Below are 279168 nucleotides of genomic sequence, written 5' to 3'. Positions count from 1 at the left end.
GCAACAAACGACTAGCCAGCCATCTCTTGCCTCTGCCTCTCTGTTTCGAACACTTCTTTTTTCTTTCTACTTCATCTGCCGCACTTTCCAATGACTTGACTGTGGCCGCACTTGCTTACCTAAATCACATTCCGTGCATTAATTGCCGCCCGGGTACTGGTGGTTGAATGCTTGAATGCCTGTAGTGGGCAGTGCCGTGCACTCATGCTCGCGTTATTGAATACCAACAATGCCATCCGTCTGTTGTGATTAGCTCTCTCGTTTACGCTACCAGCACTTCGACTTGTACGGTTGGGATGAGCTGTTCTTTCCAGTTAGTCTGTATTTATGGAATTTGTTGGTGTGTTTGGTTGTATATATTTTTGTTGAAACAAAAGTTTTGCAATTACCTTACCTCCTCATTCGCGCTTCTTACCCTGCCTTGCTCTTTACCCATCAACGCACACCCATTACATTCCAGCCTTATCTGTTTATTTTTTCCTCCCGTTTTGGTCGTTAATATAATCGCTTGGTTTTGTGAAAATTGGGCGCGCACACAAAGCGTAACTCGCTCATTCGATATGGAAATCGTAGTTCTACTTTCATAAATATTTATCTTTTTTTATCATTAAACCAGACCAGCACATACCGCCCTTGACTGCACCCTCTTTTGGGGTATACAAGGGATAACTAAGTGCATATGTGTATATACATACATATGTACATATACACATATTTTGTGGTTTTTGCTAGTGATAAATGCCTAGTTTGTAAAATAACAACGATTCACAATAACAGTGCAGTAACTTTAACGGAAATACTCGTACTTTTTATGTGAAAACTTTGAAAGTATAATTTGCACAAAATATGGGATGGAAATACTTAGTTTTCATTATTCTCCAATCAAATAAGTCTGTAAGCGAGCTTTGAGTGCAAATTTAATTGCGGTTTATTTTTAAAGCTTAGTTCAGAAATGCTTGAGTTTTGCTGGTAAAAAAAGGTTGAAATTGCGCTTAAATCGAATATTTTTCAATTTTGTCACATCGCTTAGATTTACAATAAAAAAATTATTATATCAACTAAAATATCAAATAAAAAATCTAATTTTCGTCAGCCATTTAACTTTTTCGAATTTCAAAAAAGCCATATCTTTCAAAATATTTAATACACGCATACTAAAAACCCGAAGTTAGAATATAAAAATTTTAGAGTATATTTTGTATACCAATTGCCTGTATTATAATCGCACTCCTTTTAGCACTCGAACGTTAATACTTTGGACGCTAGGCACCAGAAAAATCAGAATATTTTTTATGTTCTGGCAAATTTATGGCAATAACCGCACCCGAATGGGTTTGTGCACGAATAGCTTCTGGTAGGGATCGGGTTCAAACCTATGATAGGCTTGAAGCACCAAATGAGAGAACAGTCGTCTAGCATAAGTTCTACAATAAAAAGCAAAGACATCGAAAATTCTTAATTCTTAACTTTAAAAAGTAAAAAATATAATTTTTTCAATGAAAGTCCATAAAAAAGTAAAAGTTGTGTCGACTAGCGTAAGTTTTAGGTACAAATAAATATCAGAAACGAAATTTTTAAATGCACTGGCCACTCGGCAGACAATGTGAAACCCCCGAGTGTATTTCTGCCTTGAAAAAGCTTCTCATAAAAAACCATCTGCCGCTCGGAGGCGAATAAAGCTGTAGGTCTCTCCTTTTGCGGGACAAAATCAAGGCGCACAACGCAAATTGAAGGAAGAGCTCGGCCAGACTCTCAACAGAGAATATTATAAAAAAGTTTCCGAAAAATCGCTATTTGACGCTATAAGTCAATTAATTTGAGTTCTGTTTTTTGTTTTTTTTTTTTTTGCTAGGTTGCCACATCTGTGATTAACATTTCTAACAAAATTTTGTCGCCATTACTTGACATTTGTAAAAGCTACACCGTCTTGAATAAATCTACCTCTGCACGTGTTTTCGATTTTGTACTCTTTTAAAAATTCATTTGAAATTTCAACAACGAGTTTATATTAAATTTTGCGTTAAAAAGAGATTCAATGGTGCAAAAACCTTAAACATGTTGGGAAATTGTTTCAATAATGATACTCTAAAGAAAACAGCCGTTTACGACTGGCTCGAACTTTTCAGAAAAGATCGTAAACCCATCGAGGGTGGCGAACGTAGTGGCAGGCCGTCGACATCGAAAAGTGATGAAAACATCAAGAAAGTGAAAGAAAAGTTTAGCAATAACCACAAATTAACCATCAAAAAGCTGGCAGAGGATTTGAACATAGCCTATGGATCTGTTCAAGACATTTTATTTAATGATTCGGGTTTGCGCGGTGTTGCTGGGGTGTTAAGAATGGAAGTCAACAAAGAGAAAATTCGGTACATTTCACAGTTTTTCTTTGATAAAGGCGGAAATGCAACCCGCACCACTGAAATTCTTCTCGCCTCGTCGCAGTTGTTGATAAAATCTCAGAAATAATCGAAATAGTCGTAGCATCGCCCAAGAGGTAAAGATCGGCCATAAAAAAGTTTCAAACAAGATGCGCAAAAATAAGGGATTTCTTTTTCTCCAAACTAATATTATACCTATACTTGGTTTTTTTTATTTACTGACCCATTTGAAATTACTTTTCACTCTCTCAGTCGCTCTAAACTAGAATATGCTGTCTATATCTGGGAGCCACATTATAATTTTTGACGTGATAACGTCTTATAATTCGATTTAGCCGGCTGCACGCACAAAAAAATGTGTCATTATCTTGCTCATTCGTTATTATCTTGCACAATCGCCGTTACCTTGCTCAATCGTCGTTACCTTGCTCATGGTCGTTATCTTGCATGAACTGCAAGCGAAAGCGCGGAATGAACGACAAAGAGGCACAATCGGTGCCCGCATTCGGCAACGTTCGACATCTGGCTCTCTCCTACTTGAGTGATTTTTTTTTTTTTTTTTTATGGAGGTGGCACAAAGCATTGAAAGCCGAAAAGTGTGAGACTTGCCTCTCGGCTCACCCACTAAAAAGCCACGTTTTCTCGTTTGTGTGAATGTAACTTGATCAATTCCATTACGATTCCATTTACCTCCTTCTCTATATCCATACAAAATATCTATCAAACAAATAAAATTAAAATTTTCTTTTGAAAAATGCAACCATTCCATGAGTATTTTCTTATGACGTTGTCACGTTAAACTCTCGCCAGTAAACCGACTTTACAGACAACCTCTTTTGTATTTAAAAAGACAACCGCACCCTGATCTGAGATCTTGTGCTCCTCTGTTGCCCTCTTGTTTTCGTCTTGCGAACGGTTTCGTTTTTTGGCTTCTGTCATTCGGACGGTTTGGAATGCCAGGTATTCGACCACCACCTTTTGACGTCTTGCCTTGTCAGCCTCATCTTACGAATCCTGCCAAAGATAGCGAGAGACCTCTGGTAGGGCTTATACCTCGATGGGCCTTTCTTTTCGCTCTTTTACCCCATGGCTTAACCGGATGTTGTCGGTTCATTAACAGTTGTTGGCGTTCTGTGGCCCACAGCTTTACCCTCAACAGTTTCCTGGCTAGAGGCCAGAAGCTCATCCTCCGAAGAAGACCCGATCCCCAGTTAGTCATGGATGACCGATTGCTTGTCTTGTCGCTTAGTATGTGTGTCCGTTTGTTTATCCTGTGCTGTAAATGCGTTTCGTCTGCCTTCACGTCACTTTGTCCGTCTGTTTTTCGCCGCTATACGAGTTTTCTTTTTTGTTTGTTTTCATTATCTGGTTCGTACCATAACCTGCTCCGCCCAGGGAGCTGCGCATGTCGGGGCCAAAGAGGAATAAGGGAAAATTATATGTCAACCATGGCAGCGCCCCATACCATGGCAAGGCCACCGTTACAACCTCCGTCAAAAGACAGCCTTATTTAGTCCCCGGCTGCCAATCCCACCCAATAGGCGCAGGTCACTTCACACCAACGTATTTTTTTTTACTTCATGCACAAAAGTGAATACAAGTCGAAAATTATTATTCCCACGCCACTCACCGGTAAATTCTCTTTCGCATAAGATGTAATTACATTTTGACGTATCTGAACGTACTTGACCGCATCCATATTACCTTCAATGCAATAAATTGGCTCAACACCGATCCATTAAAAGCAATCGCTCACCATTATTGAGCGTCCCCGTGCTTTATGATTGGTGAGAGGAACTTGGGGTCGAATGCTGCACATTTTGGCCACCGCACGCACTTCCTACCATATGGACCAACTGTATTTATTCTCATTTCATCGCTGAGTAAAATATAACTCCACTGATTTCGAGTCCAAGTGTTGTGCGATGCTGGAGCCCTGAATTCTGCCAATCAAAGGGCAAATCTTCTTTTCGTTATTAAATTTTCCAGGTGCACAACAATATTTTTATGGATGTCAGCAGCAGTCCTGTTTTGGGATCCTGTTTTGACAATCTAATGGATATTTTTGCACGTTTTTGTTGGCAACGTTTTCTGCTGTTTTATACACAGAAAAATATTTCAAAGCATTATCAATCATCGTTTTTGAAACGTTTAGTTTTGGCCCGCGACCGCTGTAGCCGAGTGGATGAGTGTATGACTACCATTCGGGAATACATAGGTTCCAACCTCCGTGCATGAACATCAAATAATATTTAGAAAAAGTGTTTCTATATTAGTAACATTCGCCCTTCGGCAAACCTCCGAGTGTATTCCTGCTTTGAAAAAGCTCCTCCTAGAAACCATTTGCCGTTCGGAGTCAGCTTAAAAGTGCAGATCCCTCCATTTGTGGAACAACAAGACGCAACCCACAAATAGGAGGAGAAGCTCTGCCAAACACCTAAGAGAAGTGTAAGCACCAATTATTTATTCATTTTCCTTGTATTGAAATAGTAGTGTAAGATAATACGGTATTTCGCAACTCTGTGATTGCTTTTCGAAGAGCTGGGGTACAATTTCTCCCTTTCGACGTTACTGAATCACTTCCACTAAAGTAATGGGCTATGGGAATACTCCAGATACTTTATTTTTTACTAAAGGGTGGTTAAGTTTCAAGGGCCGGTGTTGATTTTGAATAAAATACAATTTTTTTAAGGAATAATTGTCATTTCTCTTTATTATGATAATATTGGTATAGCTCAATTACGTCTGAAACAAAATATTGGCTAAATGGCCGCCACGGCCTCGGTCCATCCGATGGTCCAAATTTTCGATGACGCTGAGGCATAATTGAGGTTCTATGCCGTTAATGTGCAGCATTATCTCATCCTTTAGCTCTTGAATTGTTGCTGGCTTATCAAGGTGCACCTTTTCTTTCAAATAACCCCAAAGAAAGAAGTCCAACGGTGTCAAATCACATGATCTTCGCGGCCAATTGACATCGCCGCGACGTGAGATTATTCGGCCATCAAATTTTTCGCGCAAAAGAGCCATTGTTTCGTTAGCTGTGTGACAAGTGGCACCGTCCTGTTGAAACCACATATCGTCTACATCCATATCTTCCAATTCGGGCCATAAAAAGCTCGTTATCATCTCACGATAGCGAACACTATTCACAGTAACTGCCTGACCGGCCTCGTTTTGGAAAAAATACGGCCCAATGATGCCGCCGGCCCATAAACCGCACCAAACAGTCACTCTTTGTGGGAGCATTGGTTTTTCGGCAATCACTATTGGATTATCATTCAGAAAATGTGGCAATTCTACTTATTGACGAATCCACTGAGGTGAAAATGTGCCCCATCACTGAAGATGATTTTCTTCACGAAGTGCGCGATATGTATTTTGATTTCAACGCCTGTTTTCATAATAAGCGGCCGCCGTAGCCGAATGGGTTGGTGCGTGATTGCCATTCGAAATTCACAGAGAGGTCGTTGGTTCGAATCTCGGTCAAAGCAAAATGAATAAAAACATTTTTCTAATAGCGGTCGCCCCTCGGCAGGCAATGGCAAACCTCCGTGTGTATTTCTGCCATGAGAAAGCTCCTTATAAAAATATCTGCCGTTCGGAGTCGGCTTGAAACTGTAGGTCCCTCCATTTGTGGAACAACATCAAGACGCACACTACAAATAGGAGGAGGAGCTCGGCCAAACACCTAACAGAAGTGTACGCGCCAATTATTTATTTATTTTTTTTTTTTTCATAATAAGCCTGAATAACTTTAACGCGTTGCTCGATTGTGTATCTCTCCACGGTTCAAATTAGTCTGAAATTGAAAAATGTCAAATGAAATGCAGAAAAAAACTTGCCGCTTAGGTGTGGTTCACATTCAACATCGGCCCTTGAAATTTAACCACCCTTTACTTACCCGTCACGATATAATACAGAAAACACTTCACAAAATTTTGGACGAAGACTGAATCGTTCTTAGGTAGATTAGGTTAGGTTTGGCAGCCGCATCGCACATAGGAACAATGATTCCACTTAGGCCATGTAAGGGCTGGGCTACATTTCCCGTTTCAGATTGAACCACCCTGTGCTTTGGACAAAGCGTAAAAGGTTGTTGATACCTAAAATTCATTAAGGGGGTCTTCTGGTCTCCAGCGAAAAAAAATCGATTTTTTTTTTTTTGCATAATTTTGTTGTATGTGTATGCGAGAATACGCCACAGAAAGGATTTTTAGAAAATCGCATTTTTTCACATTTTTCTGGGCACCGAAGTGTACCCTCCTCCGGCCGTTTTATCATAAACTTTATCTTTAAACGCGTTTCCCCGAAAATCGTGTTTTTTAAGCATTTTGGTCACACTTTTCATAGTAGTTATACTCCGATTTCAATGGTTTTGGTCTTAAAAGGTTCGGAAAACTTACCGCTAAGTTTCCCCGTGTACGATTTTTGAAATTTTTTTTCATTCCATTTTTATAACCTTTTAAAGTTCAAAAAATGAGCAAAAAAAAATTTTTTTTGCAAATTGTTGCATAACTTTTGAAAAAAATTTAAAAAAAAAAATCTGTCACGGGAAAACTTAACCAGGGCAACTCTGAAGACAACGCGTATCTAATTTTTGCTTTCTGATTACCCAGGTGGAAAAACCGTGACCAAAATGGAGACCTGTTTCGTTTGGAGGTGGACGTCTTCAGCGCCATTTCAAGGTCGCGGGTGTTAATTTTTTTCAAAGTCAAAAGCATTTTTTAAAAGCCAAGACATGTACCTATAAAATAAAAAAAAAATTTTTTTTAAATATTCACAGGATTTGTCACAATCAATCCCCAAAAAAACCCTTCATTTCAGGGCCTCGAGACCAGAAGACCCCCTTAAGAAGTAGAATCTTAAGTCTCGGTTACTGCTTCTGGCTAGAGCCGGGCATGTGCAAAAAAGGCGTTGAATTGTTTCCAACTCCTCCTCAGACCTACAACTATGGCAGAAATCATGCATGTAAACGCCTAATCTCCTTGCGTGATTTCCTATGAGACAATGTCCTGTAAAGGCCCCAACTAAAGTCCTAATTTGATGTCTACTCAATTTTATAACATTCTTGGATAGACGTAAATTTAGCCATGTTTGCCTAGCAATTTCACAGGTATTGGCACTAATCCATCTTAGATTTACAGAATTGACTGGTGCGTCCATAACAAGAGGCTTACAAGTTGCGAGCGATACCACCATAAAATTATTTATGTTTGGCGTACAGGTATCTTCTCTTGGAAGTTGGTCAACTCTACAGTTCCCTGGTATGTCTCTGTGGCCTATAAGTAATAGCATTTTCCACAACACGCCGGCACTTGGACAATCTATAGTTGAATTTTTTTGTTCGGGTGTGTTGGTCACACTATGCGGATATGGCTTCATTAAATGCTGAGAGAGACGAAAAGCAGAGTCCCCTATAATATGGACTGGTATTTTTGCGGATCCATACTGCAAGCTCAATTCATCAAGAAGTGCACAACTTTCCAACTCGCGCTTTAGCGATGATTTTTCAAAAATTGCGGAGTCGTTGCATCTTCCAGGATTGCCGCAATGTATATAAACAAATCTATATTTTGCGTCTACCAAAGCCAATAGTACTACGGAATACCACCCTTTGTAGTTGTAGTAAACAATGGCTTCTTCCTTTCTTGGATGAATTTCAATATGACATCGATCTGTATAATAAAGATGCTTTTGATTAAACGTTATTTTTATCGCATTACTTATAAACCTACCTATTGCTCCAATACATTGTGGATAGCCCATTGCATTAAAATCTGCGACTCCATTCTCAATTTGCGCCCTTGTCAGTGGAAAATTTTTCAAATATATTGGAGCCAAAGATGTCCCAACTTCATTGCAAAACTCGATGAGTATTTTGCAAACAGTTGCTTTGCCTACTCCAAACAAATGTCCAATTGATCTGTATTCACTAGAAGATCCTAGTGCATACAGAGCAATTGCCACGCGCTTTTTTAGTGAAATCGGGTTTCGATAGTTCGTTTTTCTTTTGGCTATTTTTTCAACTTTGTTGCACAATTTTTCAAAGCAGGATCTTTCCATTCGGAAATTATCTTTGAAAAACTTGTCCCCATTACTCTGGCAGTCTATGTACTTCCCAAAAGGTACTGGAATGTTCCTAAAACTGAAACTGTTAATTTCAAAATGTCATAACTTTTTTTTAAAAAATCGTAACAATAATTTAAAAAAATGGGTTTTAAAGCTAAAGAGTTGTACTATGCAACCTTTTCGTCGAAAATTGAAAAAAAAATTTTCTATCCCAAAAAAAATTATCAAAAATGGCTAAAATGGCCATTTTTTGACCTTTTAGGCTTCATTTACCAAAAATCCTGACGTGATGGAGCATTTTGAAGGTCAGATTCGTTTTCAGCGCATAAAAAACTACAAGAAACAAGTACAGCCATTCTAGAAACTGAAAAAAGTTAAATTTCGCAGGCCTGTGTAATTTATCATAAATCTGTTTACCATACCAAAGACCATACAATTTGCGAACGCATTAAATTAGCAGCAACACTTAAAATTATTTTATTTTCCCTTAACCTTTTTTTTTTTAATATTATGTGACCAACTCACTATCAATTATTTTAAAATAAAATGATAAAATCAACATAACAAATTGAATTTTGTGCACCATTTTATTCTATCAATTTTTATAATTTTTATTTCACAATGTCAACAAAAGACAGTTCAAACACAATTTCTCCCAAACTTCCGGTGGAAACAGTTGACAGTTCTCCCAAACACAACTCCTACAAACACGGTGTTTGCTTTTGGTGGAAACGTAATATTAATGTCAGGGACAGAAATAGCGGCAATAAGAGCATCCCAAGCGTCAGGCTGAATCAGGAAGTACTTTTCAAATCTTTTAAGCAAAGCTTCATGCATTTTTTTGCTACTTTTAGTTAAATACTTAAAACTTTTAGGCTCCAAACGACGCATTTTTATTCCTAAGGACACTATAGTGGCTATGAAATAACCAAAATACATGGTATTTTCACCCTGAAGGAAGTCGATTGCTTCTGCAATAGGTTTCATAAGCTTTATGTATTCCTCTAAGTACTCAAGCTCACCACTGAGAATGGTAAGAATTTTTAAACGGAAACACAATTCCGCTAAATTGGTTTTGTGCTCCAGTAACTTATTTACGGAATCATAAAGCGAGTTCCACCTTGTTATGCATGGAGTTATTAAATTCGCATTTATCACTCCATTAACTACTTCTGCAGATTTCGGTCTATTGCATTTATTCCAAAGTTGTGTGCATCTGTGCAGTAAGAAAATATGTAAATATAAAAAATTTCAATTAAATTGAAGGATTTTTTACCTTTGGAAAGAAAGAAAATAAGAGAAACCAAAAAAAGAAAGAATTATTGAGTACATAAATGATTGAATTTCGTGATAAGAGTGTATTACATTTTGACTTCCCATAAACAGTAAATATTATACTGATAATGCAAATCAAATTATATTATCAGTAATTTTACTCCAATTTTTTTCAGTAATCAGTAAAAAAATATTTTTACTGCAAATTTTTTTCAGTAATCAGTAAAAAAATACTTTTACTGCAATTTTTTTCAGTAATCAGTAAAAGTTTACTGGTAATGCAAATTAAACTTCATTATCAGTAAAATTTTACTGATTACTGCTATTTGTAATGCAGTGTGCCCACCTATGCCTGTAACCCATCATAATACGATGCTGTTTAGCCATCTCATTAAGAGATTGGCAACAATGCAAGACACTCCTCAATGTTATTTGGAATATATCCAGAGTCCATAGGGATGATGGAATACAGATATCATTTGATGATATTCTGTTTATCTCCAATCATCTTAAGGATTCATGAATAGCGTTTATTTCCGCTTGAAAAACACTACAGCGGTCCGGTAGTTTAAAGGATTCACTGATAGAAAGCTCTTCGCCTGTCTTAACGGGTGTTAATGCATCTTTTTCAAGCCATTCCAGTCTAGACGGGATTTTCACTGGTAAATTCCTTTCAAAGCAGAGAATGGGAGGGTGATAATCACAATCACTGGGTATATCCGCATAGGATTCTAAGAGGGTTGAATGTCCATGTGTGAGCGTCTTCCATTGTGAGCTCGCTCTGACCCTTAAAGCGGAACAGGTCACTGAGCATTTGCAGAAAAGATCAAGGGAAGGCAGATCTAAGATGGTGTCCAAAGCCTTCTTAGGTAAATATATTTGTCTCAGTGCTCCTACGAAAAAAATTCATGCGCACGAGAAATAGATAAATGAACGCATTTCAACTAATGTGATAACTGCAAATATATTCGAGAGCAAAAAGTACCGTTACGGCCCCATACTCGATAAAACATGCGCATATCGTTCCTAAGTATTTTCCAGCGGCTGTATATAGAGTAATTTATCCCATGGCACTAGAATAAAATACTTTGCCTTGGCGACTGAGCAGCGCAAGCCGGGTATTTGCTGGTAATTTTTAAAAGAATCGAGGTTAACTTGCTCGCTAAAATCAAATCAGCAAAATAATATAAAATCCAAAACTGAACTTTAGAAGCAACTTTGAAAGACGTAAACGAGCCCATTAAACGATTGCTTTCCACTCGTGCATTTAATCGTGCAAATGATTGATGTGCACAGACCGACATTTCGCCGGCACACAATCACACGCGGATGCATGTGTGTATATATGCATGTGCATTTGTGTGCATACAACCGACAATCCTGCATACAAATGCAAATATGTCCGGTTGTCATAGCAGAATAGTTAAGCGAAACAAGAAAACAACAACAACATCAAAAAAACAATTACGAAGGCAAAAAATCGGAGAAAAAACGGGTGCAAGTGTAACACTGGTGCTTACACAGAAGCTTAATTTCATCAAGCACTCAAAGGAATTCAGCTATTAATCTGTCAAATACAACTTGGCATACAACAACTGCAACACAAGACGGCTATGCACGCAGCACAGTAAATGGAGGCGAACACGCACAACGACCAACTAAGCTGCTGCTAGTAACAAAAACAAAACGATATTCAAAGGCAAGAACAAAGTTGCCAGACAACAATCTGTGCTGAGACCGAACAGAAACCAAAAACAATAACAAAAACAAAAATCCAGTTGCAATCAAGAGAGATGGCTAGTAGGAAAAATGCAAGAGTTACCACAAAAGTTGGGCCAAGCATAATTAATGAGCAACCTAAGAAAGACAAACGCGCATGCATAAACTTCCACACGTACAGACAGGTACATATCCATACGTTACTAATGCCATTGCTGCAACCCCAACTGCATTGGGTGGCTACATACCATCACGCATAAATCACTCGGGCGCTGAGCATCGCTGAAAACAAGGCAAACGCCGCTACTAACAAATTATTCTACGCTCATAGCGACGCATCCCTTTTGTGGTTGGCATTCGAAATATTCACGTCAAAAACTACTAAAAATGGAACAGTAGCTTGGCTTCATATTTTTATACAATTTGTATTTTATTTTTCGTACAGATATAATCTCTCTATAATTGATGTGTGTACGTGTGTTCAATGTCCTTAAATTCAATGCAATGCAATGCAAGAAACTGCACCAGCAGCACGTCATCATCAGTGTCAATCGGCCGGCGTGTAAGTGAGCGAGTGCGTGCAGAGAAGTGAAACTGGTCAAGTGTACGCATGCGCAGCATCCTCACATGCCAGTCGCCTGTGTCCATGCCATAGTCAGCCTTGTATGTAAATATAATATGGAGTGGGTATGGAGTTAGCTGGATACAATTACATACAGTAGCCATCGCAAAATTTATTCCGTGCTTAGTGGCAGCAGCAAACAGGATTTAACCGCCGTTGCTCATTATAATTTAATTTACCACAACGACTTTTTAATGAGATTTGATTTTATTTATGTATTTTCACAGCACTCACACATAAATTTACAATACAAGTAAACAAAAACACAAAAACATTAAGTGTAATTGTATAGTTTGCATATACGAATGTGCGTTAGGGTGGCCCAATTTTTTCGCTATTTTGCTTAGGCAACTGAAGTATTTTACGGGCAATTCTGAATAAAAAAGTTCACAAAATCAGAGCTCTAAAATGAATTTTAAGCCGTCTTTCTTTAATTTTTGCCATTAATCCACAGAAACGAGAAATTCATGTATGCTGCTCAAACCCCCCCATTAGCGAGCTTAGTATGGCAAAGATTACTCGGCCTTAACAACCGCGCTGTTAGTTCCGCCTTTTCCAAACTGGATAAATAAGCAAAGGGAATGAATGGGTTTGGTGGTGAACGAGGACAAAACGAAGTGCCTGCTGCCTTCAAACAAACAATCGGCGCACTCGCATATCGGCACCCACCTCACTGTTGACAGTTATAATTTCGAGTTTGTAAAAGACTTCGTTTATCTAGGAACCAGCACTAACACCGATAACAATGGCAGCCTAGAAATCCAACGCAGAATCTCTCTTGCCAACAAGTGCTACTTTGGACTAAATAAGCAATTGAGTAATAAAGTCATCTCTCGACGAGCATAACCAACACACAAGCTTGGACGATGGATGTTTGAGACAAATATTCTGAAAAAGATTTTTAGACCTTTCCACGTTGGTGACGGCGAGTATTGGAGGCGGTGGTACAATGAGCTGTATGAGCTTTACGACTCTTGTTGGCTGATTCCTGTCGTCCGAATGGATACAAACGCTCTGAAAGTAAGCGTTGCGGCACTAGCTACTGGTAGCAGAGCAAAAGGAAGACCTCCTCTGCGTTGGAAAGTTCAGGTGGAGAACAACTTGGCTTCACTTAGCGCGTCCAACTGATGCCGGGTAGCAAGAGAAAGAAACGACTGGCGCGCTTTGTTAAACTCGGCCAAAATCGCATAACCGGCTGGCCAACACTTCGACCTAAAAAATCTTTTGTGTCCTACTACATGTTGACTAGTACTACTACTATTAAATGTACTACATCAGGTTCTATTCAGCTTAGATGTTCACTGCCTCAGACTGCGAATCGGCTAAAAGCTTCTTTTTCTTTCCTTCATTAGAATGTCTTTCACTACATTTTCCGCCTTGCGTACAAATTTCAAATATCTTCAACAGGAGTATTCTTGGTTGCATTCGGATCTTTTTGATTTCGATGAAAGATGTGAAGTTTTGTCTTTGCCAAGGCAATAATGTTACACAAGAAATGCTCTGTGGTTTCATTATCTTCCAGACAGAGTCTAAGTGAATTTTTGAGAGATGATTATTTAAGTAATGGTCACCCGTCAGAAAATCCGTCTTGATGTCCACTTTACGCATGTTGTGCAATTCCATATTGTAGATAAAGGATCTTATAAGCCTTTTAGCTTGACGGGTAATTCTTTGAGTATTCTCCCAAATATTTACCCTTTATTTAGCTTCTGCTCAATTGATATCACAGTATGGTTCTGGACCATGAAAAACTGCTGCCTACCCCTTCCAAACCTTCTGGGAACCCTTGGAGACTTCTGCAAAATTCAATATTTTCTTTATTTTTGTATTTTTTTAATCCTTGATAAATTACACAGTGCTACAATTTTCAGGTCCTCGGCTCGGGCCAAAACCAAATCAATTGCAAATGAAAGTACTCATGTAGAATAGTAAAACTGCAACTGGGTTTTAGTCTACTGGGTCGCAATTTCTTTACAGTGTATTGAAGTTTTGCAATATTGATCAAATGTCATCTATACTAATATTATAAAGAGGAAAACTTTGTTTGTTTGTAATGAATAGGCTCAAAAACTACTGGACCCATTTTAAAAATTCTTTCACCATTCGAAAGCTACATCATCCATGAGTAACATGGATTATATTTTATTTTGGAAATAGGGCTCGAGATATAGGTCAAAACGTGGGCCCGGGTAACCTTCGGATGTGTATGTACAATATGGGTATCAAATGGAAGCTGTTGGTGAATGCTTTAGTCCAGAGTATTTTTCATGCCGCTCCGTGACTAGGGTCTCGAGATAGAGACCAAAACGTGGGCCTTAGAATGTGTTTGTACAATATGGATATCAAATTGAAGCTGTTGGTGAATACTTTAGTACAGAGTATTTTTCATGCCGCTCCGTGACTAGGGTCTCGAGATAGAGACCAAAACGTGGACCTTAGAATGTGTTTGTACAATATGGGTATCAAATTGAAGCTGTTGGTGAATGCTTTAGTACAGAGTATTTTTCATACCGCTCCGTGACTGGGGTCTTGAGATATAGGTCAAAACGTGGACCCGTGTAACCTTTGGTTGTGTATGTACAATATGGGTATCAAATGAAAGCTGTTGATAAGTGCTTTAATACGGGGTAATTTTCATACCTATTGATGACTAGGGTCTGGAAATATATGCCAAAACGTGGACCCGCCGTGTCTTTGCACCGAATTAAACCAAACTTACACACAATGCTTAATAAAACATATAAATTGAAACGAAAAATTCATGGATGATGAGGAAAAAAGACGATTGTTTATTCATATGCGTTGATTTGAAATTTAAAAACAATCTTCTTTTTTCCTGATTTTCAATTTATATTTTATATTTACTCAAAAACAAATAGAAAAACAAAAAATATTGTTTATGCCAAAGTGCTTGAATAAAGAATAAAGAAATAAATAATATGAAAATCATATATTTTCTGTTCTAAACCATATCTATTCTATTTTAGTGTGCCCAGCGAAGGGGGCCGGGTTTGCTAGTATTAAATAATATGGTAAATCCAGTACAAATATTGATTTTTCTTAAATTTCGTCTTAGAAGACTTTTAGTAAAATTCAATGATACATTTTTTTGTAGAACATTTTAACCCGTTGAATCCCACCATTATGTGACTATTTAACCCTTTTTTTAATTATACAAAAGCCCTCTTACTTCTTTAGATGTCTTTATTCAACGTGTGACTTCCAAGGGAGTTTACTATCGAGGGTTACTCCAAGATATTTGACCAACTTAATTTTGGATAAGATTTCGGCAGTAGACATAGACTACCTGCTGAAGGGATATATGACAGGATGGCATTACAACGTCCTGAAGAATTTCGATAGCATAACTGTCCCAAAAGTTCCTCGAATGACTTTTTGTAGTTGGCATTGCTAGTTGGCGGGGTGGAGCTTCGGACGAAGCAATTGTTGGGGGATCAAAGCTCGAAATAAACCCGTGTGAGTCGCCTGCGAGCAGTTGTTGATGCAGTGGCATACACCGAGTTAGGCCACAACCCGCTTATTATCTCTTCCTATTCTTTTTCTTCTTCCAATACCGCATCGAATATTTTCAAAGCCGGAGCGTTTGTATCCGTTCGGACGAGTTGACCCAGCCAACGAAGCCGCTGGGTGTTTATTCGTCTATGTCGTCGTAAAGCTCATTATTCTATCGCCATCGCCAACCTGCAAAGGTTCACAAATTGTCCGCAGAATATTTCTCTTAAACACTCCAAGGGACGCCTCATTGGATATTAGCATCGTCCAAGCTTCTGCGACATACGTTAGGACAGGCATGATGAGAGCCTTATAGAGAGTGAGTTTTGTTTGTCTAGAAAGGACTTTACTACTCAATTACCTACTTAGTCCAAAGTAAGAAAGATTGTCCTTTGTTGATTGTCCATGTTGTTGAAGATTGTCCATTTCAAGACTGACATTTTTATCGGTGTTAATGCTCGTTCCCAGATAAACGAAGGTTGTAAACGAAACAAGATTAAATAAGTTCTTTCAGGTAAAAGAAGTCACACGATAGCAAGCCACCCTGTCTGAAACCTAGTTTGGTATCAAACGACTCGGAGAGGTCCTTACCAATTCTGACGGCACTGCTGGTATTGAGCAACGTCATTTTGCATAGCCGTATTAGTTTTGCGGGGATAAAAAATTCAGGCATCGTGGCATATAGACAACTCCTTTTCGTGCTGCTGAATGCAGCTTTAAAATCAACAAACAGATGACGTTTGTCGATTCTCCTTTCATTGGTCTTTTCCAAGATTTGGCGTATTGTGAATATGTGGCCGATTATGGATTATTATCTCCGAGGCAAAATGAGCATAGTAACGCTGCACAGCCGAGATCGGGCACCGACGGACTTCTTATTGTTCTCAAAGAGCAAAAAACGCAGCATAGGAAGGTAGAGAGTACTTTGAAAAGTTATGAAAAATTGTAAACATGGTTTGACTAAAAATTCTTAAAGGAACAGTCATTTCGGGTACTTTCGTTTGATTATCACAATTATTTCAAACAATTAATGTTGGTCAAGCCAACTTTCGAAACTGCATTTCGAAAAAGTATACTAAAAAAGGAAAAAATTGGATTCTTGTAAAAATTGGAGACTTGTAGCCTGCTTGACAGAAATCTGTCATATATCTGCTCATCTAAGTCAATATTATTGTTGAGATTGGGGAAAGTTTCAGTAATACTTCGAAAATTTTTTAAAGTACTTGGGTTCTACATAAAAAAAATAATAAATGAAAATAAGAAGGCGCTACTTAATCCCAAAACCCCATTAGACGACTTGCGAAACGGAAAAAATCAGCCAATAACTGCTAATCTCCCGACAGACGAGAGTAGAAGTAAATGTTTAAAACCCAAACAGAATATCTTTGATCAAAATTAGTGACGCCTAGAAGTCAATAGTAAATAGTTCCTAGACGATATCTTTTTTTATGCCATCTTCGACATTTGTCAAGTAGACATATGCACAATTTTGTACTATAGAACAACTTTTTAAAATTATTGAAACTTACCATGAAATTGGTCGACCTTTAAGAGCCACATATCGCAAAAATCGTGATTTTCTTGATGGAAATAATCGTCCGAATGAGGACCAAAGGTTGGTGAAAAAATTTCAAGAAACTGGTTCTGTTCGACTGGCAGACCAAAAACTGAAACTGGACGTACTGTTGGGAATATTGCTGCTGTGACACAAAGTGTTGCTGAACAGCCTGCAAAATCGACAACTCGACGTTCTCAACAATTAAGGGGGGGGATTAGGGTCACAAAATCGAAATTTTTTTCTTCACTCATCTTATAGTAAATAATTTCAAGAATGTTGTGTCAAAATTTTAAGTGGACCGGAGCAGAACTCTCAATCAAAGTTATAGCCTTTGTAGGCACTCTACCTCGAATGCGGAGCATCGATAATTTTTCAGAGTCATTTTTTCAAACGCGTTTTTCCCGAAACGACTTCTTAAAAGTCGGTGCCAATCACAACTCCGAAACTATTCAACCGATTCTTTTCAAATTTGGCACACGTTTTCTAAATCAAAAATACCTCCCCCCCCCCCCCCCCACTGTTTTTTTTTTTTATTTTTTTTTTTTGAAGGTTGTTTTTCACTTACAAATATGGCGAAATTTTTCGCCAAAAATGCTCGTTTACGTTTTTTTGCCACCAAAAAAAAAAATTTTATTAATGGGGGGGGGGGGGGGGCATTACGTCATACTTTAACTGAAAAATTCGACTTTTTTAGTTTCAGATGATTCTACGACGAATGCCGATTGGCACCGCAGAGCACCTCTCGAAAAACATATCTCCAAAAAAACTCTGTCATGGGCTTATTTGTCAATATTTTACTATTAATATTTTTTTAAAACTTATTGAAAAGATGTACAATAACATGCTTCTGATTTTATTAAAGTATCTTAAGCCATATTTCTGTAAAAAATTCAAAAAAAAAGTGTTTTTTTTTTAGCGCTAAACCCTTCCACCCCCTTAAACATTCATGAATGCTTGCAGTGCTCAACATTTAAATTATGTCATTTTTCACATATAATTGTTAAGAGCCATATTTTATATAAAACTAGGGAAACCTGAACGAATCTAAATTTGTACATGTTTTATTAAAAAAACGAGACGAAAGAAAGACCCTTTATAAATAAATGGAGTAGTCCAGTCTTGTGCCAACTTCTATAGTTTTTATGGGAGGCTTTTCATTGTCTGCCTAGGAACGACCGCTCTTACAAAAAATCTGTCTTTGAGGGTGAAAGCAAAACAAACTCTTTTCATTAGCCCTTGAATTTAATAGAAATACAATATTGAAGACCGTTAGTAGATTTGCATTTTATTTTTCGGTATTTTAATTGTAAAAGTAGCAGGCTGCACAAATAGGGCACACATACACATCCATATACTCTCACGCTCACATATCGATACATGTTCGCACGAGCGTACGTGAGTCAACTTGGCGCTATACCTCCAGCACAATTTTCCACCTGATAACGACTCACGATGCATTCAATAATTTACTAAACAAACATACTTCAAATGAACCACCACAGGCATAGCCTGAACCATAGCCACAACTAGCACGATCCGCTTCTACTTGAACACCATTAGCGCCTCTCTTATTATGGGCAGACATTATGATAAATAATCGCTGTAACAACAACATGACGAATAAAGCAATCAAAGGCGTCAATGTGCGTAGGCCTATAAGAGCTCAACGAAGTGGAATAAGGATTCATAGCAAGTACAGAGAGAGTGGAGCATATTTCGTTGGCAGTCCAGCATTCCCTAGCGTTCCGTGGAGCACGTGAAGTGATTTCAAGTGGCACTTCAACAATCAAGCATTCGGTTTCGTTTTCATGCAAAGTTATTTATTTACTTAATTCGATTACCGTATTGCTTTTGCTGTCACTTCACTGCCTCACCTTCGCAGGCCACCAGCTTTTACATGCGAGCACTTCATAGCTCGTTACCAACTCATGCTCTTAACTAAGTTTACAATAAAGTAACTGTTTATTATTGATGCTTAATTGTATATGTCTGCGACTACAAGCAATAACCGCCTACGTCGAGAATTGTGCTTTCGAGAAAAATCATTTCATATGCCTTTATACTCGTATGAGACGAAAGTCGAAAGGATATACAATTTCTTGTTAATTAGTTTTTTCCAACACATCGATAGAGAAGTCGGGATTCCAGTTACCTATACATATATACTAAGTTTTGTTAAGAGAATACGCTTATATTTATTACTTAATTATTTCTTGAGTCGAATTAGGCGGTAATTGCTTGTGACTATAGATTTGTCTTCTCAATGCAGGCCCTGCAGGGAAAACTTTAACAAATTAAATCTTGTGTACAGAAATTTGTAGAAAATTATTGATGGGATATTGGAGGGAGATGTAAACATCTTTTAAGTAGTAGTAAAGATTTCATTCTCAAATGTGGTATTTCTATGAACAGAAAACAAATTAATTTGTAAAAAGAGTTCCAGTCAACTGTAAAGTAAAATTAGGATGCAGTAATTCTATAACTTTTTTGAGTCTGAAAGTCAACACTTCTTGTTGCCACGTCGCTCTTAGAAAAGCATATTTTCTAGATAGCTTACTATTGGCCCCTTCCTCGGGCCTGAACCTTGACGAGGTGGTTGGACTTGCGCGCATCTGCGAAGGGCTGGGCTGTGCCAACGGAATACTTAGGTACCTAGAAGGGTCCCCCATGGTTGAGAAGCTAACCTTGAAATACCAGACAAAAATCGGTACAAGTAAGTCTGTTTTCTGATCCAAAAAAATCCAGAAGCATCAGTTTCATAGAGAGCGGCTCCCTGGTCTGCGTCTACTCCGAGTGGGGCGGCAGTGTTCAAACTTGGCAACAGATATAAAAACTTTCCTTCGATCTTCTAGCTTTTTTGTTTTTGTTTTGGCGATGATGTTGGGTTAAAAATGCCTTCGCACCATATAGTAACCGTCGCTACTACGTGTGTGGTGATGCCTCTAAAAAATATCCCTACTCTTCTGTTGGATTTTTCCCTCCCGAGACTACTTCCGCGTTGCTTCGAGTTAGAAGGCCAAGACGGCGTCCTAAAAAGGGCATTTACTTACTCACCCCAGGGTCGCCTGTTTTAAGAAACCTATGCTTAATGCTCTTCAGTATAAGTCTCCATTTCACGCTTCTTTTTTCGGACAATATCCTCCACGACGGAATGTATAAGAAACGACGGCATTCCATTTTTCTTCGTCTATCATCATTTTCTCGATTATCTCTTCAGTTGTAAATACACCAATAGCTCGTTGCAGGGCTGTTTTCTTGCAGTTCGGTAGGCTCACTTTTCCCATTCCCCACAAATACTTGCGAAAGGGCCCATGCCCGGACAAAAACTGTGTGCGGTAATAGTTAACTTCACCGTGCTTTCTTTCTACCAACTTTTTTAGATCGGGTATTAGTCTCGCTGTCCATCTACCGTATCGTTCAGAGTTCCATCTTGCCTGCCAAAGTGTGAGCGTTTGAATTCTAATGTCAGAAAAGCATGGTACTGGGATTCCTGAGATTTTTGCCTCCCATCTCCGTTTGCGCTCTTTTGCTGGAATATCTATGGGATGCTTCTGCTGATAACTATATTAAAACCGCTGCTTCAGATATTGTTCTGTCCGCCTTCGAGCTTAAACTCGCCGCCGAAGCTACGAGTAGACATTATCGACCGTGGTGAGCCGGAAGACAAAATCACAAACGATAAATGGCTACTTGTGGAAGAGAAAATAATGAGATTTATTCTTACAGAGATAACTGAAGACTAATAAAAACAATGATCGAATCAAATCTACCTCCACGGTAAATTGAGACACGGCATAGTGGTCCTACCCGTAGGAACAGACAAGAGCAGCAATGAAACCACAACCGCTAAATGTTGTATCACTGTAGAACGGCAACGGAGGACTTGCTGCCCTTTATGGAGGAGGAAGAAATGGGGTTGGCTTTAATAAATGAACCGTGGATCGTGTGGGGCAAAGTCGCTGGCCTTGACAAGCTCAACTACATGGTTCCTGCCACTCAAGGTAAGATAAAAAGTTGAAAAATAGAAATAATGGCAAGTTCATTAACTTCCCTTCCCACAGTTTTGCAACGCAGACCTGGTGACGGCAGTAAGCGAGCAGAGCCTTCTGCTTACATCAGCGTACCTGCCTTTTGAATAAGAAGACCCGCCATGGCAGGCCCTCAGAGACTATTCGGCAAGAGGTACACCGACATAAACAGACGAGGTGATTACTTACTCTCTACTAATCTTGATATATGTAACCGTGGTAATCATCCAACATACTATAATAGGATTGGGGAGGAGGTTATTGATATAACCCTAGTGTAAAATTTAGGCCAACTCCTGAACCGATTAACGAGAGTCATTGAATATCTTTCACCTCATGAATGCCGTTATCGGAGGCCCCATGTCATAGACAAAAACCTGGAGTTGTCCCGTGAGAGCCGCGTAATACTGACACAATTTAATGTCAAAAAGAAAATGAATGATGAACAGGGTAGGGATAGAGTATATGGCTGCCCACTTGGAGAAAGAATCAAATTCATCCCTTGTGATATCATACGGAGGAAAAACAGAGAGAGAAGAACCTTTGGTTAGAGGAGAGTGACAACCAATTTGTGCGTTAACCGCTTCAGGCTACTAATGAAATTCAGCAGGTGTGTGATCCTTCCCACGACTGACGATTCTATGTTACCGGAATGGCCTGTATTTATGGTACTTATACATTCGGCCAAGAACTGTCACTCCAGTAGCATGCTGCTACAAAAACAACAACCAGGTGGGTGATATTTAAACCTGCGATATCCGCAGGTGGGGCAAAAAGTGAGAGCAAGAAGTCTGAATAATAGCCCGGCGAGAGCAGGACAGCTGAGGAAAAGATGCTTAGATGATTTCACCTTTTCCTCCAGACAGATTCTGCATAGAGGAGTGAAAGCAATACCAAGTCTCACCGCATGGATACCTAACGGACAACGCTCAGTAAGGATGCCCACTTCGGCTTTGTTTGAAGTTCCACACGAATCTCACGACTTCTCTGATTTGATCGGAAACTCCCAGGAGCATCTGTTCACAGGTTCACGGGTTCCTCTCCTTTCGCGGGGAAACCATCTCGAGTATCCCGTGTCGAGCTATCTCAACAACCCAGCAGTTTTCCGCTATGCCAATATGACCGGGAATGGAAAATCAGGCATTCCACAACTAATTTCGGACGCACACAATTCACTGCTTCTTTCACTTTCAAACACTTACAGTGGCTCGGTAGCCTAGAGTGAACAGGGTACTAGACCTATGTAATTTGTCGAGTGCTTACACTAATTCCTCCCTACCCAAAAAGGCATGCAGAAGCAGCACTATTGTCGCCACACAAGTTAGGGTTTCTAACTCAATAGCAAAGACAAAGTAGATTTCTTAGCAGAAATAATTCTTCCTACGCACTCTTAGTGCGCAAGTGTGTAGAAGTAAACCAGTACAAGTACCGACTGGGAATCTATAATTTTAGCCGAATATGGTTCAAAATTCGTAAGCGTTTTTATTGTTTTTATTTTTATGAATGAAATACGTTGCTTACATTAAATCATCACTCCATACAAACATTCAAACATTCAGATATTCCGTCAATTGTTTGTTCAAAGGCTGAAGCAGTCAAACACACATGTATGTATATATATATGTATATATGCGTGTATCTTTACAACCTGATGTGCAGTCAATTTTTGAATAAATAGCGCATTGTTTATCATATGATTCAGTTTGTTTGGGATTATCCATTAAATTAATTTCAAGTACTTTCAAGAGAGGTTCATTTTATTTGCTCAGGTTAATTTATGCTGATGATTTATCGGCGCGCCATATCATGTTTTGCTAGTACCAACCAAACTATATTTTCACCGTACGTGAAAAAAATTCATATATACGTAAATAAAGGGACTTTCAAAAGTGACGCCTAGATGTCAGTAGTGCATAATTCCTAGACGATGCCTTTTTATGTCATCTTTGACATTCGTTAAGTAGACAGATGTAAAATTTTATTCGATAGAGCAACGCGCAAAATAATTGAAACTTACTATGAAAATGGTCTATATATAAGAATAACATATCGGAAAATTCGTAATTTTTTGTTGGTGGAAAAAATCATGCGAATGAGTCGACAATTCAAAGGCTGGTGAAAAAATGTCAAAGAACAAGAGTCTGTCGAGCATAGAAAAAGAACTGGCAGACCAGACTGGTTTGTTTTTTAAGTAAAGTCTATGTGAATAAGCCAACAACTTTATCGAGCGGAAACACAACATTTGAATCGAGATTTTTGAACCCAATGCGATAATGTAAGAGCGAGTCCTTGAAAATTTTAATTGTCGTATGACAGCCTGTAGACGTGCTCGTGCTGGGCATTTAAATTATGTAGTTTTTCATATATAATTCTTAAGTAGACACGTCTTAATTCTAGGCACGTCTTTTGAAATACTCTTTTTTTATTTTGGTTTTCGAAAGCCTAAACCGCCGCACACTGGGGATTTTTGTACAGAGATGCGGAAAAAAGTATACATCCCAAAAAATATTTACATTTTTACTACTAACGAAGTTGTATATATTTATGTATGAAAAGAACATGTTTAAAAACTATTTTTTAAAAAAAATTTAAAAAACAATGTTTTTTAAAATTCATACATTTTTTTTTTTTTTGTTTTTTTTTTTTTTTATTAATATAAGCCAGCAAATATTTACGCACAGGATACATGTAAGTTCATAATTCTGAATTACCCTCAAAATGTCAAAACAAAATTAAAAGTGTTTCGTTATCATTATGCACACACTAGAAAGCATTTAGTTATTATCATTGCCAAAAAATAATCAGTGGCGCCTGGTGGCACCTGCAATTGATTAAAACTGAAAGAGACGCTATTAAGCAACACGTTGATACTAGTTTCTGACCGTAGGTAAATGTAGCTCAACTTGCAGATCCAAGAATATGAAGGAATATGATTTTTTTTTTTCGTAAAATTAATTATAAATAGATAATCAAATGCTTCACAGCCTTTGTTCTTCCGGCTAAAATATATAAAAATAAATACCCTAAATGAAAAATAAAAAATTGGAAGTCGGCTCAAGCAAAAGAAAAAAAAACCACCTTGGGCTTTGAAGTTTTTTCTTAGTCAGTTCAATACTATAAAAAAATTATACTTTTGACATATCTATAAAAAAAAACTGTAAGTCGGAGTTTAGTAATTCTTTTTGATTTTATTGTTGGTTCTATTCTGGAATTTAGAAATACCATTAAACATTGCGTAAGTGGTATGTTGCAAATTTGACTTTTTTCCGCTAAATCCCCAGTGTGCGCCGTAGCCGAATGGCTTGGTGCGTGACTTACTTCGAATCCCCGTGAAATACTTAAGGAATAAAACGTTTTTTCTAATAGCGGTCGCCCCCTGACAGTCAGACGGCAAACCTTCGAGTGTATATCTGCCATCAAAAAGCTCCTTATAAAAAATATTTGCTGTTCGGAGTAGGCTTAATACTGTAGGTCCCTCCATTTGTGGAACAACACCAAGACGCACACCACAAATAGGAGGAAACACCCAAAAGGGGTGTAAGCACCAATAATATTATATATATATATATCTATATATATATTTATAAACCCGTCAGTGGTGGAATTTAACCCGAACTAAACCTCCTACCGTCAAATTACCGATACCACCGTTACTACCGTCAACTATTTCGTCGGGAGACGGTTTGAGCATTACACTCAACGTCAGTTACTGACCTGATCCAGCACCTCAGAAGTTAAATCTGTTACCACACACTGTAAAATCATTTCAGGAGAGAGCCACCACTGTCGGATCTGTACGCCTGCTCCAACCATGTCTCTATCATACCAAAGAAAAGTTAGTTTCTAGGAGTGATATCGTCAGTTTACCTGCATTTTCAGCTCTGAGTAGGTTTCCTGGTTTATGTACTTATTTGACGTTCGCGCATTCGCCTAGCCTGCCTATCTTCCAGTTTAGCCATTACACTTCTAAAGCGGAGACACACGAAAAGCACATGTTCGGCATCTTCACCCACTCCTGGTGTGCACTGCTCGCAGTATGGAGTCTCTTCGTACTCTAAGCGGTAAAGATACGCTTATAAATAGTCATGACAACTTATGAGTTTAGTGAAGTATGTAGTAGTCTACTTACTTCTCCGCGCACAGTCAGTAATTTTCATACTGTCTGGACTTACAAAACAGTACACCTACGGCGGTGGGTCTACCTGCTGGCCCATCGTGTCGGCCACTGGTCTATGCAGCGCTGATTTATGGCTTTTCTGTGTGCCAACCCTGTGTGAAAGACCCTTTACATGCGTAAGAATGTGCGAGAGTGGGAACGAGACAATGTAAGACAAGGCGATTCCATCCATGCATACACAGATGGCTCAAAGCTCGAGGGTAAGGTGGGCGGAGAATGTATATTCCGAACATCTGGTAATCCCCTTTAGTTTTCGGCCTCCCGACTACTGCAATATCTGACAGGCTGAAATGATGGTAATAAAACCGTAGCACTGGTAAATCTGGTACACTGGTGTCTATATTTTCACTGATAGCCAGTCGGCGATAAAAGCCGTCACAGTCGACAACTTCCAAATCATGAAATGTCGCACATCTCTTAACGAGATGGCTGAGGCATTTCACCGAAAGCTAGTATAGATTCCTGACCATTGTGACATTGAGGGTAACTGTAGGGCCGATGAACTAGCGGGACTTGGTACTAAGTTGACTGATGAATACACAGACAATGACATAGGCATACATTTACAGACTTGTAAGCTACTTCTTTGTAAGGAAGTTGTAACTGCAGCGAATGAAAGATGGCGTGATCAAACCATCTGCAGAATCGCACGACAATTGTGGCCGGTTCTCAATGCTAAACGCAAAGAATCTCTGATAACACTCCGATTTCCATTATAATATGGACTTGCCTATTAGAACGGCCATGATGATGCGCGTACAGACACAGAGTTCTATGTTAATAAGGAAGAAGAAGATACGATTTCGCGCCTTCTGTGCCATTGTCCCCTTCTACCCACTCGTAGATTCACAATTTTAGGTAGGCAATGTGTTAACGAGCTTGAAGATCTCATTAGTATGGAAATCAGGGATCTCCTAAAGTTGTTGAAAAGTTCACACTGGTGCTTAGGAGAGATAATGGCAAGTTCCACAAGCGGCATCACAAATGGACTATTAGCCTGAGTGTGTCCCATAGTGGACAACCGCTTCAGCCTAACTTTACCTAACTTAGCATATCGCAAATAACTGCTGTCAAATATCTGTCTCACCTTTGAATCACCCTATACTATGTGGCATTGACGAGGGAAATTTTTAACCACGACCACTTACATATGAGTGCTTGTGAGAGTGTAAGTGGAGCACGCGCCAGCCGAAGAAAAGAGAGCTGTGGATAACGGCATTGTCATCGCATACATAATATAATATTTTCATTATGTATAATTAGGCAGAAAAAATATATTCACTCTCAAACAAGCATATTGAACAGCTCTCGTTTACTAAATTGTGGCTCACTTGGAGCCTCTGAGCCGATATCGCTCAACTGAAGTGTTGACAGGGCAATAATACTTACTTACTATTTTGATCCCTTCAGGAATATTTTTTTTCAGCAAAAGTAATCCTCCATTGAATTTGAAGGTTAGCATTGTTTTCTGGCTTAATGGTGCATGCCAAGCCAAGGCTAAAACTGTATGGATGCAATTTCCATTATGCTCTGTCCAATTTTATTTACCCAATTTATGCCAAATTCACTGGAATTCACTGAGAGGTCGTTGGTTCGAATCTCGGTGAAAGCAAAATTAATAAAAACATTTTTCTAATAGCGGTCGCCCCTCGGCAGGCAATGGCAAACCTCCGAGTGTATTTCTGCCATGAAAAAGCTCCTCATAAAAATATCTGCCGTTCGGAGTCGGCTTGAAACTGTAGGTCCCTCCATTTGTGGAACAACACCAAGACGCACACCACAAATAGGAGGAGGAGCTCGGCCAAACACCTAACAGAAGTGTACGCGCCAATTATTTATTTTTTATTTATAATTTATGCCAAAGTCAAACTCCAAAAAAAGTCAAACTTATCTGTTCCAAGATGTCGGTCTAAATAAAGTCGAATAAAATTAAATAAAAACGCATATGAGTAATTCTACTGAATCAGTCAGACATTTTTATGATATGTTTAATAATTAAACAAAAAACGTTGGGGTTAATGACTTTAAAACTTGAATGCCTATGCTAATTTGCTGGAGAACTGAATAATAATACTGGGATTTAAGTTCATTTGCAAAAAACGAAAAGCTGACGGTTCACCTGAGCCGGTTACAGTCGAGCTGAGCGCTAAAAAATCGCTCAATCAAGGAAAATCAACATCAGATAATAATACCCAGAAATATGAGCCTCGTCCTCCGCCAATTATGATATCGAATGCTAAAAATTATCAAAAGCTAAGCGGCGCAATCAAAGAGCTGGCTAAAAATCAATTTACTATAAAATTATTAAATAATGACATTTACAAAATCAACGTAATTCAAAGTGATGACTATAGGTCAATAACAAAAATGTTAACCGAATCCGGAACAGCTTGGTATTCTTATGAAAACAAACAAACACGACCAATCAAAGTAATGGTAAAGAACTTACACTATTTGTGTGACCCCAAGTCAATCATCGCTGATTTAAAAAATCAAGATCTTAACCCCATAAACGCCTGTAACAAATTGAAATGGAAAACTAAGGAGCCATTGAATATGTTTCTGGTTACATTTGATCCAAAAGAAGACGTCAAAAAAATATACAACATTAAGCACATCCTCCATTCAATTGTTAAGGTTGAGCCAATCAAACTGTCAAACCTAATCCCACAGTGTAAAATTTGTCAAGCATTTGGGCATACGAAAAACTATTGCGGTAAAGAGCCAAGATGTGTAAAATGTAGTGGAAAGCATAGTACAATAGACTGCAAGAAACTGTCAGACCAAAAACCAAAATGTTTCAATTGCGGTCAAGACCACCCTGCAAATTATCGGGGATGTGTTGTTGCTAAAGAACTGCAAAAAATTCGCGATAAGAAGAACTTTAAACCAACAATACAAAATAACCGTGCTGAAAGTACTGGCACTAAAAAATGGTGTTACCCAAAGCAATGGAGCCAATGGAGGGTGAAGGCAAAGAAACTATCTTTCGCTGAAGTAACAAAAGAAACTATAAAAAGCATAAAACCAAATGGCAAGGCAAGTAATGATGAAATTCTAGCTCAGATACTTAGTAAATTAAATAAGCAGGAAGAATTCAACAAAAACCTTCAAAAACGGCTGAGTGAACTTGAACAACAAATCAAATCTCAGTATTAAATAATGGTTGACATGTTAAGAATTATGGCATGGAATGCGAACGGTTTAAAAAAACACCAAAATGAGCTACAAGTACTATTAGATTTAGAAAAAATTGGCATTTGTCTAATATCTGAGACACACTTCACTAGACAATCCCATATAGAATTTAAATACTACAACGTTTATCATACCGTCCACCCGAGTAATTGTGCAAGAGGTGGTAGTGCCATAATCGTAAAGAAAAACATTGATCAATACGAGGAACCCAATATAAGTGCTGATATTTTTCAAACTACCACAATCACAATTAAAACAAAAAACCAGCCTCTCTCAATCACGGCTATATACTGCCCACCGAGATACTCTATCTCCTCAGACAAATTTAAAGAACTTATAAATATGCATAAATTTAAGTTTATAATGGGTGGAGACTTCAACGCGAAAAATACCATCTGGGGGTCGCGTTTAACTACGACAAAAGGACGGGAACTATATAAAGCAGCACAAGAAACGGGCTGTGAGTTTTTATCAACAGCTAAACCAACTTACTGGCCAACAGATGTCAACAAACCCCCAGACTTGATCGACTTTTTCATAGTAAAAAAAATACCACACAACTATGTTCAAATCAGTGAGGGAACTGATCTTAACTCAGATCATTCCCCAATATATCTAACAATCAGCGAAGCAATGTCGAAAAAGACCAACCACCAACTCTATACAATAAACACACAAATTGGAAATTCTTTAAGGGGGTGGTAGGGTTTAGCGCTAAAAAAAAAACATTTTTTTTTAATTTTTTACAGAAATATGGCTTAAGATACTTTAATAAAATCAGTTGCATGTTATTGTACATTTTTCAATAAGTTTTTAAAAAATATTAATGATAAAATATTGACAAATAAGCCCATGACAGAGTTTTTTTGGAGATATGTTTTTCGAGAGGTGCTCTGCGGTGCCAATCGGCATTCGTCGTAGAATCATCTGAAACTAAAAAAGTCGAATTTTTCAGTTAAAGTATGACGTCATTTTTGTAGTTTTGGTGGCAAAAAAACGTAAAACGAGCATTTTTGGCGAAAAATTTCGCCATATTTGTAAGTGAAAAACAATCTTAAAAAAAAAAAAAAATAAAAAAAAACAGTGGGGGGGGGAGGTATTTTTGATTTAGAAAACGTGCGCCAAATTTGAAAATAATCGGTTGAATAGTTTCGGAGTTGTGATTGGCACCGACTTTTAAGAAGTCGTTTCGGGAAAAACGCGTTTGAAAAAATGACTCTGAAAAACTATCGATGCTCCGCATTCGAGGTAGAGTGCCTACAAAGGCTATAACTTTGAGAGTTCTGCTCCGATCCACTTAAAATTTTGACACAACATTCTTGAAATGATTTACTATAAGATGAGTGAAGAAAAAAAATTTCGATTTTGTGACCCTACCCTTAAAAATAGTCATCCAAGGCAATACATGCAATAATTCCTCGATCACAACAGAGGAACAACTAGAAGTAGAAGTTTTCAAGTTTACACAAGATATCCAACAAGCAGCGTGGAGTAGCACACCTTTTTTAAAAAAGAAAGTAATCGGATCCAACTATCCCAAAGAAATAAAGCAACTCATAGCAAGGAAAAGACAACTCCGGCGAAAATGGCAACACACACGATTCCCTGGAGATAAGGCCGCTCTTAACAAAGCTTCTCAGGAACTAAGACGAGAAATAAATAATTTAAGGTACTTGACCACCTTGGAAAGCTAAAAAGTACAACATATTCAATAATTTTTTTTTCATGTTCTGTATAATATATTAAAATAAATTTTTTTTTTAAGTTTTATTTAGAGCTTATATAATACAAAAAAAAAATTGATTTATTAAAATTTCTTTTTTTAACATATATCCAGGAGGCGTCAAAGTCGAGGCCTGAAGAAAATCATGTCTTGCGGCGGACAGTTAATCTTAGAAATGGTAATTCTAAAACAAAAGAGAGAAACAAAATTTTCAAAAGGAAGGTTCCTTGCGTGAGAATTTACCACAAACTGACAAAAAAAAAATAATAAAAAAATGGCGGATGTTTGAAAAAAAGTTAAGAAAACACTCCTGTTTTTCACAATGTTATGCTTAAAAAGCAATACTTTATTAACTTTTTTTTGCAAAATGTGGTAAATTGGCATACAAAACATCCTAACAAATAAAACAAGACCAAAATCATTAAAATCGGCTAAGCAGTTTCGGAGATAAAGTGTCCGCCATTCGAAAAAAAGTAATTTCTGGAAAAACGCGTTTAAAGTTAAAACTTGCTATTTTCTTTCCGCTGAGTCAGCAAGTAATGAGTGCAGGATGCGCCTGCACATTTTCACTGATTTCACTTTGTTAGAATTCGAATTTAAAAGAACAGTTTCAGGTGATGATTTTTAAAAGTATAAGGATTGAAAAAATGTAAAAAAAAAATTTAATTTTTTGAAACTTATAAGGTGGTCAAGTACCTTAAAAAATGAGTCAATGAGTCGATATTTATCTGAGTTGACAGCTGATAAAAGAAATGACTACTCTCTTTGGAAATGCACAAAATATTTAAAAAAACCAAACTGTCACGTTCCGCCAGTAAAAAATGCAAATGACACCTGGACGAGAAGTGATAAAGATAAAGCTATAACATTTGCAAATCATCTATCCAACACCTTTCAACCGAACGAGAGCCAATCCGATGACTTATATCCCTCCTTAGATCAAGAAACAACTCTAATCCCACATATAACTGTGAGCGAACTGAAAAGAGAAATCAAGCAACTAAAAGACAAAAAGGCACCTGGATTTGATTTAATCACAGCGGAAGTATTAAAGCAACTACCCAACAAAAGTCTAGTAAAATTAGCCAATCTATTCAATTCGTCGATCCGACTCCAGTATGTTCCAAGCCTGTGGAAAGTTGCAGAGATGATTATGATTGCCAAACCAGGAAAGGATCCACATATTGTTTCTTCATACCGCCCAATCTCCTTGTTGCCACAAATTTCCAAACTACTCGAAAAGCTCATTCTAAATCGCTTAAAACCAATAATTGAATTTCGCAACCTGATACCTTCACACCAGTTTGGATTCCGCTGTAAACACTCCACCATAGATCAGGTGCACAGAATTACAGCTGAAATAGAAAAATCGTTCGAAGAGAAAAACATATGCTCAACAGTCTTCCTGGACGTCGCGCAAGCATTTGACAAGGTTTGGCATGAAGGCCTTATCAACAAATTGAACTCATGCCTGCCACTTCAATATAGTGCATTTATGAAATCGTATATAACTGAACGGTATTTTCGCGTAAAACAAGGGAATGAGTATTCCAAATTGCAGAAAATAAACGCTGGCGTGCCGCAAGGAAGTATCTTTAGACCCCTTCTTTACCTTATATATACGAAAGATATACCAATACCTCCAAGCACTATGATCGCCAACTTTGCTGACGACACAGCAATCCTCGCAACAGGAAAAACCGCCGAAATAGCTGCAACTAAACTTCAAACCGCTATAGACGCAGTAGAAAAATGGACGAAAATTTGGCGAATAAAATTAAATAGTAACAAATCAATTCATGTGACCTTTACCAATAAAAAAGTAAACCATCACCCAATAATGCTACTAGGCGCTCCAATTCCATACGCAAATACTGCCAAATATCTTGGTATAACCCTCGATGCTAAGCTACGTTGGAAGGAGCATATAAAAATAAAACGAAGCGAACTTAATTTGAAAATATTAAAAATGAACTGGCTCATTGGACGGAATTCAAAACTCTCCATATACATATAACAAAATAATGATATACAATCAAATTATCAAACCCGTGTGGTCTTATGGCGCTCAAATTTGGGGCTGTGCCAGTCAAAGTAATATTAACATAATTCAACGATTTCAAAATAAAATTATCAAAAATATTGTCAACGCACCTTGGTACGTTCGCACTGCAGATATTCATCGTGACCTCTGCATTCCTACGGTCGCTGAAGTTATTAAAATACAAGCAGAAGCCCACTCTATGAGGCTCCAGAGGCACATTAACGAGGAAGCCGGCAAACTTCTCAACACCGCAGGCCTAACCCGACAACTCCAGCGAAAAAAACCATATGATCTTATCGGTAGTTAATGTAAAGAAGAGATTCTAAAATTCTCTTCATAAAAACCCCACATAATTGTTCAAATCATACTGCTTGTTAGTTTCTCTTAAACTAGTTGTAGTGTCAACAAACATTGTATACCTATATATAGTTAAATGTTTGTAATAAAAAAAAAAAAAAAAATTGTTCGTGGTACTCCAGCAACAGGCTCATCATACAAGTGCGGATGTTAAAAATTATTTTGCGGAAAAAACAAATGCCTATCTCATCCAGGTGAGATAGTAGCGAGAAAAATTCTCATTTACTAAATTTCTCTACTCCAATGCAGCAGAAAAAAATGTGGCCTTTTGAACCTTTAAGTAAGCAATAGAACATCATAGCTGTTCGTTGACTTTAAGAAAATATTCGACACAATCATACCACACTCAATATGGCGAGAGTTCCTGCCAAGATGATCCGCCGCGACCGAGCCTTTTACGAGAACTCCGAACTGGCAGTGACCCGTTCACCACCAACACAGACGTAAGGCAAGGTTGTCCCTGTCGCCCCTTCTCTTCGCCATCGTCCTAGACGACATCATGAGCCAATTGATCCTGCATAAAAGAGGCATCACAAGCTCACTGGCATGCAAGCGAAGGTGGACAGACTAGTCACGCACTGTCGGACTGAAGGCCAACATCGCCAAGACGAAGACCATGAGAGTCAATCACAAAAAAGCAAGGTATATCATAATTGACGGGTGCGCGGTGGAATTTGTCGAAAGCTTGTGTTACCTCGGCTGCACTATCAAGAGAAACAGCGGAGCAGATGCAGATATCAACTTAACAGGCTAAACAACGCAAGGGCGGCGTTCGGGAGAATGCATACAGTATGGGCGAGCTCGCAAATCGCCAGGCGCTTCAAACTACGAATATTCAGCTCATGTGTGAAGTCAGCATTGTTGTACGGAAGTGAAACATGGAAACAGCACCATAACACCAGCACACAGAGACTACAATATTTCGTCAACATATGCCTCCGCATCATCTGTAGAATATTCTGGCCGAACAGCATCAGCAACGACGCGCTGTGGAGATCAACGAAGAGGAACCGATCCTATGGCAAATCAAACGCAGAAAGTGGCGATGAATAGGTCACACGCTTAGAAAATCACTAGATAGCATCACGAGAATTCCACTGGACTGGAATCCGCAAAGGAGCAGAGCTCGCGGTCGGCCAAAGAATACTTGGAGAAGATTGATGTTGGACGAGCTAGCACAGGCCGACCTCACATGGGACGGCGCAAAAACAACAGCTCAGAATTGTGTACGATGGAAGAGGCTTGTCGAGGTAAGCCATCGAGCGGAGTGAATAAGGAAAAAAGTTTACAATTTAACTATAAAGGGTTTTCCAATAACAGGTGTTATTTTGAATAGCCCGCTATTTCGGTAGATGTCACTTTTAAAGCTGCCATTTTTTGATATTTGACAAGTAGAAACTACGCCATTAATAAAAGTGGAATGACACACGCTTAAACAACGCATTGAAATTATTAAAATTCACTATAAAAAGGGTGAAAATTGGGCAGAGACGGTTCGTAAAATTCGAACATTTTTGGGTCATCGTGACTCAAATTGTCGGACCGCAATACAGAAAGTGGTAAACAAATTCGAGCTGTTGGAACAAGTTAGTGATGTGAAGAATAAAACCCGTGCACGTCGCTCAAGAACAGCCGAAAATATTGCTGTTGTTGCCAAAAGTGTTGAAGAAAACCCAGGTTTGTCCATTCCTCGTCGTTCTTTGGAATTAGGCATTCCACAAACGTCATTACATAGTATTTTGCATAAAGATTTGGGTCTTAAGGCTTATAAAGTCCAGTTAACACAAGAATTCAAGCCGGCCGATCATCAACAACGTCGTGTCTTTGCTGATTAGGTCATTGCAATGCATGAAAATGATCCGGAATCCCATCGAAAAATCATCTTGAGTGATGACGCCCACTTCCACCTCGGTGGCTTCGTCAACAAGCAAAATTGTCGAATTTGGGGCTCAGAAAATCCAAGAGTTATTGTTGAAAAGCCTCTCTATTCTTAACGTGTGACTGTTTGGTGCGGTTTACGCTCCGGCGGAGTCATTGGACCTTACTTTTTCGAAAATGAACCTGGAGCAACTGGAGCAAAATAACACCTCTTATTGGAAAACCCTTTATATATAACTTCATTATTCTTTAGTTTTAGTAGTCGGTTTGAAATCATGTTTTCTTGACTTCTTGAAATAAATAAACAATCTCGGAAATACAAAAGCTTCCTAAAGAAAAAACCGAAAAGATGCTGAATGTATGTGTGTTTATGATTCGCATTGAAATAAAAAGAGAAATTTTAGTCTTATTATTTTATTCTTTAAATTAAATTAAAAGCTAAAATTACTGGAAATACATATAGTTTATTTAAATCTCATTACTAATTTGCTACTTTTCGTAAACGTTCGTTATCTGCTTCACAAAGCGGCGTACCTCCATTATCTATACTTCTTCAATTTAATTTTTTCTTTGGGGCATGCAAACTCTATTACCAATGCTTCATTCCCATACATTCCTATGGCAGCCGGTTCTGCGTACAGGAATGACTCGGGTTTTTTCCGACCAAGGGCTGCCGCCCCAGTATACTAGCCCTGTCTAGTGAAACCCATATCATCCCACCCCTTACGTCACAGGAGCAAACTCTCGCAGCAATCCTGCTCCAAATACTTCTCCTCAGAGCTGGAATCGAATCCAACCCTGGGCCAGAAGTATTCAAAAGGCTTCACCCGAACTCCACCTCGGTTAGGTGCAACAAGTGCAACGGGTGGAGCCACCTTAAGACCTGCTCGGGTCTTAAGTCACATAGGGAGTGGTCCACACGGTATGTGGCCACGTGTTGCTCCCGCCAGCAGGCGTCTGAGCAACACAACTCCCCTTCAACCCCTCCCCTTCCTTCCTGCTCCAACCCCAGTGCGGGGACAAACCAGTAGCTCCTGGTCCCCCGCACAGTCTGTTCCGTGTGTCAGGCCGTAATACCTCGGAATCTGGTAACAGTCCAGTGCAATTCCTGCAATGGCTGGTGCCATTTTCGGAGATGTTCCGGCCTGCGCACCACCCGTGAGTGGACAACTGCCTACGTTGCCCCCTGCTGCAGAGCTCTGCACCCACTACCGCCCTCGGAGGCGCGGCCGCCCACCACCATCAGGCCGCAACAACCACAGTGGATTGCGCAGCAGGTCCAATGTAGACAACACCACGCGTCCCTCACCCCCCGAATTACACTGACCTCACCGAGAAGCTTCAAGCTTCTCCAATTCAACTGCAACGGACTTACGAGTAAGGTCGACGAGATAGTTGACTTTATGAGCCGGCACAGTATTAAAATAGCTGCGGTCCAAGAAACAAAGTTGCACGCTAGGTCATCTCTGATCACCAGGGATGGCTATAACGTGCACAGACACGATCGCGAGCGAGACAATGGTAGTGGCCTAGCGTTTATAGTCCACCACACTGTGCAGTATCGTCTTATCGATGAAGGAATCGACCGCAGGGACAGCACCTTAGAATGTCAAGGCATAGCTGTCCGGTCAGGCGATTCCGAGCTCGAAATATTTAACATATATATACCCCCTGTCACCTGCTGCCCGGCAGGATATCACCCTGATATAGGTGCGCTCATCAGAGGTGAAAACCGATTGGTTGTAGGTGACTTTAATGCGCATCACGATCTTTGACATTCAAGCCTGCCAAATGATCGTAGGGGACAGCAACTGGCAGAGCAGATAGACGACTCGACATTCAGCACAGTGAACGACGACGCCCCCACCAGGGTAGTGGGCAATTGCAGCAGCTCGCCTGACCTAATAATTGCTAGCGCTGGTCTGATAAATAGCATAACGTGGCGACCTATGCTATCGCTTGCATCAGACCACTTGCCTATTATCGTCTCGATCGAGAGACCTGCCGACTTCGTTTCCGCGAATCACCGGTCCTATTTTAACTTTAAAAAAGCTAATTGGGCCGGCTTCACGGAATTCACCGAGGACACCTTCGCCGCTCTTCCCATCCCCACTGATGTGCGCGTAGGCGAACGCGCATTCCGCAAGGTGCTCACAGCTGCTGCGGCTCGCTTCATTCGAGCTGGAAGTTATAAGGACATTCGTCCTCATTTCCCAGCCGAAGCAGCCAGTTTAGCAAACGAGCGTGACCACCTACGCCAGGCCGATCCCGGGGATCCCCGCATAAGGGATCTCAATTTGGAGATCCGGCAACTGGTAAATCAGCATAAGCGGACTAAATGGGTTGAGCACCTGAAAACCTGCAACCTCACCTCTGGGGTGAGTAACCTCTGGTCCACCGTTAGGTCCCTGTCAAACCCGACGAAGCACAACGACAAGGTGGCTATCACCTTCAACGGTTGCACTTCGTCGGACCCGAAGAGATGCGCGAGCTATTTTAGCCGGCTTTTCATATTGCATCCTCCGGGCGACAGAACCAAACGTCGTGTTACCAGAAGGCTGCACAAACTGACGAACGACAGTGCGCCACTTACTTTCTCCGGTGATGAGGTTCAGGGGGCCATCAACAAGTCGAAATCATCGAAAGCCATTGGCCCTGACGGCTTAAACGCGCTGATGCTGAAGCATCTGAGACCCCTGGGAGTAGGATTCCTCACAAGGGTTTTCAATCTGTCCATGGCCACTCTCATCACCCCTACAAGTGGAAAGCAGGGAGAGTGGTCCCACTACTGAAACCTGGGAAACCCGCCAACCAAGGGGAGTCTTATCGGCCGATAACTCTCCTTTCCCCAGTAGTGAAGACACTTGAAGCCCTCCTACTCCCACTCTACACGAAACACCTGGCCCCAGCCCCACATCAGCACGGTTTCCGACGAGTGCACAGCACCACCACTGCACTCACCGCCATAAACGCCCAGATAAATCGCGGGCTTAACCAAAACCGCCCCTGCGAGAGGACTGTCCTAGTAGCGTTGGACTTGAAAAAGGCTTTCGATACAGTCAGCCATTCCACGCAAGTGGATGACATTTATCAGTCGACACTCCCGCCAGGGCTGAAGAGGTGGTCCGCGAACTATCTGAGCGGTCGGCACTCGTCAGTGATATTTCGAGATCAAACGTCAAAGCAGAGAAAGATTAAGCAAGGCGTACCGCAGGGTGGTGTCCTTTCTCCCTTGCTTTTCAATTTCTACATCTCGAAGCTCCCCCAACCACCAGCGGGAGTTTCCCTGATCTCATACGCGGACGATTGCACGATAATGGCGTCGGGCAATGACATCGATGGCTTGTGTTCCAAAGTGAACAACTACCTCACCGACCTTTCTCGCTTTTTCACTGCGAGGAATCTCCAACTTTCCCCCACCAAGTCCACGGCGACCCTATTCACCACCTGGACAAAGGAGGTCAAGCTGTCCCTTAAGGTAAAAGTCGATGATACACCAATTCCGACGGTAAATAACCCCAAAATCTTGGGTGTAACCTTTGACAGCCTGCTCTCCTTCTCTGCGTATACAACCGCAATTGCCACAAAAGTCCAAAATCGCAACAAGGTCCTCAAATCGCTGGCCGGCAGCACTTGGGGCAAAGACAAAGAACTGTTGCTTTCGACATTTAAGGCAATTGGCCGGCCGGTTCTCAACTATGCTGCGCCTGTCTGGTCCCCTGGAACTAGTGATTCGCAGTGGACTAAGCTACAGACCTGTCAAAATACCGCCATTCGGACAGCGACCGGGTGCCTCCTGATGTCACCCATCCAACACCTTCATAACGAGGCACAAATGTTCCCAGTTGCGGAGCACAACAAATTGCTCAGCAAACAGTTCCTGCTCGGATGTTACCGTAGGTCTCATCCCTGCAGGCACCTGCTTGAGCCCGAGCCGCCTCCCAGGCACGTCAGGAGACACCTCCTTGACTACGCTGGCGATATCCAGGACAAGACCGACCGTAACCTACTGGACCGGACAGTATTTAGACAGTCTATAAACGACATTCACCGGGAGACCGTTACCACCTTCTTGAACTCCCGTCCTGTGAATGCCGTAATCGGAGTCCAACCACCACCCATCGCAGATGAAGAGCTCCAGCTTCCCCGTGAGACCCGTGTAACACTGGCACAACTACATTCTGGATACTGTAGCAGGTTAAACTCCTACATATCCAGAATCGACCCCGACATACCAAACACATGTCCGGCATGTGAAGGTACCCCGCACGACACTAACCACCTCTTCACATGCCTCCTCAAACCGACTCATCTAACCCCCCTCTCCCTCTGGACCCAACCTGTCGAAACAGCATGTTTCCTGGGCCTACCCCTAGATGAGCTAAACGAAGACGAACGATGATATGCCTACACTGACAGGGCTACCTATGCTGTTAACAACAACAACAACCAATACTTACCGAACATTTCTAATTGCATCATGGTAACTACGCAAATAACAATGAAAACTGAGAATATTTTGAGATGTCAGTCGAAACACAATATGACTGAAAGCTTAAAATTAATTGAGCTATAAAATTGTATTCATTTCATTTTATTTATGCAAAAATATGCACAAGTTTGGAGTTAATTCTTACAAGTTAATGTTTAATATAATATTCGTGAAAGATTTATTGTGTATAATTTTTTATTATTATAGTAATTGTTCCATAAATATAACGGGTTTAACCCAAAATGTTGAAGGACGGTTAAATAAAAGTGTTAAACTTTTTTTATGTAGAACTAGGAATGTATATTCAAACCCTATGTTACAATTCATTTTTAGCGATTGTAAAAATATGTTCAAATCATTTTAAATTGGACGAAATTGCATTTGACTTTTGTATATTTTTACATAATAATAAAAAAATAATGTCGTCACCCGTTTTAGCGAGTTTTAATTGCTTAAAGCTGTCATAAAAGGCACCATGTCATGTAAATTATAAATAATATTTATAATATTATCATTTCAAAACCAATTGTTCCTTGCTTGAGATTAAAAACGCATATACGTATATGTATACATACAGATTTGCAGACTCTAGCAGTTCACTCTTTAGATCAATAAATCCTGATCTTTCATTGACAAAAATTGATATGTTAATTAAAGTTTTACTAAGAGAAATTCTTAAGGGGGAAGTCTACTGTGAATTTTTCAAAAAATCGATTTTTTTTTATTAGCTTAAAAAATACTTTGAACCCTCTTAAATAAGGTACAATATGTGTTACAGCTGGCTAAATTTTTCTTCGTTGAAATTTCGACCTTTTCCCGAAGCGCTCCAAAGCGCGTACCTGCTAATACTGAAACTTTAAACGCATTTTTCTCGAAACTAAGTTTTTGTATACGGTGTACACGATATCTCGAGTTCTGATAAATGAATCAGCTTAAAAATTTAATTAACACATCGGTCAATAAGTCCCCGGTCTGACATATAGAGGGCGCCACTAACATAAAATTAGCTTTATGGTTCGAAAGAACATACCCTTTTAGGTATACTGTCAAATTTGTATGTCATTCGGATCATTATTGTGTGAGTTATTGAAGCTTTAGTGACGCTACTTTTGTTATTTTCAGAACAATGGAAAAAAAAGAATTTCGTGTGCTCATTAAACACTGCTTTTTGATGGGAAAAAATACCGTCGAAGCAAAACAGTGGTTGGACGATCATTATGGCACCTCTGCACCAGGCAAATCAACAGTGATCGACTGGTATGCTGATTTTAAACGCGGTCGTACGGACACCAACGATGCACACCGCTCTGGTCGCCCAAATGAGGCAGTTGTTCCCGAAAAAATCAAGCATAAATTGGTTTTGGCCGACCGTAAATTGAAGCTGGATGATATTGCTGACATCGAAAAGATATCAAAGGGAAGTGTTTTCACCATTTTACACGACCATTTGTCGATGCGGAAGCTATGTTCGAAGTGGGTGCCGCGTTTGCTGACTGTGGACCAAAAACAGCAACGTCTCGATGATTCCGTCGTTCTACAAAACTGGCATCGAACGTTTGGAAAGGCGTTGGACTGACTGTATAGCCTTAGAAGGAAACTATGTATATTGATGAATAAACTCGAATTTTGATGTAACTCTTGTGTTTTCTTTGTTAGACCGGGGACTTATTGACCGATGTGTTATATATTCTCTGTAATAGTGTCTCTCGTCTGACATAGGATTTTTTTCGTTATTTGTTAAATTGTTATAAACAATAGTAACATCAATTTTAGGCAAAAAAAAGAAAAAAATTTCAAGAATTTTTTTTTCAACGCCAAAATTTTTTATCGACATAATCCTACGTCAGACGAGAGTCAATACTATGTATATGATAACAATATTTTGTTTTTTTGTTTTAGATCACCGAAACGTAAGATTTCATGTACACCGTTTAGGCACCTAAGAAAAGCGGACCTGCGCTTGCAGAAGTGCCACAGCGGCCATTTTGAATATTTTGACTTAAATTTTTTTTTTCAAAAACTTAAATATATAATAAAGATAAGAGTTTAAATAGATTTTATGTACGAGCAATATTTTGTTAGAAATAAAATCCGGAAAATAAGCCTGTTTTTTTCCTTGTCACAGTAGACTTCCCCCTTAAGCTACAGATATGGAAAACTAAGAGCTCATCAGCTCAGACAATTCAATACTTGGCAGATAAGAAGTCTGAGGCGATTTAAAATATCGTATGTATATATGTACATTTAAGCATATACACAGATATGCATAAATAATACTCATCTGGGCAGTAGTTTTTCTATTTTTCTATATGACCAAAAAGTATACTTTTCTGGTTACGTCATGTAAAGATGTTTCGTAATTCACAGTTTCGGATTTCCAAATAGGCGCATTTAGTCGCGTTCGCATCTTAAGTCTTTTATTCATTTGATATTATTCCACTTCAGAACTTTGTATTATTAAGTCATCTTTGAGCATTTAACTTTTGTCTTTAGTATTTGATTGCACGATGTCGAAAAATGGATTTACTATTTGACATTTATCGTACTTCCTTCCAGTGCATTCGAATTTTGTGCGCCTTGAGTCCATAAATATGACCAAAAGCTTTTCCACACTCTTCGCATGCATGCGGCTTATTCTCATTGTGTGTACCTTCAATGTGACGTGTTAAGCTGGACTGACTTGCGAAACGCATCGGACAGTATTCGCACAGAAAAGGTTTCTCATTGGGATTATGCACATATGAATGACGTCTAAGATGTGATTGTTTGGGAAAACCTTTACCGCACTCTGCACAAATGAATTTTGGCCGGCGTGGTATACAATCATGAATATGTTTGACGTGCTCGCGAAGAAAACGCTCCTCTACATACGCCTCTGGGCAGTGCAGACATTTAAAGATGCGTGGTTGTTCATCTTGATGAGCAAGTGACATGTGTTTACGGAAATTCTTTGCATAAGCGCTAACAAAACAACATCTATCGCATTGAAATTGAGTATCGTAACGTTTAGGAGGACGGCCTTTGCCTTTTTTACCGCTTGTAAGTTCGATGGCGCATTTATCTGCTCCTTCATCTACTATATTTTCAAATAAATCCTGAAAACCGGAATCTGGCTCGCTAAAAACTGTATTTCGTTTGTGGTTATAATCCACTGATGTTTTACAGTTAATGAATTTTTTATTTACGACTGCACAATCGCCGCAGGTTAACATTTTTGATGAGCACGACGACACTGACTGAAAATATAAAGTATTTATTTTTATGTAATTTCATGTGTTTTAAGTAATCAGATACCGGTATGCACGCAGATTTTATAGGTGAAGATGATATCTCTAAACGAATATGTTCAAAGAAAAAATTTTTACACTAACGCAACAAATATACGGATCGCCGATTAATTAAATCACAGCGCAAGTGCATTATATAGAGCGCGTATATGGGTTTATGGGTTCACAAAATCGTTTATTCTATTTTTATTTCTCTTTGCTTTAGCGCTGTCTTCTAACTAGCATTTTTGCAGGTGGCATTCAACAGGTGGGTACGCTTCTATGTACAAAATTGGGCGAAATCGACCACTCCCAGTTAAACATATTCACTTGTAATTGCATTGTTTTTGTTTTTTTTTTTTCTTTTTTGTTTTGTGAGTATATTAATGTGAGCATATTTTACCTAAAATAGAGTTGGTTAAAATATGCACTAGCGACTAATTTACAGTAGAAAATTTACCTGTGTACCGCTTGTTCCTACAACCATTTCCGCATACTCAGTTCCCAATGGTTCAAGCAGAAAACTGCTGAAACTTTTCTCTTCCAAGCAAATCCGGCACGTTACAAATGTTAAAGTTTTATTCATCTCTTCACTATTGTTTACAAATCTCTATGAATGAAGAGCCTCCGCATATGTTTATAGTGCAAGTGCAGCCAAGTTGCGTTCAAATTTCGCTGCCACTGTGGGAACACACTGAACAATCCAATGTGGCAACACCAGTTTTCGTAAGGAAGTTCTGACGAATTCCTTTTGTTTTCTTCTTCGCAGTTTTGTCGCAAGAACTTTTTGAATAATGATTTTTCTTAACGGAAATCAGAGCTTTCAGCATAGATGACATGATTCAATTATACAAGGTTAAGTAAAGTTTGACAACTGATTTCGGATGCTACTTAATCCATTGATGCAATTTGGAAGCAAGGGAAAAAAGGGAATAAGTTTATCCCCTTTCTGAAAATGTAGTAAAAAATTGAAAAAGGTCGTTGTAAGCCATAGAATAATTTTATGTTATTTTATAACTGGTACTTAATTATTTATATTTTTAACTTAACTATTCCCATGGATTTGTGTCATATACAGGGTTGGCCATATTAAACTGACCCATTGAGTAACCCTATAACTTTTTACTGTAATTTCAGATCAGCTAATGACATACCGCGTTGGAAGCGTCAGTCGAAGGAGATTTATACCATGAAACAGTACACCCCAATAGAACGCGCTGAAATTGTTCAGCTGTACATTCAAAATTCCTTCTCGATTGTAAAAGCGCAACGTGCGTGGAGAAAAAAAAAATAAAGTGAAAAGTGCGCCGTCAAAGAACGCAATCAAGCAAATGCACAAAAGATTTTTGTCTTCCGGCACTGTGGCTAATACCCGACGTCCAAATAAAAAGCGGCCAAGACGATCTAACGAAAATATCGCGGCCGTACGAGCCAGTATCGAGTCATCGCCGCGAACGTCAGGTAATCGTCGTTCTGCTCAGTTGGACATCCCTCGGACCACTCTACGACGCATCATTCGTTTGGATTTGGGGATATTCCCGTACAAAATACAACTAAATCAACAACTGTTGCCGGCCGACAAGCCTCGTCACTTGGAATATGCCAATTTTGTCGTCCGAATTGCCCAAACTGATGAGGATTTTTGGCATCAAATCATTATGAGTGATGAGGCCCATTTCTCCTTGAACGGAACCGTAAATAAGCAAAATTGCCGTTTCTACGCCACTGAAAACCCTCAAATTATTGAAGAGGTACCTCTCCACGACCAAAAAGTTACAGTCTGGTGTGGCATTTGCGCTGATATGGTCATTGGGCCGTTCTTCTTTGAAAATGGTCAACACCAACCATTGACCGTCAATCAAGAGCGTTATCGGGCCATGATAACCGATTTTGTGATGCCGATTGTTCGTGAAAATGGTATGGAGCACTTCTGGTTTCAGCAAGATGGCGCACCACCACACACAGCACGAGCCACCGTCAACTTATTGAAGACTTTGTTCCCTGGCCGTTTGATATCAAAAAGCGGCGATTTTGACTGGCCGCCACGATCACCGGATTTGACGCCACCGGACTTTTTTCTTTGGGGCTATTTGAAATCTAAGGTTTACGTCAACAAGCCAAAGACACTAGGCGCACTTAAGGCCAATATCCGACGGGAAATAGCCGCCATATCGGCCGAGACGCTGGCCAAAACTATGGAAAACGCCGAAAAACGGGCACATTACGCTATACGAGCTAAGGGCGACCACTTGCGCGATATCATATTCAAAAAGTGATGTAAACGAATCTCCTTGAACTAAATTAAATGTTTTTCACAATGAAACACAAAAAAATGTTTCTTTTTCCATATTTTTTTAATAATCACATGGGTCAGTTTAATATGGCCAACCCCGTATATATGTATTTTGACCATGCATCGGATTGAAATCTATATGTGCCACTTGTAAACCTACACTGAAGTAATAAATAAAACAAATAGTGGAAACTCTTAACAAGAAAAAACCACTTTTATTTCGTCACGTCCGCTAATCATACATTTGATTTTTTAACGAGATTACCTGCAAAGTTACAAGTATAAAATCTGTGTTAAAAAAGATAAATTTATATATACGCCGAAACAAATCAAATAATCATAATCAAATTGAGCTCTGCTGCAGATCGCTCTCAACTGCTGAAAGCTGTAGCTAAATTGTGCAAAGATAAGAGACGAGCACTTTCTCTTAGTGATGTCGGCGTCAGTATTGAAGGGAAGCTATTTATCCACGAATGTCTTACAAGAAAAAATCGCGAACTAATGCGTTTGGCTATGCAGTATAAAAAGCAAAATCGTCCAACGTCAGTTTTCTCTGTTCGTGGGCAAGTGTTTGTTAGAGCTCGACCCCAAACTGATGTTATTTTTTTGTTCGCCCGAAAAAAAATTTTTTCAAGAGTTATCGGCAATTTTGTTTTTCGGCTCAAACTCGATTTTTTTTAATTATATAAGAAAAAATTTTTTTTAAATGCTCATAACTTAGTCAAAAATGAACCGATTTTAATAATTCTGGGTTCAAAATGATCGTAATTACTTACACGAGCGACTTCATGTAGAAACAATTGCAAAGAAGTAGTTAAAAAATTTTTATTTTGCAAAAAACAAAAAGTGCGTAACAGGTTTTTTACTCAAAAATTCATTACTCAAAAACAACTCATTTTAGCTACTGGGCATTCAGCTTAATTGAAGTTTGAGGTGTCCTCTTGATTTGCAAACCAAGTCTTTTGGATGTATTTTGCGTCAGTGACAGAGATTACGCCAGTCATATTGATCAGCTTCCTATGGCTGGAGTTTCCGACCACGAGTTGATATTCTTATCTTACAACATCCAGTTCAACAGACACAATCAAGTAAAGGAGATATTTTTAGAGGCTTTAAGCTTATTCAGCATGATCTCTTAAATAAGGAGGCTGCCGAGCTTAATTGGAATATGTGTCGGTTATTCACAACAGTGGATGAAAAACTGCAACATTTCAATGCTTTAGTCAGCTATCTATTTGATAGGTTTGTTCCAATGCGTAAAGTTAAATTAAAACTTGTTAGATTGCTCATTGTTCCTCATGTATCATACGCTGAATTAGTATATTGCAGGCTTGATAATAATTCGAAGCAAAAATTGCAAATCGCTTTAAATAATGCAGCGCGTTTCGTGTTTGAAAAAAAAAATCAAATAAATTGAAATTGAACTTGAAAGATGCGAAAGTCTAAGCAAAATGGAATATTCAAAACAGTATAGCCTGCTAATTTTTTCAGCAAAAGTTTTAATTTCTACGCTTTTGAGTACTTTTTCTTTAGAATTTGCCCTGAAATAAAAAGTAGCTTTCCCAAGAGGACAACACGGATTTATTAAGTAGCTTCAAGATGGCTAACACAGGGTGAAATTAGGCTACTTACATCACCTTTAATTATTGCTTCATGGACTAGATGTGAAACTCTTTTCCTCGTGAGAGCGCTGAAAAATGTACATTTTTTATAACATTTTCCAATATTGCCACACCGGTAGAAACATGAATTGGGTATTTTTGAACCAAAGGTCTGGAATTTTTAGTTTGCACACCACCATTGAGGTTAGTATTTAGTGTGCGGTTGCCCAATGGCCTTATATCACTCGTAAACACCTGCATATACTAAAAATAAGCGCAATCCGTATGAAATATGTACATAAATAAGCCAAAAATTTAAAAATTTATATGTAAATGAAATTATTTAAAACTGATATACATAAGTAATTTAATAATAATAAAGTTATGAACGCGAAAAACATAAGTTATAATTAAAAACATGACTTATTGCGATTTTTTAGTATAACGCAGAAATTGGGTAACAAAAAAAAAATTCTCAAACAACGAACAGAATAAGTTAAAGCAGATTACCTTTAATTTTTGTAAAATATCTCAAACAGAAAGTCAGTTCCCTTACCTACGCTTTTCAACCATAGAATATTTACGTATATACAAATTTACATAAACCAACACACAGTTTTCAATAAAACTACATTATGTATTGTACATAAGACTAATTAAAAGTAGAAGTCGAAAAGGATATAACAAGCTTTGGATTCTACTAACTCACTTAAATTCAAATTATTACATTTCAATTGAATTAATTTTAAGACAAATAATTATAAACATTTCAACACGTCATTTCTCCATTAAGCAAAAACGAACTGTTTTCGTCTATTATTTTTGGCGCGTTTCTTCTGGCAGTCTGCGATTTCGCCTATCAGCTGTTCAAAATCCCATAATGTGTGAGAGCTGTCAAGTTTTGAAACGTCCTCATGGGCGCCAGATACGTACTCTGCAAACTACTTCAAACGAGAACATTTCTTGCTCTGCGATGGAATCCTGCAATTTGTGTGAACATAAATATGACAAACTATTTAAAACTGGTGAAAAATTGCTTGGCGTACAATTGGGCAACGTCATAAAACTTCTATTGGCTGACCATGTAAGTGGCGTGCAATAAGTACAAAATTTGTTAACTAACCTTTTTGTTTTGCAGCAAGCTGAAATCCCACCAAAGTTTCTTATCTGCATTGAATGTTCATTGGCGCTTATACAAGCAGAGATAGTTTTAAAACGTCTTTCAAACGCCTTGTCTTGTACACGAACATCTCAGGATAACCAATTGAAGGCTCAGAGCAACGTTGAACCGGAAGGCCAAAAGAGTAAAAGTTTGTATAAGTCAACAAAGGAAGGACAAAATGAAATTGTCTGCGATTTGGATAACTATTTAATTGATTTGAAGTTTAATTGTACCTACTGTAAATTTACAACAACCAAACCAAAAGTGTACAAAAAACATTTAATAACCAAACATGAGGTGGATAATCCACGTATTTACCAGTGCCCTCATTGCACGGTGACATATAAACGTGCGAATGCAATACGAAATCACATTTGCTTCGTACATGACAACAAACCGCAACCGAAACGACAGCGCCGTAAAACTATTGCCGTTGATACGCCGGCATTGCTGAGCAGTACCAGCCTTCACAATGATGTGGATAATGATGCTTCAGAAGCTAACAAGACATGTGATGGTAACCAAGGAAATGGTGAAAATTTACCTTATGAATTTGATTGCGCCCATTGCAAATATAAAACAGTGAATTCAAAATGGTTCAAAAAACATTTACAATTCAAACACCAAGACGAAGATACCAGGATATATAAGTGCAAGCAATGCCCTAGTACATACGTCCGACAATTTGCACTGATAAACCATATTGCTTATGAACATGAACATAAACCGCGCCCCAAACCTCAGCGACGCAAGTCCATAGCTACAGTTCTTGAACTTAACACCACAATTGATAAAGAATTTTTAATGCCGGATACAGATTTGAAAATAGAACATAATAGTGACAAAGAAACTCATGAGTTTGATAACAATAACCAAATAGGAATTATATCGGCTAATAAAACCGCTGATGAACAGCAAAACAGAGCAGAACTCACATTCCAAGCACCTAAAAAAAGGAACCGAAATCAATTAAGTTCAAGTGAAACATCTACGACAGAATGGATTTTCCAGTGCTCGAATTGTGATTTTGAAAGCGAAAAAAAGAAGAAATACAGAACACATTTGAGCACTCAGCATGGTATAAACGACAGCGATATTTATAAATGTCCTTACTGTTCTGCATCATACGAGCGCTATATATTGTTACACAGTCACGTAAGAAATAAACATAGCATTGATTTAACGGCTTTGAATGACATGTCGGGTATAGATTCTAGTCAGGAAAACTTGGAGGTGCGCTCTAAAAAGAAACGGAAAATGCATGAAACACCAAAGAAATCAAAAGAGTTTACACATGCGGAATGCAGTCAGACACGTAAACGGAAAATCAGTAGAGGGAAAGATTGGTCTAATGAATCTTTTCTTTTCTGTGGCAAACAAAAGAAATCATTAGATAAGTTAGATGGGATAACTAATTACCCCAATTTGAAAAGTAAGAGTTAAGTTGTTCAGTGAAAAATGTATCAATACAAAACTAGTATACCAGTATCTGGGCTGTAACACATCGTCGAAAATGTAGCTGCATACACATGTGAGAAACCCTATATACTATAGCAATTTGCTCTGGGAAACTATCTAACATCTTCGGCCCGCATGAGCATGTCTGATGCTCGGTGTGCTTTTTTGGCTTTAGTAAATCATTCATAAAATTGTATGAATATTTAGTAGGTATGTAATAAAAGCTTATGTGTCAAAGCAGTTGAAGTTAAGGTTATGTTTGCGACCGACCACAATATATTAAATATGAATTTTTATATCATTAGTATTTTAGTTGAACGTTATTATTATATATGCTACTATTGTGTGCCTTAAATAACTATCGCATTACAGCAAATATGACGAGTTATTATACTTTATTTTTATCATTTGATTTAAAAAAAAAATTTATGAAAATATAGTTCATTCTCATATAAAAACCATATAAATCCAATTTTCAAACTTTGTGCAAATTTAAAAAAAAGTCGACAAATTTTGATAAATTTTACTCTTTTTAGTCAGAATAAAAAAAAATCGAGTATGCAGCTTAGGTATAACAAATTTAATTTTTACTTTAGCTGACCAAACACAGTCAAATTCGATTTAAAAATAATATATTTCGAGCATTCGCTAGATAGGTAGAATAAGAATGACAAGACCACCAGCTGCTAGTATGCTGTTACAAAAACAACTGCCAGCAAAACAAATCACAAAAATCAGCGCTTATTATTATTTTCACTTCAAACTTAGACTTTACTAAACCAAAATTCAATGAGCTTACAACTCCATTCACGAAATTTTCCAAAAAAACTCTGATTAAAAAATGTGAAGTTTTGTTGAATTTTGTTTTTTTTTTCAAAATCCGGAACGTTCGAAATATTATTTTTGTTTTAGTTTTTTATTTTCTATTTTCGTTAACAAGAAGTTATTTTTTCAAATTAGTGCACATATTCACCAGACTCATTTGAAAGAGCGAACCTTTCACTATAATAACGAATAAGTAAAATTATTACTTTTACGGAAAGTTCTGTTACAAGATATAAGAAAGGACCCTGATAAAATTTCTGTAATTCAGATATATTTTACAAATAAATCCATATTCTTATGGGAACTTTTTCAATGACAACCTACGTAAATCGTGTTTTTATTTAAGATGTGTAGGAAATATTAAGCTTAAGGCGATGTGAAGCTCAAAAACCGTCTGGCATATTAGGCATAATTATTTTTCTCTTTATAATGACGGTGGAAAGTGGTTGTATCTACTTACATATGTACATATATAGCAACTGTAATACTGGGCCAAGGCGTATAAAATGTCATCAGGAGCTCCAAGCCATTATTTTAATTTAGCGAAAACGAAATTCATTATTTTTGCGAAAAAAACTATATTAATTACACTTTTTCTTAGCACTAACTCTGCACTGCCATCTGCTACTTTTCTTGTCACCCTCAAGATTGGTATCGTTCTAATTATATTCTCATTATCTCCTATCCTAACATAAGTATCGCAAGAACATCAAGCCTGAACCAATTTTATATACATAATGTACACAATGCTTAAATTATTTTATTTTTTGCCAACCCGTTTTTAAAGTTGATTTTGCTTCATCCGTATGTAATTTTCTTTATATTATCCCTTCTGATTTGAAAAGTATTTTTGCAACGGTAATAGTGCTTATATGTGTTCTCTCACCAGTCTCACTTGCTCTATGTGGTTTCACATATCCGGGATATCCGTTACGCTTCAAATTTTCTTTACCTGTACTTGAAGAGTATGTTTTTGGTTATATTTCATCTTTTTTGGGTTTTCCTTAGAAATACTCAATTTTTTGTTTTGGTATTGAGAAGTGCAAGGGGTTTGGTAGAACTCAAAATGTTCTGCATCTGGAGCTTGTGACCCTTTTCCTCGTTTTAATTTATATTACCATACTTATTGCTGTGTATTAATAATAAAATTTATCAATTTCTACTGTTGTATTCTCTTTTATAGCATGCATATCATATACTAAGTTTTTTACGCCTGTAGTGTGGGTGTTACATACAGCGAATTCAAAATGGAGTCAATTGTTTATAAATATGAAATGTCTCCATATATGTATACCAAGGCGTATAGATTGCTTTGATGTATACCACAAAGCATAGATAACTAGATGTGAAACTTATTCATTTTGAGAGAGAGCGCGCCCATGAGGACGTTTCAAAACTTGGCAGCACTCACACATTATGGGATTTTGAACAGCTGATAGGCGAAATGGCAGACTGCCAGAAGAAACGCGCCAAAAATAATAGACGAAAACAGTTCGTTTTTGCTTAATGGAGAAATGACGTGTTGAAATGTTTATAATTATTTGTCTTAAAATTAATTCAATTGAAATGTAACAATTTGAATTTAAGTGAGTTTGTAGAATCCAAAGCTCGTTATATCCTTTTCGACTTCTACTTTTAATTAGTCTTATGTACATAATGTAGTTTTATTGAAAACTGTGTGTTGGTTTATGTAAATTTGTATATACGTAAATATTCTATGGTTGAAAAGCGTAGGTAAGGGAACTGAATTTGTGTTTGAGATATTTTACAAAAATTAAAGGTAATCTGCTTTAACTTATTCTGGTCGTTGTTTGAAAATTTTTGTTTTTTGTTACCCACTTTCTGTGTTATATTAAAAAATCGCAATAAGTCATGTTTTTATTTATAACTTATGTTTTTCGAGTTCATAACTTTATTACTATTAAATTACTTTTGTATTTCAGTTTTAAATAATTTCATTTACATATAAATTTTTAAATTTTTTGCTTATTTATGTACATATTTCGTACGGATTGTGCTTATTTTTAGTATATGTAGGTGTTTACGAGTGATATAAGGCTATTGGGCAACCGCACACTAAATACTAACCTCAATGGTGGTGTGGAAACTAAAAATTCCAGACCTTTGGTTTAAAAATACCCAATTCATGTTTTTACCGGTGTGGCAATATTGGAAAATGTTATAAAAAATGCACATTTTTCAGCGCTCTCACGAGAAAAAGAGTTTCACATCTAGTCATCTATGCCACAAAGTGTTTCAAACTCTTTGGTTTACTACAAGAATGATAGAAACAAGATTGCGCCCATCAAAGCGTACGTGACGTCACGTTTGCTGAGTTGTGCAGTATTGCCAACCATGTGCTCTTCGCAATAAATTTAGTGCTTTTTTATACCGAAAATGCGACAATTTTTAAGTTTGGTGTTTGTTTCTTTTTATTTTTAATTTAAGGCTAGCGAAACTTTAAGTTAAAAAAAAACTGTATTATTATACAAAAGAAGTTTAAAAAAGGCCACTCTGAGAAGATTTTAGTGCTAATGAAAATTTTTTTACTCCTATAAAATTTGATAATTTGAAAGTGCAAATTTAATTTTGGTTCCATTTAAGGTTATGCAAAAATATTAAATGCCCCTCTCTCAACTCTTCTTCAGATTAAAAACCTTTTTACACATTTTAAAAAGCCTTTGAATTTATTGAATGCGAATTAAAACCATAGAGGTGTAATCGTTTCTTCCGGTCATCAATCCTTAGTGAGACATAGGATATTAAGAGTTATATTCATTGTAAAAATAAACAACAAAATACCAGAAAATACTAAAGAAACCATGCTTTACAAAAAGAGTACCTTATCTAGTTACATAACTTCAAATATAGCAAAAAAGTCGTTCCCTTAACAAAAGAGTCTCGCTTAAAAAAAAACTCATAAATTAAATTATACATAAGCATAACACATTTATTTAAGAAAACGCACATTTTAAAGACAATTTGTCACGCATACAAAGTTCTTTAAGTGATGCAGTAAAAATTTGTTGGGTTATTTTCTGTGAATGGGCATTTTAATGCGTTTTTATATCCAAAGCTAGGCAACACTGCAGTAGCGAGAGAGAGATTTGACTGCCGAAAGCAGAAGAACACCAACAACACCTGCACTCGCGGGCAATGCCACCAGATGTTAAAAAAAAAGTAAAGCTAAATGAAACTGAGTGAATTATTTAAATAATTATTAAAAAAAGTAAAGCTAAATGAAACTGAGTGAATTATTTAAATAATTATTAAAAAATGTATATTTTACAAAATTATTAACATGACATTTTAATTAGAACAGCTAGAAAAATATCATGAAGAAAGAACTAAAACTCCGAGACTAAATAACAAAAAAAAAATGCTAAATCAAGTTACGAAAATGGTAATCTGGCCATACTGCAGCTAAAATCACGTAACGAGTTGTCAAATTCGCTGAGCGAAAAGTAGCGGGACCACGATAGGCGCCATCTCATTATTCTTTCCATCATGGGTTTACTACAAGAATGATAGAAACAAGATTGCGCCCATCAAAGCGTACGTGACGTCACGTTTGCTGAGTTGTGCAGTATTGCCAACCATGTGCTCTTCGCAATAAATTTAGTGTTTTTTTATACCGAAAATGCGAAAATTTTGAAGTTTCGTGTTTGTTTCTTTTTTTTAATTTAAAGCTACCAAAACTTTAAGTTAAAAAACAAACTATATTATTAAACAAAACAAAGGTTAAAAAAGGTCACTCTGAGAAGATTTTAGTGCTAATGAAAATTTTTTTACTCTTATAAAATTTGATAATTTGAAAGTGCAAATTTAATTTTTGGTTCCATTTAAGGTTATGCAAAAATATTAAATGCCCCTCTCTCAACTCTTCTTCAGATTGAAAACCTTTTTACACATTTTAAAAAGCCTTTGAATTTATTGAATGCGAATTAAAACCATAGAGGTGTAATCGTTTCTTCCGGTCATCAATCCTTAGTGAGACATAGGATATTAAGAGTTATATTCATTGTAAAAATAAACAACAAAATACCAGAAAATACTAAAGAAACCATACTGACATTTTTACAAAAAGAGTACCTTATCTAGTTACATAACTTCAAATATAGCAAAAAAGTCGTTCCCTTAACAAAAGAGTCTCGCTTAAAGAAAAACTCATAAATTAAATTATACATAAGCATAACACATTTATTTAAGAAAACGCACATTTTAAAGACAATTTGTCACGCATACAAAGTTCTTTAAGTGATGCAGTAAAAATTTGTTGGGTTATTTTCTGTGAATGGGCATTTTAATGCGTTTTTATATCCAAAGCTAGGCAACACTGCAGTAGCGAGAGAGAGATTTGACTGCTGAAAGCAGAAGAACATCAACAACACCTGCACTCGCGGGTGATGCCACCAGATGTTAAAAAAAAGTAAAGCTAAATAAAACTGAGTGAATTATTTAAATAATTATTAAAAAATGTATATTTTACAAAATTATTAACATGACATTTTAATTAGACCAGCTAGAAAAATGTCATGAAGAAAGAACTAAAACTCCGAGACTAAATAACAAAAAAAAAATGCTAAATCAAGTTACGAAAATGGTAATCTGGCCATACTGCAGCTAAAATCACGTAACGAGTTGTCAAATTCGCTGAGCGAAAAGTAGCGGGACCACGATAGGCGCCATCTCATTATTCTTTCCATCATGGGTTTACTATATCTACGAGTGCTGCCAAGTTGTATGTAAATTGTATTGCCACCAGCACAAAATGAATGACAACTCGGCAGCGCCATCAATAGTAATAACAAACGTGTGGCAACCGGTGATTTGCTTAGCTTCTTCAAACACGCTACTTTATTAAAGTGAATATTTCGAAAATTTGTGTATTTAAGATGAAGTCTTGCAATTTGTGTAAACATAAATATGACAAACTATTCAAACCTGATGAAAAACTGCTGGACATAAAATTGGGCAGCGTAATAAATATTATATTTGGTGACCATGTAAGTGCCCTAAAATAAGTGCAAAAATTGTTAACCAACCTATTTGTTTTGCAGCAAGTTGAAGTCTCGCCGAACTTTCTTATCTGCACTGAATGTGCATTGGCGCTTATACAAACCGAGATAGTTTTAAAACGTCTTTCAAGCGCCTTGACTAATAACAAAATAATTCCGAATGTCGGGCTAAATAATTCAAAATGTACCGCGAAGAATAAGAACAGCGATGAAGTGGAAAACCACGATAAAGAAGATTTAGATAAATCAAGTAAAGAAGTACCCGATGCAGATGCACCTAATTTGGATAACACTTTGATTGGCTGGAAATTTTGTTGTATCCACTGTGAATATACAACAGAGGAACCAACAACATACAAAAATCACTTAATATCGAAACATGAGGTGGATAATCCACGTATTTACCAGTGCCCTCATTGCACGGTGACATATAAACGTGCGAATGCAATACAAAAACACATTAATTCCGCACATGGCCAAAAGCCAGTCCCGAAGCGCCGTGAAACAATTGCTGATGTTACTCCGATATTGTTGAGCAGCACCACTATTCACAGTCAAGTGAATAATGATGCTTCAGAAGCTAACAAGACATGTGATGGTAACCAAGGAAATGGTGAAAATTTGCCTTATGAATTTGATTGCACCCATTGCAAATATAAAACAATGCATGCAACATGGTTCAAAAAACACTTGCAATCCAAACACCAAGACGAAGATGCCAGGATATATAAGTGCAAGCAATGCCCATAGTACATACGTCCGACAATTTGCACTGATAAACCATATTGCTTATGAACATGAACATAAACCGCGCCCCAAACCTCAGCGACGCAAGTCTTTAGCTACAGTCTTTGAACTTGACGCCACAGGTGATAAAGAATTATTGCTGTCAAATATTAAATTCCAAACAGAAGAACATAATGGTGACGAAGTAAATGGTGAAATTGATAATAATAATCCAAATAATCAAAACGGAGATATATCGGTTAATAAAACTGATGATGAACAGCAAAACAAAGAAGAACTCACATTCCAAGCACCTAAAACAACCAGTCATAACCAATTAAATTCAAATGAAATGCCTAAACCAGAATGGATTTTCCAGTGTTCGTATTGTGAGTTTGAAAGCGGGAAAAGGAAAAAATACAAAACGCATTTAAAAACTCAACATGGCGACATAAGCGATAGCGATATTTATAAATGTCTTTATTGTCCCGCATCATTTGAGCGCTATAGTTTGTTACAGAGTCACGTACCAAATAAGCATAGCATTGATTTAACGGAATTGAGTGATACCCAGGCTCTAGACTCTAGTCAAGACCACTTGCAGGTACGCACTACAAAGAAACGAAAAATCGAAGAAACTCCAATTGAATCAAACGAGTCTGGGCATACAAAATCCACTCAGGACGAGCGGGCGAGTAAACGGAAAAAAATTGAAGAGAAGGATCAGCAAAAAGAATCTTGCATTCTATGTGAGAAAACATTTTCAACAGTCGATAAGTTACGTACTCACGTGGACAAATATCACGATGGTGAGGCGCAATTCCGTTCCATAGAAAAGAAAGAAGCTCACCTAATCGGTGAAAAATCTTTGGACACAAAGTTAGCATGCCCACATCCAAGCTGCTCGAAGCGCTTTCGCAGTTACTCGAAAATGCAGCAACATGTGCTCGATAAACATGCTGATTTACTAAGCTGAAACAGTAAGATTGGCTGAAGGTTTTTGTTTTGAAAGGCCGTCTAATATCTTCGTATCGAATACGAGTGCGTGAACTGGGTGGATGTTTTTGGCTCTAGTACTTTATTTTTATATTATTTTAAATCAAACAATCCATTTATAAAATTATTCTATCTTCAAGTTGAAGTGTAATGGTGTGTGCTTTGCAGGTTTTCTGTTTTAGCAAACTATTTAATTTAGACTTCCGACATTTCGAAGAAAGGTGAAACCGTACGGTGTGCGAAACTGCCCATCGATATCATAGCACATTAAAAAAAATTAAAAGCGCGCTCGACGTAAGAGAAACTATAAAAGTTGTTAAATAATTACAACAACGATTTTGGTTTCTTGAATGATTAATGTCGCGAAACAAGTGGAATAATCATAAATACATATGTATGTACAGTGGTGGAAAAAAAATAGACTCTTAGCCTTGAAATGCATTTGATCGTTCATATCCCCAATATTGTTGCACAATTGTTTAATAATTTTGTACAGGTTTCTTCGTTCAAATCTAGTGCTCTCAACAACAACAAAAATATTAATCTTTCCATTAAAAAATAAGAGAAAACACGACTCTTGCTCATAGAGTACCTAAACAGGCTGGCAAAAAAATAGACTTTTTTTCATTTTATTTTAAATTTTTTTCAAATAACAGCTATTTCACTAAAAAAAGGATACAAAACTTTAAATACGCATTAATAATTAATGGTTGAACCTCGATTTTGGACTACAGCAGCGCACCTTCGGGGCATCGAGTCCACGAGCCTCTCACACTGTTCCTTTGGAATTGTTTGCCAAATCTGTAACACTTTTCTCCATAGATCCATTTTATTCGTAGCTTTTGGCATTTTAGAAAGCTCTCGCTTCACTATTCCCCATAAATTTTCAATTGGGTTGAGATCTGGGCTCTGCGAGGGCCATTCCAGTACCCGAATACCTTCATTACGCAGCCAAGTTTTTGTTACAGTTGCAGGGTGCTTCGGATCATTGTCTTGTTGAAACCGCCAAATTATCGGCATCTCCTCTGAAGCATAAGGCATCATAACATTTTGTAAAATATCCAAGTATTTTGCCGAATCCATTATACCATCGATTCCGTACAATGGCCCAACACCATAGTATGAGAAACAGCCCCATACCATTATACTTCCGCCTCCGTGTTTCACCGTTTTTTTTGTATACCGTGCTGTCAGTTCTTTGCCTGGAGGTCTGTGGACATAAGTGCGACCATCGCTGCTAAAAAGATTCATTTTGCTTTCATCAGACCATAGTATATTTCTCCAATTTTTGCTAGGCTCATTTAAATGCTCTTTGGCAAAAGACATTCTCTTTTGGATATTGTTTTTACTTAAAAGTGGAACATTTTTCGCTATGCGCCCTGGTAAATTTGCTAATTCCAAACAATAACGAACGGTTCGCGAACTGATAGGCAGGTTCAACGTGTTTTTAATTGCATTGGATGTGGCAAAGGGCTGCGCCTTCGATATTCGGATCATAGCGCGGTCTTCTAGTATGGTCGTCTTCCGTGGTCTTCCCCGTTTTTCGGCAATATTTTTGATGGTATAACCTTTTTTCCGAAGATTTTCTATGATTTTTTTTTCACTTTCAGTACAATGTGCGCGGCGACCCATTTTACAAACTTTCAATTCAAAAGCACGTTAGTGAATAATTATTCATGACAATACTGGACTAGCTGATTTCTTTGATTTGAAAAATTTTAAGTGGAAATTAACTGAGCTTTTCCCATTTAAACTGTTATGAGTCTATTTTATTTGCCAACCTATTTAGGTAGCAGGAGCATGGATGGTGTTTTCTCTTTTTTTATGATGGGAAGGTAAATAATTTTGTTGTTGTTGAGAGCAGTATATTGAAACAAAAAAACGTGTGCAAGATCGGTATTTAATATTGCAATAATATTTAAGATATGAACGATGAAATGCATATCAAAGGTAAGAGTCTATTTTTTTTCCACCACTGTATATGTATATACATATTTCGCAATAAAATAAAAAAAGGCAATACGGTAATGCTTAAAAATTTTCTTAAAATAAATTTGTTAAATGAAGTTAAAAAGTAAAAATTTTTTCAGAAATTTTAATAAATATATTTTATTAAAAATTCTCCAGATTCAAGCATACGTATGTATGCAGTTAAAAATTCCGCAAGTGATTATATAAAAAATAACAACCAACATGTTTTATAATTTACAAACTTGATTTGCGTCTGTTTTACACTTAATTGGTTTTGTGCAGATATATTAAGTATAGGCTAACTAAAATTGAAAGAGCCTTTACCCAGTTTGATCGCAATATATTTTATTTTTATTACGAAGAACTAGTTTTATTTTACGGTAAATGATACTTCAGATATATGTACATTTCCCATCCACATAATAATACAATAATAAATATGTTCAACAAAAAGAATGCAACTATAGATACAAATCATCTTTACAATGCCTTTTTCTAAGAAGTAATTGGTAATGCCTTTATGTAAAAACAAAAAAAAAATTCAGGCAATTCGTATATTAGCACACAACGAAAACTCCACAATGGCAATAAACATGCCAAACTTTTTATTGTAAAATGAAATGATGTGCAAACCTTCCTCAACAAAAAATTATACTTAAGGTTTACAACATCGGAAAAAGTCATGGAAGAGCGAAAAATAACAAACAAAAAAAAACAACTTTTAGAAGATTGCCAAAAAGTAATCCAGTATAAACTTTCTTCCGAATTTATATTATTTTCCACTTTTTAAACTTTGTTGTGTATCTCCGCTTGTGCGCACTTCATTACTTCTAAGGCACCCTTTTTAATCAGCTCCTCGGCAAGCTGCTGACCTAAGGCATTACTTCGAATATACAATTCCCGATTGTAACATGCATGCTGGTACAAACCACAGTAGAGATTCTCCACATCTTCGATCAGAACCGGCACCGATTTCGGTTTTGGTTTCTCTTCATCTGCATAATCAAACATCTTAACGGTTTTCTGTAGGAAAGGGCACTTGCCCGCTGCAGTATCTGCTGCACTTGCTGAGTATTCGTTTCCGTTTTCGCTGCTGTGCATACTGGCGAACGGACATTTTGAGGTAGATGGCAATATCGCAATGGCAGCATTGTCAGTTTCATCTTCCCGCTTTTTCGAGAGCTCATTTGTTATGGGACATTTACCCGCAGTAGCTAATGCAACCTTTTCTTCTTTACTCACGAATGGACACTCACCCATAAAGTCTTGACCCACATTCATTTTTAGTGGACAATGTGGGTTGTTTAAATTGGAATCGCCGCCTGCGTGATAATCCACATTTGCGTTGCCATTGCTGTTTTCAACTTTCTTGATAGTGTCAATCTTATTCAGGTCAGCACTAATTACTGGACAATGTTGTGCAAGATTTATGTGCTTTTCAATAATTTCACCCATACTATAGGCACCGGAAAGCTTTTCCGCCTCGGCGTCATCGTTAATCACGGGTGGACTGTGTTGTTGTATTGGGCTGTTGGAGTCGTTGCTTCGCCGTCGTTTCGTTCGTGGTTGATCGCCACTACTACTATCGTTGTCTTCCACTAAATTACCATTATTGTCATCGTTCGCCTTCCTTTTAACATTTTCTATGGCAAATGTGCAGGCCTTTTTATCGCGTATTTCGGTGGAGCCATCTAAACTCCAGACGGCGCCCACCAAAGAAAGTGCACTATTGGAGTTATTCTGATTCGTTTCCAATAAATCGCCGTCTAAATTACTCCAAACCGCTACAGGTGCACTGCAACCACCACCCAACGTTTTGAGGAAGCTCCGCTCGGCCAGAATACGGCATGTTGTCGAAAGACACATTAAACTGCGCAACATGGCCAAAACTTCTTCATCCTTGGCACGACATTCAACGGCTAGTGCGCCTTGCCCGACAGCATAAAGCAAATCGGTCGGCTCTAACACTTGGCTGATGCGGCTCTCCCACCCCATACGCACAAGACCAGCTTGCGCGAGTATTATGCCGGCAAACTTCGAGTTGTTTGCATCCAATTTAGCAAGGCGCGTGTTTAGATTGCCTCGTATATCGCAAACGATCAGTTGGGGATACTGCCGTCGGATTTGCGCTGTACGACGTAAGGAAGAGGTGCCTGTTACAGAAAGCAAATTATTAGATTACATGAAAATTATCAGTTTTGGAAAAGAAAAATTGTTTAATCTAACCTTTTTCAAAGCAATTATTTCATATTAATATTTGCCAGTTTCGGTTTGAAACAGCCATATGTACTTACCTATCACACTACCCTCTGGTAGGGTTTCAATAGTATGACCCTTGTAGTCCTCACGCAGCACCAAAGCATCTCTGGCATCTTCTCGCTCGAGTACGGCACCAATCGCCATGCCTGTGGGCAGTGCGGTAGGCAGGTCTTTTAGTGAGTGTACAACAAAATCAACGCCACCGTTGCGTAGCGCATCTTCGAGATCACGTGTGAAAAGACTTTTCTCCCCGATTTTTGGCAGTGATATGTTGAGTACCCGGTCACCGATAGTCGACATGGTATCTGGATAGAAGTAACATTTTTTTAATTACGAAAAAAAGTTTTTAATTATTAAAAAAAAGTCGTTAACTGAAAAAAGTTATTCTTAATTGATACACGCAAGGATTTATTAGTTTCGAAATATTTTATGAAAAGTAAATCAAAAGACCAAATACATTCCAAACTATTTCTAGATCATAGAACTAAAAGAAGGTATATTTATTACGTACACCATATCATTATTTTTTTATATTTATTTACATAATAAGATAACCTTATCTCACTCAAAATTGTGCTTAGTCACTCAACACTTACCCCCAACAACTTTATTAGCGTAAACAGACTCAAAAGTACAAACAAATCTATTTTTATAAACCGAAAGGTGGGCAGCAAACGATATTTTCATTCAGAAGCCCACATTTAATGCTGACAAGCTTCTTAAACAGCTGAGACTGCTGTAGTAAACTTCTCCAACAACAACAACAACCAGCGGAGATTGTGTTGTTTGCTGTTACAGCAACAATAGTATGTGTTGTAAGCGTCGGGCAAATTTTAATTTAAGGACAATGTAGATTAATAAAAGCCGATGCCGGGATTCCCGGAACTTAGAATCGAACATGAAATTCCCACAGATAGTCATTTACTAAATGGAGCCTCGAAGTCGCCAGGCTCACACTGCAATAGACCCAATTTTTCCATGCAACATCTACCGGACGAATGTCCCGGACTACGCCAGATTCGAAAAACAGTTTTAGGCAACCGCAAACCCTCTGACCATCTGAAATCAGCAAACCCAAACAGTATTAACGCATTGGTAAAATTTCAAATCTTAACTAAACTAAATACCTTTCATCCGAACTTAGGTATCACTAGTCTAGGAAAAACAGTTACCAGAGGAACCCTACAGGGGAGGTTATTTTGCCGTTGCTGTGGAACCTAGGCTTGACTGAGTTGCTTATTACCATGAGCAAGAAAAGGATGAAGATTGTTGCATATGAGGATGATGTAGTCATCAGGATGGGAAGTTTCTATCGACTATCAGCGGACTCATGCAATCAGCATTAAGAGAACTCTTTAAGTGGACATAAGTAAGTAAGACCTCAAACGGTCTAATGGTTAATCAAGCCAAGACCGAACTAGTTCTGTTCACTAGAAGATATAAGAACGAGGCCAATTATCTTGGCATAATTCTGGACACGAAGTTTTCTTGGAAAAGGAAAACAAAGGAAATAATGAAGAAAGCTTGTAATGCCTCTTTATCTGTAAGTGGACATTTGGCAAAAAATGGGGTCTGAAACCGTATATAAACCACTAGGCGTATAATACGATCATCAGACCCATTTTGACTTGTGGAGCTTTCGTTTGATGGGAAGCGGTGCACACACAATCCTATCTAAAGAATCTCATAAAAGTCCAACGATTAGCTTGTGTAGGAATAACAGGTGCGCTCCGATCGACGCCTCAGGCGGCGCTGGAAGTAATCCTACATATTCCACCCATTGATATATGTGATAAAGGGATAGCGGCCAAATCTGGGTGGCTAAAAGAAAGCAGGCACGGTCATGCGTCAGTTCTACTGTCTGTGGAACACTTGCAAGACGCATAGAAAACAGACTATCTGGTTCCCAAGATAGATCCGAGCAAAGACTATAAAATACGAATACCTGACAGAAAGGGTTGGCAGACCAGAGTCAAATCAGATGAAAGTAGTCACCATATTTATACTGACGACTCAAAGATGGACAATGGCACTGGATCGGTAGTGTACTCGGAAGATTATCCTTAAATTGCTGCTTTAGACTCCCAAACCAGTGTAACGTATTCCAACCTGAGATCTACGCTATGCGACAATGCAGCAAAAACGATAAGACTACTGGACTGGAACAGCGGCCGCCGTAGCCCAATGGTAGTCACGTGCCAGTGTACACTCGACAGGTATTTTTGGCATGAAAAAGCTCCTCATAAAAAAATATCTGCCTCACTTTGTTGGGTCCTCCGGCCACTCAGGAGTGGAAGAAAATAAAAGAGCCGATGAGGGTGCAAGGAAAGGTTCTGAGCTTGACCTTTAGCGAGTGGTAGAGGATATAAGTATTCATCTAAATGAACTGTACACTGCGATTGATTTGAGCGTAATCGCGGAAACCAATAGAAGGTGGTCTCCGACTATTAACTGCGCGATCCCCAAAGCGCTCTGGCCAAAATTGAATCGTAAAAAAACGAAATGTCTGTTTGGATCACCGATCAGCACCCTAGCCAGTAGAAGGCGCGTACCTCACAATAACTTCTGCAGAAGCTGTGCAGAAGAAGAAATTGAGTTGGTAGAACATCTCCTCTGTGAATGTCCCTCACTTCAAAATTAAATTTCTTGACATTTATTTCTTTGCAACACCTGGGAAATTTGCAAAATTTCTCACTGGAGGGACTAGTTACCTTCTTAAAAATATCTAAGTGGTTTAAGCAACTTAGTTAGAGGATAGAAATCAAATGCAGGTATAACAATGGGCCTTAGGGCCACCGAGTATCTTAATATTAGACAAGCACCCTGGCTAACCTGACCTTACTTCATCCGACAGATCACCGAGTTGTACATACTTAATGTAAATTATCTCTAAAAGAGCCTTACAAATAAAAATCTCGAAGCCGAAGGCCTTAGTAACCAGTGCTCTTATTAATTTTTGGTGTATTGGTTATTTTATAATTATTGCACTTACAAATAAATAAAGAAAAAAAAAATTAAATATATAAATAAATAAATTTTGTTTGCTTTAACTTTTCAGAAAGATTACAAACTTTTTCAAAAATAACTATTTCTCAATCAAGTGTTTCTCAAACCCTTTGTTTGTGTTTCCGATAGCCAATTGTAATACCTTTTTCAATTTTGTCGGAAGATGTATTTTTTAGGTTCTCCCGAACCATATTTTGACCGTTAGCTCTAACCATTCCTCGCTTAACAGAAAATAATGAATCCAAATATGAAATTTTTACTTTTTTAATCAATTAACAAGTTGATGGAAAAGCTAACTGATGAATGCCCAACACTTATCTATAGATTTAACATATGTACATACATAAATATGTACATAAATAAATATATGTAAGTACAGGGTGGGCCAAATAAGACCTACTAATTTTAAGCAGAAATAACTTTTTTTTATTTTTTGACATATTTATTTTTCTCTTTTTGTAGGTTATAATTGAGTTGTTGGAAATTTATTATGGAACCCTACAGTACAACACAACGCGTTAAAATTATCGAGTTTTTCTATTCTTGATGAAGCGCATTTCCATTTAAATGGTTATGTTAACAAACAAAACAGTAGATTTTGGGGCTCTGAAAATCCAAGGGCAACACACCAATATCAGTTGCACCCATCTAAATGTACTGTTTGGTGCGGTGTTACGACTACTAGAGTTATCGGTCTATATTTCTTCGAAAATGAGGATGAAACGCCGGAATCGATTTCAGGAGCTTCTTACAGAACATTGATTGAAAACTTTTTGCGGCCAATTGCGGAGCAGTATCCTAATTTGTGGTTTCAACAAGATGGAGCAGCTGCGCATTCTCCTAGGCAAACTATGGACCTGCTGCGTGAAATTTTTGACGAACGTCTGATTTCCAAAAATTCAAATTTCCCTTGGCCTCCTCGTTCGCCAGATTTGACTACGCCCGACTTCTTTTTATGGGGATATTTAAAAGACAAAGTATATCTTAATAAACTTGAGACTATTAGACAGCTGAAGCAAAATATTCGAGACGAAATACTGAGCCTTCACCCAGAAACATTATGTGGTGTAATGGAAAACGCATTAAAAAAGAGCCAATCTTTGTATCGACAAAAATGGTGGACATTTGTCTGATGTAATATTTCATACATAATTTCCATAAAATATATTCAATGTATAAAAACAATTAACCAAAATAAATGATTATTGCAAAAGTTATTTGTGTTTAACGTTAGTAGGTCTTATTTGGCCCACCCTGTACAATCAGAGCGCTTTTTCAGCACGTGCTGTTTATTTTCAACACACAAATTAAGAAAGCCGAATACCGGAAATAATTTAGTGCATGAATTTAAACACAGATATCCATGGTATTTAATAATTGATAAGTAACGGCAAATAAAATAAAAAGAACGAAATCTGTATAGTGAGTTAAGTTAAATATAATAGAGAAATATTTTTACGAGCTTGGCGGTCATTTAATTCTAAATAATAAAATAATAATGATGAAAAAATTATAATTATATAATTATAATTAAACTAAATAATAATAAATCAGTTATAAATATATATAAATATTAAATTCTAAATAATATACACTTATCACCGTAAAACAGCACGTGTAAACAAGTAAGGAAGGCAAAATTCGGGCCGGACCGAACTTTATATGCCCTCACACATTTAAGTAAAATTTTATGTGTACTGCCTCTTTATTTTTGGAATGAAACAAACTTATACACTAAAATATTTAAACCCTTTTTTTTGAGTATACTGCTGGCCCGATTTCAATAAAAATATGCACCGATTTTTAGAGAATCACTTTTTTAGTGCAGAAATGTTAACCCTGATATATAGGGGGCAAAACATGGTAAAAAAAAAATAAATAAAAAAATTGCATATCCCATACTTATGGTGAAAAGTGGTAAATATTGGAAAATTGGGTGCAGCACCTTCTATATAAACTGAAATTTCCGAATCGCTTTTCTACGGAACTACAAGAGATAAGATAATGCAATTTTTACTTTTTTTTACTTAATTTTTAATTTTTTTGCTTAAATTGCCAACTCCTGTCTTGTGGCGAAAAGTGGTAGCTATTGGAAAAGAGGGCATAGCACCTTCCGTCCAAACTGAAAAATTCATATATTTGTATAGTTCAATTAAAATTGGATAAAGCCTACTATTTACAGCGTCCAGTGTTTTTATACGTGAGTGCCTGCTGGCGACAGCCCTAACCCACGGTACCCAAAGGCACACGGATCAATACAATGCGTTGATCAGCGCCCCAAAGATGCCGAAGCATTTAAGGATATCAATTGGTAGTGTGGCATGGACACACTAACCACCTTGGTAGGGCTCGAGACCTACCCAAACCTCTGCCGTTCTGAAGGTCCCGGCACCTGGTTACAATGCAACTCTACATCGAGCTAAAGCTCTACCCGCGCTTTAGGTCTCAACCACAGCCACCACGAAAACCTCCCCGAAGGGCCGTTCCCATAGAACAGGTCAGAGCGAACTCTGAGGGCTCCTGTTCCCCGTGGTACCGAGTTAAGGTCTCCGGTAAGACATCGAACCCGAAGACTCTGCCAGTTGAGCACCCATACTACTCAGGCACTGGCAAACCTAGATTTTAGTCGCCTTTTACGACAGGCATACCTTACCTCGGGCATATTCTAACCCCTGCACCGCTGGGGGAACCTACTATTTACAGTAAAAATTCATTTACTTTTAGAAAATCGGATTAAATTTGTTTCATTTGCGTCCTGGCAGTGCTCTATTTCAGCTATTGCTAATTCGGCTGGCGCGTCAGGAGTTTTGCAATTTATAATTGCAATTTAAATTGTTGATTTGTCGAGCACACGAACATGAAGTATTTTAAATGTGTGGATATGCTAAAAAATGTAATAATAATAATAAAAAAAAATAATGATAAAAAAAGATGTTTGATAAGTGCACTTAGATCAGAACTTGGTGAAGATAGAGCGCAAATTTTAAGAACAAACAACTTAAAAACTATTATTAACTAAAAAATGTGTCGGTGTTAATAGTTGTGTTCGATCAAAAAAATTACCCATCTCGAGTCATCAAACCAAAAACCGGTAGAAGAAGAAAAATCAGCTGAGGATGTTTAAAAAAAATTTTGTTGCCCAAAAAATACCATAAGTCCATTTAATAATCCATAATTCACATGCTCACGCTTAAGGGGTTATACGCAGTTATGACTTTCAAAAAAATCGATTTTTTTTATTGCATTTTTGTAATGTACATATATTCAAAAGTATACGCACGAAATTTGAAGTAGATCTAAGCAATACTTTCGGAGTTATACCTAAATATGTAGAGATGCCTCGGCACGTTTTAAGGTAGGTATTGAAACTTTAAACGTGTTTTTTTTCAAAACGGCATTTTTCAAGTCGGTGTACACGATATCTCGAAAACGGCTTATTACGTTCTTGAACTATGCTTTTATAACCGCCAAAAATTTTCAAATTAAAATATTCTGAAGTTTCTTCAGGATAAATCCTTGACAACCCGTATTTTATTTGCTTCATAACTGCGTATAACCCCTTAAGACTCTTGTCTCGAGTTATTTCCGACTAAGAGCTACCGCCTTATTTTATTTTGATTATTATTATTATTTTTTTTTTTTTTTTTTGTTTAATCAGAATGTATGTTTTTTACGTAATGTTTTATATTTTTTGGAAAAACTTTTTTAATTAGTAATGTCAACATTTTATTTAAGGATGTGAACCTACTTTTGTAATCGCTTGAATTTTTCCAAAGCCAAAAATTCACTTATAATTCACTTATAATTCAATAATAAAAGTTTTCTCTTTCGAATGTAAAGCTGCTTTTTGTATTTTTATACTTATTTAGGTACGTATTTGCCGATAACGATTTTTATGGAAAACTCGTAAATTTTTAGAATTTATACAAATCATAAATAAATAGGAATGACTTACGGATCTCGAATTTCTTTTTGGGATAGAGTTTTTGCAAGCGTGCAATGACATGCTTCGTCTGAATGAGTGCTAACTGAAATTATAAAGGAACAGAAATTCGTAAATCAATACATTGTTTTAATTTTATGAAAACTTAAATTTTCACTACAGCTTAAAATGATTTAGAAAAATGACAGCGTTTGTTGATCTTACGCGGAAAATTATGTATGTTTGTAACTACAAGAAACGGTAAATAATACACTGTTTCCACCTAACCCACCTTACAATGGGAAATGATTGAGTGGATCCATATATAGTTTTTAGCGAATAACTCGTGTTTTAGAATAATGGCATTTCATTTAAATTGCCGATGTCAAATGGAAAACTTATCAGTCAAAACTGTTTGAAATTCTGATTTCGTATTCATTATTCAGTCAATCGGACAGTTTTGACATCACAAGTGATATACACCGAAGTCTATTAACGCATTATGGACATACATATCTACATATGTACATATATATTTTTATACATAGGTTTTGTACTAGAGCTTAAACGATCCCCAACATTCATACAAGCAATACGCTGAATAGCATTATTGTCTTAACGACTTCAACTTCCAAAAATGTATAACAAATACAATTGCAATGCAAACTTTATGTGTGTAAAGCATGAAAAGATGAAATCTTAACACAAAGTTTTCGTTTGATTCCACTGCAACAGTTCCGCTTAGGCAGCACATATACATATGTATGTAGGTATGTATGTACGTCGCGTTGCGGCGAGTACTTACAGGCACATTGGTGAATTTTGGTGTGCGTGACTGTGCTCTTTCTTGAGTTGCGAGCTATGCGCGATTGTATAACTTAACCAAAAATTAAGCACCACAATCAACAATCGTGACACACCCCGCACGCTCCGTCCGCAACCAAACCACAAGTGACTATGCCCCTCATTTTATCCGTTGTCACTCCACCATGCAAGTCAGAAATTTTGTCTTTAAACTTCATAAAAAATTATACATGTACGAGTGTATTAATTGAAATCTCCGTGTTAATGGTGGATGAGAATGAAAGGTACATATGTATTCAACTTCATACATATGTATGTATATGCTTTTACAACCTTCAACTCCCAACTGGTAAAGTGTTTTCGCACTGCATTTGTGTAATGGTATTTTATACTTACTTCACTTTTTCTGGAGCCTACACGTATAGTCTTTTCTTTATCGTTTGTCATCCTTCTATACTTTTGTGTAATTTTTTATGAATTCGGACCTTCAACACCTTTTTTTCTTTGCTAATGTAAGTGAAAATGCAGGTACTTATTTATTTGCCAAATGACCTTTCACAGTTGTGTCCAACTTAACGTAAGAAATCCTTAATGGAATTTTATGCATACAATTTAATGTTCAATGAACTTTAACACACGAACATATCCGCGAAGTAAACTTGAATGCCACAATAACACAACTTAATTAACTTGGCGCAAAAGTCCTCCAGCACATTAGCTCCAATCGACGAATCAAAGCAACTCACACCGCATCACCCAGCCGATCTTAACGAAGTAGAGTTGGCGTATGAGTTGATGAAAGAGGAAATTGTTGATAAAGAAAAAAAATGTTATCAGGTGTTTGACAAAAGTTGTGAGGAATGTTGGCAAAGCGGATGTTGGGGGCAGATAGCTCCAATGTGAATGGTTGCATTTTGGGAAGTGTTGCCAGCCACGCAACTGATACGGTTTAATGCTGATACAGTTTAATGCTATGTTCGTGATTCGCGCAGTATTCGTTCTCTCATTCGTAATTCACTTCCCAATTAACTTCGAATTAAGTAATTCTGCATAACAATTTTTTAGAGCGAATTATCTGTTTTGTAAGTAATTTAGTTTCAATTGCCTTTCGGATTTCGAACAAATCTTGGTCCCGCATAATTTTTTATCGGAAATTTATCGAAATCAATTGTCAAGAAACGTAAATGAAAACAAAAACAATGGAATAAAAAAATTGGATTACTGCACTTCGCCCTACTATGGTCCCACGGCACGTAATTTGTGAATTACCTTGTTTCCACGGTAACAACTTCGAAAATTTCTTTGCAACTCTCCTTCTACTTATTGTTCTTGTTGTTTGCTTGTTATTATTGCATGTAAAAGATGCACACGAGATTCGCAAATCAAATTAGTCATATAAATATTTATAAACACCTTTTACTATGACAAAATAACAGTTTAAAACAATTAAAGAGGTTCATACAAATCTGGGTGATATGCTCAAAATTGGCTATATAAATTTATTATAATAATCGTTATTTATCGAGTTCGCTTCAGAAGTGCCACCTTTACTAGTATATGTTATCAGCTGTTTGTTTATTGCTATTTTGCATGGAAGATTTTCCAATAGATTGTAATGCATGGTTCAATTATTTTAAATTTATTATTGAATCATGCTTGCAATGCTAATATTTTATCGAAGATAATAATTAGCGAATATATGTAAACAAAACTTGTGCGGAATGCTTGTATAAGATTTTTGCGAATTCTAATAATTGTGCCATTTTCAAGTACATACGTAATGTTTTTGGTATGTTTTTTTTTCGATTTAAATGGTTGTGAATTAATCTAAAAACATTTCATCAGTTCTGGAACCGGTCATCTTCTCGAAATGTCAATCCTGCTGCACAACGTACACGCGAAGCTCTTGGTGAAGATTTTGTTAGGAAACTAGACGCATTGCATGACGATGCTTTGCGCACGGGTCTAGTAACTACTTTGGATTTACAGGAGGCGTTTAGGAAATCTCGCGACGCTGACCATAATCCGAATAGAATTAATTTATGGTATGTTTTGGGAATTCTGGCCTTCATAATGATCGTGACGCCTATATTTTATGAATTAATTACATTCCTATTGGGAGTGCGTTGCTTTCTGCCCAATAACTATATTGTGTGGGAGGCAACGCGGCCCATAAGTGATTGCGGGTTCTGCAGGTAATTCTGATAAAAAATTTATTTTGAATGAAAAAATGTTCATTAAAAAAGTATGCAGAGATGTTTCAGGACCAAAGATTTTACAAAATCTAACACGTGAAGAGTTCGCACCTTTTGCCTATTCATCGCAACCAATTATAATAAAAAATGCAGTTGCACATTGGACAGCAAAGAAAATATTAAATTTTGAGTTTCTTAAAGATTTATATGAACGTATTCCCGGCGCCATCGATGAAGAGTGTCCTTTTCTGCATTTTCGCTCGGACCTTAAATCCTTACGTGATGTGCTTGCGATGTCTAGTGCGCGTTCCAATCTAACTGCAGGGCAAACGCCATGGTACGTTGGCTGGAGCAATTGCCATCCAATAGTTTTAGAAGAACTACGTAAACTTTATCCCCGCCCCCATTTTTTGCCCGTCGACGCAGAGATGCCTAACACTGACTATATTTTTATCGGTTATGAGCAAGGCGATTTTATGCATGTAAGTTGGTGATTTCTTTTAACTTCATTGGTATGACTACAATTGAATTACTTTTTAGTTGGATTATATTCCGCGACTTATGTGGCAAGCTCAGCTTCAAGGTAACAAAAGCTGGATTGTGGCACCCACACCGGAATGTGATCACGTATGCCAATCGTTTTCCTTTTATGTGGAACCCGGGGATGCAGGTGTTTCATCTTACAATTCCAATTCGTATCGATGATGGTGTAAACTTTTTGTATTTTTATTTTTTAGTGTTGGTCGACACAAGAATTTGGTATCACGGAAGTTCTATCCCCAATAAGGGGCAATTTGCGCTCACTATCCAGTCGGAGTATGGTTGATAAGTAAATAATTCATAATCAACATTTATATTTTTAGAGTCGAATGAATTTAATATAAAAAAATAGGCATACACAATTTAATATTAAATATATTTTATCAAAACACTAAAGCTATTTATGTAATTCTGTGTGAACTTGCAACAGCGTGCGAGAACTTTTGTATATACATACATACATTTGATTTAACAGATGCTTGAAGAAAGTTATTATTCAGATATGCTTCATATTTCAGCTTGCAAAGGAATTACAAAATGTTTAAATATTATAAGAATACAGTTATAATAATATGTTGACATAGGCTATATTTGTTTAAAAGACATTCGAAATTTACTCCTTCGAACGAAAATCACGTGGGTTTGATGAAATAATAACTGATAGAAAAGGTTTTTCTCAAAGAGGTCGTCACTCGGCATGCAATGAGAAACTTGCGAGTATACTGCTGCTTTTTCGGAGGCAGCATAAAACTGTTTATTCCTCCATTTGAGCCAGTCGTTCAAGATGCACCAGACAAGTGTGGGAGGAGCTTGGGCAAACACCCAACAAAGGATGTTGGACAGTTGTGCTCACAATAAAGGGAGCGAGACATAATGCAAAGTTTTGCCTAATTAACTAAAACCGGTTTCAATCTTTCGGTAAAATTCAAAAAAATTCCTTAAAAAAAAATTTGTACCGTCTCTTGTATTCCGTCCCATATAACGAAGACACGAAATTTTTGCACTTTCACTTTAAGGGTTTAGGGGTAGTCAGAGACCCGAAAAAATTATGATTTTACAATTTTTTTTCGAGAAAAAAATCGACAATTGTTTAAAAAAATCGAAATGGCACGAGTTTTTTTTTGTTTTTTAAAAGCAGTGTAATATATGTAGCAAAATTCAATGGGATATAAAATTGCATTCTAGAAATTCTGATAAAAAGGTTTGAAGTTTTGAAGAAATTTGGTTGAATTTTTTGGGATTTTATACAGAGGTAATTTTTCATTCCAGGACCATGACGACGTTTCAGAAAATAAAAAAGCGAAAAGAAGAGTTACTTAATACTGGGGCTTATATGCGTCGATTGGTACCACCATACCATACAAAAAATAAAATAGGTTTGGCATACACATTTTTAATAAGACCTTTAAATATTATTATTTGATTTTATTTATCGAATATGATTAAAAATATTTATTCACACTCAATGATAAGATAGGAGAAGTTTCGAAATAATTTTGGGCACTAATTCAATCTATAAAGTTGCATTCAGAGTCGAATGCCAATCCCTTGCGTACCGATATATTTGAAAAAATATTTGCATGTGGAACGGATTGAATTTTTGGTAGAAGAACTCATTTATTTCTAAAATATTATTGACATATGTAGTATTTAGATGGCTTCAGGTAATATGAATTGCAAAAATAATTTTATAAAAATAAAACGCCATCGTGTCTCAGACGTCAAATGTACCTAAGCGGTTTAATTATCCATAATTTGTTATATGTAAATAGAGTATAACATAAGAAATGTTTTTGTAATAGAGTGAAGGTAGGTTAAAAGTGGTACTTCTGTATTAAATCCCATTATTTTTATTTTAAAAACCATTGTGAATGGAAACAAAAGGAATAAAAATTATTTGAAATTACAAATTAAAATACAAAAATGTCAGAATTTACTGATTTCGAAGAACTTTCCAAACACATATATAAAAACTATAAAGAACATGAGAAAAATATTAAAGAGAATAGAGTTAAAACTTCAATAATTAGTCTCTCCGATTTTTATGAAGGTTATCAGCGAGAAATCAAGGAAATAAATTCGGAGATTACACCTTCGAGAGACAATCCTAAAGTGACTGACTTTGCAGACATATTTAAAACATTTGAGGAATACCCATCTAACTTGCAGAAGCCAAAGCGCCAGCCTACCAGAGAGCAACTGCAGCGTATGAATAGTACTACGGCACGGGATATGACCATAATGATAAGTTCGAGTGAACAATCACCTTGCAGCACGTCGCTGCAGAATTTAATACGTAGCACAGCAGAGCTGCCTTCAGCATCGGAAATCTATACCGACTTTAGAAAGTTTCAGCAGAAACTCGCACAATTTTTAGCCGAAGTAGAGCAACATGAATGTGTAAAGTCATATGAAAGTAAATTAGACCAATTGTGTGCATTTGGTAAACAATTGGAGAAACTACGCCCAACTACGAATAATTCCGGACCAGCATTCACGGAGCAAGAGGAAATAAAGCTTCAAGCTATACTTACCCATCTAGAACAGCTTAATTATATACGTGAAAACCAAGAAATATTCTCGAATGGTACTCTTACAGTGAATGGACAGTCAGCGCGTAGTGAGAGCTTCATGAATTTAATAACATATTTATTTAATACTGTTTCTAATATGTAATTATGTTTATAGTTGCGGGTTCTAAACGCGCAAATTGTTGAAACAAATAAAGTGTGATCACTGCTTTTCTACACGAAAATTATTCACTCCAGTGTGAGTCGTCATTTTCAGAGGTATCAGCGTCTGATTCCTCTTGTAAGACAGCTTTCATTTGGGTGATGGTATCGCCAATAACAAGCAGCTTGCGCACGCAACTACTCAGATATTCGGCACGTTGACGACTCTGCTCTAAGTACTGTTCGAAATGATCACTGTTTTGACTCAGTCCGGCTGAGAGTGTTTGCATATTTGCACTGAACAGCTGAGGAGAGTTTTCGATGATTTTAGCCAACGTCTGCACAGTTTCCTTTTTGCAAGAATATATTCTGTGTGTTGTATTAGATGAATTAGTGCTAGAGTGATTTGCGTTGCAGCGGGTGGTCTCAATTTGTAGTAGTATGTTGTTCGACTTGTCGATAATATCCGAAATTGTGTTAGACTGCTGAGCCATCGATTGCCGGCTGATTGCTTTACAAAATACATTTTCTAAATAATGTTGTATTCAATGTTAAGGCATACAAAGTATTTAGTTACCTAAATCCGTTAGCATATCATCGATTAAGCTAGATTTCCAGTTAATACTCATTTTGGGCTCCTTAAACTTACGTAAATTTGAAATAATTCAACTGCATTCTTCTTCGTATTGTTGTTATGTTCACAATAATGTACACTGCGCATCAATGTGACAGTCACATAATACATTCTCATATAAGTAGATTATCTATTTTTTCGGGCTTAACTACCAATCCGTAATTAAAAACCGAGATTACCCATACAAAATTTCTCTCCCGAAATCTGAGATGGTAATAATCTAAGATTAGATTATTACCATACTTTTTTACATACAACCCTGTGTTTTCTGTGTTATTGATAATAATGTATATAATAAGGAACGTCAAAGTAAAACCTAAATAAAATGGATGTCGGCAAAGAAAACAAGTTTGTTGATAACCTCAGAAAACCTCGTTTACGGATTTCCTCTAACTGTCTATTATTGGCAGTCAATTGCGCAATTAAATTAGCTATTCCTTCTTCCTGCCTTTTTTGTCACATCGTTAATAATAATTAAACAAACCAGAAACTCCAAAATATTCCACCAAACCAATTTCTATGAAGAAAAACCTTTTAAAGCAGTATTGACAGCTGATTGTCAATTTTGAAGGTAATCCGCTATATGTGAACGGGCAGATTAATTCTGTGGATTTATTGCTAATTACTGCATATGTGATCGTACTTATACCTATATTAATGATTTTCTGTTTCTGTATCCGTGTACTAAACCCTGCGTAGTAAGTCCCTGCTGTCCATCCCTGAAGCAATCGATTGGCATCGTCAGTTTTAACTAACGGTAGACCCAAGAAATATGCTGTTTTGTGGTATGCGGCAGGACGTTTTTTCCACAAATGGAAATACCTACCGCCTCCGAAACGCAGATGGGTATTGAGAGCTTCTTCTTGATAAAATTACAATTGTAGAAGTTAGCGCTTTTTTTACAATACTTTTTCTATATTTCGTGTATCATGCTCGTGGTTTTGAATTTGGGTCGTGCTGAAAGATAGTCACGCACCAACATATTCGGCCTATTTTGTGTAGTCCTTCGACGCTTAGGCCGCTAATTCTGCGGCGATTGTTAAGGAAAATAGTGGTAACTTGGTGTTTATTTCCTGCCAAGACCTCTGTAATACTTTCATTCTTGGAGTACTCCAGTAAACTTCGACTTTAGGGGTTAGGGGTAGTCAGAATTTTCAAAAAATCGATTTTTTTTTGCATTTTCTTAAAGTATAATGTTTTAAAAATATTGTGTAAAAATTTGAAGTGAATCCGACAAATACTTTTCAAGTTATTCAACAATTAACAAAGGGCGCTCGGCCGCTCCGGAGCCGATAGCAAAACTTTAAATGCGTTTTTCTCAAAACTATGTTTTTCAAACTGGTGAACACTGTAACTTAAAAACCGCTACGTAGATTTCAATAAAATTTATACAGCTTTTGAAAAACATAAAAAACTTGTGCCTGATCGAAGGATTTTTTTTTTCAAAAATTTCGATTTTTTTTTAACAATTAACTGTTGGTTTTTTTTTTCTAAAATCTGGAAAAAATTTTCTGAGGCCGCCATTTTGTTCATTTTGAAAAAAAAAAAGCTTCGATCAGGCACAAGATTATCTATTAATAAAACTAATTTTTCTTGTCCGATTGGTTTTAGATGAATCTGCAAGGACTTGTGATGTTCACCGCAAGAGACTTCTGGAGAAACGGGCTTCGCACAAACAGCGATAACTTTTGCAATTATTAATTTTTTTTTTTTTGAAATTTTGGTGAAGTCAAGTTAAAACATGATGTTTTTATGCTATGTTTTTATTTTTGTTAAATAAATTAATTAAGTAGCAAAAAAAAAAATTCGTGAAAATCATCATTTTTTCGGGCCTCGACTACCCCTAACCCCTTTATATATATCTTATAATCGCGACTAGCTGCCGCTGTAATCAAAAACTTATCCTACTCTGGCCTATTTAATGCTAATGAATACATACATTTTATTCTTTTAGTTTGTATTTGGTTTAACAGTAAAAGTAAATTACACGTATTTCGTGTGGCCAATCAAATTACATTTCACTTGTGTGTATTACTATCCTTTACAGGTCTAATATTTTAACTGCTTAATCATATATGTCTTCCTTGTCGGCAACATATTTTATTATGTCGGCAGGCTTAAGCAACTTTTCGGCATCTGAATCGGGAATTTCGAAACCAAATTCGTCTTCCATCGCCATAATCACCTCAACATGGTCCAGTGAGTCGAGACCAAGATCATTAATGAAATGCGAGTCCACGCTGAGCTGTTTAATGAATAAAGGTGAATAAAAGTTATAAACAACTTGTTTTCGGCTCAATCAAATAATGCTGGCAATAACAGTGCTTATTTTTACATAGATTAATTAAAGTGATTTTTATAAATACTCGCACAGATTAGTTTTAAAATTGTGTTATATTCGTGGAAGCTTTTTACTTTCCCACTTGAGAAATACCGATTTACCTTGCTAGGATCAACCTTGTCATAGAGTTTCAGTACGAGCAAGACACGTTCGCTGATCAATTTAAGTGTAAGTGGCGGCTTTGCAGAATAGTTTCGCACCGATTGTGATTGCCAGGCAGATTTGTTCTAATGAACCGAAAACAAGAACGAGACCAAACAAGAACGTTAGTTTTTTCTTTGAACGTTTCTATTACCTTATCAGCGGTCACTTTATCATAGCTTGCAACTACTTTCAAAACACGATCTTGAATTTCCTCCAAACTACGTTTAGCTGATGCATAGTTGCGAATCTCGTATGACTTTGTTTTGTATGCATGCTGAATGTAGAACAGAATTTATGAGTGCAAATTAACAAGTTTAAACTACAAAACTTTAAATACACCATTTATATATCTTATTTCCAGAACTTCCGACAAATATCAAATAAAATTGTTTCCCGGTTGCTTTACTACTCAAATTCGAATGCAGCAATTTATAAGTAATTTATCTGCTTACAGTTTATCTGCTTATGTTTATATTACATACCTATTCAAGGGGATTCTGCTGTTTCCGTGGTGCCGCAATCTTATGGCGGATTCTTATAGAACTCGACAAAAGAAAACGAAATGAAAGAGTAAAATTTTTTGATATCTCGCTTAGTTTTCGAGATATTGAATAAAAATACTGTGAATTGCGTAGCCGGAGTTGGACTGATGAGGGTTATTTTTTTGAAGCGCGAAAAGGAGTTCTACGCAAAAATACGGTGGATTGCGTAGCCGGAGTTGGACTGATGAGGGTTATTTTTTTGAAGCGCGGGATATCGAAAAATTTTACTCCTTGTCTTATCTCGCCGAATTCTATCGAAACTGAAGAAAAAATTATTATTATTATTATTTTTTATTTAATATCTCGAAAACTAAGCGAGATATCAAAAAATTTTACTCTTTCATTTCGTTTTCTTTTGTCGAGTTCTATAAGAATCCGCCATTAAATTGCGGCGCCACGGAAACAGCAGTATTGCCGTATTCATATATGTAACTATTATTTCCGTTACGTAGCCAATCTGTTCTACATGTTGAGCTATTATATTATTAACACTTTTCATATTTATATTACTTTTTGTTGCAGTTTGAGGTTAAGACTGAGAATCGATTTGCACGCATTTACCCGTGAATTGTCAAAACTCTTTATTGTATTCCAAGATTTCTTCAGTTACTTACTTGCTGCAGCAAAATGCTCATGGCAGGTGTGTTGACGTTAATCCTGTGCATCATACGCAGTTGTGGCTGGACAGCGGATGAAACTGCGGCAGTCACACGCAGTGTGTTTGCTGTAGCAGCAAATCGACTGCAACTACGTACAACTTGTGTTAGTGACATCGTTTGTAGCTTCCGGCCTAATAAAACGATAATAATGCTTTATTATTAAATTGTAAAGGTACCACACAGTTAAATTAAATTAATATTTTCGGTGAAATCCAGGACTGACCCTTTAGGAAGAATATTATGTAAAAATGTCAGGAGCTGTGTCAAACTACGGTAAAAAAAGTTGTTCACAGCTGAACTGTCAAAAAATAGGGGGAAATAGTAAAAGCAAGGCGTTAAGTTATTTATATGCGGCGGATGAAGAATGATAAGAGAGAAAAGTGCGCACTTTACCCCATATCTGCACCTTCCATAGATTATGTTAAAAAAGCATTGCTAAAACAGAAATGTCAGGTCTGAGTGCGAATCCGTTAAGGGGTTAGGTGGGTTTGAAAATTTCAAAAAATCGATTTTTTTTTTTTGTCTTATTAAATAGTATAATATGTTTAAAATGTTCTCCTAAAATTTCAAATTGATCCGAGTAAAATTCTACGAGATAGACCCTTCAGAAGTTCCGCCCATCAGGCCATGTCAGTGCAGCGTTTCGTTTTTAAACGCGTTTATCTCAAAACTCGATTTTTTAAGTTGGTGGACGCGATTTCTCGAAAAGTTATGAAGCGATTTTGTTCAAATTTTGCACACATCTTTGGAATAACATTATCAAGTTATTGAACGAAGGATTTTTTTTTTTTTATTACAACTAATTTTTTCGAGCCAACACATGGCGAAAATTTGACCAAAAAATGTGTTTTTTTGTTCAAAGTCTGTCAAAAATTCAAATTAAATTTTTTTTTTTTTCCTTCGTCCAGTAACGAGATTTATCCATATACTAACGAAATATTTTTGGTTTTTTGATTTTAGATGAACCAATAATGAGTTATGCTGTCCACGGCAAGAGCATTTTTTTGTGAGACGTTAAGGGAGATGAGGTACCAACGGCTGAGTTTTCGGAATTTTTAAATAAAAATTTCACCAAATACTGTTTAAATATGTATCTTTGATATGCTGAATTGTTTAAATAAAATATATGATTGTATATATTGAAAAAAAAAAAAAATAGTAAAAATACCCTTTTTTTGAACCTCTGTAACCCACCTAACCCCTTAAAACATATCTGTCTACCGAATTTCTTGCATCACTATCTTAACATCAGTTGTCATTTCGTAGCTTGATAAATCAGGTTTTATTTTATCGCGTCATTTGCATAGCCAAGTACAGGGATTGGAATGGCTTGATATCATTTTAAAAATGAAATTGAAACATACGAGGGGTGCCTTTTATATGTCGGGATTTGGCAACCTTGGTGTGGCAATCTGGCAACTGACAGCTGTATCGCAAAGTTTGACATTTTTTTGCTTTTACGTACTCAGAACGTTTTGAAATACCAGCGCTATTTGTGTTGTTTACAGTAACTTAAAAGATTCATCTCGGTCCAAAAATGGAATTAAATCCTAAACCTTTTCGTGCGATTATTTTTTCAACTTTCGACGTGGATTAACTCAGCAACATTGCATGGCTGAACTTAATTCATTTTTTGGCGATGAAGCCCCATCAAAGACCAGTGTTTATCGATGGTATGGTGAATTCAATCGTAGTTCACTCCAAGACGAATTTCGTGAAGGTCGTCCAAAATCAGTTGTTGTTCCGAAAACCATTGATGCTGTGCGCGAACTGATATTGCAAGATCGTCATGTGACCTATCGTGAGATTGAGACAATCTTAGGCATTAGTGGGACCAGCATACATTCAATATTGCATAAACATTTGACTGTCAAAAAAATTTGTTCGCGTTGGATCTCACACAATTTGTCAATCGTTCAAAAAAAGGCTCGTGTCGATTGGTCGAAGGAAATGCTCAAAAAATACGATCGCGGGGCTTCGAAACACGTCTATGACATCGTGACAGATGATGAATCATGGATTTACGCGTATGAGCCCGAAAGTAAACAGCAGTCGACTGTATGGGTGTTTCAAGATGAGCCAAATCCAACAAAAGTTGTTCGCGCACGAAGCACTTCCAAGCAAATGGTCGCCTGTTTTTTCGGAAAAACTGGACATGTCGCAACCGTACCACTAGAACAACACAGAAGTGGTACAGAACCATTTGTTTGCCAGTTGTCTTCCAAGAAATTAGGAAAACCAATCGCCAAAGACGGATCACTCTTCACCAGGACAATGCGAGCTCTCACACATCGGCTCAAACAACTGCATTTTTGAGCACCCAAAACATGAATTAATGACTTGACTTGACTTGGCACCGAATGACTTCTTTTTATTCCCGTACGTAAAAAACAAACTGAGAGGTCAACGTTTTTCGACACCTGAAGAAGCGGTTGCGGCATTCAGAATGCATGTTTTGGAGGTACCGCATTCAGAGTGGCAAAAGTGCTTCGGCAATTGGTTCAAACGCATGTAAAAGTGTATAGATCTTCATGGAGAATATTTTGAAAAACAATAAAGTGATTTTCGATGATTAAAATTTGTTTTTGTTCTCTAATCCCGAAATAACTTCTACTCAAATATGAACGAGACGGTATCAATAAAACGGTCCGCGGATGACATATGGAAAAAATAATTTTTTTGTTTTTTGGTAGGACTGCTATAAGCTTACATGGCAAATTTCAGCGAGATATGTCACATAGTTTGTTATCTGTGCTACTGTAAACAAGTCAAGCTCGAGTGTGTTCTTCGAATTTAACGCTGGAAATTCAAAGAATTTGTTTGAAATTTTGTTATTCCAACAAAATTTCGGCTTCAGACGCCTTAAAAATGTTGCAGACAACCTATGGGGACTCTGCTCTATCGCGTGCACGTGTTTTCCAGTGGTACAAATCGTTCAAAGAGGGCCGTACATCGGTTGAAAACTTGCCTCATGAACGTCGTCCAGCAACATCAGTAAACGACGAAAACATCGGAAAAGTAAAGGAAATTGTGCTTGAAAATCGCACAAATCGCAAATCGGTTAACGCTGAATATTATTTAGACGTTTTAAAGCGTTTGCGCGAGAACATTCGTCTTAAAAGGAAGGAATTGTGGGACAACAAGTCATGGTTCTTGCATCACGATAATGCACCAGCTCACACATCACGTCTTGTTCGCGATTATTTGAACAAAAATAATGTTAATATCGTTCCACAAGCACCGTATTCGCCTGATATGGCTCCATGTGACTTTTTCCTGTTTCCCAAGCTCAAGTTGCCGCTCCGTGGAAAACATTTTGAGACAATTGAAGTCATAAAAGAGAATTCGAAGAACACACTCGAGCTTGACTTGTTTACAGTAGCACAGAAAACAAACTATGTGACATATCACGCTGAAATTTGCCATGTAAGCTTATAACAGTCCTACCAAAAAACAAAAAATTTATTTTTGCCATATGTCATCCGCGAGCTGAGCTTGACTTGTTTACAGTAGCACAGAAAACAAACTATGTGACATATCACGCTGAAATTTGCCATGTAAGCTTATAACAGTCCTACCAAAAAACAAAAAATTTATTTTTGCCATATGTCATCCGCGGACCGTTTTATTGATACCGTCTCGTTCATATTTGAGTAGACGGTATAAAAGGCACCCCTCGTAGTAAGTTGCCCGCATTAGAAACCGGGTCAAAGTCAAAGCAGAAATTTGAAGATTAAGATACATTTTTTTCGTTTTTGGTGGGTGAGGTAGGTTTCAAAATACCTTCGCACTTACAGCGAGTGTCGTCTATTGCGCGGTTGTTGTTGTAGCAGCATAAACATTCCCCATACTTACATACGGGGAATGCTGCTGGAGTGGCAATCCTTGGCCGGATATAACTCCGGGTCGTTTCGTTAACGTAGAACCGACTGCCGTGGAAACGTCGTCTACTGCGTCATGTGGTGTGGCCACTAAAACGATCCCTCCTCTCCTTCTGGAGAGACACCCTTCCCGGAACTGCTTTCTATATTACTTCGGGAGGGCCCAGAACGACATCCATAAAATACTAATTCTATTCACCCACGTATGAGTCCACCATATTTGTAGCCAGCGCTCATGTCATTGGCTCGTTGTTGTTGTAGCAGCATAAACATTCCCCATACTTACATACGCGGAATGCTGCTGGAGTGACAGTCCTTGGCCGGATATAAATCCGGGTCGTTTCGGTAACCTAGAACCGACTGTCGTGGAAACGTGTCATTGGCTCGTCTTCTTGTGTCTCTATCTGTGTGACCTCGCTTTGTTACATTGTATCTAGGTCAATATTTTTTTTTTCGTCGTACGTCCTCGCGTTCGAGCATTTTGCTGATTATGTTGCTTGGTACGATGTCCCCAATCTGCTCGCTCAGAACATTTCTTTCTGCGACCCATCTGTTACAACTAAAATACGTTTGTTCAGCGTCATCGCTTAGCGCTTCGCAGAATATGCACTTGGAATCGTTATCTTGCCCATGCGGTATAGGTATCTCCGGAAGTATCCGTGGCCCGAGAATAACTGAGTTAAGAAGTAGTTCACTGCCCCGAAGTCCCTTTGGACCCATTTGTCAATTGATGGAATAAGTTTCGCGGTCCATATGCCACTCGGTTCAGTGTCTCGTCGGCTTTGATACCGCAGCATGGTTTGGTTTGGCATCTCCGTTCTGAGAAGCTAGTGATGACGTGTTTCTTCTTGGAGTCCCACGCATCCATTCGTTCCCGGACCATGAGATCGACTTTGAGTGCCGCTGTTTGTTGCACGGTCTCCAGTTCTTTGCGCTTGGCTTTGAGATTAAGATACATTAGAAGGTATAGATATAGGGTTAGCGCCATTGGGAATGAATTAGGTACATGGGTAAATGTGAGGTGATATCGGAAGTGATCGAAAACAGAAGTGGATTCACGGTATATGTAAAAATATGCAAAACTCAGCGAAGATTGTTTTAAAACAAGAAAAAGTATGGAATGATAAAACCAATTAATATTTAATGAGAAGCCATATTATTTTTTAAATTAAAATATCATACCGGACGCGGCTTTTTCTTTCCTGGGTTTAAAGCGAGATACGTCATATTCCAAATCGAATATTCTATTAATTGTTGTGGTAGCCTCTTTCCCACACATTGACCCTTTCGGTAGTGCAATATTTTCTTCCCCTTGGTTTACGAAAGTTAATGCAGGCACCATTTACGGTACCGGGTCTCCTCTGCAGATAATTGTTCGATAATGGCGTGCGGCAATGACATTGATGACTTGCGTTCTAAAGTAAACGTTTATATTTATTAACGCAATTAACTATTTCTCAAGCCTCTCTCGCTTTTTCACTGCGAGGATTCTCCGATTTTCCCCACTAAATTCACGTTTTTTACCACCTGAACGAAGGAGTCCAAAATACAGCTAAAGGAGAAATTCGATGAGACATCAATACCGATCGTTAACAACCCCAAACTCTTGGGTGTCACCTTCGATAGTTTGCTTTCCTTTTTATCGCATACAACTGCAATTGCTAGTCAGCTTCGAAACCGCAGAATGGTCCGGAATCGCTAGCCGGTAGCACTTGGGGCAAAGACAAAGGAATGTTTAAGACGACGCATAAAGCAATTGGCCTATCAGGATAACCACAGGACCTAAACGATGAGGCTTTCATGCAACTGGCCGAGGAGCGTAGCAAAATGCTCTGCGTGTGTGTTACCCCTGCAGACATTTGCTACTGCCTGAGCCACCTCCCAGGTGAGTCAAGAGACATCTCTTAGACTGCACCAACGAGATCCAGCACCAAATACAACTGCAACTACTGGGCCGGATAGTAATAAACAGACAGTAAACGACATTTATCGGGAAACTCTCACCATCTTCCTAAACTCTCGACCCCCGAATGCCGTTATCGGAGTCGAACCACCACCCATTTCAGACCAAGAGTTTCAGTTGTTTCGTGAGACTTGCGTAACTTTGGCTCAATTACGATCTGGTTATTGTAGCAGGTAAAGCTTCTACTTATCCAAAATCGACCCCGACATTCCGACATCTGAAGGTACACTGGACGATACTAACCACCTATTCACATGCCCTCTTAAACTTACTCCCCTCTTAAACATTCATCGCCGTCGGGACCCTACCCGTCGTTTCCTGGGCCTGCCGTTTGATGAGTCACACGTCGACGACCTGTAACTACACAACACGGGCAAGGCCTAGTGAACTGCTACAACAACAACAACCGGGTGCACCAACGAGCTTTTCAGAGAAGAGATAGTTACTGTCGAATAGTTCGTCGAATTTCTTGTCCAATTCGCGCTTTGTGTCCCACAAATGAATGATCCTACAGTTTTATACTCGAGGGTTGACCATTGCATGCAAAGGAGCAGTGGATATTTTTGTCAATAATAGACAAACAAACGCGGGTATTAGCTGCCCTGATACTAAAAAATAGTTATGTATTTAAAAAAAATTTAATTATATGGAGGTTGAATTAGTTTTAAAGGTGACACACAGATGGCGCTATTTATCACTTTATCGCGTTGGCAATACTGAATATATATTCATGGCAAAGCCTCATCCCTAGGCTTTGTTTATCAGTATCTGTCATTTCGCTGAAGTATAAACAACGCAGTGTTTTCGTGCTCCGAGTATGTCAACTTTCGTGCCGTCGAAACGCAATTTGCGGGAAGCTTTGCTTTTTTGCTTCAATTTGAAAAAAAATACAGCCCAAGCCCGTGAATTGCTGCAGGAGGCCTACCCAGACCATACTCCGTCGATTTAAACATGTGAGTACTGGTTTCGACGATCCAAAGGTGGTGATTTTCACACCGAAGACAAGGAGCGTCTTGGCCAGCCCAAAAAGTTCGAGGACGCGGAATTGGGGGAATTGGTAAACGAGGACTCGTGCCAAACCCAAGAAGAGCTTGCTGAATCATTGGGCGTTGATAAATCAACCGTCTGCAAGCGTCTAAAAGCGATGGGAATGATCCAAAAGCAAGGACATTGGGTCCCGTACGAGTTGAAGCTGCGCGACGTCGAACGGCGATTTTTTACGTGCGAATTGCTGATCGAGCGACAAAATCGGAAGGGTTTTTTGCATCGGGTGGTGACTGGCGACGAAAAATGGATCCACTACGATAACCCAAAACGCAAAAATTCATGAGGTTTGCCCGGCCACGCATCAACGTCGACGGCCAAGCAGAATATTCACGGCAAGAAAATCATGCTCTGCATTTGGTGGGATCAGGTCGGTGTCGTATATTTTGAGCTGCTCCAACCGGGCGAAACAATCACGGGGGATCGTTACCGACTGCAATTGATGCGTTTAAGCCGGGCATTGAAAGAAAAACGGCCGGAAACGGTAAAAAGGCACGACAAGGTTATTTTGCAACATGACAACGCTCGGCCGCATGTTGCTCAACCTGTCAAAAAATACCTTGGAAGGCTTGGCTGGGAAGTGTTACCCCACCCGCCGTATAGTCCAGACATAGCTCCCTCCGATTATCATTTGTTCCGGCATATGAGTCTCGATTTAGCGGACCAGCGGTTCTCCTCGTACGAGGCTACCAAAATATGGGTTGAGTCATGGATAGCCAAGCAGCGGCCAGAATTTTGGAGAAACGGCATCCGGGAATTGCCCGAAAGATGGGCGAAAGTTGTAGCTAGCGATGGCCAATACTTCGAATAAAATATTTTGTACCGTTTTTTCACAATAAAGCCCCAAATCTTCGAAAAAAACCTTTAAAACTAATTCAACCTCCATACAATTTCTGAAACTGCTCAAATCAGTTAATGTAATTTCGAACGTGTTTGTGCAAACTAGCATTGCATCTAGTCCAACACTCCTCTTCTTCTTATTTTTTGACAGGCACCCTTGGTGTGAGTTTGACAGGCAGTCAAGTGTGTGATGGTGTAAGTGCTTGGTCTTGTTGATTGAGCTTATTGGCAGGGTTGCTTGTCAAATTAGTATTTTTATGGTAACATTAAAAAATATTGGAATAAGTTTCCGTCCTTTCTTAGCCAAAGTTACGAATTATTTAAACAATTAAATAATACATAATATTATGTAAAGTATGTGCCATTCGAAGCTACAACTTTGCTCCATCTTTCAGCCAGCACACGGAAACCTTTGACGAAAAATTCGAGTTCTTTTACCTTGATTCATTCACTGAGCCAGTTTGCGATGCTCTCGGAGGAAGTGAACCGCTCTCCAATAAGGGCTGACTGCATTGATCGGAACAGATGGTAATCCGAAGGTGCAAAGTGTGGGGAGTACGACGGGTGGGGCGAGATTTCTCAATTCAGTCCCTCTAAATATTTCTGGACCGATTTAAAAACGTGTGGCCTGGCGTTGTCATGCAGCAAAATCCGTTTGTCATGTCTGCCGTCCCATTCCGGTCGCTTTTCTTTGATAGCTCGATTCAAGAGCATTTGCTGCAGTCAGTAACGATCACAAGTGATGGTTTCAGATGGTTTATGGAGTTCATAATAGATTACACCCTTCTGATTGCACCAGATGCACAACATAGCCTTTGAAGCATGAATATTTTTTTTCACTGTCGATAGACCTGGTTCACCTGGCAGGCTCCAACTTCTTCGACACTTAGGGTTATCATAATGGATCCATTTTTCATTGTCAATGACGAGGTATATCTTTCCTTTTCTGCCGGGCACACGTCACCAAACGTTTCTCGATATCCCTCTCCTTCAATTGATGTGGTACCCAGTTACCTGCTTTCTGAACCATTCCCATCGCATGCAAACGTTTACCGACGGTTGATCTGTCAACATCCAACTCTTTAGACATATCATCAAGGGTTCGACATGCGTCTTCATCCAATAATTTTTGTAGTTGAGTATCTTCGGATTTTTTCGGTGCCCCTTCGCGATCTTTATCACTCACGTCTAAATTGCCACATTGGAAGCGTCGAAACCACTCGTACAGTAAATATTGATCAATATACGAAACGTTTCAGCTGCACTTTTTTTTTTAAGATAATAATGAAGCATGACTTCCCGCAAATGCTGTTTTTTCGGAACGAACGTAAACATTTTTGATCAGATAAAAAAGGATCTTTACGCTTCAAACGAATGTCAACTACTGCGATGGAGACCTCACATATACACCTTCAAATCACCAGTATTTACTAGAGCGAACACAAGTATAGTATCAGCAGCGACACCTCTTTTACGAGGGCGGGACCTTATTCCCCTAGAAAATAAAAATGCAAAATAATACAAGATGAAGTCCAAGACTGAGCTAAAATAGAAGCGACAGGAGCTTTGTTCTGATAACTTCGAGTTTATTTATTCAAAATAGTCCCCTCTGTCGCGATCTAAAAGCTTTTTGAAAAAGTGTTTCAGGTCATTGACCGGAATGTCCTTCAGGAGGTCGGTACAAGCCATTTGGATGGCCTTATGGATGCAAAACGTTTTCCTTTCATGGCAAAATGCAATTTTCCGAATATGTAGAAGTCACAGGGAGCCATATCAGGCGAATACCGTGAGCGATTGATGGTTAAAATGTCACAAGAGTGGATTGATGAGATGGTGCATTATCATGCAATAAGCGCCAGCTTCCTCCTTCGCGGTATTCAGGTCGAATTCGACGAATGCGATGAAACAAACGCTTCAAAATGCCAAGATAGAAAATTGCATTGACGGTTTGATCCGTTGGCACGAACTTCTTGTGGGCAATCGTAAAACAAATAAGCATTGTCTTGATTTTTGACATCTTCAGTTGCAAAATTTGATATTAGCTCTTTGTTCGAAACTCACTTTTGTATCGATGACACAAACATACTGACACTTTAGACGCAATAACTTCGTTTCCACTAAACCGAATGTCACCAAGCTTTCACTGAAAGTGTTTTTACTTATGGATCTGTACACTGATCTAGTCTTTCTTGTTCTTCTTTTTAAAAGTTTGATTATTTTTCATTCGCAATATATATGTATTAAGGGGTTATATACAGTTAGAATTTTCAAAAAATATATTTTTTTTCTTAATGTACATATATTTAAGAATACACACAGAAAATTTAATATCGTTCCAGTGAATTTTTCGAAGTTACACGCAAATTTGAAAAGGCGTTTCAGAGTGTTGAAAGTACAAGGCAAACTTTAAACGCATTACTCGAAAACGGCTAAACCGATTAGTCTCAAAATTTTAACACGAGCTTTTTAAATATATAATATTTGTTTAGTAATCAATCGAAGCTTTTTTCTCACTAATAAATATTTATTTTATAAACAAATTAAGGCCGAAATTTTCGTCAAAACTCAATTTTTTTTGTTGAAAAACCGCTATTCTCTCAAAAAAATTTATTTTGCTTATTTCTCCGATTAATTACTAGATTTTATATTACTTTAACGAAATCTGTTGGGTTTTTTAATTTCAGAAGATCCAGTTCAAAGATATAGTGGTCACCGCAAAACGTCTTTTTTGAGAGGAGCTCCCGGGGTTCAGCTGCAGTTTGTCTCCAAATAAATATTTTTTCTAACATTAAGTCTTAAAATGCAGTGAAAAGGTAACATAATATGTGTACAAATTTTTAGATCAATAAATTTAAAAGTTTTCTCAGAAAAAATTCTGGAAAATTCGTTTTTTTTCCGCCTTTCTAACTGTATATAACCCCTTAACTGTCGCTGTCGACAGCGTTGCCAACGAAAATTCCCATCGCTTAAATTAAGGGAGTTAAGTCTAGTAGTAGCAGTCGGCCGCCGTAGCCGAATGGGTTGGTGCGTGACTACCATTCTGAATCCACAGAGAGAACGTAGGTTCGAATCTCGGTGAAACACCAAAGTTAAGAAAAACAAAAACATTTTTCTAATAGCGGTCGCCCCTCGGCAGGCAATGGCAAGCCTCCGAGTGTATTTCTGCCATGAAAAAGCTCCTCATAAAAATACAGGGTGGCTGATCAATTTTGCTACATTAAGAAACACAAATAACTTTTTTTTAGTGTATGGAATTCATTTATTTTTTTTTCAAGTTGAAGGTCATTAAATTTTATTAAATGTAGCTTAACTAGTTTTAAAAATAATTGAATTTAAATGCCCCCATGCTCGTTGACACAAGTGCGGCATCTTAGTAAAAAGTTGTTCATTGCTGCTTTGAGAGTTGCGACAGGAATAGCCGCAATTGTTGCCCGAATGGATTGTTTTAGTTCATCCAAATTTGTTGGCTTTGTTTTATAAACTTCTTGTTTACATAAACCCCACAAGAAAAAGTCAGGTGCAGTAAGGTCAGGCGACCTGGGGGGCGAACGAAATTCGGAGTTTCTTGAAATCAGTTTATTGGGAAATTTTCGTCGCAACTCTGTCATAACAGTCTGGGCTATGTGAGACGTTGCCCTATCTTGTTGAAACCACACAAAGTTGAAAGGAATTCTCTTTCGGCGTAGTTCTGGATAGAAAAATTCTTTCAGCATTTTCAAATAACGGTCTCCAGTAACCGTAACGGTGTGACCATTTTCTTCAAAAAAATAAGGCCCGACAATACAGCGTGAAGAAACCGCACACCACACTGTCACGCGAAGAGGATGCAATTCCGTCTCGTGGAGTATCTGTGGGTTAGAAGTACTCCATATTCGACAATTTTGTTTGTTCACATTGCCGTTTAAATCGAAATGGGCCTCATCAGACATGAAAAGGCAGTTTAACATGTTTTGGTCTTCTTCCACCATTTGCAGGATCTTCTGGCAAAATTCCAAGCGAATCGGCAAGTCTGCTGCATTCAGTTTGTTAACCATTTGAATTTTGTAAGGAAATAAGTCTAAATCTTTGTGCATTATTGTTTGCAAAGACTGTCGGCTGACACCAAGTTGAGCAGATAAGCTTCTTGTTGAAACCCTTGGATTGCTTTGTATAGCTGCAGCTACAGCAGCGATCGTTTCCTCCGTACGAACTGGTGGGTTTCGATGATAAGGCCTTCTTGCGACTGTTCCTTGCTCAGCAAAATTATTCACCAGTCTCATTATGGTCCATCTGCTCGGGGGATCGCCGCCAAACATCCGCCTGTACTCTCTCTGTACCAAAACTACGGACTCCAGTGCGTGATAGCGGCGGACTATCCAAATTCTTGTTTGCGTGTCCCAGTTATCCATTTTAATAAATTTTAAAGATCAATCTCCAAATTAAAACAAAAATGGAACAGATAACTTAAAAAGAAAAAAAGTTATTCAATTTTTTTTTGGTAGCGGCTTTCATCAGCCACCCTGTATCTGCCGTTCGGAGTCGGCTTGAAACTGTAGGTCCCTCCATTTGTGGAACAAAATCAAGACGTACACCACAAATAGGAGGAGGAGCTCGACCAAACACCTAAAAAGGGGCGTACGCGCCAATTATATATGTATATATACAGGGCCCGCCATCTATCGTTACGGATTTGAACTAGGTATTATTCGAAGAATGGTAACACTTAGCTGTCATCTGATTTGACAAAAAATTAGTTTTATTCTTCTGCTGAACGAAAATGGTTGTGTATACGCTGAAGCAAACCGACCACCCAATGCGTTTTCGCTTCGCTTCATGGGCTTGGGATCGACTTGAAGAAGATGAAGACTTTTACCGAAAAATCATCTTTTCGTATGAAGCTTATTTCCATCTCGGCGGGTATGTTAACAAGCAAAATTGCCGCATTTGGGGCTCAGAAAACCCGCACGCACTCGATGCATTCACAACGAGTCACTGTTTGGTGCGGATTTTGGTCGAGAGGCATCATTGGTCCATTTTTCTTCGAAAATGAGCGAGGAGTGGCCGTAACCGTCAATGGAGAGCGTTACCGGGCCATGTTGAACGAATTTTTGTTCCGAGAAATTGAAGAGGAGGATATTGATGGCATTTGGTTCCAACAAGATGGCGCTACTTGCCACACAGCGAATGCTAGGATCAATCTTTTGCGCACTGTCTTCGAAGATCGCATTATCAGCCGAAATTTGGATATCGTTTGGCCGCCTCGAAGCTGCGATTTGACGCCGTTGGATTATTATCTTTGCGGTGCCGTCAAAGACCAGTGTTATGCCAACAAACCAGCAACAATTGATGCACTGAAGACCAACATACGCGATGTCATAGCTGAAATACAGCCGCATACAATCGAAAATGTGTTGAAAAATTGGACCGATCGTATGGGATGGTGCATGGCTAGCCGAGTCAGCCATATGAATGAAGTTGTATTCCATCATAAACTGAAAGGATTGTACTTCAAAACAAAAAAAAAAACAGTTTGGAAAAATATTGAGTAGTTTCTTTTTTATAGCATTTTTAATTCCGTAAAGTTATATGGCGGACCCTATATAAGTCTAGTAGTTAATCCGGCTTAGTTGCACTTAAATTCTGAGATAATTCAGAATTAAGGGGGGACCCTCATTTAGACGGTCGAAAAATGCATCATTTTTGGGAATTTTTTTCTCAGGTAAAATAACTTCAAACGTTTTGTAATTCATAAAGTACTTTAATAAATGTCTTGACTGTCTACAAAAATTTTCGGAGAAGAAAAAAAAAACATTTTAAGTATGGAAATATACACCTCGTCCATGGCACCTCATTCTATCTGTGTACATTCTAGCGCTCTGAATTTTTTTCTGAAATAAAAAAACCTAATTTTTTTTAAAACTTTAGGATAATACCTTCGATGTGACATTTTGATTTAAAAAAAAAATGTCGAAATTGATATTTTTTACCCAGTTTTATGTTAAAAGTGATTTTTCATGCATAAAAATTGACTTTAAAATTACAAAAAAATATGAAAATCTTTTTTTTAAAAAAAACACTTAATGTCACATTGAAAACAATTTAATTATCTTTAAAATGAGCTATTGTAAAGCCTGATTGGTTCAATACAGCGTTCTCAATTGTGTACACAAAATCGAAAAATGATGTTTCGAGGAAAACGCGTTTAAAGTTTTGGATACAGGCGATCAGGCCACCCGTCGCGTCCTGTTAAAAATTTTGTCACTCCTTCAAAAATACAGATATCGACTTGAAATTTTGAAAGTATATTCTTAAATAGTTGTAGAATAGATTAAAATTATTTCCAAAAAATTGATTTTTTTGACCCGATAAATGAGGGTCCCCCCTTAAGTCGTTACTTCCGATCAACGCCGCTGTCTGTGCTATAACGAACATATTATTTCCATCGCCACAGTAGACATCGAATATGAAATCAACTGAATGACAGTCATACCCTACGCAGCTGCTGCCGTTGCTTACTACAAGAATGATAATTTAGCATTTAAATTCAAAATGTTGAAAATCAATCACCTGAATTACCTAAATAATTCTTCTTCTTCTTGATCGGCGCGATAATCGCTTACGCGATTTTGGTCGAGTTTAGCAAAGCGCGCCAGTCGTTTCTTTCCCGTGCTAACTGACTTACCTTAGTTGAAAAATAGTTTTCTCTGAGCTCAAAACTAACGGTATCGTTTAAATATGAAAATAATATGTTTATTATAGTACAATCAATTGTTTATTATATGAAATAAATTATAATATTTTAGTAAATACCGTTCGCACACATTAATACATACATACAATAAAATACTTATGTATACATATGTACGTGTATAGTTAAAAAATTTGTATAAAATCTGGAATGATACTGCTGCAAATTTCAGATAACAAATATAACAAAATATATAAAATACATCCGTTGTCTTTAAAGCCCTGATTTCTTGTTAAAGGTAGTTAACACTTCTATCTGATATTTATTGTCCAGCAATCTGCCAAAAATAAATGAAAAAACAAACAAATATAATAAATTTTAAGTGCTCGTTAATCAATTTGATTTATTAATTCATTGTAAGCATATCAAGTTAAACTCACAACAACAAGATGGCCACCCTTATCACGTATAATGCCTGGCTCGCCGCCAGTTTGAATATCGATAACGCCTGCCTTGCCTTTAACGACGTTGTGCTCCAAACTGTAAAATTGCATAATAATTTATATACATATATGTATGTGTAGGTATTCACAGTATTATATAATTTGAAACACTTACGAGTCGCGACTAACGATGCTAAGTATGTTGGCCGTGCCAACAGTGTCCACCACCAAGGTGCCGAACTCAACGATATAGGGTATCTCAAGGATTAAGTCGCCCTTGTCTTTCTTTAGTTCAAGAGGTATACGTATTACCAGCAGGCTATCGCTATGATTTGTGGTAACAAAATCGATCTTTTCCAGCGGCAGACGATGCTTCTGTTTGTAGCTCTTGCCGTCCAAAACGTAGAGCGCCTTGTTGCTTAGCAACACAAAGCGTTCCCTTGGCTTGTAGCCGTGACGATCGTACTTTGTGCATGGCGACGCATATTTCAAATTCTCGCCGTTTAAGGAAGTGGCAATGAAGTTGTTGATTTCTGCAGCATTTTCCTTGGGCGTACGATCGTTTTGGAACCAATATGGCACACTGGCCAAATAGTTAGCTTTTTTGTCTTTGAATAACTTCTCGGCCAACACCTTCAATTCGAATTGGCGTTTTCGCTCATTAGATAAACTCAGGCGATATTTGCGTGCCAAATGCAAGCGATGCAAACGATGAAGGTAGGTGGATGCCTCTTGGCAGTGTACCGGTGAAGGTGGCCAGCTCTCGTCCAACACTTTGGTTGGCAATTGCTTGGCCAAGCGCATAAGCCACATGCGTTTCATGTTCGCAATAAAATCTTCGTTGTAGCCATTCGGCGCATCGTTGCGTGTAATGAAACCCTTGATGAAGGCACGTATTTTGTTGGCAGCCTCACGGCGCCGCTGTAGCGCCTGAATGGCCAGATGTCGGCGACAATACGACTGCAATGTGATGATTTGCTCGCGTAGTTTGAGGTATTTCTTACGCTGCTGGCGTCCCTTCCAACGTGATTGTATTATGGCAGCAATGTCGTGTTTCTTCGCCTGGAAGGCGTCCTCTGTATCGAAAAGTGTTTTGGGGAAGCGTATGAAAATTTTAGTTTCACCTAAACGATAGTCTTCCGGGCCATAGTGTAGATCGGTGGCGAGTATGCGTACGCCTTCTTTGGGTGAGCCCTTGAAGTTCGGCCAGGTGGCCTTGCTAAGCGACTTGTAGCGGTTAAGGAACGTTTCGTAAGATCTGCGGGAGAAAACAAGGAAAGTTTTTAAAGTAAAAATGACACTAAGTACTTAGTAAGAATTTATAACTATACCTATATATACTATAAATAGTAATAAAGAAAGCATCTTCGCTTGGGAAAGTCAGTAAATACCAGGTGTATAAGCTTAAATCCGCTGATTGCTCGTAGATGGCGTTAGTGAGCATATCAAGTTACCATAGAAATGCCATATTTTTTTTTGCATGGGTTCGACACCTGTTTACATCAATCACTGCACATCATCAGTGATTTCATACAGCAACACACTTTTTTCCTTGCGTATGCGGGAAGCTCTACTTTTTTGCTTTAATTTGAAGAAATCGGCTGCCGAATCGCATCGAATGCTTGTGGAGGCCTATGGTGACAGTGCATTATCGGAAACAACTTGCAGAGACTGGTTTCGTCGGTTCAAAGACGGCCATTTTGACTTGAGTGACAAGAAGCGTGAAAATCGGCCCAGAAAAGTTGAGGACCATGAATTGCAGGCTCTTTTGGATGAGGACGATACCCAATCGCAAAAAATGCTTGCCGAGCAGTTAGGTGTCACTCAACCAGCCATTTCCATGCGTTTACGTGCCATGGGAAAGGTCCAAAAAGTCGGAAAATGGGTACCCCATGAATTGAACGATAGACAGATGGAGCGACGCCAAAACACATGCGAAATCTTGCGTGGTGACTAGCGATGAAAAGTGGATATACTTTGAGAATCCTAAACGAAAAAAAATCATGGGTCGATCCCGGCCAACCATCAACTTCTTCATCAAGACCTAATCGCTTTGGACGCAAGACGCTGCTGTGCGTTTGGTGGGATCAGCAGGGTGTCGTTTACTATGAGCTGTTGAAACCTAGTGAAACTGTTAATTCTCATCGCTACCACCAACAACTCATCAAATTGCGCCGTGCTTTGCGTGAAAAAGGCCTCGTTATGAACAAAGACATGAGAAGCTGATTTTCCTCCACGACAACGCCCCATCGCACACGTCAAGAATGGTCCAAAACTACTTGGAGACAATCAATTGGGAGGTGCTACCTCATCCCGCTTATTCAGCAGAGCTGGCCCCTTCGGACTATCATCTGTTTTCATCGATGGGTCACGCGCTCGCCGAACAGCACTTCGATTCGTACGAAGACGTCCGGAAATGGCTTGACGAGTGGTTCGCCTCGAAAGATGAAGAATTCTTTTGGCGTGGTATACACAAATTGCCCGAGAGATGGGAAAAATGTTTAGCTAGCGAGGGCAAATACTTTGGATAAATTATTTTTTTGCTTTCTATAAAAAAAATGGGTTTTTTTTACTAAAAAACAGCGGATTTAAGCTTATACACCTGGTAAGAATCTCAGGCTATAGGATGCTGAGCTCTATGGCACTTAAAGGCAACATAAACTTTGTTTAACGAATTAAGCTTCAGTGGATCCGCTGGCTACATTTGCCATCTAAAAGAGGTCTGCTTTAAGTTGAAAATATCAAGCTAAGAAGAAATATGCTTACTTAGGGATTGGCGTGAAGGAACATGTTGCTGTCTTATATTCTTGATGTCGACCAAATCGCGGCGAATAGGCAAGTGCAGTACCAAGTATGTTTTTAGTACTGTGTTAAAAAGACTACTACCCCTAGACTTTGAACATAGTATGCGCGGCGAGGCCAGAGGCGATCACGGTGCAAATATGTCCTCTAATATAGTCATAAAACAAAAATGTATGGACATTAGGATGCATCACTTCCATGCAAATGAAAATCTGTTCTCCTTTTCCACCGGCATTAACAGAGCAGTTTATGTAATAGAGAAGATTGATGAAATTTAGATTGGAGCACTGCCCCAGGCTGTCGAAGAATGGAGCACCAAGTGACCTCAAACGTCTAGCTGCCAAACACTAACATTTACAGAGAAAGTGCTGAAAAGTCTCCTTCTCTGAACGGTATATGGAAAACCTAGCTATTCCAAGGTTGTGTCGATCGTCCAATGACCGTTAAATACCGCTACGAGTTTGTAAATCGAATGGCGTGGAATCGCCAGAACTTTCTGAGTCCTCTGTCTATTGTACTGGGGCCAAAGAGTTTTCAAAATATGATAGCACATGAAAAAATTAAGCTCCACCTTTATAAGTTGTGTAATTCCTCTTTGATACCAGGCAAGGGAATGCCGATGACCGGGCAGGACGTCTCTGGAACCAATTCAGTCTCCTTCCTGGCAAGCTCATCAGCAATTTCATTTCCCTCCATGTTCTTATGTCCTGGAACCCAGATTAGAGATATGTAACCTGCATACCCAAGAGATTTACAGAAGTTGAATTGTTTGGATCTACACCATGGCGTCGTCAGAGCCTTGATCGCGGTTTGACTACCCGAAAAAATGTTAATATCTCACTCGCTTCCACGCTCCCTAAGCAATTTGCATGTCTGCAGGATCACAAAGATCGTCTGCCTGGAAATCACTAGCAGTATTCGACAATTTTAGCGAAACACATAATAAAGTTTAGAGAAAACACCTGCTCCGATTCCCGATTCCATCTTGGAGTTGTCAGCGGACAGAGGTATAAACTTTGGTGCAAATTTGTCTCCTTCGTTCCAATCCTGCCCACTTAGAAAGATTGCCCTGGCACGACGCTCAAACTCCAGTTTACGGATAGAGAGATCTGTACGAAGTTCGGAGAAAAATGCGTAAAAATGCCATCATGTCCCTTGAGAGATTGGCTCCAGAGGCCAACTTCCTTTAACCTGATTGCACTTTGAGCAGCGATGGAAATAACCTAAAAGTCGATAGCAAGTAAGTGCAAAACGGCATTCAGGTCAGCAATGGGGGACTATATTTTAAGACTTCCGCCAAAACATTTCGGAAAAATATTTAAGCTCGACCGAATTGAAAGTACTTTCAAAAATTGCATTATTTTGATTTCTAAACATTTTTATGCAGATATTTTAACCTTAAACTCTTCTATGATCTGAGGTGATGTTTTGGAAAAAAATATTTTTAAAAACTAATAGGACTATGAATAAGTTCCTTGCGGTTTTACAACAGATGGCGTAACTTGATTATTATTCCATCGATCCACATTTCCAAACATTCATTGGAGAGCTACTGTCGTAAGGCACAAACGTCAGTATAAGTTTTTTATTTGAAGCGTAAACAACAATATTTTTACCACACTTGAAAATGTCGAATTTCGTGCCAAATAATGTGTTTTTGCGGGGAATTCTTCTTCATTATTTTAATATGAAGAAAAAAGCAGCCGAAAGTCATCGTATCTTGGTGGAAGTTTATGGTGAGCATGCTCTAGCTGAGCGAACGTGCCAGAAGTGGTTTGCACGCTTTAAAAGTGGTGATTTTGGCTTGGAAGACGAAGAACGCGAGGGTGCGCCGCCAAAGTTCATGGATACCGAATTGGAGGAATTGCTCGATCAAGATCCGGCTCAAACGCAAGAAGAGGTTGCAAAAACTTTGGGAGTTGATCAATCAACCATTTCCAAACGTTTAAAAGCCATGGGAATGATCCGAAAGGTAGGCCATTGGGTGCCGTATGAATTGAAGCCAAGAGACGTTGAACGCCGTTTTATGGCATGCGAACAACTGCTTCAACGGCACAAAAGAAAGGGTTTTTTACATCGAATTGTGACTGGCGGTGAAAAGTGGGTCCATTACGACAATCCAAAACGTCGGGCAACGTATGGATACCCTGGCCATGCTTCAACATCGACGTCGGCGCAGAATATTCATGGCCTGAAGGTTATGCTGTGTATCTGGTGGGACCAGCTGGGTGTTGTGTATTATGAGCTACTGAAACCGAATGAAACGATTACGGGGGATGTCTACCGACGACAATTGATGCGTTTGAGCCGAGCACTGCGAGAAAAACGGCCGCAATACGCCGATAGACACGACAAAGTTATTTTGCAACATGACAATGCTCGGCCACATGTTGCACAAGTGGTCAAAACATACTTAGAAACGCTCAAATGGGATGTCCTACCCCACCCGCCGTATAGTCCAGACCTTGCGCCATCCGATTACTATCTCTTCCGATCGATGCAACATGGCCTGGCTGACCAGCACTTCCGTAATTACGATGAAGTCAAAAAATGGATCGATTCGTGGATTGCGGCAAAACCGACCGAATTTTTCACAAAGGGAATCCGTGAATTGCCAGAAAGATGGGAAAAAGTAGTAGCAAGCGATGGACAATACTTTGAATATTAAATTTGTAACCATTTTACGTCAATAAAGTTTCAAATTTCGAAAAAAACCGCACGAACTTATTCATAGTCCATTATAATAATTTCAATTATAAAAAAATAAATTTTTGGAGGTATTTTAAAATCGGTCCAACACATGTAAATCTTAATATTGTATTTTTCGCAAATATTTTTGCGGAAGCCTTAAAATATAACAAAATTTATAACTCGAGTGGAAAAATCGCAACTATTTTTAGGGAGGCACCCTAATAAATTGTTTCTACAGTAATTTACCAATGCAGCTAATACAGCTTTTGAGAATTGCAGGCAAATTACATAGACTACACCAGGCCCGACGAGAGGGGGGAGGGGGATCGGGTACTTTTTCCCCCGGGCTCGGAGTTTTCAGAGGGGCCCGGACTCGAGATTATACGTATTTATATGAATTAGGCATCATTGGAAAGGGCCCGAATTTGCAATTTTCCCCCGGGGCCCGGATTTTCCCCCGGGGCCCGGATATGCTTTCTACGGCCCTGGACTACACTAAAACAGTACTTAATAAAAATGTTTCACTACAGTGAATCTTCGTATCCTACCTGCGATAAGCGAAGCCAGCACGACGTACTCGTAAATTCTCCATCAGACCCAAGTATTTCACCTGATGCAGCACCAATTCGTCATCAAATATTCCCGACTGTTGCTGGTCATTCGGTTTAATACAGCGTATGTAGGATGGTTCTTTGCACATAAGGATGTCCATAAGATTGTTCAAAGAGTTCCTGAACTGAGTAATAGCAGTATCTGGACGTTTCTTGTTCTTGTACTCGCCCTCTGGGAAGCAGGAGCGTATAATTTCGTTGTCTGCCTTACTCATGGTCTCCTTCAAGTCTCTGAATAAAAGATCGTTATTTTTGTCTAAAAAGCCGTTGACATTGTAAGTCACATCGCCGGCATAGTGCACCAAACGGAATTCATCACGTCCCATTGTCTTTTGCACCTGTATCGAGGATTTCTCATGACAAATGTAATGCGGATGTGAAGACAGCTTATCGGTAAGTTTCGCCAAGAATGTGATATCGGTGGGTTCGCCTGGCCGTAAGCACTCTTCATCGAGTATGGAAATGATACCCTTATATTTTTCCTCAATCAAATTACAAATGACTTTATTATCAAAATATGCCACTGGCACCCATTCAATGCCTTCACGACGATATTCGTCCTGCTCGGATTTAAGCGTCAGCTCAATAAACAATTGCTGCAACTTCTCATTGCAGAAGTTAATGCAAAACTGTTCGAAGCTATTCTTTTTGAAAATCTCAAAGCCATAAATATCCAAGATACCCATAACATTGTTCAGTGCATCACGCAGATCCTTGGCTTGCAGAGAGATATTTAAACGTTGCACAAGCCAGGTGAATAGGCGATCGTAGATAGCCTTTGCGAGTGCGTCGCGTGCATAAATGGCCAACTCGCGATTCAATGGTGACGTGACGACATCGCCTCGTGCATCGATTGTGCGATTGGTGAGCGCCTCGATCAGTTCATTTTGATTAACGCCCAGCAATTTAGCAATCGCAGCAACTGCATCGGGTTTCACCACTTTAGCAATACCTTCGACTTCATTGAAACCCACATTGCCTAAATGCAGCACACTTGCGACGATGTCGAAAATCTCCTTTTGCTCCGCTTGCGTGAAATCGATGACGCTCATGGCCTGTTTTACGACCTTGAAATCGCCGGCATCGTCAATGCTTCTCACAACGCCCTTTTGCTGGAAAGATTGAGGAATATTAAATGGAGTGCTTAATATTTAATTAAAAAAAAAAATAAAAAAAATTATAAATGAATTTCATCGTTTGCATGCTTATACAGGGTGGCACAAAATTACTCATACAATTTTGTTTTTGAAGAACTTTTTTAAACTTTTAACAACTTTTAACTTAAAAAAAATGATTTTGAGTAATGAAAACCTTTATTTTGATGTTTAACGTTCCATTAGGGTGATTAATTTTGCGCCACTTTATACAATACTTACCCCATCACTTAGATAACAATACGAATCCAGCGAACGTTTAAGCTGCAATTGTTTCAACTCCTCTTCACTAGCACCAGCCAAGAGTTGGTAGAAAATATGGAAGTTACGTTCACCCGCATTTTGATTGACGACGCGCGACTTTTCCAGCAAATAGTTGAGAATGTGTCCACCGATTGGTGTACCCGAAAAGTCAAATTGTATGTCCATATATTTGCCGAAGCGTGAAGAGTTGACATTTCGATTCGTTTTGGCATTGCCGAAAGCTTCTAACACCGGATTACTCTTGAGTAATTTTTCCTTCACACTTTCAACGGTGGACTGGTGGCCAGAGCAGGCGGCGATGTATTGTAATACCTTCTTAGAAGCCTCCGTTTTCCCAGACCCGCTCTCGCCTGCAATAAACATAAACTTGGGTGATGAGTTCGAAGGAACATCTAATATTGCGTAACGGTAATATTTATGGAATACGATTATATTTAATGATGTCTAGGCACGTACATATTTTTAATCATTCCTACCCTTTTTACAACTCTTATCAGGTAATTTGAAGTAGATGGAATGTTCAACAAAAAGAATTATCGTCAATTGCTGGCAAAGTTGCTTAATTGCTGTGTTCACAAAGTTAACTTCTGGTGAACTTTGAAGGTCTTGTACGAATACAAATTCAATTAAACTTTCTTTTATTTATTGCATTCTACATTTTTTGACGGCTTTGAGCTTAACCTCAGACGTGCAAGTCTTATCCGCACTAATTTATTTACAATTACCGATGCTCTATAAATTATGTTTTTTGTTTTTTTAATTTGATAAAATGACATGGAGATGAGTAAGCATCGATATAAACACCTCGAAATTAACATAATAAATTATTTTTGTATAGTTGCAAAAAAAGGCCGGATTAGGGTTTCTCTCCCGGGATTTCCCGTTCCCGATATCCCGGGTAATCCGCAAAAATATCTATTCCCGATTTCCCGAAAAAAAACGTAAATTCCCGGGATTATTTAACATTTATTATCATTTAAAATGAAAAATTCAAATTACTTTTTTTATTTAAAAATATTCAAAAACAAAGTAAGCTAAGCAAGCATTGACTTTCTTGTTTTCGTGATTATACAGCTGTGCAACACAAATATTTGAAAAGTCATAGCGTTTGGGTGTCTTTACTTTTTATATTTTAAAAAGTTATATATTAAAAGTGGTTAAAAGATTTCTTTGTGAATTAAAGTAAGTTTAATTGAATTTTAATAACAATTAGTTATTATTCCACTGATATTTTAAATATTAAAATTAAAGGGTTATTAAAAAATACGAATGTCGTCAGAAAGAAATTGGAGATTTTATTTTACCATTGATTCTACTAATAAGGACAAAGCAAAATGCAATAAATGTAATCAAGTGATTATGAGAAAGGGAGGTTCCATAAGCGGAATAAATCGTCATATGCAAATCCAACATGGAATAGATTTGGTTACCAAGAACAATAAATTCGACGCTCCAAGTACTTCATCGCCGGACAAATCTGATAAATCAATTTCAGGAAATCAAAATTCCATTTTAAAATATGTAAAGAAACAATCATTGGAAGAAATTCTTGCAAAACTAGCAGCTGTAGATGGAATTTCCATCAATGTTATTTCGAAAAGTACGTTCATTCGTGAATCTATTTGTGCGAAAGGATATTTTCTTCCTAAAAATCCTTCACACATAATGAATCTTATATTCAACTATTATGCCGAAGTTAAATCAAAACTTAAATATAGATTTTCAACTATTCTAAATGCAAATCAAAAATTTTGCTTAACTGTAGATGAGTGGACAAGCAGCCGTAATCGTAGATACATGAATATCAATGTTATGTCCAATGGTGGGATATTTGAAAATTTGGGATTAATAAGAATTGAAGGAAGTTGTGGAGCTGAAAAAACATTAGATTTAGTTAATGAGCGGTTAAAGGAATTTAACTTGAATTTATCTACAGATATTATTGCAATCATAACTGATGGAGCAGCCGTTATGGTGAAATTTGGAAAGTTAGCTCCTGCCTTCCATTAACAATGCTACACACATGGGATTCATTTGGCTGTTCTGGATACCCTTTTTGGTTCTACTAAGACAGAATTATTATTGCAAAAAAATCAGCAGCACCAAGTAGACCAATTATTAGATTCAGATGATGATAGCGACATTGATAATTATGATTGTCTTGACAAAGACGAAAATACAACATTTGAAGGGATGTCATATGAACATGATACAAATATAAGTGACCTTAAATTCAAAGATCTAAAACCTCATATCCAGGATGCAATAAAACAAATCCGCAAGATAGCATCATTTTTCAGAAAATCGCCAGTACGTAACACAATTCTTCAGCAAAATGTCAAATTAGAATATGGTAAAGAATTAAACCTATCATTAGACTGTACGACAAGGTGGAATAGCTTATTAGATATGTTGGAAAGATTTGAGCAAATAAGAATTCCGATTAAAAAAAATCTATGCGAAGTTAATGCTACACATCTACTTGAAAAGGAAGATCAGCTGTTCCAAATTGTAAGCACATTAATTACTTGTTTACGTCCAGTAAAATTAGCGTCCGATGCATTATGTCGACGTGATATGGATTTAATAAAGAGTGAGGGAATACTAACGTTAAATACGTTAGATAATTCAATATCTCGAGAATTATTACAAAATTTTAAATTCCGTATGACAACTCGAAGATCCAAAATTTTAATTTCATTGGTAAAGTACCTAAATAATTCAAGTTTATTGTACTCCAATCAAGATGATATGTTTTTTGAAATGTCGTCGAAGTCTGAAATGGTTAAATTATCTAAAGAATTGTTACACCGCCTATTTCCAGTTAATATCCTTGAAGACACCACTGTACTTGAAAATGAAGAAAGCGTATTGATTTCCGAAACGGAAAACAATATAGAAGCAGAAATGCCCGCGAATGTTTTGAAACGAAAGCTTGAAAGTGCTATAAATAGTATGAGCGCCAAAAAACAAAGTACTGGAGATACAGAATATAAGACTATATTAAAAGAATTTAATTTATTTGAAGCTAGTGGAAAGTTAACCAAAAATTTGAAAATGCTCTTAGATGCTCTTCTTTGCATTAAATCAACTTCAGTGGAAAGTGAAAGAGTATTTTCGACTGCTGGCCTTTTTGTCACCAAAATTAGGACAAGACTCAACGACAATTCAGTTAATGCGCTAGTTTGTCTCAGAACTCATTTTAAAAACTCTTCTAATAAATAACTTTTTTTTTTGTTTTATGAATTTGAATAAATATGATTTTTTTTGTTTTGTGAATATGAATAAAATATGTGAAAATGAATTTTTTAATTGTTTTTAAATTAATAAATTTATTTTAATTAGTAAATATAAAAACTCGATTTTCCCGGGAATCCCAGGAATATTTTCGAAATATTCTCGTTTCCCGGGAATCATTATGTGACGGGAAATGAGAAACCCTAGGCCGGATATCATTTATTAAGATGGCGTACGATCATGAAATATCAAAAACTAAATAATTGGAAAACAAATTTCATTCAGCCCATACCCTAGTGTGAGAAGCATTCTCAACATAATTAGAACTACAGAAACCAATATTTAAGATCACAAACCGGCGGAGATTCTTGTGAAGAGCATTAAATTAAATTTTAATAAGAAGGGGACGGCAATTCATACTACCAGAAGTTATACTAGCAACAAAAGAACAACATTGGATTGATTTTCTGCTTTCAAGATGTTTAGGTCCATCAGTAAGCAACGAGAACGGAACGATACCCAAGTTTTTGAAAAGTTGAGTGAACGGAGCACAAATCACAAAAAACTTGTTGAGCTCTCTTAAGCCGATTAGAGAGCCCTCTTTGGTAAGACTACCTCAGCCACCTCCCAGGCGAGTCAGGAGAGGTTTTCACATATCAAATTAGTAAAAAAAAAATAAAATCTTAAAACTCACACAACTCTATTAATTTTAATTCAATTACAGTCAAATATAGCTCATTCGACGCCAAATTAAATTTACTATAACAGTAGTGTACTAAAAACAATCCTCAATAACGTATAATATCGTAAAACTTATGTCAAAGTTGAAAAAATAGAGAAAAAATAAAAAAAATCCAAATACTTCAGTCTACAGTCTCGTCAGTTGTCATTTAAGAAAAATTGTCAACACACTGTCAAAAAGGCTTGTTTTTGTTCTTTCGAAGTAAAAAAAACAAATTCGAAATCGGATGGAAATTGGCGAAGTTAGGAGTGATTCTTCACATCAACCTACTGAAAAACGGTTTTATGGCCATACAATGAGATTTTGGAGGTGTATTGGAAATTTCTCCTATACCATTTTTCTTAGTTTTACTATGCCTACAAGTTGTACTAGGTCTCCATAAAAGTGTAAAATCACTGTCGCACAGTGTTATAGACGAAGGGCTTACGGGTCTGGTTATTGTAGCAGGTCAAACTCATACCTATCCAGAATGAATCCCCGACATTCTCAATATATTTCCGGCATGTGTAGGTACACCACACGATACTAATCACCATTTTTAAACCTACTCCTCTCTTAAACACTCATCTCCATCTGGACCAACCTGTCAATACAGACGATCCCGATCGGAGATTACACCGCACTGGCAGGACCTAGTGAACTGTTACAACCACAACCTCTTTGGTAAAGCTTCCGGATCGAATGTTTTGAGAGTGCCTGGATTAGTGAAAGCGAAGCAATTCCGACGAACGAATGCTAGCATCCGTTGACCATGACCGTTCTTGTTGTTGTAGCATCATACAGTGACTGTTCTTGCCCGGATGTAAATCTTGGCGGAATTTTACTTTTTTTTGGTTATGCTTGCATAAAAAATATTGCCCACTCATGGATATTTCCACTGGCTGAGAAAAACTTTTTCATTTTTATTATATTTTCCTTCTCCTTATAGTGCATTGAGCGTATCGGGATAACTCCTATTACTGAAGATTTGTCTGCATTTGTTACATTAAAGTCGATATGGAGTTTTAATTAAGATATGTTCAGGTTCTGGCCGTAACCGAATGAACTGGTGCGTGGCTACCGTTCGGAAGTGCACAGGTTCGAAATCCGCTGTGAGCATGAAACACCAAATAGTTCTTTCTACTAGCCTTAGCTAGGTCGTTAAAAAGAGTTAACTTTCTCCGTCCTTTCTCTCCCTCTCTTTCTGTTTCTGCTCCTTTTTTCTCTAGCACCTCTAATCTATTGTGATGACACTGTACGGGTACCTTTCAATTGCAACCTACCAAATGAGTTAACAATTAAAATTTTTTAATTTTGCATTTTCAGGAATCCTTCGACTTTAAGCCACACCTTTTTGTTGCTAATTCGCATAATTTTTCACATAAATCATAACCAATTTTGAAATGATGATATCGGGTCGAGGATGGAATCCATTAAATTCAAAGAGCTTATTTATCCGATAGCTTGAAATTGAAAATGTGTTCTACGAAATTCAATTGATTTTTATGTTCACAGCATCGATTTTTTTTTTGCATGTTATTGTAGTAAAACATTTCAAAAATACCGTGTTAAAATTTTAAGTCAATCCGAGTAAAACTTTTTAAGTTATAGAGCATAAAGCCGAGCCGCCTCAAACATCTGCCGATCATAACTTAAAACTTTAAATGCGGTTTTCTCGAACCTTTTTTTTTAAAGTGCGTAGTCATTGGCATTTGAAAACTACTTAACCGATCCTTTTGAAATTTTGCACACATATTTTACATATAAAAAACCTCCTCCCAACGTTTTTTTTCGCCATTTTTTTTTATATTAAAGTGGTTTTACACCTACAAAATGGCGGCATTTTTTCGTCAAAAATCACTTTTTACTTCAAACGACTACCAAATGGCTGAAAATGAAAATAAATCGTCAAAATAAACGTTGGGGGGAAGTTTAACTAAATTATTCGATTTTTTTGATTTCAGATGATTCTACGCTGAGATATGCTGACTACTGTAAAATGTATTTTTGAAAAGACGTCTACGTAAATGTGCTCTCATTCGCTCATTTTGCAATATTTTTACATGAAAATTTTATCAAATATTCTTCAAATGTTACTTTAAAATATGCAATAACTTTTAATAAACTGACTTGAACCGTTTCGCTACAATAAATTCATGAAAAAAGTGTTTTTTTTTAGCGTTTATCCCTTAGCCCCCCCTTAAGGGGTTAGGGGTAGTCAGAGGCCCGAAAAAATGATGATTTTCACGAATTTTTTTTTGCTACTTAATTTATTTATTTAACAAAAATAAAAACATAGCATAAAAACATCATGTTTTAACTTGACTTCACCAAAATTTCAAAAAAAAAAATTAATAATTGCAAAAGTTATCGCTGTTTGTGTGAAGCCCGTTTCTCCAGAAGTCCCTTGCGGTGAACATCACAAGTCCTTGCAGATTCATCGAAAACCAATCGGACAAGAAAAATTAGTTTTATTAATAGATAATCTTGTGCCTGATCGAAGCTTTTTTTTTTTTCAAAATGAACAAAATGGCGGCCTCAGAAAATTTTTTCCAGATTTTAGAAAAAAAAACCAACAGTTAATTGTTAAAAAAAAAATCGAAATTTTTGAAAAAAAAAATCCTTCGATCAGGCACAAGTTTTTTATGTTTTTCAAAAGCTGTATAAATTTTATTGAAATCTACGTAGCGGTTTTTAAGTTACAGTGTTCACCAGTTTCAAAAACATAGTTTTGAGAAAAACGCATTTAAAGTTTTGCTATCGGCTCTGGAGCGGCCGAGCGCCCTTTGTTAATTGTTGAATAACTTGAAAAGTATTTGTCGAATTCACTTCAAATTTTTACACAATATTTTTAAAACATTATACTTTAAGAAAATGCAAAAAAAAAATCGATTTTTTGAAAATTCTGACTACCCCTAACCCCTTAAAGCCTTTATTTCGTTCTGTTCGAGAATCGTTCATAAAAGGTTATATCAATAAATTGATAGAAAATTAAATTTTAGGACGCTACCTAGAAGCTCAAGTCGTTAGCTGTAATAAAAATATGTTAAATTCACGTCCAAAGTCGAAAAAGGTCTGGTCAGACCTGGGTGCCCAATGGAGGGTTAATGCGACTCACTTCAACTTGGCCCGCATCTAAGTGGTCGTAGAAGCTAAATATTCTATATCCATTCGGATTTAGTTTACTATTATTATATCGATTTCTCCGTTTTAGTTATGCTTACCGGAAATTAAAACACATTGGCCCTTATTCTCTTCAATTAATGACCGGAAAGCGTTATCCGTCACTGCAAATCTGTTCAAGAGAAATAAAAATACATTAGTTATTACAAATTTGGGGAGGACTTTTGATTATAACCAGCTTAATAATGTGGCTATATTATATAATAATAATATTTAATTTTTATGTAAACAAAAATGACCTAAGAATCCTTTTATTTTAGCAATTTTTTAAATAAAAAAATCAGAAAATTTTTGTCTAATTGTCTATAACTCTTTCGAGACAAATTTGAACTATATAACAATGTATATAAACTAAATACAGGGTGATCCATATACTATTTTTTTCTAATCAGATGTTAGATCTTGATAGTGACAGCTTTTCCTCACGGGAAATCTCAACAAAAAGTCAGTATCATATCGCCGCTGAACGAAATGATTCACCTTAATCTTGAACTGCGTAGAGAAATATTGCAAATTTTTTTTTAAGTGAAAGTTCTGTAGCCCAAACTGTTCGATTATTGGATCGAAATCATTAGAAAATCAAAATTATCTTTCTGATGAAGAGTATTTTCATCTCGGCGGTCATATTAACAACCAAATCTACCGCATCTGGGGATTGAAAAATCCGGCATTCGATTGTTGAGAGACTAAGGCATCCTCGGAGAGTGGCAGTTTGGTGCAGATTTTGGAGCGGTGGAGCATCATTGGTCTATTTTTCTTTGAAAATGCTACTGGATACGCCATTTCGGTCAATTGTGACCGCGCTACAGAAGCATGTTGAGCGACTTTTTTGGCCGAAAGTGGGCTTGGTGGTGATCTTTGTTTGGTATATTTCGGTAGTCGGTATTTTTCGGTAGTCGTGTTACAAGCCGTCTCGGCGATGTCAATTGGCCACTTTGGAGCTGCGATTTAACGCCGTTAGTCATTTTTTGGGGTGCGCCGTAAAGGACAGATGATATGCGAACAATACATTAACGCCTTAAGCCTCCGCTGGGCACCCGGGTCTGGCCAGAATTTTTCGAATTTGGAGTTGAATTTAACATATTTCTATTATAGCTAACGACTAGAGCTTCCAGGTAGCTTCCTAAAATTGAATTTTCTATCGATTTATGAATATAAACTTTTAAAAAGGATCCTCGAACAGGACGAAAAAAGGCCAGATCCGGGTGCACAAACGAAGATTTTAAAAAAGGTGTTGAGGTAAATATTGAGTCAGAAACTGTCGACAAGGTCATGGAAAACTGGGTTCACTGAATGTGCTACTATGTGCAAAATTAATCACTCTTTCGGAACATTTCTTGAAATGACGTCGTACATCAATCATATTTGACACTTGTGAAGTAGGCAGCTGCAGCATACAAACAGACAAACAATTGAGCGCATAAAGGCCAAAATAAAGATTCCATCTATCAAAATCATTTTTTTTTTATTTAATGAAAAAGTTTCTCGAAAATTAATTTGGATGATTAATTTTGCTCCACCGTGTACCAGGCTAATGTAGCCACATAAGTGCTATCGTGCTCCATTAGTAATAGGAATATTTGTTCTTTCGAATTAACCAACAACCGAAATAATAGATTTTAGCTCCATTTTTTTAATTAACAAAATAAATCACTATATGGACCACCCTGTGTATAAAGTTATTTTCTTTAAACGATAGGCATATTAATAGAAAAAGTGTAGGTATTATGAATATTTTATAGTTTTATGTAAGTTATATAATTATTAAAAAAATTTTGCCTCAATGTCGCTTATAAATATTTTTACCTCAATCATATTTTTCGTTTGCCTGATATGAAAAATTTATGAGCGCAACAAAAAGTTTATTCACTTACATATGTGGTGGTATCTCGTAGAAGTGTTTGTTTCGATATTCTTTGATGTCATTTTCGCTATAGATTGGCAACTGTTTATAAGGGTTTACTGATATAAGCACTTGACCGATATAAGTCTGAAAGAAAAAATAAATATGTATTTGTTAATGCTCCATATTTTTTGAAATATTTATTTAATATTTAGGCAAAGGCTAATAAATGTTTCTTTTTTTACTTTATAAATAACTGTTAAACTAAATGATTTAGTGTAATATTGGCTAGTCTAAAAAGATCGAAATGAATATTTTTCCACTGAAGTTAAATGAAATAAAGCTATTTTTAATCCGGCTTCAGGATCCTGGAGAGACTCAAGGACATCAGACTAGAGGACCTGACTGGTGAACAGTCAGACTCCAAGGCGTGAGCTTAAGGGTGGTGTATACTTCGAGCATCCGGGGATTTCTTTCGATTTCGGCTCCCCGACTACTGTAGTGTCTTTCAGGCCGAACTGACGGCAATAACGAAAGCTGCGACACTGTACAGTTCCGATATCCGGAAATGACATCTACATTTTCACTGACAGCCAGGCGGCGATAAAATCCCTCACAAAGCAGTCGACAACCTCCAAGGTAGCCATGAAATGCCGCACATCTCTTAACGAGATGGCTGAGTCATTTCGCCTAAGGATAATATGGGCTACTGGCCATCGCGACATTGAGGGTAACTGTAGAGCCGATGAACTAGCGAGACTCGGCACCAAGTTGACCGATGAGTGCATAGACAATAACATAGGCATTCCCTTACAAACATGTAAGCTACTTATCCTTGAAGAAATCGTAAGGAAAGCAAACGAAAGATGGCGCAATGAAGACACCTGCAAAATCGCCCATCAACTGTGGCCGACCTCAGTGCTAAACGCACAGAATCTTTGCTAAGCCACTGATTTCAGTCATAACGGGACATTGTCTAATAGGTAGGCACACCCAAAGGATGGGTGCGCAAGCACATGACTTCTGCAGAAGTTGTCTTGATGAGGATGAGGAGGAGACAATCTTACACCTTCTGTGCCATTGTCCTGCTCTATCCGGACGGGGATTTGCTATTCTAGGCAGACAATTTTTTAACGAATTGGAAAATCTCAGTTCCGCAGAAATAGGAGGTATTCTAAAATTTTTGAAAAGCACACACTAGTTTTAGGAGAAATAGGGAGAGTTCCCCACGCGACATCACAATGGGCTATGAGCCTGAGTGTGTCCCACAGGACAACCGCTTCAACCTAACCTAACCTAACCTAATGCGAATGGTAAATGAAACGAAAAGTGGCAAAATACCAACTATCAAACTGGCACTTATCATTCACTTGCGACAAGAGTGCCATTATAGAAAAATTTACCTACTGTCCGGTTCACTCGATTAGAGGCAATAATTTTTATGGAAGAAAATAATTCCTATGGCAAGAACTACAAAGGTAGCGCGGCGATGTCTTTAACACCGAAGGTAACCCGCAAAATCCGTAGGATTGCATGAAATTGCGCCCACCGTTCGAGGAGCTATTCTAAAAGGGCCACATCTGAAGCATAAACAATTGCAAAACACTATCTTTGAATAAATTTCGCAAATAACGCCGCCTCGATTTTGCAAGGAACCACATGGCTTGGAGTTCTGTTACAAATAATGATCCCGGTGAATGGAAAAAGGTTGTATTTAGTGACGAAAATAAGTTCAATTCAGATGTTTCGGATGGATAGAATTACTATTTCTTTGATTTAAGAAAGGAGAAAAGGTATTTGACGCGACAACACAACCGTGTAGGTGATGTTATGGGAAGGGAAGCAATATCGTGCTATGGCGCGTTCGAATTGAAAATAGAGAAAATGTAGACTACAAAGTAACGGAAACAGCTATAAAGCTCTGATGGAATCATCTTTGGACCTTTTAATTGGATCTTTCTACACACTTCAAGAGTGGTCAAAACTTAGATTGCGCCCTAAAACGTTGAAATTTTAGTATGCCCACCGGCCTCAGATCTGGGCATTATTGAAAATCTATGGGGATGACTTGGTCGTAAGGTTTATGAGAATGGGCAACAATTTGAAGACAATAATGCTTTAGTTCGAATCATTAAGACGGCTTGGTCTGAAATTTCATTAGGCTATCTGGAGAATTTGTACAAATCCATTCATCAAAGTATTTACGAAGTAATTTAAAAACAAGGGGGCAGCACAAACTATTAAGCTTAAATAATAAATGTAAAAAACCAAAATTTCCTGTATTTGTTATTATTTTTTCCTATTTGGTTATTGCCTCTAATCAAGTGAACCGCACTGTAAGTGTGCAGAAGCGACAGCCTGCTCTGCTTTTATGCTGTGCAAAAAGCTTGCTGGCAAAATCTATTAAGCTTCTCTTATTAGATGAAAAATATGCATTTACTTTTACTCAGGGTGACAGTATTGATTGAGAACTGTGAAGATGTTTTTCTCGAATTTCTGATTTTCTGAGTTGTTGCATTCTTCCAGTAAATGCGCATCACATGAACTGCGTTTATGACGTTTACTTAAAGTAGTTTGGAAATAAATAAGTAGAAAAAGAAATAAAGAAAAAATAAATAAATAAAAAATAAAAGAAAACTTTATACATTTTTTCACTTAAATTACTTTGTAAACAACCCAATATTTGCAAGAAATTGATTTCGCACGTTTTCTTCACTTATACAAATAAAACTTTCAATTGTTATGTAAATATATGGTTCTACATGGTTTTTTGCCTACTTACATAGATTAGATTTTCTTGGAAACGTTTGCGTAAATTTCCGATAAATGCCTCTTCACTTTGAATGTTTTCGAGCAGCACAAAATCTTGTACGCCCGCGCGATCACGATCGTGCAATCCGCGCTCCATTCTCGGTTTATTGGTTGACTCGCTGAAAAAAAAAAAAAAAATTAGTTAAATAAATTTATTGTTTATGATATGCACTTTATTTGAACTGAAATTAAAGCTTTGAACTTTAAAGTGCTAAAAACTAAACGAACGGTAAATTTTTGATTTAAGATACAATTTTTGCTATATTTTATTTTCATCCCTTTGATGACATAGATCCTCGTGGCATTGCTTTCTAGCTTCCGAGCGGTACATTTTTAACACAATTTTTATTATTATTTTTAAGAGCTGAATACGATTTTGTGGTCCAAGAGTGGCTATCGAGTCACGATTTTGAGAAACTCATGGGGTATTTTACCTCTACTTTTCTCAAATACCTGACGTCAGGGCCGTGGAGAGAGTATTCGGGCCCGGGGGAAACTTGTGATGCGGGCCCCTTCAAATTTTTTTTATTTATCAAAATGCGTATTATGTTATAGTTATATAACATTTAAACATTGAAAAACTCATTGAAAAAATTTTTGATAGAATTAATTATGAAATTTTAGAAAACTCTTCAGCAGATCTGAAATAAAAAACGCAGCTGAAAAAGTTAAAATTTTTTATTCAATTTGTGAGCCTTACAAATATTTGAAAATGACTGCCACTATGCTTAGAATTTTGCTTTTCTTGCTTTAGCTGAGGCAAAAACTCTTATAATATCATCGAAGTCGAGTTTCCTTGCTAACTCAGATTCCAAATACAAAGTTGCCAATCCTGTTACTCGACACTGAGTTGAACAAGAACGATGCCAGTCTTTGATCCTTGATAAAGCGCTGAACGATCTTTCGGCGCCGGCAACCGATACTGGCAGGGTGCAGAATATTCGCAAAGCAATGCAGATGTTCGGGAATAAAGTATCCATGTTCCATTTTAATAAGAGCTCAATAATATACACTTTTGTATCACTATATTATATTTATTCTTCGTAATCGTGATCATAACATTCGATATGGTGGCACCAAAAAAAGTCTGTGATGGAACTCTGGTAGAAGTATTATGTACTATATTTTTTCAAGCAGGAAATTTCTTGGAATTACCTCGAGTCCGGGCCCCTCTGAAAACTCCGGGCCCGGGGGAAAAAGAACCCGATATAATTTTTGATAAAGTTTGAGAAGCTACTGCTCTTTCGGAATGCGGAAATGTATTCAGAGAGGATTTCGCTGACGGGTCAACCATTTTTTTATCATTCGAAAGTTATTTTGATGCTAATTATTATTTAAATATTTCAAATTAATTAAATTCTAAATTAGTCTAATATTTTATTTTACATATTTAATATGCGGAAAATAACAATAAATTATTATTTTACAATAAAAGGAGCTTTAATTAAATATGAACAGAAAACATTGATTCAAAACTGGCACTAATGCAAACGCCAAAATATGCATACGCGTATGTGTCTCCTAAATGTATGCTTTAACATTGATACTGAATTGAAGAAACGTGTTGAGCAGCGGTTTACCCCTTGCGGTGCTTTAACGAGTCTGAATCGTGATGAAAGTTTTGGCCCAAACATGAATATGACAAGCCAGGCTGGCGAATGGATCGCAATGTAATGAATCGATTTCAAATAAATAATAAATACAAAAGGTATTAGAGTTTATTTCCACAACAGCAGTATTGTGCAAAGTGTCTATATCAGAGGCATTTACATTTCGGAACGTATTGTGACCTTTTTCGCGCATCAGTCTGATCTGTTTACCACGCGTTGAAGCCTAACACTTGGGCTCGAGTTTCGTCGAGCTAAATGGCACGGCAAGGGGTTAAGAATAATATAATATTTAGATTAAGATTATGGGTAAAGATTGAAGGTAAAGACGAATATGTGGAAGAAGATAAGGATTAGGGCATACGTAACGATAAGATTAAAGATAAAGATGAAGGTAAATTTACATACTTAATATAAGGGGAAAGGTGAAGTTTAATATGCAGATAAGGAAAATAATAAAGATAAAGATAGAGATAAAGATAAGGGGACAAAGATAAAGATAATACTGAAGTTCAATAAAAACAAATAATAACAATGGGAGTTGTTTTTGGTACAATTTTTGACCAAAAGCGATACTAGTTAGTTTATATACAGTGAGTCACAGTCAAAGTGAGCCACCAATTCCTTGAAGATATTTGTTCAAACAACTTTTGTAAATACTTTCAAACACCCATTATTTTTTGTCAACTTTATCAAGTGAGCATGCTTATGTAATCTAACTGTATTTTTTCTGTTTGTTTGCTGCCGAAGTAAGAGTAATAATGAAGAACAAAAACAAACGCACAAACTAACGTCACACTCAAAGTGAGCCACCTAACATTGTTTCTTTTAAAATAACGGGATATGTATTTTTGGATATTAATTTTCGCTTGAATCTTATTCTTAGTGTTTTAGTTGTTTATTATCAAGCTGGTTATAAAGATGGGTCGACAAACAGGTGTTGAAATTAGACAGTTAGTAATTGATCTTTTTAAAAAAGGAAAATCCCAAAGAAAAATTGCGGAATATGTGAATAAAAGTCGAGGAACTGTCCAGCACATCATACATCGCTTTACTAGAGGAGGAAGAGTAAGAAACAAGCAGAAAGAAAGCAAAAAAAGGCGTTTTCAGAAAGGGACGAGGCATTTATTTTGCGGGAAGTGAAAAAAAATCCTCATCTTATTGCTCCAAAATTGACGAAGATGGTTGAGGAGCAGCTAAATATCCACGTTAACCCCGAAACTGTCAGAAGAGTTCTCAGAAAGCATGGTTATAATGGTCGTACGGCCAGAAACAAGCCATTTATTAGCAGCAAAAATTGAAAAAAAGGTTGGAGTTTGCGCTGAAATATGTCTACAAGGATATGAGTTTCTGGCAAAAGGTTCATAACGGTATAATGCATCGTAGGTTTTGTAGGTTCTCTTTACAGACGAAAGTAAATTTAACTTATTTGGCTCTGACGGTAAGAAGATGGTATGGCGACAAAAAAACACTGAGTTTCAGCCGAAAAACCTAACTCCAAGTATGAAGCACGGCGGTGGCTCCGTCATGGTTTGGGCCTGCATGGCAGGTGGTGGAACTGGAAATCTTCAACATATTCCACGCTTTATGGATAAATACATTTATATAGACGTTTTGAAGCAAAATCTTAAGCCAAGTGTCAAAAAACTAGGGATCGAAAACGACTTCTATTTTTACCAGGACAATGATCCTAAGCACAAGTCGTTTGTTGCGCGGGAATATCTATTATATAACTGCCCCCACGTATTGGAAGTACCACCGCAGTCTCCAGATATAAATATAATTGAAAACTTATGGTTCCGTCTTGGCCAAAACCTGCGGAAACATAGCATTTCTTCAAAACAAAGTCTTTTAGATGCCTTACAAGACGAGTGGCGAGCAATTCCTTCCACATATGCCTGTAAGTTATTAGAATCAATGCCCCGACGTCTAAAAGCCGTTATTTCCGCCAAAGGTGGCCCAACAAAGTATTAAATTGTTATTTAAGTTCAGTTCAGCTAAGGTGGCTCACTTTCACTGTGAGATAGATTTGTGAATTATTTTAGTTCTTGTTCATTTTTTTATAATAAACAAAGAAAGTTCTTCATGTAAGCGATGAATTATTGAAGCTAATATTCAAACAATAAAAACACATAAACCCTTTTTCCAATCTATGGTATTTTTAAAAAAATTTCTACTAAATCTGATGACTAGGAAGTGTGGCTCACTTTGACTGTGACTCACTGTACATAAATCTGCAGATGTCAATGTATATACTTAGAAACAAATCGCAACAAATTATAAACTCAGTGCATCTCCTTCGTCTGCTGTTTATAATTCTAAAATTCTACATACTTTTTTACACAGAATATGCTTAACAATGTTGTTCGTATTAGTTTACGTTTAATAAAAATGCTCTGTTGTCAACTTAGTAGAAACAGTTGTCGAAATACTGGCGCGGCTGGCTAATCGTTATATAGATTACCAATTGAAATCAACCAACTCAGCATTAATTTTTATTCCTTTTGTACAATTTTGTTGTTGTTATTTCTTGCAAAATGCCGGTTATCGTTCATAAATACCCACTTCAATGAACACAGGAAAATTCTACATAACTAATAAATAACTCGCGCTGATAATCAATCCACTTGATAAGCAAAACTTATTATATAATCCTCGATTGCGAACGGTTATTTGAAATCGCTATTGAAAAATTAGGTTACTTAAAATACGAACCGCAAATCAAATGTGGTTTGAAATAACAAAAAAAAAAAAAAACATAGAACATATATAAAATAAAATAAATCGAATAACGAACTTTGTACTCTGAATCAAAGTATTAGGACTGAGTAATAAATAATTGTGTGGATATATAATAATATTACTTAGATAAAGCGGCCTATTATATAGCCTATATTGCTATTTTAATTAAAAGGTTGCAACCTACACAAAAATTTTGTTTACTAACATAAATGCAAATGCTTTCAATGTTTTCGCGTTGGATACAAACTGGCGCAAATGGCAGCTGCACAGCTTTTTTGCGACACAGCATTTTTTTTTTGGAAGGGAGTGCGTCTGGAACAATCCATACCGAACTTTGAATTTATATATATTATATATATATATATATTTTTTTCCCCCAAGTTATAATTTCGTTTCATTAGAGCTAGACGCTTAATTTGACTCCAGGAACGGCCTGCTCTGTCCGCCTCTGCTGCGGATTCCAGTCTAGTGCTGTCCCTTGGATGTAATCCCGTGGTTTGCGCAATCTGTGTCCGATCCATTTCTACTTGCGATGCATAATTTCTATGTGAACTGGTGTTTGCCCGGTAGCCGCCCAAAGAACATCGTTGCTTATAATATCAGGCCAGAATATCCGCATTATCTTTCGGCGGCAACGGTTTAGGAAGGATTGTAATGATTGTGATATGCTTGTTGTTAAGTTCCTTTGACTTTGAATTTACGGTGAAAAAATACTAAGAATACCAAATGCAAGCATCAAACAAATAATTTCAGAATTGCATTTCTCCTGAGAGAAAAACTGAAATTTGATTGCCGCATAAAAGCGCGCACATGCTTTCACCATTGGAAATTGATGTAAATATATGACTCGCCTCTGATTGTTCATTACGAAAAATTATTAACTTTTTGGGCTGGCCAAGACGCTCCTTGTCTTCGGTGTGAAAATCACCACTTTTGAATCGTCGAAACCAGTACTCACATGTTGAAATCGACGGAGTATGGTCTGGGTAGGCCTCCTGCAGCAATTCACGGGCTTGGGCTGTATTTTTTTTCAAATTGAAGCAGAAAAGCAAAGCTTCCCGCAAATTGCGTTTCGACGACACGAAAGTTGACATACTCGGAGCACGAAAACACTGCGTTGTTTATACTTCAGCGAAATGACAGATACTGATAAACAAAGCCTAGGGATGAGGCTTTGTCATGAATATATATTCAGTATTGCCAACGCGATAAAGTGATAAATAGCGCCATCTGTGTGTCACCTTTAAAACTAATTCAACCTCCTAATAAAAACCAAATTTTTCAGATCGCTGATAAATCGAAAATAACAGACCAGAATAAACGAATAAGTGAATGCAAGGTGGCCATCAGCAGAGGGGAGCACTCAGTATGTCGGTTGACGGGTGAAATTCGTGGTCACACACAAGATGAAATAGGCAATATGCACCTCTTGCAGACTTATATCGCGCTGCATCACTTCGAATAATAGTAAAAATATGAAATTATTACACAGGCCAACAACCAAAAAACTTTTTCGATAATTTTAACTAATTACTTTGTAATTTGGTGTCCTGATTACGAAAAAAATTATTAAAGTTATATCACCCATCAATTTTTGGCATTTTATAATTAAGTAAAAATAAAGTTTATGTACCAAAATGTATCGGATATATTTCACAGTCCTTCGAGGTACAGTTACTAAAACGGCTATGGGTGTTTCTTGAAGGTTTTTTTATGCTGAAAACGAATATGACCTTGAAAATGCCCCAGCACGTCAGGATTTTTGGCAATTTGAGGTTAAATAGTCAAAAAATGCAGATTTTGGCCATTTTTTAATTTTTTTTTTGAGCAAGGTAAAGTTTTTTTTTAATTTTCCACAACGGCATCGCAAAGTACTAGTCTTCAGCTTTAAAATCCATTTTTAAAAATATTTTTGCGATTAATATAAAAAAAGTTATATTATTTTGAATTCGCCCTTTACAGGGGCGCTGGAGAGTTGGAAAGGTTGAATTTGCATATCTAGAAGCCTCCAATTCAAAATAGAATAACTTTTTTTATATTAATCGTAAAAATATTTTTAAAAAAGGACCTTAAAGCTAAAGAGTACTTTGCGATGCCGTTGTGAAAAATTAAAAAAAAACTTTACCCTGCTCAAAAAAAAATTAAAAAAATGGCCAAAATCTGCATTTTTTGAATATTTAACATCAAATTGCAAAAAATCCTGACGTGCTAGAGCAATTTCAAGGTCATATTCGTTTTCAGCATAAAAAAAATCTTCAAGAAACACCTATAGCGGTTTTAAAAGCTGTAAAACGGCGAGATTTTGTTGGCCTGTGTTATTTATGAAATGTTAAGAAAATATAGCGATAAAATACAATGCTCGATTCTTATTTACATGTAGGTGAAAGATATTTACACCAAGTTCGGCTAATCACCTACTAGAAATTACACAATAGTGATTTGTCATATGTGATGAATATTTACGTCATCGTTAACTATCATACAAAAAAACATTAGAGTGAGCAGTATAGCTATATGTTTAATCAAGCGGCAATATGCATAAGTTAGAAGAAGATGCAAAATCACACGTATACAAATGACTCCATCAAGTTTTTATCTTTTAGATTAAAAATGTTATACAAATTTTGCTCTGAGCATTGCTTAGTATTCCCATCTGTCAGGCAATAGCAAACCTCCGGCCAAACACCCAATAAAGGGTGTAAGCGTCAATTACATACATATACGAGTATACGATCGGCCAAATGAAAGTCACTGTTGATAAAATTCAAAAATTCTAAATTTTCAGGAAAGAGGTAACTTTCAATTTAGGACATACATAAGTACGTAATTATGCCCAGGAAAGGTGTAGAAGAAATAATATTAGTTTGTGGAAAAAGAAAACCATTATTTTTCGGTACAAGTTTTGCGTAAATGGTTTAAAACGGTTTTATGGTCGATCTTTAGCTCTTAGGCGATGCTACGATTACTAACATGCGGATCAACTTCGATTAGTTCTGTGATTTTATTGATATTTTCGACATTTTCTGTAACATCAAAAATGCCTGAACGAAATCAACGTAACCAAAATTGCACGTAATTAGCTTTTACAGTATCAGCACCAAACACCACTCATAATTTCAGCGGCCTGGCTTGCATTTACGTCTTTATCAAAGACTAGCAAACCCCGCCCCCTTCGCTGGGCACACTAAAATAGAATAGATATGGTTTAGAACAGAAAATATATGGTTTTCATATTATTTATTTCTTTATTCTTTATTCAATCGCTTTGGCATAAACAATATTTTTTGTTTTTCTATTTGTTTTTGAGTAAATATAAAATACAAATTGAAAATCAGGAAAAAAGAAGATTGTTTTTAAATTTCAAATCAACGCAAATGAATAACTAAGAAACAACCGTCTTTTTCCTGATCATCCATGAATTTTTCGTTTCAATTTATATGTTTTATTAAGCATTGGAGCTTTTTTAACCATTATCCATTTATATTTTTCAAAAAAAAAAAAACGAAAAAAATTGTTTTTTCCACGAACACATAATTTCATTCGGATTTCACATTAAATTCTCAAATTTCGTAAGAAATTATTCACTGTTCCAAAATCCACTCCAAAAAAATTCACAAACAATTTTTACATGTTGCACTTACGCTTTTTCCTTATGGCATCCAAATCAGAAAGAAATATTGACACATTGTAACTCACACTGTCAATTTGACAGTTCAGTTCCGCCCCAAGCGTTAAAAAAGTAAGCGACATTATGGCTGGATCAAAAGAACGCTGTACCCGTTGCCAGTGCTCCGAATTACAACCAAACTTTACGAAACCCATTTTCAATACTTACTTAACAATGTGCGTAAGTTTGGTTTAATTCGGTGCAAAGACACGGCGGGTCCACGTTTTGGCATATATTTCGAGACCCTAGTCATCAATAGGTATGAAAATTACCCCGTATTAAAGCACTTATCAACAGCTTTCATTTGATATCCATATTGTACAAACACATTCTAGGGTCCACGTTTTGGTCTCTATCTCGAGACCCTAGTCACGGAGCGGATGGAAATACTCTGAACTAAAGCATTCACCAACAGCTTCCATTTGATACCCATATTGTACATACACATCCGAAGGTTACCCGGGTCCACGTTTTGACCTATATCTCGAGACCCTATCTACCAATAGGTATCCATACTATACGGAAACCATCTTCAATACCTCCTTAACAATGTGTGTAAGTTTGGTTTAATTCGGTGCAAAGACACGGCGGGTCCACGTTTTGGCATATATTTCCAGACCCTAGTCATCAATAGGTATGAAAATTACCCCGTATTAAAGCACTTATCAACAGCTTTCATTTGATACCCATATTGTACATACACATCCGAAGGTTACCCGGGTCCAAGTTTTGACCTATATTTCGAGACCCTATCTACCAATAGGTATCCATACTATACGGAAACCATCTTCAATACCTACTTAACAATGTGTGTAAGTTTGGTTTAATTCGGTGCAAAGTCACGGCGGGTCCACGTTTTGGCATATATTTCGAGACCCTAGTCATCAATAGGTATGAAAATTATCCCGTATTAAAGCACTTATCAACAGCTTTCATTTGATATCCATATTGTACAAACACATTCTAGGGTCCACGTTTTGGTCTCTATCTCGAGACCCTAGTCACGGAGCGGATGGAAATACTCTGAACTAAAGCATTCACCAACAGCTTCCATTTGATACCCATATTGTACATACACATCCGAAGGTTACCCGGGTCCACGTTTTGACCTATATCGCGAGACCCTATCTACCAATAGGTATCCATACTATACGGAAACCATCTTCAATACCTCCTTAACAATGTGTGTAAGTTTGGTTTAATTCGGTTCAAAGACACGGCGGGTCCACGTTTTGGCATATATTTCCAGACCCTAGTCATCAATAGGTATGAAAATTACCCCGTATTAAAGCACTTATCAACAGCTTTCATTTGATACCCATATTGTACATACACAACCAAAGGTTACCCGGGTCCACGTTTTGACCTATATCTCGAGACCCCAGTCACGGAGCGGCATGAAAAATACTCTGTACTAAAGCATTCACCAACAGCTTCAATTTGATATCCATATTGTACAAACACATTCTAGGGTCCACGTTTTGGTCTCTATCTCGAGACCCTAGTCACGGAGCGGCATGAAAGATACTCTGGACTAAAGCATTCACCAACAGCTTCCATTTGATATCCATATTGTACATACACATCCGAAGGTTACCCGGGTCCACGTTTTGACCTATATCTCGAGCCCTATTTCCAAAATAAAATATGATCCATGTTACTCGTGGATGATGTAGCTTTCGAATGGTGAAAGAATTTTTAAAATCGGTCCAGTAGTTTTTGAGCCTATTCGTAACAAACAAACAAACAAAGTTTTCCTCTTTATAATATTAGTATAGAAAAACTGTTAAATATACCGAATTTTCTCCTTGTTGACTTACATTCTGACCAGCCTGTAACTCAGAACTGAATGCAGCAAACAAAAAACAGCAAAATAATTTTTTAGTGACTACGAGCAGAAACTTTAAATTGTTTGATCGATATCTCGTAAAGTTTGCAGTATACAAACAGACAAGTAATGGAGGGTGTAAACGTCAAAAAAGTCACGTAAAGTATCGATCATTAGGAGATATCGATTATTAGAGGCTTCCACCGAGAGAACAATGGATTTCTTTTTCCACAAACTAATATAATTTTAGAGAGTTGGAATATTATAGCGCACAGTATTTTGAGCACTTTATCATTTTGTCGCCTACCTGATTTACACACATGCATACATACCTACATATTTGCATATGCTTATCCATAAACTGCCGTTGGCAGAATTTGCTTGATGAAGAGCATTTCAAGCTGTCAAACGGCTGGCAATTGTTTTAAAAGCGGATTCTAAGAACGGAAGGTGGGCACTTGTAACTTGAAGTGCTGCCGTAGAAGGCAAAATTATAAAATTTAGATTTAAATACAGACATACATATACGCAATGGATGAGTAGTTATGCCTTTAGAAGATGTGTAAGAGTATAATTAATTGTTTATATCATCAGCAGAATAAGAACAAATTATTGCACCTCAGCTTATGCAACAGGTAATCGAGCAGAGTTTTTAGTCTTGGTTGTAATACATTTTTTGTAAAGAAACAAAAAAATGGTTATTTGCCGCTTATTAAAATGTCTTTATACAGTAGGCCAGAGGGTATTTAAAGTAGACTGCAAGTGGAGGGTGGCGTCTTCACAAAACAGTTACTTTATTTTTCCCGATTTTGACAAGTCTGACATCAGGAACAAGAAAAGGAGGAGAAATCCCATGCCTGTGAAAATTCAATGAATGGCTTGTTAATATTTTAGTTTGAAGATTTGTGACTTTTAAATTAAGCAAACTAATGAAAAGGAAGTGTCGCGTGTTAAATTGGGAAATCACGAATTATAAAAATACCTCCAATGCAGTTTTTCTGCGGAACCGGCAAAAAATGTGTGTGTGTTTATAATTTCTTGTGTTCGGTAGTTTCTATAGCTTTCGGCTACTCTTCCTCTTCACATACAAGTAATTCTATTCAAGAGCTCTGACAACACAGCGAACTCAGAAGTCGCAACCTTGTATCCTATTACCCTTTGATTATACCTATTTGGTAGTGTCAGGGTTCGAAACCACGGGCCTGAAATGCCAAATGTCGACCCCTCAATTGTATTTCTACTATGAAAAAGCATTTCTTAAAAAGCCAACAATCTGCCGTTCGGAGGCGGCATAAAATTGTAGATGCCTCCATTTGTGGAAAAAGTTCAAGACGCACACCACAAATAGGAGGAAGAGCTCGGCCAAATTCGCAATAAAGGCACAAAATTAATCACCCTATCGGAACATTTATAACTTTTGCAAATGGCTTCGTATGTCAATCATATTTGACACTTGTGAAGTGGACAGCTGCAGCATAAACGTCAAAACAGAGATGTTCATCACTCCAAGTCATTTGTTTTTTATTTAGTGAGAAAATTATTAAAAAATAAAAATGGATGATTGATTTTGCGCCACCTTGCGTAAGTAGTATATCATTAGTAAATTACTTTAAAATAAATATTTCTGTAATCCGGTATCGCGGAATTGTGGAGTTCCGTAGTTACATGGAAGCCGAGCTGCAGGCTACCGGACGGGTCCCAAGTTGCGAATAGAGATACGGCCTTCAGATATGAAGGGAAGCTGTAAATAAGTATTTATTTACAAATAAGTAGTTCCGAATAAGCAGCGGGTAGGACTAATAGGTGTGGCTAGTTTTTCCTTGGGGTATGGCAAGCCCCTCAAAAAATCCACAACGTCCGATAACTCCTACTGACAAGGCGAACAAATGCCGCCTTCAAATAAGCATTCTGCCCTAATTCCACATAGCAGTGTCTGTCTTCATGTGAGTAGCGGCTCGTAATGAGTGGTTGTAAATGCTATACCTAAGGTGGGAGCTCCATCACGAGGATAGGGTTTCTAGGCTAATAATCTATTACTCCGAAGTCACATTGTTAGTGAAATTAGAAAATTCTGACACTTTGCGCCCAGTGAACACATTTATTTGATTCAGAAGGGCTTCGCTTTAGAGAACCTTGACTGCACTTATGAGAACTGAACTAGAGGGTGATCAGATTGGAGGAATTTTTTCCAATGAGGCTGTTTTGACAAATCACGCATGACTGCTGTCAGACTAAAAACATTATTTTCATTCATTGATATTTCAAATTGTATTACGAAAATCGAGGCTCTGTGAAAAGTGTTCATCGCGCGCTCAGGCCAACTTATGGTACTTATGAGGACCGTTTTTGGCTTCATGGCTACGTCAATTTCGACTGAAAAGCAACCTGAAGCTTTCAAGAACAGCTATTACATTCATTGCCATAATAACTGTTTGGTGCGGCCTGTGGGTTGGAGGAATCATTGGCCCATATTTCTTCAAAGACGAGGATGGCGCCAATGTAACAGTGAATGGCGAACGCTATCGCGCTATGATGAAAGACTTTTTGATGTCGAAAATTGAAGCTCCACAACATTCGGTTCCAGCAAGACGGCGCTACTAGCCATACAGCCCGTGAAAGAATGGATTAACTGCGTTGTCGTTTCGGTGAGCATTTTATCTCTAGCCTAGGACCAGAGGGTTGGCCACCATGAACGAGTGATATCAAACCATTTACACATTAAAACAATAGCTACTTGCAGCGCGGTGAGACTCAGAGACATAGGAAACTGGACAACAAGGCCGTACGGTCACAGTAAGATCCTCCTGCAGGGACCCCCGCTGCTCAAAAACGGATCAGACTACACAGTCCCCGACCTCAACTTCAAGAAAGGCTTTACGGTACGCTTTCCACCGAGAGCCGAGTGGAGCAAAGGAGAGGTGATTGGAAGACACGATATCGAAATTTATACTGATGGTTCTAAGATGAGCTGTGGTGTGGGAGCTGGCTTCCATTCGGAGCCACTCAACCTATCTCAATCAATTCGTCTTCCTGATTATGCTACCGTGTTCCAGGCAGAACTTTTAGCGATCAGAGAAGCATGCAAATCCCTAGAACTCTACAAGGAAGTTGGTGCAAGAGTAGCTATCTTCTCAGACAGTCAAGCAGCTATTAAGGCCTTAGACTCCAACTACATTTCATCCAAACTGGTCCTACAGTGTAGAGAGGAGCTGAAACTGCTCAGCCATTGGCTTGAAATTACCCTGATATGGGTTCCCGGTCACAGGAACATAAGGGGCAATGAGATAGCGGATGAGCTAGCAAGAAAGGGCTCGACACTAGACATAGCAGAGGCGGTGGTAGTCTCCACCCCACTGAACACACTAAAAGCATCCATTGCTTCACACTATCATGCTTTAGCCGAAAGAAGATGGAAGCAAATACCTACATGTATTACAACAAAAAACACATGGCCTTCATACAAAATCCAAAGGACGAATGACCTGCTAGGATGTTCTCGGCCAAACATTTCACGTATCACTGCAACCCTTACAGGACATTGAAAAGTAGGGGATCATGCAGCTAGACTCTATCTACCCTTCAATCCCATCTGTAGAAGCTGTCAAGCGGAAGGGGCGAAGGAAAGTCTGTTCCACTATTTATGTGAATGTCCGGGACTAGCCAGGGCACGACTCCGATCCTTCGGTAAGCCTTTCTTACAGCAAATTAAAGAAATCTCAGACATAGAGATAAAGGATTTGCTACTATACTTGGACCTCACTAAATGGATCTGACTTGGAGACAAAACAAAAAAAAAAACAAAGAAAAAAAAAGACAAAAAAAAATAACAACATCATCTTCACACGAGATGGTGGTAGTAAAACGGTGCTGGTCACTAATTAGGAGCATTTTCAGCTCAGAAATGTTCAACCACCTCAACAACAACAACAACATATCAAACCATTGGACTTTTATTTGTGGGGGTATATAAAGTCTAAATGTTAAGTGCTCCAAACCAGCTTCGATTGAGGCACTGGAAGCCAACATTACCAAAGTTATTCACGAGATACCGACCGAAGTCCTTCAGCGGGTCATTCAAAATTGGAGTTTACGGATGGCCGAATTGCGGCGCAGTTACGGCCAACATTTAAAAGCCAATCTTTAAAAAATAAATTTCATGAACAGTTCTATACAAAAATAATAAAGATTGCCCAATCAATTTGAATTTTCGTTGTTTTATTTCAATTAATTATTTTTTAAAACCCGATACCTCTAAATTGATCACCCTTTATATATAAATGTATTTATGTATTGTTTTTGATCGAAAGATACACATTTTGTATTCAATTGCTTGTTTTTTTTTTCTTTTATTGCAAGTAAACGCACTTCGATCATTGCTGCTTATTTAGCATTTCATCAATTTTAAGAAAAACTTTGGCCCACCCCACTACTCTAATTTCTCCAAAGCTACGGATGTGCAGGCATGAGGAATTTTAACATGGTGCAAATTAACTATACTAACTAACTCAGTTGCTGGTGGAGAGATAGGAATACTATTGCAGAACTCCATATTCCTTATTGCACACACTACAGCCCGCCGGGTAAGATTTACCCAGACTCACGAGGCACGATAACTCCCACAAGTCTGCTACTTTTATGTATAGCTACGACTATACTGAGGAGTTTGGTTCAATTGACCATCGCGGTGTTGTGATTTGCATGTGTTTTCTATTCCCTTCATTCTCCAAACAAGAATTCAGCGATCACTTCTATTATCTGATTTTTATTACGCAATTTTTTTACGAAAAAATTAGCCACAAAATATCTACATGTTGTCTTATCAGCCTCTTACTATGGCAAAATGCCGCAAAAACCCACAATTTAGGGCCTATTGGGGTGTTTTTCCTGTAAAAAATGGCATAACATGATTACAGGAATACAGTTAAAAGAAAGGCTCAATTCTTGTGTGTAGTATTCAACGTTAAAATCTCTGTTATCGCAATCACCTATGTATTTAAAAGTTAACATTTTTAACTCTTCTTTTTCATTTTGTATACCTTGCCATTTTTTTCTCGGTTTATTTGCACCGTTCGTGTATTAGCGTCAAAATATGAAATCCTTTTTTTTCAAGCCACAACTGCTCTTAGTGCGAGCTATTCATACACTTTTAAAACACTCTCAATGATTTTGGTAATACTCCTTTGTGTGCACACTGTGTTACGCGTTATCCAGGCGCTCGCATCCACTCTTTCACCACACGGATCGAACTGAATCGAAGTGTTCGCGATTAAGGTGCCTCGAGTAGCAGAATCATTCAGTTAACGTTTTTCACTCTTACAACATAGCATATTTTATCTCTGAACCGGCTGATTATTCTGCGTCTCTTTATTATTTTCCAACTTTATTACTTATTTCTAATTTTTGCTCAGTTTTTGTCTTTGCGTTTTTTATTAGCACAATAACTGTGATTAGATAAAATATTGAAGTAGGTATGAGCTGATAGAAATTCTGCATAAAGCGTCCATAACACAGGTTACTCGTTAGATTTGGTACTGCGTATGCGGGTAGGTATGGAGAACATTTAATTGATTCGATGGCAGTGCGCGGGAAAGCCAAACAAATTGACTCGTCTATTGAGATGTCACTGATAAGGCGCGGGTTTTTCTTTTTTTTTTTTTTTTTGTTAACAATGTTTGTCTATGAGTAAACTTGTTGTAAGGCAATGCGGCAAAATAAATAGTTTGTGTTTATTTATGTACAATAAATTTGCCAATATTCGTACTATTTAGCGACGCTCTGTCTCTGGTGGCTGGATGGTAACTGCATACCGTGCCACAAGCGATCACACGCCTGGGGAACGGAAATTATAAGTGTATGTGACATACGAACATTTGGAGTGTGGTTTGGAGCTGGCAGCCCAGCAGTCATCCAATGCGCGCACAATTTTTGTTATCAGTGTGCTAAATACGTTGTTTACTTCGATGTTTTTGTTGTGAATTCAAGTTCAGTTTTGGTCCAACAACTCACGTCACCACACCGCTGTTCCGGCGAAATTGTACATACATACATACATATGCCCATACATCAATGTATGATTGAGGCGGGCAAGTACGCTAATTGATTTATATGCATAAATATGCGCTAAATATACTTTAATACAACAACCATGCAATGGTTGTACGAACAAATTGTAATGAGAAAAATTTTCAAATTTGTACGTATGTATGTATATACATATGTAAAGGGTGTTTTATTTAGAGGTTAGGTTTTCAAGATGAAATAAAACGTATATAATTTAATGTTATGGCCAAGAATTCAGCTTTATTATAAAGATAAAGGTTTGCCATTATGTTTTAAAAATGATTTCGGGCAAGTGGCCGCCGCGGCTGGCTCGAATAAATTCTAGCCGAGAGGCCCAATTTTCGACCACTTTTTGCAGCAATTGGGGCCATATGTCAGCAATAACGCGCCGAATATTCTCTTCCAAGGCGTCAATCGTCTCGGGCTTATCTGCGTAGACAAACGACTTCACATAGCCCCACAAGAAATAGTCCAGCGGTGTTATATCGCACGATCTTGGAGGCCACGCCACAGGTCCACGGCGCGAGATAATGCGCTCACCAAAAGTTTCCTTCAATAAATCGATTGTTGCGTTGGCTGTATGGCATGTAGCGCCGTTTTGTTGGAACCAAAGGTCGTCCACATCAACATCGTCCAAGTCAGGTACGAAAAAGTCATTAATCATGGCTCTATAGCGCTCTCCATTGACTGTAACATTATGGCCGGCTCCATTTTTAAAGAAATATGGGCCAATGATTCCCTCTGCCCATAGAGCACACCAAACAGTGACTTTTTGAGGATGTAACGGCGTCTCAGCAATGGCTTGTGGATTATGTTCACTCCAAATGCGACAATTTTGCTTATTGAAATACCCATTCAACCAAAAGTGAGCTTCATCGCTGAACAAAATTTTCTTCGATGCGTCGCGCGAACCGAACCATTATTTTCGTAATAAATTTGCACGATTTGCAAACGTTGTTCAGGTGTAAGTCTATTCATTATGAAATGGCAAACCAAATTGAGCATAAATGCGGCTGTCAAAAAGACCATCTACGAAAAAAGTAGTGCCAACTTGAAAACCTAACCTCTAAAAAAAACACCCTATACATATGCACATATTTTCATTGTGAATCATTTGATGTTGGTACAATTTGCTTAGCAACTAAAAATAAACATTAAGTTATCTTTTAATTATTTGAAGGCCGTTGCTATCAAATAAACACAAAATTATGCACAGCATAATGTATAACCAAGTTGTACCAGCAAATGTTTTAAGAATGGCACAATTTTTAATTCTCCCATTTCTGTAGTTCATTGGTGCATACAACTTTGTATGCGATGTTAGGCCAAGTAACTACTACTGTTACTATGGTATCACAATGGATCGACAACAGTCTAAGTGAACTGGATTATACACCGTCTGTCACTTCTACATCGCTACATACTTATTTACCTAGGCCGAGTTTCTAAACTCGCCCTAAGCATGGAAAAACCCTTAGCAGAAAAGTATTCGCATAGCCATCACTGCTAGCCAAGGGGCGATCACTGTTAGATTTTTTTTAATTGCTTACATATGCCCCATTAAACGGTATATCTTCTTCTTCCTGATTGGCGTTATAACAGTTTCAGCGACATTGGTGGAGCTTAACATAACCCGCCTTGTGGCCACACATTGGGTCCGGTGATGATACCAACTACAGTAGTAGTAAAAGGCAGGTCTAGAGGGATGAGGAGTCTAGGCTTCCTTCTAGACTAGACCTATCTAGTAACCTTACAAGTGGATTCTGTGGTCCATCAACTGTTGGCTTGCGTGATATAGACCGACTTGATCCAGAACTTGATTGGCGTGGTAGCTGCTTGAGCGATTTTGACCTAGTTTAACATAGCGCGTCAGTTGTTTCTTATTCGTGCTAACCGGCACCAGTTGGAAACACCAAGGCAAGCTAAGTCCTTCTCCTTCCTCTTTCTCTACTACTACCAGCTGGTACCGCATCGAATACTTTCAGAGCCGAAGCGTTTGTATCCATTCGAAGCGTTTGAATCATGACCCATCCAACGAAGCCACTGGATCTCTATTTCCTGTACTTTGTTTATGTCGTTGTAAAGCTCATACAGCTCATTGTTCCATCGCCTGCGATATTCGCTGTCATCAACGTGCCAAGGTTCAAAAGTCTTCCGCAAAATTTGCTCTCAAATATTCTAAGGGACGCCTCTTCGGATATTGTCAGCGCCTAAGATTCTGCGCCATATGATAGGACGGCCATAATGAGAACCTTGTGGAGTGTTAGTTTTGTTCGTCGAGGAAAGACTTTACTACTCAATTGCCTATTTAGTCCAAAGTTGCACTTGTTGGTAGGAGCGATTCTGCGTTGGATTTCAAGGCTTGCATTGTTATCGGTGTTAATGCTGGTTTCTGGATAAACTAAGTCTCTTACAACCTCAAAATCATAATTGTCAACAGTGACGTGGGTGCCGATACGTGAGTGCGCCGATTAATTTGATGACAGGAGGTGTGATACTTCTTTGTCCTCCATAGGTATCTTTTTCCTGTTACTGAATTACCTTTTTTGGCATGAAGCAATAGATCACCGACAAAGCAAATTTTTTGAGATGTCTTTAGATTTCAATACCATTCCGCAGCATTTTTAGCCACTGTGAAACTCTGGTACAACGAGTACACGATGATGAATTTCGTTAAGTCCGTCCAAACACAGTTTTTTTGTCCAACAAACAATAGATGCAGTGCGTGAATTGATGACGAAAGATCGTCATGGGACATATCGCGAGATAGAGGCATCCTTGAGAATTAGTGATACCAGCATATATTCGATATTGCATGAACATTTTGTCGTCAAGAAGATTTAATCTCGCTGGATAACGCATAATTTGACAATTACCCAAAAAAGTACTCGGACTCATGTCAATTGGTGTGAGGAAATATTGAAGAAAATTAGACGCGGTGGTTCAAATTACCTCTAGGACATCGTAAACCTGTTTTCTGTGGTCATCTCGCAACTGTACCAGTATAGAAACTTAAAACAGTTGTTTGTTTGCCAGAAGTTTTCAGAGATTAAGGAAACCAACCGCCGAGGATGAATCACTTTTCAGCGAGATAATGTGAGCGTACTGGCTCACACGAGAGAGTACTCAAAAGATCGAATTAATCAGTTATCCGCCTTACAGCCTTTGATAGCTAATTACAGGGTTTGATTGAAAAGTAATGAGCTTTATTTTTTTAAACAGTTTTATTAAACCTTTTGGCTTATACAACTAATATTCTTCAAAATAGGACCCTTGAACGTGAATACACCGCTGGTAGCGGTCCTTCCACTGCAGGAAACATTTTTTAAACTCATCCGCCGAAATCGCGTTCAATTCGGCTGTCACAGTTTTTTGGATCGCCTCGATGGAGTCGAAACGCCTCCCCTTCAGCTTTCAGGCGCTGTTGCCAGTGAACTGGGACCGGTTTCTAGTGGAAGGGAAAGGTCCAACGATCATTTTCCCCCACCAGCCGATTCGGTTGATCGCTTGGCAGACGCTCCGCGCGGGAAGGCTCATTACTTTTCAATCAAACCCTGTATTTATTTTTGTTTCCGAACATCTCAAAAATAAAATGTAATATAAACGTCTGAAGAAGCTGTTGAAGCCTTTAAACAGCTCCTTTTGGAGGTATCGACTTCAGAGTGGCAAGAGCGATTTGAAAATTGATTCAAGCGAATGAAGAAGTGTACCGACTTTCAAGGAGAATACAATAATAATACAAATACAAAAAACAAATAATACAAAAATAAAACAATAAAGCCATTTTCATTATTATTTTACTGTGTTTTCATTCTGGGCGCAAAATGCGAAAGGCAAGCCTCGTATACTTGAAATTTGTGAAACTTAGGCTGCCATTGATTGTGGGCACTTTAAGATATTCACGTCTTTTAGCAGTATAAAAAAGGCTGCCATCATTGCTGTACCAACATTAGTAATTGTAGGTCCATAAGCATTTTACTAGTCTCTTCAAAGGTGTACGAGCCACTGATGGCAAGGCGAATTTCATCATTTGTGAAGGAAAGTAATTTATTGTTCCCACTGCAGTCAGGGTTTGGACCTAAGCATGTCTGCTATACGGGTATGTTAAAAACACTTCATGACACAACGATCCAGTTTGACGATGGTGACCTACCTCTCCTTTGCCTTCTGGATTTCTCTAAAAAAAAACCTAAGACCTCTTTTGGATTTTCTGATAGCTTCCTTAGGCTTGAATCACAAATAATTTGCCGATGTGCTAAATATTGTATATTCCTGTTTAATCAATTAAAAATATCTTTTGGCCCGTTAGTAAACCATTTATTTGACCAATCCGCATTGTTAACCTTGGGCTACTTCAAAAAAAAAAAAAAAAATTCTTTCAAAAGTGCACAAAATTAGTCATACATTTGTATGCAATGACATATTAACATTTTCATATGTGCATATATACATTTTCTATTATTAAAATATTGACTTAACGCGCTTAATCGAATCGGGACAGACTTTATAGAATTCGTTTAAAGATTACGAGTAATTGCAATTTCTCAATCAAGTAAAAGTAGGACACATCCAATGATGTAGTCGGAGTTTATGTGAGATGTGAACAATTTTGCTAAGTCATACATGCCGCAAAAATACATACAAGCAAATTTTAGATAGTAGTATTAATAATACGCACTTTGTTATTCAAAGACATTAATCAAAAACATCTCAACTCCTCATTTGTACGAATTTACTCTACATGCCAGCTATCAAAACATTTTGCCAAATTTGCGCATTAGCTTTATTAGCTTTCTTGAGCTTACAAGAACAGTGATTATATGCGGTTTTCGACGAGATATAACTACTTATAGATATACCCAAACATTAGAATCAAAGTGACCGGTATCTCGCTTCCTTTTACGATTACGTTTCAAAAATATATTAGGAGTTCAACTGACAGAAGAGTCATAAAAAAAATCCGGCAATCATGGAAGAGTTCCTAGGAAGAAGTCATATCTTTCCCTATTAAATAGACAAAAAGGAATAGCTTTTGAAAATGAGCTTATGCACAATCCTCCCGAATTTTGAAAACGGGTTAATTTTTCGGATGAAAGCAACTTTTGCATTTTTGGGAACAAAGAAAAAAATATGTGGAGAAAATTTGGTATGGCGCTGCATAAAGAAAATTTATTACCAACAGTGAAATATTGTGGTGGTGGGCTGATGGTGGGAAAGATGTATGGCAGCTGGTGGTGTGAAAACCGCAGTTTATTGATTCAACAGTGCATGTTATATGCATATTTTAAGACAAAATTTAAAGCAAGACACCGAAATGCTGGAGTTATGAAATGAATATTGCTTTCAACAAGACAACCACTCCAAACATTCGGCTCAGAAATAAAAGTTATGGTTTCTCAATAATGCACCCAAACTATTGAAAACACCTCCACAACCCGCAAAGAGGTCTTGAAAGATGTTTTGTGAGAGGAGTGGGAGAAAATTACAGTCGAAAAACTACCAACTTGGTAAATTCTATGCTCAATAGGCTTAAGGAAGTATTGCAATGTCGTGGGTACCCAACAAACTACTAAAAACGTGCATATTTTTTGAGAGTTTTTTGAAAATGTATTTTAATTTTTTTTATAAATGAGTGTGGACTTTTAGTGTACTTCACTTTTACGTTTCAAATGAAATCTATTATTTATTTGTTAAATGGTGTGTTCTAAAATAACAATTAATAAATTTAATGCGCTTATATTAGTTAAAAAGAAAAAAAATTATTTCAAAAACTTTTTTTTTGACGTGATAACGTCTTATAATTCGATTTAACAGGCCGCACGCACGAAAAAATGTGTCGTTACCTTGCTCATTAGTGTTACCTTGCTCATTGCCGTTACCTTGCTCAATTGTCGCTACCTTGCTCATTGCCGTTACCTTGAATGAACTGCAAGCGAAAGCGCGGAACGAACAAAGCAAACGAACGGCAACGTTCGACATCTTGCTCTCTCCTACTTAAGTGAGCGTATATATGTATGTATATGCGCATATGTACATATATAAATTCACGTATTTGTATTTGCATATGCCTTCTTATTGATTATTATTAATTTGATTTACTTGAAGAATTTAAAATAAAACCAAGTTTGTTAATAATACCTGTTGTTTTAATGTTATTATTATTTTTTGACGTGATAACGTCTTATAATTCTATGTAGCCGGCTGCACGCACCAAAAAATGCGTCGTTACCTTGCTTGAACAGCATGTTATGTTATGTTATGATATGTTATGTTATGTTATGTTATGTTATGTTATGTTATGTTATGTTATGTTATGTTATGTTTTGTTATGTTATGATATGTTATGTTATGTTATGTTATGTTATGTTATGTTTTGTTATGTTATGTTATGTTATGTTATGGTATGTTACGTTATGTTATGTTATGTTATGTTATGTTATGTTATGTTATGTTATGTTATGTTATGTTATGTTATGATATGTTATGTTATGTTATGTTATGTTATGTTATGTTATGTTATGTTATGTTATGTTATGTTATGTTATGTTATGTTATGTTATGTTATGTTATGTTATGTTATGTTATGTTATGTTATGTTATGTTATGTTATGTTATGTTATGTTATGTTATGTTATGTTATGTTATGTTATGTTATGTTATGTTATGTTATGTTATGTTATGTTAAGTAAGTTAATGTTACCTCATTCTCTATATCCATACAAAATATCTATCAAACAAATAAAATTAAAATTTTCTTTTGAAAAATGCAACCATTCAATCAGTATTTTCTTATGACGTTATCACGTTAAACTATCGTCAGTAAACCGACTTTACAGACAACCTCTTTTTTTTCAATCCAATCACAAGTCACAAAATAACATTCAGTATTGCATTTTATTGTTATGGGAGGGGCGGCAACTCAAAGTAGCAGAATGGATAATTAGAGGAGATGGAGCGGAAAACAGATTGGTGCCCTTAGTGGGAGTCAGGCTGCACTGAAGGCCTTGGAGAACGCAAAGCAAGCTTCAAAGATTGTTCATGAATGTAAGAGGAAGCTTAATTCTGTTAGCAAGACGGAATAAGCTTGTACTTATATGGGTTCCAGGACACCGGGGTGTTCAACGAAATGAAATTGCCGATCAATTGGCTAACTGCGTATCAGCGGTTACCCCACAGGGACCAGAGCCAATAATCGGAATCAGTTCTACAATAATCATGAATTGAATCAGCGATTATGTATGTAATTTACATAAAGAGCGATGGTGCAGAACTGTAAAGTATTTTGTGACAAGCCCGAACAGAAAACTGTCGGAATTTCTTCTAAAACTTGGTAGAAAAGACTTTCGATTGAGGGTCGGTATTATTACAAGACACAACTCATGGAGTTAGCATATGATCACCATTGGAATCATTGAGGACCCGATTTTTTCTGTCTTGCCTACAGATGGCGGATAGCACTGAGCATTTGCTCTGTGAGTGTCCTGTCTTTGCTAGAGCAAGGCTACGAATATTGAATTCCGATGTCATGAGAATGAGTAAAAATGGTTCTCTCAATCTGCAGGATATTTTTAGATTTGCCAAAGAATCTGGGAAATTCTCACAGGATTAGCTATCTCTGTATCTGTCTCCATTCTATCCCTTACTTTGTTTTACTTCTCTCCTTTCTTCCTTGATTATTAACCCTTTTACTTCCCAGAGCTTCGAATACGATGGGCTTTTTAGTTTGAGTGTTTTAGGAGTCACCATTCTCTCCGTGCTTCTTGGCACGCCTTTTTAAAATTTCAAAAAATTTCATTACATTTTATTACAAATTTGAAAATATGACACGCGTAAAAACTCTCAATAGATTTCATTACCAAATAGAGTTCAAAACTTAAAAACTTATTTCATGTTATCCCACAAAGGAGCGTAGACTTATGATGTACATATGTATGTACTTATGTACGTGCACTTATACAAGTGAAACATTTCTAAACCTCGCTACTAAAGAATATCAATGCTCACTCAATCATCCATCGCCATCGTTGGTACACAAAAAATCATTGCCTACAACTAGGCTATGCGTAAAGTGAGCACGTAACAGCGAAATGTTAATTAACATAAGAATGTTAAGAATAAGAATTACAGAGAACATATACAGCTGCAAACATGAAAATAGCTATTGATATTTATTTCATGGTCATAAATTCTCGGGTAATAATAAAACTTGCATATACACAATAAACAAAACAAAGTAGTATTTGAGAAATCTTACTTAATAACGATTGTTTTTTCTGCCAATTTAGGGTGAAAAATCATTTGAAGACAAGAGTGATATGTAAATGTATATTTCATAGCTTTACTTTTAATTTAGGCTCTTAAGCTTCTATTTTTGGCACATACTTGCATATAAAGCGTTCTTCAATAGGTGCGCTTCAACTTTTTTCCGATAAGGAGGGCGAACGACGCAATATTTTTTATTTTTCGCTTGTCATTTGTAAACTTCATTAGTATACATTTCATCATGGAATGCTACACACTTGAGCAACGATTGCAAATCGTGCAAATTTTTTATGAAAATAATCGTTCTGTTGCTGCTACTTTAAGAGCATTACGGCTATTTTACGGTCCATTTAACAAGCCGTCCCGTTTTGGGGTTATGTGAAGTCATTGGTCTACAGTAACAAGCCGGCGACGATTTGTGAGCTCAGAGCCAATATTGAACGCGAAGTTGCTGGAATTTCAGCCGATTTATGCAAAAGACTGGTCGAAAATTGGGTTCAACGATTGGACTTCGTAAAACGTGCACGCGGTGGTCATGCAAAAGAAATCGAGTTTCATACTTAAATGTATATGTTCAAACTCGATAATAAAAAAAAAATAGTTAAAAAAGTCAAACCGTTTGTGTTTTATTCAAAAAAAAAGTTGAAGCGCTCTTACTGAAAAACGCATTACTTATATATACATATATACCTATATGTACATATGTGTAACTCAAATGACTACATACATATAAAATAATCTGAAAACACCTCAATGCAAAATAATCAATCATTGCGTCTATTCAATCGGCGCGTTGAAAAATACCAGAATAAATGATACAACTACTAATGGGTACAAATTAAATTAAACATTTTCGATGGAAAAAAGCACTTTTAGTACCTACTCTCAAATTTCATTCGAACAATTTCAAAGCAAAAATACTGCATTTTATTTATATTTATGAATATATAAAATATTTTTCATCCCTAGACTTGAGGCGCTAATATAAAATACCTATGCTTAGATATGGACAGCCAGCGTCAAAATAAAGTGCACACCACATATTGACAAGTTTTGCTGATTTTTGAGAATTTTTTTCGGATTTTCTACATTTAACGTCCACTCGACATTTTTTTATACGGAAGAAAACACCCAACACCGTCAGCAGAAAACAATTTTCAAAAATTAGCGTGATTTTTTATCACTTCAAACTTGCACTTTATTATAACAAAATTTCATGATCTATAAAAGTGCACACCCAAACTTTGTCTAAAAAAATTTGAAATTTTGATGAAATTTCGCCGAATCTTTTAAAATTTTGTACAGAATTCGAAACTTTGCTGTATATAGTAGTTGTTGTAGAATGAGCTATATTTTTATAAAAAAAATAATTGAAATCACAAATAAAAAGTCAACACTTATCAATATGTAGGTACACGCTGACGGTTGTTTGACGCTGACGGTATATTCGTATATTCTTCTTAATTGGTGCGTTAACCGCTTACGCGATTTTGGCCGAGTTTAGCAAAGCGCTTCGTTTCTTTCTCGTGCTAACCGGCGCCAGTTGCACACAGCAAGCGAAGCCAAGTCCTTCTCCACCTGATCTTTTCAACGCAGAGTAAGCCTTCCTCTTCCTCTGCCACCAGCAGCTGGTACCACATCGAATACTTTCAGATACTCGTATATGCGTGTGTTAAATATTTTCGCAAACATACAGATTTAATGTTAATGTAATGCAAAAAAGGGCAACTTCGGATTTGCACAAATACTTCGTTTGATTAAATTTTATATAATATATGAATGGATTTTTTTGTAATGGTTAATGACTGTTAACACTAAAATAGTATTTAACGGTCTGATAGAGAAACGTTAAGTGAGTTTGTATGTACGGTTATATTCGCATGTATGTATGTATGTATTTATAAAAATCATTATCAATCAATTAGCGCTTACCTTCAAATGTATACTTCCGCAGAGGCCTACAAAGAGCAGAAAAACAGAAATTGTTGAAATTTTATATTTAATTTTATTTGTTGAAATGTTATATGAAACTTAACATTGAAAAGGTTTTATTTTTGACTGACTGCAATAATGGCACAAATGGATTTTTATACCATAGTCTGTTTTCATAGAGAGCGAGAGTTCGTGTAATCAGCTCAATTTCATTTACTATTTTTAGTATAAATATGAATATGAGTAGATAGATTTATTAACGAAGGATGTATAGTAGGCCGGGTCGATTTGTGGGGAGGTAAAAAAATCGCCCATTGCTCTGTGAAAATCATATTCTAGGGATCAAAATAAGAAACTTTGCCGAAGGAACCATGCCTCTAAAAGGAATTCTGATGTCCCTCAATTTGGGTCGAACTTTTAGTATTTTTTGTGGGGAGGCAAAAAAATCGCCCATTGCTCTGTGAAAATCATATTCTAGGGATCAAAATAAGAAACTTTGCCGAAGGAACCTTGCCTCTAAAAGGAATTCTGATGTCCCTCAATTTGGGTCGAACTTTTTAGTTTCTTTTCTCATGTAAAGGCCAAAAATGGTGATATTTTGAAATTATTGTATGGGGAACCCCCCAGGGGAGTTCCAAGGGCTGTACCACTGGCATGGGTGGATCGGCCGTCCAAAGTTAGTGGGGGTCGGTCATACATTTGGACTCGATTGGAGCACTCTAAATGGGCCAAAATGGGATTTTTGGTTCGACCCAAATTGGGGGACATCAGAATTCGTTTTAGAGGTATGGTTCCTTCGGCAGAATACGATTTTCACAGAGCAATGAGCGATTTTTAAATCGACCCGCCCCAAAATTTTAAAGCAATTCAATATGTAAGTCTATCTACCGAATTCACATATAAAGGAAAGCATCATTGAATTGAAATTCGCACAGAGGAAAGTGACTTTGAGCATATGAAGGTACGCAAGTTTTTGTATTCTGTTGCAAGAATTTGAGTTTTTTCAAGTTTATGAAAAAAAAAATTTAGTGCTGTTTTCTGAACGCACCTGCAAAATTACAGCTCAGCTCTCTTTATCAGGACGATAAATACGTTTGAATTCACTACTTAAATGCTTATTAAACTCTCAACTCTCGGACTGATATATAATATTTTCAGTGCTAGTTGAGAATTTAAATCTAAAACTGATTAAATCTAAAGTTATGGTTTTCAGAGAATGTACTTGCCATAAAGGCAAAATGGCTGAAATACATAAACAATCCGAGGATAAATATTTCCAAAAAATTGAAAACTTTCTACGCTGCGTCGAGGTCGATAAAGTTTCACGGTGCTCAGATATGGGGTGTTGATAGATATGACCCAGTAGAGAAACTTGTGCGATTCTTTCCAAAAAAGTTAAATTTTCTACCTCCAAACACGTCAGACTATACGCTCCATCTAGAAAGAGGATTGTCACCCCAGTTTTTCAATACTCTCTATACACGTATGAATTTTATTGTACGCTGACTTAGTCTACCGGCAGGTCGGCACTCATTGGAATCAGTGGGGCGCCTCGAACGACTAAATGTGTAACCCGTAGACATTGCAGGCAGAATTGCCGCTGCATGTACAGCACTCACAGTGAGGGGTTCGGGCTGTAGGCCTCTCAAGCATCGTTAGAAACTTCGAGTTCATCCTTCTGTCAACGGAACAATGTATAATACACCCTCGCTTAGAACAACCGGAACTTTCTCCACTCATATTCCATCAAGGGAAGAGTGGACGGGGGGCTACACTTAGGGACAGGGCCTGGTGAACTTGTTCACGGATGAATCGAAGTTGAAAGAAAAGGTTGGCGGAGGAGTTTTTCGCGAGGAGCTCCCCATCAGATTTAAATTCAGGTTAGTGAACCTCCGACAGCCAAGCGGCAATTAGACCCCTCGGGTCAATGACGCTGCATTCGAAACTGGTCAGGTAATGCCTGGCCTTTCTTTCGAATGTGTCCGAATTCTTTGACTTAAGTCTCATCTGGGTTCCTGGTCACAGAGACATTGCCGGAAATTGTGAGTCGGATAAGTTGGCCAGACAAGGAACATGTGAGTTGATTTCGCCGCGAAGGGAGAGAATTGGGATCCCCTTGAATACCTGCGGCCTGCTCCTGGAAAGATGGGCTTCGCCCCAACTCAGCGAGCGTTGGGCCTTTACACAACTTGTAAGGTCGCGAAATCCTTTTGGCCACGTGTGGATCGGGAGCGCTGGGGCAGTTGACGCAAATGCAGCACAATTATCGTTCTAAACCCACCGTCCTAACCATCCCACCACCACCTCTCCCCGTCCTCTCCTGGCACCCCATCGGTTTTTCTCTTTCACCTCACCTCCTTCATAATGGTATCACAAAGGACGAATCCACATATCTTCGTCCAAGTGTGCTCATTCCTTGGGCAATCATTCCAACCTAACCTAACCTAATCTACCGACAAAAAGACTCTGTCGCATCTTGGCTAAGGAAGCAGTAAGACAGAGATCGCATTGGGTTAAGATTGCATAATCAAAGCTGTCGTCAAAAGCTGGTATGTCCGGAGACTAAAAAGTTTCCCTTCGCTTGGAACCGTCGCCCACTATGGAACCCCTTTCGCATTACTTCAGAGTGGCGTTCCATCTTCCTCATTACATAGGTCTATGCCAGATTTGACATTGCCTACCGAGGGACGACCGCTAGTGGAAAAAATGTATATGTCTTTAATAAAAAATAAAAACACTATAATTTAGGAAATGAAATGTGTTAAGCAGACAGATACCTGTAAAATTTCGATTTTTTCATAAAATGTTAATATAATCCTTTAAGAACATGTCACCAAATTTTTAGAACGTCAATTTAAGTATTTCTTACATTATAGGTCGTCAACCGTGTCGACTCTATTCTTTGCGTTCGAGCGCTGGGAGAAAAATTTTCATATATTCAAACTTTAGAGGCATTTTTCTCAAAACTATATTTTTGGAATTGGCGTACACGATAACTCGAAAAGTTATTGACCGATCTCTCTGAAATTTTGCACACATCTTTTTTATGATATTACTTTCTATGTGAATTTACAATTCGAAAATTTTTGGAAAAAATAATTTTTTCGAAGCAAAAATAGTTTTTTTTAATTCATATAGAAATTATGACATTAATAAACAAAAAAATTTTTGGTTTTTTGTATTCAGGCCACTGACGCCGATGCTACAATGCCCGCCGATTGAGAAGCCCCCCTCCTGGAAGAATTGAGTGTACCTCTGCCATTTAAGTGATTAAAATAAAAAAAAACATTTATATTATTTTAATGTATAAATAAACTGTATGTAAATTTTGAAAAAAATATATTGACTTCTTCATTTTAAATAATTTTAATGAAAATCAGGGAAAATATGGCAGTTTACAGGTATCTGTCCCCTTAACTTTGAAGTTAGTAATAGTCTGTTGTTTCGATTAGCAACGTTCCCTGTATTAGTTGTATGAAAAAAGAAACTACTCCGGCTTACAAATATTTTTTACAATGTTACAACTACGAAATTTTTCTTAGTTTTTTTCATTATGAATAAAAATATATATTGTTTTTTTTTTTTATTTTTCTAAAAAACAATTTATTCAAAATAATAGTTATCGCATGATTTTTGACCATGATTAAACTGGAATTGAATTTTCAAGACTAAATTAAAAAGTTAAACGTTTCCCCAGTGTGGTGATTATACAAAAGAATTAAAATAAATATTAAAAACGATAATTAAACTGGAGATACTTATCATCCTTAAGCCAAATAAATAATAATTAAATTTTCCTTTTTGTTCCAGAGTCGTAAATTTCAGAATGGAAAGGCGACTACTGCCAGACTGCCAGGATGTAGACAGCCGCCACTAGACACTAATAGGTACTACCGCGAGTAATAAAAAATACACACATATGTATGTAAATATTTAAAATAATATTCCTTTTTGCTTAAAGAAATTTACAAAAAAAAAAATGGGAACAGCCGGCCCGCGGGAGACAATGGCCAGCTTTTGAGCGCATGCAAACTATGAAAAAGTGTCTCATTAAATGCCACTACCCATTTGTAGGACATTCTGATGTGGGAATTCTAACTATAAACAGTCATTTGTTACTTTAATTAATAAAAGAGACGAGCGCAACACTCGTATAACAAGCTTATCCTCAAATTTGTGGTGTGTGGGCAAATATTAGGTGAAGCGAAAAGTACTCAACGTTTCTTCGCCTTATTTAAACAATGAGATTAAGACAATCATAATTACTCTGAAGTGCATTTTTTAATTAATTCAGTTTTTTCATTCTTCACGTTCTGAGTAATGGAATAAGTGCTCACTTGCCGACCCGAATTGACAATTTCTATGATTTTATTTGACGATTGACCTACCAGAATGCAATCTTTGGCATCACCACTTCACTGTTGCATTCGTTACTATTTTGGGTTCATAAGCAACACACATTTTTTGCACGTGTTTACTCCGATTTTTCACCTTCGTCGTAGAATGCGTCGCATTTTCTTTTTTTTAACTTTATTTTGTTTTGTTCTCGTTGGATACCGCATAATTAGACCATTGCCAAGAACTGTCATTTCAGTAGTATTCCCTTGCTGCTGTATGCTGCTACAACAACAACAACAACTCATCTTTCACCATGACAATGAGAAATCTCACGATCGGCTCACACAAGAGAGCGCTAAAAAAATTTAATTCTTGCCTCATCCGCCTTACAGCCTTGATTTGGCACCAAGTCATTTCTTCTTGTTTCTGAACATGAAAAAAAAAATGCGAGGTTAACCTTTTTCAATGCCTAAAGAAGCTGTTGAAGCTTTTAAACAGCTCAGTTTGGAGTATCCACTCAGAAGTAGAGTGCTTGAAAATTGGTTCAAGCGAAGGTAGAAGTTTATTGACTTCCATATTGAGCCCAAAATGCAGTGGCTCAATAAAGAACTCGGACATACATAGAATGCAGCTTCAAATTTAAAACTTTTGTAAGAAATACCTTGCATTTCTATATTTATATTTTTATATTTTTCTATTGGGTATTCAAATAGGATTTTAAAAATAGTAATAATAGTTTACAAATCTATTACCTCCTTGATATAATAAATTTATCATCCAGCATTCTCAAAATTGGTGTCAAAAAAGAAGTCAGACATCTGGCATTATTACGATTGTTTGGCACTTTAAAACGGGGAATCCCACAATTAATTTGCTCCCGGTAGAAGAGTGCAAAGAAAGAACCAATCGTAATAAATTAAAAATTGAGTCGTGTTTTGATGAATAAAAGCTCAAATTATAAACATGGTTAGACAGCGGGGACGAAGCTCAATTTTAGACAGATATTTAAAAAATGTAAATGTAAATGTTAAAATTCATGAAAAGGGTTAAAACCGTTCGGGAAATCGCAGAAATAGTGAATAGACCCCGTGCGACTGTATACGACGTAAAAAAACGTTTCAAAGAAACAAAATTCGTGGAAAATATGAAGAAATCGGGACGTCCGTGTTTTCGGATACAGATGAACGGTGGATATTGCAAGAAATTAAGAATCATCCAAATTGGATTCAAAATTTGAGCGATCCTAAGCTCGCAACAGACGTAGTCCAGCAGCTTAATATTAACCCTAGACGGACATTCTTCGTCGTTTCGACGACGCTCGATTGCATTTAACTGCTTATCATAATTTCCGTTCATTGTTTTTCTTTAATTTTTCGTACAGCTTTAGTCGTTGTTGAGCTTTAGTTGTGAGCGTCCGTTCATCTGTGCTAGTTGCTTGAAAGTACCGTTTTAAAAAATTTGCGTCGTCGAAACGACGAAGAATGTCAAGGAAATTGAAAACTTTCTTGCTGTAGACGATGACTTAATAGTTTCGGATGAAGATGATTATGCCATTGGCGAGCTTGAGACAGACTTGGGAGAGTTAATGGACGAAGAAAATTCTTCTGAAGAGGTTTCTGCAGACGAAGACGATGTCCCGTTGAATGTGTTGCTTGAAGAGTCTGATATAATTACTTTCTCAAAAAACGAATTACGTGGAAAAAACCGTCATAAGTGGTCGACGCAAAAAGCTACATACGTCTCATAGATATGGACCAAATATTGTACATTAAGTACGTGGTCCTACTCGAATTGTAACCATGGATAATTGGTTCACTTCAGTCTCCTTGGCTAAATCTCTTTTAAAAGAACCATATAAATTAACATTGGTTGGAACATTGCGAGATATACCTTCAGAGAGATAACTCCAGAGATGAAAGTCAGCAAAGGTCGAAAATGTGGCCCTTCAATGTTCGCCTATGACAACGAACGGATGCTCTTGTCATATAAGCCAAAACCGAATAAAATATTTTACTTGTTGTCCTCATGCAATGAAATTTGGAACTGTAAATAGAAAAGATGCCACATATGATCGAGTTCTACAATTCAACAAAAGGTGGTGTAGATACCTTCGACCAAATGTGCAACGTAATGAGTTGCGCTCGAAACACCAACCGCTGGCCAATGGCAGTATTTTTTGACATACTCAATATGGCTTTGTAAATAGTTATGTTATATACACCCATAATATGTTCCAATTGGGACAGAAACCACTTAGTCGCAGAAAATTTATGAAAGGTTTACACTCTGCTCTCATTCAAAAACACTTATATAAAAGACCTAATGTGGTAACTTTTAAAACGGCAGCTCGACAAAATATACAAAGCGGACTAGTTCAACATCATGAGAAGGCAAAAAACAGTGGAGAGGTATCAGCAAGCAAAAAAAGAAAGATTTGCACGATTTGTCCATCATCCAAACGTCGAATGGCCAAATCTTCATGCGCCAAATGTCAAAAAAGCTTGTGTGGAGAGCATAAAATTGATCTCTGTGCCTCATGTGCAAAATAAAGTTAAAGACCTATAAAACAGAGTTTTATTTTTAGTTTTAAGCATAAAATGTACCTTTTTCAAGTATTAATGAATTTTAATTTGATTAATATTACTTTTTTGTTGAAGTTTGTCAGAGGCTATGAGCAAAAAAAAATTTTTTTATTGAATATGAATATTTCTAATTTGAAGTTTTATATTATATTAAAATAAATAAACAAGCATTAAAACTATTAAATAAATATTTAGAGTAAAATATTGCATTTATATTTTATTCTTTTTGGGTGTAGGTGCAATCTGAAGAAAGCTTAAAAAGAGTGGTCGTCGTTTCGACGAAGAATGTCTTTAGTGTACTAAAAATATGAATGTCCTTCTAGGGTTAACTGCAACCCCGAGAGTATACGTATAGCGTTGCGAACGAATAATTATGATTGAAAAGTTGCACGAAAAAAACCTTTCATCAACGAGATTAACCGACACAAGAGAGTAAAATTCTGGAAGCATTATGGGGATAAGGATTTCGAGTACTGGAAGCATGTTTTATTTGCAGATGAAAGCAAGTTTAACATATTTAGGTCAGATGGACAATCATTTGAGTGGACGTGACCTAATGAAGAGTTGCTGGAAAAAACTTACGTCTGTACTTACTGGTACTGGGAATTTGTGTTTCATTGAGGGCAATATGGACCACAAACAACACCTAACAATTAAGAAAGAAAATTTGGTCCAAAGTGCTGAAGAGTTGGGAATTAAGTACAATTTTCAGTGCTATCAAGACAACGCTCCCAAGCATAAAGCATTTGATGTCCGTCTATGGCGTATGTACAACTGCCCTAAAGTACAGGTTGGCTGATGAAAGCCCCTACCAAAAAAAAAATTGAATAACTTTTTTTCTTTTTAAGTTATCTGTTCCATTTTTGTTTTAATTTGCAGATTGATCTTTAAAATTTATTAAAATGGATAACTCGGACACGCAAACAAGAATTTGGATAGTCCGCCGCTATCACGCACTGGAGTCCGTAGTTTTGGTACAGAGAGAGTACAGGCGGATGTTTGGCGGCGATCCCCCGAGAAGATGGACCATGAGACTGGTGAATAATTTTGCTGAGCAAGGAACAGTCGCAAGAAGGCCTTATCATCGAAACCCACCAGTTCGGACGGAGGAAACGATCGCTGCTGTAGCTGCAGCTATACAAAGCAACCCAAGGGTTTCAACAAGAAGCTTATCTGCTCAACTTGGTGTCAGCCGACAGTCTTTGCAAACAATAATGCACAAAGATTTAGACTTATTTCCCTACAAAATTCAAATGGTTAACAAACTGAATGCAGCAGACTTGCCGATTCGCTTGGAATTTTGCCAGAAGATCCTGCAAATGGTGGAAGAAGACCAAAACATGTTAAACTGCCTTTTCATGTCTGATGAGGCCCATTTCGATTTAAACGGCAATGTGAACAAACAAAATTGTCGAATATGGAGTACTTCTAACCCACAGATACTCCACGAGACGGAATTGCATCCTCTTCGCGTGACAGTGTGGTGTGCGGTTTCTTCACGCTGTATTGTCGGGCCTTATTTTTTTGAAGAAAATGGTCACACCGTTTCGGTTACTGGAGACCGTTATTTGAAAATGCTGAAAGAATTTTTCTATCCAGAACTACGCCGAAAGAGAATTCCTTTCAACTCTGTGTGGTTTCAACAAGATGGGGCAACGTCTCACATAGCCCAGACTGTTATGACAGAGTTGCGACGAAAATTTCCCAATAAACTGATTTCAAGAAACTCCGAATTTCGTTGGCCCCCCAGGGCCTGGGGGGCCAGCACCTGACTTTTTCTTGTGGGGTTTATGTAAACAAGAAGTTTATAAAACAAAGCCAACAAATTTGGATGAAGTAAAACAATCCATTCGGGCAACAATTGCGGCTATTCCTGTCGCAACTCTCAAAGCAGCAATGAACAACTTTTTACTAAGACGCCGCACTTGTGTCAACGAGCATGGGGGGGGCATTTAAATTCAATTATTTTTAAAACTAGTTAAGCTACATTTAATAAAATTTAATGACCTTCAACTTGAAAAAAAAAATAAATGAATTCCATACACTAAAAAAAAGTTATTTGAGTTTCTTAATGTAGCAAAATTCATCAGCCACCCTGTACTTGTAACGCCGCCGCAATCTCCAGACATCAATGTATCATAATTGAACATCTGTGGGCGCATTTGGAAAACCAATGAAAAACCTTGTTATTAGAAACAAGAAAGAGTTAGAAGATGCTATCAAAGAGGAGTGGGGGAAAGTAGATGCTTAACATATAAAAAGCTGATCGAATCTATGCCAAGAAGACTATGAGAAAAATAAAGGCTTGACGACTAAATATTCATTACATTGTTTTTTCTTAAATATAATTTGCCAAACTCTACTTTATATAAATATCTGAGGTTTTTTTTGTCATGAATTTTGCTAAGTTTTGTATGATATTTTCTATGTACGAATGCGTTGAAGTTTGTTTATTTTTTTAGCAGTTTTGTATATGGAGGTTGAATTAGTTTTAAAGGTGACACACAGATGGCGCTATTTATCACTTTATCGCGTTGGCAATACTGAATATATATTCATGACAAAGCCTCATCCCTAGGCTTTGTTTATCAGTATCTGTCATTTCGCTGAAGTATAAACAACGCAGTGTTTTCGTGCTCCGAGTATGTCAACTTTCGTGCCGTCGAAACGCAATTTGCGGGAAGCTTTGCTTTTCTGCTTCAATTTGAAAAAAAAAATACAGCCCAAGCCCGTGAATTGCTGCAGAAGGCCTACCCAGACCATACTCCGTCGATTTCAACATGTGAGTACTGGTTTCGACGATTCAAAAGTGGTGATTTTCACACCGAAGACAAGGAGCGTCTTGGCCAGCCCAAAAAGTTCGAGGACGCGGAATTGGGGGAATTGGTAAACGAGGACTCGTGCTAAACCCAAGAAGAGCTTGCTGAATCATTGGGCGTTGATAAATCAACCGTCTGCAAGCGTCTAAAAGCGATGGGAATGATCCAAAAGCAAGGACATTGGGTCCCGTACGAGTTGAAGCTGCGCGATGTCGAACGGCGATTTTTTACGTGCGAATTGCTGATCGAGCGACAAAATCGGAAGGGTTTTTTGCATCGGGTGGTGACTGGCGACGAAAAATGGATCCACTACGATAACCCAAAACGCAAAAAATCATGGGGTTTGACCGGCCACGCATCAACGTCGACGGCCAAGCAGAATATTCACGGCAAGAAAATCATGCTCTGCATTTGGTGGGATCAGGTCGGCGTCGTATATTTTTAGCTGCTCCAACCGGGCGAAACAATCACGGGGGATCGTTACCGACTGCAATTGATGCGTTTAAGCCGGGCATTGAAAGAAAAACGGCCGGAAACGGTAAAAAGGCACGACAAGGTTATTTTGCAACATGACAACGCTCGGGCGCATGTTGCTCAACCTGTCAAAAAATACCTTGGAACGCTTGGCTGGGAAGTGTTACCCCACCCGCCGTATAGTCCAGACATAGCTCCCTCCGATTATCATTTGTTCCGGCATATGAGTCTCGATTTGGCGGACCAGCGGTTCTCCTCGTACGAGGCTACCAAAATATGGGTTGAGTCATGGATAGCCAAGCAGCGGCCAGAATTTTGGAGAAACGGCATCCGGAAATTGCCCGAAAGATGGGCGAAAGTTGTAGCTAGCGATGGCCAATACTTCGAATAAAATATTTTGTACCGTTTATTCACAATAAAGCCCCAAATCTTCGAAAAACACCTTTAAAACTAATTCTCCCAATATATATTTTTAGTTTTAAAACCATATCACTTGGGTGTCTGGGTTCTTTATTGAGCCACCGTATAAAAGGCAAGACTCGCGCAGCAGATTACAGTGAATGCACCTTCAAAATGTATAATTTGCTATTATAATAAATATATATAAATGCATATAAGCGTTCCAGCTCTTAAGAGAAACTGGAAATCTCAGCCAAGAATGCTTGAGTGAGAGGCAATCAAGAAAAAAGGTGGATGATTTTTATTGAAATTAGGTCAGACCTTCCATTTGCTCGTCGCATTTGTCAGCTTTTCATTACATTTTCATTATCTACATTAATTCAATATTCTGTTTGATCTTTTGTTTGCGATATACTTTCTGACTCATTCCAATTCAGCTGTGTAAATTTCACTTTGTATTAATATTTTATGAAAATTTTAAAAAATCTGGGTAACGAGAGAAAGTTGGCTATACTTGCTCTAAAATTAACATCAACATAATGGACTTGTAAAGCAAAACTTCTTTATTTACTTCACTATTCATATGAATGCACAAACTTTAGAATTTTCTCCGCCTTACACTTGCGCTCAACTTAACGAGCCCCATCAATTTGTATGGTAATGCAGCCATTGCATTGTAGGTAAGTAGTTGAGGCATAGCAAGAATTAAGACAAGTTAGAGTTTATTTTTCGAAAATCACTAAGATAAATTAAATTTATATCAACTTTTATTAGTTTAATAATCAAGTGCAATTTGCATGTTTTTAACATAGAAATCACCATAAAAGCCTTTGGGTTTGTATAAAAGCGAGGTGAATGCATTTGAAAATCGTAGTACATTTTTGGAAAGATGCAGTGGAACATAGTTTGTTGTCTCTTTTTGGGTATATTGAAAAGGGATTTCTCTTCAAATTAACTGCTTCAATACACATTTTCTCTATTTCTAACAGTGGCTTTTGTTGTGGCGAACGAAACCAACACCTTAACGGAGGATTCGAAACCACAAGTGGGAAAAGATGCTGAAGAAGTGCGTGGAGTTGTAAAAAAGGATTTGAGTACATTGAGTATAAAGGAACAAAAACAAGTGGTACAGATCGCAGACTCGATTTCTAAAAAAGAAGCAGAAAACTCAAATGCTGAAACGACAACGGAAGCAGACACCGACACCGAAGTGGTGGAAGCGCAATTTGTTGAAGGTGAGAATACTATAGATAATGTCACCGATTCCGCCCCAAAATCGCCAGTATCCTGTGAAAATGACTCCACAAAACAAAAACACGAGCAGCGTCCGGAGAACTTAAGTGCCACACCTAAATTTCATGGCGGTGGTAAGCCTTATCTTCAGTTAGTTGTGCCCACACAATATCCGTACACTACAAGAGCACCACCGCCACACCACTATCATCCGGGTCATGATGGTGGTTATGATCACGGCGGTTATCCTAATTATGGCGGGAACTCAGGCTATGGCGGGAACCCCGGCTATGGCGGGAACCCAGGCTATGGTAGTAATCCTGGGTATGGTGGATATCCTGGGTATGGTGGTTATCCTGCGTATGGTGGTTATCCTGGTTATGGCGGCTATGGTGGCTATCCCGGTTATGGCGGTTATCCCTTCTACGGTGGTTATTCCTTTTACGGCGGTTATCCCTTTTACGGCGGATATCCCTTCTTTCCTTTTGTTAATGGCACATTCGCACGCTTTCGCAATCTCAATTTAGAACAACAGATTGACGCTGAAGACTCAAGGAGCTCGACGACATCAAAGAAGAAGGAAAATGTGAAAGAGTCCATACCATCATTCTTTCGTTTATGGAATTTTGGTTGAATTTCAAATAAATAAAACTTTTGGCAGCATTAAACTCGTTTTTTTTCTACACTCAAAAGTGATTTGAATCAACGCTTGGCGCCTTTACAATTTGTTTATGCAGCTAAAAGAAAAAAGTATCGAAATAAACAATTGGTAAATCTTGTTTTTTATTATTGCCCTGCTATGCTGACTCACAATGATGCAAAACAAAGGTTGGATATTCACATCTGCGAATTAAATGTACTTGTACTGAAATATCGGGGCGAGCCACTTTATTATGTGCGAATATGCGATTTACTTGCGCGTTACTCATCGCGAAGTCGTCTTTGAAACGTGTATTGAATCTTGTATAAGTACATACGTACACATCTATGTACATGTATGATAATAGTTTTTATGCACAATACTTCAAGTATTATTGAAAAAATAGGCAACACTTTCAATGAATCAATAAAAAAGAATTCTGTGATTATCGCGCCGCAAAACCATTTAATTTCAGGCACTTCAATATTATGAGACATAGTAAAGTGCATAAGAAACATAATAATGATAGTAATTCATATGCCTTCTTTATAGCTTGAAATTATTTTTTGTTGAGGCCTTCAAAGTAGACATCTGTCTACTACACAACCAACTTCACCTCATCATCATCACTAACTTTTTTCCTCAAAGCGCGTTTTTTTTTTCATTTTAAGAAACAAATACAAGTTTGTGGGGGCTATATCCAGACTTTGGTTTGACAGCTGCGAATGACAAACTGTGTTGACATTTCTGTTCAGTGCTCATCATGAATCGTTTACGTCCAGAACAACACTTCCATGTGGAAATTTAATTTGAAACAAAAAAAGAGAATCTGTTCGCAAAGTCCATAGAGCGAAGTGTGGAAGAAGACACCGAAATAACGATTTGTCATCGTTCTCAACTTGTTGGCCTTCGTCCTTCGACTACATGAAAGGATCTTGGCTAACGTGCCTATGAAAGAATTGAGCAAAATTACCATCGTTTGCAACACATTTTTGCTGATTGGGTTCAATTAGATTTATTATTCATATTTATTAGAAAAGGTAGTCCAAACTTCGACTGATCGAATGGACCATGTAACTCGCAGCCACGGCGGACATATGCCGGCTATCATATTCAAAAAATAAATGCTATGAAATTATCTATCAGACCGCCACCTTAATACTCAATCCGCCTTAGGTACATACATATAGCCTACGGGGACTAACAAAAGTTCGGCAAATCGTTGGTATTTTTTATTTTTTTGAAAAATGTTTAAATACCATTAGTTTTGTTATAGTTCTACGATGTTTCATTTGAAATGTCAAAAAAATAGGTTAGACTGGAGTCGAGAAAACGTAAAATGATTGATCCTATATCAGTAGAAATCTCGCCAGCACCAACAGGAAATTCGTTACCCAACACTTCTCAGCTTTAACTCAAGCCTGTGCATATAAAACGTACACCTCATTTCTTAAGACTCTTTGTACAGGGTTTGATTGAAAAGTAATGAGCCTTCCCGCGCGGAGCGTCTGCCAAGCGATCAACCGAATCGGCTGGTGGGGGAAAATGATCGTTGGACCTTCCCCTTCCACTAGAAACCGGTCGCAGTTCGCTGGCAACAGCGGGGCAGTCAACATCGCTCCGCGCGTGAAAACTGTTTTAAAAGTGTGTTAGGATTTTGCAGTGGCGAAAATGCAGCGATCGTTGGAGCAACGTTACTCGATCAAATTTTGCGTAAAGCTAAACAGTTCGTACCTCCGGGAAGCACTGTAAACGCGGCATTTTACAAAGAAGTGCTCCTTCGGTTGAAAAACCGCGTCGCCCGGGTTCGGATCGACCTCGTCAACAATTGGACCCTTCATCACGATAGTGCGCCGACGCAGACCTCCTTCCTCTGCACCTCTGCATTGGCCAAGATGGGGGTTCCGGTGCTTTCCCACCCTCCCTACAGCCCAGACCTGTCCTCTCCGGACTTCTTTTTGTTCTCGCGCCTGAAAAGAAAGCTGAAGGGGAGGCTTTTCGACTCCATGGAGGCGATGCAAAAAACTGTGACAGCCGAATTGAACGCGATTCCGGCGGATGAGTTTAAAAAATGGTTCCTGCAGTGAAAGGACCGCTACCAGCGGTGTATTGACGCTCAACGGTCCTATTTTGAAGTATATTAGTTGTATAAGCCAAAAGGTTTAATAAAACTGCTTAAAAAAAATTTACTTTTCAATCAAACCCTGTAAGTGGTATGAAAGATTCCAGATTTCTGTGTGATTTTTGGTTATTTCCAAAAAATAAAAAAAAATTGAGAGAAGAAGCCTTTGGTAGTAATGAACTTAAGAAGCTACAAAAACGCGATTTTGAGGACTGTTTTCAACAATTGACTTACAGATTAAAAAAATGTGTTGAAGATAAAAAGGAATGAAAATTAAAAAAAAAATTGTATAATTTTTTCGATTTAATTTACCTTACCTTTGTTAGTACCTCCGTATTTTAGTAGCACGCAGCCTATAATACTAGAGTAAAATCTTTCAAGTTTGTTTCTGGTTGGCACCATTAGAAGCACTGAGAAGTGTTATCGGAAGATTTATAAAATTTGCTAATAGCGTCGTACGTCAATCATATATGACACTTGTGTAGACAGCTGCGCTATGCAAACAGGCAAGCAATGGAGCGTGCAAACGTTAAAATAAGGATTTGCATCACTCAAAATCATTTTTTTTTACTTTGTAAAAAAATAATTAAAAAACAAATTTGGGTGATTAATTTTGCGCCACCTTCTATTTTACTTTTACGAAAAAAGTGAAGGTGTCAAAGTGAGCTTTAAAGATTTTTTTAGAAAACTGAAGTTTCTTTTTAGAAAATCGCCACATTCTTAGTTTTGCTCTTAGAACGGAAGCGACAACTTTTCTCTCTCTTTAAGTAGCTCACAGATTTGATTGCAAAATAACTGCTAATTTTTGGGGAGCAACAACATGTCAAGTGAATTTTTGATATCTAGAACTGAAGTTAGACATATTTCCTTCCAAAGAGGAATGGGATAACGGGCTCATTGTTAAGATAAATAAAGTAAACATCTATACAGATGGCTCAAAACTGGATAACAAAGTAGGTGGAGGGGTCTACTCCGACAAACTCGGAGTATGCCAATCATTCCGCTTACCTGATCCTTGCAGTGTATTTCAGGCGGAAGTCACTGCCATAAAAGAGGGGCTTAAAGAGATAAAAACGAGAGTATTATCCACAAATGAAGTCTTCATTTACTCGGACAGTCAAGCAGCAATAAAAGCGCTGGAATCAAAAACACACTCGTCAAAAACAGTTCTAGAATGTTTTAAACTACTAGATGACGTATCTAAGTGCTACAAGGTGCACCTTATCTGGGTACCGGGCCACAGGGACATTCCAGGAAATTGTAAGGCGGATGAACTTGCAAGAGCCGGTACAACGCTCGATCTCGAACCGGATAAGGCGCTGCTACCCATACCTATAGCCACTTGTAAATTACTTATAGACAGGGAAACCATCAAAAAGGTAAATACAATCTGGCAAAACCTCACAACATGCGAACTAAGCAGACAGACATGGCCGAACTGGAACAGCGGTCGATCGAAGATCTTGCTAAGATTCAACAGGGAATCTATAAGAAAAATGATAGGTGTTTTAACAGGTCATTGTTTAATAGGCAGCCACGCTAGAAGGTTAGGACTACCTTACTTCGATTTCTGTCGAAGCTGTCTAAATACAGAAGAAGAGGAAACAGTCAGACACCTTTTATGTGAGTGTGAAAGCCTAGCTAGGAGAAGGCTGCGCACCCTCGATACAGCATTTCTAACCGATGTAGCGGATATAGCCCATCTAAAGCTAACGAAGCTCTGCTCGTTTATTAAAGCAACCGGATGGTTTGAAAGGGAACACGTAGAGTAAGGATAAGCTCCAGTGGTATCACAATGGACCTGCCGAAGGTCTAAGTGTGTCTTACGACAACCACCCTACCTACCTACCTACCTACCTAGACATATTTTAGACAAGACATTCTGAATCCATTTGCCATATATGACACTTTTATGACCCCACTAAGTTGTAGCGACCACAAAAACTCAACATAAAAAAGTAAAAAAAAAATTATCGTTATTCGATAATAGCAGCGAAAGGCAACGCGGCTACTTCCTGAAAGTTGGAAAATAAGAAGCACCCTAATGTATATATGCATGTTTATACATATTCCTATGTATAAGGCCACACTTAAAATTTATACCCATAATAACCACTTCAAAAATTTTATCAAAAGGAAACGGAATTCTCGATTCAATTGTTCACGTGATTACTTGATTTACGAGTGCTAATACCTGCTTGCTTTGGGGGCGGCTTATCTAAAAGTTAGATAGTTCTAACTAGTGAGTCATACCGAATAAGCACACACAAATGGAACTCGTCAACAAATTAGAAACTCGCCAAAAAACAATTGCACGTAAGTTTTTCTTGCATAAACCTCTATGTTTTTTAGAGTATGATAAAATATGGTTGTCAAAAAAGTCTTGCGGTATTTTTATTGAATTTTCAATTGTTCATAAAATTGGTTATAATAATGCGATTTAAGTCAAATATGCGCCGTTTTGTTCGATGAAGAGTTCCCAACGAGATGCCAACTTCATAATGCATTTCTTATAGAAGTTCGCTTCCCTATTGTCAAAAAACTCGGAGAGCCAATTTTCACAGGACTCTCTTGTGGACAACTTCCGACTACCAAGCTCGTTCGCCATGGACAGAAATAGGTGGTAATCACTTGGTGCGAGATCCGTACTATACGGTGGATGCAAAAGAACCTCCCATCCGAGCTCCCGGAGCTTCTGGCGCGTCACCAAAGATGTGTGTGGCCTGGCGTTGCCCTGATGGAAGACAATTCGGCCTCTGTTGATCAAAGATGGCCTCTTCTGCATGAGTGCTGCATTCAAGCGGTCCAGTTGTTGGCAGTACAGGTCCGAATCGAGCGTTTGGCCATAGGGGAGCAGATCATAGTGGATGATTCCCTGCCAATCCCACCAAACACACAGAAGAACCTTCCTGGCCGTCAATCCAGGCTTATCCACCATCTGGGCAGCTTCACCGCTTTTCGACCACGACCGTTTGCGCTTCACGTTGTCGTAAGTGACTCACTTTTCATCGCCAGTCACCATCCGCTTCAAAAACGGGTCGATTTTGTTGCGATTCAGAAGCAATTCGCATGCATCCATACGGGCAAAAATGTTTTTTTGCGTCAAATCGTGTGGCACCCATACATCGAGCTTCTTTTTGAATCCAAGCTTCTTCAAATGGTTTATAACGGTTTGATGACTCATGCCCAGCTCTTGGCCGATGCTACGGCTGCTACTATGCCGGTCTCTTTCGATCAATTCAGCGATTTTATCGCAATTTTTGACGACAGGCCTTCCAGACCGTGGCGCATCTTCGATCACCTCTGCACCAGAACGAAAACGTTGAAACCATCGTTGTGCAGTGGAAATGGAAACTGTATCGGGTCCATAAGCTGCACAAATTTTATTCGCAGCATGAGATGCATTTTTGCCTTTATCGTAGTAGTACTGTAAAATATGCCGTATTTTCTCTTTATTTTGCTCCATGTTTGCGACGCTATAACTCACGAACGACTAAAAGCAAACAACAATTAATCAAACACGTGTTAGCACGTGAAAAGAGCTTTCCAAAAAGCTCTAGCGTGAACCGATGCGACGAATACAACTAATATAGAACTACGCGCTTGCAAAGACAAGCTTGGGGAAATACCGCAAGACTTTTTTGACAACCTATATATAAATAAAGTTTGACAATCTATACCAAAATGATACCAAATAAACTGAAAAAAATGGTTTTTATACTAACAATTTTTTTTTTCATTTTTATTCATTTTTCATGAGTCCCCCAGCATTCTATGTCGTGGAGCACCCAGACTTGGGCACTCACACAAATAGTGAAATACTTTTTCCTTAGATTTTTCTTCATTGCAGCTTCTGCATGTATCATTGTACGGCCACCATATCTTCTTGGCATGGTCTTCCAAAGGCCAGTGGCCGGTTATTGTTGACGTAATTCTGAATATGTCTGCTCGTGACTTTCTGAAGCTCTTCAGTTTTGGATTTATTGAAATTTGTTTTTTAGTAATTTGCAGGTATCCGCGTTAGTCTATCTGTCAGCGGCCTGCTTTTGGAATAGATACACTTTGGATTTATTATAGGATGCCCCTTTCTTCCCAGTTCATCAGCTTTCTCATTTCCTTCTAGGTTCCTATGGCCTGGTACCCAGATGAGAGTGATGTCCGTCGTGCGCGCTAAGGCATTAAATTCTTCTTTGCATTGTGTGACAATTTTTGAATTCGTTGTAGGTGACTTTAAGTCTAAGATGGCTGCTTGACTATGTGAAAAAATACATACTTCCAGTAGTTGTTGTGGATGGTTTCTAATTATCCTACAAGCTTCCCTTATCCCGAGAACTTCTACTTGAAAGATACTATTCCAATTTCCCAGGCGAAAAGTCTGGGACCTTTCGAGGTTCTTCGAATATACTTAGGCGCCGATGCCGTAGTCCATCTTGGATCCGTCAGTGCAAAGTGCAGTTACATAGATTCCCTTTGACTACTGACTTCAAATCCCATTTCTTTCCCAAAAACAACCCTCTTTTATTCTAAAGGTGATATTCGTTGCTGTTAATCTGGTAATGAGAGCATGACATTCAGTGCTCGTTGTACACTTGTTAGCCGCCTGACGTTATACTGCTTGCTTAATGCCATATGACTTAATCGGTCTCACAATGGCGGTGTACATCCAAAGAGCGAGTTTAAGCTTTAAACCACAGCTTCTACTGTTTACCATTTTGCAAGTGTAATAAGCTACATAAGCTTTTTCTACCCGCTTTTCTACATTGTGCCTCCAGTTAAGCTTCTAATCTAGCACTACTCTTAGATAAGTCACTCTGTCAGTAAACGGAATTTCATTTCATTGATTGATGGTAATCTAAACTGCTTCGGTTAACATTTTGGCCACTGCTCGCAGCCCACCCCCAGAGCTCCTTCTAGTATTTCGATAATAGTAATTTGTCGAAAGCTTGCGATACATCAAGAAAAACGGCTGGACATCCTTTTTTCTTTTCCCCAGCTCTTCCTATGGTGCATACGACTCTGTTACAAATGGGCTTAGAAAAGTAAAAAAAATTATCGAAGAAGTTTTTTTTTCTAACAATTTCGTCGCCCTTCACTATGTAAGGGTTTTTCAGTAAGAGCGCTTCAACTTTTGAACTTTTTTGAATAAAGCACAAATGGTTTGACTTTTTTAACTAATTTTTTTTTTATTATCGAGTTTGAACACATACATTTAAGTATGAAATTCGATTTCTTTTGCATGACCACCGCGTGCACGTTTTACGAAGTCCAATCGTTGAACCCAATTTTCGACCACTCTTTGCATAAATCGGCCGAAGTTCCAGCAATTTCGCGTTCAATATTGGCTCTGAGCTCACAAATCGTCGCCGGCTTGTTGCTGTAGACCAATGACTTCACATAACCCCAAAACGGGACGGCTTGTTAAATGGACCGTAAAATGGCCGTAATGCTCTTAAAGTAGCAGCAACAGAACGATTATTTTCATAAAAAATTTGCACGATTTCCAATCGTTGCTCAAGTGTGTAGCGTTCCATGATGAAATGTATACTAATGAAGTTTACAAATGGCAAGCGAAAAATAAAAAATATTGCGTCGTTCGCCCTCCCTATCGGAAAAGCGCACCTATTGAATAACCCTATATGTATAAGTATGTTCGCTCTAAAGTTGAATTGTTTATCAGCATAACATTAAACTTAAAACTTTTGCGCTCTTTATAATACAAACTTAGTACTCGTAAATGTTTTATGTTAGGATAACTTAAAAAAGTCATAAACTTGAGTACATTGTTTTTAATTGTTCGTTGAATTTTTTATCGCACTCTATGTACACGCATCGACACATGTTTGAATTTATATACATGCATGCCCGTATGTATAACTATGTGTACATTTGTGCAAATGTACATTCAATGTGTGACTAATAATTATTATTGAGTTATATATTTTTTTAAGAAATTGAAATTATTAGTAATTTTGTTGTGTTTATCATTAGTTGACATTGTTTATATTTTACAGCGATATATTATATTTATTTATTTTACATGCATATATATTACATAGCATGCTTTTATATAATGGGCGCTTACATTCTTTGTTGGGTGCTTGGCCGAGCCCCTCCTCCTATTTGTGCTGGGCGTCTTGATGTTGTTCCACAAATGGAGAGACCTACAATTTATGTCGCGTCTGAACAGCAGATCAAAGAGATTTTTTGTGGCAGAAATACAATCGGAGGTTTTTCCTTGCTTGCATTGGAGTGACAGCTTTTAGAAAAAAACCTTTCTTAAGGGTGGTTAAGTTTCAAGGACCGGTGTTGATTTTAAATAAAATACAATTTTTTTAGGAAATTATTCTCATTACTCTTTATTATGATAATATTGGTATGGCTCAATTACGTGTGGAGCAAAAGATCGGCCAAATGGCCGCCGCAGCCTCGGCGGCACACCTTCATCCGATGGTCCAAATTTTCGATGACACTGAGGCATAATTGAAGTTCTATGCCGTTAATGTGCCAAATTATCTCATCCTTTAGCTTTTGAATTGTTGCTGGCTTATCGACGTACACCTTTCCTTTCAAATGAGCCCAAAGAAAGAAGTCCAACGGTGTCAAATCACATGATCTTGGCGGCCTATTGACATCGCCGCGACGTGAGATTATTCGGCCATCAAATTTTTCGCGCAAAAGAGCCATTGTTTCGTTAGCTGTGTGACAAGTGGCACCGTCCTGTTGAAACCACATATCGTCCACATCCATATCTTCCAATTTGGGCCATAAAAAGTTCGTTATCATCTTACGATAGCGAACACTGTTCACAGTAACTGCCTGACCGGCCTCATTTTGGAAAAAATACGGCCCAATGATGCCGTCGGGCCATAAACCGCACCAAACAGTCACTCTTTGTGGGTGCATTGGTTTTTCGGCAATCATTCTTGGATTATCATTCGCCCAAATGCGGCAAATCTGCTTATTGATGAATCCACTGAGGTGAAAATGTGCCTCATCACTGAAATGATTTTCTTCATGAAGTGCGCGATATGCATTTTGATTTGAATGTCCGTTTTTAAATAAGCCTGAATAACTTTAACGCGTTGCTCGATTGTACATCTTTCCATGGTTCAAATTGAATTAATCTGAAATTGAAAAATGTCAAATGAAATGCAGAAAAAATTTGACGTCTAGGCGTGGTTCACATTCAACATCGGCCTTTGAAATCTAACCACCCTTTATAATTTTTGTTGTTTCGAGCACACAGTGGATTTCGAAACCGAACATTACCGAATGGTGTTGCTGCATTTTATATTTTGCGTCTACTAAGCAGTAAAATAATAATAAAAATGGCTTAATTGTTTTTCAAAATATTATTCTAGGAAGTCGCTACATTTCTGTATTCGCCCAAACTAATTTTCAAAGCACTTTTGGCACCCAGAAGTGGATAACTCCAAATCGAGCTTTTAAAGTCTTCAGGCATTGAAAACGTTCAGGATTATTCGTCTTCGGCGGTTGGTTTCCCTCAATTCTGCGCAACTTCAGGCAAGCAAATGGTGTGTATAACACTCAGAATTGATTGTTTTAAGTTCCTCTGCTGGCACTCTTGCGACATGACCAGAGTTTGCCAAAAAACAGTCAACCATTTGCTTTGAGGTGCATCTTCCACGAACAACTTGTATTCGGTTAAGCTGCTCTTGGAACACCCATACTGTCGATTGATGTTTTGTTCTAGACTCATATGTATAGATCCAAGATTTTTCACTTGTTACGATGCCATAGACGTGCTTTGATTGAGCGCGGCTCAATTTCTTTAACATTTCTTTATACCAATTGACACGAGTCCGAGTACTTTTTTGTTACGATGTTATAGACGTGATTTGAACCAACGCAGCTGAATTTCTTCAGCATTTGGTGACACCCATTGACACGAGTCATTTTATGCGGTATCGAATGATATTAAGTCTTTTTGACGACCAAACGTTCGTGCAATACAGAATTGATGCTGATCTCACTAATGCCCAACGATGCCTATATGCCACATGACGATCTTGCGTCAGAAATGCACGCAGAGCATCAATTGTTTCTGGCACAAAAAACGCTTTTTACACAGACTTTACGAAATTCAAATTACGCAAAAATTGACAGCCACGTTGCAACTCGTTGTATCAGTAGCTCAATGTGTTGCTTCAAAACGAAAAGTCGGAGTAGGGTGATCAATGCACTCCCGGTTCGATAATCTACGTCGAAAATCGTAATAAATCATCGCACGAAAACTTTCACGTGTTAATTCCATCATTTGGGCAAGATGCAGACTTACTGGAAAAAGAATAAATAAAGCGAAAACTTTATATGTAAATTTATGCCAAAAAATACCAAACAAATGCAGCTCATAACACATAGCGTTCTAAAGGCGCAAAATATAAAGGCCACCCTCGTATAACTACTAGGGTGTATAAGAGAAAATATTGCATATCATTTTAAGTGATCTTTCTGCGTAAACTTGTCGGTGATTGTGCAAATATGGGCTTAAGAAAGTAGAGGAATTCTTAATATAAAAGTCACCGAAAATGTGACAGTAAAAGGGTGATGCGTGCCCAATATCTCAATACTCAAAGCAGGTGTTTCGAAAGGGATTTCGTTTGGATTTCGAGTCTGAAGTCAACAACTCCAGTTTCTATTCCATAGACTGCACTAAGAGGAGTAACATGCGTTTTTTAGCCAAGCAATAAAAAACAGGGCTTATTTTCTCAGTAAAAAAATAATATAAAAGATAGTCACCGGTCCAAAAGAGGGGGTTTTTTTAATTAACACATTCGAAAACAATTTTTATTCTGTGGGTGGTTTACACAAAATTGTAGTCAGACATTTTACTTATTTATACGAATATTTGTACAACGGTATCTGTTGAACGCTCATATTGCTTATTAGCAAAATATTTGTTTCGAGATAAGACTTTATGACATGTTGCATTTGCTGCAGTATTGACACATTTCATTACTCTCATTTTAAGTCATAATAAGAGTCATAGGCACATGCAATCATACTTTGAAAATAAATATGAAATAATTTTTCTGAGTTCATTGAACAATAAACTGTTTACACTGAAATCATAAATACCTACATTCGTTAGCAAGATTAACACTGAATTTATTTTCCAAAAATTTTCTTTCTTAGTATTCTGAAAATGATAATAATTGTATGTATCGTACATACGCATATGTAGGTAAATGTATGTATGTCTGTAGGACACACATAATTGTGGATTTTTTTCCACTTTAGTTAGGCATTAGGCTTTTTCGTGGCTACCGCCACCATCTTATAGCAGTACCCCTCGTGACAGATAATGGCAATACCTCAAACGCACTTCTAGCAGAGGGTTTTTCCTGAGTAGCTGTTTTCATGGCAGAAATACATTCGGCGGCTTCCCATTGCCCATCGAGGGGTGACCGCTATTAGGGAAAAACCTTTTCTACAGGGCCCGCCATCTATCGTTACGGATTTGAACTAGGTATTATTTGAAGAATGGTAACACTTAGCTGTCATCTGATTTGACAGAAAATTAGTTTTATTCTTCCGCTGAACGAAAATGGTTGTGTATACGCTCAAAGAACGCTGTGAAATATTGCGACATTACTTTGAAAATCATGGTAATGTTGCAGAATGTGTACGAAAATTCCGTACGGCAATGGGAAGAAGAAAAGCACCGAATGACGCGTATGTGCGTTACTTTGCGAAAAAAGTAAGAGAAACTGGGTTGCTTATTGACAAACCAACGCGTGACCGACCAAAAACCGTGCTGCTGTGGCTGAGAGTGTTCGTGAATCACCAGGAACATCAGTTCACCGTCATTCTCAACAATTGGACATTTCGGAGACATCATTGAGACTGAAGACCAACATACGCGATGTCATAGCTGAAATACAGCCGCATTCAATCGAAAATGTGTTGAAAAATTGAACCGATCGTATGGGATGGTGCATGGCTAGCCGAGGCAGCCATATGAATGAAGTTGTGTTCCATCATTAACCGGAAGGATTGTACTTCAAAATAAAACAAACAGTTTGGAAAAATATTGAGCAGTTTCTTTTTTATAGCATTTTTAATTCCGTAAAGTTATATGGCGGACCCTTTATTATTTGATGTTTCATGCCCAAAGCGGGCTTCGTATCAGGGTTCTATCGAATGGTAGTCGACCCATTCGGCTACGGCGATATGTGAAGTACTAAAATCTGATAATTAAAATATAGGTATTTTCTAAATAATTTTACGAAAATATTTCCAAGAGCATAATAATACTAAAATCAACAATAAAACCGGCACATTAGCTTATCTTTTGGTGCAATTTCACTGAATATGATTTCGCCCTATACTACTAAATGATAATGATAATATGACATTTGGTATCATACATACATACTCGTACATACATGCATGTAGACATTTTATCAAACTGATAAAGAAAATTATAACTTTATTCCTCTACTTTTTTGGTTTAATAAAAATATGACAGCCATAAGTGTTGCAGCTGTACGATTGGTTTTTCTTTCTTGCATAACAGAATGAGTGAGTATTTGAATGACGTGCGAATTTATCTTAAAATAACTTGCTATAAAAAATTTATAATTTTTTGAGGAATTTAATGTTTCTATATACATATGTGCACTAATTTTCGACCCGATGCAGACTGAGTTTTACGCTATAGATTTAAATTAAAACTGAGTACTGCGAGAAATTTTGTGCACAGCCAGAATGAGTTTTAATCACTCCCCGCGGAAGCACTTATGGGTATACAGATATGCGGAAATAGGATCTGCTAATATCTTTGTCGTTATAAACTTGTTATAAAGGGTGTTCCTTTAGCTGAATGAGAACTGTCGACAACGATAACTGTGATTTGAGAGCTGAGAATGGTAAACTGTGTTGACATTTCTGTTCAGTAGGGTTTGACAAGTCTCATGAAACATGTAACGCCACAACAACGCTTCCGAATTGTGGAAATTTACTTTGAAAAAAAAAAAAAAAAAAACTCGACTACGAGTAAAATTTTATGTAAGGATCTTTGCTTACGTGTCTATAAAATACAGCTCGTGAAAGAATTGGAGCCAAATGACCATCCTTTGATTGATTTAGATTTATTATTCAGATTTATTTGAAAAGGTAGTCCACACTTCGACTGATCGACTGATTGAATGAACCATGTAACTCGTGGTCACGGCGGACATATGCAGGATATCATATAAAAAAAAAATAAAAGCCATTCAATTATCTACCACATTATAAAAAAAAGATCACTCAAAAAACATTTTAGTTTTGTATTATGATTTTAAGATCTAGCACCCTTAAAAATACACCCTTTGTATGTATATATCTGCCGGGTCGATTTGTGGGGAGGCAAAAAAATCGCCCATTGCTCTGTGAAAATCATATTCTAGGGATCAAAATAAGAAACTTTGCCGAAGGAACCATACCTCTAAAACAAATTCTGATGTCCCACTAATTTAAACTAATATCTGCTTCTCTGTCCATGCAAAATTCGGATTGATAACTAAAATTAATTTATTAGTTTGAGTTTTTACGATAATCGTATCTTTCGTGTTTAATGGAACTAGGCCGACAAAATTTAACCAACAATCAGACCCAGAAACCAGACTATATATTTCCGAAGGTTTATGATGCGCTGAATCCAAATCTGGCCTCAGAATTGCTCTATCAGCTCTGGTTTTCGAGATATCCTAACCTAAAAGTGCAAAAAATACAAAAAAAACATGAAAATTTCAAAATGCGATATCTCTGCGAAAAAAAATGATAATATATTTGAGCAAACAAAACGCCATTTGAAAAAAGAAGTATTGTATTTAAAGATGTCATCCTTTAATTTTGGTGAAAGAAAACATCTGCAAGGCTACATAACCTCAAATATGGGCAAAAATGGGGTTTTTTGCACTTTTAGGTTAGGATATCTCGAAAACCAGAGCTGATAGAGCAATTCTGAGGCCAGATTTGGATTCAGCGCATCATAAACCTTCGGAAATATATAGTCTGGTTTCTGGGTCTGAATGTTGGTTAAATTTTGTCGGCCTGTGTAATGTGTCTGATTCAAACGAAATATGCACTTCTATATCTATTGGATCATATTCATTCAAGCACTACTTAAAGTAGAACAGTAAATTAATAAATCAATAAAAATTAGGGTTCTACGAAAGAAATCTTATTATGTAGATAAGATAAGACTGTGATGTTGTGTAAAATTTTAGTCGTAATTTGCCGCACATTTTAAATTTGACCATAATCGTCTGTAAAACAATATGTGTGGAAAAAATCAATGACACTTGACTATTTCCTTCACCCGAAAACTTATTTGCCCCTAACAATACATACTTTTAATATCACTTAAGTTTTCTATAATTTTTTTAGGTTAGTACAACCGACGAGGTTGATAAAGATTTTTCAAATCCATAAAATAGTTTTGGAGTCAATAACTACTAAGGTAGGAATCACACACCATTTTTTATTTGTGTCAAAATTACTGGGATTCATCATTAAAATTGCTATATTTTATTGACACTTAAAAGATTTACATAATAAATGAGTTTATTTTGTTATATAATATATAAACTAGTTGTAAAGTACAGATAACAGTTGTAAGCGGAAAGTTTATTATCCGACGAGAAAGAGGAGTATATTGACTCCATGAAAATTTGTATCGCAATTTCAGATTTCTTAGGCTTATTACTATGAGGACCTGTACTGTCTAGGTGTCATCTGGATGGTTTACCTATAAATAAGGCTTCGCTGGCAATGATCTTGTTTCCTACCCTATGAGGCTGAGTGGTCTCCATAATACCACGCATATCGACACTCTTTATCTAATTAAATATTTCCCTATACCTAAATTAATACAAGAAATGATACAATAACTAAGAAAGAGTTGGATCTAGGAAGTATTTTATATTCTGATTGCTCACCTCTAGGCTAGTTTAGTATACAGCGGTTAAGGGTATGGAGGGACTCACTTATACTTACTTGCAGGCCTATTGTTTTACCCCTATGGTGGGTTCAAGTTCCTTCTATAATTCCCGATGAGGTGAAACCACTTCATCTCTATAATAAAGGATGAAAAGTTGTGGATTTCTGTGGATTCTAAATCTGCCAGACATCGAAAGAAGTAAAAGTTTTCACAGCGATGTCGCATTCTAGCAGGAGCGAGACAGTGGCAGAGGTAGTGATGAATGCTCCCATTGCTTCCATTAGACACATTGTGTCTGGAGGCGATACCATCTACTGTACTGAGAGAAGTCCAGTCCAGATACATAGTTGTAAAACACAGTTCTGTGCTCATTTTTTCTAGACTAGACCTGTCTAGTTATCTCTCAGGTATAATTAACTTATGCTATGTGGCCCGACCTGACACAGAGCTTATTCTTAATTGGTGCGATAACCGTTTTGGTGTTTTTGGCCGAGTTGAAAAAAGCTCTTTCTCGTGCTAACCGGCGCCAGTTGGACACCCCAAATGAAGTCTATCTGATCTTTCCAACGCAAAGGAGGAATAAATACTTTCAGAGCTGGAACGTTTGCACCCATTCGGATGGCGACGGAACTGCTGGATCTTTATGGCGAATGGGTTGATGACTACTATCTTTCGATTGTGCGAATCTCCGCGCATGAACCTCAAATAATAGAACACTTTTTTTCTAATAGCGGTTGCCCCTCGGCCGGCAATGGCAAACCTCTGAGTGTATTTCTGCCATGAAAAAGTTCCTCATAAAAAATATCTGCCATTCGGAGTAGACTTAAAACTGCAGATCCCTCCATTTCTGGAACAATCTCAAGAGGCACACCACAAATAGGAGAAAGAGCTCGCGTAAACATCTAACTGAACTGTACGCGCCAATTATTTATTTTTTTATGTCTTCTATCGCCTGTGATACTCACCTTGATAAATAGATGCCCGCATACTGGGCAGAGCCAAGAATAATAGAGACAAGATTGCACCCAACAGAGAGTGCGTGACGTCACCTTTGCCGAGTTGTGTAGTGTTGCCAACCATTTGCTCTTCACAATAAATTTAGTGCTTTTATATATACCAAAATCCGAAAATTTTTAAGTTGGTGTTTGTTTCTTATTTTTAATTTAAAGCTACCGAAACAATAAGTTAAAAAAAAAACTTTGTTACTAACAAAAAAATGTTGAAAAAGGTCACTCTGAGAAGATTTTAGTGTTAATGAAAATTGGTTGGTTCTTATAAAATTTGATATTTTAAAGTGTAAACTTAATTTTTTCTCCTTTAAGGTTGTGTTAGAACATTAAATCTTCTTCTCTCAACTCTTCTTAACATGGAAAACATTTTTAAACATTTTAAAAAGCATTTGAATTTACTGAATGCGAATGAAAACCATAGAGTAATTTCTTGCGGTCCTCAATCCTTAGTGGGATATAGGGCATCAAGAGGTGTATTCATAGTAAAAATAAGCAACAAAATACTACTGAAGAAACTATAACGGCATTTTTATAAAAAGAGTAGCTTATCTTGTTACATAACCTGAAATATAGCAATAAAGTCATTATCTTAACAAAAGTATTTCTCTTAACAAAAAACTCATAAATTAAATTGTACATATCCATAACACATTTATTAAAAAAACGCACATTTTAAAGACAATGTGTCACGCATACAAAGTTCTTTAAGTAATTCAATTAAAATTTGGTATTTTATTTTCTTTAAATGGGCATTTTAGTGCGTTTTTATATCCAAAGCTAGGCAACACTTCAGTAGCGAGAGAGAGATTTGAGTGCTGAAAGCAGAAGAACACTGACAACAACTGCAATCGCGGGCAATGCTGCCAGATGTTAAAAAAAGTAAAGCTAAATAAAACTGAGTCAATTATTGAACCTTGCGGATAATCACGGGAGCGCCATGGTATATAAAGAACGTTAACATACACAGAGATATTTGCATACCTCGTGTAGCCGATGAAATAGTACGGTTGAGAAAAAATACCTACAAAAGCTAGAAGACCATCCCAATAAACTAGCGCGAAATCTACTTTTAGATGAAGGTCACACAAGATTGAAAAAAAGAGACATATTCAAGTCTGCAGTATCTTAATGATCTCATCTCACGCGAGAGTCCGTCCACAACTTCCTCCAACCACATCTATTACATTCGAAACAAAAACAAAAAAACAACATCATTTTCACAATCGACATGAGAGACAACGGAAGCTCTAAGGGAGACTAGAAACTAGGCCTTTCCGGCTCCCAGCTACGAAGAATCGAAGACTGGAAACCCGTCCTTTTCAGCTCCCAACTACTTTTAGATGAAGGTCACACAAGATTGAAAAAAAGAGACATCTTCAAGTCTGCAGTATCTTAATGATCTCATCTCACGCGAGAGTCCGTCCACAACTTCCTCCAACCACATCTATCACATTCGAAACAAAAACAAAAAAACAACATCATTTTCACAATCGACATGAGAGACAACGGAAGCTCTAAGGGAGACTGGAAACTAGGCCTTTCCGGCTCCCAGCTACGAAGAATCGGAGACTGGAAACCCGTCCTTTTCAGCTCCCTACTATGAAGAATTGGAGATTCACAACCGATTTAATCATATATGTAAATATATGTTCATTTGAGCAAATAATTCGTTTCTTAGCACTGGCAAGGAAACATATTACTCTAGTATATAAGATTTGTAAACTTATTTTTAGTTTCTTATAAAAGAAAGATTCAATAAATAAAGAAAAATGGAAAAAAAAAAAAAATATTGAACTAATTTTTAAAAAATGTATATTTTACAAAATTACAAACATTACTTTTAATTAGAACAGACATTAGAAAAATATTATGAAGAAAGAACTAAAACTCCGAGACTAAATATGTAACAAAAGAAAAATGCTAAATCAAGTTACGAAAATGGTAATCTGGCCATACTGGTGCTAAAACGACCTAACTCATTGTCAAATTCGCTGAGAGCAAAGTAACGGTACCACGATAGGCGTCATCTCATTATTCTTTCCATCATGGGGCATAACTATTTGATCTGAGGTCAGTTTAGAAGTAGTGGCTAAAGGGTTCCAAAATCATTGTAATATAATACACACATATAAAATTGTTAAGTTTTTTAAATAAATTTACAGCTTTACTGTAGCTCTATTGAAAAGTGCATCTACGGTCAACTAGAATTTCATTTTTTATGCGCTTAACTTGCAAACCGCTCGAGATATAAAGCACAATCTATATTTCTCTGTAAAAATGAATTTTACCCCATAAATACAAAGAATTGAATATCATCTCATTCCGATATTACTTAGTATGCACTTTTCTGTGTATTTTGCATACATACATACGTACATCGACACTTAGCAATCGTCAAGCGGAAAGCATGCAAGATTTTTATAAGCATAATTCGTATTAGGTATAAATTGCTACCGGCGTTTTTATGCGCACATTAGTTATGACTATTCTGAGGCGTTTAGTTTTAATGAAGGCATAAAATTACATAAAAAGTGAAAAAATCAACAACTCTCATCAGCAAAGAAGCATCAAATGATTAATGTTAAAGGGGTGTCCATTAACCATTAGTGGTTTGGTGATATGGGAATTATGTAGCTTTGTGCGTTTCACGGTGTCTATTAACAAATGGTTGGTAGTTAATTAAAATTAGCTTTAGCTAAGACAAGGTAAGTCTGCCATAACGTTGAAACAACAATAATTTGTCGGCATTTCATATGAATCGTGCATTGCATAAGCATACCTACACACGCACATACGTACATGCATACTTGCTTTTTTGAAGCAATATCTGCAACAACTTACAACAAAGTAACTAACAAGCGTCAAACTTACTAAATATCTATTTTGTGGCAACTACAGCCATACACACCTACATACATGCATACGGGCACATATCTAAGTATGCAGGCTGCTCTTTATAGTGTAAAAGGTGTTTTTTGACCAATTTTTTTATTGCCTTCGGTTTACTTTTATGCTTTTCATTATTTCATATCGTCCCCTTAGTATAACAATAGCCTATGTGCTCATAGGCTATTATTTTTTTATTGAATTTTTGGATGCTCCATCGTCGATTTTATATGTGGTAAAAATTTTGTCAAATTCTAGTTCCACAAAGTGGGTCAAAACGTCAGTCAAAAAATAATAAATATTTACAGACATAACGAGATTTGAGTGAGAGCTACTTTCGACAAAAAGTTTGAAATTCATTTTCTCAAAACATCAAAAAATTTATAGGCTATTTTAATACTAAGGGGACGATATGTTAGGTATTTGTGTTCATACATACATACACTGTTGGAAAATATAATAGAAATAGCGTACTTCAATTTTTCGAATAGACTGAATCACTATATGCAATTTATTTTTGTTAAGATTGCTTGGTCCCGATTTACACAGTGAAACATTTTGTTCGGTGGAGAATGATGGACGGGGAAGCGAGAGGGTTTTTGTGTCCCGTACTGGCAACACGCTTTTTGCTTCTTATTTGTATTGTCAAACTTGATGCTGGCTGCAAAACAATTTTGACAGTTGCTTCATTCGTTTTCTTCTTTTGTATGGAAAAATTCTGTGTTGGTTTCCAATCAAATGGAAAAAATAGATGACAAACAACAGAACGCTGATTGGGAAATAATAATAATAAATAAAATATGGTATGATTTTTGTTAGTAAAGTACGTATGATTTAAAAAAAAACGTATGGGGCTTGTTTATGTTGAATTCTGATTTTTTTTCCACTTCTAGACACTCAAGCACCAAAAAACGAATGATACTGCATTTCAATAACCGCCCAACAGTGGATGGGTTTGGTTAAAAAATAGATAAATCGTTTTTTTTTATTTAAAGGGTGATCTATTTAGAAGTATCGGATTTTAAATTGAAATAAAACAACGAAAATTCAAATTGATTGACTGTATGGCAAGTAGCCGCGTATGGGCATCTTGTTAGAACTAAATATTGTATAGATCACGGGCTTCAATTTTAGACATCAAAAAGTCGTTTATCATGACGCAATAGCATTCACCATTCATTGTTACATTAGCGCCAGCCTCGTCTTTGAAGAAATATGGGCCGATGACTCCTACAGCCGGTAGGCCGCTCCAAACGGATTTTTCAAGGGATGTAACACTTGTCACCATGATGAAATGTCAATGAACACTGGACAAAAATATTTATTTAGTTTGACAGTGGCTATGCGTGATCTGTCAAAAAGACCCTAATAGAAAAAGTACCTCTAATCTGATCACCCTTCATACATATACACAAATTTTTATGTTTTAATAAAAAAAATTCAATTGAAAATACTTCATATAAATATTAACTTAAAATTCATGGTATAACTTTTTTTTGCCCCTAAATTTAGACCAGTTATTTTGTTCACTTTATAAAAACCACAAAAATACGGCTGCACGAATAAGATAAATGTCAAAATATACAAACGTTAAAATATGCTAAAGAAGTAAACGTCAAAAGCCGAAAATAATTTTGCCTGTGTGACCGCGAATGAAATATCAAAGGAGAATTTCCAATGTCTGCTTCCAGATGTCTCTATGTGTAAATCGGGACTTATATGCAATTTGTTTTTGTTAGATTGTTTACAATATGTGATCATCTTCTATTTTGTTTAATTCTTTTTTTGGTCACACTTCAGTCAACAAAAGAGTTTTGCACTTGGAGAAAAAAAATAGATACGGTAACTATTTGGCGATAACGACAAATTTTAAATATTATAAACTCGTTCAGTTGCCCCTAAACGTAAAATTAATTAAGTTATGATTTACTTTTTTTTTAATTTCCTTGAGAATAAATTGAACACAAAATTTGATTGAATAACAAATTAATGTAACGTTACAATTTAGTGTCGTTCCTAGTCGGAAATTAGAGCGGAGACGATTTTGTGCAATTCCTCGAATATAAGGCAAGCTACCCATTTGTTGACATGCAGCACGTATCGTTTTTATCCATGTGCTTCCGGGTCGCCCTCTACTTCGTAAATATAGGGGACTCCACTCGAGTGCCATTTTAGCGATGTCTCTATTTTCCTTTCGCAAAGTGTGCCCAATCCCACACCATTTCCGGCGTTTAATCTCGACATTAACAGGTTCTGTTAGTGTTATTAGATTGTTATTCGTTTTAAGTCTGGGCCAGACTTCTTCGGCACATTCTTCGAAGACATTTGTTTACAAAGGTTTCTATACTCTGGCAGATTCTGAAAGTGACTTTCCAGGGTCCACAACTATACAGGAGGACCGTTTTTGCACTCGTATTAAAAATTCTTAGTTTAGTACGTCTACTAATATTTCGTGAAGCATAAATGTTGCTCAATTTATAAGACCTTGCTCTGGCTTTATTTATACGGTTGGGTGGTTTGATGCGTTACTTTCAGTATTTTTTTTTTCTATGCTACCCAGCTAGCAAAACTCGCTAACTTCTAACATATTCTACTTCAACAGTCGTATTAGTAGAGTTTATAACCAGTTTATAACAACTTTTTACAATGTTTACTTTAAGATTTATAGTTTCTGCATTTGCCATTATTTTTTCAAATTTTAATCGATTCCCAACAAATGTGTGACTCATGAAGCATTTGCCCAGTCATTGAATGGCGCCTGGGGCTTCGCGATTTGTTTTCACTAATATAGAATCCAGTACTGCGATAAATAAAAGAGGTGAGAGGACGCAAAAGCTAATCTTACACCATTTACTATAACAAATCTTTCGCTATATTTGCGTTTGAAGCAAAATATGCCGCGCTGAGTATTGTACGGAGGAAGAAGCCAGATTACACAGGCCAACAAAATCTCGCTTTTTTACAGCTTTTAAAACCGCTATAAGTGTTTCTTAAAGATTTTTTTATGCTGAAAACGAATATGACCTTGAAAATGTTCCAGCACGTCAGGATTTTTGACAATTTGAGGTTAAAAAGTCAAAAAATGCAGATTTTCACCATTTTTTGAATTTTTTTTGAGCAAGGTAAAGTTTTTTTTTAATTTTCCACAACGGCATCGCAAAGTACTAGTCTTCAGCTTTAAAATCCATTTTTAAAAATATTCTTGCGATTAATATAAAAAAGTTATACTATTTTGAATTCGCCGTTTACAGGGGCGTTAGAGAGTTAGAAAGGTTGAATTTGCATATCTAAAAGTCTCCAATTCAAAATAGAATAACTTTTTTTATATTAATCGTAAAAATATTTAAAAAAAGGACCTTAAAGCTAAAGAGTAGTAATTTTCGATGCCGTTGTGGAAAATTAAAAAAAAAATTACCTTGCCAAAAAAAAAATTTTAAAAATGGCCAAAATCTGCATTTTTTGACTTTTTAACCTCAAATTGCCAAAAATCCTGACGTGCTGGAGCATTTTCAAGGTCATATTCGTTTTCAGCATAAAAAAACCTTAAAACCTTAGTTAAAATTATCGAAAAAGTTTTTTGGTTGTTGGCCTGTGTTATTGAAAAATTTAAGAAAGCAGGGAAAAACGATGGAAAAAACGACCCCCAAGTAGAGCATGTGATCCCTGATGTACTTCTTCTTGATTGGCACGATAACCGCTTCAGCGATTTTGGTAAAATCTCATCCGACGTTTTGTTTTGTTTTTCATTGGACAGGATTTTTACGTAGTGTACAGGTAGATACCCTGGATTGCTTCGCCTTCTCACATTAGCTCGCTCTCAAACGGGTGTTCGAGAGCTACTCGAAGGATATTTAGGCGAAGCCTCGAAGTTATCAGCTGCTTGGACGTGATATACTTAAAAAAGCAGTAAAGCACGACTGCGTAGCAATAAAGGGGTAGAGGGATGCTATTCGAAGGAAGGAGTAGGTCTATTATTTTGGATGAAAGATAAAATGTGTGCGGTGGATGTGGTGAGAATATTGAAAACGATTATGCTGCTCTAACTAAAACCAACTTAAACCCAATTAAGCATCTTTGGGCAGAACTGTAAACGATAATCAGGCCTTTCAAAGCCTGATAGAGCAGAAATATTTAACCAAACTCAAAAGGCTTGGTACTCTATTTCTGCAGATAAATGTGCAAATTTAGTAAATTTAATGCATTGAAGAAGCTTAGACGAAGACAACATTCGATGAGGCCTCCCGTGGACTATTTGAGAGAAAGATTCTGTGGAAGATTTGTGAACCTTTGCACTTTAGCGACGGCGGGAATCGTAGGCAATGGAACAATGAGCAATATGAGCTTTACGATGACATAGACATAGCGTAGCGAATAAAGATCCGTGGTTTCGTTGGTTGGGTAATGTCGTCCAAATGGATACAAATGCTCCGGCTCTGAAAGTATTCGATGCGGTACTAGCTGCTGGTGGCAGAGGAAGAGGAGGCCTACTCTGCGTTGGAAAGATCAGGTGGAGAAGGATGGCTTTACTTGGAGTTTCCAACTGGCACTGGTTAGCACGAGAAAGAAACGACTTGTTAAATTCGGTCAAAATCGCGTAAGCGGTTATCGCGCCAATTATATTAAGAAGAAGAAAAATGCATCGATGATGTGAAAAAGTCATGATACCAGCAGAGGTGCTACGAAATACTAAATTAATTCTCCATATGTAAGCAGTTTTTGTTTTAATCCATGATTTTTTGTGGTAAAACTTTTTGTTTCTTAATATTTTTTCCAGGGTACGTTTCGTAAATTGGATGAAAATGTATTATCCTCTAGAATATTTGGAAATGAGTATTTTTTTTAATTTACATTAGTTATTTGAACTTGTAAAGTACAAAATATTCGGAGTTTTCAAAAATAAACAAAATTGTTAAAAATTACTTTAACATTCCTGTTTCTTTTTTCCAACAGTGTACACACATACATACATATGTGCACTATTTACCCATGTACTTGTGCTTTATGAATTTGTATTTCTGTAGTCGGTCCCATTGTGTCGAAAAGCACGTTTTCGTTATTTCTTTTTGGTCGAAAAAAGAAACTCTTAAAATCATGCTTGCTTGAATTTGATCTAAAAGAGAATCTGCAAAAGTTATAATTAAAGTGCTTACATAAGTTTACTGCTTAGCACCCAAAACCATACGCAGAGAACCACATGGCCAGTGGAATTGTGATTGACTGACTTCGTGATTTATGTGCGCTTTGTGTTGCTTGTTAAATCCAGATCAGATCAGCCTGTATGTGGAGCGATCTGTCCGCCCGCCGATCCATAAGTAAATAGTTGTCACGTAATGTGTCGAAGTACCTATGACGCATACCAGTACACCAGTAGTGTTTTGGTCTCTATGGCATGCGTCTCGCAGAAACAGATGTTCGCACATAAATATACGAGTATGTATGTATGTACTAAAAATACGTAAATAACGCATATCATGTAGGAAATAGTGAACGTTGAAGCAGGAAATAATATCGCACGTTTGCTGGAAGAACGTCGTAACTCGAAAAAAAATATAGCGAAAAACTGATTCAAGAGTTGTAATTTGCTATGCCTTGCTAAGTAAAAGTGAAGACCAATTTTCATCCAATGTGAATAGACATCAACATGAATTTTATAGACAGCATAAAAAAGAGTTTGGTTGGTGTAATTTCTGCATACTGAAATGCAAAATGTTTGTTTTGGAATGTGACCCAGCAATCTACACCTAAGTAGACCGTTCAGTAGCCAAAACGGCCCGAAGTTATAGCCTGAAATGCGGCTATTATGACTATCAAATTAAAAGTTGCAACAGCGAATTGCATCACTTAGCGAATGGCAACGAATATCCCTAACCTTGCTACGTGGTTACCATGAAGACACGGAGAAATCGATTACTTCCTCCCTCAGATGCTGAGCGGACACAGCTGCAGCCAGTATTTTCTACATAGATTTGGTCTCTCCGGTTCGCCACTCTGTTATACCTGCCCAGAGGAGTGTGAATACACGTACTCTTCTACTGACAAAGGCTCGCAAGCGAATGTGAGTAGTTCGCTTTGGAAGACAACCAAGTGAGATAAATTTAACTGGCCGCATGTGCAGTTCAATGCTTTGCTAGGATGCTAAAACAAGTTTGCCAAGCAAGTGTTGCGTTAGCTAGCAGGATGAAGAAAGACGAACAACAGAGCTGTTTCAGCAGCGGCAGTTAGAGCTAAACAATATCAACGCCCTGGGCTGCGTCTAATAACACCGAAATTTCTGACAAGTGGTTTCCCCGCCAGGCGGTTGTACGTTACTGGAACGACCCGGATTTACTATGTATCCGGCTAAGGACTATCACTCCAGCAGCACTCCCCGTACTTGTATGGAAAATATTATTGGTGCTACAGCAACAAAAACAACAACAAGACGTGCTGAATTGAACATGAAACAGTGCTTCAGAGGAGGTCGACTCAGACCTACCGACGATAATTACAGACGCTTGACTTAATGACTCACGACCATATCATACACAGACAAGATGGTAATGCACATGACAAGTTCCATTTCCTTCATGACGAAAGTAGTGGAGACTAGCAGTGCCGTACATATAATCTCTATACGTCATAGGTAGAGAGCCTGGGCGCAGATTTCTTTTGTAGTTGATAGAGACAATCACGGCTCCACCCTCTATGTAGAGCAATTGGGATCCCGGGTGGAAGTCAGCCGAAGAGGAGAGGTTTGTGCGAAGGCATCAATATTATTTCTTTAGGGAAACAGATAATACTGGCGCACCACTATCTTGCCAAAGAACCCCCAGAAGGTATAAAAAATACCACTTTTTATGGAGGCAAAGTCATTCGTTATGACGTATAAGTTCCACTATTCTAATAAAAGGAAATAAAAATGAAATTATATGAGGGGAAAAGAAAGATGAATTGATATAAATGAAGAGAGTAAGGAGAAAGAGAGTTTTTAGAGAGTTTAATACAGCTTAAATTCCTTTACACTATATGCACTATAACACATGGGCTGAAAACGCTCGTGCCTTACACATAGATGGCACTAGTTTTATTGCATTCACCTCTTTTTCATTCTCTTGAGAGGTTTGTACTAGCCTTAATGTACATACTTATATATCTATGTATATATATGTATATATTTATCGCTTACACCCTTTGTTGGATATTTGGCCAAACTCCTCCTATAATTTGTGTTGTACGTCCTGATATTTTTCCACATATGAAGGGAACTACAGTTATGTGACAAAACCTACCAGCATTTTCTCTGAGAACGCCAAAGCCTTGCTTACTAGAGCATTCAAACGCTGAGGAAGTACATACATACAGTATAAGTTGATGTACGGCGTGACTATAAGCGAACTTTTGGAAGTCCAAATGGGTTGACTAATCCACTATGGTCAGGGCCGTGGAGAGAGTATTCGGGCCCCGGGGGAAACTTGAGATGCGGGCCCCTTCAAATTATGTCTAATTCATATAATTCGAATTACTTTCGAGTCCGGGCCCCTCTGAAAACTCCGGGCTTGGGGAAAAAGTGCCCGATCCCCCCCCTCTCTTCGGACCTGACTATGGTAGATGTAATGAATTATCAACCACGAATAGCACGACAAATTCAGGCGCCAATTGGTTTTTGAGTTACCTTAAGGAACCAGTATAGCACACCACCTGAGGCCGTTTGTCCATTTTGCAACAGTTTGACCTTTCAAACGGTTTAACTTAACTAAGTAATCTACTCATCAGAATGATTCGCGCATTTTACATATACAAGGTGGCGCAAAATTAATCATCCCAACGGGAGATTAATAATTTTTGTAAATGGCGTCGTATCATTTTCAAACCTCAAAATAAAGATTTCCTTCACTCAAAATAATTTTTTCTGTGTTTAGTAAAAAATTTTTTTTATTTAGTAAAAAAATTATTTATTTATTTATTAAAATAATATGTTTTTTTTATTTAGAAAAAAAAATTTATTTATTTACTAAAAAATAATTTTTTCTTATTTATTAAAAAGTTATTTATTTACTTATTAAAAAATATTTCTTTATTATTTATTAAAAAAATTATTTATTAATTCTGTAAATATTTTTTTGTTATTTAGTAAAAAAAAAATTGTTTGGTTATTTAGTAAAAAGATTATTTATTGATTTAGTAAAAAAATATTTTTTGGTTATTTAATATAGTAAAAAAATTATTTATTAATTTAGTAAAAAAATATTTTTTGGTTATTTAGTAAAAAAATTATTTATTCATTTAGTAAAAAAATATTTTTTTGGTTATTTGGCAAAAAAATAAAAAAATATTTTTGGGTTATTTAATATAGTAAAAAAATATTTTTTGGTTACTTAGTAAAAAAATTATTTATTCATTTAGTAAAAAAATATTTTTTGATTATTTAGTAAAAAAATTATTTATTCATTTAGTAGAAAAAATTATTTATTCATTTAGTAAAAAAATATTTTTTTAGTTATTTAGCAAAAAAATATTTTTTGGTTATTTAGTAAAAAAATATTTTTTGGTTATTTAATATAGTAAAAAAACATTTTTTTGTTATTTAGTAAAAAAATTATTTATTCATTTAGTAAAAAAATATTTTTTTGGTTATTTGGCAAAAAAATAAAAAAATATTTTTTGGTTATTTAGTAAAAAAATTATTTATTCATTTAGTAAAAAAAATATTTTTTGATTATTTAGTAAAAAAATATTTTTTGGTTATTTAGTAAAAAAACATTTTTTTGTTATTTAGTAAAAAAATTATTTATTTACTTTGGATGATTAATTTTGCAGCTTATTACATCTACCTTTTCTTCAATATTTCTACATTACCTCATATTCCATATATTACGCACCACTGGTCTTTTGCCGTTTAGTCTCGCTTGCTTTTGATGCTCAAGAACCTTTTATGGCCAAGTTTATGAGCTTAACCTGCGTGTGAAACGCAGTACTTTAGACAGCAGTCGTTTTGTTAGCGGCCAAGACCCATAATACACAAGTACAGATTGAAAGTATATATATACATATGCACATACACATATACATAAGTTGTATGTACACTGCTCATCTTAAAGTATGACTTAATTTGATTTTTTATTGCTTTTCTTTTATTGCTCGTGTGCCTGTTTTGGAAACATTGGCTTGCCCAGCAATTGCGTTGATGTTATTTCATATTTTTGTATTTTATTTCAATTTTTGTCAATTTGAAATTACTAAGCAGATACGCGCATTAAACTGCGTACAAAATGTATGAGGTCCGCAAAATTTTTTTCCTCTGCATCAAACACGTACTTGTTGCCATTGTTGCAGTGTATTGAATTTCAAAAGTTGCAACAGAAAAAAATATGTTTAATGCATTCAAGGTTATGCTTATTCATTCAATATTGGAATTTATTAAATGCGCATGTTAAATGAATTTAAACCGCTCATGAAAATGTAGGTACATTGCATTAAATGTATGCATGTATGTGTGCGTGCATGAATGACCACGTCCTACGCTGTTTAACCCATTTACTCGACTCATTGCCCCAATTTTAAGCTTTTATTTATTTTCATAGTTAAGTTGTCACGCTAACACACAAAACTCACACAAAACTATCAAAGTATCATTTCACACACTAAGCGGCATTAAAAATGAAATCCTAAGGTTGACGCGACAATTTAGCAATGGGTTTTGACACATTTTACGCGCGACAGTGAAAGTCATCGGGTGGTATTGTTGTTTATTTTTTCCTGTAACGTCAAATGCTGACCGACTTTGTCAACTAACTACCCACCTGAGCGCATTGTAATAAGGATACGAAACAAAATTCACTGTCAATTGGTAATCGACGCAAAACAACAATACCCAAGTACACATATTTATTTCTTGTTTTCGCGCCACATACATTCACATGCTTGTGGTTGCACGTAGTGGTGGCGTAAAGTCGGTCAGCAACGCGTTGCAGCCGTGTCGGTGAAGAAGTTGCTCCCACATGCTGACATGCAAGTCAAAATATTATATACATACATATGTGTGTGTGCACTAGGGATGCCAATATTAGCAGAAAAATTTGATCCCGAAATTACGGGGTTTCGAAAGTAGTCCCGAGATTCTGGGAGTTGCAGCGGGTTTCACCTTGGGACGTATACTTTTAATATAAATAAATTCAATAACTGAAAGCAAACATCATGAAACAAAAAAATTTAAAAGGACATTAAGGGAACTGATTTTAAAAATTATGTATAGTATAGTAGTTAATAGTGATGAAGTTTTAAATAAAATATTTTTTCAAATGTAAAAGACTAAAATATATTACAAATACACAGTCCTGTATAGTAGTTAATAGTGATGAAGTTTTAAATAAAATATTTTTTCAAATGTAAAAGACTAAAATATATTACAAATACACAGTCCTTTTGGAAATATTAATTAAAATAAAGAAAAACACGAAACAAAATTAAGCAAAAAAAAAAAACGCTAAACATATTGGTTTGGGGAAAAATAATTCCATTATTTCTATTTTTTTGTTTTCTGTAAATGGTTGAAAATTGTTTTATTTTCGATCTTCAGCTCCTGGGCGATGCTGCGACTTCTAACATGCGAGCCAACTTCGATTATTTCTGTGTATTTAGTGACTTTTTCTACATTATCGACATTTCCTTTAACATCAAAAATGCCTGAATCGAATCGACCAACAAAATTGCACGTAACCAGCTATTACAGTTACCCTAAACACCATTCACAATTTCAGCCGCCTGGCTTGCATTCTCGCTTTTATCAAAGAAAAACTGTACAATATATCGAATTTTCTCTTTGTTTACTATCATTTTTAACACCCTGTAACTCACAACTGAATGGAACAAATCAAAAACAGTAAAATCATTTGGTTTAGTGTGAAATGTAACCTTGACACCTCTAAATTATTTGATCGATACTTTACGAGATATCGATCACTACAGCCATCTACCGAGAAAATAATGAAGTTGAGGAGAATGAGGAGCTTTCTCATGGCAGAAATATAATCGGAGGTTTGCCTTTGTCTGCCGACTGGGGACCGCTATTAGAAAAATCTTTGGTTTATATCGACCTTCTTTCAATTTTTACTACCTTTTCAGAAAGGGGATAAACTTATGCCCCTTTCTCCCTTACTTCCAAACTGCATCAATGGATTAAGTAGCATCCGAAGTCAGTTATTAGACTTTAAACTACCTTTTATTTTTTGAATCATAATTATAACCCAACTCCATTTCAAACCCATATTTCAGAGCGCGTTTGCGTTGGGCTTGCATGTATTTTAATATTAAATGATGACAATAGTGTTTATTTAAGTGATTTCTTCTCTTTTGTAATAGGGTTCTTATTAAAACATGGCAACAATGTTTTGCGGCTTGTCAAGTATCGAGATAATTTGATTGGTTGCCGCTGTCTAAAATTTAGATATACATACACACATACACAAAGATGAAAGTATGGCGAAAAGAGTTTAAGGGTAAGCTCTTTAACAGACCGTTTTTCGGCTCTGAGCGAATTGGACAGAATCAGTTATGGGCTAACGTCACTTGGGGTGTGTTTACAAAAAAAAACGGAGATTTACGATGATATACGAAAAAAAAGATCAACCAACGACACTTCGTTGCCGTCTGAACTACGACTGTTTGGACGAGAGTGTGAATACATGGAAAATGATCGAGCAGAATTCGGAAGTGATGTGTCAGCCGAAGTTCCTCTCACAATTTTCCTTTTCACCATAGCTAAATAGCAAACCTGGTAATCTATCATCATTGGATGAAACAAATGAAGTACAGTTTAAAGACAATTCCCTCAAACCCTAAACCTGCAAACCCAGGCATTGGCTTTGGTGGAACCGTATTCCAACGCTATCGCATACTTACATATGTAATTTCACATCTCTAGAGCATAAAGCTTTAATAAATAAAAGAAAGGAAGTTTCTTGGAAATTGAAAAGATTTTATTGCAATCAAATTTTGTGATAAGCAAGTTTTTACTTTTTCAATTATATATTTAAACATTTTCGGGATCCAGGGAACGCAAGATTGGCATCCCTATTATTTGCATACATCTATACATATACAATCTTGTATAAGCGTTAAGTCAATACATCCTATCATGTTGCGCCTAGGAAATATTATTTGTTCCTGTGGTAAAAGTTTGCAAACAAGTTCACGTCCGGAGCAAAAGGAAAACACACACCGTCGGCGGTCAGTCGCATAGTGTGCGGAAATTCAAAGTACTGCAGAAAAAGCAATAAATATTTTTAATTTTGACGGTGTGGAATTTTTTTTATTTTACAACTTTCAAATCGGGCATAAAATAAATGTTTCTGCTTTTATTGTTGTTGTAGCCTTCGTACTTCACTTAGCTGTTAATGCGCTATACCCACTGGTTTATAGTATAATTTTAATCGCCATTAGCAAGATCATTAAAGTGTGTTTATGTGCGATATATCGGCAATAGTAGCTGCAGCTTATTTCCATACCGGACATAAATCATAGAAGCAATACAAATGCTTTTGTTTATTATACAGCTTCCGCCTCTCTGCAAATATAATAATTTTCCAGTTTAACACGCCGGTTATATTTTTGCTTAAAAATACTGCTCATAAAACTATTTGCCTTTCAAAAGCGACGAAATACTGCAGCACATTTCTTTTGCAGCGAAACATCGAGACACGCGCCACGAATTGTAACAGAAGCGCGGCCTAAATACCTGTCAAAAATGAGTGTTAAGCACACCCGTGCACTATTTCAAAATAAAGCAAAACGCTTAGAGGGTTAATATTATGGCAATATCGTCTACATCCATAATACTACTTGTACTCTAGATCGGTAGGTACATACGAGTATACATATGTGACTGTTGGAGATCCTTCATACATCTTTAGTGAAAATCAGCAAGCAGGAGTCATGAGGGAAGATTATTCGAGCTACCATAAAACTCCCTCATACATTGTCAGGATTGCCATTGCTGTGCCATACTTGAGTTTTATACGAGGGGCGCCTTGTATATGTCGGGATTTGGCAACCCTGGTGTTGCAATCTGGCAACTGACAGCTGTATCGCAAAGTTTGACATTTTTTGGCTTTTACATTACGTTTTGAAATACCAGCGCTATTTGTGATGTTTACAGTAACTTAAAAAATTCATCTCGGTCCAAAAATGGAATTAAATCGGGAACATTTTCGTGCGATTACTTTTTACAACTTTCGACGTGGATTAACTCAGCAACATTGCATGGATGAACTAAATTCATTTTTTGGCGATGAAGCCCCATCAAAGACCAGTGTTTATCGATGGTATGGTGAATTCAATCGTGGTCGTAGTTCACTCCAAGACGAATTTCGTGAAGGTCGTCCAAAATCAGTTGTTGTTCCGAAAACCATTGATGCTGTGCGCGAATTGATATTGCAAGATCGTCATGTGACCTATCGTGAGATTGAAACAATCTTAGGCATTAGTGGGACCAGCATACATTCAATATTGCATAAACATTTGACTGTCAAAAAAATTTGTTCGCGTTGGATCCCACACAATTTGTCAATCGCTCAAACAAAGGCTCGTGTCGATTGGTCGAAGGAAATGCTCAAAAAATACGATCGCGGGGCTTCGAACAGATGATGAATCATGGATTTACGCGTATGAGCCCGAAAGTAAACAGCAGTCGACTGTATGGGTGTTTCAAGATGAGTCAAATCCAACAAAAGTTGTTCGCGCACGAAGCACTTCCAAGCAAATGGTCGCCTGTTTTTTCGGAAAAACTGGACATGTTGCAACCGTACCACTAGAACAACGCAGAACAGTAAATTCTGAGTGGTACAGAACCATTTGTTTGCCAGTTGTCTTCCAAGAAATTAGGAAACCCAATCGCCAAAGACGGATCATTCTTCACCAGGACAATGCGAGCTCTCACACATCGGCTCAAACAACTGCATTTTTGAGCACCCAAAACATCGAATTAATGGGTCATCCGCCGTATAGTCCTGACTTGGCATCGAATGACTTCTATTTATTCCCGTGCGTAAAAAACAAACTGAGAGGTCAACGTTTTTCGACACCTGAAGAAGCGGTTGCGGCATTCAGAATGCATGTTTTGGGGGTACCTCATTCAGAGTGTCAAAAGTGCTTAGACAATTGGTTCAAACGCATGCAAAAGTGTATAGATATTCTTGGATAATATTTTGAAAAACAATAAAGTGATTTTCGATGATTAAAATTTGTTTTTGTTCTCTAATTTCGTACACGAAAAAAACCAGGCTTTTTATAAGCTAGTTTTACTAAAGGTTGCCCTGGACTGTGATGAATCCTATTTAAAGTTAACCTATGTATATATTAGCACTCCGCATTTCTCATTAAAAAATCCCTTAACTTTTTCAGACAACTTGTTTTTGGTTGTTATAACAGCATAAACATTTCCCAAAAAATATTTGGACACTGCTGTTGGACAGTCAGCCTTGAGCAGTCGTTCCGGAGGCATTGATTCGACTATCGCGAGACGAACAATGCAATATTTCGATGGGTTTTGAGGGTACCGAGTAGTAGTTGTTTTGAGAGACATTACGTGTCTAACTACAGTTAAGCAACTTGGCAAACCTGTATCTAATTTTTCTCATTACACTGAATCCAGAAGCATATTGACAGCATAGACGTATTTAATCAGCAAAGAATCCCGTATTTTTTCTATTTCCACCAATTTATTCCCGATATTACTGTTAATACCCATACCTAATAATATTCTAAATAATTTCTTTCACTCAGTCAGCAGATAAATTTTGCTCAGATTTAGTAGGACTGGTGTTGGACCGCTTGCAACATCTTATCTGAAAAGTTAATTATTTTGAACCAACACCTTTAGGTATACAAACTGGTATATGAAATTATTGTATTGTAAGGAACACCCAGTGACCTCAACCGATTAGCTGCCAAACCCGTACATTTACAGAGAAACAACAGTTTCCTTCTCTCAAAGATCACCACAGCTTCCGCAATGGCAGCTTAATGGTAAAACCAGCTTTTCCGTTCAATAACCAGTACATACACAACTACGAATTTGGAAATTGAATGGCATGGAGTCCCCAGGACTGTTTCTACTGTACTGGGGCTAAAGGGTTTTCGAAATAGCACATAAAGAATAGCACATGGAGCTCCATCTTTTTTGCGCTTTCCTTAGAAATAAGTTGTGCCGTACCCTTTTAACAACAGGTCTGACGTAGGAGGTCTCGCTCATTGCTCTGTGAAAATCGTATAGGGATCAAAATAAGAAACTTTGCCGAAGGAACCATACCTCTAAAACGAATTCTGATGTCCCCCAATTTAAAAATATCACCATTTTTGGCCTTTACATGAAAAAATCAGCTAAATGGCTATGTTTTTTCTTTATTTTTATTTATTTATAATAATATTTATTATTTATTTATAATAACATCTATTTTTTCTCTTAAGAAATTTTTTTATTTTATTTTATTTTAAGAAGTTTATTTAGTCAGAACATATGCAAATAAAAAAATTAATTTAAGTGAGTTATAGAAAAGAAACTACAATAAAAAGTTCGACCCAAAATGGGGGACATCAGAATTCGTTTTAGAGGTATGGTTCCTTCGGCAAAGTTTCTTATTTTGATCCCTAGAATATGATTTTCACAGAGCAATGGGCGATTTTTTTGTCTCCCCACAAATCGACCCGGCCTACTGCACACCCAAGATATTTGATTTCCGAAAAGTTACCACACTGATAATTTTTTGGCGCCCGAACCACCTCAGAACGTCCACATCTGATTTGAAAAGAGCAAGCGGTGATAGTTTTGGTGTTTCTAATTATAAAAAAGCTTGCGCGTTCCATCAGGCATCTTCAAAATTTTCTACAATTTTAACGATAGTAGATCTATGCTCATATATACATACATACTATATACATATATATATGAGTATATATTGTATAATTGGCACTTTCATCATTCGTTTTTTTGCTTGGCTGAGCACCTTGTATAGTGTGTGTCTTGATGCTGTTCCACAAATGGAGAAACCTACTGTTTTACGTCGCCTTCGAACAGCAGACGGTGTTTTTATGAAGATGTTTTTTTCATGGCAGAAATACATGGTGGAAAAAATTCAGCAAATGGGGTCAATATCAGACTGTTAACCGGTTCTCAGCAAATTTAAAAGAATCAGCTGATTGGGTGACGTAACCGGGGTTACGACAGCAGTTTGCTTACGAAAAAAAAGAGATTTTGTTGGAGATATACGAACAAAATTAATATAAAATTCGGCCATGTTATTTTGTTGTCATCTGAACAACGACAGATTGGACGAGTAATGGGTTGTCAAGAACCCATTTAATAGCATGAAACTGCACAGAGGAAAAGATCCCGTCGGTTATTAATGCGGCGGGAAAGATTTTTTTCCGTCGGTTATTATTGAAGACTCAGGGCTGCTTTTATGATTAACTTATAACAATTTATTTATCTACAAGCAACAGCAGGCAAATAACAGCCAAATAATATTCGATTTGCACAAGAAACCCTGCAAATCATCAATAATTTAGAAAGAAGTTGTTTTTTGTAACAATGAGCCTCAACGGGTTGCTTGACAAATATAGCAAACGAAAAGATTTCACTACAGAAATAATTTTATTATAACCACAAAATGTCAGCTGAAAACCGGCACGTTGTAAATTTGTTTCTCGCCCTCGTCGCAATTGTGTTTAACCGACCGAATTTTACGATGTAAGTGAATCAGCTGATCACCACCCGTCAACGCCTTACCCGGTGTATCGCTGCAATTCTGTTCCGGGCCTGAAATGAGTGGACAGAATACCGCTGCCATAAAGCGGCAACCGAAATTACTTGCTCAGTTTCGTTTTCCACTATAGCTGAAGGCCAAAACTGTTAATCTATCATCCTTGACAGAAATACACACGGACGTCTTGTCATTGCCTGCCGAGGGGCGACTACTATCAGAAAAAACTGAAAGGGCTGTTCTCAAACCAATATGATTTTACACAAAATTCCTCCTTGAATACTGTGCTTCGAACACAGGTGATTGCTGAGAAACAGAAGTGGTAAAACTGAAATATTTCTACTATCAAGCAAGTAAAAATTATTAGTTTATCAAATTTTTCACGACACCCAGGCGGCCGATTCCCGAAAAGCTGGCCAAAACTCCAAAAATTAAGTAATTGATTCAAAATTTTTTACTCGGGGGTTGTCGGGCTAGCTGATTACGAATTTGATCTTAAAATTTTGAAAATCCACCCCCTTCCACGACTATTGGCCATCCCCTCACGTGAAATAGCGTATATTCTAGAACATAACCAAGATGCATGTAAATTTATATGTTTTCGGGGTCGCAAGGTGGTAGCAGCTGAATCTTGCTTTATTCAGTAACCATTACTTTTTTGAGTAACCTTTAATAGGTTTCAAAGCAGCATATGACGGCGTTGTATTACTATACAGTTTGAAAACTCAAATTTTATAAAAAAAATTGCAAAAAATGTATCTACGTATTGCTGCAGCTAAAAATTTTGTGTCGAGGTATTGATATGTACTAAAGATTTCTCGTATTTTACTAACCTTCCGAAGATGATTCCATTTGGTTTTGTTCAATTTACTCCATTACAAAATCTTTCAAATGTGTACAACTTTCACTATTCATCGACAGTAATACGATGCTCAAACGAAGGCCACGTTGCGACTGAAAATACAGAGGATACTTAGGGTACAGGACGTTGCTATGAACGGTTTTCACTACTCAAGGCATTACTGTAGCCAACCCAAAGACAAAAAAAACTCTATCTAGAAACTTTTTTTTCGACTTTTGGCCAGCTTTTTGGGAATCGGCCGCACTGTGCGACAGTGAAGCACTCAGTTGCGACTCTTTTTCGTCAGCTTTCAATAATTCAAGAAAAATGAGAGAGAGTATCGCCACTAAAGCCCTTATTTGTAATTTTTCCAGCTTTGCCAGTAAACTTTTCATGAAGTAGTAATAATTTTCTTACCATCCACTTAGCGATAGTCCGCCTATGCTAAACCTTTCAATCAAATCGCCCGCAATCAGAACTCTACATCTTGGCCTTTCTCGTTCATTTTTTAAGTATGGATCTGTTTTCGTTTCGATCGTTGCGCAAGATAACACAGCTGATTTTATTCGTCAGCACTTACATGCCATATATGAACGTGCGTAGGTGTAGGTGTAGTGACAGCTAAGCACTCAATACGCTTATCGAGTCAAGTCATTCCCTTTGATAGCAGTAGGAATCAAAAATAATCAACTTGAATGAATAATCAAAGATGTAACGGTTTAAACGAGTGGGTATGGCAATTTTAAAATGTTTTCTCACTTAATTTCAAACTGCTAATTAAGCATTTGTGCCACTTTTAATGCAAATCATAATCGCTTACAATATTTCACCAACGAGAGTTTTAGCGACGAATTGGTATGCTGTTACACTGTTGTTGGCACAAACATACATACGCACATATGTCGTGTTTATTGAGGAAATCATTCACACACGCAGTCGCTGACTCACCAACTTATTGGTCAGCCGAGGTGTTTCAGCAGAATGACAAAAAAACCAAAAAAAAAAAAAAATAAATAAATAAAAAATATTGTGCTTTATGCCATTGTTACAGTTCGAGTGTGTTGTTGTTGTATATGTGGTTAAAGTCTTTCAAAGTTGCTTGGAACACCAATACGCGTAAACCAGATTGTCTACCTGGTCGAGCCGGCTGCTTTCAAGTGATTGCGCCAGCCGTCTTATCGCCTGCGTTGCTTGTCTCGTTAGCTAGCGAGTATGGGCCTCGAAGCGTTTGCATTGCCAAATACCACAGCGAAGTTCAAATACTGGGGATGATGATGTTCATGATGATGACGACGATGATGATGATGATGATGATGATGATGATGGTGGTGGTAAAAGAAAATAAGCTAAGGAAAGCACATAAGCAACATTCGCTGCGACACTAAAAACAAACGTATAATAGCAACAACAAAAGTTGTATATTAAACTGGCAGAACTACTTTTTCTAAAACATCGCTTTGCTTTTTTATTGGATCTCACTATCTTTTTTATTGGCTTGTCTGCCGGTTTTTTTGTGCTTGAGAAGGAAGCTAAGGAGCATTGTGTGTAGACATAAATATAACATAACTACGTACATACATACACATATATTGCATGTGTATTGTATTGTGCTCAAGCGATGTCTTCGCTACTCTAAAAATAGGAAGTGGTAAAGCTTGAACGCATTAAATGGCAGCGAGTTAATTTATTTACTTAAATTAATTAGCCTAATAAATATTTGTGGCAATATGATTTATAGCTGATTTTCGGTGGTGCAGTTAGTTTATTTAAACAAAACTGCGACCTAGTAAAGGTACATACATACATACATGATTATATGTATAGAAGCTTGGCTCTTAACTGGTTTCGGAAGATTAGTTTGTCGACATAGCATTGATATTTAACTGCATTGCACAAAAAAGTCTAACGGTATCAAAACGCAGAGCATCACTGATTGACCTCACCAAAATGGCTGATTACATGACTATCGAACTTAGTGCGCAGAAGATCGATTGTTGGACGGGTTATGTGGCACGTAGTACGATCTTGCTCAACCCATAACGCGCCGACATCCAATTCTGCAATATGCTATGAATTTGATTAATGGTTTTAAGGAATTTGAATATATAGCGTTTACTTGTCTCCCTGAGTGGAATCAAATGCCGCTCCATGACAGGTGAAATAGTTGAAGTACCAGTCTGGCACTGCCCAAGAGACCTCCAACAGGCAGATATCTACAGCCAGCCAAAGCTGTTCATGTAATGGAGAAGATTGATGGGATTTAGATTGGTGCACTGGCCCAGGCTGTCAACGAAAGCAGCACTCCTGACTTTAATCATCTAGCTGACAAACCCGGACATTTATAGAGAAAGTGCTCAGCAGTCTCATATTCAGGCTACCGGATCACTGCAGTGTGTTCCAAGCAGAGGTGGCCGCAATTAAAGAAGCAGCTGACTGTCTACTTACTTGCGTAATAACTGTTAAGAAGGTAAATATTTACTCCGATAGCCAAGCGGCCATTAGGGCCCTAGGCTCTATTATGGTGCATTCGAAGCTGGTCAGGGAATGCCTCGTCTCACTCTCGATTGCATCAGAATTCTTCGACATAAAGATAATTTGGGTACCTGGTCACAGTGACATAGCAGGAAACTGCGAAGTCGACGAGCTGGCCAGACAGGGGACCTGTGAGGCAATGTGCCCGCGAAAGGAGAGGATCGGAATCCCCTTGACAATCTGCGCTCTACTCCTGGAAGGATGGGCTATGCACCAACTCAGCGAACGCTGGGCAAGTACACGAACGTGTAGGGTCGCGAAGTCCTTCTGGCCACGTTTGGATAGGAGGCGTTCGAGGGATATCCTGGGAATGACAAAATGTCATCTCTCAAATTTCGTGGGCATCATCACGGGGCACTGTCCGCGAGGTACACATGCCGTGAGACTCGGAATTACTTCGAGTCCTTTTTGCGTCAGCTGTATGGAGGATGAGGTGGAATCATCTCAGCACCTGCTCCTTAGCTGCCCAGCCTTCGCGGGACTAAGATTCAAGTATCTTGGTTCCCACTTCTTTTCTGCGCCTGCTGATATAGCAGGTGTTGATAACAAAAATCTGATGAACTACATCAGCAGCATAATGAGGTTAATACAACCGCGGACTAGTCACCGTTCGTAGTCCACCAACACTCACCACTCCCCCATCCCTTCCCTTCCTCCCCCTTTTCTGTCCTTAAATGGTATCATAAAGGACGAAGAAAACTATTTCGTCCAAGTGGGCCCTACTCTCTGGGCAACCATCATAACCTACCTACTTCCTCAGCAGTCTCCTTCTCATAGACAGCTTTTGCAAGGGGGATTAAATGGTAAACTTAACTTTCGCCCTTGTGTCTCGATCGACCGACCTGTAAACGCAGCTATGAGTGTGGAAATTGAATGGCGTGGAGTGCCCAGGCTTTCTGAGTCCTTCGTCTATTGTACCGTGGCCAAAGGGTTTTCTAAGTAGCAAATGAAGAAATGGAGCTCCATATTTTCTGCATTTTCCTGAGAAAAGATTGTGTAATTCCTCCTCCAAAAGTCGCCTTTGTTATGTAGAAAAATAAACAGAAATAAAGGCAATCGAAATATAAGTTATGATGAACTCTACATGCGTAAAGCAGTGCTTTGTTTCTAGACAATGTTTTAGAAAAAAATCAACCGACAAATTCTAAAAGTTGGCAGATCTTGATAAATCGAATTCAAGCACTTAAGCCCTTTTGTATTTCGTAGTAAAAAGTTTCTTAGGTAGCGCTGGAGTCGATGTATTCTAAAAAAAGTTATTTGTAATCCAATTTGGCTTTGAACTACCTGAACAAAATTTATCTGAACGTATGGCGATGGAGTGATGGGCGATGCTATGTTAAAATGTCAAGTGTCAAGTGCATTCATACTCAGAACATTTATTAGTTGCGTGGATGTAAATAATTTTACAGAAAATTAAGCCACTAGCTGGCGCAAAGCGTCGAGAAGCACAGGCATTTGGTTTGCATAGACTTCTAAGGCCAGGAACAGAATTGCAGCGGGTGGTGATCAGCTGAGCCACTTCGACCACAATTGCGACCTGGACGGAAAACACGACTACGACTGGCCGGGTTCCAGCTGACATTTTGTGGTTACAATAAAATTAATTTTATAATGAAATCTTTTCGTTGCTAAATTTGCGAAGCAACTCCTTGAAACGCATTGTTACGAAAAACAACTTATTTCTAAGTTATTGATTGGAGATGCAAGCTTCGTTAAAAAAATTAGCTCTCCTCGACGTCCCATTCATCATGTGAGATCGGAGCAAGCAGCTCGCTATAAAAATGTGATATGACAGGAAAAAATGGATGCTTTAAGATGTATCCATCAGAGCTTTCCCCACGGACGTACGTGTGATTGCGCAGAGTTGGTAGCACAGCCGTAAAACCAAATACCCAAGAAACGGAGAACTCCGCCCTACGTTCCGGCTAGGAACTACACTAAATTGTAGCGTTACATTAATTTTTTTGTATTCAATTTATTGTCAAGTATATAAAAAATAAGTAAATTACAATATAACAAAATAAGATGTAATAAAATAAAAGAGTAAATTAAATAAAATAAAAAAAAAAATTAATTATTTAAAAAATTATATAATGCAATATAGTAAAATAAAAAATTAAGTTGAATGACAATAAAAATAACATTGAACAAACCAAATAAACTAAAATAAATTGAAAGAAAACAGAGAAGTACAGTGAAATAAGACAAAATTAAAAACAAAAATTATATATAAAATTAAAAAATATTAAAATAATATATAAAAAATTAAAAATGTAAGTTAAATAAGAAAATAAAATATTGTAAAACAAAATTAAAAAAAATAAACAAAATTAAATAAAAGAAAATGAAATTTAATTTAATAACATAAAATACAAATAAAATAAAGTGAAATAAGACAAAATTAAAAAAAATAAACAAAATTAAATAAAAGAAAATGAAATTTAATTTAATAACATAAAATACAAATAAAATAAAGTGGAATATGACAAAATTAAAAAAATAAAAACATTAAAATATAAAAATCAAAAATAAAAATGTAAGTTAAATAATAATATAAAATAAAATATTGTAAAACAAAATTAAAAAAAAATAAACAAAATTAAATAAAAGAAAATGAAATTTAATTTAATAACATAAAATACAAATAAAATAAAGTGAAATAAGACAAAATTAAAAAAAATAAACAAAATTAAATAAAAGAAAATGAAATTTAATTTAATAACATAAAATACAAATAAAATAAAGTGGAATATGACAAAATTAAAAAAATAAAAACATTAAAATATAAAAATCAAAAATAAAAATGTAAGTTAAATAATAATATAAAATAAAATATTGTAAAACAAAATTAAAAAAAAAATAAACAAAATTAAATAAAAGAAAATGAAATTTAATTTAATAACATAAAATACAAATAAAATAAAGTGAAATATGACAAAATTAAAAAAATAAAAACATTAAAATATAAAAATCAAAAATAAAAAATAAAAATGTAAGTTAAATAATAAAATAAAATATTGTAAAACAAAATTAAAAAAAATAAACAAAATTAAATAAAAGAAAATGAAATTTAATTTAATATTATAACATAAAATACAATATTATTATTGCACAAATACAATATAATACAATATTATTAAAATATAAAAAAACAAAACTTTGGGAAATATTCAGTATAATGCAACACACTTTGTAAAAATGAGAGAAAGATGACTGTATCCCCATCCTAAAACTGAAAACCGCACCCATCGTGGGCAATTTATTGTTAAAGTTGTGTAATTTAGCGAAAAGTTAGTGTTGCCAGACACCTCAAATAAGAACAAAGTTCGTAAGCAAAGACGTTCACTGGGAGGATATTTGTAAATCTGCAGTATTTTTTGCTTTAGTTTCGAATTTAGAAACATTTTTGAAAATATAAACAATATTTTTATGAAAAAAATCGTCGGAGGAGAAAATTTGGGATACAAATTGGGGTTTCTGTCACTCATCAAAAAAAAAAAAAGAATTATAATAATAATCACTCTCATGTGTCCAACTCCGACTACGCCATCTACAGCTCCTTTCCGCGTTAAAACCATTAAACCAAAAATTAATTTTCACTTGCAGGCATCCGACAACACAGTACTGCTGTCAATTCCAATGAATTGTTATTCTCGTTTAAAATTGGAGAGTGATGATGTTGATAAACGTATTTGCATTCAATTTTCAATGAAACACTGCGACTGTATATTTTATGAATTGAAGTGAAGTCTGGAAAAAAAATTATTTTAATGTGCCAAACTATAGCGAAGTTACCGAAGGCACTTTGCAGGGCAAATAAGGGCAAAACTATTATTTCTAGAATATTGGGAGTTAAAAAGGTTGTTCTCAGCATGCAAATAGACGACACGTCCTTAGTCCCAAAAAGTAGTGAAATACTTAGGTATTCAACTTGACTGTAGGCTTACTTTCTGGGACCAAATACGTCACGCGGCTACCAAAGCAGCAAAGCTCACGGGTATGCTAAGTAGGTTAATGGCAAACACCGGTGGGTCGACACAGAGTAAAAGAAGGCTAATCGTAGCGGCCACATTCTCAATTATCTTGTGGGCCAGCGAAGTATTGTGAGATGCGCTAAACTGCAATGCCCAGCGCAAAGCACTGGAGGCCTCAGCCTACCGCACTGTCTCTGGCGCTGCAGTCTTTGTGATCTGGAGGGAGATACCCGTTGACCTCGTGGCCCGGGAACAAATGAATACGTGGGACTTCAAGAAGAAACACGACAACACTAGCGTCGCGGAACGGAGATTCCAAACCATGCTACGGTGGCAAAGCCGATGGGATAATGAACCGAGGGGCAGATGAACCATCAATAGGCAAATGGGTGAAAAGGAACTTCGGGGAAGTGAACTACATCTTAACTCAGTTCCTCTCGGACCACGGATTCTTCCGGAGATACCTATACCGCTGGGACAAGGTAACGATTCCAAGTGCATATACGGCGATGTGCTAAGCGATGACGCTGAACACACGTTTTTTAGTTGTAACAGATGGCTCGCGAAAAGAAATGCTCTGAGGGCGCAGATTGGCGACATCGCGCCGAGCAACATAATCAGCAAAATGCTCGAACGCGCGGACAGCTGGAACGCGGTAAAGAAATACATCGAGAACGTACTACGAAAAAAAAGATTGACCTCGACACAGTGCAACAAAACGAAGCCGCACAGATGGGGCCACAAGAAGACGAGCCTATAGCATGAAAGCTAGCTACGAATATGGCGGACCCAGAATAGAAATAGTATTTTGGGGATGCTGTTCTGGGCCCTCCCGAAGTAATATAGAAAGCAGTTCCGGGAAGGATCTCTCCACAGAAGGAGAGGAGGGATCGTTTTAGTGGCCTCATCACACGGCGCAGTAGTCGACGTTCGCGAAGGCATTTTGAACCCTACCTCACCCACCAAAAAAAAAGGTTGTTCTCGCACCATTTCCTAACATCTCCTCAAAGTTTCATTAAATGAATCAAATATACTTTGCCTAGAATTGCCCATGCAGCATTTTACTAAGCCTGATCCAAAAATTTTTATAAAAACATAAATTAGACTGTTCTGTGAAAATGCTTATAAATAGACATTGCCAAATTAACCTTTATGTAATATCACTGAAATAATTATGTGTGTCTGCCATGCCTCCACTTTTCCGACTATTACAAAGCAACATTGCGTTACAAATCAATTAATTTGATTTAATGATTATAAAATGCATGTAAATCAATAGCAATTGGTAATTTACTAAGAAATTTTAATGAAAATAGTTTTTACATACAATTTTTCTATAAAAAAATAAAATTAATTTTTCTATACCATTCCAATAAATCGAAACACATGTGGTTATAGCTGGAATTTCAATGAATCACTTACCAATCGATAAGCGCATATTTTTCTAACACATGCAAATGCGCAGCGCAAAACTTAAAAAAAATATAAAAATGCGCTACGGCGTTTGATTAATCTTTTATTAATAAAATATGCATTAAAAAAAGAAAAAAAAGTTCTTAAGTGATGTGGTAATTTTCTATAATTTCCGCGTTTCTTTTAACAACTTCATTAACCAGTTTTCTTTCCAAATATAAATATTTAATTTGTTTTAACACCGGAAACAGCAGCACTTATACCTCAGTTAGTTTTTTATTTCTTATATATATATTTTTTTTTTGCTGTTTTGTGTGCTATAAAAATTGGCGAAAGCAGTAACAAGACTGTCGCCGAAGGAAAGTAACGGTCTGCACAGTTATTAAGTGTGGAATTACCCGCACCTCCTACCGCGCACGGGACAGGCTTAGATATAATTCTTGAAATTTTTGTTTGACAACTCCCACATTCGTACACACTTTCTTTGGTTAATCGCTAGCCTATAAGTTTCTGTATGCGCGAGTACATGCATGTGGTGTGTATGTGTGTACATACTATATGTACATGTATGCAACATGTGGATATCTATGCTTGTTTGTATGCAAATTATGTTTACCTAATTTCAACTCCAGTTCGAACGAATGAACGCGCTTTTTTGCTGTTAGGTGCTTGCTTGGTGTTTTCGGTTCGACTCCCTCGTGGCCGCTTTGCCGCTTGGCGCTGGAAGTTGACCGTGGAAGCGGTTATTGTTGTAGTTTTTGGCGATTATACGGATTGTTATTGCTGACTGGGCAACTGCTGGCTGACGGCTTGCAAGTGAGGTCGCACACTTCGGTATGCGGGCGCAGGGAGCGGCCAATATGTTATATATGGATTCACACACAAAACGAAAAAAAACAAACACTGTCGATTTGTTCGATTCTACTTTTTTAATTATGTATAAGAATTTGTACTTTTGGTTCTCTTTAATGAGCCAACAATTTTTTTATCTTTTTAATTTTCTGTTTCGCTGTTAGTTTCGTTTTCACTACTTCTAAAAACAAAGCTTCGAAAATGCAAACGACAACATTCAATTAAAGAGTGATTTTTTTTCTTGAATTATTGCATTGAAATCGGTTACGTTGCCAATTAAAGTTTTGTAACAATGAACAAGGCACATTAGTAAATACATAAATATGTATGTAGAGGCTTTTTTAGACGTTTAGCTTTACACAGGCACCTACATATGTTTGTATGCAACACGCGTTTGCGCCAATTCCGCGCTAGAACCTTCAAATAAGTCTCGATTTATTTCGAAATTTAAATTACATACTGTGCGGCGCGACGCAGCGTGAAGGCACAATGTCGTTATTTGGGTATGTATGTATATACATGTGTGTATAGGTATGTGTGCAATCAATTGAATACCGAATCACTTTCTCGCTAACTCACACAAAAAGTCTCCTCTTGATTCCTGTTTGGCTTTTCAGTGCGATCGTTTGCGCCTTTTTAAACAAATGTTCAACCACCAGTTTGCACTTTTAAATCGTTGTTGTTGTTCTTCTTTACTTGTGCTTTTATGCTTCTAGCTCCACCGACAACGCTTAAGGAACGTTTGTTTGCTGCGAAAGATGAATTGTGACTGTCTGTTGCTGGTGTCAGTTTGGCTCGTTTGCTCGTTTGCGCGTAGCTGCCAACTTCTTGCTTTTGCAGAAAGAAATGTGGCTCGAGTGGAGAGCGTTGAGTGCGCGCGCGTATCTTCTTGGCTGCTCGGTGGTTTTTGTTATTATCTTTAAGTATGTATGTAGTTTGTATTTGCAACTGTTGTTGTTGTAGTTTGTGCACGGTTATTGTGGAGTGTGTATGCTTTTTTGGCAGGTATCAATCGTAGTTAGCTTTTGTCGGTTGAGTCGGTAAGGCAGTGCACATGTGAGACTTGTTGCTCTTTGTATTTTAGCAACCCCTGTGCGGGTTTCAGCTTTTGTGCTTTGAGGGGGGATTCTACTGTAAAAATCAAATTTTCATGGATTTTGTTTTCATACTTGTATTAATTTAATTAGTAAAAAAAAGTTTAGGGTTACATAAACACAGGTCTTGAGTGTACAAAAAAAATTTTTAAATTTATTTTCATTTCAAAATGGCAGCTGTACAGCCGCTCCCCCGAAACGCCTTTTGAAATCTGCCCACACTGTCGCGCATTTAAAAAAAATCTGAAATCAAAAAACCCAAATTTTTTTTATTATATATCATTATTTTTAGTTGTTAAGCCTATTACTTGCAAAAAAAAAATTTTTTTGTAAAATTTTTGAAGTTTTTTAAAAAATCGACATTTTTTTGTTGTCATTTTGTTATTAAAAAAGGGGTTATAAATAATAAATTTTTCCCCACCATAGCTTTAAAAACTAGTAAATATTGTTTAAAATATACTATCAAAGTTTGAGCTTGATATGTTAATTTTTCACGGAGCTGTGATGTGGGCAATTTTGAAAACGTGGTTTCGAGAAAAACACGCATATGACCGTAAACCTCTCGAGCGCTCAGTTTATACCTGCTTTGCTAAAACTTTTATAACTTGAAAACTATTCAAGATTTCTTTTTAAGATTTTCATGGAACATTCTGGAGTTGTTTCTGAGTATGTTTCAACAAAAAGTAAAAAATCGATTTTTTTTAAGTTTTACAGTAGAGTCCCCCCTTGAGCGCATCGTATCTTATCTTCATTTTTCTCTGTCATATGTTCAATCCTTTTCTGATCCCTGATAGTAATATATCCAATACATATCAGACATAAAATGATACAAATAGAATACAAAATTGTGTAGATTGAAATGTAAAAAATGAGCGTAGCTTAGCGGCAGCACAAGTGCAAGACACATTAAACAGTTAGCAGCAGTGATGCAAAAACAATACGAGGAATGTATCTTGTTTTTGCTTTTGGTCCCAAGAATGATCCAGTAACTTAATTAACCGAGAATTTGCTTTCAAAGAGAAAAATATCAAAAAGAAAAGTAGATGAACGCAAAACCAGTAATAGCTGATTAAATTTTCGGCGGGAAATGTCACAAAAATTAAAAAAAAGAGGTTGTCTGTAAAGTCGGTTTACTGACGATAGTTTAACGTGATAACGTCATAAGAAAATACTAATTGAATGGTTGCATTTTTCAAAAGAAAATTTTAATTTTATTTGTTTGATAGATATTTTGTATGGATATAGAGAATGAGTTAACATTAACATAACATAACATAACATAACATAACATAACATAACATAACATAACAAAACATAACATAACATAACATAACATAACATAACATAACATAACATAACATAACATAACATAACATAACATAACATAACATAACATAACATAACATAACATAACATAACATAACATAACATAACATAACATAACATAACATAACATAACATAACATAACATAACATAACATAACATAACATGCTGTTCAAGCAAGGTAACGACGCATGAGCAAGATAACGACGCATTTTTTAGTGCGTGCAGCTGGCTACATAGAATTATAAGACGTTATCACGTCAAAAAATAATAATAACATTAAAACAACAGGTATTATTAACAAACTTGGTTTTATTTTAAATTCTTCAAGTAAATCAAATTAATAATAATCAATAAGAAGGCATATGCAAATACAAATAAGTGAATTTATATATGTATTGTACATATGCGCATATACATACACATATACGCTCACTTAAGTAGGAGAGAGCAAGATGTCGAACGTTGCCGTTCGTTTGCTTTGTTTGCTTTGTCGTTCGTTCCGCGCTTTCGCTTGCAGTTCATTCAAGGTAACGGCAATGAGCAAGGTAATACTAATGAGCAAGGTAACGGCAATGAGCAAGGTAACACTAATGAGCAAGGTAACGACACATTTTTTCGTGCGTGCAGCCTGTTAAATCGAATTATAAGACGTTATCACGTCAAAAACAGTTTTAATTTCGTAGTTCGTATAAAATTTAAAAAATAAAGCAAATAAAATGCATAATAACGAGCTTAGCATCACACGATTGTATTTCGTCACACAGTAATTTGTTCCATATTTCATCATTGCTGTCAGATGAAGAACACCCCATTACCAATTGTATTGCGACAATCACAGCTTTCTTCATATTTTTCAATACATATATTGCTGAATTAGTTAATAACAAAGAATTACAAGCATAAAACACAAAATAAATAAATAAATATAAAAAATGCAGAAACGGTGACTGGAGGCTGTGGTTCAGAAGTACATAGCTCTATATCATTGACGAAATGCTATTTAATACATATACGACTTCCAATAAACTTTATAAATTTTATCTAAATGATATTTAATTATGATACATTCTCCATTTTAATCAACATTTTTATTTAAATTAGGAATCTGGCTCAAAAAGTGTAATTCGTGTTTATTTTCACTTGGTGATCAACTGTTTTCCTCTTACTCTCTCTCTCTCTCTCTCTCAAATTCTTACAACAAAAATTTATCCAATAAAAATTTGCAACTTCCCCTCAAAATGAGATGCCATTTTGCTCTCTCACTTTCTCCTACTTTGCAAGTTTTTTGGATACATTAACACCAAAACTTGATAATTTGTAACAATTGTTATTAATTATTTGCTTCATAAGCAGACCTATGACAGTTTAGAGTAACTTAAACAAAATTTGAACTTTTGAAGACCAAATCAATAGAAAAAGATCAAAAATTGCCACCATACTGCTGTTACCTGATGAACCCGCCCTGCAAGAGTGTAAATAAGATTTGTGGCAGAACTAAGAAAGTGCTAAGAGAGTGCCAAAATACGAAGATTTGTAAACAAAAGTGAAAAATAAGATTAGATAACATAAAGAAAAAATTGTTTGCAAGCACAAAAATATAAACAAACATCTATATTTACGTCAATCAGCTGGTACTGTGAAATTGATTGAGAGTCTAGTAGCAATCCTCTGATGCGCAACCTCCTCCAATATTCCCTCAATCGTGATATCAAAATGAAGTTTCAGATAGGCTGGCTTCTCTGTAATTTTTTTGATATAAAGTTGAAGAACCCAGTAAATTCGTAGGCTGGGTCATGTCGTTTGAATGGGTAGAAAAACTCCGGCTCTGAAAGTATTCGATGCGAAGGAAGAGGAAGCCTCCTCTGCATTGAGCAGATTAGGTGTGGAAGGACTTGGCTTCACTTGGTGTGTCCAACTGGCACAGGTTAGCACGAGAAATAAATGACAGGCGCGATTTGTTAAATATCGCGCCAAACAAGAATGAGATGGCTAATTTAAGTTACAGAAATTAAACGCTCAGATACCAACTTGATTTGAAGCGATTTCGTCATTGTTGAGAGAATACACTTATCATTCTTGCGTATATTTTGTCTTTTTCCTCCCTCAGACTTCTTACTCAATGTTTAGGAAATCTGTTTTGAGGAAATTTTCTAATTTCCTTTGGTTCAGAGGTGCATATGTATATGGTGTTTGACCGAGCTGCTCCTCCTATTTGTGGCGTGCGTCTTGATATTGTTCTACAAATGGAAGGTCTTACAGTTTTAAGCCGACTCCGAATGGCAAATGGTTTTTTATGAGAAGCTTTTTCATGGCAAAAATACATTTAGAGGTTTGTCATTGCCTGACGAGAAGCGACCGCTGTTAGAAAAAACTTTTTCTTCATTTTGGTGTTTCACCCAGATTCGAACCTACGTTCGCTTTGAATTCCGAATGGTAGTCACGCATCAACTCATTCGGCTACGGCGGCCACCGAGGAGTGACTACTAATAGGAAACATTTTCATTTATTTGTATCATGCACGGAGATCCGAACCTATACCTAAATAGTATACAAGTTTCCATTATTTCAAAAACCCTTACCAAGAAACCGTTAGCTATTTGAAGATTGTCTGAAGCTTAACACGGTCAGGGACGAATTTTCGGGGTACAAATGAAATTGTAACATTGTCGTCTCTAATCGTCTCTAAGCTTATCTAGGTAGAATCTGTCTAGAAAGTAGCACTTCCGCTTTGCGTCACTTAGATCTGAGATCCGAACAAAGCAGATTCTGCCAGTTTTTATATTTTTTTTTTTTATATTTGAAACTATTAGAAAACTTCCTGGAGATCGCTTAACCGAAAAGAAAGGATTTTGGCGAGAACCCAACTCCAAGTATGTAACCAGGCCATGAGGCAGCAGAAGTCGGCATAAGAGCTCAAAATGCAATTAAACTCAAATGTATACCGCGCAGTGGTTTCGAAAGATCCAGACGGAGCCCATCAAACTTACTCACCTAACACTGCTCTACTTCTAGACCCAACCTGTCGAAGCAGCACTTTTTCTGGCTCTACCGTTAGATGAGACAGACGAAGACAACCGGCATCTACATCAGACTGACAAAGTTCAGTACGCTGCTACAGCAACAACATGGTACCAAGCCACAATAAGAAGGGTAGCATCAGTATGGTGGCAATTTTGATTTTTTTTCCTCTATTTGGTCTCAAAATTGTTAAATTTTGTTTAAGTTACTGTGATCTATTAATCTTTGTTTATAGATTTTGGCATTCTAGAGGTCAAAAGCAAGAACAAAATACATTATTCTTGTGGTTTTTGCGTTACTGCTGCTTTGTGTGAAGATTCATTCACTTCGCAACTCATAATACCATCCTTAATTTTTTACTAAATGCGCCAAAGAAATTATTAAAAGTGATATGGTTGATTGACATTGTAATTTTGTTATTTTTATATAATTCGATTTAACAGGCTGCACGCACGAAAAAATGTGTCGTTACCTTGCTCATTAGTGTTACCTTGCTCATTGCCGTTACCTTGAATGAACTGCAAGCGAAAGCGCGGAACGAACGACAAAGCAAACAAAGCAAACGAACGGCAACGTTCGACATCTTGCTCTCTCCTACTTAAGTGAGCGTATATGTGTATGTATATGCGCATATGTACATATATAAATTCACGTATTTGTATTTGCATGTTATGTTATGTTATGTTATGTTATGTTATGTTATGTTTTGTTATGTTATGTTATGTTATGTTATGTAATGCTATGTTATGTTATGTTATGTTATGTTATGTTATGTTATGTTATGTTATGTTATGTTATGTTATGTTATGTTATGTTATGTTATGTTATGTTATGTTATGTTATGTTATGTTATGTTAAAGTATATTATGTTATGTTAATGTTAACTCATTCTCTATATCCATACAAAATATCTATCAAACAAATAAAATTAAAATTTTCTTTTGAAAAATGCAACCATTCAATCAGTATTTTCTTATGACGTTATCACGTTAAACTATCGTCAGTAAACCGACTTTACAGACAACCTCTTTTTTTTAGTTTTTTACATTCTAGAGGTCAAAAGCAAGAACAAAATACATTACTCTTGTGGTTTTTGCGTTACTGCTGCTTTTTGTGAAGATTCATTCACTTCGCAACTCATAATACCATCCTTAATTTTTTACTAAATGCGCCAAAGAAATTATTAAAAGTGATTTGGTTGATTGACATTGTAATTTTGTTATTTTTTGCTAGGTAATTGTCCTTTCGATATCTCAAATTTTAAAATAAATACTGGAGCATACCAAGGCGAATTGTGTACTGAAGATTGCGTCTTCCCAAATCAGTTAGCTTATTTTTCGAGATTTTGACAAGTCTGGCATCAGGTTTCTTACCAATACAAAACAAACAGAAGGAGGAGGAATTACATATTTCTGAAAGTTCAGTGCATGGCTTGGTAATATTGTGATAAGTGAGATTTAAACTAAACAAGCTAATGAAAACGAAGTGCCGCGTGTTAAATTGTGAAAGCAAAAATGAATATAAATCCTCCAAAGATAGTTTTTTTGCGTTTTTATACGAATGACGCCGCGACAAGAAAATGCGTGTGTGTGCTAATAATTTTTTGTGTTTGGATGTTTCCATTGCTTTCCTCCCCTCCCTCCTCTTCACAAACAAGTAATTCCTCTTTCTTTTGTTCGTTTATTCGCGGGCTCTGAAGACACAGCGAATTCGGAAGACGCAACCTTGTACTCTATCATCCTAGGGAGCATATTGTGAAGTAGAACAATTTTGCCTCACTGGGTCACTGTCAGTGCTGCCAAGTTATAACTTCGGCTGAACATCATCTGGCAGCGCCAGCTTTGCGTATGACATTGTTTTGAGCAAGTGGATTTATTTTCATTGCTATCGTACAATCATTTGCACAGCAACGCATTTTCTAAAATAACAACTCGTTTTAGCCTTAAAATTCATCAACATTGTGTTTAAATCGATAAGAGTGCTAGTGGTAAGTGTAATACAAAATAAAAGCATAACACTTTGTCTGCCATATTTACGTCGTGACGAAGCGATTCATTAAAAAGTGGTTGTTACTTCCCCTTTTGGCTTTTGGAGAAAGTAAGTCAAGGGGAGTTGAATGGAATTTGCTGAAGGCTTTGGAAATGCCTTTTACCTGATATGAGTATAGTATATCTTGTGATTGTTGCTGAGAGTAATTGAATAAAGTTCAGTGAATTTGGTAGGGTTTTAGTAATAATTATAAATTAAATACAGATAATTCAGATTTCGGCATTTCGTAGTGCAGCTGTTGATATGCAAATATTTGGTACAAATGTGATGATTATCTGCATAAGAAGCCATACAAGTCGCTGATTATCTCGACAATGAACTCCATCTCATCAACATTGAGTTCAACGACCATAAAATATCTCGGAATGCTACATAGAGCTACGCACACACTTTCAGCTGCTTGTCCTATTCATGTTCTATGCGGGCATAGTCAGAATTCGATATCAGCAGCATTAACTATTGAATGAATCATTTGTCTAGCTGCGAGCGTTTACTCGTGCGTTATGTGCGGTCTCTGTATGCGGCATAATTTGCTATAAAATGCTTTTGTACTGTTAGCATTTCATTGTACATATTTGTATTTTACTAATCTTCGCCTTTGAATGCTCATACATACATATGTATATTTATTGCATTGATTTTCTTGCAGCACGCAATCTCCATATTGAGCTAAAGCAACGCAGTCTTTGTGCGTAGAACGCTTGTCAAACGCAGTGATGTCACGCAACTTAAACAATCCACCTGGTGGTAATCGTGATTATGGTGCTACTTCAAGCAGCACCAACGCTATAATGCCCGATGTTAACTTTTCGGGTTTCAGCCCCACTGAGTTTATGTCGCTGAGTGAGGATATTGGACAAAATATCAATGCCGTGAATTCGAGCTCCAGACAATTGGAGAAAATTCTCAAGGTAATTGGTACGCGTCGGGAACAACAGGCGACACGTAACAAAGTGCATAATATACATGCGGAAGCTAATACGCGCATTGAGGCGACCAGTCGTGACTTACAACGTCTAACATCTGTAGTCGGACGAGGTGATAAACAGCAAAAGTTGCAACTTGAAAAATTAACGAATGATTTCAAAAATTTGGTGGAGAAATACTCGTCTGTGCAGAAGCGCATTACTGCGGCGATGCGCCAGAGTATTGAACAGCTAGGACAGCAACAGGATGAACAGGCAGAAGCAGATCGTGCAGAATTTTTGCAACAGCAGGCTCAAATAACGGCAGGTTTACAATTTGAGCAAGATAGGTTGATGGACCGGGACCGTCAGCTGCGACAGATTGAAGCTGATGTGCTGGATGTAAATGCGGTTATGCGAAAAATATACGATATTGTACAAACACAGGCCGATCAAGTGGGTAAGTATGCTGCGAGAGATCGAAAAAAGCATTTGGAGCATATTGTATGATTTTATTTCTTATTTCAGATCATATCGAAAATAGTGTTGAGAATGCCGCAACCGATGTTGAATTGGGTCGCGAAGAACTGGCTAAAGCTGCGCAGTATCGTCGTAGTTATCGTCGCAAAATTCTAATACTTCTAGCGATCGCTGTGATAATAGGATTAATTGTGACGGGTATTATCGTCGCAAAGATAACTAGTTAATTTGTTATTTGTATATGTTTCTGCGTTGATGTATTTAAAACTAAATAGTATGTTATTGAAATATAGTCTGTAATGACTATTTTTTTGACAAACAATGCGTTCCAAAGCGCGCACAAACGAATAGGATTATGCACTCCTTCAGGAAGTGAATGGACATTCATATTTTTTATTAATATGTAATAAATGTATGTTTAGTAGAGTTAATAATGAAGAGGCACGTATAGACATTTAAAAGGATACGCGAAATAAATACTACAAAAAACTTAAATATATAATATATTATGTTTAACCAGTAAATAAACCAACTACATATATCGCTTTAAAACACTTTCTCATTTCGAGTGATTTTATTCATTTTATTTTATTTTAAAAACCTTACATGATAATAGAATTATTAGATACACTGAAGCAGACGCGTGCGCTATCAGCAGAGGCGTTCGGCTGGCTGGTGATATGTGTTGGGTCAGTTACGACTGAGTAGGTCGGTGCCCTTTAGAAATTTATAATTTATTTATATTATCTTCAGTAGCATCTTTTAAAAGCAGGAGAGGATCCCTGTGAAGTGGTGATACCTTTAAGAAGAAAGTTCTGGGCAGGTTACCAGTAGGAGCTATAGTTTGGCAGAAGGGACAGGAGTTGGATATTTTTGTAAAACTATATTAGTGTAAAACACGTCGGATGCTAGTCTATCCGCACATAGGGGGCATGCTGCTGGAGTGACAGTCCTCGCCGGATATGGCTAAATCTGGGACGCTCCGTTAACGTAGAACGGACTGTTATCGGAACGAACGGCATATGTTTTTTTATGAGGCGCTTTTTTCTGGCGGAAATACACAAATAACACTATATTTTTTATTAATTTGTATTGATCGTTTTTATATGTAAAATTTCTATTTTCCACGTGAAGTAATTTTTTTGAATCAATAACGCCTATAATTATACTTCAACTTTCTGTAGTTTCAATTGTGGAGTTTGGCAGCACCGATGAATGAGAAACGTCAAACAGCTGATATTTGACTTGCCTTGTCAAGCACGTGCTTTATTTTCATATCAATAAACTAAGTAAACAAAAATAGTAGCCCAGTAATTTTTAAACAAAAAATGGTCCAGGGAAAGTTTAAAAAAGCGAAATTGCCAGCCAGTGTGCAGCAGAAGCAGAAGCAAAAGAACGCAAAGGCTTTTACAAGGAGATCAAGTAAGTGTCTGAATATTGTGGTGTAAAGCATGAGTTTGGGCTGGAGGAAGTAAATACAAGAGCCAGACAAACTTGGGGAAAATAATTAAGTAGCACTAGCTGCAAGCTTGTTGTTGTTGTTATAGTAGCATAAACATTCCCGGCACATATACGGGAATGCTGCTGAAGTGACAGTCCTTGGCCGCCGGGTATAAATCCGGGTCGTTCCGGTTACGTAGAACCAACTGTCGTGGGAACGCTCCTGCAAGCTTCAGAAGCATCAGTTTTTGCATAGTGCTCCTTCTTCACACCTATTTACATATCGAAATTTAGTCTATGCTTTTGTTTATTGTGCCTCTTGTTTTTTAGATGCACCTATCCAGGCCAAAAAGGCGAAATTCAGTGAGCAACAGAAGATTAAAAATGCCATTTCGAAGACGGTCAATAAATCGGTAGAAAATGAGCTACGTTCGCGTGCCGTTGAAGGCCAAATAAAACTCAGCAAAGCACAGGAGGCCGTGGCGAAGCATCATCAGGCGAGAGCTAAAGCTGCTGAGGCAGCCCCATCATCATAGGCGTCATAGTTAAACTAACTTTAAATACTTGTATAGCGTTTATTATTCTTAAAGTGTTGCAAATGGTAATGTACGCACATACATATACATATGTGTTACTCTTTACTGCAGGAAAACATCGCACATGATCGGCATTTTAAAATTTAACTCAAAATTAATATATGGATGCAGATTTATTATCAATTGGAAATGTAAATGAAAATATGAAATTACATTCACATTGCTTAATATAAATTTATTATTATTATATAGCTGAGATAACTTTTAATTTTGCCACCCTGAGGGATATTTTTACTACTATTAAAAAATGTTTATAAGAAATCTTAATATTTATAGTATCACACCGCAAGAACAATATACGGATGGTTCCTGATTGACGCGATAACCATTTACGCGATTTCGGCCAAGTTTAACAAAGCGCGCCAGTCGTTTCTTTCCAGTTGAAAACACCAAGTAAAGCCAACTCCTTATCCAAAGGAGCCCTTCCTCTTCTTCTGTTACCACCAGCTGGTATCTCATCGAATACTTTCAGAGCCGGAGCGTATGTATACATTCGTACGACATAACCCAGCCAATCGCCCCATCGGGTTGTCAACGTCCACGCTTTTGCGCCATACGTTAGAACGGGCATGATGAGAGCCTTGCAGAGTGATAGTTTTGTTCGTCGAAAGAGAACTTTACTACTCAATTGCCTACTTAGTCCAAAGTAGCACTTGTTGGCAAGAGAGATTCTGCGATGGATTTAAAGGCTGACATTGTTATGGGTGTTAATGCTGGTTCCTAAATAAACGAAGTTTTTTGCAACCTCGAAATCATAACTGTCAACAGTGGCGCGGGTGCCGATACGCGAGTGCGCCGACTGTTTGTATGAAGACAGCAGGTACTTAGACTCATTCGCTTTGTTTCTTTATCCAGTTTGGAAAATAGAGACCTAACCGCGCGGTTGTTAAGGCCGATGAAGTCAATATCATCGGCATACGCCAGTAACAACAACAAATTCTACACATTTTGAAAATTCCGCGTTCTAAAATTCTACATGGCCAAACAAAAATAAAACTTATACATTTATCAGGTTTTAGTGTTTGATCTCCATATTTTACTTGCGTGACGATTTTTATGTCGTGTAGCTTTTGATTATTTTCGAGCGCCTAATTATTTTCAATGATAAAATCGTTTAATCAAACGTTTTGCTTGTCGGAGGCGGTTTAATACTCATTGTAGGCCCCCCCGCAGCATAAGGTAGGCCTTAAAGAGGTATAAAGGTAAAGAAGCGAAACGCCCATCTTCGCATGAAGTAGGCATAGGTTTAATAAGGCAGAACATATGGGCGCCGTACATTCTTGAACTCGGCAAAAATCTCTAATAACCTAGAATTTAGGGCAACTAATGCAGATTAACTACTAAACTTAATTCTCATAATTTAAGCGAATTAGGAGAATTTTTGATGGCAACATTGCCGAAAAACGACAGTTAATTACTACTGTGAAGGAAAAATAATGAAACTTTTAAAGAGAACAAAAAAGACAGAGAACAAACATTCCAGCTTTAAAATTCTCCAACAATATGATGAGCATAAGAGGGGTAAGTATTTTATAACATTTTCGTTTTATTTTCAAGTTTAGAAATGCATTTTTCCAATTTCAGATAGCAAGCAGAAAGAAACGTTCAACCGGAACGAAGAGGGACGAGCAGATTTCTCGTTCTCTTTTCTGAGATGTTATGGATGCAACGTTGAAGTACCTCCACATAGTAATTAGCAATAAATCCACAAAATGAATCTACTCGTTCACATATGGCAGATTACCTTCAAAATTGAAGTCAACTGTCAATACTGCTTTGACCATTACCTGTGGCGGGTGTTGCCTCCTGGTGGTCAATGGATGACTCGAATTTTCGTATGAACGGTCGGTCAAATAAACCCTATCGCTTTGGGAGTTTACGAGTTGCTCAATTTGAAAAATTTTCCCGCCAGAAAACACAATGTTGGGAAATTGACCACTTTCGTCCAAGCGAAGAAACTCCTTCGCTCTCTCAAGTCTGACTGTCTGACTTGTTGCTGTTTCGGTGTGAGATTGTGCGCCTCATTGGATCTTGTAAGGCTTGACTTCATCATTTCTCCGTATGCGGCGGATGCTAAGGTCAGATATTTTCAGTTCTTTCGCCATTTGATTGGCACTTCGTCGGGGATTTCGCTCAATTCGCTTCTTGACCTTTTGAACCATTTCTCGTAACGTTGCAGTCTTTTGATGACCACCTCCATGGCGTTTCGCGGTGCTACCACTATCATTGTAACGAGTAATGGTGCGATAATCAAAACACTTTGTTTACTTTAAGGAGCTCGAGTTCACGAACAATCGCTGGTTGTGATTTTCCAGTCAAATATAATGCAATCACACTATTACGTTTGAAATCCATTACTGATTTTCTTTTTTCGCGTTTACTCTCGGCAAAATGCTTCCGCGCGCTTGTAGGCAATAGGGTGTGTTCGAGCCACAAATGTTGCGGCAGTGTTACTTGTTATGACAGAGCATCACGTTCTTCGATAAAATTTCGACAACACTGGCAACGTCACGCGTTCGTTTAGCGAAATGTTGACAATCTGACTAGCTAATCAAGCGCAAACTACAAATTTTCGAGGTATAATGACGATGGTTTGCCAACTCGTGAGCAAGCTACATACAATTGTCCATGAGAAAAAATTGGGTATTCTAAATTAATACCGCACATTTGTAGAGACTGTCCTTGCGCCTTATTAATTCTCATAGCGAAGGCAAGGCGAATAGGGAACTGCAAACGTTTGAAATCGAATGGTAAATCCGCCGGAATCAGTGGAATTCAGGGTATCAAAATGTCTTCTCCTTTGTACTTCCCTTTCAAAATTGTTGCTTCGATAACGTTACCCATTAGCTTCTTCACAGCGAGTCTGGTACCGTTGCAAAGTCGGGGCACATTACTATTGCGCAGCATAATAATCGGTGCTCCAATTTTTAATCGTAAATTATGAGGTGGTAAGCCTGGCAAATCGAGTGAGTTTAAGAATTCAGTTGGATCATTTACGACCTCATCTTGATCAGTAATAGTGTCCATTGACTTATACGCAACTATGTCACCAGGTACAATATTTGATCTAAAATAGCTGAATTTATATCATTGACGTCCTTATTTTTCCCAGCTAAAATTGCTCTTTCGCTGAGTCAATCATGGTTTTTGTAATGTTGAACTATGTTTGGAAATACACTCTGTATCAATGCCTCTTTAGACTGTGCAAAAGTGCAGAAATTGTTAGGCAATGTTATCATTCTTGTTGTTTTTGACAAAAGGTTTATTTTTTTTGGTTAAAAAGTGTTTTTTGAGGTTTTGAAAAACACTTCGCTCTAACAAATTTCTTCTCAGTTAATTGCTGAAAATTAAATATTTTGAAAAAACTATTTTTTTTTTAATTTAACGTTTTTGAGAAAATTTTGTTCTTGAAAAAATTTCATACTTTTGTAAAAGTTTCAATTGATTTGTTAAAAAAGATTTTTTTCCGCTTTGAAAAACACCCCCTCGAAAAAATGTATTCTCTATTAATAGTGGAATATGAAATGCTTTGAAAACACCATTTTTTTTTAAATTTTGTTTGGTTTTCAGAAAATTTTGTTTTGAAAAAATTTCATACCTTTGAAAAAGTTTTATTTTATTTTATTTGTTTAAAATTTTTGAATTTTTTTTTTTAAAATTTTAGAAAAACACCTCTTCGAAGAAATTTCTTTTATCTTTTTGAGGAAAATTTGGTTTTGAAAAAATTTCATGCTTTCGAAATTTTTTTATTTTTCTTTATTTCTTCAAAATTTTTGAAAACAATTTTTTTTATAATTTTCGAAAAACACCCCTTTGAAAAAATGTTTTCTATGTGTCATAGTGGTATTCCATTAACTTTTAGGATTATAGTCAAATACTTACAAATATCTACGCTTTCACAAATAGCAACAGTAAACAAATTTCCTCAAAACCAAAAAATTTACTTTTTTTCTAAAAAAATTCTAAACAAACAACGTAATAAATTTAGAATTTTGTTTTCACGAAAAAACAGTATTGTTTTTATTGTATTAACTGAAAACCAAAATGTTGCAAAAAATCAAAACAAAACTGAATTATTTTTTTGTGTTCATTTGGTCCATATGTTCCATAAAAAGTTGATATGGTAAATAATATGCAGGGTCTGATACACGCAAATTTCCATTGACCATTAAATGACAAAATTATCGATCACCAATTCCAACAGGATTTCAAAATCAGAGTTGGAATGAGTTGTTGTGTGGTGTACTTCTGAAAAAATGAGAAATAAACAAAATAAATCTAAAAATTCGAATTCTAACTTTATCTTGTGTATGTTCTTATTACCTTTGAATTTTTCCAATGAAGCACATTCATTTTAAATTTTCCAAGAATTTTTTTTATCATTTCGCGTTTCTTTCCTTTTTCATTCGATTCCAACATTTGTTCATAGCCGAAAACATCGTTTGCAAACGCATTCATTTCCATATAGAATTGGTCAAAGAAAGCATTGCTCAATTGAATTGAAACATTATTTTCATAAATATTTAGGACCTTAACTAATGCACCTTGGTACATACCTAACGCAGATATTCATCGCGACCTTGACATCGATACTATTGATGAAACAATACAAAGCGCTAGCAGAAGACACATAAATAGACTATTAACGCATATAAATCCTATGATGAGAAGACTACCAAATAAAGAAAAATCTACCCAAAGTCGGCTTAACCGTCAAACACCAACAGATCTTGCAAAATCCTTGTAATCAATTGTCAACTAATCGTATATGTCATTGTTTGTTAACCACTTGTTTTTAAATAATATGTACATATATATTTCTTCTAAATGAGCTTGGGGGCATTGGCCCTTCAATATCACTCTCATTCCATCTTTTTGTAAATCAAATTATTTATTGTCTAACGACAGGTGTAATATTTTATGGAAGAAATAAAAAAAAAAAAAAATTTCATTCGAATCATTTGAAATTTCTGTATACAATAACGAAAAATTCAAAAAAAGTTGTACACATAAAATGAATGTCGATTCGAAACTTACTTTAATCTAAGAATCGAGCAAGTTTTGTTTTGTACAATATTTTGATTTTTTCTTTTTTTTATATGAAGAAAATATTTAAAAGAAATTTTTTTTTTTGCTAAAAACCTTCCCCTAGTGGATCCCTATAATATGAAAAAAAGAACGAATAAAATTGGCCTCGTATCGGCCCAAAAAAATGCGTACAAACGAACATCATTTCATTTTTATATATGTATATAGATATTGTTAATTATTTGTTTTTAGCATAAAATTAAGCGTTGTGGAAATCAAATTACTGGTCAGAACTCGATTAGACATGGAAAATGCATTTGGTAGCGGGAGGAGGAAGAAATCGGTCCTTTGGGGCAAAGTACTGGACATAATGAAAACCGATGCTCCACATCTTAGCGCTACAAGAAGTCAATTGCAACGAAAATGTTTAAACATTAGCTCATCTGCTATCAAAAATGTTAAAAATTCCATTGTTTTAAATAACACGTTCGACGCAAAATAAAGTCTGCAATATTGCTGCACACTATCAGCTGAGTATCAGCAACAGAGTATCAATAAAGCAACAGGGTTGCAGTATTGCGGTAATTATTGAGCGGCTCGAACACACCCATACTCTGGGCTGTCATTTAGCTAATATAACTAGCCCGTGCATCAGCTGCGCGAGCGGTCTGAAGTTGGTTACACTTCGAGAGCCGGACCCTGTACTTATTTTTTAGTATCAAAGCAGCTAATACCCGCATTTGTTGCTGGCGGTCCATCTTTTACTGTCTAGTCTATAAGATTAAAACTTAGGCTAAGATTTTAGTGCCTACTTGCTCAAAGACGAATTGAGTGCGCTAACATCCTTGTACCTGCCCGTTGAACTCCGGATTCATTTTCAGCACCTACTCTAGTTACTCACAAAGTAGTTAGAAAACTAAAGTCGACTTAATTCTTTTGCTCATTCAACTTAGGTCTGCTTTGGAAAGCTTTCTAACAAATAGTGCTTTTTTTTATGGAGGTGGCAAAAAGCATTGAAAGCCGAAAAGTGTGGCACTTGTCGACTCACCCACTAAAAACCCACCCCAGCTCCGTTTCGCTCCCACGACCGTTAGGTAATACTTCACGGGAGGCGGAGCGGCCTATTGCCTCTACCTGAAAATCTGCGCTGCTGTTCAGCGTGACGCAGTTTGGTGATTCCTAATACCGTTAAGTGTTACTAGGTATTACATCTTGGGAGGGGGTGTGGCCTATTGCCTCTACGTAAAAATCTGCGCTGTGGTTCAGTGTGACGCAGCTTGGTAATTACTATTCTTGCCATGTTACTGACAGCGGACCAATGTTCTTCTGAGTCAAGCATGATATCTACTAGGTTACTAACCATTATTGGCTTCCCAACCCTATCACTCAAATATACTCTTTCCAGCTCAAAACGAGGGCAGACAAATAAAACATCTGCATCTTCAACTAGACTGTCGCAAATAGTGCAGTGCAGTTAATGGGGGGGGCAATCGATACTCCTATGTATGATTAGGGGTGAAGGTGGAAGTAGTACAAAATTAAAATTTTACAATATCATATAATAAATCAGCTTATATAAAATTTTCAAAACTTACTCAGCAACGAAAAAAGATCAGAATATTTACTACCAGCGCCTGTGCTGGTGCTTCCAAAAACTTTTCACCTTATCAGCTTCTTTCACCTCTCAAGTGTAATTGGTGGCAGAATTTCGTGTACTCACAGGCAGAAATACGCACACGTACGCAGCAAGGCATAACCATAGGTGTGCGCTCGAAAACTTTCGCAGTTCCAAAAACAAAGATATATGCCATGCATGTGAAAGAATTTGAAAAGTAGGGAAAAATGTGCGTTTTGGGAGCACATACGAGGTGAGCGTGTAAAGCCACCAGCCGCAATCTATCAGCCACCTGCGAGTGTCGGTGTCATGCAAACAGGATCTAACAACAGCTCCTCCACCATTTCTTCGGTTTTTGATACACGCAATGTTGCTTGGCTGCCACAAGTGGTATGGGAAGCACATCGCAAACAATTGCATTTTCACATCCGTTTCCGTGGGCAAGTGGCAAGAGAAATGTATGCCTGCACTTGCATGCTAGAATGCACACATACAAGCTTATGCGCATATACATACATATATTCACACACACATGCATACATCTAAGGAGCGCCGAATGCTCTGTGTCACATTCTATGCGTTTATTTTCTGATTTCGGCATTATTTCATATAATTGCAGGAATAGTTTCCCAACAAACTTTCTCCTTGGCATCGACGCATATATCCTCCAAGTTGGCAACGTATTTGCTTGGTGGGCAAACAAGCAAAAGTTGGTTAAACTATCTGGATGATATAGAAAGGGGGTTGCAACAAGCGAAAGTTGTCGTTTCGCCGTCATTCTGCTGCTGTTGCTGCTGCTGCTGATGTTACTGATATTTCTCCTTTGCTGTTGTTTGTCAGCCTGCCGTACCCGACACCAACTCAACTGAACTCAACTCAATGGGAAATCTTGCAGAATTGATAAGTAATATGCGCGCACTTTCCAAATTTATTCATTGGTTATGGTTGGAATTCGAAATTCGTAATTTAGCACAAACACAAAACTGGGAAGAATCAAGTGATTGCTGGATGAGGCGCACAACTTACAACCCGCTCCACCCAATTCATGTTTATGCATTTACCCAAGCGAGTATTGTACGTTGGAATTTTTTATTTTTTATTTTTCACTTTTTACTTTTCTCTTCATGGTTTGGAGTTTATTTTTTATTTTTAAATCGAATTTGAATTGTTGGCATGAAAAGTTGATTTTGAGTTTTGGTAAAGTCAATATTGACACGCAGCGGCTGGGAAAATTAAGCGAATAAATGCATTGGAATACTTTGTACAAATGAATATTAAAATTTTATGCAGAATGCGTAGTACGGAAGTTGATTTAAACAAGTTTTTTTTTTTTTGGTTTATTTAGACCAAATTTTAAATGGGTTATAACTGGTTTTAGTAAAAAAATATGTAGGTAAAAATAATATGAGCATAAAAGGAAAATATATTGCAATAAAAGGTAGAAATATTTTTATTCATGCGGGGATTGTAATTTCTAGTAAATTTATTGCATGCAATTTTATTTTGTATTTTTCATCTATAAATTTTGTAATATCGATTTTATTCTGCTAAAACGTATACATAATATAATATATAGGCCAGTAATGCGTTGTACGCATGTAAAAGAATGCTGGGCGTTACTTGGGCTCTATCACCCTCTTTGATGCATTGGTGCTAGATGGCAGTAGTTAGACCCATATTGCTGTTTGAGGCCTTAGTATGGTGGACTGCGACAAGAAAACTGACATACTTAATGTCACTGGAAAGGATTCAACGACTCGCTGCTCTGTGCATAACAGGAGCGATGAAAACCACTCCAACGGCGGCACTGGAAATGATACTCAGCATGCCACCTATTGATCTTATGGCGGAAAACCTGGCAGCGAAAGCCGCGAGGAGGTTGGTGGCTGCTGGAGTATTCACCTACAGAACCTTCGGTCACAGCTGAATAGGAAAGTGGAGCTCAGGTTGCACAGACTACATGACTCCGTACTTTAGTTCGGAGAGAAGGTTTCGCACTACAATTGAAGAGGAGGGTTGGCACAAAGACATGAAGCCTGGCCATAGAACTTTTCACATCTATACAGACGGCTCTAAAACTTTAAATGGAATGGGAGTGGGCATTTACTGCTCAAAACTAGGGATAAGGCAGACTATCAAGCTGCCAGAGCACAGCAGTATTTTCCAAGCGGAAGTTTTTGCAGTGGGGAAAGCCGCGGAGCTAGCCTACACTAGAACAAGAAAGAACTCAACAATGAATATATACGTGGACAGTCAAGCAGCAATAAAAGCAATAAGCTCATATTGTATTAAGTCCAAAAATGTTCGACGGAGCAGGGAGTCCATAGAAAGGCTAGCCGAAAACAGTAGGCTGCATATCTATTGGGTGCCAGATCACAAAGGCATTATGGGGAACGAAATAGTAGATGAGATAGCAAAAAGCGCTGTTAGACTACCTTTTGAACGATATACCAAAACCGCTAAATACAATATACAATGAAATGGACGACTACATGAAAAGGCGAGTGGGCTAATTTTGGTGTTCTCCCAAGATTCGAACCTACGTTCCCTCTGTGAATTCCGAATGGTAGTCACGCACCAAGCCATTCGGCTGCGGCGGCCGAAAATACACGCAAAACATTTTCAAAGTCTGCAAAGGATCGGCACGACAGTTTTGGGTTGGGTACACAATTTTTATGGTAGAAGACTTCAACTCTGGCTGTCAAAGTTTTCTATTGAACGCAAAAAAAAAGAACAGAAGAAGCAAACAAAAAGAAGTTGAAATAGTCTTTTCAACAAAATAGAATGGGCAATACAAAGTTTTGACCCGTTTAAATCTCCAGGAATCGATGGAATTTTCCCAGTCATGCTCCAGAAGGTAAGCCATCTTGCGGTACCGTTGATATTATTGTTATTGATTGGCTGCTAATAAATCCTAAAACTGCTGTAGGTTTTATTTCTACCAGGGCGTTTGGATCTACAAACCCCATTTCCCACGTAATTTAGTCTGTGTCGTGGCACTGCTGGGCAGTCACATAGAACGTGTTCTGTTCACACCTATCTTTTTCATGTGATAATTAAGTTTATAGTGGCCTGTTAGTAGTTCAGTGTAAAGTTGTATGTCTTTTCTGCTTAGGTTAAGGATTGCTTCTGCCTTTATCCGTTCTGGATGTGTGAGTCTTTTCGATTGCCGCATGCACGATTGGACTCTCCAGTAATCGATTAGGCTTCGTTGTTCCTGCACACGCAGAAAAGCACTTTCATTCCCTTCGTGCCCCTCATGTCCCGGAACACACATCAAGGTAGCAAAATTTCTTGATGATAGGGTGTTGATGTGTTGTGAATGAGAAGCTATCCAGCGATTTTAGAGAGCTGCTTGACTGTCAGAGAGAATGCTAATATTGGCACCGCGCGTGCCTCTCCGTAGACATTCTCTGGCACGCGGCTCTAAGGCGGGATCTTCGCCTGGAAAATTTAAGTGGTTTTCCCCATTGTAATTGCTTTTTTGAAATGTGGTCCGACAATTCCAGGCCCGGCACTACCCTGTTTTAAGGATATTTCATTGTTTCTCCACGCTGAAAGATCACTAATGACCACTTTGAAGTTATTGGAGAATTCAGAGAGTTCAGGATTGAACCAAGAACTCTTACATGTCCTGTAAGATTGCCTTCTTTGAGATGGAATAGATTAGGAAGCCTTAGGGCTGCTTTAACCGCCGACTCTTTGGCTACAAAATAGAGTGAGGCAGGTTCTCATTGCTCCCGTTACGCTCATACAGGCTATTTTGAGTCTTAATTTGGTCTACTATTGGCCACCATACCAGAGAGGCATAGGTGATCATTGGCCTTATTATTGTCTTTCGAGACCATGCCCTTATCTTTGGCCGCAGACCCCATGTTTTACCGTAAAGCCTTTGGCTTACGTATATTGCTCTCAAAGCATTATTTGTGATTTACGGTAAGTGATTTTTCCCGGTCAAGGTTTTATTAAAGATTACTCCCAGTTATTTCATGTTCCTAGATAGAGCTAAGTCGGCGTCCCCTACTTTAAGGGTCCCTATACTTCATTTCCTTCTTCGCGTTAAGGGTGTCACACATCTTTTGTTCGGATTTAACGAAAGTCCTTTCTTCAGACACCAGTTTTGCATAATGTCGAGAGCTAGTTGCATGCGATCAGTTATAGTAGTCAAATTTGCCTCTAACCATGATGACTATTAGATCGCCAGCAAAGCCCTGAACTTCGTATCCGAGATCATCGAGTGTCTATAGGAGCTCGTCAGTGATCAATAGCCAAAGGTGGCATCTTTTGGTGGCATCCTTTGGTTGACTTGACACATAACTTTTTGGTCCAGTTTCAAAGATTGTTTTCTATTCCTCAGCATATTGAGAACCCACGTTATGATTAGTCTATTTATTTCCTTCCTAACCATACCTTCCTCAATAGAGCTATAGAGCTGAAAGAAGCATTGCCGAGTGCTCCGTAATGTCAACCAATGTACAGAGGGTAATTTCCTTACCAGCCAACGCCTTTTCGATTTTGGTCGTAAGGCTATGTATGGCAGTTTTTGTCGACTTGCCTGACTGGTCAGCGTATTGTTGAACATGGAGAGGCGAATCCCTAAGATAAGCGTTTCTAATATATTGATCAATTATGTCTTCCATAGCTTTGAGCAGGAAAGAAGTTAAGTTTATGGGTCGAAAGGCGTTTGGCGTCTGTGGTCCGCCTTTTTGCCTGCTTTCTGAATGAAAGCTACCCTTAGGCTTATCCTGAAAATATTTGTCAAAACCGGTGCGAATACATTCACGTGTGTTGTAGTAGACACGGCTGTATGTTGTCAACACGTGGTGATTTAAATGACTAAAGCTGGAGATCGCCAATTTAGTTTTGTTCACTTTATTTTTTACAGTGAAGGGAGAGTTCCCTGCGTGTAAACATTAAGAACGGATGCCTCCAGTGTCTTCACTGTCTTCACTCACACTGACACAGTAAGGAAAGTGAGTGTCCAGCAAATGTCCATTGTTAAGAACGATATTTATGGGATGGGATAGATACTTTTTCAATTCTCTTACGAACTCATAAGAGCAACAAAATGCTTCCATGAAGAAAAACATAGTGGTACCATAAGGGACCTGTAAGGTCTAAGTGAGTTGGTCGTACAGACTGACTACCACTACAACCTAACCTAAGCTTATAATCTTGCCGCGGGGTGTACTTATAAATGAGAAGAAATCGTAGAGGTGCGAATTAATGATGATTAGGTCAAGTACGTAATCATACATTTTAATTAGTATTTTTAATCAGTACTCTAAACCCTGCAGGAAAAACTAAACTAGTGAAAGAAATTTCTGGTTCAGACTGGTGCTATTTCCCCATTTCCCCAGTGACTTTATTAATCTCATTGCGAGTAGGGATGCCTATCTTTGGAGAGTGACAGGGTGAAAGTGAACAACAAACACCTTTTTTCGCGTACTACGGCCTCTTGGCTGTTGAGTTTTTTGAAAGTATTTGCATTTTAATAAAATGTAAGTTTAGAAATTTATACTTACTTATTTAATTTATTTATTATAAACTGAGATGCATTTATTTAAAAAATAAGAGCTGTATGGGGTTTTTTTCTCTCTCTAGTATTGAGCTTAAGGGCGAAAAGGTGATACATAGCTTACTATAAGTAGATATTATTGGTCGAATTTGGTACTAGTAGATGGAATGGCGGCCGCCGTAGCCGAATGGGTTGGTGCGTGATCACCATTCGGAATTCGCTGAGAGGTCGTTGGTTCGAATCTCGGTGAAAGCAAAATTAATAAAAACATTTTTCTAATAGCGGTCGCCCCTCGGCAGGCAATGGCAAACCTCCGAGTGTATTTCTGCCATGAAAAAGCTCCTCATAAAAATATCTGCCGTTCGGAGTCGGATTGAAACTGTAGGTCCCTCCATTTGTGGAACAACACCAAGACGCACACCACAAATAGGAGGAGGAGCTCGGCCAAACACCTAACAGAAGTGTACGCGCCAATTATTTTTTATTTTATTTTTTATTTTTTTTTTTTATTTTTTTTTTTTATTTTATTTTTTTTTTTTTTTTTTAGATGGAATGATATTTGTAGGTACACATTTTCCTCATTTTCGCAGTGCCGCTCCGTACTCTTACCTAACTCTTTTACATCGAAAAGTGAAATAGGTTCTAAATTAACTGAAAGCGAACTGTTCGTTATTAGCGAATTTTCCTGCAGTGGCGGAATGGGAAAATTTTCGATTCTCTATTTCAGATTTCATTTATTTATTACATAAAATTGTGATTGTACTTTATTTTATTGACAACTTACAAACAAGTAGTTTTGTTTGCTAATTTGTAAAAATTACGATTACTTAGAAAAGATAAAGCAACACAACCGAGTACATTCGGGTTGAACTTTTTTCCTACTTCGGTTCTTAACCCTTTAGTGCATAACAGGGGCATATTTTATGCCACTTTATGACTCTTTTTTGATATGCAAAGTTTTTACTTCACTTGCCATTATATAATGAATGGCAGTTGTCCGCGAGAAACTGAGTATTGAGCATGCATAAAATAGTTGTGTGAAAAGTGTAAACTTTTAAGTATTTGTTCGCTGGTAATTTATATAAAGAAAGTGATAAAAAAATTCAGGTAAGTTATTTCATGTATTTTCAATGATATTCAGTTGTCAAAAGTGTTAGCTTTATGTATACTTCATTAGGGTGACTTTTCAAAGTTTCAATGCCCAAAGGCACCAGCATGCAGTTACCATGTGAATACTCTTTTATAACGAACTTCTCTCTTTTGAAAATTTTAAAGTTAAAATGAGTGGTTGGAAAGAAAAAATGCAAAACAAGGTTTCAAGTTTGACTGAAAAAGAAATTGAGGAGTTTCTGAACACTATTGATGTTATAGATGAGGAAGGCAGTGATGACGTGGTCTCAACGGATGATGAAGATATAGATGACGGTATCAAGTTGGTTGACAAATTCAGTTTTGGCTGTGGCGAACTGGGCATAAGTGTATCAGATCTAAATTTAACTTTGGTTACGCCTACAGCTTCCGTAGCCAGGGAAGAATCAAGAGTAAATTTACATGGTGACAGTACACCACCAGCTCCTCTAAAAAGGCCTAAGACATGCGCAGGGGTCAGTAGTTATATATTCAGGACTATTTGATGGAAATGTTGTCCAGATGCGACAGAAGGATGAGGAAATAAGCAAAATAGTGTGGAAAAAGAAAAGCATGAAAGTTCATGAAGATCAAATCAAATTCCAATGCCCGGATATGTCTGGTTTCCTACAATTAACTACTCCATATAAGTGTTTTTGCTACTTTGCTGATGAACATTTTTTTTCTACTATTGTAAATGAAACGAACTTATACGCGAGGCAGAAACAGATGGATGCATGTTTTGTATGTACGGCTAGTGATATTCGGCGCTATATTGGAATACTTATTTTTATGTCAGTTTATAAATATCCAAGTGTTCGGTCATATTGGGGCCGACATGGTTTTGAGGCTATTCGTACAACAATGCCTGTAAACCGTTTCGAGGAGATAAATACATAGATTCATACACTTCGCTGATAATGCACAACGACCGGAAAAAAGCTCCGAGGATTATGACGTCATTTATAACGTGAGAAGGGTCATTGATCATTTCAATATAAAGTTTTCTTCTATTCCAATGCCTCAAAGATTATGCGTTGACGAACAAATGTGCGCAACCAAAATGACGAAAACAAGCATTAGGCAATATATGCCTAATAAGCCACATAAATGGGGGTTTAAACTATTTGTTTTATGTGATACTAGTGGGTTTTCATATCAAGCTGAATTATATTCCGGCGCTGGCGATAATAAAATGGAGGAAGAAGTTCCAGATTTAGGCGCCTCATCGAACGTGGTTGTAAGGTTATCAAAAAACATCCCCGAATTTGCAAACCACATACTTTATTTTGACAATTTTTACACATCGCTGGGCTTAGTACTTTATCTGAAAAGCAGGGGTATCCATAGCTTAATAACAATTCGCGCCAATCGTATCATGAATTGTAAACTGGCTACTGACTCTGATTTTAAGCAAAATAAGCGCGAGCGTGGTTATTCTGAAGAATTTGTTGGGTCAGCTTATGGAATCGATATATCAACGGTATTGTGGAATGATAACAGAAGCGCCCGTTTTACTTCTGATTGGCCGATATAAGATCCGCCTAAAGACCCAGAAGTGGACGACCCGTGTTTTTTATCATTTGTTAGACATGACATTAGTTAATGCGTATATTCTTTACAATCGCATTAATTCATTGCAACACGAACTCTTGACTCTGGATGAATTTCGATGTGAAGTGGCAGAAGCTCTCACTAAAATAGGCCAGGAGTCAGTCAAAGGCAGAGGAAGGCCAACAAACTCAAGCAAAGTGGAAAATTTTGTTGTCGGCAAAAAAAAGGTTATATATGCCAATATCAGATGTACGTTTTGATAACGTTGGTCACTGGTGTCAATTTCGAGATCGGTCTGCAAAATTGCATTGTAAAAATAAACCTTGTAATTCGCAGACGCAATCTTATTGTGAAAAATGCGATATTCCATTATGTAATTCATGTAATTTCACCCCAAAAAATAACTAATTCAAATACAAGTACATACATAAGTAAGTCAAACCAATCATATATAATTATATATACATATATATATATATTTATAAATATATGTATTTATATATCTAATGTACATCTTAATGCAGGCAAAGATACAAACGAATTAAATTATTAAAAAAATTTAATTAATAAAAAAAATATAACTGATCGATCAAAAACGAAAATATGTGTACTTATTTTGATACGGTACAATGATACTTTAACTGCATGGCAGTGCCTTTTGGCAAAAATTTCGTTTCCTAATTTTTGGCAAAACTGTAGGTAAAATATCAAAAGCGATGTCGGATTCGTATTCTCTGACGCTGAATTAAGCGAAAAAAATTTTTAAATTAAAAATTAAAAAAGTATGCACTAGAGGGTTAATAATGTAAATAAAAATATTTTCCGTAAATTGTGCACACCACACCTAGCGGTGTTTAATTCTATATATACGAATATACTTGCATTGGATTTTTTTTCTTCTAAGAGATAAATGAGAAAGCTTGGGAAAACTACGGGTTACATATACATAAATACACTGCGGTAAATAACTATAGCACCGAGTCTTATTGACAAGCTTTGACAATTTATTTGTTTCAAAATTAATTTTAATACTTTTTTATTCAAAATAAAGTTCATTCTTTTGCAAAAATCATATCAAACCAAGTTTCAAAATAAAAAAAATCTTAAAAAAAAAAACATCCAAAAATGTGCATGAAAACTGTTAAACTTTTGAAAAGAATTTTTTGTAGAGAAATTTTAAGCATGCAGTTTTATAGCAGATTGAATTAAGGTGAAGAAGTTGAAAAAGCGCTTTAGTTTTGGCTTCATTTATTTCTGAGTTTCGTAGCTTATATTTTTTGTTGCTCTTTCTAAACTTTCGAAGGCTTTTTTCAAACCAAGCAGCCAGGATGCAATCATGTCTTTGTCGTCCGCGTAAGCCAGTAACTGAACCGATTTAAATAAATTAGTTTTCCTCATGTTTACACCTGAATCTCTGATAACCTATTCAAGGGCAATATTAAAGGGCAACAAAAGCATCAGAGCCTATCTCCTTGCCGTAATCGGTGCAGGGTGGCGAAGGCGATAGATCGTTTTGCACTCTTACGATGTTACTTCATATTGTGTATAGTCGACCGTAACGTGATAGTGGTTTTGCCCGGCTGTTCACTAATTATGCCCATTTATGTATGCATGACATAGCAACAGTTTGGTCGGAAAGTATTTTTACAAAAACCATTTCTAAGTTTCATTTTGTAAATTAACAGTAAATCAATTGACGCTTTTTTGTTCAATGGAATCGTCTGTTAAGCTGTTTTGGTACTGTATTTTCTATACCGAAATAACAAATACACAAAAAATACAAACTCTTCAAAACAAAATGCTGCTAAAAAGGAGCTTGAAAGTTATTTACGAAACGACGTATATGAGCTTCATAGCTACAAAGCAACAAAATTTTCTGCAAAAAAATTTTGTATTTTATCCAAATCCATACATTTTTCCAGCATTTTTCAAATATTGCAGTTTTTAAATTTGCTCGATTTTTAATGCCCATTTGTTGCCTTTTTATTCAAGTCGTCGTAAATCGTCTTGTAGTCCATGTCGGGAGTTTAGGCTGGTGTCGCGATAGTTTTACCTCACTTATAAAGCAACTCCTTCTTGACATGTTGAAATGGGAGTATTTGTGGTGTTCGAATGGTATCCACATTTTTTATACTACCTACACAATTATTAATTCCATGGGCTCCTACGGTGGGTAGGTGAAATGATTGAAGTACCAATCTGTCACTCCCCAAGTACCCAAGTAACACTAAAGCGTGGTTTGATACCATTATGAGTCCTCGAACTGGCAGATATCGACAGCCAGCCAGAGCAGTTGATGCAATGGAGAAGATTGGGATTTACGTCAGCGCACTGGCCCAGGCTGAAGGAGCGAAGATAGGAGCACCAATTGATCTTAATCGTATAGCTGCCAAACCTGGACGTTTGTCGAGAAAGTGCTCAACAGTCTCCTACTCTGAAATGTCCCCACAGCTGCTGCAATGAGGATTAAATGGTAAACCTAGCTTTTCCGCATGTCTCCCGTTCAACCAATGATCGGTAAACACAGCTACGAGTTTGGAAATTGAATGGCGTGGAGTCCCCAGGACTTATTGAGTCGTGCGTCTATTGTACTGGAGCCAAAAGGTTTTCAAAATAGCACAACACGAAATGGAGTTCCTTCTTTTCTGCGCTTTTCTGAGAAATAAGTTGTTAAATTCCCCTTTACAACAGTCAGTGGGAAGCCGATGAGCCCAATTCAGTCGCCTTCCTGCCAAACTCATCAGTATTTTCATTTCCCTCTATGTTTCTATGTCCTGGAACCCAGATTAGAGCAACGTTATCTGCACGTTCAAGACATTTGATCTCTTCCTCACAGGACTTGACTAGTTTCGATCTGCACTTTGGCATCGTCAGAGACTTGATCGCGGCATGAATACCGGAAAAATTGTGAATATCTCCCTCGGTCTCATGTTTCCTAAGCATTTTGTATGCCTGCAGGATCGCAAAGACTTTCGCTTGAAAAACACTAGCAGTATTCGGCAATTTTAAGGAAATAGATAAATTGGCTGATTTAGAGAAAACCCCTGCTCCGATTCCGGCATCCATCTTGGAGCCATCAGTGATGACAGAGGTACCAGTTTAGTGGTAGATTTTCTCCTGGTTCTAATCCTGCCTACTTGGAAAGACTCTCAAACTCCAGTTTGTGGATAGAGAAGGCCGTTAAATAAGTAAAAAGATAATAATAATTTTTATCAACCGATTTAGTCCTTAAGTAAGAATATTTCTTTGACAAACTGTATTAATGCAAGTTACACTGATCTACAGAAAAATTTAAATTACTTTTATTACTTATATTTCTACATTTATTTTTATTAACTGAAAGTTTGATTTCGGTTTCAACACCTTTGATTTTCCAAAAAGTTGATAAAAACGCTTTGGGAAGAGTCTTTTATCTTGTTTTCAACTGTTCCCGAATTGCGTAGCTAAAAATTTGAGTAATATTGATGCGGAGCGATTCTTTAGTCACCCTATAAGAAGATTTATATCTATTTATTTATCGGCATGGCGTCGTATTTGGCACTTCTGCAGTATACAAATAGATAAGCAATGGAATGTATAAATATCAGAATAAAGATTATTATCACTCAAAATAAGTTTCTTGAATCCATAAAAAGTTATTCAAGAACAAAATTGATTGATGATTAATTTTGCGCCACCTGGTATAAGACTTGCGTGTACATTAGGCCGGGTCGATTTGTGGGGAGGCAAAAAAATCGGCCATTGCTCTTTGAAAATCATATTCTAGGGATCAAAATAAGAAACTTTGCCGAAGGAACCATACCTCTAAAACGAATTCTGATGTCCTCCAATTTGGGTCGAACTATTTAGTTTCTTTTCTCATGTAAAGGCCAAAAATGGTGATATTTTGAAATGATTGTATGGGGAACCCCTCAGGGGACTTCCAGGGGGTGTGCCACTGGCATGGGTGCATCGGCCGTCCAAAGTTAGTGGGGGTCGGTCATATATTTGGACTCGATTGGAGCACTCTAAATGGGTCAAAGTGGGATTTTTCGTTCGACCCAAATTGGGGGACATCAGAATTCGTTTTACGAGGGGTGCCTTTTATATTTCGGGATTTGGCAACCCTGGTGTTGCAATCTGGCAACTGACAGCTGTATCGCAAAGTTTGACATTTTTTGGCTTTTACGTACTCAGAACGTTTTGAAATACCAGCGCTATTTGTGTTGTTTACAGTAACTTAAAAGATTCATCTCGGTCCAAAAATGGAATTAAATCGTGAACATTTTCGTGCGATTATTTTTACAACTTTCAACGTGGATTAACTCAGCAACATTGCATGGATGAACTTAATTCATTTTTCGGCGAAGAAGCTCCATCAAGGACCAGTGTTTATCGATGGTATGGTGAATTCAATCGTGGTCGTAGTTCACTCCAAGACGAATTTCGTGAAGGTCGTCCAAAATCAGTTGTTGTTCCGAAAACCATTGATGCTGTGCGCGAACTGATATTGCAAGATCGTCATGTGAATTATCGTGAGATTGAGACAATCTTATTAGGCATTAGTGGGACCAGCATACATTCAATATTGCATAAACATTTGACTGTCAAAAAAATTTGTTCGCGTTGGATCCCCACAATTTGTCAATCGCTCAAAAAAAGGCTCGTGTCGATTGGTCGAAGGAAATGCTCAAAAAACACGAACGCGGGGCTTCGAAACACGTCTATGACATCGTGACAGGTGATGAATCATGTATTTACGCGTATGAGCCCGAAAGTAAACAGCAGTCGACTGTATGGGTGTCTCAAGATGAGCCAAATCCAACAAAAGTTGTTCGCGCACGAAGCACTTCCAAGCAAATGGTCGCCTGTTTTTTCGAAAAAACTGGAAATGTCGCAAACGTACCACTAGAAAAACTCAGAACAGTAAATTCTGAGTGGTACATAACCATTTGTTTGCCAGTTGTCTTCCAAGAAATTAGGAAAACCAATCGCCAAAGACGGATCACTCTTCACCAGGACAATGCGAGCTCTCACACATCGGCTCAAACAACTGCGTATTTGAGCACCCAAAACATCGAATTAATGGGTCATCCGCCGTATAGTCCTGACTTGGCACCGAATGACTTCTTTTTATTCCCGTACGTAAAAAACAAACTGAGAGGTCAACGTTTTTCGACACCTGAAGAAGCGGTTGCGGCATTCAGAATTCATGTTTTGGAGGTACCTCATTCAGAGTGGCAAAAGTGCTTCGACAATTGGTTCAAACGCATGTAAAAGTGTATAGATCTTCATGGAGAATATTTTGAAAAACAATAAAGTGATTTTCGATGGTTAAAATTTGTTTTTCTTCTCTAATCCCGAAATATAAAAGGCACCCCTCGTAGAGGTATGGTTCCTTGGCCAAAGTTTCTTATTTTGATCCCTAGAATACGATTTTCACAGAGCAATGAGCTATTTTAAAACCGTTTCTATTATTTGTGAGTTCCGAGCCGGGGCTCTACTTTTTGAGAGTCACGTACAACTATAATTTTTGTGCTGACTAGTGTAATTGATGCGATGCCCCTTTGCTGGTGAACTGTGCGCCTGTACTTGCATTTTACTAATAAATATTTCCATACTTTGTTATCAATAAATCTTTCCCATTTGCTTATTTTTCTTAATTTCAACAACAATTTCTTATTTTTTCCCCTTTTTTATATGTATATATATATATATATATATAGTAGAATGCCGACTTATATACAAATCTGCGTATAAAAGGTGTTTGCGAGAGGAAGTGCAATGACAGTCACGATTTGTGATCCTCGCTTGTGAAGTGCCAAATATTTCGAAATGAAGTGTCTAGTGAGTTTATTGTTATTGGCGGCGTTGTTGGTCGTGAATGCTTATGAATTCGATGATAGTACTTTCAGTGAGTTTGAACAAAATTTTTCTCTTCGAATAATAAAAGCCATTTAAAAGCACAAACTGTTAAAGGGAAATTAATTTTATCACCTTTTCTTGTACTCCAGATGAATATCTCTTAAAGGAGCTGCAGTCTCTACAAGTTGATGACACTGGCGACGCTTTGCCAACACATCGTGCGCGACGCGAAACCGAAGTAGAACATTCAGCCGAAAAGGATGCCAAAGAGTGCGCTAAACATACCTGGAAGAAGGATATGCATTGCTGTAAGGGTAGCAATGTCAATGGTGAACAATTGGAACTTTTCATGAATGTTAAGAAAGAGTGTGTCGCAGAATTAAAGGGCGAACCAGGTGAGAAAAATTCTTTTGATCTATATAAACAGAAACGATTAGGTTTATTCTGCCATTGGATAGTGGAAATACTCGAAATTTTAAACACTAAAAAGCAAAAAACAGAAAAAATACGAAAATGAGCAGATAATGCAACATTTCAGGTATTTCTGCACACCCTAATATTTTGCAAGAGTGGGGCTTATTTTTATTTAGAAGGCGATTAATCTACATATATGTTCATGTTATTTCTGTATGGAAATTAGCTTTATAAAGAGATTTTTAGTGGCAAAAGTTGATGCGTTAGTTTCCATCGATCCAACTCGTTTTCTAACATTTTCATATTCCATTTCGGGAAACCCACTTACTTCGTTTTAATTGGCGCTTACACCCTTTATTGGGTGTTTGAGGTGTGCGTCTTGATAATGGGACGTACAGTTTTATGCCGCCTTCGTACGGCAGATGGTTTTTTATCAGGAGAGTATTCATGGCAGAAATACACTCGGAGGTTTGCCATTGCCGGCCGAGAAGCGACTGCATTTTCTTATCACCTGTTGCTTCGTGCAGGTTTTCGAACCCTTGCATATCCGCATAGTAGACACACACAAATCCTTTCGGCGACGGTATCCGCTCATTTGAAAAGTCTTTGCAAGGTCAGAGAGATGCTACTACTGGCGTGTATCGAGGTTATGTTTAGTTAGTAGCATTTCTTGGAAGAGCACGCACCAAGTTTCAGCCAGATCGGTCTATTTCTTTGTGTTTGGCATTGGTTTGGATCGAGGAAATCGAGTGATTTTCTTTTTCCAACGCCTTAGCAGTTGTGGTGGCGAAATTAATGGAAATAGGGTTCTAACTCGTTTCAAATCCCCTCTATTCGCCAGACTTGGCTCTCTCCCATGCTTCGGACTACTATTTGTTCCCCAATTTTAGAAATGGCTGACAAGCAAAATATTTCATTCAAACGAGGAGGTGATTGCAGAAATGAATGGCTTGGACAAATCCTATTATTCGTAAGTGATCAACAGACTAGAATTGCGTTAGACGAAGTGTATAGACCCAAAGGGACACTATAAGTAAATATGAAAGGTTGACCCGAATTGAGTAGTTTTTTGCATGGACTTTTCAAACGATTCGCGTAGTGAATATAATGTGAGCCGAGAATTTCATTGAGTTTCAGTGCACCAGATGGTAACATATTCTTTCCAGCATGCAAACCTATCTGCCGCTGATTTTTTTTATCACTAAACCTCCGGTAATGGTTGTACGGATTAGGCTAAGGCCTTTACGCACTGCGACCAGATTTATCTATTATTATTGTGATTAATCGAACCAGCTCCTTGGGAGAGAGTATTTGTAAGTATTCATCCTCTAGTAGGTGCGAACCCAGGGTTCTGTGTAACCTGGGACTTAAAGCTTCACAGTTGGTGATAAAGTGTTCCTCTTCATCACAGCAGAACCTGCATACGATAAACTAGTGCTAGATAGTCCTACTGTATTGGAACGTTTATTACAGGCAAAGTGGTATGTAAGTGCTCCACAGTGTAATTTAAATCCCCTTTTTTGGGGTTGGTACAATAAAGGACCCTCCGCTCCCTTTTTGGTATAAAAGTCTGCTTTTTCGTTTGCTTCGAGTCTCTCATGTTCTGGTACCCAAATCACGGAGATCTGTTTAAGAGTCGCCAGTTTGTTGAGTGCATTGTTGCACTCTGTAAGGCCTTTTGAATTGAACGTAAAGCTATTTAAGGCTTTGAGGACTGTCCAATAGGTATTTTAATTTTTACTTTTTCGAACTCTCTTTTGGATACGACTTCCACTGTTTTCCCAGGATTTACCCAAAAGTTGTTTTGCTGTCCAAAGGTTTTTCGGTGCTTTTTTATTACTGAGTTGAGGTGGGCCTCCCAGATGTGTTTTTAATCCAGGAGAGGTAACTCCTGTTCTATTTATTTCCAGGGTGGGTATATTTAGACCTCTTTTTCTGGTAAGTGGGGTAATAGTGGTTTTGGACGGGTTTCTATTCCCTCCTCCTAGGCGTCTTGCATCAAGTCCTTTATGGCCCTTTTGTGGTTGCCTTTAATTACTACATAAATTTCATCTGCACATCCTATTGTTTTGTAACTTTTATATATTATTAAGGGTTTGTACGAGGCCGCCAGCCTGGATAGACCAAAGCAGTGGCGATAGAGCAATAGCTCTTTATGGAGTGGGGATATCGAATAAACGTTCTCTCTTAGGTAATAGTCCAATAGATTTTCAACATGAAAGACGTAAGACTGATTGGTCCATAGCATTTGGGTGATTCAGGAAGCTTATTACCTCCCTTGAGTGGGAATAATACTTTAACCTCGCGCAAAATCTTAGGAACATAACCCAAAGTGAGACTTGATTTGAATATTTGCCCAAAAATTCGTAATAAGTTTACAGTGAAATACCATCTGACTTGGATGATTTGTAGGTATTGAACGAATTGATTGCCCATTCTCCGCTTTCAAATATTCTATGCAAGGCGAAGTCCAAAATAAACAAGACTGGCGTCATAAAAATGTTTTTGATGGCGCCTTCTTTTTAATGAGTTAGTGCGTTGGACGTTACATCCCTAGCTGACTTCCAGTCAAAGCTTGGTGAAATGCGGTTTAGTGGAAGCGAAGTTATTGCGTCTAAACTGTCAGTATGTTTGTGTCATCGATACAAAAATGAATTTCGAACAAAGAGCTAATATCAAATTTTGTTTTAAAAACGGTAAAACGTTTACTGAAACATTTGAATTGATGAAAAAAGTTTATGGCGATGATTGTCTATCTCGTGCCAGAGTACATGAGTGGTGTACACGTTTCAGAGATGATTGTGTGGACATAAATGACAATGAACATACCAAAAACTTCAAACTTCATCGAAATTGTTCGTAAATTTATAAAAAATGAACCGAGATCCTCGTTGAAATTCATGGATTTGGAGTTGAATATCTTCAAAATATCGATTTATCGCATTTTAACTGATCATTTGGGCTTATGCTTATGCTTATTGCTCAGAACTCAACATTCGAAAGACCTCATTAAAGCGACGAGAAAGACGAGAACTTCCTTTAACTTCCTGAAACGCGTATCCAGACCAGAGGGGACTATTTTGAATAAATAAACTCAAAGTTATTAGAACAAAGCTCCTGCCGTTTCTATTTTAGCTCAGTCTTGTTCATTTTGGACTACACCTTGTAGAATTACGCTTCCAGCAAGTGCTAAATGGTTACAGCCACCGCATGATGTCATGTGCGAGAAATTATCGATTCAAAGAAACTTCATTTAGGGCAGAAGTATAAAAAGGAAATAAAGGAGGAATGCATTGATTTCCGGTAATTGTTTTCGAATTTTTCTGGGCTAACATTTTAATATGGAAATGATTTCCTGGTTTTACCGCAATATGGCAATACTTGACATTTGCACCAGGCACACAGGTAAGGTTAGGCTAGAAGTGATTAGGGTAAACAGCGAGTAACTCAAAACAGACTTTTCTGTATTCTAAACGTACAAACATGTAAACCTGTACGATAAAGGCTGAAAGAAATTCTAAACCAAGTAATATAATTTTGATATTTTTAAGAAAGCTATAATTTTTTTAATATTATCAATTGTGGGGTTGGAAATGCATTGAATGGGATCGGTGTTATGGAATATATGGTTTCTTAGTGAGTTGAAGGGATAACATTCGGACATAACGTGATTAATGGAGATCGGGGTGGAGTTACAAAACTGACATGTTCTGGGGGTATTGCTGTCGATAAGGTGATTATGGGTTAATTTTGAATGGCCCAGACGTACTCGCGTGAGTTTAACAAGGTCCATTCTAGAAAGTGAAAGGTTAGCGTGTTTTCGGAGGTTGCTTAAATCAAGCTTTTTAACATTTTGCGCTTTGTACCAAGTTGAGCATTTTTGTCAAGTCTCAGATTTATATTGTTTTATGAATTTTTTCTTGAGAAATTCAGCTATATCATTAACATTTAGATTAGTAGTTGTTAATACAGGAGCTATGGTGGCGTATTTAGCTGTGCTATCAGCAAATTCGTTACGCTTTATAAGGGCATGGCCCGACCATATCAGTAAAATATTTGGGTATTTTGTTTGTAAAATACTACGGATAGAACTGGGATAGTAATCATTGTTTTCGATATTGGATACGGAGCACATTGCAAATTTACCTTTTTTATTTCTAATTACATTAACAGCCAACATGATAGCAATTAATTCAGCAGAGTAGACTGTACTGTATGCAGCTAGGTCGGATACTATTAAGTTTTCATTTTCGGTAGTTACGCCAAATCCGATCATATTATTGCTTTGGGAGCCGTCTGTGTATATGAAGGTGTAATCCTTGAGTTCATTTTGTATGGGTGCAAAAGCTTGTTGATATATTTTAGCTGGTGCTTCGAATTTTTTATACTTTCGGAGCTCAGTGTTAACTATTGCTTTCTGTAAACGCCATGGGGGGATGTGGGTTAGAATAGGTTTTAGTGGTAGATATGGAAGGTTAAGTTTTTTGCTGTTGAGGACTGCTCTACTAACTGCTGAGGAGACTCTTTTAGATGGCCTTTTTTTTATAGGTTTGAGCAATTTTGAAGAGAGGGGCATTATAGCTGTTCATAAGCACTTTATTTAATTTATTTGTGATATAGTCCCTTTTCGCTTCTATTGAGGGAATGTTAGCTTCAAAAAGCATATTATTAATCGGGGACTCCTAGTGCGGTTCTTATAGCCGCATTCAGAATAGTTCTTAACTTATTTAGAGCAGATTTAGGTGCAAAACCATATAGAAAGAGGCCGAAATCAATTCTTGATATCAAGAGCGCTTTCATTACTTGTATAAGTGTTACTGAGTTGCAATTGAATTTGAAGCTAGAGAGGCACTGGATGATATTAAGGCGGTGTGAAAGGTCTTGTTGTAGAAGTGCTATGTGTGAATTCCAATTATAGTAAAAGTGACTCCTAGTATTCCTAAAGTATCTACCTTATTTATTTGGATGTTGTTGAAGTGGACAGAGGTCGAGCACTGTTTTTTACGGCATATAAATACCTACATATGTAAGTGTTTGCATTTTTGTACCGAGAGTGAAGCACCAGAGTAGTTACACCAGGAGTTAATGTCTCCAAATAAATTATTTAGATTAATACTAACATTTTTATCCTTTTTTTGTTTAACTAAAAGATTGAAATCATCTGCGTAAGCGCAGAACGAGACTTCTTTATAAAAGGAAATTGAGGCGCAAAGCTTGTTGTATGCTTTTAGGAATATAATTACTGAAAGGGGTGAGCCTTGCGGTATTCCGTTTTGAAGTGGGTAAGTTTCGGAAAGGACATTGTCTAATCTGACTTTAATTTTCCTATGGGTCATAAAGTTTCTTATATAGTTGCAAATTCGCGGCCCCAGTTTCCACTCGAGCAGTTGAAGTCGAGTGATATTATTGACACATGTTTTCTCGCGGATAACGATTCTGCAACATGATGGTCTACATACAATGGAGCATCTGTTACTGACTTTCCCCGCTTGAATCCAACCTGATTGTTATGGATAAGTTTGTTAGTCTGAGATAAGATGATTTGCTGGAATTTATTTGTAATTTTTTTTTTCTTTAATTGTTTCACAAATACTCTCATTCAGTAATAATTTCAAAATCCAAATAAATTTATTCAGCTTATTCTCCTCTTTTTTTACACAGCCGATGACGCCTATGATCCATTCAATTGCGACAAGATGCAACAAGTGAAGGAGCAAATGATTTGTGTCGCTGAATGCGTTGCAAAGAAATTCCATAGCATCGACGAAAATGGTCAATTCAAACGTGATGTTATTTTGGAGGAACTGCGCAAACAAATCGGGGATTTGCAATGGAAAAAAGATGCTATAGAAGGCTATGTCGACAAATGTCTAGCTGAAGTGAAGGAAAAGCACGAGCAATTAGAGAAGGCGGGAAAACTATCCGAAGGCTGCAGTCGTTGTCCATTGGCCTTCAGCGGTTGCATATGGCGCGAATTCTGGAATGGCTGTCCGGCTGAGTTGCATGTCGACACGCCAAAGTGCAATAAATTGCGTGAACGCGTGGCCAAAAATGATATTCAATTCTTTGGCAAGCACTTGCTATTCAAATATTATCCCAACTCGAATGAATAGAATTACTATAAAAAGTAGTTTGAATAAATTTTTATTTGAAGAGAATTTAGTATTATTGAAAGGATACAAATAAATCAAGTGAAAACAATTAAAAAGTGTTATAAAAATCGTTTTTCTCTATAGGAAATATTTTCTAGTGGCATTCAGCAGCATTCACCCACCCACACACACACACATAAGCACACATACACTCACCTTCATATTCATTGAATTCGGCATTCAATGCAGTCAGTTCTATCAATAAATCCACACAAAAACATTGCTTTCGTGTATAAATTCAAAATCCTTTCAGCCGCATTCATTTCGCTGCACTCTCATTTGCCTATCAAAGGCCGCTGTAGTGCATTGCAGCCACCCTCAAATTGAATATGCATGCAAATTCGTCAGCAGCCATCAGCCTCCTCTCTCACTCGTAACTCTTTGCCCGTTTGCCAAAGAGGCATCCATCCGTTTGTGATATCCGCCATTGCAACAAATTGACTTAACAGCGTCCTTATGATTAAGTGCGCACTTTTGGCAATTTTTTTCCCACTTTCGCATGCGCCGCGAGCTTTTTGTTTCACATGCTGATTTTTGTTTGTTTTTGTTTTAGCTGTAGTTGTGCATTTGATGCTGCAGTCGATTAGAGCGCAATTTTTTGTTAAAGCTTTTAGCTTTTTCCATCAGCAGCCAGTCGCAAAACCAAGCAAACAACGGCCAACATACCAGTGATTCAATCAGCAACCCAACAACAGAACGTCAAATGCTAATGGCTTCACACTTTTATATGCAAATGCTTGCTGTTAGCGTGCATTTCAATGCGCTTCCTTTTTGTACGACCTTTTTTCTCTGAATATTTATGCAACGTAATTTAATTTTATATTTCAGTTGCGCGTAAGTACTATTCATATTTTTTGATTTAATTACATCGCAGATATATTTTTATGAACCCTTGCTGGGCATCACTTAGATATAACAGCACATTACAAAAACTTTGTAGCGAATTTCAATACATATTTTTACATGCAGATGGGGCTAAAAGAAAAATTTAGTTTTAAATCGCAGCTTGTTTTGACTCGGTGAACAGTGAGCTCCAGTTTGCAATTTTAAGTGAGCTGAAATTGCCAGCAAGGCCCTGAATGATCTTGGATCGGTCCTTAACTTGTCAAATCGCGCAGTCCATCAAACAATTCACATTTCGTCTTCACTCTATGCGATTATACTACGATTAGATTGCCGATTTGAGTATGAGGTGTACAACTTTGGAGCCCTAAGTCTTCTACTAACATCAACATTAAGCAAAGAGTTGGTTGGTTAAAGTGGTGATTCATCCAGAATCCAACTAGCGCTTGCGCACCATTTTGTGGCCACGTCCTCGCTACCAACTTGTCTAACGGTTATTTACAGCGTGATTATATCCAGTCTGTGTGGCTTAAGAACCTTATTCGGTTGTTGACGTCTAAGCCACACAGTTGTTCGAGACTCTCGAACAGTGGTTTGCCCTGGGTTGACATTCTCTCCTTCAATCATAAAGGGTGGTTAAGTTTCAAGGGCCGGTGTTGATTTTGAATAAAATACAAGTTTTTAGGAAATTATTATCATTTCTCTTTATTATGAAAATATTGGTATGGCTCAATTACGTGTGGAACAAAATATCGGCCTGATGGCTGCCGCGGTCTCAGCGGCATACCTCCAGTCGATGGTCCAAATGTTCGATGACGCTGAGGCATAATTGAGGACCGGTTACATTTTTCGTTTGGTCCCTGGGCCATGCTCCTCCAGCTATATGTGGTGTACGTCTTGATGAATTTCCACAAATGGAATAATCTACAGGTTCACATCGTCTTTGAAGGCAGAGGGTTTTTATGAGGAGCTTTTGCTAAAGGGAGAAATTTGGAATAAGCCACTCTTTCGGTTTGAAGAACTTACTTATGCGAGGCGTTGGTGCATTGGGCATTTGAACTTCGGGAGTCGCTGTTGCTGACAAGAGCTTTTTGCTTTGTATTGCGCAGTTATCATGCCAGCGGTATGAACGCAGTCTCCGGGTTTATATGTTTGGACCCATTAGATCTCGCTGGAGTCGGCATATTTATACAATTTTATTAATCGCTTGATTTATTTATATTCTTTTTACGAGAGCACGGTTCGCTTAGCCAATAAGGCGACAAAATAATTGATTACTGTAGCCTCTGCACTCTTTGGTGGGAATGAAATGGAAAGGTGTCTTCTATGGGACACGTCGTAGGACGGTTAAAAGACAAGCTCCGTCTCGTCAGCTCGTCAGCACAGGTCGCTCAAACTGTTTTGTAATTCCATTGCTTTGTAAAAGTATTCCTGGATGCACTGGCCTGCACTGCTACTGTCACATACGCTTGACGACCAACGGAATCATCTAGCGAGCGCAGAAGTGGTGAATCGAAAGCGGCATACCGTGTGTATTAATAATGTTTAGACACAGGAAATGGCGCAGATGAAAACAGACACATTGATGAATGCTTTCGCCTTAATGAAACTTGGTGTTGGGTATCAAATTCATGCTTCTCACAATAGGATTTATGCGGTTAAACAGTAGGTTTTCTAACATTTTTAATATTATCGGTACTAAACTGATTGGTCGATATGATATCGCTAGTGTATCGTTTTTGTTTGGTTTTGGGATCGCTATAATTTCAGTTACTTTCAGGTATTAGAGAAATATTTGAGACTTACAACAAAGTTGGCAAATAAAGTGCTTTCCAATAACAGGTGTTACTGATGAATGGATTGCGCTATTGAGAGATGATTAAAGATTTTTTATGGCCCGAATTGGATGGTTTTGGTCTGGACAACGTTTATTTTCAACAAGACGGTGCCATGTGCCCACAAGCAAGAGAAGGTCTACGCCAACAGCCCAGGGTCGATTCAAGACCTCAAAGAAGGAATTCGTGAGGCTCTCGAGGACATAGGGCAGCCACTTTGCAATTTCGTTATGGAAAATTTCATGAAAAGGATATTGACCTGTAAGCGTGGTCGTAGTGATCATTTGCCTGATGTTATTTTCCACTACTAACGGCATACCTTCCTCCTTTTAATGAAATAAACATCCGATCATTTGCATTTTTCTTTGAATATCAAAATAACACCTCTTAGTGGAATATGCATATTAAGCCGGGTCGATTTGTGGGGAGGCAAAAAAATCGCCCATTGCTCTGTGAAAATCATATTCCAGGGATCAAAATAAGAAACTTTGCCGAAGGAACCATACATCTAAAACGAATTCTGATGATTGTATGGGGAACCCCCCAGGGGAGTTCAAGGGGGTGTGCCACTGGCATGGGTGGATCGGCCGTCCAAAGTTAGTGGGGGTCGGTCATACATTTGGACTCGATTGGAGCACTCTAAATGGGTCAAAGTGGGATTTTTCGTTCGACCCAAATTGGGGGACATCAGAATTCGTTTTAGAGGTATGGTTCCTTCGGCAAAGTTTCTTATTTTGATCCCTAGAATACGATTTTCACAGAGCAATGAGCGATTTTTAAATCGACCCGCCCTAATGCATATGCTTCATAATTGCTTCCAAAATTTGATTGTATCCAGGCGATTTATTGTTCTTTAGAGTTTTCATTATTATTTATCATAGCGGCCGCAGTAGCCGAAGAGTTTAGTGCGTGACTACCATTCGGGAGTACGTACGTTCGAATCACCGTGCTTGAAATATTAAATGGTATAAAGCCGCGTTATCGCTATTCTCTGTGAAATGCGCAGCTGTCACTATTTCAGAAGTTCGAGAAGTGTTTCCTCCATAATTTAAGTATGCTCTGGATGTCAGTCATCAGATCGCCGCCTTTGTTCTTACAGGAAAATGCTCCGATCTTAGCCGCCGAGGTTTCTCGTAGAATTTTCGGGCGTTGCCTCTATTTGGCCAGCATCTCAAGCTCTTCACACTCACGCGGCAGCATTTTATTCCTCGTTGTACCAACTGTTTTTTCGGGCTCGCCGAAATCCCGAAATCTTCTTCGGCGGCGGTACGAAAAGAACGAAAAATGTTGCTTCATTGTTCGTGCATGTCGGATTTTTGGGTAGTGCATTCCGGGAGCAGGGTATTTTTTTAGAGTTATTATTAATTGCTTTATATCATTATATAATATATACATTACCATATATTGTAAAAATGATTTTATTAATTTTCTTCTTATCCTCGCTTTCTGTATCAGTGAAATTTATGTGGTTATTAATATTTTAAAATGTTGTTATTTTCTTATGAATGGAAAATAGTGCGTTACATTAACAAAAATTGATTCCTAGTCAGAAATTCGTTTAGCTTTAGATTTTTATTATGCCCGCTTCGTTGCAAGTCATTCATAATAGGGAAATTTTACAGTTTCTGCTGTTGAAAAATTGCTTTCACATACCAATCAGTTCAAATAGCTGGAACAATATTGCATTGAAAAGCTATTAAGCAATTCAGATTGCATTTAGCTTATAAATAAGTTTCATGTAAGACAAAAAAGGTGAGAAAAAGCTTTTAAGCTACAAATAATTTACTGTTAAGAGTACTTATTAACTTATAAACGCACAGCTAGAGCCCAAAGAAACATAAAAAAACGATTGACTAATTATTGAAATTATGAATGAAAGCCCAATTTTTAATGAAATGGAAAAAGTGAAGTGGAACTAATAAATGCGCGATAACCAAAAGTGCACTTTGCGGCACAGCTGCTTTCGCTCTGCTTAATACAAGCGTACAATAAGAAAAGGTATACATACATACATACGTATGTATTGCAGAATAAGCTTGTTCATGAACGTACATACATATGTATATGTACAGCTGTGGTCAAAATAATAGTAGTGCTCACACAGTGGAAAAGAAATGAAGAAGAAATAAGATTTTATTTTTATGTTAAGTATTTTTGTTGATGTTATTTTAAGAAATTATGACTGTTATCAATAAAATCATGAAAGTAAACTTAAAAAAAGAACTCATTATAACGTTCATATTCTTCTTCTTCTTAGCATCACAGTCCTTGGTGATCCATTGTTTCATTCACAACCTTGCGCCATCTGTCTCTATCTAAGGCTACCTCTTTCCACCGCCACAAGTTTAGCATTTCAAGGTCAACTCCCACGTCTTCGAGTCATCACTATCTGGGGCGTCCTCTTCTTCGGCCTTCAACAGGGCATAATTCAACTGCCTTTCGAGTTGTTCTCTCCTTGGGCATTCTAAACAAGTATCCGAGTCATCTTATCCTCTGAGATTTTATAAATTTTATCACAGTTTCGTTTCTTGCTAATAGTTCCAGCTCATTATAACGGGTGATCAATTAAGAGGAGTTTTTTTCATTTGCGTTTTTTTTACAGATCGTGCGCGAGTTGTGGCAAACTGTCATCGTGGATTTGTTGAACAGCGTTTGGCATTTCATCATGGAAAGACTCACACCGCAACAACGTCTACAAATTGTTCAACTGTATTATGAAAATCAGCGTTCTGTGACAAATGTTTTTCGTGCGCTTAGACCGCATTATGGTCAACATAATCGGCCTGCCTTAAACACTATTCGACATACCATCAACAAATTTGAATCCGAATATTCATTGGTGGATAATTCTCGACCGAATAGACCACGTCCAGCCAGAAGCATTGAGAATATAGCGGCAGTAGCAGAGAGTGTACGTGAAAACCGCGTTGAATCGATTCGGCACCGTTCTCAGCAACTTGGACTGTCGTATGGAACAACTTGGTCAATTTTACGGAAGGATCTTCATTTAAAAGCATACAAAATACAGCTTGTACAAGAACTAAAGCCAAATGACCTTCCTGCACGTCACCGTTTTGCTGATTGGGCTCTTGAAAAGATTGAAGAAGATCCGCTGTTTTCGAGCAAAATTTTGTTCAGCGATGAGGCGCATTTCTGGCTCAATGGTTACGTCAATAAGCAAAATTGCCGTATTTGGGATGAAGAGCAACCAAAACAGGTTCAAGAGCTACCTTTACACCCAGAGAAAACAACGGTCTGGTGTGGTTTATGGGCTGGTGGAATCATCGGTCCATATTTTTTCAAAAATGATGATGGCCGCAACGTAACTGTGAATGGTGCTCGCTACCGTACCATGATATCGGACTTTTTGCTACCTGAAATTGAATCTAATGATCTCTACGACATTTGGTTTCAACAAGACGGAGCCACTTGCCATACAGCTCGTGAAACAATGACTTTATTGAGAAGTCATTTCGGAGAGCAGCTGATTTCACGTTTAGGACCTGTGAGTTGGCCACCAAGATCTTGTGATATCACACCTTTGGACTTTTTTAAAGTTAAACACGGGGCGCATCAACTTTTGGTCACAAGGTAATAATTTAGACTAAGTACCTTCAAGTTGAAAAGGTAAAACTTATTTTCTGCTAAAACTCTATCATGTATTGTCAATGATGTATCCTGATTGGCTGATATTTTCACACCCAGATAGGTAAATTCTTCTACACTCTCGAATGTATAGTCTCCGATCAGCAGGTCATCATGTCTTAAACCGGCGCTGGATCGGACCATAAACTTCGTTTTTTCTGTGTTAATTTTTAGCCCATTTTTCTTTTCATCAGATTTAAAGGAAAATAATATTTAAATATTCATTAATACTTGGTATTTAGTAGTCCCCGACGCATCGAATTAACGAGATTTTCACATCGTTCCTTAGTTATCGATTTCCATGCACGCTCTACTGTTTCCCAAAGCTGATTATTATTTGTTGGCTGAGTATCCGCAAAACTGCCTCCTTCACATCGCACCACAAAAAATTTCTATTGGATTGAGGTCTGCAGATTGTGCAGGCCATTTCATAAACTCAAACCTATTTTTCTGAAACCACTCCTGCGCCAATTTGCTTTGGGTCATTGTCCTTTTGGAAACCCACAACAGTGGCGTTTCTTCGCGCGCATATGGAGGCATGATTTCTTCCATAATTCGGTTCTCTTTATGCAGTATAGCGGTCCTACACTATGAAATGAAAAACATGCCCAATCATAATACTTGATCCTCCACGTTTAAAAGTTTTCGTTGTGTATTTCGAGCTTTACTCGGAATAAGCAGGTCGTCAAACATATGGGCGAGATCCTCTTGTGCCATACAGCACGATGTTGGATTCATCTGCCCACAAAATATTACTTCAAAACTTGGCGGCCCAGTCGAAGTGCTCATTTGCAAACTTTGCCTTTGTGCCACCTGCCTTTTAGTTAGTAATGGCACTTTTCTTTTCAGCTTCTTTGTAAGAAGTAATTATGACATCAAGTGCTGACATATACAGTTATAATGGCACTTCTTTATTGAATTCTGTCTATATAACAGTATCTTAGAGAGAATACAGCGCAAAGTAGACAACGAGAAAAAATAAAAATATTCAACTATGTGCGGCACTAGCACTGCTATTATTTTGACCGCAACTGTGTGTATGTTTCTGAAGAAAAGCATTGGAAACGCATAAAAAAGTAATCCATGTCGAAAATTCACCTGCTGCTACAACGGATTTCTAACTAAGTTGCCCAAATTATGGAAGTGGCGAAGAGATTAAGATGCGTCTGCGTGTTGTCGAAAAGCGTTCCACCTGCATTTCAAAACGCACACTAGTACATATGACATACAATACATAAATACATGCGTACGCAAGCCCAAGTATATCATTAAACAGCGCTTGTGGGATACGCTTCGATGAGTGGCCGCTACATGCAGACTTTTTGTTGCAATAAATGCAGGCGAATAAAAGGGAAATTAAGCGTAAACGACCGACGATTATAGCGACGAGAGGGCTTTGCGAGCGAACAAGCAAACACACACACACATACTCGTACCTACACATTAGAACTACAGCTGAATGAATGGGCATACGTTGATTTGTGTTGCACCTGTAGTCGATGACGAACATCCAACAAACGCGTAAAGTGAGTGATGATGGAGTTGGCGATGGGTAGCTTCCAGCTAGTGAGGGCAACTGGGCACATAAAGCAGATTGGCAGGCAGCTTGCTGATAAATTCTTACACGTGAAATTCAAATTAAATGTTAACACATAAAATGCTACACATGCGATGTTGCAGCAAAAAAGGTGCAAAAATAAATCTAAAAAACACAAGCAGCATTTGCATTTACTTTATTGCATGTAACATGCAGCAGCAGCAGCAGCAAAACGTAAAACACAAACAAAGGTCCTGCTGCCGGGTGTACCATTAGGATTAAAATCGTATTCGTCGAATTCGTTAGTCTTTGGTCAGCAGCAGACAGTGCGACAAATTTAATTCGCAACACAAACAATCCAACAAAACCACACACCACTAGGCATGCACTACATCTACATATGTATGCGTGTGTGCATGGGCAAGTGCAAAAAACGGCGACAATAGGAATCCGTAGAACAAGTGTCCATTCGCTGTATACAAAGAAAACAAAATTGAAAATTGAAAATCGAAAAACGGAAAACAAAAGTGAGAGATGCAAAATAAGAATGCAACTAAAATATTCTGAAAGGATTTGCATGCACCATTTTTACATTGTGTGTCCCAAAAGGGTGCTCGCCACACAGACAGGTATGCGCTTAAGCCTACAGTGATGGTCAACTAAATAGTGCTATTTGACGGAAACATTCACTAACTAAAGGGTGGTTAAATTTCAAGGGCCGATGTTGAATGTGAACCACACCTAAACGTCAAGCTTTTTCTGCATTTCATTTGACATTTTTCAATTTCAGATTAACTCAATTTGAACCATGGAAAGACGCACAATCGAGCAACGCATTAAAGTTATTAAGCAGAATTGCCGCATTTGGGCGAATGATAATCCAAGAGTGATTGCCGAAAAACCAATACACCCACAAAGAGTGACTGTTTGGTGCGGTTTATGGGCCGGCGGCATCATTGGGCCGTATTTTTTCCAAAATGAGACCGGTCAGGCAGTTACTGTGAATAGTGTTCGCTATCGTGAGATGATAACGAACTTTTTATGGGCCGAATTGGAAGATATGGATGTGGACGATATGTGGTTTCAACGGGACGGTGCCACTTGTCACCCAGCTAACGGAACAATGGCTCTTTTGCGTGAAAAATGTGATGACCGAATAATCTCACGTCGTGGCGATGTCAATTGGCCACCAAGATCATTTGATTTGACACTCTTGGACTTCTTTCTTTCGGTTTATTTGAAAGAAAAGGTGTACGTCGATAAGCCAGCAACAATTCAAGAGCTAAAGGATGAGATAATTCGGCACATTAACGGCATAGAACCTCAATTATGACTCAGCGTCATCGAAAATTTGGACCATCGGATGAAGGTGTGCCGCCGAGGCCGCGGCGTCCATTTGGCCGATATTTTGTTCCATATGTAATTGAGTTATACCAATATTATCATAGTAAAGAGAAATGACAATAGTTTCCTAAAAAAATTGTATTTTATTCAAAATCAACACCGGCCCTTGAAACTTAAGCACACGTTATAACGCAAGCTGATAATAAGACTCAGTCGTTATAGGTAGGTGCGTGAAATAGTTGAAGTGCCACTACCCATTATGTGACCTCCAACTGGCAGATACCTACAACCAGCCAGAGCTGTTGATGTAATGGAGAAGATTGATGATATTTAGGTTGGAGCACTGTCCCAGGCTATCGAAGAAAGGAGTACCTAGTGATCTTAATCGTCTAGCTGCCAAACCCTGACATTTGCAGAGAAACTGGTTAACAGTCTCCTTCTCTGAAAGATCTCCTCAGCATTTCGTGCGCTTTTCTGGGAAACACGTTGTTCAATTCTACTTTAACAACATTCAGCGGGATGTCAATGACCAAGGTGGAGATCTTTGAGACTAACTCCGTCCCCTTCCTGGCAAGCTCATCAGCAATCGCATTTTACTCTATGTTTCTATGAACTGGAGCCCAGATTAGAGAAGTGTTAGCCGCACACCCAAGATATTTCATCTCCTCCTTACTGGAGTTGACTAGTTTGGTTCTGCACATTGGCATCGTCAGAGCCTTGATTGCGGCTTTACTCTCAGAGAAAATGTTCCCACGTTCCCTATCAACAATGCGCAACCCAAGTACGTCAGTGTGAAAAGCCCTGGTTAATACATTTAAGGCATCCAGTTCTGCCTGTCATATCACATTTTTATAGCGAGCCGCTTGCTCCAAGTACAGACACACGCTTTTGATCGCATCTCACATAATGAGTCAGACGTCGAGGAGAGTTAGTTTTTAACGAAGTTTACATCTTCGACCTGTGTGATGAACGGGAGTCATTCCCCTATCCCCAATTGGTAGTTAAAAAACAAAATTGGATGATTAATTTTGCGCCATATATACGTAGGTATGTATAAAATTGACGTTTTGGCGTGTTATTCCAAAAATGGAGAGACTTACAGTTTTAAGCCGACTCCGAACGGCAAATGATTTTTTATGACATATGTGAATACGCTCTGAGGTTTGTCATTGCCTGCCGAGTGACGACTGCTATTATAAAAACTTTTTGTACCAATTGGTGTTTCATTCACTATCCAATAAAACCAAGTAATATTATTTGGCAAGGTAATGTAGTGCAAGAATTTCAAGGTTCTGATCATCAGTCTCTGGCTTTAAATCTTTCCATTATCTCTGAATTATAGTAATTGCAATATTGGCGGCCGCCGTAGCCGAATGGGTTGGTGCGTGATCACCATTCGGAATTCACTGAGAGGTCGTTGGTTCGAATCTCGGTGAAAGCAAAATTAATAAAAACATTTTTCTAATAGCGGTCGCCCCTCGGCAGGCAATGGCAAACCTCCGAGTGTATTTCTGCCATGAAAAAGCTCCTCATAAAAATATCTGCCGTTCGGAGTCGGCTTGAAACTGTAGGTCCCTCCATTTGTGGAACAACACCAAGACGCACACCACAAATAGGAGGAGGAGCTCGGCCAAACACCTAACAGAAGTGTACGCGCCAATTATTTATTTTTTTTTTAATATATGGATATAGATATATTTCTTCTTGCTAGTTTGTTGTGTCACTAAGATCGTAATACCCTAATGATCTCAGCGATATTATCAGTTTGGGGACTTCTGCTCGAATTTCAAGTTAATTCTGAAAGCGCAAGATTGACATATAGAATGATACGACGAATCATCAAATAAATCACAAACTATATGACATTTTTCACGGTCATGATAAGAACGCGCAGAATTTCAAACTTAAACATGCCTCAAGAACGGAAGCTTTCATTATTCGGTATGTAAAACAGTTCTAAAGCTGGGCATTCCTCAATTATATACATATTAGAGAACCAGGTTGGCATACATCTCATCTAAAAATGATCTTCAGACTCCTCTATAGAACCTGAAGAGAAATGTCGAACGATTTCTTGAATCTCAGCCCTTAATGCGTATAATCATTGAATAGTCAGTTGAACTTAACGCGCACTTGAGTCTGCTTTTTGTGGACTTTGAATGAGCTTTTGACACTATCACACACGAATCAATGTGGACTACTCTAATAAACAAAGGCACTCCAGAGAAGATAGATGACTTGATCAGCGATCTATACAGAAACGCCAAAATTTCAGTTCGGTTCAACGGACGAGAAAGTGCGCCTTTTTGGCATCTTCCGAGGAGTGAAACAAGGATGAATTTTGTCACCCACTCTCCTCTTACTACTTTTGGACTCAGCTCTTGGTGCTGGAGTATAAAAAAGTTTCTCGCAGTCATTGATTACGCTGATGATATATCTTTTTTCGCACATTACTTCGTTAAGCACCTTGTCGGACCGCAATACAGAAATTGGTGTAAAATATCAAGCTGTTGGCTCAAGTTAGTGATGTGAAGAATAAAACCTGTGCACGTCACTCAAGAACAGCCGAAAATATTGATGTTGTAGCCGAAAGTGTTTAAGAAAACCCAGGTTTATCCGTTCTTCGTCGTTCTTTAGAATTGGGCATTCCACAAACGTGATTATACCGTATTTCGCATAAAGATTTGTGTTATAAGGCTTATAAAAACCAGTTAACACAAGAACTCAAGCCGGCCGATCATCAACAACGTCGTGTCTTTGCTGATTGGGTCGTTGCAATGCATGAAAATGATCCGGAATTCCATCGAAAAATCATTTTGAGTGATGTGGCCCATTTGCACCTCGGTGGCTTCGTCAACAAGTAAAATTGTCGGATCTGGGGTTCAGGAAATCTAAGAGTTATTGTTGAAAAGCCTTTCCATCCTCAACGTGTGACTGTTTGGTGCGGTTTATGGTCCGGCGGAGTCATTGGACCTTACTTTTTCGAAAACGAAGTTACGGTGAATGGATTGCGCTATCGAGAGATGATTAACGATTTTTTATGGCCGGAATTGGATGGTATTGATCTGGACAACGTTTATTTTCAACAAGACGGCGCTACGTGCCACACAAGCAACGAAAGCATTGATCTTTTACGGGAATAACACCTCTTATTGGAAAACCCTTTATAAATGACTGCATAAATAATGCTAGAAGTGACTGTCTTACACTCAAAGCACAAAAACAAGAATGTTCAACTGCAGTATCAAAGAAGTGCTGTATATTCGGTTGCATAACTTGTTAACCAATGTTCAAACCGTATTTCAGATGAAGAGCCCAGCCCAGTCAAAATAGAAATTTGGAGCACAAAATGGATTTGACTAGGCCATATTCTGCGCCGAGCAAGCAACGAGATCGCCGGAACTGTGTTGGTGTGGAACCCATAAGGGCAAAGCAGTCCACGAAATAAATATATGGATTCGCGGTACCAAGAGAGAGTTGGAGGCAACTCAAATATCCAGGAACCAGACTAAAACCTTAGCCAAAAATATAGTTAGATGGAGAGAACTTGTAGGTATTTTATTCATTTCTATATTGCAAATAAAGGAATATGTATCAGGTGTATAAGCTTAAATCCGCTGATTGCTCGTAGATGGCGTTAGTGAGCATATCAAGTTACCATAGAAATGCCATATTTTTTTTGCATGGGTTCGACACCTGTTTACATCAATCACTGCACATCATCAGTGATTTCATACAGCAACACACTTTTTCCTTGCGTAATCATGTCTAATTTTGTGCCAAAAAAAGAGCATATGCGGGAAGCTCTACTTTTTTGCTTTAATTTGAAGAAATCGGCTGCCGAATCGCATCGAATGCTTGTGGAGGCCTATGGTGACAGTGCATTATCGGAAACAACTTGCAGAGACTGGTTTTGTCGGTTCAAAGACGGCCATTTTGACTTGAGTGACAAGAAGCGTGAAAATCGGCCCAGAAAAGTTGAGGACCATGAATTGCAGGCTCTTTTGGATGAGGACGATACCCAATCGCAAAAAATGCTTGCCGAGCAGTTAGGTGTCACTCAACCAGCCATTTCCATGCGTTTACGTGCCATGGGAAAGGTCCAAAAAGTCGGAAAATGGGTACCCCATTAATTGAACGATAGACAGATGGAGCGACGCCAAAACACATGCGAAATCTTGCTGGCTAGGCATAAAAGAAAGTCGTTCCTGCATCTTGTGGTGACTAGCGATGAAAAGTGGATATACTTTGAGAATCCTAAACGAAAAAAATCATGGGTCGATCCCGGCCAACTATCAACTCCTTCATCAAGACCTAATCGCTTTGAACGCAAGACGATGCTGTGCGTTTGGTGGGATCAGTAGGGTCGTCGTTCAAACCTGGTGAAACTGTTAATTCTCATCGCTACCACCAACAACTCATCAAATTGCGCTGTGCTTTGCGTGAAAAAAGGCCTCGTTATGAACAAAGACATGAGAAGCTGATTTTCCTCCACGACAACGCCCCATCGCACACGTCAAGAATGGTCCAAAACTACTTGGATACAATCAATTGGGAGGTGCTACCTCATCCCGCTTTTTCACCAGACCTGGCCCCTTCGGACTATCATCTGTTTTCATCGATGGGTCACCCGCTCGCCAAACAGTACTTCGATTCGTACGAAGACGTCCGGAAATGGCTTCACGAGTGGTTCGCCTCGAAAGATGAAGAATTCTTTTGGCGTGGTATACACAAATTGCCCGAGAGATGGGGAAAATGTATAGCTAGCGAGGGCAAATACTTTGAATAAATTATTTTTTTGCTTTCTATAAAAAAAATGTTTTTTTTTTACTAAAAAACAGCGGATTTAAGCTTATACATCTGGTATATATATAATATTACATAATATCAGCTTAAGAAGCATTTATCTCTTGTGTTTTTTGCTTTAATTATTGCTGCTCTTGTCTACACCCGATTAATTTCATTTGTGTTTCAAGGCTTTCAAGAATCCTATTACAAATGTTTCTCTCTTAGTAACATATTTGGTATTTGTCGCTCTTTGCCATATCCATCCATTCACTCACAGAGTAATGCGTAGGTTTCAGCTTGCGATTACTTCCCTTCGAAAGTTGGATTTAAATTTAAATTCCTCCTACGTATTTCTTGTAATGTAATGTTGTACGATAGCCATTTAATACACTTCCGCTTCATTTAATGATTCGATCATTTAACTTGAGTGGCATTCTATGTGGGCGCCTTATGTGCTGCGCAAACGTTTCTAAAAGCTCTTTCTTCTAGCCGATTTTAAAGACATTGATTTTCTGGCTTTTTGCTTAATATCATCCCAAAAATTATTGTAGGTGATGCCATTTGGTTGGCAATCACTGTATGCCTCCATTCAGCAGCATGGTGAAGCTGCAAAACAACAAAGGACAACCCATTCGGGAGACAGGAATTAACAAAACAAAAAACAAAAAAAAAAATTAACAACGCAAACTGTCAAGCAGTATCTCTGCCATGGTCAGGAGCACCAACTAGCCAATTCACCAGCCAGCTAACCAGCTTATAGTATAAGGGAGTGTGCTTCTCGTGGGGCATTGTGTGCAAAAATCTCGCAGCTGGTTACTATTTTCATTTGTTTCTATTGTGTTGTTGGAATGGGTTCAGTTTACGAGAGTGAGTATCTTGCAAACAAAACATTCAAATACTTTCACAAAACCTGGCTTACAAATACATATGCATTTATGTAAGTATGTGTGTACGAGAATGCATTCCCATGTTTGCTTATCGCATTGTTGTTGTGAACGGCCGCCGCAGCTGCATGTGTTCAATAATATTTGTGGTACACACATAAATACCCTTAGTTGTAGATCCAATATGTTTGCTGCTTCATTCAAAACTGTGGTGGCTATTGTCTGAATTTATTAAATGCCATAAAATGAATATTTTTGTAGGCAACCATTAATAACTTTTATTTACTTTCGAATTCGAAATATTATATTTAGTATGCCACCATTCATTTAAGTGCGCACAGACAATATCGCAACAAAATTTCACTTAGAGCACACGAATTCAAAACCAATATTTGGAAATTTGAGTAAGAGTAATTTCAGTTTGTAGAATTTTACTAAAATGATAGCTCCGCTAGAGTTACCACGGATTATATTGAATATCAGTTAGTCGATTTTTGAACGACTTAGCGGGCATTAGACAGAGCGAAAACAGTGGCCAAGCTCCTTTTTAAAGTAAGTAATTTATTCGCTCCAGGTCACAAGACATCAAGGGCAACGAGAAGGTGGATGCGCTTGCTAGGCTAATATCCTCCTTAGCTCGGCCGCAGCGCAACCAGTAGAGATGCTCTTCATCTGGCTGAAAAGTGGAACTAGAGTCTCTCTATAACATCATTCTTTTTCTAGAGGAGGTTAAAATTGAAAATGTCAGAAATATCATCATGCTGCCGTGACACCACCAGTGGTATATGCCGCACATACCGCTCCCACTAACCCTATAATATTCCTCCCCTCCCACCAAGGGGCTGCTAAAAGCATTTGATCAAAATGAAGCAGCGTTTATACCCTTTAGATACACCAGGTAGCCGCGTCTAGGTTTCTGTCCTAATTGTATATTGGGGCTTTATGCCATCGATAGCATCCATTGCTTTGTGAGGTCTTGAGGTTTTACCTCACGCGTTCGTGCTTGTCGTCTGTTCGTGAATACAGTCACCCCCACAGGAGATCTGCTTCAAAATGGCTTCTTTGACTGATGCATCTGTTGGGTAAAGCATTTGCGTTACAAGGTTATCAGATGCAGGGACGACGCCAAGGACCTTTGCGAGCTCAAAGCGCTGTCCATAAAATCTGGTGCAGTGAAAAGTCACGTGGTCTGCACTCTTATCTATACACCATGTCACTCTAGAAGAGACTATCAACCTGTGCCTGTGCGATATGAGGCGGCTTAAATGAGTCCTTGTGGGACTAAGCTTTTCTGAGCTACAAGAACTCAATTAGATCGCCGTCAGTGATTGAGTTTGAGAAAAAGAGGTTGTCTGTAAAGTCGGTTTACTGACGATAGTTTAACGTGACAACGTCATAAGAAAATATTGATGGAATAGTTGCAATTTTCAAAACAAAATTTTAATTTTATTTGTTTGATAGATATTTTGTATGGATATAGAGGAGGAGGTAAATGGAATTGCAATGGAAGAGGTCAAGTTACATTTACACAAACGTGAACAATGACGAAACATTTATCAAATTCATGAAAGATATGTTCAATTTCGATTGTGCATCAGACGTTAATAAGTCAACAACACTAAGAGGCACCATTATCGATTTGCCTTTTTCAAGACACTTTACACTCGAAACACTCCCTTTCATTTCCTACTTTTTCTATCATCGTCCTATTCTCAACAGAGAAATGGTTCATTACCATGCACACAGGAAGAAGGCATATGCAAATACAAGTATGTGAATTTATATACAAATGCGCATATACATACATATACATACATATATATGCTCACTCAAGTAGGACAGAGCCAGATGTCGAACGTTGCCGAACGCGGGGACCGATTGTGCTCTTTGTCGTTCGTTCCGCGCTCTCGCTTGCAGTTCAAGCACATTAGCTTACATTTGCTTGGGTACAGAATAGATTCGTATATTTCATATGTCCATATGACTTGTATGCATCTTTACATATAGATTTGTTCTTATTGAAAATTGCGCGAAATTGTATATGTATATGCATGTTTATATACATATATTAGTATACAACATATCTTATGAGGTATGTGGTAAATATTACAATACCATACATTTTTTCCTTCATATATAATAAAAAAATTAATAATAGTAACATTAAAACAACAGATATTATTAACAAACTTGGTTTTATTTTAAATTCTTCAAGTAAATCAAATTAATAATAATCAATAAGAAGGCATATGCAAATACAAATACGTGAATTTATATATGTACATTTGCGCATATACATACATATATACGCTCACTTAAATAGGAGAGAGCCAGATGTCGAACGTTGCCTTTCGTTTGCTTTGTTTGCTTTGTCGTTCGTTCCGCGCTTTCGTTTGCAGTTCATTAAAGGTAACGGCAATAAGCAAGGTAACGACAAATGAGCAAGGTAACGGCAATGAGCAAGGTAACGACAAATGAGAAAGGTAACGACACATTTTTTCGTGCGTGCAGCCTGTTAAATCGAATTATAAGACGTTATGACGTCAAAAAATGGGAAACCTGTTTTACTAAGCCTTTTAGTACAGTGCTTGATACACCCGTAAATTTTAGTTTGAGATTCACAATTTTTCCTATTTTACTAGGCTCGACTTTCAGAAGCAAAATATTAACAAAGTAGTAAAGAAATGGTTAACACACAGGCACATAAGACTATCATATACATTTTTTTAGCCCAACCTGCATGTCGGTTGTTGTCAAATGAAATTCCTGTTTATATAACAATATTTCCACATACACATACGTCCATATGCATAAGCATAAGGACATACATATTTGGTCCTTTGACAACTTATGAAATTGCCAATGCGCTTTGTTCTTCTCCAATTTTGCAAAGGTTGTTCCATTCAGCGTGCCATTAATCAGGAATTTTGCAAAGGAAAACTATTAATCTCCGGTGAAAAATGGCTTTTGAGAATGATGATTTATGAAATTCTTTGCAAATTTCAAATATATTTGTATGCCCATGGAAAACATTGCAATGGAAAAGCGTAATAGGCTGTTGAAGTAAACAAGAATTTGCTTGACACATTAAAATACATACATACCTACATAAGTATGTAGATGTAAATTTGTTCTATTATAGAGCTGACATTATGGGACATTATTTAAGAGAAAATTATTTATGTTAGGATAAAAATAATTACGCATTATGCGATGCCACGGAATATAAGAACCAGATATGGCGGTAGTGCACTAAGCTTTTCACTACCACTTACTACATATTATATATGTAGTTGTAGTGTAGCTGGTTGATATTATCAACTATTTATTTAGTAGAACAAATTTAATATCTGGTATATTTTATTAGTGACAGTGAAAGTATTGTACTATTTCTAGCACCAGCTTAGTGGCAGTGGAAGCAAAGAATTTTCACGCAATTTTTCGTAGTAGCTTAAAAAAAAATAAATTTTCTACTAAAAACTAGAATATTGGCTAAAGATATTTTTCAGTAATGGTAATGAAATTTGTTCCCAATAAAAAAAAAAAAAATGAAAAAAAATGTTTCTACTAAAAACTTAAATAGTCACTAAAAATAATGAGTAATTATAATTAAACTCTTTAAACAACAATTTTTTCTACTAAAATAAAAACTTGAATAGGGACTGAATATATTTTTCCACTAAATAAATATGTATATTATATGTATTGGTAATGAAATTTTTTCCCCAAAAATATTTAATTTTTTTCTACTAAAACCTTAAATAGTGACTAAAAATATATTTGAGTAATTGTAATTAAAGTCTTTTCCAAATGAAAAAGAAAACAAATTTCTACCAGAATATGAATAATGACTGAAATGAAAATTTTATCCAAAAACAAAATTTCTACTAAAAACTTGAGTATTTACTGAAATGAGTATTTTTTCCAATAAAAACAAAAAATCCTACTAAAAACTTGGATATTGGCTGAAAAAATTTTTCGGTAATGGCAATGAAAATTTTTCCAATAAAGAAAAAATAATTTTCTACTAAAAACTTGAATATTGACTGAAACGAAAGTTTTTTCCACTAAAAAAATAGCAATTTTCTACTAAAAATTGAAGTATTGACTTAAATAAAATATAAAAAAAATATGAAAAAGGTGTCTACTGAAAACTTCAATATTGGTAGAACATAATTTTCAGTAATGGCAACGAAAAGTAAAAAAAATCTACTAAATATCAGTAATGATAATGAAACTCTTTCCCCAAATAAAATTTTTTAAATTTTTTCTAGTAAAAACTTAAATAGTGACTAAAAATGTTTATGAGTAATTATAATTAATCTTTTTTCCAATAAGAGAAACACCATTTTCTACCAAAAATGATTATTGACTGAAATTAAATTTTTTTCCAAAAAACACAAAAAAAAAAAAAAAACAAAAATCCAAATAAAAACAAAAACAATTTTCTTAAAATATTTTAATTTTAAATTATTAAAAATAAAAAAAAATGTCTCTTAAAAACTTGAATATTGGCTGAAAATATTTTTCAGTAATGGCAATAAAAATTTTGTCCAATAAAGATACCTATGAAATGAGACTATTTTTCAATTTCAAACGTTTATTAACAAAAAAATGGTTACAAATTTAATCTTCAAAATAATAGCCATCGCTAGCGACACATTTTTCCCATCTCTCAGGTAATTTGTGGATGCCGCACCAAAAAAATTGGCCGTATTTGGCCGCAAACCAATCATCGAGCCATTTTTTGGCTTCTTCGTGAGAATTGAGGCGCTGCTCGGAAAGTGCGTGTCCCATCGAAGCAAACAAATGATAATCGGAAGGCGCCAAGTTTGGTGAGTAAGCCGCATGCACCAATCGTACGTCTCCATTAATTCCCGGGTCGCTCATGTTCGATGTGGCGGTGCATTGTCATCAAGAAAAATTACTTTGTGACGCCGATCGGCATATTCTGGGCGTTTTCGGTGTATAGCGCTGTTCAAATGCACCGTCAACTGTTTCACCTGGTTTTAATAGCTCGTACGAAATCATACCACACTGATCCCAGAAAACACATAACATTGCCTTGCGACCGAAGCGATTTGGTTTGGCCGTTGTTTTTGGCTTGTGGCCGGGCGGACCCAACGATCGTTTACGCTTGGGATTGGAGAAATACACCAATTTTTCATCATCCGTAACGATTCGATGCAAAAAGAGACTTCCTTTTAAACCGGGAGAGCAGCATTTCACAAGTGGTTTTTCGATTCTCTTGCTGCCTTTCAGTCAGTTCATGCGGCACCTATATCCGACCTTTAAAATCATGCTCATGTCTTTCAAACGTTTGGAAATGGTTTTTTGTGTCACTCCCAACTGCTCTGCCATCATTTCTTGCGTTTGACCATCTTCTTCATCCAACAATGCTTGCAATTCGGCGTCCTCAAACTTTTTCGGTGGCCGGCCACGGTCCCCGTTCTCCACGCTAAAATCACCACTTCGGAAGTTTTCAAAACACCTGAAGCACTGTGCTCTACTTAAAGCATGTCCACCATAAGCTTCTATAAGCATTTGATGAGCTTGAGAAGCGTTTTTCTTCAATTGATAACAGAAAATCAACGATGTCCGCAAATCGTAGTTTGAAGGCACGAAATTCGACATTTTTAAGAGCGACAAAAATGCATTGTTGTATGAAACGTAACAAACAATGAACTGAATATTGTTGACAGATGACCGACGAAGAAAACAAGACATTTGGGAAGGTTTAAAAATACTCCCAGCGACATCTATGGACTAATAGCTGAAAATCTCATTTCATAGGTATATACCGTACTTAATCAGCTCATAGGATACATTTTCCAAATTTGATGCAGCAATTTAAGTCCAGACGTTATTCACACACAAATTTAGAGGATTTAGGTATTAAAATACATATATACGATTTTTGAGAAATTCCAGATCTAGTGTATATGTTATTTATTTCTTTTTTGTCTTCTCTTATTTACATACACACTTTCCTATATCTTACGATCCACCTGTGGTACGCATACCACAATTAGGGCAACGCTGCTATAAGCAAAATTGCTAACTCACAAAGTGATAAGCTACTGAGAATGCCTTCAAAAATGTTTGTCTTCTGAATTTGATACTACATACATTTAGAAGCTTTGTTTTTTCCAGAATGAAGGTTGCTAACGTTTGCAGCCACTGCACTGGAGGTGTCATGGTCCAAGGGAATTTGCAGAATTTGGAAAAATTATGTGGAGAGGAACACAAGTGTTGCTTTATTTAATAAAAAATTCTTGATTTAATGTTTATAAAAACTGAAGTTAGCTATAAACTCACTATTTCAAAACGATTGCATAAGTGGTGACTGTCGTAAAAGTACTATTTGTTCAAAGATTTTAATATTAAAGCGACACTCTTTTATTGCTAATTTATTTTGCTTTTGTCAAAAATTGTAAATTGAGTTTATTTTTTTTCTTTGCTTTTATTTTAAGTTACTCATGTGCTAGTGCCAGTGTCAGTGCAAAATCTGGCTTCAATTTTGGAATATGTTGCTCAAATGTAAACAAACATATGAAGAGGCAGCCCGTATTGCCAGAAGTGAAATTTTTTCTCGAAAATGTAATTTTTTTATAAATAATCAGAAAAAAGTGCATTAAAAAAATGTGATATGTAACAGGATGGAAAAAATATAGAGATGGCGCCTACCGTTACTTTGCTCTCACCGAATTTGGCAATATAAGCTGATCCAAATGGTGATCAGTGTGACCAGTTTACCATTTTTGTAACTTGATTTAGCATTTTTTTGTTCCATGGCCTCAGAGCTCTTTCTTCCTGACATTTTTCTAGCCTTTTCTTATTAAAATGTGATTTTTAATAGGACTATGAATAAGTTCGTGCGGTTTTACAACAGATGGCGTAACTTGATTATTATTCCATCGATCCACATTTCCAAACATTCATTGGAGAGCTACTGTCGTAAGGCACAAACGTCAGTATAAGTTTTTTATTTGAAGCGTAAACAACAATATTTTTACCACACTTGAAAATGTCGAATTTCGTGCCAAATAATGTGTTTTTGCGGGGAATTCTTCTTCATTATTTTAATATGAAGAAAAAAGCAGCCGAAAGTCATCGTATCTTGGTGGAAGTTTATGGTGAGCATGCTCTAGCTGAGCGAACGTGCCAGAAGTGGTTTGCACGCTTTAAAAGTGGTGATTTTGGCTTGGAAGACGAAGAACGCGAGGGTGCGCCGCCAAAGTTCATGGATACCGAATTGGAGGAATTGCTCGATCAAGATCCGGCTCAAACGCAAGAAGAGGTTGCAAAAACTTTGGGAGTTGATCAATCAACCATTTCCAAACGTTTAAAAGCCATGGGAATGATCCGAAAGGTAGGCCATTGGGTGCCGTATGAATTGAAGCCAAGAGACGCTGAACGCCGTTTTATGGCATGCGAACAACTGCTTCAACGGCACAAAAGAAAGGGTTTTTTGCATCGAATTGTGACTGGCGATGAAAAGTGGGTCCATTACGACAATCCAAAACGTCGGGCAACGTATGGATACCCTGGCCATGCTTCAACATCGACGTCGGCGCAGAATATTCATGGCCTGAAGGTTATGCTGTGTATCTGGTGGGACCAGCTGGGTGTTGTGTATTATGAGCTACTGAAACTGAATGAAACGATTACGGGGGATGTCTACCGACGACAATTGATGCGTTTGAGCCGAGCACTGCGAGAAAAACGGCCGCAATACGCCGATAGACACGACAAAGTTATTTTGCAACATGACAATGCTCGGCCACATGTTGCACAAGTGGTCAAAACATACTTAGAAACGCTCAAATGGGATGTCCTACCCCACCCGCCGTATAGTCCAGACCTTGCGCCATCCGATTACTATCTCTTCCGATCGATGCAACATGGCCTGGTTGACCAGCACTTCCGTAATTACGATGAAGTCAAAAAATGGATCGATTCGTGGATTGCGGCAAAACCGACCGAATTTTTCACAAAGGGAATCCGTGAATTGCCAGAAAGATGGGAAAAAGTAGTAGTAAGCGATGGACAATACTTTGAATATTAAATTTGTAACCATTTTACGTCAATAAAGTTTCAAATTTCGAAAAAAAACCGCACGAACTTATTCATTATGTATGATAATTATGTAATATGTATAAATAAAGGGTGGTTAAGTTTTAAGGGCCGGTGTTGATTTTAAATAAAGTACAATTTTTTTAAGAAACTATTATCATTTCTCTTTATTATGATAATATTGATATGGCTCAATTACGTGTGCAATAAAATATTGGCCAACTGGACGCCGCGGCCTCGGCGGCACACTTCGATCCGATGGTCCAAATTTTCGATGACGCTGAGGCATAATTGAAGTTCTATGCCGTTAATGTGTCAAATTATCTTGAATTGTTGCTGGCTTATCGACGTACACCTTTTCGTTCAAATAACCCCAAAGAAAGAAGTCCAACGGTGTCAAATGAAATGATCTTGGCGGCCAATTGACATCGCCGCGACGTGAGATTATTCGGCCATCAAATTTTTCGCGCAAAAGAGCCATTGTTTCGTTAGCTGTGTGACAAGTGGCACCATCTTGTTGAAACCACATATCGCCCACATCCATATCTTCCAATTCGGGCCATAGAAAGTTCGTTATCATCTCACGATAGCGAACACTATTCACAGTAACTGCCTGAGCGGCCTCGTTTTGGAAAAAATACGGCCCAATGATGCCGCCGGCCCATAAACCGCACCAAACAGCCACTCTTTGTGGGTGCATTGGTTTTTCGGCAATCATTCTTGGATTATCATTCGCCCAAATGCGGCAATTCTGCTTATTGACGAGTCCACTGAGGTGAAAATGTGCCTCATCACTGAAGATGACGTGCGCGATATGCATTTTGATTTGAATGCCCGTTTTCATAATAAGCCTGAATAACTTTAACGCGTTGCTCGATTGTGTACCTTTGGTATCCATGGTTGAAATTGACTTAGTCTGAAATTAAAAAGTGTCAAATGAAATGCTGAAAAAAGCTTGACGTTTAGGTGTGGTTCACATTCAACAACGGCCCTTGAAATTTAACCACCCTTTATATTTGGCGTATAGATATTTTTTAATTTCTTTACTTTTTTTATTTTTTATTAAAAAAAAATGTACCAAAATACATTTTTATATTAAAATCTCTCTCTAAAACACTGTTTTTTTTAACTTTGTTTTGTTTTTTTTCGTTTATCGCAATTCCTGTATTTTTTTATTTTATCTTCACTTGACAGAGTTTTGGCAAAACTGTTCTCTCAAATTCTCAAAAATGTAATAATTATAGTCAATTATTAGCACTGGCTACTATTGCCTTCGCCTACAAAATATATAAAATACAAGACCTTAAAATTGGTATCGAATAGCAAATCGTATGGATGTAGATATGTATACGGTCAAATCGTTAGAGCTCAAAGAAAGATGGGCGTTTCCAAATTGATTTTTATGTGAATTTAATAAAAAATTTATCATCGATCAACTATTTACTTCACCGCACAGCGGTGACATCTTAAAGAATCCATGCCAAATCCAGGTGTTTTTCACAAACAAATAAATCCGTTTAATATCCGACAAAGGCGCTACAATGTGCAAAAGTCAACATAAATTTTCTCGAATAAAAGAGTGGAAGAATACGCTTTGTGGTTCAATGTTGGTTTTTGGCCTTTTGTTTTTTGCAATTCCGATATTTGTGTTGGTATTGATCGGGGCCTTGGTGACGTTGCTGACCTTTTGTGTCTTCTACAATGGCACAATGGCCACAATGCACAAAGGCGCCGATGCTGTACCAGAATAGACATGCATAAAAGAAGGTAACTAGACATGCGCATATGTGTATGTGTATGTGCATCTCTTGTCTATTGTGGCTAGCAGGACTGAATGCGAAAACGATTTAAGGTTCGTTAAAGAAAAATTACCAGACGTTTTTTGGAGCAATTACAAAGTGTTACAATAACGTTGGGCGTTCGACTAATTGCACACCTTTCCACCTTTTGTAGAAGTGAATTATAATCTGTAATGCTTATACGTACAGGAACATATACTATTCTTACATATCATACATACACACAACCATACATATGCGAATGTGACTGTGATAAACTATTGCACAAGCCTTGCCAGCCTTGATACAGTATATTGCGATTAGTGTGCGCATATATGCATGTATGTATGAGTGTGTGTGTGTGTGTGTGTATGCATTCATTTGAGTCTACTGTCTGATGTCATGCTTGACCAACACTAACCAAGGCCGCTTTACAACATATCGCTCCGCCTTCGCCCATGACGAATGACCAGTCCAAGTATTGCGCTTGCAATTTTCTATAGACATCTTCTCGGTAAAACTACATTTGCTCGAGTAATGAAAGTCTAAACGTTCTGGCGCAATCTTCTTTGTTCTCTTAATACACATACATACATACATACATACATAGGTGATACATAGATATACTCTGCTGGTGCAATATAAATGGAGCAAAGTTCCTTGTATGCACACACACACACACACACATATGCAGTTCGATTAGTTCTTGTGGTCGTTGTAGTTAATCAAATATTGACAACCACGATTTGTAGTTTTCGTTGTGTGTTTTTTCTTCTGCTGTATACTGTACTTTCGTTCTTTATTATTGGTCACTTTTCGGCCGTTTTGCAAAGTAACAGAAGGAGAGGGAGGTGGACATCAATTGCTGTAACATGCAATTGTAATTAATTTGAAATGGCTGTAGCAGCCGTTTGAAGAGAGCATCGAAGGCCATTCGAAGATAGTATCGAGGCTGTTAAGTGTTAGCTGAAATAGTACTTTAATTGAAAGCGATAAAGATGGCAGATGCATTGAGTGGGAACATTAATTGGAGTAAGGACACAAGCTGGGTTTTTTCACATAATCAATGGTGTTTTCCACTGAAATGACCTAGTTAGCTACAGCTTTTTTGGAGTAATAATTCCGGTTGTTCAATAAGTTTTGCGGGTCGTAAGGGACGGCGTTGCTTCTAGTCTACATTTTTGTTGTTGTTATGTTGGTGCACTCTTCATATACACGTAAGTGAAATTTCATTTCAATCTGCCAATTCATTCCTTATTTAAAAGGCATTTAGTATCGACGTGTCTCAGTATTTTCTGTAATGGAAAAAATCAAATATCGTTCAGTGATTGAATTTTTATTTTTGGACGGCTTAAAAGCAAAGGATATTTATGCACGAATGTTGATAGTGTAAAAGGACTTTTCGCCATCAATTAGTACGGTAAAAAGATGGGTTGCTGAATTTAAACCGGGTCGTACAAGCCTTGAAGACGATCTACGTGAAAGACGTCCTAAAACAGCAACACCACCAGAAATCGTAGAAAAAATACTGGATATCGTATTTTAAAATCGTCGAGGTGAAAAAGTTTTAGATCTAGCGCAAGTGATAACCCTCTTAGGGGGTTGCGTCCTAATCAAATTTATGCTATATTCAAATGTATATCTGATAGTGTACAGGGACTTTATGGGGTTAGGGGTAGTTAGAATTTTTTGAATTTTTTTTGTTGCATTTTCGTAAAGTATCAGGTCAGTCCATAAGTTCATGCGTTTTTTGAAGGTGGTTTTAAAATTAATAAAAAACATGTTTAAGGTATTTATTAATTAATAATATATTTTCCTTCATTATTTACAGTGTCTTCCCAACGATTAGGAAAATTTTTAATTCTATGCTCAAAAAATTGTTTGTCCTTGGAGCCAAAATACGCTTCGATATCCCCTTTTTATAGCTTTTTTTGAGGAGTAGTTCTTGTTACTCATATGGGATTGAAGTCCACGGAAAAAGTGATAATCACAAGGTGCAATATCCGGAGAGTATGGTGGATGCGGCATTAGTTCCCATCCGAGCTCTTTCAGCTTGCCTAATGTTTGCCTTGCGGTATGAGGTTTTGCGTTGTCGTGGTGAAGCTTTGCGTATATTCACTAAAGACGGTCGATTTTTTTTAAGTGCCTCATTCAGGTTTGATAGCTGATGGGAATATTAATCAGCAGTTATCGTCTGGTTTGGTTCTAGAAGCTCATAATATACAATACCGGCCATATCCCATCAAAAAGACAAGAGAATCTTCTTGGGGTGAAGGCCATCTCTAGAGGTTGGTTCTGGTGTTTCATCTTTATCTAACCATTGGCGTTTGCGAACAGGATTATTGTAAAGGACCAATTTTTCTTCACCAGAAACGATACGGTTCAAAAAACTTTCATTTTCAAGCCGTTGCAGCAGCTGAGAATACACATTCACTCTCTGCTGAAGGTTGGCGACGGAAATTCTATGCGGAACCCATTTTCCCAGCTTTGAAACCTTTCCCAACTGAACCAGATGCCTGTGAACTGTTCCATGCGATGAATTTAACCTCTGAGCTATCATATCGACTCTCAAACTTGGCTCAGCTTCCACGAGTTCGAGCAAGGCGTCGGAGTTAAAGACCTCAAGACGACCAGTGCGCGGGGCATCCTCCACGTCGTAGTTACCACTTCGGAATTTAAAAAAACGACTTTTGCGCAGCCCTTACACTCACGGTATCCTCTCCGTGAACAGTGTTTATTTCTGCAGCAGCAGTTGTTGCATTTTTATCACTTTTATAAAAAAATACAAAATATGCCTCTTATACACGTTCGGAGATTCCATTTTATTTTTTAACAACACGTGCTTCTATCCGCGATTAAAAGCACTTGTTGAATGCAAAATATATCAAAGAAAATATAAATAGTTCCATTGTACTCGTATTCCGCGAATAATTTTTTGTATGCAAAAATCGTACAAAAGTGAAATTATGGGTAAAATACGCACGCAACTTATGGACTGACCTGATATAATAATATATCTTAAAAATATTGTTACTTTTCGAGTTATTCAACAATTAGCAAAGGGCGCTCGGGCGCTCGGTAGCAAAACTTTAAATGCGTTTTTCTCAAAACTATGTTTTTCGAACTGATGATCACTGTAACTTAAAAACCACTTGGTAGATTTCAATAAAATTTATACTGATTTTGAAAAACATAAAAAAATCGTACCTGAGAAGGATTTTTTTTCAAAATTTTCCATTTTTCTTCAACAATTAATTTTCGGTTCTTTTCTCGAAAATCTGAAAAATATTTCCTGAGGCCGCCATATTGTTAAATTTGAAAAAAAAGATTCCATCACGCATAAGATTATCTATTAATACAACTAATTTCTCTTGTCCCATTGGTTTTAGATGAATCTCCAAGGACTTGTGATGATGAATCCGCAAAGGACTTCTGGAGAAACGGGCTCCACACGAACAGCGATAACTTTTACAATTATTAATTTTTCTTTTTGAAGTAAAATAAAGCAATTGACTAGCAAGAAAAATGATTGAAAATCACAATTTTTTCGGGCCTCTGCCTACCCCTAACCCCTTATTGTAAATGAATTTTCTTAAACTGGCTATCACATTTTTGCTAATTGTATGGCACACAATCTTATAAATTATTGTCGTAATTGTTTTTACTAATTTTTGTTTTATTTTTGTTCTGCCCATTTTTGAAATATTACATCACACCACTGTATTATAAATATTTCAAAATAAATGAACTACTACTACTACTACTACTATTTAATATCCCAGAAGGAAATGGTGCAATATCTTGCCTTCATAAGCTATTACAGAACAGCTTCTAAGCAAGTGAAATGCTTATGTCAACAGCACTGCTCACAGAGCGCTTCCAGTGCTCCTTCTCGAGAAGTGAGTAGGCAAGGTGTTACAAAATAAACTGTCGAGCTAACGTTTGTACCTATACACAATTGTAGAAATTTACAGTAGGCGGTACAAACAAAAAAAAGTGACGCGTTCATTTCTGTAAATTTATTAAAAGTGTATTTTTGTGATGAAAAGACGTGCTTCGGAAAGTTAGAAATAACTTAAGTAAAATTTATAATAAAAAGAGTGAGTGTAAATTAAATAAATAAAAAGATGGGTAGAAGAGGAATGAGCGCGAGTTCTATAAAAAGAAACATTTTAAAAGAACGAAATAATTTAATACGCAAACTTAAGCTATGTGAAAGAAATTGTTTGCAAAATAATGTGCTTACCATATGAAAATACTCACGTGCTTATTCCTCTACTACACAGCTGTATGCAGTTAAAAAAATTCGAATTAAACTTAGTATTTTTTACCTTAACATAATTTTAAGGCAAAAATGGCAGAAAACAAGAATGTTTTCCGGCGAATGACTGGCAACTTAGGCGTTACAAATTCATACGAACAAATAAATAAATTTGAATTGGAAATGGGTGCCTTAAAAGCGTTGGTAACTCAACAGAGCGAAACTATAAAACAACTGCAAGAAACTTTTTTAAGCCAAAATGAATTAATTGTGCATCCATAAAAATATACGTACGCCAGCTAGCAGCCAAAAATCAACAAAACTCCCACATAATTCAAATGTTTCCAATAAAAAACATCGATGAATTGAAGTGACTTGAGGAAGAAATACCAAACCTTGCAGAGTATGAATTGGTAAATAAAAAGCCTAATTACTTTTTTACGACATATATTTATATGAAACAGATAACGAGTAAGAAAACCACACTAAAAATATTTTAAAAAATTTTCTTGATCGTTACTCCATGACTGTAAATAAATACTTCATTCAGTTCTCCATGTAATAGATGAACTTATAAATTGTCTTTTACTTACAGATTAATACCATAACAAAAATATGTGAAAGGGGTGGCATTTCCAAAAATATCCACAATTTATTTGGAAAAGACGTATTCCTTAATTTCAATTACGACGGAATACAAGGAAAATAATCATTTAAAAGTTATAAAAACGTAAATGATGTTTTGTATAGTAAGTTGCAATAACAATAATCTTTAATCCAATATCTAACATAAGTATTTCCTTTCAATTGTAGAATCTGTTGCAGAAAGCGTAATTACATGGGACAACTATATTGATGAACTTAAAAAAGGTTTCAAAATCGCAAAGAATCGAGTACACAAGACTACATGCCTTGCTAAGAAAAAAATAATTTAATCACATTTATTTATCTTTTTTGTTTAAAATTCATATTTATAAAAAATAAATAAATAAATAAATCATCTATTAAAATACTTATAATTATTAAAATTAAAATAATTTTTTGAAATTATCGTTGCTGTTTGGAAGTAAGATAACATCTCATGACAAAGACGGCTTCCTGCAGCCCTTACAAAGTAAGCGAGCAAGAAGGGCATACTGCCAGGCGTTTGTGAAGCGCTTGAAGACAGCTCCTTCTCAAAAGCATTCTCGTACAAGCGGTGGTATAATGACTTGCAATAACACCTTCTATAAGATGTTCCGTCGCAAGCGAAAATGCAATGCCTTGCGTTTTGGCTCATTTCATATAAAAAATAATTAAGGAAATCATGGAGATGGTAAGGCCCTCCCGATTCCAAAGAAGAGCTTCTGTAATCGCTTTTCACTCCTTCTTTTTTCTACTGGGTAGGAAATAATAGTTTGAAAACGTATGATGATTAACACTACCTAAAGCGTGGGCTCGCATACTACGCCAGGGATTAAAATCTGATAATAGATACATATGTGGTAGCAAACGATAGAGGGAGACATTTTCCGTTGGGAAACATTGCATCTCTTACTTCAAAATCCTTTCTATTGTTACCTTTGCCTGCCAAAGGGCGACCGCTATTAGAAAAAACTTTGTCTATCATTTTGCTGTTTCATGTTTCATGTTTCAACTTTAACCTCAGAGGGAGAAAGGAATATTAGATAAAGACATGCGCCCAAACCAAAGGTGGTTTGGGGGTCAACCTTTTTCCTACTAATAGGCTCAACGACAATGTTATACTAATTTTGAAAGTTTCTTATACTTTTTATAGTGATGACTCAGATCTTAGTAGAAGTTCAGACAGAACTAAATCTTTGGCAGGAAATAATTTGCAATTGCATTAAGTCTGAAGAAAAGCCAAAATTTTCGCTAAAAGTGCCGAATATACAGAGCATCCGGTGGCAGAATGAGCAATTAAAAAAAATTGCCAACGATAAAAGTTTATTTAAAAATCGTTTGTGTTGTGAAGGATAGAAATTTTGAATTAAGGGGAACCGGTGGTTCAGAGCTCAAAAATTTAGGGTATTTTAAGGAATTTTTTTTACAATAAAAAAATGAAATACGATATTTAAATTTTTTTAAGCTTTTTATTCAACTTCTTTTACATACAAAAATGAGAAAAAAATGTTTTTTAATTTTAATAATTTAAAAAATGGCGCTGAAGTTAACCTTCCCGAAAATTTTTATCTGTAACACAAAAACCAAAAAAATTATTAATCAGTATGACTGTAGCTATGTCCCGTACTAGAGGGTGGTTAAGTTTCAAGGGTCGGTGTTGATTTTAAATAAAATACAATTTTTTTAAGAAATTATTGTAATTTTTCTTTATTATGATAATATTGATATGGCTCAATTACGTAGGGAACAAAATATTGGCCAAATAGCCGCCGCGGCCTCTGCGGCACACCTCCATCCGATGGTCCAAATTTTCGATGACGCTGAGGCATAATTGAGGTCCTATGCCGTTAATGTGCCGAATTATCTCATCCTTTAGCTCTTGAATTGTTGCTGGCTTATCGACGTACACCTTTTCTTTCAAATAACCCCAAAGAAAGAAGTCCAACGGTGTCGTTGACGTTTAAGTGTGGTTCACATTCAATATCGGCCCTTGAAATTTAACCGCCCTTTAGAACACAAAAAAAAAAAAAAAAATTGACAAAATGGTGACATTTTTGAATTTCACACTCAAAAAGTCGGTTATTTTCAGTGTTTTAATAAAAAAAAACAACGAAATAAATGAAATAATAATATGATTCTATTACCGGCGATAGCCATTGATGTTGTGAACAACGTATTAATATTTCAGACGACTCGATTGAGATAAATGTGTTTAAAGTTTGAGGTACAGGAGCATGCGGGCCGCTCTCTACCTAGTTAATATGCTATGGGAAGCTATAATATTGGGAATTTCCGCATGGAAATTTCACAGTATATTCTTAAAATACTATACTTCGACAAAAAATCGATTTTTTGAAATTTTCTAGGTTCCCTTAAACAAATATTTTCTATCAAATTTATTAGAATCCTCCAAAGTGGTAACTAGCTTCACATTTGTATAGCATTTAATACACGTATGTATGTATGTATGTATGTATGTATGTATGTATGTATATACGAGTATACTCTAATAATGTGTGCAAAAACAAACACTTCACAGCACCGCTTGCCGTGCACACCTGTAGGAAGTGAGCGCGAGAAATGCTCAAATTTCATTGCACCGCATCCCTGAGGTTCCAGGCACTGAAACAGCAGTAGGTTGACAACTCACAACTCGGCCATCTCCGATTACGAGTACTGTGCGTAAAAATAAGGAACCATACCGATAAGCAAACATAAAATACTTGTGGGACGATTTTACCGCATGCGGGGTAGAGTGTTAATTTTTTCAACCGCAACGATGCCATACTCGCTTTTATTGCTTACCTGTTATTAGACAGCAGCTAACAGTCAGCAACCAGCCGTCAGCAGCCATCAGTTAACGCTACCTGCGCCCCCAAAACAATCAAAATCCTAAAAACTCGTAAATGGAAATGCGAAACCCAGCAAAACCGCAATCCAACCTAGCGACGTATAATAAAAACACTTTGGATATAAATAAAAATTAAGCAAAGATGCTCCAGCTTCCTGTCTGGCACGACACTAGGCAATGGCAATATGAAACTACACACATACATACATACACATGTGCATATTCGTTTTAATGCGCGTAAAATCTGCGATGTGAATAGCGCTTTGAACAACGCAAATAAAATCCAAATACAATTTGATGAAGCTATCTAAGATTTGTGTGTGTATGCGCAACCATAGGCTGCCGTGGCTGGAGTTACGTGTAGATCGCAATAATATGTTGTCATCACGAATCAGCCACAACATATCCGCCCACTTCCGATAGCTTCGCAACCGGTGCGAGATAAATTCATTTGTAGATGTAGATGTTGTAGTCTCGTTGGGTTTGAGATGAGCAGCGCAGCCGGTGTTAGAGTAATGCCGCGATTTGTCGTGTTTTGGTTAAAAGGCGAAATGGGAAATGGGAAATGCGAAATACGAGTAATCAACGAAATAATCGACCTAAAAATGGCAATATACATATATTTATGTATTTGTTTACCCACTGTCAGGATGTGTGCCCTTTTTCGCCCATTTTATATGCATGAAGAATTTACAGTATCCAAGTATCCACTGAATCCACTGATGACATATTTCACTGCATGCCATTCATTAGGGAATCCGCCTTTTGTACTTTTGTTTTGTTCTCGTTTAGACAACGATTGAATTTCGCGAATATTGAGAGAAAGGAAAGAAAGGAGGACATTTCGTTAATTTTGGAGACAAATGATCTGGGTTCATTGTTAAAATCTGTGTATTTTCATAAAGCATGTGTGGATTAGCTGAGATTCATTTGTATTTATTCATGTAAAAATATATTTAAGCAAACCCTTAAGGAAGAGAAAGAAAACCTATAAATTATTTAAGCTATTCGGCGTTAGTCGCCAACGTTATTTTGATCAGTTTTAAAACCCAGTACCTTCAGCTGTATGTTCGTTCATGGGAAATAATGGTCGCTCTTCGGAACGCAATGGCAAATATCTGAGTATTTCCGTCATAAAAAAAAGATCTCATAAAATACGAAATGCTGTTCGGAGGTGGCATGAGACTGTACCGCTTTCCATTTGTTATTATTTTAAGCGCGGCTCAAAATCAATTCGAATAAAGCAGTGAACTATTTCGATGCAGTGAAAACTGCGTATTTCAACGAACAAGCCAGAGCGAAAAAGAATATTCCATTTTTTTCGTTTCCACGGCAGTGGGTTCTACGTTGCCGAAACGACCCTAATTTATATCCGGTCAAGGATTGCCACTCCAGCAGTATTCCCCGTATGTAAGTATGGGGAATGTTTATGCTGCTACAGCAACAAAAAGAATATTAGATAAAGACATGCGCCCAACCAAGAGGTGTTTTTGGGGTGTTTGGGCTGAAAATAATGCACGGGCATTAGCTGTCTGTTAGGTGGTTTAATGACAGTTCAGAGTATTGTTTACAAGAGCGCGGAAGCATTTTGCCGAGAGTGAACGCGAAAAAAGAAAAGCAGTAATGGATTTCAAACGTAATAGTGGAAAATGACAACCAGCGATTGTCGTGAGCTCGAGCTCCTTAAAGTAAATAAAGTTTCTGTTTATAGCACCATTACTCGTTACAATTACACTGGTAGCATCGCGAAACGTCATGGAGGTGGTCATCAGAAGACCGCAACCTCACGTGAAAAGGTTAAAAAAGTGAAGAAGCGACTTGAGCGAAATTCCCGACGAAAAGCGAATCAAATGGCGAAAGAACTGAAAATATCTGACCGTACGAGTAGCAGACAAGCGTTATAAGATCCAAAGGCGCATAATCTCACACCAAAGCAGCAACAAGCCAGATAGTCAAACTTGAGAGAGCGAAAGAGTTGCTTCGCTTGGCCGAAAGTGGTAAAAATATCCCAACATTGTGTTTTATGACGAGACAATTTTTCAAATTGAGCAACTCATAAACTCCCAAAACGATAGGGTTTATTTGACCGACCGTTCATACGCGAATCTGAGCCATTGATTGACCACCAGGAGGAAGCACACGTCACAGGTAATGGTTTGGGCCACTGTAACCGCTGATGGCCGCTCTAAAAGCGTTTTCAACGAGGCTGGTGTCAAGGTAAGAGCGAAATATTATTTGGAAAGTATTCTGAAGATTATAATAAGATAATAAGTTCGGTGGCAGACCATGGACGTTTCAACAGGATTCGGCACCATCAAACAAAGCTCGAGTGAACCAAGAATGGTTAAAAAACAACGTTCCGAACTTCATAGCGTCCAAATGGCTCTCAAATTAACCAGACGCGAATCCGATAGATTATTCTCTTTGGGCCATTTTGGAGAGCACGGTCCGAACTAAAAGATTCACCAGTCGGGAGGCGCTGAAAAAAGCCGTTCTCCGCGAGTGGGCCAAAATACCTGAAAATCACATTCGGGCAGCTTGCGATTCGTTCCTGGACCGTCTCAAGGCCATAGTCAGCGCAAAAGGTGGTCATAAGGAGCAAACGAAAATTTATTCTGAATTCTGTATTATTTTCACACATTTTTTTACCCTGTAACAATTTAGTCACTTTTCACATGACAACTTGCGCGAATGAAATATCATTTTCATAACTTTGTCGACTCAAAATATACAAGTATTAAAGAAGTACGGCGACCTAGAGCAGTTGAACAAATTTTATTTTTATTAAAGACTAGAGCTCTACATTTTGTCTTCTCGCAACGCGCAAAGAGTACTCGCACGTGCGCTCCAGTATTTCGAACTTTTTCGATCGAAGCGAACGATCTTTTTAGAACTTTTTCCAGGTTTACAAATCGTTTATACGCAATGCTAACGTCCTTGGAAAACTGAAAAAATGCTGACAAATAAAAATAACAATTTTTTCTTTAGCTGCTCAAATTGTCCAGAAGCTAGAAAATTTAGAACAAACATTTGAGCAGTTGAGCAATGACCGAGTTTCAAGCTATTCTTATGGCTTGATATCTGGAGCTCTAAGAGACTTAACTCCCGTAATGGAAAAAATACTGAAGACAAGCGACGAGTCGAAATGAAATTATATATATATTTTTTTTCAAGCAAGAAAATGTCTTTAATCGTGATTAACATTTTTTAAATAAATGTTTATTTTTGCTTTTTTTTTTGTGTTTTTAGAATATTGAGATTAGTTCAATATATTGCTAGGCTATAGGTGACGTGCTTTAGTCTTTTACCCAATGCGATACAAAATAACCTATAAATAATATCTAATACTAGGAGTATTGCTGACGTGATAGTTGGTGAAGATTGCAAATTGGCCTTTTTGTGGATGGAATGGAGTTCACTTAAGTGCGTCCGACTATATTTCGCTCTACTGTGTATACATACGCTATAAGTTTAATACTCCGTACCCATATGTAAAGTGCTCAGCTGTGGGCTATCAGCCTCAGCATTTTTCTTTGTCATCCACAATATCGCTACTTGTTATGCAACATGGCCGCATGATGAAACATTTATTCTATAGTCCTACAACTGGAGTTGGGATTTCGCATACTCCGTGTTACTTCTAACTCTTCACACTCTGGATATTAACTGGGAGTTTCACGATTTAGACAACTCCAGTCGAAATGAAAAGCTATAAGCAAGCGCAAGAACGCTCGGAGTGTACATTGATTTCTTTATGCTCATGTACTTTTGATCCTTCGGAACTTTGCTGCTTTTTCTTTTGAAAGTATTGAAAACCTCAGCTCGGTCTTGAAACACTTGGTATAGGTTTTTGGTAAAATTTGTTCACTAGGCTGTCGAACTGTACCTCAAGCTCTTGGCAATCTTGTATTTGTTTTGCTCATGACATATTTGTTTTGCTCACACTCATACTCTTCATAACACTAGTTGGACACACCAATTGAAGCCAAGCCCTTCTTCACCTGATCTTTCCAACACAGAGGAGACCTTCCTCTTACTCTGCTACCACCAGCTGCTACCGCATCGAATACTTTCAGAGCCGGAGCGTTTCTATCTATTCGGACGACAAGGCCCAGCCAACGAAGCCGCTGGATCTTAGTAGGTCTAAGCAGCAATTAAGTAATGGTAAAATACGGTACACTAGACAGGGCTAGTATACTGGGGCGGCAGCCCTTGGTCGGGAAAGAAAACCCGAGTCATTCCGGTAACGTAGAACCGGCTGCCATGGGAATGCAGCAATTAAGTAGTAAAGTTCTCTTACGACGTACAAAACTAATGCTCCCACTCAGTTCGTGCCTTAATCGCTGCTTGGACTTGTATGCAGATAGTATTTCTGATGGTATCAGCTATTTTGAAGCTCGCTGAAATCCAAGAGCCTATCAAGTGGCAATATGCACTTTTTTATTTTTTTTTGGGAGGGGAGGATAAAAATGTCAGAAACATTCAATTGATACCGTCGCACCAATGGTATGTCTATGCTATCACTAATTTGCTCCCGGGACTGCATATTTACATTACATCGATGTGGAGCCGTGATTATAGGAACCTGCTTCCAGGCCCTCTGCCTGCGACGTATGGAGGTAAAATGTCGTAGATAGTCTCCATTTGCTTCCACTGTAGTTAGGATCAAAAGGAATATCGAAAATATGGTAATGTCATGACCGAAACCGTCTTGTCACTTTATGATTTAGTCGTGAGAGATAAACTCAGTCGGCTTTAATTGTCGTCAGTTCGTCTCTATTCGACCTCCACTGGAACTCTGCTGCTAATTGAATACAGGCGCAGGCGTCATAGCTATCATCCTCCACCAGCTGCTGTTGAATCTGCTCTCTTCCACGCCTTTCGCATCTCAGCTCCCTCCAGCTCACTCAGCAACTGCATCAGCGGCTTAGCAAAATTGCACGCCGCATCCCAGCAGTGTTTTGAGCAATATGGACTTCCATTACCCATACATATAGTGTGTTGTTCTTTGCAGGAGTAGGAGTGGGAGACGAGTAGTGAATCTATAAGCTCTATTTGTTATACCTGGAAGCTTCCTCCTCTCGACTACTTTGGCGCTTACACTCGTGGTTTTCGGTTTGATTGAGCTCCTCCTCCTATTTACCTGCGTCTTGATGTTTTCCCACAAATAGAGGGACCTACAATGTTATGCCGCCTTCGAAGGGCAGGGACAAAGGTTTTTTATGAGGAGCTTTTCCATAGCAGAAATATACTCTAAGGTTTGCCATTGCCTACCGAGGAACGGCAGCCATTAAACTTGTTCTATAATTTGGTGTGTTATAACCAGAGTTTCGAGCTCGAGCACTACCAAATGGTAGTCCCACACCAGCTCATTCGGTTATAGCGGCCGTTTACTTAAGTCCATATATTTTTAGCTCTTAGCCTAAAACATAGACGTGGACTAAAAATTTAAGTGAGAAGTTCGGTCTAAATCGTTCGGTTCCGTTGATGTTGTCTCTATTTGCAGTGAAAATATATATTTTATATTGCAGCTGAGCCTTAAAAGTGACCACGAATAACAATAAAAATTCAAAATTAAATGCATCCATCCAATTTTTTTATTTTGTTTGGCTCAGTTCAATTTTAATTCTGTTTTTGTTTTTTTACATGCATGAATATTTGTTAGGCGGAAGTAAATCTCACTGAGTGCAGAAAAAATTGACTCGAAAAAATATGCACAGAACATACATATATAAGTAAGTATAAATAAAAGCGGCTGCTAGCTGGTGGCAGGCGTATGCCGGATGTGAAATTCCCACCTGCGTTGCCAATTGTTGTTCCCACTACTACTGCTATTTTTGCTATTGTTGTAGGAAGAATCGAACAAAAATTCAGGAGCGGATGTAAATAAACCACAAGAGATCGATTTCTGCTTGCAACAGATGCAGGTAGGATTTTGATTTTTTATAATGCGCGTAAAGCAAGCAATGAACCAGTGGTGCAGTGAGTCGACGGACAGGCAGAGCGTGCGCCTATGGGCCGCGAACCGAAAGTATAAAGAAAGCAACGGAAAAAGCGTGTGCCATAACTGATATGGCACAGTGGCTATTGGGATGTGTGTCGGTGAATATGTGTAGGTAAATATATTGGCGACCAACCAACCAACTAAATGACCAGCTGTCCAAGTGAAAAAATTGCATAAAAATACGAATAAAATGGCGCACACACAAATGCACACAAAAACTTTTATAAAAGAGAAAAATATTTTTATTTTACTGCCAACTTCGAGCTACGAGCTACCAGCCATGTTTGCGGGAGTGAGCGCTAGTGAGCTGCAACTGTTGAACAGCAGTGGGTGGAAAAAAAATTCGGCCGTGCTGCAAAAAAAAGTGTGCAATTTTTCACAATTTACAATAAATCGGCAGAAAAACTTGACAAAAAATGTTACCAAGGAAAAACATTTATAAAAAGATTTACCTCCAATGTGTTTGTATAAGTAATACTCTACCACCATCTTCCACATTTTATGGCATATTTACATATGTATGTGTTTGCCGGTGCATATGTACTCATGAAAAGTTACATCCTTTTGTTCAGCAGCCAGCAGCCAGCAGCTGTTCTACAGGTTGTTGCAGCAAACGAATGCAACGAGCAAATAACTGGGCAAGAGTATGTAGAGAAAAAAGTGTTGATGGTTTGCGTAACTTTTTGTGAAAAAGTTTGAGCTGAGTCTTTTTTCACAGATTCCAGTCGGCGTATGATACGTGGACTTTTTAAATTGAATCTCGTTAGTTTATTGAATAGTTGACGCCGGATTGAAATATTGCTCATGCAATTTATGAGTTATTCACAAGAGATGAACTTTGCAACAATGGCGGACAAATAGTGCAATTACATAAAATAATGCTTTGGTAGATAAAGTAGGATTTTAAATGCAAGGGAATGTTTTAATGTTGACGAGCTCCAATATGGATTGAATGTAAGGGTTTAAAATGCGCTCTTATTTATATATATATATATATATATATATATATATATATATATATATATATATATATATATATATATATATATATACCTATATATATAAAGGTATAATTGGCGTGTACACCGTTTGCTGGGTGTTTGGCCTAGCTCCTCCTCCTATTTGTGGCGTGCGTCTTGATGTTGTTCTACAAATGGAGGGACTTATAGCTTCAAGCAGACTCCACACGGCAGATATGTTTTATGAGGAGCCTTTTCATGGCAAAAAAACATTTGGAGCTTTGCCATGGCCTGTCGAGGCGCTATCGCTATTAGAAAAACACTTTTTCTTCATTTTGGTCTTTCGCCGAGATTCGAAACAACGTTCTCTCTAAATTCCGAAGAATAGTCACGCACCAACCCATTCGGCTACTTGCGATCATACACAAGTTAATGTTTGTGATAATCTTATAGCCTACCATCCTCAAGGACTAAAATAAGTACTTCGGCAGCAGTTCTCCTTAAGTCTTCATTAAGTTACGATTCCGCTCCGTTAATATGGGCGTCGACGGTTTAATCGTCTGAAGTCCGATTGTCGAAAATATGGATAAAATCACCGCCGGAAAAAACCGCCGAGTCGGATAGGAATATGGGCAATCATTCATAAACATCAGTGCTGACGTGACAACCCGTGTTGAACCTTGGACCTCCCTCAATAACTTCAACCAAGAATCTTAACCATTTGCAGACATCCTCCAGCGTTAAAGTCCAAAGATCTTGGCGCCGTAAATAACTGTATCAATCCAGGTTTTGCTTGGGCGACCCCTTTCATAAGGCACACACAGCTTACTATTGTAGATGCTTTTTGCAATTCCGCTTGGGTCCATCCTCAGAACATGTTCAGCCCACTTAAGTTGCTGAAGCTTGATGTAGTCGACGATTTGGAAGTCGTTTAGCTCAGCTAGGCATTCATCGTTGGAATGTAGGCGATAGTTGACGTGACTTACCCGCACTGGTCCAAGAATGCGGCGTAGAATTTTTTCTCAAATATGTTAAACTTCTGTTCATCTGCCTTACTCACCTCCCAGGTTTCAGAAGCATAAGTAACTTAAGGCCTAATTATTGTTTTATAGAGTTTCAGCTCCGTTCGCTTAGAAAGAAACGAAGAACCTAGAGCCTTGTATAGCGAAAAGAAGACAACGTTTCACGTAAAGTCCTCAACAGCCTTGAAAACCGGTGACTTCGCATTTTATTTTTGATATTGGTGAATAAAAAGATATCATTAAGTGCCAAATCTGGACGGATGATCCATGTGTGAGCTCCCGATACGTGAGAGCTCGTATTGTCTTGGCGAATAATGATTCGTTTTCGGCGTTCGATTTTTCTTAATTTTTCGAAATCTTCTGGCAGCAAAATTGTTTTGTTATACTCAGAATTGGCTGCTTTAAGTTTCTCTAGTGGTACAATTGCGATAAGCAATCGGGAATTTGTTTTGAGGTGCTTCTTCCCCGAAAAACTTTTCTTGGAGTAAGCTCGTCTTCGAACACCCACACTGTCGATTGTAGTTTTGTTTCCGGCGCATATGCATAGATTCACGATTTGTAATTTGCGACGATGTCATAGTCACGCTTTAAACCTGCATTTCTTTGCACCAATTGACACCAATCCGAGTCCTGTCATATTATGTGGTACCCAACGAGCTTAAATCTCCTTGACGACCAAATGTTCATGCAATATTGAATATATACTGGTCTTATTAATGCTCAAGGACGCCTCAATTTCGCGATTTGTCACACCACGAACTTGCGCCACCAATGCATGCAGAGCATCAACTGTTTCGGGTACAAAAAACGCTTTTTGGACAGCCTTCATGAAATTTATCCTGCAAGGCTCGTCGGCCAGGCTGGAACTCGTTGTATCAGCGTTTCTCAGTGGCTAAGTGTAGCTTTTAAGCGCCAAAAGTCGAAGTAAGTAATAAAAAAACGAAAATCGTCATAAACCATGGCACGAACATTTTCACGAGTTAATACCATTTTTTTGGCAAGATGAATTTTTGAACTTATTTAAAAAATCAGCAAGGTTAAATCGGTTTTTCTATTCCTGCGATACGATCTAGTCACGAAACCTTTATTCGTTGCACTATCGCTATGACGCAGCTGCCGTAGCACAATGGGTTTGTGTTGGACTACAAAGCCTATTATGGACATCAAATAACTCACTTTGTATAAAGAATCGGTTTTTTAATACCGGCCACTCATTCGAAAACTTCCGAATGTATTTCTACATGAAACATTTTCCCGGAAACAGAATAATATTGTATGACCCTCCATTTGTAAGACACCCTTAGTAGAGAAGTACCTCTGCCAAATATCTAATAAAAGACGTATGTACCGGCCTTGCAGTGAAGCCCATGCAGCCCCCTTTCCAGCGTCTGATGCATTCACCAAGGACTACCTAATCACGAGGCAGACAGGAACTTATTACTCTTCAATTGACAAGAGTATTTCTTGGTTGGATTTTAGGGAAGATTATTAGAGCTGCTAAACGGAGACCATTACTATTTTAAAGTTATAACTTGAAATAGCGACGTGGGTGTCGATACTCGAGTGCGTTGACTGTTTGTTTGACTACAGAAGTTATTTACTCTTGCACTCGTTCGCCTAAAGATCAATATGCTTTGTTTTTTTATACATTTTAAAAAAGGTACATCTAACTGTGCAGATGCTATTAATATTAGAGACACACGTCACAGATAAGTAAATTCTACGTTCTTCCAAAGAACGTTCCTGTACGAACCCAGCTTTGCAATTCGAACAACCTCAACCTGTAACTTCATTGGGTATCATACGGCTCGGAGAGATAATTCTCAATTCTAACGAAGGCCTAATTACAATTTTACATGGTACGTAATTTTTTTATATAAAAATTTTTGATTAACTTATATTTCAATTTCCTTTCTGCATCAGACCACAAAACTGCACATAATTCAAGAGCAGGTGTACTCAAAAGCCAACAAATGTTTTCCTTAAAACCACTTCCTGCACCACAAACACATTGCAGAATTTATGTTTAAAATGTAATAATTCAACGAGCACAACAAATTGATTTCTAATTAGCTTCAGTTGCCATAGAGCTAATTAACATGCTCAGACATATTTTGCTGCATACTTATGAATAATTGAAAACAGACCGAGGCATACGCCTACATACGCACATACATACCTATACTAGTGCAAGTACATAACAACTATGTGAGGATGGAGAAATGGTAAAAAAGGACTGGATGCAATTTGTGCTGGTGACAAGCTGGTATGCAATGTGCGTACGTGTATGTGAATGCGGTTACGTATGTGTTGATATGTGGATTTTGGTTTGTATGCATGAATATGGAATATGTGTTGAGTTGAGTCGAAAACATGTCTCAGTTTATGGGTCCTAGATTGGGCAGCCCATATGCAAACAGAAGGTACAGGATTATATTACATGTTGCCACTTTCGTAGAGCTATGCGTGTACGTAGGCAGCAGCCAAAGGATCTGTGAGAAGCAGGGAGGTGGACACATACTTAAGTAGCTGGATTGCATATCGAAAAAGCAGAGACAGCACAACATATGGCTTTTCGGAAGCGAGGTGATATATTTAGGTGCTTACCCTGCAGGGAAAAATACTAAAAATATTTATCAGCTCCACCAGTTCGTTATCAGAGAGTTAGCTTCCATGTTAGCAAGTGGTTCATATTAGCCATAATTTTCAAAAGTTTTCTGCGAGTAATTGGAGAATAAAATTTCTGTGACCGTTTGCAAAAAAACTTCAGTTTTGGCGAAAATAGTGAATATTACATTGTTATATAAGTAATTGGACACAATTCATAAATGAATAAATGTTGTGAAATAATTATTTCATTTGACGTTTTAAACCTTAAATCCAAGCGAATCTATTCAAGGTGATATTATTAAAAAAAATTACATGTATTTTGTTTTTGCTTTGAGCCCAGAATGATTATTTACGAGGTGAATTGGTCGAATAAAGGAAACTAATAGTTCTTTCGAGTGCTTCGTTTAAATTGATGGAAGTAAGTACAGAGTCCGGCACTCAAAGTGTAACCAATTAAAAAGGTTATAAATTTAATTTGGAAAATTGCTTTTATTCAATTCAAAATAATAAATGTGTAAAAATAATACAAATTTAAGAATCAATTTACTTTTGCTCGATATGACCACCTTTTGCCTTGACTATGACCTTGAGATGGCCCCGAAAAGAATCGCAAGCTGTCCGATGAGAATAATCCATCGATTCGCATCTGGTGAATTTAAGAGCCATGCTGTGGACCTTATAAAGTTCGGAACATTGTTTTTTAGCCATTCTTGGTTCACTCGAGCTTTGTGAGATATTGCTGAGTCCTGTTGAAATGTCCATGGTCTGCAACCGAAATGATTGTCTGCCCACGGCTTCAGAGCAACCTCCTCCGCATTTACCATGACGCCAGGCTCGATGAAAACGATTGGAGAGCGCCCATCTGTGGTTACAGCGGCCCAAACCATTACCTATGGCGGGTGCTGCCTCCTGGTGGTCAATCGATGACTCAAATTCTCGTATGAACGGTGGGTCAAATAAGCCCTATCGTTTTGAGACTTTACGAATTGCTCAATTTTAAACATTTTCTCGTCAGAAAACACAATGTTTGGAAATTTACCCCTTCGCTCTTTCAAGTCTGACTTGTTGCTGCTTTGGTGTGAGATCATGCGCCTTTTGGATCTAGTAAGGCTTGACTTTGAGATCATATTTCAGTATGTGGCGGATGCTACGGTCAGATATTTTCAGTTCTTTCGCCATTTGATTGTCACTTCGTCGGGGATTTCGCTCAAGTCGCTTCTTCAGTTTTTGAACGTGACGTTGGAGTCTTTTAATTACCAACTCCAAGAGGTCTTCGCGATGCTACCAGTATATATTGTATACTAGCCAAATATAATGCAATCACACTATTACGTTAGAAATCCATTACTGATCTCCTTTTTTCGCGTTTGCTCTCGGCAAAATGTTTCCGGGCGCTTGTAAACAATACTCTGGACTGTCATTTAGCCACCTAACAGACAGCTGAGCGTTGCATCTGCAGCGGGAGCGATCTGAAGTTGGCTACACTTCGAGTTCCGGACCCTGTAATAAACTTTGTCGGATTTTTTATTTACTCCTGGCCGATGAGCAAGACGTAAAGTTGGAATCTATACTTTGCAGTAGTGGAGATTATGGAACAGCGTCCGAAAAATAAACATCTATTCTGCCTTCCATTCCTATCGCACATAAAACACATTTGACCAGTTTTTTTACTAATATTAAGCCTTTACCCAAAATAATATTTCCTCTTTATTTTGTGTTTTGTTAACAATGTGAACAACGAAGTTTGTGAACAAAGCACAAATTTTGGACGTAAGTGCCAAAGTAGAATTAATCAGCTGTTTTACAGATATCACCTTCTTCAGATGC

General features: G+C 37.4%; 14 protein-coding genes across 19 annotated transcripts; 9 read left to right on the top strand and 5 right to left on the bottom strand.

The window, feature by feature from the left end:
• The first annotated feature begins 40160 nt into the window (after positions 1 to 40160).
• On the top strand, positions 40161 to 40610 carry LOC129242177 (protein GVQW3-like). The gene has a single exon (XM_054878740.1). It carries the CDS (start codon positions 40161 to 40163, stop codon positions 40608 to 40610), a length of 450 nt encoding a protein of 149 aa, XP_054734715.1.
• Positions 40611 to 40841: 231 nt separating this feature from the next.
• LOC129241227 (zinc finger protein 782-like) lies at positions 40842 to 42916 on the bottom strand. Of its 2 annotated transcripts, XM_054877451.1 has the most exons (3): positions 42761 to 42916; positions 42329 to 42703; positions 40842 to 42270 (listed from the first exon to the last, which is right to left on the bottom strand). In XM_054877451.1, the coding sequence occupies exon 3, from the start codon at positions 42244 to 42246 to the stop codon at positions 41572 to 41574; it is 675 nt and encodes a 224-aa protein (XP_054733426.1). In that variant the 5' UTR covers positions 42247 to 42270; positions 42329 to 42703; positions 42761 to 42916; the 3' UTR covers positions 40842 to 41571. The 2 variants fall into 2 exon arrangements, with proteins under 2 accessions (XP_054733426.1, XP_054733425.1); XM_054877450.1 differs by lacking the exon at positions 42329 to 42703.
• A 4143-nt stretch (positions 42917 to 47059) lies between these two features.
• On the top strand, positions 47060 to 49962 carry LOC129241500 (zinc finger protein 521-like). Its single transcript, XM_054877854.1, has 2 exons — positions 47060 to 47278; positions 47333 to 49962. The coding sequence occupies exons 1-2, from the start codon at positions 47075 to 47077 to the stop codon at positions 48797 to 48799; spliced, it is 1671 nt and encodes a 556-aa protein (XP_054733829.1). The 5' UTR covers positions 47060 to 47074; the 3' UTR covers positions 48800 to 49962.
• A 4498-nt stretch (positions 49963 to 54460) lies between these two features.
• Positions 54461 to 59089, top strand: LOC129241498 (zinc finger protein CG2199). The gene is given in 3 exon segments (XM_054877850.1): positions 54461 to 54645; positions 54700 to 55401; positions 55403 to 59089. Coding segments are annotated over 3 exon segments (1770 nt in total). The 5' UTR covers positions 54461 to 54534; the 3' UTR covers positions 56360 to 59089.
• On the bottom strand, positions 58679 to 69140 carry LOC129241499 (porphobilinogen deaminase). Of its 2 annotated transcripts, XM_054877852.1 has the most exons (5): positions 68984 to 69140; positions 68738 to 68928; positions 67571 to 67643; positions 60645 to 60914; positions 58679 to 60503 (listed from the first exon to the last, which is right to left on the bottom strand). In XM_054877852.1, exons 2-5 carry the CDS (start codon positions 68786 to 68788, stop codon positions 59137 to 59139), a joined length of 1761 nt encoding a protein of 586 aa, XP_054733827.1. In that variant the 5' UTR covers positions 68789 to 68928; positions 68984 to 69140; the 3' UTR covers positions 58679 to 59136. The 2 variants fall into 2 exon arrangements, with proteins under 2 accessions (XP_054733827.1, XP_054733826.1); XM_054877851.1 differs by having other exon boundaries at positions 68738 to 69140.
• Positions 69141 to 69916: 776 nt separating this feature from the next.
• Positions 69917 to 71552, top strand: LOC129241496 (uncharacterized). Its single transcript, XM_054877849.1, has 5 exons — positions 69917 to 70130; positions 70187 to 70536; positions 70595 to 71018; positions 71077 to 71206; positions 71274 to 71552. The coding sequence occupies exons 1-5, from the start codon at positions 70122 to 70124 to the stop codon at positions 71360 to 71362; spliced, it is 1002 nt and encodes a 333-aa protein (XP_054733824.1). The 5' UTR covers positions 69917 to 70121; the 3' UTR covers positions 71363 to 71552.
• Positions 71553 to 72939: 1387 nt separating this feature from the next.
• On the top strand, positions 72940 to 73752 carry LOC129241494 (augmin complex subunit msd5). The gene has a single exon (XM_054877846.1). It carries the CDS (start codon positions 73000 to 73002, stop codon positions 73750 to 73752), a length of 753 nt encoding a protein of 250 aa, XP_054733821.1. The 5' UTR covers positions 72940 to 72999.
• LOC129241495 (uncharacterized) lies at positions 73695 to 74454 on the bottom strand. Its single transcript, XM_054877847.1, has 2 exons — positions 74326 to 74454; positions 73695 to 74259 (listed from the first exon to the last, which is right to left on the bottom strand). Exons 1-2 carry the CDS (start codon positions 74375 to 74377, stop codon positions 73832 to 73834), a joined length of 480 nt encoding a protein of 159 aa, XP_054733822.1. The 5' UTR covers positions 74378 to 74454; the 3' UTR covers positions 73695 to 73831.
• Positions 74455 to 76322: 1868 nt separating this feature from the next.
• Positions 76323 to 78373, bottom strand: LOC129241493 (acyl carrier protein, mitochondrial). Of its 2 annotated transcripts, none has more exons than XM_054877845.1 (4): positions 78292 to 78373; positions 78024 to 78199; positions 77019 to 77141; positions 76323 to 76627 (listed from the first exon to the last, which is right to left on the bottom strand). In XM_054877845.1, the coding sequence occupies exons 2-4, from the start codon at positions 78180 to 78182 to the stop codon at positions 76448 to 76450; spliced, it is 462 nt and encodes a 153-aa protein (XP_054733820.1). In that variant the 5' UTR covers positions 78183 to 78199; positions 78292 to 78373; the 3' UTR covers positions 76323 to 76447. The 2 variants fall into 2 exon arrangements, with proteins under 2 accessions (XP_054733820.1, XP_054733819.1); XM_054877844.1 differs by lacking the exon at positions 77019 to 77141 and adding an exon at positions 76825 to 76950.
• Positions 78374 to 92524: 14151 nt separating this feature from the next.
• LOC129240113 (unconventional myosin IC) lies at positions 92525 to 214779 on the bottom strand. Of its 3 annotated transcripts, none has more exons than XM_054875637.1 (10): positions 213651 to 214779; positions 138322 to 138347; positions 112195 to 112342; positions 109444 to 109559; positions 107611 to 107681; positions 100387 to 100778; positions 98948 to 100122; positions 93082 to 94164; positions 92904 to 93003; positions 92525 to 92800 (listed from the first exon to the last, which is right to left on the bottom strand). In XM_054875637.1, exons 3-10 carry the CDS (start codon positions 112318 to 112320, stop codon positions 92786 to 92788), a joined length of 3078 nt encoding a protein of 1025 aa, XP_054731612.1. In that variant the 5' UTR covers positions 112321 to 112342; positions 138322 to 138347; positions 213651 to 214779; the 3' UTR covers positions 92525 to 92785. The 3 variants fall into 3 exon arrangements, with proteins under 3 accessions (XP_054731612.1, XP_054731611.1, XP_054731610.1); XM_054875636.1 differs by lacking the exon at positions 213651 to 214779 and adding an exon at positions 195883 to 196916; XM_054875635.1 differs by lacking the exons at positions 138322 to 138347; positions 213651 to 214779 and adding an exon at positions 127104 to 127681.
• On the top strand, positions 149823 to 150800 carry LOC129242176 (translation initiation factor IF-2-like). Its single transcript, XM_054878739.1, has 3 exons — positions 149823 to 149856; positions 149923 to 150381; positions 150436 to 150800. The coding sequence occupies exons 1-3, from the start codon at positions 149823 to 149825 to the stop codon at positions 150798 to 150800; spliced, it is 858 nt and encodes a 285-aa protein (XP_054734714.1).
• On the top strand, positions 203411 to 205543 carry LOC129240114 (syntaxin-12). The gene is made up of 3 exons (XM_054875638.1): positions 203411 to 203544; positions 204256 to 204971; positions 205040 to 205543. Exons 2-3 carry the CDS (start codon positions 204323 to 204325, stop codon positions 205216 to 205218), a joined length of 828 nt encoding a protein of 275 aa, XP_054731613.1. The 5' UTR covers positions 203411 to 203544; positions 204256 to 204322; the 3' UTR covers positions 205219 to 205543.
• On the top strand, positions 206239 to 207218 carry LOC129240116 (uncharacterized). Its single transcript, XM_054875639.1, has 2 exons — positions 206239 to 206413; positions 206762 to 207218. Exons 1-2 carry the CDS (start codon positions 206320 to 206322, stop codon positions 206965 to 206967), a joined length of 300 nt encoding a protein of 99 aa, XP_054731614.1. The 5' UTR covers positions 206239 to 206319; the 3' UTR covers positions 206968 to 207218.
• A 12844-nt stretch (positions 214780 to 227623) lies between the features above and the next one.
• Positions 227624 to 234500, top strand: LOC129240825 (uncharacterized). Its single transcript, XM_054876836.1, has 3 exons — positions 227624 to 227763; positions 227864 to 228109; positions 233790 to 234500. Exons 1-3 carry the CDS (start codon positions 227685 to 227687, stop codon positions 234239 to 234241), a joined length of 777 nt encoding a protein of 258 aa, XP_054732811.1. The 5' UTR covers positions 227624 to 227684; the 3' UTR covers positions 234242 to 234500.
• The last annotated feature ends 44668 nt before the right edge of the window (positions 234501 to 279168 follow it).

The sequence above is a fragment of the Anastrepha obliqua genome, chromosome 3 (genome assembly GCF_027943255.1).
Source record: "Anastrepha obliqua isolate idAnaObli1 chromosome 3, idAnaObli1_1.0, whole genome shotgun sequence".
NCBI classification, from domain to species: Eukaryota; Metazoa; Arthropoda; class Insecta; order Diptera; family Tephritidae; genus Anastrepha; species Anastrepha obliqua.
Note: the sequence above shows the minus strand (reverse complement) of the source record. Positions and strands in the feature narration are given on the sequence as shown.

Coding starts and splice junctions, on each gene's coding strand:
- LOC129242176 (XM_054878739.1), top strand. CDS start 149,823: ATGCAGTGGAACATAGTTTGTTGTCTCTTTTTGG. Junction 149,857..149,922: donor AGTTTGTTGTCTCTTTTTGG/GTATATTGAAAA, acceptor TATTTCTAACAG/TGGCTTTTGTTGTGGCGAAC. Junction 150,382..150,435: donor GCCACACCACTATCATCCGG/GTCATGATGGTG, acceptor GCGGGAACTCAG/GCTATGGCGGGAACCCCGGC.
- LOC129241494 (XM_054877846.1), top strand. CDS start 73,000: ATGTCAGAATTTACTGATTTCGAAGAACTTTCCAAACACATATATAAA.
- LOC129241493 (XM_054877844.1), bottom strand. CDS start 78,182: ATGTCACTAACACAAGTTGTACGTAGTTGCAGTCGATTTGCTGCTACA. Junction 76,951..78,023: donor TGAGCATTTTGCTGCAGCAA/GTAAGTAACTGA, acceptor TCGGTTCATTAG/AACAAATCTGCCTGGCAATC. Junction 76,628..76,824: donor ACAAGGTTGATCCTAGCAAG/GTAAATCGGTAT, acceptor TTCATTAAACAG/CTCAGCGTGGACTCGCATTT.
- LOC129240825 (XM_054876836.1), top strand. CDS start 227,685: ATGAAGTGTCTAGTGAGTTTATTGTTATTGGCGGCGTTGTTGGTCGTG. Junction 227,764..227,863: donor ATTCGATGATAGTACTTTCA/GTGAGTTTGAAC, acceptor CTTGTACTCCAG/ATGAATATCTCTTAAAGGAG. Junction 228,110..233,789: donor AGAATTAAAGGGCGAACCAG/GTGAGAAAAATT, acceptor TTTTTTACACAG/CCGATGACGCCTATGATCCA.
- LOC129240113 (XM_054875635.1), bottom strand. Junction 100,123..100,386: donor ATTGTTATCTAAGTGATGGG/GTAAGTATTGTA, acceptor CAATCTTTCCAG/CAAAAGGGCGTTGTGAGAAG. Junction 94,165..98,947: donor GCTGGCTTCGCTTATCGCAG/GTAGGATACGAA, acceptor TTTCTCCCGCAG/ATCTTACGAAACGTTCCTTA.
- LOC129241496 (XM_054877849.1), top strand. Junction 70,537..70,594: donor AGTGATTGCGGGTTCTGCAG/GTAATTCTGATA, acceptor AAAAGTATGCAG/AGATGTTTCAGGACCAAAGA. Junction 71,207..71,273: donor TGTGGAACCCGGGGATGCAG/GTGTTTCATCTT, acceptor TTTATTTTTTAG/TGTTGGTCGACACAAGAATT.
- LOC129241500 (XM_054877854.1), top strand. CDS start 47,075: ATGTGTGAGAGCTGTCAAGTTTTGAAACGTCCTCATGGGCGCCAGATA. Junction 47,279..47,332: donor AACTTCTATTGGCTGACCAT/GTAAGTGGCGTG, acceptor TTTGTTTTGCAG/CAAGCTGAAATCCCACCAAA.
- LOC129240116 (XM_054875639.1), top strand. CDS start 206,320: ATGGTCCAGGGAAAGTTTAAAAAAGCGAAATTGCCAGCCAGTGTGCAG. Junction 206,414..206,761: donor GGCTTTTACAAGGAGATCAA/GTAAGTGTCTGA, acceptor CTTGTTTTTTAG/ATGCACCTATCCAGGCCAAA.
- LOC129242177 (XM_054878740.1), top strand. CDS start 40,161: ATGGAAAAAAAAGAATTTCGTGTGCTCATTAAACACTGCTTTTTGATG.
- LOC129241499 (XM_054877851.1), bottom strand. CDS start 68,788: ATGACAAACGATAAAGAAAAGACTATACGTGTAGGCTCCAGAAAAAGT. Junction 67,644..68,737: donor TAGGCTCCAGAAAAAGTGAA/GTAAGTATAAAA, acceptor TTATAATTTCAG/TTAGCACTCATTCAGACGAA. Junction 60,915..67,570: donor CAAAAAGAAATTCGAGATCC/GTAAGTCATTCC, acceptor ACTTCTATCCAG/ATACCATGTCGACTATCGGT.
- LOC129241495 (XM_054877847.1), bottom strand. CDS start 74,377: ATGAGTATTAACTGGAAATCTAGCTTAATCGATGATATGCTAACGGAT. Junction 74,260..74,325: donor TGATATGCTAACGGATTTAG/GTAACTAAATAC, acceptor TATTTTGTAAAG/CAATCAGCCGGCAATCGATG.
- LOC129240114 (XM_054875638.1), top strand. CDS start 204,323: ATGTCACGCAACTTAAACAATCCACCTGGTGGTAATCGTGATTATGGT. Junction 204,972..205,039: donor AACACAGGCCGATCAAGTGG/GTAAGTATGCTG, acceptor TTCTTATTTCAG/ATCATATCGAAAATAGTGTT.
- LOC129241227 (XM_054877450.1), bottom strand. CDS start 42,886: ATGAATAAAACTTTAACATTTGTAACGTGCCGGATTTGCTTGGAAGAG. Junction 42,271..42,760: donor TAGGAACAAGCGGTACACAG/GTAAATTTTCTA, acceptor TTATATTTTCAG/TCAGTGTCGTCGTGCTCATC.